The 256,796-nt window shown below is 55.8% G+C and overlaps 2 protein-coding genes across 5 annotated transcripts; one reads left to right on the forward strand and one right to left on the reverse strand.

The window, feature by feature from the left end:
• Positions 1-8,524: 8,524 nt before the first annotated feature.
• Positions 8,525-159,623, reverse strand: LINGO1 (leucine rich repeat and Ig domain containing 1). Of its 4 annotated transcripts, none has more exons than XM_076348485.1 (5): positions 159,488-159,623; positions 123,602-123,644; positions 79,970-80,140; positions 74,443-74,528; positions 8,525-10,812 (listed from the first exon to the last, which is right to left on the reverse strand). In XM_076348485.1, exon 5 carries the CDS (start codon positions 10,798-10,800, stop codon positions 8,959-8,961), a length of 1,842 nt encoding a protein of 613 aa, XP_076204600.1. In that variant the 5' UTR covers positions 10,801-10,812; positions 74,443-74,528; positions 79,970-80,140; positions 123,602-123,644; positions 159,488-159,623; the 3' UTR covers positions 8,525-8,958. The 4 variants fall into 4 exon arrangements, with proteins under 4 accessions (XP_076204600.1, XP_076204601.1, XP_076204602.1 ...); XM_076348486.1 differs by lacking the exon at positions 159,488-159,623 and adding an exon at positions 146,711-146,816; XM_076348487.1 differs by lacking the exons at positions 79,970-80,140; positions 123,602-123,644; positions 159,488-159,623 and adding an exon at positions 16,156-16,287 and having other exon boundaries at positions 74,443-74,523.
• Positions 159,624-225,634: 66,011 nt separating this feature from the next.
• Positions 225,635-255,143, forward strand: CSPG4 (chondroitin sulfate proteoglycan 4). The gene is made up of 10 exons (XM_076348488.1): positions 225,635-225,719; positions 239,534-239,697; positions 240,871-244,452; positions 244,756-245,235; positions 245,694-245,870; positions 250,139-250,337; positions 250,536-250,670; positions 250,837-250,991; positions 251,891-252,074; positions 252,431-255,143. The coding sequence occupies exons 1-10, from the start codon at positions 225,635-225,637 to the stop codon at positions 254,335-254,337; spliced, it is 7,068 nt and encodes a 2,355-aa protein (XP_076204603.1). The 3' UTR covers positions 254,338-255,143.
• Positions 255,144-256,796: the final 1,653 nt, after the last annotated feature.

Below are 256,796 nucleotides of genomic sequence, written 5' to 3' on the forward strand. Positions count from 1 at the left end.
TTTTTGTCCTGAATTCTCATCTGTTTGAATCGTCAACACTTGTGAGCCCTGGGAAAAAGAAAAGCGAAAGAAAAGGCAGGTCCAGGGTTGCCAATTGATCTTGGCGTTGTCCCTTTAAGCAGCCACCCAGGAGAAGGGAGCAGCTGCTCCAGTCCATTTGCTGGTGCAGATACAGCGATAGCAGGCAGCCAGGCAGCCCTGCCTGTTCTGTCTAGCTTCACCTGCTCTCTGTAAATCCTTAACCCTTCAGAGGTGGAAAAAAAGGGGCAGGACTGCATTTGCAGCGTAGATCTCCTATGCGCAGTGTAGGGTGTATGGAGCAAATGCACCTTGCTGGCGGCACCAAGCACCGAGCAGGATCTGGGGGTGGCACCCACTGCTGGAACTACTGCTGCAGGTCAGGGGCACGAGTAGATTAAGAAAATGCAATCAGATGACTTAACAAACCTTTCTTCCTTGAAGGTCTAACAAGGAAATGGTGCAGATACACTGCGTGGCTCAGAAGCTCTCTAACCTTGGGTTGCCTGAGGCTGGGAGGGATTGCACAGAAGGACGGTAATTAGGGTTATTCTGTACTCGTCTGGGCCTTCTCTCTGCCATAGGCACCTGCCTGCAACCATGCCTGGGGACATGCTCCTGAGGGACACGGCCCTGGAGCTGACTCAGCATGGCCCTTCTCAGGGTGCAGACCTTCCCCGGTCCCTGAACCTTCATACAAGGGAAAGCTGAAGTTTTTCATCTTTCCCAAGCTTGTGTCCTTGGGTATGGCAAGCGAACCTCCAGTGGGTGGTGGACACCTGATCTCTCACCTCTCCGGACCACTGAGGAGGAGCTGTGGCTGGATGAGGGTTAGGTTTGCTTTCTCCAGCACGGCTTGGCCAGGGCACAGCCTCTAGCACAGGCGCAGAGACATACGCCCTGCAGCCTGCATCAGGGACCTGATGCTGAAAGTGTCCTCAAGTTTGGTGTAGGCTGCCGCTTAGGACCCCCTTCCCACCTCTCTTTCCCTTCCCCTTCTGTGGCTGTGGATCTGGGCAGATGACCTGAGGCAATAGAAAACCCTAAGAAGAAAAAAACAAACCCGTAAGGGCTATAAAGCCTCTGACGGCAGGGGTTGTGGCTTCATGTAAAGTGCCTTAGTCTCCATGAGGTCCTTCGCTGGTCGATCCCTAAGATGAGAACTTGTTCTTTCCCACAGTGGCCGCCAGTGCTACTCACCATGGGCGAGGGCAGGAGGGGTGGGCTGAGGACAGGAGGGGATGCTCAGCCTGGGCTGAGCAATCTCAGAGGGAGCAGGAGCTGGGGGGCTCTTCTGAAGGGCTTAAAGCAATGCTTCCCTCCCCACACCCTGTCCCACCTTCCCTGGGAGGCAGCAAGCACTGCTCCTCCCCAAATGGCTGGGGACATTAGGCTTCCGACACGGCTGCCTCAGGTCTCCGAGTGAGACACAGGGGCTGAGTGTCAGGTTGTTATTAAATATCATTAGTAAGTGACAAAACTGTGTGGAGAACTTCAGGCACAGATAATGGCTGGAGGAGGGATCGTTTGCAGTGCCGGGGAGACGAGTGAGTGGTGAAGGTCAGAGGTGTCTCATTCTGGGCTGCCTCTGACTCCATCTCCTGCTCGTTGCCTTGAGGAGGCAGGAGGGATGGGTGTTTCCTCAGGGGGAGACACGGGTTTGCAGGGAAACCCTGCGTGTCACCAGGGGAACTTCAACATGCCCAAGCGTGGTGTCCCCAGGATGGCCTGTGGATGAGGAAAGGGGACCTGTGCAGTCCCCAGATCCTCCTCCGCCTCTTGTATCACCCTGTTCTTTAGGGACTCCAGTATGGGGCAGGGCAGACTCCCGCCCATCATGGTGGATGTTTTAGTGTCTCTTCTACCCAGTGGAGGCAACTGGAAAAGAAATTTTGCAAATGTTTTTCTTGCTAACTATTTTCCATGCTTGGTGTGCTAGCTTTCCCCCAGAGAGAGCTGGAGGTGGTGGACCACTGAGGAGGCAGCGCCCAAACCAGCAGCCCCAGCATCTCCAGGAAAGCTGCCTGCTTGCTTCGGTGCCTGGCTAGCCATGGAGCTCTGGGGAGGAGCTGGCTTTAGTGGCAGGGACACAAGTCGAAAAGCCAGAAAGCACCTAAGGGGTGAGATGGAGGCAGAGGCACCTCTGGTGAACATGCCTGGAGTGGCAGCCGAGGGACAGTGAGTCGTGTAATCATCTGCTTGAAGCAATTGCAAGCCGTCAGCGGAGCGGAGAGACACTTCCTTGCGTTTATTTAAGGCGAGATGCCCTAGTTTCGTGCTTTCAGTGGAGTCCCTAATTATTCCTCAATCTTTGTAGTGAGCTAATTAGTTTCGCAGCACTCAAGGCTGGGGAACACTGATAGGCTTGGGAAGCACAAGCTGGAGGGACAAGGAGGAGGAGGGGAGATGGGGGATGGCTGACTGGCAGACGGGAATGGCTGGGAGCAGGGCAGGGTTTGGAGAGCTGATGGATGATGGTCTGGGAAGGATGATGGAAGAGGGAAGAGCCATAATCTTGTGTCAGGCAAGGTGCTGGCGTGTAACGATAGTGGGAACAGCGATGAAGCGTCAGGCGGTAATTGAGGGGGGTGGCGAGGTGGGAAGGGAGCGAGAGGGATGGTCTGTGGGAGAGCAGCCACAGAGCCCAGCACAAGGCCGGGTGCTTGCTGCAGGGCTTGGGAGGTCGGATCCTGCACGGAGGGGTGCACAGCCGCACACAGGGCAGCAAGCTCTTACACGGGCACTTCCTTGAGCAGCTGTCTGTCCCAGGGTGCTGCTGACTCAGGCTTGCAGGACCGGCAGTGTTTCCTGACTGTCCCATCTCTTTTCTAGCTTAGTGGTGACACCAAGGAGGTCTGCTGGGAGAGGCCAGTCCCGTCCCCACCACATGGAGCGGCTGGTCCCCAAGCTGGAGGCTCACCTTCCCACCTGATCAGAGCCAGATCTTTTGGAGAGAGCCACCACAGATAAGGAAACCCACACCGATAACTGGGTCCACGATGCTCCCGTGTACGCAGTAGGCTCTGGCTGGTCGGTCCATGCAGATGCCTCGCTGCTCTGACACAGGGTTGTGCTCCAGAGCCCACACTCCCTACATCTGCACTGCGAGCCTGAGGAACACAAAGGTCTCATTCCTGTTCTCGCTGTCATTGGGAAGTTCCCAGTGGCCACCGAGTGCACACACTGAGTGTGTGACAACTCTGAAGTGCCCAGGTGGCCGTGGATTTATTAGGGTATTATCCTACTAGTGCCGCAAATGGTGTCATCTGTCTTCTAAACTTTGCACTTTATTTCAGGGAGAGAATTTAGTATATCCAGGCAATATGCTGTAGTTTTAGCATATGATAAAGCCCTGCTGGGAAGTGTAGTTTTATTGATTTTGTTACTAAAGTGCCACTAGAATAAATTTGCTCATTTGAATGAAATGTCTTATTACCTGGATCATAACAGGCACATGATGAAATCTCCGGAGGGGCTGGAGCTACCCGCTGCCTGGTGATGGGGAGCTGAGACGGAGCAGCTGACAGGGACCCACAGCTGCCATCCTGCTCACCCCAGGCTGGGTCCCCCCAAGACCCTCAGCACCTGCCTGAGTCTGCTGGGAAACTCTGCTTGGAAACCTCAGGAGGGGAACAAACTGCAGTGGCAGGGGGCACTGTGTTTTAGTGGAGGTTCGTGTTGTTCCTCTGATCCTTTGCTCAGGTAAGTATGTTGTTTTAAAGGGAATTGAGGAAAAATCTCTTTCACAGGGCAATATTTCTTTAGTACCATCAGTAATGGGGGTGGATTGGGAAATGAACCGTTCCCCATTACACTGGGACCTAACTGCACAGCCCGTGCTTTCCAGTTAAAATTTGATTGCCTTGAATCCTGCAGATTATGGAAAATAAGAAAAAGGCCTAGTAAAATTTATGGGTTTTAATCATAAACTGATAGAATCACAGTAAATCTATCATAAGCATGCAGATATGGACCCAGAGAAAAGAGAGGAAAGCAATAGGCCCGTTTTTTCCTAGAGGAACTGCGTGTACCCATGGTGGGGCCAGGGAGACGGGGAGCAGGGCTGCTCCTCTAGCCATCTCCTCCGGGGTGTTGAGCCCCCACACCTCAAAGCCTTCCTCCTCTGCTGTGTCCTGCAAAAACCTGGTAACAGGGATGGCACTGCAAAGTCCATGCCCTGTCTCATGGCAAACCGGCCAGGCAGGGCTGGAGAGCATGTGGGGAGTGAGGAAGGAGGAGGTGGGAAAAGCGGAACAAGGCAGGAGGGTGGAGGAAGAGAGGGAAGGAAAGGGAGAAAGGAGAAAAGGAGGTGAAGCCCGAAGGTCTTTCCCTCCTCCCCTCCTGCCACTGTGCTGCTTGCCATGGAGGCAGCAGGCTGGGACCCTGCCAGGGGAGGAGGGAGGCAAAGATGTGGGGGAGAAAAGTGTGCGCAGAGAGGGGACCACGGGAAGCACAGACATGGCGGGGAGAGAAGAGCACCTGACAGAGAGAAATGGCAGGGGAGCAAGAGAGAAGCACAGAAGGCAGAAAGTATTTAAAAAAATATAAAAAAAGGAGAGAGCACGCGATAAGGAAGAAAAAAGGGAGAGAGTAAAAAATTGACTCTGAAGCAGAGATAAGGGAGGGAGGGCAGTTAGTGAGAGAAGGAGTAAAATTAAGTGCGATAAGGCCTGATAGAAATGGGGGAAGGCAGCAAGCCCAGGCAGCGCAGCCAGGGTCTGCGGGCAGAGAGCCGGGGGGGGGCTGCAGGGCGAAGGAAGGGCTAGCCCAACCCCTGCTTGTCACCCCTGCATAGGCACGGGTATCGATCTCAAACTTGGCTTTTTGTGCTGCTCTACGTGCCTCTGACATTCTGGGGAGAGGAGCTGCGCGGGCACGGGGATTGATGAGTGTGGTCGGGGAGTCAGCGGGTATAAATGTCTCTCCCGCAGGATGCTCATAACTCTGCTCCTGCCTCGGCAGTGGAAGGGGAAAGCCGGGTGCCTGCCAGCCACAGCCCACAGTGGTGGTGGGAAATGTGGAGCCTGGTGAGGAGGGAAGTGCCTGGGGTGGGTGATGTGCCCAGGTTGGAAGTGCTGAATAACCCCTCGTCCTCCTCCCTGCCTCGTCCCAACACAGGGTGCCTGTCATGGAGATCCCCGTGGGGCTCCCATCAGTCTTGGAAGTAGGGGAGGTAAGGTGCATTTCACAGGCAGCCTCCCCTCCTTGCCCTAAACACATCTCTTCCCGGTTTGGTTTTTTTTTTTTTTTTGCTACCTCTTTTAAGTTGTTTTATTAAGTGCTTTTTATTTATCCTTATTAAAAAAAAAAAGTGAGAAGAGCTGTCTGGCTCTGACACATAGCCCGCGGTTACCTGAAGAGCAATGCTGGAACCCAGCCCCTGCTCTCTCATCCCTGATTAAACTGCAGAGGAAACAAACTGTAAATTTCAGCAAAGGAGAGAAAAAGAGTTTATTCTTTGGGGTTTTTTTTCCTATCTTTACCAGCCATGAAAATTGCTGAGCTGAGATGCTGGCCACTCTGAGATGCTTTTCTTCTGCTCCATCCATCTGCTTTAATCACATGGTGACTGAAAAAAAAAAAAATTATCCAGTTCACAAAGCATCGAAGATTAAAAAATCAGTGTGGATAATAAACTGTGTGGCAGGCAGCAGTGCCACAAGAGCATCGGGCAAACTCACTAATGAGGGACTTTGAGCCGCAGCGCGGGTGCGGGGCAGGCAGCGCAGCTTTACCCCCAGGAGGGTTTCGAGCAGCAGAGGTGGTGGGTCTGGGGACACATGTGGGTCTGGGTGGCAGGTCCTGGGCTGGGAAAAATCCTGCGCTAGCACAGCCCGAGACCTTTTGCAGAAAAGAAGTAATTTTCTCTCTTCTTTTCTTTTTTTAAAGTTTCTTTTTAACAGTAAAAGACTTGATTTTTCCCTTTGATTGCTGGGACACTGTAGTATGCTGCAAATACCTTGTTGGACCTGGTTATTAGTATTTTTTTTAATCGGCATGTGTTGAATTAGCGCTTTTAATTACAGCATTAAAAAAGGATAACTGGAGTCAATTAAGCAGCTCTTTCGGTTTGCCAGTGTTTATAGCTGTCCAGCAACACGGAGACCCCCCCCCCACCTCCCTGCCGTCTGTTGAACCGCTGATTTGAGTTCTTGTCAGTCCTGGCAACGAGGCTCAAACGGAGATTTCTGCACCTAACGTGCCGCTGTACGCGGCTTTCTCAGCTGTGCTCGGCTGGGCATCTTACTCCGGAGGGCTGCGGCCTCGGTGCATCCCTGCCTCTCCCAGGGGAGTGCTGCTCCAAGCCAGTGCTCAGGGTTCCTGGAGCCGAGCGCACCTGCCTTCAGCTTCAGGCCTAGGTTTGTGTGTTGCTGTTTGTGGTTTCATATTTAGCTCATTGAAATGTTGATTAAACACCAGTGCGAGGGGAAGCTTGCAAAGAAGCATTTTGCTTTGGCTCTTTTAAAAAGCAAAACAAAAGCAAAAGGCTTTTTAAAAAATGTTTTGGTTTCAAAGTTATAAAGGAAAGATGGGTTAGAGATGAGAACTAAGAAATCAAAGCTCCTGAAACCCGCTGCGGAGAAAGAAACACAAAATGTTTTGTTTGAAGATGAATAGAAAGCTGAAACCAGCAAAAAATCCCCCCTCCCCACAAGCACAGATGTTTCAGGTTGGTTCTTCTAGATTGGCACGTTGCTGGAAGAAAAGCAAATCCATTCTTTTCCCTGTCGGCGCTCCAAGTTCCTGTCGCTTATTTTTTATCATCTTGTAGTGACTTTGATCCCTGAAGGCTCCTTAAGTGCTTTACAAATCAAGCATGCAAATCTCGGCTTATCCACCTTGGAGATGCTGCTGAGGCTGGGCGGGCCAGGAAGCCGCTTGCCGGTGCGGTGCCACCAGTCCTGGTGGCAGACGGGAAGGATGGGAAGCACCTGCTGCATCAGTAACGCTTATAAAAAACTTTAGTGCCCATATTACCACTGTTTGCAGGGATGTTTTGTGCTTCCAGCACGGCCACAGGCCATCAGGCTGTGCTGGGGTCCCCAAGCCCATGGTACCAGCCGTGTTTCTGCCATGGAAAGGCCCCATGGGGAGGGCTGGCCGTGACCTCCTTCGCCCTGCTCTGCACCTTCTGGGGGTTGGGAAGTTGGCACAAACCAACTGGGGAAGGGCTGAGCTGGTCTGATGATGCTCCTCTTATTTTCAAAGCTTGACTTCGGACATCTCTTTTCCCAAAGCTCTCGGTTTCTTAATCTCACTCTGTGGTTGCCCTCCTGACTTGCTCCTTTTAATTCACTTGCTGTACGACACTTTTATGCTGATGCTTTCTGTAGCCTGTGCCACATCTCGCTGCTGTAGGTAGCTCTGGTCTCAGGGCAGAGTGGCACCGTCACACCTCTCTTGCAAGGGATGCACGGGTCAGCACAACCCTGCCCCGGGGGCCAATTTAACCCCCATTCCTCCCCTTTTCCTCGTTGAGACAATACAAACCTCCCAGACCTCCTGATCCCAAGTACCAGAGCCAAGCAAAGGCAGGTCGCTGCCCAGTGATGGGCACACTGGAGCTAGTGCTAGGGCAGCCAGCATGTTACACCCTGTGCCATCTCCCTGCTGCAGCCCTGTGCCTGTTCTCCTGCGGCTCAGGCTGTGTGGGGGTTTATAATAAAGTATGTAATTTTGTTTTCAGACAAGGTCTCCTGCAAGCCTGGAAGCTAAATTCTCTTGGACGTGCCTGAAGGTGCTTGCGAGTCTGGCTGCCAAAGGTCAGGTCCAAAAATCACTGTGACAATCATTACAGGCAGGTGGGGAGCAGTGCTGGAGCTTCTGGGGCTGCTGGGTGCCGGGGTTGCCCGGGCAGGCAGGGCCAGGCAGGGCACTGCCTGCTCGTGCTGCCAGCAAGGGCGCTAACGGAACTGCAGCATCCCTGCCCACAGGGACAGGTGTCCCACAGCACAAGAGCCAGCTTGTCCCCCATCGGAGAGGAGACAGCGCTGTGCTGCTGGCAACAGCAGGCAGAAAGTCCTCTCCCCAGGTACCCCCAGTCCCGCTGCCAGCACTGCCCGGGCAAAGCCTGGCCCCGCTGGCTCTCAGCCTGGGGGCCGCGGGCAGGGCGAGCTGCGGGCTGCCCTGCAACAGGGCTTCGCGTCCTTCTCACCCCGCAGAGAGCAAGCAAACACAGCCCTGCCATGTACTGCTTACATACATCAGCCCTGCCACCCCGCTCCCCCGGGCTTTGAGGGCGGGCAGGGGAACCAGCTATAAAACCACAGCTGGTCCTTGAGGGGAAAAAAGTCAAACTCCTCTAGGTGCTGTGTGGGGCCCAAGACACCACGGGAAGTGCCTCTGGTGGGAGCGCGAACCTTTGGCGTCAGCGGGAGACTCGCCCTGGCCTGGGGCTGTTCTTAGTGAGGCGGCTGGAAAACGCCTCCGAGGCCAGAAAGTGAGCGCTTGCCAGAGATACAGAACTGGACAGATCAAGAAGTCAAGATTTTGCATTCCAACTATCTATAGGAAATAGGGTTTTTTTTATTATTTCAAGTTTTCATAAAAATCCATAGTTATTGAAATCAAAGTTACAGAAGAAAGTTCGTAACTTTTTATTGATTTTATTTCTTTTTTCTTTCTTTTTTTCCCCCCTCTGTTGTTTTTCCCTCTCAGAGTTATATCTGACACCAGAGTCCATCAGACAAAGTCCTTACAAACACAGGAGTCCTGAAGACATCGGCTGAATGTTTTCCTGGTATAAAGAAGAAGAGGAGGAGAAAGAGGTGGTGACAGTGCGGGTGCAGTGGGTTTGGACAGGGGTGGAGGGCGTGGTGGAAGGAGAGAGGTCGGTATGTTTGTAGCAATGTTTATTTTTTAATTATTTTTTATTTGTTCATTTGTTCTTTTTTTAAAAAAAAAAAAAACCACCATTATTATTTGCAAATTGTTGCCTGGTTAAATCATTTTCATGTTGAACTTGCGCGGCGCGTCGGCAGAGCTGATGCCTGCGTCGGACTTGCGTGGCACGTACTCAATTTCAATGTTGTGCTTGGTGTTGCCTTTCCCCCGGCTCCACAGGAAGAGGAGCACCAGACAGAAGAGGACGACGCCCAGGAAGGAAATGAAGCCCATGGTGGTGGCGATGATGAGAGTCTTGATGTCAAAGGGGAAAGGCACGGTGGCGCGCGTGCTGTTGGCATCGCTCTCGTTGGGCTGGTTGGAGATGAACGCGAAGGTCTTGTTGGGCTGGTGGGGCCAGTCTGGGGAGTAGCTGCGCACGTGCAGGTGGGCCAGCATGGTGTCGTTGCCACCCGCGTTGCTGGCGATGCATAGGTAGGTGCCATTGTCCTGGATCTGGGCATAGCGCACCTCCAGCGTGCCGTCAGGGAAGACAGTGAGCCGCCCGTTGGTTTTGGTAGAGATGAGGTGCTTCCGGGGAGAGAGCCACATGATGGTGGGGGGCGGGTCCCCATCTGCCCCGCAGACGAAATGGACCGTGTGGCCTTCGTCCACGAAGATCTGCTGAGGTTTGCGGTCCCGTATCCGTGCTCGGCGGCAGGTGAAGTAGTTGGGCAGGAGGACGTCAGGGAAGTCTTTGAACTCCTTGCCCTGGACGAACTCGGGGGTGGAGCAGGTGGGCTGCTGCTTGTTGAAGTTCAACCTCCATCGCCGCCGGAAAACCCAGAGCAGCCGACAGTCGCAGGCTAAGGGGTTGTTGTCGAGGATGAGCGTCTCCAGATTGCCCACCGAGTGGAAGGCCGACTCCTCCAGGGTGGTCAGCAAATTCCCCGACACGTTCAGGATGCGCAGGTAATTGAGGCCACGGAAGGCGAAGGGCTCGACCGTGGTGAGCTGCCCTCCCACCAGCTGGATCTCCTGCAGCCTGAGCAGGTCATGGAGCATGGAGCCCTCGATGGTGACAATGGGGTTGTAGGACAGGTTCAGGAACCGGAGGTAAACCAAGTGCCTCACTGACACATACGGGATGGACGTCAGGTTGCAGTGGGTGATGGACAAGGAGGTCAGGTTCAACCCATAGAGGCAGTTGGATGTCATAGTATCCAGGTAGGGCCAGTGTGAGATCTCGAGGACCTTGAGCCGGTACAGCCTCTTGAATGAGTAATCCCGGATGGTGTTGATGTTCAGATGGCGCAGCCGCAGCATGATCAAGCCATGAAGGTGAGACAGGGCCTCCGTGGGGATGGAGGTCAGGTTGCATTTCTCCAGGGTCAGCTGCTCCAGGCTGTTGAGGCCGCTGAAGGCCCGGTGGGAGATGTAGACAAGGTCGTTGTCCCCCACCTCCAAAGACTTCAGGTTGTACAAGTCCTGGAACATGTAGTCTAGGAGGATCACAATTTTGTTCTCACTAATGTCTAGCTTGGTAAGGTTGCTGAGTCCAGTAAACACCCCCAAGGGGATCAGCTTAAGTCTGTTACTCCTGAGCCCCAGCGTCCTCAGGTTGAAGAGGTTGTTGAAAGCCCCGGGTTCAATGGCACTGATAATGTTCTCGTTTAGCTCCAGCTCCTCCAGGTGAGGGTAGTTGGCAAATTCATCCTGGTTGAGTGTCTTGATGCGGTTCTTGCCCAAGTCCAGCAGCCTGGTCTCGGTCGGGATCCCCTCCGGCACGACCATGAATCGCTTCCGGTGGCACAGGACGGCGCGCTCCTGGGCAGAGCACTCGCAGCGCGGCGGGCAGCCCGTGGCAGAGCCGGACAGGATGGATCCCAGCATCAGGAGGAGAATCGGCTGCCAGCAGGCCAGGATTGGGCTGCGCATACTCGCCTCCCCAGCTACCATCCTATCTCTCACCTGCAGGTAACACGGGGGAGAGAAAAAGCAAGGTGGATGTGAGCAAATGATGGGCATGACCACAGCAAAAGGTTTACCGTCCTGGTAGAGCTGACATTAAGGCGAAGGGCGCTGCCGAGGCATAGCAGTAGTTCTCATTTTCCAACTGAAATCCAGTCCTTTGGCTGGGGCCCTCCCCACCCCCCAACTTTCCACTTGATGATTGAACGTGCACAGACTTTGAGTGGAAAGCCTTGAGGAATTTGTGTCAGACAGACCTCGCTTCCTCGGCTTCTTAAAAAAAAAAAATACTAAACACATCTATCTACATCCTATTTTAAGCTTTCGAAATTATTCCGTTCCCTGTAGATGGAGCCTGAATATAAAGGCTGCTTTGCAAATGCAGAGGAGCTGAGCGTGGGATTGAGCATCTGGGGGAACCCTGCTTGGGGTCAGCTGGGAGCGGGGCGTCTGCGCAGGGAGCAATGGCGACAGCTCTGTGGGAACCAGCCCCCTTCCTCCGTGCTCCCCCAGGCTCTGCGGCAGCCCGGTCTCGGTCTGCCCCCAGGGTTAGTTCCTTGCCTCCCGCCATGCCTGCCCGCAAGGTGCAGACCCGCACCGCTCCCCTCTGAGAAACAGCAACCGGTCAGTGTACCTATCTACAGAGTGAGCTATAGCCTGACGTGAGGTCCAGGGGCGCTGCGGGTAAGGGGGTCTGCCCAGTCTCAGCTGGGCAAGGCCCGGCATCCTGCTGCCTTCCCTGGGGAGGGCTGGGAGACCCACTCGGGGGTTATGGGTCTGGCTTGTGCCCCGGCCCAGAACCGCCCTGGCCCAGAACCGCCCTGGCCCATCGGCAGGTGGAAGTGAACGCTCCCTGTCGCGCTGCCTCTGTTGCATTTATTTCCTTGTTGTTCAAGCTGTTATGAGGGATCAAATCATACTAATATTGCATATTAGATGTACAGCTACTCTGGACCTTGTTTATATCTATTGTTATGTGTACACTGCATTACTTCCACTAATGCTGTTTATGGCTATCACTGAATATACTCAATACATTACTTCCATTGGCTCCGTTTGTATCCATCATTATATATCCTGTGCATTACTTTCCCTGCTCTGGCACTATTTATGGGTCTGGTACGCATTCTGTGCATTACTTCCATTGCGTCTGTTCATATTCATCATTTCATACAGATATATGAGCCAAGTATAACTTTTGTTCCCAAAAAATTATTCGACATTTCTTTGCAAGATGAAAGATGACGGACTGGCTGTAAACGTGTCCACCAGCACCATCTCGGAAACCACCAGGCCTTGGTACACCAGGCGCTCTGGCTGCGAGGTCCTGGAGTCCCCACAGAAATCCTCCTGCAGTTTTGTCCCGGCTCACTGTCCTTCTCCATCCCCTTTCCCTGCTGTCTCTGCAGTGGGGCTGGTCGCTGGGCACCACCCAAAGCACGTCACCCCCAAAGTGAAGGGGTGCGGTGCCGGGAGCTGATCCTGCACAGCTCCCCTGGCAGCGGTGCTGAGCTCCCTCCCGCTGGCCAGCAAATCCCAGTCCGGGAAACATTTCCAGTGGGTTTGCTTGGGCCTGGGCCAGGCTGCAAAGAGCCGTTTGCCAGGTATTTACAATTCATCATCTCCCATGTCATCACCTCCCTTGTGCTGACGGTGCTGGGCAGCCTTACAAATACAAGCGGGGCTGCTGCTACCGTTGTGATGCCGCTGGGCTGGGGCTGGGGCTGAGGCCGCGTCCTGCCGGAGGGACGTGCCGGCACCCCAGGGCCAGGATGGCACTGCCCGTTGGCAGCTCTCAGGCAAAGGGCTGCACGTGGATTTGCTCCCCAGGCTCGTACTGCAGCCCTGGCCGGGGCTGAGCTGCCAGGGGTTCCCCGTGCCGCCGTCGCTGCCTCTCCCCGTGGGCAGCACGCGACTGGCGAATGCCCCCTCCTCCTGCCTGCGAGGTGCCAGCGGCACTGCTGCTCCCACGGCCCGCTTGCCAACGCACGCCGGCTCGCTCGCAGCCTCCCTCGGCCGGCGTTTCTCAGAAACCAATTCCTGCTCCTCACAGCCGTGCTGAGAAAGCCATCAAAGAAAGCAAAACACTGCATGCAAAACAAAATATAGTCTAAGGGGCTTAATTATACCAGGGCTGAAAAGACTTCAGCTCATTAGAGTGCCAGGCAGCCGGCCTTATTTGGCTGTGTTCTGTGCTGAAATTTCAGCTCTGCCTGTGCGTGCAGCCACGCGCTGGTTCCTGCTGGGTGTGGGGTGGGGGTGAGAGCTGAATCCCGCCGCAGGGCCCCACGCACAGTTCCTGCATCAGCCTGGACCTCCCCCAGGCCAAATTCTGCTTCTCCACCAGCGGGAAGGGGACTGCACCTGCAACACGTTTGGCTCCATGCTGTTGGCCCCGCACCGGCAGAGGGGCAGCAGCCAGAGCTGCTGGGAGCGATGCGGCGTTGAGGGCTAAAATATAAGCAAAGAGGTGATAGATGAATGAAGCAAAATCTGCATGGTGTTAAAGATGAGACAAGCCCACTTGCGTAGAATTAAAGTCTAGACACACCTCACATGTTATTAGTTCTCAGCTAAATTTAAATCCGTGATAAATACAAGCCCTGACAAAAACATCTGTAATCTTAATAGCCAGAGTCACAGAAAAGCTTTGGGAGAAAGACAATGAATAAGCTGAAAAATTCTGGGCTAAGATGAGCTTTAAATCACTTCTGGTTCCCATTTACCTCTGGCTGTTTCAGAAAGGAATATTTGTGCCTCAAGGTGAGGTGGATATTAAGATGTGCCCTCCTAAAAATGACTCAAATAGTGATTTTTGTGTGAGCTGAGGTCAGCAACCTGCGCATGGCTTTACAGTGACCATCGCACATCCCCCAACAGTGCCAGGACTCCTGTCGCATCAGCAAACCTCAGCCCAAAGGTAGGGCTGTCCTTTCGGCCGTCCCGCGTCTGCCGCCACACGGTGCCGTGGTACCCTGCGCTGGGGCCGCGGGTGCCGGCCGGGCGAGGGGCTGTGGCTGCCTCGGGTGAGCTCAGGTGACTCTGGGGATGAGGCTTGGTGTCACCGGGGGAGAGATGGCAGTGGCTGCTCTCAGCAATTGCCGCCTGCAGGAAACTGGGAAGTGACCGCAACAAAGTGCCACCAAGGGCTTTCCGAAAATTGAAGCCCTCCCAGATTTACTCTGAGGAGGACCGTGAAACGTGCCCAAGCACCCCTCCAGGGTGCCCGGCCATGGCCCCAGCACGAGCTGCCAGGCAGGATCAGGCCGCATGGCTGTGATGCCCAGGCCAGGCCAGCCCAGGGAGAGCTGCAGCCCTCTGGCGTGAACGTGGCTGTCATTTCTCACATTAAAAAAAGACTCGATAAGAAAGGAGCAGCTGCCGGACTCGCTGCCTTCAGGCAATGAGCAAACCAGTGCAAACCAAAGCAAAAATCATGCCCAGAGCCATGGCATCCATCACCCGCCAGGGTCCTCACCACCCTGACGCCTGGGGACGAGGGCTCCAAAGTACACCCCCTTCCCCCAGGGAAGCTGCTAGACTTGGCCCAAGAGGCGCAGATGGGCGCACTGGCGCCGCACTGCCTTGCTGCTAAACGCAGCAGGACCTGCTGAGTGTCTCCGGCTGGGATCAGCACTGGGAGGAAGGACGTTATTCTGGGCCTGTGCCTGGAAACGCAGCCCGGGGCCAGGCTGGAGCGCCAACATGCGTGGGGTTTGCTCCCTCGTGACAGGCATGGGCTGCCCCAGCATGGGAGGAACGGCCCCAGGGAAACCAAACCCGGGCGACGACCCAGGAGGGAGCCCAGGCTCTGCACCTGGGTTTCCTCCCTAGTCTGCTGCTGCCCTCCTGCCCCGAGGGGTGGGCAGCACGCCTGGCCGTGCCCTCCACTGTCACCTCTGTCCCTGGGCTGGCCCCTGCTCACCGCCCCACAGGGGTGCCCAGAGGTCGGGGCCGGGCCGGTGCTCCTTGGCACCGAGCAATCTGCCATGCTGACAGTGAGCGAGCGCAAAAATCCCCAAGTCAGCTATAACCCCCACCTGGCAGCCATAAATTACAGCGTGGGAGACGTTCACCCTTGAACCAGATGCTTTCAAGAGCATCGAACAACAACAGGCCACTTAGGATGAAGCGAGCCATATCCCTGGGGGGGGGGGCCCGCAGTGCTCTGGGGGCTCAGCAGGGCCGGGGGAGCGCATCCCCACCCTGTCCATCCCCACAGGAGCCGACCTTGCTGCGGTGCGGTGGCAGCACGGCTGGTGTTCCCAGCGCCACACAGGAGCGAGCCTGACCCCAGCAGCACTGGGCACCCACGCTGGGCTGCGGTGTGGGTCTGGGTGCGGGTCTGGGTGCACGTCAGCCACAGGCTCACCCCCATCCCTGGCCTGCTGGCTTTGCACGAAGCCGCCGAGACACAGCTCTCGGAGTCAGTGCTCTCGTCTCCTCTAAGCTGCTCCAGCTAAATCAAATTTTATTGAACTTGACTACATTTTAGAGATAAAGACTCCAGGTTTACAAATAAATATTTAACAACCTTTCCTGCTGCTAAAAGAGTTGCTTATCCAGACCCCGGGCTCTGCACTAAGTGTTCCTGTAGCTATCTGCAAAGCAGCAAAACAAAGGGAGACGCTTTAATTTGCCAAACACGTTCGTGCCCATTTCCTCCTCTCTCCATCATTCCCCCTGCGTCCAGCACGCATTGGTGGGCCCTTTTGATTTCTCTCTCCTTCCTCCCCACCCCACCTGCTCCCTCCTCCTCCTCTCTTCCCACCTAGTCCCTGGAGCGCAGGCATCAGTAGTAGCTGCTCTCCTCCCTGGTGCCCAGGGATGGTCAGGGGGTGGGTGGGAGCAGAGGCCAGCTCACAGAGCGGAGGAGGGGGCGGTTTCCCTCCTGGGACCATGCTGCTTGGCATGGGTAAAAAAGAAACCAAAGAAAGAGGGAGATCCCAAAGTAAGCCCTGAGCGCTGCCAGGGCTGGCTGGTGGGCAGCGGACGGGGCGGCTGGAGGCACCGCGCTGGCCTGGCTGATGGAAAGCTGCCGCCGCATTTCCTCTGGGCCTTCACTAACGGATGGGCTGTTAACGAAGGGCATGAAAACGGGCCGCCGCAGTGCAGAGGGCTGCCCTGTGTCCTGTCCTGGCCCCAAATCCTCCAGAAGCAGCACAGGAGGGTGTGAGAAGTGGGGGAGAAACGGGCAGAAGCTGAGAAGGACGCCTCCAGCAGTATGGTGGGGACACACGAGCAAGTCGTGCAAGGCAATGAGCTACGGCAGGTTAGCCAGAGAGGAGACCACCCCCAGCCCCACCAGCCACAAGCTGCCCGGGGTCACCAGCTCCCGCTCACCCACGTGAAGGCATGACTCTCCAGCCGGGAGCTTTCGCTCAGCCTTCTGAAGTATCTGCTTTCAGCTGCTCTGAGGCGGGAGCCTGGAATAGGTGTGCCGCAACCTGATCTGCTCTGGCAGTTGCTCTGAGGCTGTAAAAGAGCACGAAGAAGTATTTAAGATGCAAATCCCCTTCCGACACTGACAAGGCCTGGCTGGCACCAGATACCCCCAGCAGCCGGCCCGTGGGACTGCCCTGAAAAGGCGTTTCCTCATGGCGACGGGCTCTTCCACCCAAAACGTGGTGCCCCCCGTGCCACAGGGGATTAAGTCAGGGAAGCACCAAGCCAAAAGGCAAGAGCAGCGGAAAAAAGGGGAGGGGGATGCACAGGGGAGGAGAAGAGCTCTAAAGTGGGCTGAGGGGCCGGGATGCTGGAAGGGGGAGGCTTTGGTCCAGCCATCCACTGGTTTAGCTCCGGGATGTGGATTTCTTTTACCCCGTGCAGGGACAGATATTTATGGTGGAGGGACAACCGGCCATGGCCCAGAGCCAACCTGGAGAGTGGTTTTCAGGCTTGGCAAGCAGGTTATTGGAGCAGGGCGATGGGAAGGAGATCCCGGTCGTCTCTGCAGGACACTGAAGCTCAGAGCAGTTTCTTGCTGCAATCACATCTGTGCAAGAGCTGCCCACCCTCCTCAGACCTTTGCTCCCTCATTTTTTAACATCTTTTCTCTCTCTTTGGCTGCACATGCTTCAGTGCCCCATCAGCAAAGAACACATCCTGACAAGTGATCAATAAGTAATTGCAAAGGCAGCTGTGGATGCCGGGGGGGTGTAAAGCCCTGAGCTAGCAAGAGATAAATGAGGAGTGTAAGGGTGCAGCGCACCGTGGAGCTTGGGCTCGGAGCCAGCCACGCTCCCCTACTCATCGACTGAGGCGGCTGGGACACGGGCTGGCCCACCGCTGCCGCAGCCGCTGCCGGTTGGTGGTTCAACGCTTCCCATGTCAGGCGAGCCACGAGGAGGATGCGATTTTTTTTCTGCTTGCGAGACAAAGAGCAGAAGAGCTGTGTTTGCTGGGGGAATATCTCTCAAGGGTCGGCCTTGGGACCCCAGCATCAGAGATGTTTCAGGCTGGATCAGCAGGAGAGGAGGAGGATGGTGTGCGCTGGGAGGCTGGGAAGACATGTACCAGCTAGTTGAATGGGGCGTCTCCTTTTTCTTTCTTTATTTCAGCAAATCTCCTTGGAATTCCTGTCTCTGTGGACATGGGCTGGGTCACCAGGATGTTTTAGGGGCTCACCCGAAGGCACCCAGCTCAGCAGGCACTCGAGTGATGAGCAAGCGCTGAGAAGAGGAGGCTTCAGTATAGCATGAAGGTCTCTGTAGATGTTTTTTCTTCCCTGTCTGTAGCTGTGAAAGGAGGATGGAAAAACCCCAGCCTCTTCTTAGGGCTATGGAAACATTTGCACCGGAGAGGTGAAAGAAAGGTCTGTCCAATGAGTGTCTTCTGGGACAGCCGCCAGGGTCACGATGACATTGCGAAGGCATCCCCTGCGCTCTGCCTCGACATGCCTGCGGCCAGCAAGGCGTCGTGGGACACGGCCATCCCTGAGGCGGCGCCTGCAAAGGCCCTTTGGGGAGAGCAGGGCATCGGCAGCTGCCGGGGCCTGGGCCACCTCCCCAGCCCTGCTCACGCAGGGAGAAAACTGCCTTCTCCTCCCAGCACAGCCCAGCCACGGCTGGCAGCCGCCCTTTCTTGTTGCACTGGAGGGAGGATTGTTTTTTCCTGGGAACGGGCTCGAGCGGTACCTGAACACCTTCTGCGCTCCCCTGAGCTCCCCAGGAGCGCTCCGAGCAGCCCCAGCACCGGCGAGGGCCCTGCAAAGGGTCCTACCCTTTGCGGTAGATTTTGGGCTGGAGGATGGGGGACAGCCCAGGCGGCTCGGCCGTCCTGCCCACTGGCTCCACACGGCCCCGGTGCTGCTGGGGCGGCTCTGCGTGGCTCAGCACACTCTCACAGCACTGCTAAATCAGCCGGAGCGCAGCTGTACGGTGCCTGTGCTAAACCCTGCGTTTGTGTCAGGGGCAGGACACCACCTGATCTAGCATAAAAGCGGCTGGTACAAAGTCACCCCGCTGCCAGAGCATGTTTCCTCCCGATCAGGAGCAGATGGTGTTTCTATACAGTCTCGCCTCGATGCTTGGTCCGGGAACTGGTGGCTTCCCACCCCCCCCCAGACCCAGGCACCAGCCCCTGAGGACGGTCCCTGTGCCACGGCCAGCACCAGTGTCCCAGCAGCGAGGCGGGCAGGCCCTGCCAGGCTGAGCCGCTGCTCCTGGCAATCCCAATGTACAAACCACACCTGGGGGCACCACCAGGGGCCTGGCAGGGGCAGCTGTCTGGCACCAAGACAAGCTGCTCCCTCCCCACCGCTCCCTGCCTGGGGACATCCCGTCCCCTCCAGCCACCAGCCTCTGCCAAAAGGTGTCCCATGGCTCTGCAGCACCCTGGAGCTCTGCTCAGCGCCCAGAGCTGGGCTGGGGCACCCGTCAGCTCCAGCAGCAGAAAACCAGGGCCACAAGCAGAGACAGGGGAGCACCCCGGTGCCTTCTGCCCTCCTTTACCCAGGGCTGGCTCAGCAGGAGGGTGAATGCCAGACCAGCCCAACACCCTGGCCCCAGGAGCAACCTCACTCCACAGGGCCATAAGGGGACATGGCTGAAGCTTTGCAATGTGACCCCCTCTAATAGCCACGAGTCCGAGCCGCTGTGTCCCTACTGTGTCCCTGCCACTGCTTGAAGGCGGAAACCCCAGATCGAAGTCCCAAACGCTGTGCAGCCGCAGCAAGCGGGGACCAGTGAGCGCATCCCGAGAGCCTGCAGTGCTACAGAGCAACGCTGCTGCCAGGGACCGGTCACGTTCCTTACGTTTAATTTAAGCTTAGACTGTACTTACGGAACCACTTCTGTTCCCACGCCACATCTCTTAAATACCCCTACAACCACTGCAGGATACCTAGAAAAGTACAAGGGCTGCTCCAGAGCGCTGCCTCTTCTCCTGGAAACCTTTGGGATAATAGCGAGAGGACTTCAGAGGACATAAACCCGGCAGCTTCACTGACTCCAGGGAAACCTGCTGATTTACCTCCCTTTAGGACTGGCCCTGATATTTTTATACTGCTGCCTAAAATAAGTGGCCTTGGAAGCCTTTTGGGAGAGGCTGACCGCAGCCCAGCCCAGTGAAGATGGCTCTGCGATAACCCATCGGTGGGACAAGCTGCACGGGGCAATGAGGGTGCGTGTGCCGTGCTGCCAGGACCAACGGCCCTGCGAGCGCCGGGCAGCATCGGCAGAGCTGTCCCTGTCCCGTCTCCTGCAGGGACGCAGGGGCGGCGCAGGGTGGCAGGCTCAGGCAGGGGCACGGCTCTATTTCAGGGTGCTGCAAGAGACGAAAGCACTGGCCCTTTCCATCCACCTCCTTTCCCGACTCCTTCCCACAAGCCAGATCCCTCTCTCTCCCCCTCCTAGTTATTATTAAGTTTCGTTCACATAATAACAAATCTAGTGCCGCAGGAATTTCCAAAAAGAGAGAAGTGGAGAAAAAAGGGAGGCAAAGAAAGCATGAGTGATGGCAAATGCGGAGAGAAGATGCCTCTTCCCAGCCTGGCTTTCTCTGTGCTGGTTTTACATGTATAATTCTTTTTTCTTTCCCCTTTTCTCGCTTGTTTGATTTTTGCATTATTTATGGCTTGTCTTCAGGGCCTGTATTTGCTGTTATTGTTTCATTCAACAATAAAATAGATTAGATAAAAACAAACTGTGCTGAGCCACGGCTGAGCCCGCCTGTCCTGCAGTCAGCCGTACCCACGAAGCCGGGCAGAGCAGGCGCTGCGGGTGTGAGTGGCCAGGCAGTGCCAGTCAGCTGGGGACGAGGGGTCACCACCTCGCCAGCCCTTCCCAGCCCAAATCCCTGCGGGCGGGGAGGTGCTGCGGGATGTGGCCTGGCCAGGATTTGGTCTCTGGGTGCTGCCAGCCCTGCGGGGTTACGTGTCCTCTGCAGGTATGGGGGCTGCACGCAGAGCTCCTGGGGTCATGGCACTGCACCCAAACCTCAAACATCCCCCAAGCAAGAAGGAAAAGGTGGGAAATGCTGGTTGAGAGGAGAAAACGAAGCACTGGAAACTCTGGGATTTTTTAGGGCAATTTCATGAAATCCGATGCACTGATTTCACTAGCGAGGGTGCCCCAAGCTGTGCCGGCGCTGGCTGCGGGTGCTGTGCCCCAGCAAATCTCAGCCCCGGGTGCTTTGGGAACACGTCCCGGGAGGCGCAGCACCGTTCCACAGCGTGGTGCCGGGGAAGGGCTCGGTGCAGGGCAGGCAGCGCTGCCCCGCGGCTGCGAAGCAGCTGGAGCAGGGGCGAAAAGCACAATCGGTTTAATGCCTACGGTAAGGGCTGTCAGCATGCCGGCAGCCTCAGCTGCGCCGCAGGGACCCGCGCTGTTCCCTGGCCTTTTCTGTCTTCCAGCGGGCGAGCGCGCTGAGCCCGTGGGCACAGAGAAAGAGGAGGGACCCACTGTGGGGATGGAGCGGTTCCCCCGCTGCCCTCGACGGAGGGCTGCTTTGGGGTGCTTTTGTTGTGTTTTGCTTGAGCTGAAAGAGATGCTTTCCGCCCCTTCCTCCTTCTCCCCAGTGATGCTGATAATAATACAGAGACTGCACTCTGCGCTGTACGTGAGAACAAAAGTAATCACGGGGAAATACAGTGCATAGAAATTAAATCGGAAATGCAAGGCCAGGGTTTCCATTTCGGTTCAGCTTCTATCAGTTTCCCATTGAAAAGGATAAACAGGCTGAGCACAAATCAGTTTAATGGCAGCACCTAATGGCAGCGCAACTCCATGTTTCCCAGAGCAAATCGTAGCTCAAGCCCAAAGCGGCAGCACGATACACAGCATGCCAGCTCCGTGGGATAGCCACGGCATGGCACAGCCCCAGCTGAGCGTTGGGGGGCCACCAGGGCCCCCGCAGGACTTGCCGCCCTCGGCAGCAGCGCTGAAATAACCTGGTTCGCCACGGCGCAAGATGGTGTCCGGGCTTCGGGATGCCAGTGGGCCCTTGCCTGCCCGATTCCCAGCAGAAAAGGGGTGTCCCGTAGGGTGTCCCTGAGGTCACACATCCCTGAGGTCCTGGCAGCAGACTCGGACCCACTGGGAGCTTGCAGAGCTGTGCCAGGCTGCTCCCCCAGCATGGGCCGGGCAAGGAGGTTTTCACGCTGCTCACCACTGTGGCCCTAATTCCTTTCCTTCATCTGGCTCCTGCAGTGCACGTTCATTTAAAGCATGGCTACAGCTGCCATTTATTTTTTCTACCTAATCCTCGTTGCTCTGCCTTGCTCCGTGGTACAATGCACAAGCCACTTGCCAGCGGAGCTGGGGCAGAAGCAAGCCGCCAGGCCAGTGCTCACCCGTAATGTCCTCCCTGGCTCCCCAGGCTCACATTTTGGGTCAGACCATATCAATTTGGCTCTCTGTGAGTGTCCCCAACCCAAAGGCGTGGTGGGGAAAGGCTGGGTTCAGGTATGGGAGGGAGAGGTTTGTCCACGTGCCTGCACAGAGGGAAGAGCCTCCGAGAGTGCTCAGGCTTTGCTCGCCACCCCCAGGTTGCCTCTGAGGTCTAAATCAGTTGTTTCCCATTTCACACTCGACATCTCAAATCCAAACAAAGAGCTGAAAGAATAGATCATGTCAAAATATTTCTGCTTCTCCCTCCTACGAGAATTCCCCATCAGAGACCAATCCAATTAAGGTGCTGGTTATGAAATTAACCATAATTACAAGAGTGATATTTAATGTTTTGCATTCTGATGAAGAAACGGAATGGAAATGACAAAAAAAAAAAAAATTGTGGGTCCTACTGAGATAACTAAGAGCAATGTGGGGTGGCGGGGGGGAAAGGGCTACCAGGGGAGCGAGCGCTGTGCAGGGCGGCAGAGGCTGGGCTGCACCACGGGTGCCCAGCCCGGAGACCCCACAGCAGCAAGGGCAGGGGCTGGGTGCTCATGGGCACATCCCTCAGGGAGGGGTGGCCAGCCTGTCCCCCAAAGCAGGGGGTCAGCCCAGCCTGATGGCTGCCAGCAGGTATTTTGCCATTTGAGCATCACTCGGATGGTGTTGGGCCACAGGAACCACGTCCCGGGAGGCACAGCCCAGTCCTGTGCCTCCTCACCCTGTCCCTACCCCCTCCAGGGACCCTCCGGCTCACCCACAGGACCGTCCCCAGCTCAGGACACCGACCCCAAGCCCTGAGACAAGGGACGTGAGAGCTTCAGTGGGCAAAGCCTTTGGCCTCTGACCAGGACACCTGGGTCCTCCTCTGGAGCCCAGGAGAGTCATGTCCATGTGTGGACACATGTCCGCTGCAGGATGCCGTGGGCGCTGAAAGGCTGACTGGCTTATAGAGACACATGAAAAAAATTATGGAAGAAAACATGCAGGACAGTTAAACAGAAGCCATTTCTGTGCTTAACCAGGAGAAGGAGTGAAACCAAGCCAAGCTCCCTGGGCCCCGTGACAGGGATGCTGAGCTGCCGCCTAGCCTGGTCCCGTGCTCAGTTAGGAGATGCTGTTTGGATGGGGTATGGGGCCATGGAGGGCAAGGGATGGTGGTTGAGGTGTTGGCGAGGCCAGAGGGAGGACTGAGACGCTGGCGGGGCTCATGGCAGGGCTCCCCCCAACATGGCCATGCTGTTGCCAATGCATTGACACACTCTGTGCATCATCTTGGCAGGGCAAGGCATGGCCCAGATGGGTTCTGTTAGTCACTCCTAACTGCTGCGCCCGCAAGGTGGGAATCACCTGGGTCTTCCCCCAGCACAGCCGTTAACTCCAGCGGTGTGGGGTCTCTGCTCAAGATGGTGGGGTCTCTGCTCAAGATGGGCGCTCCCCCACGTTGTCCCCCCCTTCCCGAGCCAGCCGGTGTGACCTGTTGCTCTCAGGGATGGAGGGAACCTCATGCTCCCTGCCCAGGCTAAAGAGGAGATGAGGCCCTCTGTGGCATTTATCAGCATTTATTCAATTGCCCGGGTCAAGCTGACAATTAACGCTGCCTGCTCAGACATGGCCACCTTTGTGCGACCTGTCTTTCTCCCAGCTTGCATGCCAAGGGGGGGGCAGAGGCCACGCCGTGCTGCTGACAGCGCTCCTGGGGCTGGGGAAGCTACGGGGGGTGTGTGTGTGTGTTACTTCTGGTGTTTCTCCCCTTCCCCAAGCCAGTCCCATCCTTGGACACTCCTCTCCCTCTCTGTATCACACATGCCCTGACACTGTCCCAAAGGCTGCAGATTCAAGCAGCCACCAAAACTGGCTGTTAGCAAGACATGTCCCCAGCCACGGTCACAGGGAGCTGGGACACGCGGCAAAGGCATGGAAACCTCTCTCCATGCAGCCATTCCCCTCCGCAAGCTCCAATTTTACTCCTCCAGATGGAGAGAGAGGGGGGGGAAAATTGACTTGGAAGAAAATTGAGGCCGTGGCCTTCAGTTGCTTTCTCCCTTTATTTTTCTTGGGTTGTTTGATTTGAGTTAAGCATTTGTAGCCCTCTTCTCTCTCATCCCAGCCTTCCCCGCTACCTGACAAGCTCTTCTGGCTCTTTTCCCACCAAAAGCCATTTCTGCTCATGCTAGGATAAACCCTCCTCCCTTCGCTTCTTGGGGTTTAGCAGAGAAGGGAGGAGAGCTGCTGACTTGGTGCACTGGATATGTTCAAGAGCCGGGCAAACACCCTCCCTTGCTGAGCTGTGCCGCAACTTGCACCGCCGGCCGTGCCCTCCTCTCGCCAGCTCTGAGCCACTGCCACGGTGGCCGGTGTCGAGCATAAAGGGTGAGTATGGGGACACTGAGCTCACGTTAGCCTGTACCGTGGAAGGAGAGTCAATACGAGCCAACGGCACCGCTGACTTCCACCCCAGCGCCAGCACTGCCCAAGCAAACTCCCCAAGGGGCCACAAGCCAAGGGGGGACCCAAGGGCTGGCAGGGCTTGGCTGAGGTGACATGGAAAAGTGTCTCTCCAGCAGTTTCCACACCTGAAGCTTCTCAAAAGAGTTGGTGGAATTGCATTGTCCACCAGGACGTTCATGGAGATGTGCCTATTGCAAAAACGTCCTCCCCTGCCTCGAGGGGAGGGGTCCAACCCCCAGCCCCAACACAGGTTGCTGTCACAGAGCTGTCACAGCAGCCCCCACCCAACAGCCGTCCAACACACCCGGGCCCGTCACTGCCCAGTACAGCCACACACAAGAGGCAACACCTGATGGGGTGTATTAATCCTCATCGAACCACGATAGGTTCAGTTGTGCTTTATAATTCAGCAACTGTAATTACACTATAATTACACTATAATTGTGGCGTTATTATAAAGCGATTTATCAACCCCTGAAATTAAACCTCAAGTTACAAGATTTTATACTTGTTACATACATCAGGCAGTATAAACTTCAGCATCATTACAGTGACTGTATTAAGTAGGAAGCTAAAGGAATAATAAGTCATTCAGTCATGCTGTTAACCTTCCAGTGATATGAAACAGTGGTAATTAGAGGTATCACAGAGTAATTACGTTATAGGTATAGAGTAGCTGCAGCACGGTACAGTATTACAGAAGTATAACCATTCGTTTTGTAATTAATCCCTCCAAAAAAGGCTTGGAAAACCTGACTCTTTGCCAGGTGCTGTAAACTCAGCTCCACCATCTTCTCCAGTCGCTTCCTGGCCGTCCTGTGAGAGCCTCAGTGAAAGCTGGGGCTGCCCGAGTTCCCGGTGCAGGCAGGTGCCCCTGCCCACGGCCCTGCCAGCTCCAAGCTGCTGGCCGGGGGCTTACAGCTGAGAGAGAAGCCCCCTCCTGCTACCTGGTAACCCGCAAAATCCCCACCAGGGACACTGCTGCCTCCAGGGAGTGTCTGTCCCCATCCCAGAGCGGCAGCGCTGGGGGGGGAGCAGAAGGGCCTGGCTATGGGGAAAACTGCCCCCGCGTGTCTGCAGGAAGACGTGGGGGCTTTAGCCCAGGGCCACATTTCTCTCTCAGCTTTGCTCACCAGCCTTGCTAGGCTAAGAGCTTCAGAGACCACCTCTCCTCCATGGTATTAAGCTACTGAGCCAACGTGCTCCCGGAAGGAGCCAGGAGCAGCAGGCGAGAAGGCACGGCCAACCCAGACACCTCCTCCCACCGAGCCCCAGCCCACGCTGCTGGGATGGGTGGAGAGCTGAGCAGGGCTTCGAGCACCAGGAGAGCGAGGCTGCCCCTCGGCTCCGTGGCACCTGGGACAGGCATGGGGTGTTACTGGCCATTTGCATTTGCAAGAGGTCCAGGAGAGGGACAAGGTGTGCACTTGAAACTGGGGGAGCGGACGCGGAGGAAGCGGGTCGAACAAAGGTTTGGGCTGTGGTGCCGGCGTGGAGCTGGGATAGCTGCCTTTGGGGTGGGGATGGGTTGGGCAGTGCAGGCAGCCCTGGTAAGGTCCTTGCAGCCCCCATGCCAGTGGGCTGGCTGGAGGGACGGCCGTCTCCGGCAGGCGTGAAGGTCAGGTCAGGGCTGCTGCAAGTGGCAGAGCGGGGAGGAGAGGGTTAAGGCTGGCGCGAGGGCTGGGATGGGGATGTGGAAGGGATATCATTTCAGAGCAGGGCTCCGGTAGGTGGTGCAGAGGAAGGGGAGATGGAGGGAGAAGGGAGAAGGAGCAGATCTGTGGAGCGGGGCTGCTCCCGGGGATGCCTGAACTGCCCTGCCCCATGCTCGCCCCGTGGGCCGAGACCCAGAGAACAGCGTGGGCTGAGGGCGAGCGCAGGGCTGTCACCTGCAGGCCAGCAGGTAGAGTTGCTTGCTGGAAAGGGCGTTTGCTGGGGAAGGACCGTGGATGGCGACTGCTCGGGTGGAAGCTGGGCTAGTGACAGGCAGAGAGAGGCAGCAGAGCCTCGGCTTCGCCAACCAGCACGCACCTGCAGCGAGCGGACCTGATCCCACCGGTGCCCACACTCACCCGCTGTCCCTCCCTCCTAGTGCAAATCACTTTCACGGCACCAAGACTCCCATTTCCTCTCGGAGGTGGCACCTCCAGCACCCGGACCGAACCGTGCCTCTGCCCATCGCTCGGAGCTATTTATACATCCAAGGCGCAAGGTGAAAAATCCGATAACCTACACACGATATCAGAGAGCAACAAGCAACAGCACTGCCCGGGAGGGCTCCCAAAGCCCTTCTGGCCAGCAGGCTCTTGGGCATCCTCACAATCGCGGCTGCTCTGCGAAGCCCCTTCAACATTAACCTTCTTTTTTCGGCCAGACACAAACCGAGGGCTGAGCCCACGCTGGCAGCCTGACCCTCCCCAGCATCTCCAATTCTCTGTGCGTGGGGCTGAGCCCAGGTGGGGGTACCCTTCAGTGCCCCCACATCTCCCCGCCCGGAGCCCGAGGGATCATCCCATCCGGCAGCAACTCCCCACGGCCCCAACTCACCTACCTCCAGGCTGGGGGGCTGGTGATGGAGGAGTGAGCCCCCACCCCCAAAAAATTACCCCCTACGACTCCTGCCTCCAGCCTGGTCACTCAGGGCTGGTGAGCTCTCCCCCTGCCCGTATTTAACCCTTCGTGTCTCTGCCTTGGGGATACAGGCAGAGGGCTGATTCCTCCTCTTGAATTAACCCTTGCTGGCTGGGGAGCTGGGCACAGCCTGCTTGAGGGCTGATCCCCCTGCTCCCTGGCAAGTAGCGCCGTCCCGGCCATACCCTACCTGAATATGTAAGCTGCTCCAGGCCGGCTAACTCATCTGCCTAGCTACCGGGGGGGAGGAGGAGGGCTCCCACATCAGGATGCAGCTCTGCGCTCGCCTCAGCACCACCGAGCCCCAGCCCTTGGCTGGGCGAGTCAGCCTCGGGTGGCCGGGACCCCAGTCCCGCACCCCGACCCCGCCTGGGTGCAAGCTGCCCTTCCCGCAGGGGCTGGGCAGGGGCTGCGGGGAACGGCAGGGGAGAGGCGCAGGGGTGCTGGGGAGGAGATCAGCAGAGGGAAGACGCCCGGGCAGAGCAGGGCGGAGGAGGCGGCAGGATCAGCACCAGAGGGGCTGGAGGACAGCAGGGCCCGGGGCACACGTTCCCCCGCGCCCCGCGGCGAGCAGCCCCGGCAGCCCCCCGGCCCCGCTGTTCCTTCCCTCCCCGCCCGGCGGTGCCCGCACCGCTCCCCGCGACCCGGACCCGCACCCCGGGGCGCGGCTCAAACCCGGCACCGGCGGGCACCCGCGGCACGCACACACGCGAAGACACACACGCACCCCCCCCCGCGCCCTCCCCGCCGCACGCACGAAGTTCCCAGCCCGGCGCCTCCGAGCACCGGCGCGGCTCCGGCCCGAGGGCAGCGGCCGCGGGTCCGGCCCGGGGGGACGGAGCCCCCCAGCTCCCCCGCGCCGCCGGTACCGCCAGCCCCGGTCCCCCCGCTCCGGCATCCCCGTCTCGCTTACCTGCATCTCATTCTCGCCGGCGATCTCCTTCGGTCAGAAATGGCATCTCCCCCGGCCCCCACCCCCTCCGCCAAAACCTCCACCTGCAGTAACGCAGCTCCCCCTCTCCGCAGCGACAGCACGAGAGGCGGCGGCGCTCCCGGGTCCGAGCCGCCCCCCTCAGCCCCGAGCCCCGGGCCGGGCACGGGGCCGCTCCGGGGCCGCCCTAGGGACGCGCGGCGACCGGCTGCCTCCCCTCCGCACCCGCCGGGCGGCGGCCGGCGGCGGCGCTGCGGGGCGGCGGTGGCGGCATCGCCCCACCGGGGGGGCTGGCACGGCCCGGGCTCCGCACGCCCGCTGCCGCCGGCCGGGTCTGCCGCGGCGGGGCCGGGCTGGAAGCCGCCGCCGCGCCGGCCCCCGCCTCCCCTCCGGGAGGAGCCGCCGGCGGGCGCGGGGCGGTGCGCGGAGCGGCGCGGGGACGGGAGCGGCGGCGGCGGCGGCAGCAGCCACGGCCAGTCCCCTCCTCCCGCCGCCTCCCCCGCTCCAGCGCGGCGAGGGGAGGCGAGAGCCGGGGGGCGGGGGGTGCGGGCCCCCCCCCGGGGCCGGGGCTGCGGGGGGGGGGAGCAGCCCCCAGTCCCCCGCGGGCAGCGGGGCGGGGGGGGGGAGCGGGGCTTTTGGGGGCAGAGCCGCTGTCTCCCTCGCGGGGGCGAGGGTGCCGTGGCACCGGCAGACCGAGCGGCTGCCCCCGCGATCCGGCGGCAAACCGGGGCCGGGGCTGGGGACAGTCGGTGGCTGGTCGTTGCCCCCGGCAGCCCTCGCACGAGGGGGGCCACCGGCAGCCCCCGCTCCTCCGCCGCTAGTGCAGCCTCGTTGCTCGCAGAGGACGGACTAGAGGAGCGCTGCCGGTTGCCCTTGGTTCAGTGCTCAACCCTGCTTCAGCCTGCTGAGGGAAGATGCCAGGCTACCCTGGAGATTTCGGAGTGGTCCGTCCTACAGCAGCTACCTCTGCAAAGCGTTTTGCTCCTCTTTTTTCACTGCCCCCCCCCCAAGCACATGAGAGGAAAAGGGCTGCAAGGGGTGGGGGGGACGCCTCTGAGGACTGATCCGGGACCTGGTGATCCCAAAGGCCTCCTCGGAGGCTCGGCGCACCATGAGCTGGTGACATCTCATTCGGGACTACGTGCACGACTTCCCAAGCGCTGCCCACTGCTTCACCCCCTTCCATAATGGACACTGATTTATCGAGCAGCATTAGCAGATTTTCCCAGCACTGGCTCTTCCAGCAGAGGCTGATTTCTCCGGCAGTAATGGACACAAACTTTGCTTCTAATGTGCACTTTCCCCTCCTGCTTCCTCTCGGCAGGGCTCTCCTGGGGTGCTTCCCGCTCTGTCCTGCTTCTACCCAGTTGTCCCTGCAGCATGGCCGGCTGCAGGCCAAGGCGGACACAAGGCAGCTGCACCAGGGCCCTCCGCGTTGGCACGGGCTGGGGCCAGAGGCTTTGCGGGAGTCCCTTCTCTGGGTCCCATGAGCCTTCCCTTGGATGGCTCTTTCAACCGGTGGGAGCTTTTGAGGAAGATGATGGCTTGGCCTTCCTCCACCAGCCGTTTAATCAAGCCCAGGGGTGGAGATTCCCATGCAGAACATCCCTCTGGGCAGGCCTCCCTTCCTCCCTCCTGCGAAAGCGGAGCTGCGTGCTCGCCCCAGGCCTCTCCCGTGCGATGGCGTCCCCCCAGCCCGCGGGGAGGCCGGAGGGCGGCGTGCCAGAGCTGGGCCAAACGCCCATGCCTGCCTGCCATGAAGCATGAGAGCCCAGTGGCTGTCCTGAGCTCACGTCCCTGCAGCGGGCTACGAGCAAACCCAGTGTGGCGCGAGCCCTCCTCCGCACTTAGACAGAGGCTGCTGCCTCCCTGGAGCCCGCAGCAGAGCTCGTTATCCTCCTGCTCGGCACAGACGAGCTTCTGAGCGGAGCAGGAATAAACAAAGGGTAGGCACCGTGAGCTCGCCAGCTGAGGGCTGAATCACTCCAGCTCCCTGCTCCCGCTTGGCGCTCCTGCCCACTCCTAGGCTGCCGCCTCTCCTCCTGCGGGCGCAGATCCTGGCTCGGCTGGGAGGGTGGGTGCCTGTCAGGCGTGCAGCCCTGTGTGGGCTTGGGCAAAGGATCCTCGTGGCAAGACACACGGAGGGGTGCGAGTGTGTGTGTGCGTGCACGCATGCTCTGCTCCTGACATCAAGGAAATTCAGCCTGGCCCCTCTCAGTGGTCCTCAGACCTTTACTCAGCGCAGATCGATGCCTCTTATTATTATGGCTATTTCAGTGATGCCATCGATGTTAATAGCACTTCACAAACACAGACAAAGCTGGCAATCTGAATGTGGCCAGAAAAAACAAACAGAGGACAAAAGACAGGCTAAGAGCTCTGAAAGCTGTATTTAATGCTTCCCCCTCCCATGGTTAAAGCCCCACTAAAGTGCAGGGCACCATGTATTCAATAATAACACTCCAGAATAATTCCTGGCGTTGTCTGGTGTGAGAGGGGGAAATTTCACCTCAGCCTTTCACAAATATGCCATGCAAGCGGCGCTGGTGGCTGTGTGAGAGCAATGCTATACGCTGCCTGGAAGCAGGGGGCCTTCCAAGACCGTCTTTCCCACCTCGGCTCCATCAGCCATCCCCACCCCGGCGACACGGTGAGCGGCAGAGGACGGGGGACTTGGCGTGAAGCAGCAGAGACGAGTTTTTGGGCTAAGATGGCATCCGTGCACACCTCTCCTATAGAAAAGTCCTGTGCAAAACCTGCCTTTTCTGTAACCTGTCCGTGTGATTTCTGACTTGGGTGGGCAGAGAGAGCCAGTGCAGCAGGAGAGGTGAGGGCAGCACGGGTGTGCCAGGCGCGGCGGCAGAGCAGAGCCCTGGTTTGCTCTGCCAGCTACAGTGGTGCGTTTTGGCCAGCAGCGAGGCGAGGCAATGGGGAGGATGGAGAGTGCAGTGAAAAGAAAGCATCACTTAATAACCACTCTCCTAGCTGGGTGCAGGAGCATGAAGGCCCTTATCCATGGCACCAGAGTTTATGAGGAGCTGTTACGCCTAATCTCCCCAAGATCTGCTACACCCCTCAAGGAGCAGCGCTGCCATTTGGGCTTTTTCCTTCCTCCAGAAACTCTCACCCCACCTCATGCGTGGCACTTCCTTACCCCAACAGCCCCAAGGACGCCTTGGGCAAAGGCAGGTCCCAGCAGCAATAAACCCTCTTGATCTCTGCAGAAGGAACTGCACTGGCCCCTGCACAGAAGCCCCAAAGGCTCCCACATTTCTGCATTTATTGACCCGTTATCGTAAGCTCTGTGCTGGCAGATCCTTTGTGCCCTTCTTGCCCCAAAATGTTGCCGTCGTGCAGCCCTGCTGCAGCAGTGAGCTCCTGGGACTGGAGTGAACGGTCGGGACAGCTGCCCAGGAGCAAGGCCAAGGCGCTTTCCCCCAGGGACCAGTGAGCAGCACAGCTCACCCCCCACAGCACCAGAGGCCCAGATCTACCTGGGACTGTCAGGTTGTCCCCAGCTCTTCATGGGCCACCACTGGCCAGCATCTCGCCACCACAGACAAACAGCTACCACGAGGGCTTAGACCATCCCTCACACAGACGGTAACACAGCCCACCCTTAACACATGCTTGACATGGAGGTCCCGCTTCAAGAGGAGCAGCGATGCAGCTCAGAGGGGGTAAGTTTGTAACGTTACCTGGGAGAAGGGCATCAATGGGACATTAGGAAAAAGAACAGAATAACTGGGCGCTACCGTTCCTGGCAAGGGGCTGCTTTTGCAGAGGGACATTGAGAGTTAAGGTAAGGGTGAGCGTACTGTTAAGGTCCCTGAGGTGTTGTAGCACGGGTGACAGAGCGCTGGGGACAGCCAGAAGTACGCACCCAAACCTCACTGGAAGTACTGCCCTCTCCTGTCCCCACTAACAGCCTGTATCTATTTGCAGCTGCCAGCTTTGCAGTAGACATGCTTTTTTTCCCTCTCCCATCACCTTTACTGGCCTCCCCCACGCTGTGGAGACCAACTCCAGCTGTCGTGGGAGGCCACAAAGACCCACTCAGCTGAGTCAACCTCCTTCTTGCAGCATGGAGTGACTCAAAATGAGGGGCATCCCAGCCCTCCGGGTGTAACTATCCCATCCTGACCTCTGTGTAGCCCCAGGCTGCAGAGGACACCGCGGAGAGCAGCTCCACTCGCAAGCCCTCATCGAACATTTTCCTCTTTAAAACCTGCAGGGAGCAGCAAGAACATTTGGGTGTCCATCTGTGGGGGCTCATCCCTCAGACAGATGCTCCAGCTCTTTGCCACTGCCATCCTCAGATGATAACGGGCTGTGGCAGATGGTTACCTTCTGTCGGCAGGAGCCAGGAGTTTATCCCTGCTCTGAAATCCCTCCCAGAGAGGTGGCACCTGCACACCACACAAGGGACCGAGCCTCCCGCCCGGGCAGTGGGGAGCGGGCCGGCCCCTCAATGGGGCTAGCTGGGACATGCTCTGATGTTGCCCAGCAGCATCTCTCTTGGTTTCGGTGCATGTGTCCAGGAATCCCACAAAAGGTTCAGAAAGGGCTGAGCTGGCAGGAGGGAGATGGATTTTAATTACTCCTATTATTATTATAGTTCCTTTTCTTTCAGATTTTCACACTTTTGTGGTAACAAGCTGAGCTGAGAAAATACATGCAAATGCCAGGCTGAGATAAGATGTACCACACCTTGAAGTACTGCCAGCACCAGCTCTGGGAATGCCAGATCGGCTGTCTGCCCCTCCAGCCTCCTCCCTTTGTCAGCAAGGACAGAGGGAGGGTCTGCGCCTGCTCTGCCCCGGTGCTCCCGGGGAGGAGGGTGCCTTGCATTTCCCCTGGGCTCGGCTGGCAACTGGCTTCTCCATCCTGCCCAGTACTAACCAGTCCCTGGAGAAGGCAGCCGTAACCTCCTGGCTGCTCGGGACAGGGATGGAACGGTGACCCAGATGTCTCGTGTTTGCCTCGCACAACACATGTGCACAGACCACCTCTGCCCACCTCGGGGCCGCAGCTCTGTGGGCAGCAGGACCTGCTCCCGAGGACAGCTGAGAGGACCCAGCCCCTGTGGATGCAGTCAGGGGAGAAACGTGCTCTCAGATCGTGTGTGCTTTCTTCCTCGGAGGTGGTGACATTTCAGGGTGTGGGGGGGGGGGAGTGGGACGAAGGGGCAATGCAGGATATTCCTGCTCCCCCGTCCCCACGGCCATCTGGATGTGTACTGATGCCTCCTCACAGCAGGCTGAGTCAGTCCAGTGGCTTCTCATTATCAGCTGGAGGGAGTCCAAATTCTGCATTGTACGGCTGCTCCCGAGTGAAACTGAGGATCGTTATCAAGTATTACCATAATGGTTTCTCTCTGTACTGTCTTGTACTGCTCCTTGCCCTGGTCAGCTGATTGATTTGGAGCAGAAGGAGGCAATGTACCAAAAATCCTTCGATCACCAGCCGCCCACTTGGGACAGCTGCGGCAGGAGCCATGCAACGTCACCGTTGACGCGGGCTCGGGCTGTGCAGTCCTTTGAGGGCAATCCCACCGCTGTCTCCATGCACAGCCTCACTCACTGGGAGGCTGCAGCCCCTCCGGCAGCAGACATGCGGCCGAGCCCATCTCCAGGCATCTCTGCTCAGCTGAAGCGAGGTGGGAGGTAGGAGATGCCATGCTCATGCCTTGCCCATCTCAAATCATGACACAACCTCCGTGATGCTCCAGAGAACAGGTAGAAAGAGGGAAAAAAGCCTTCCTGTAGCCCCCCTCAAGCGGGCGCTGCTGAAGGGGAGATGAGCTGCTGGTGCCAGCGCTGCTGCACAGGGGCTGCCCCAGCTCAGCTCACCCAGGTCTCTGCCAGGGCACTGCCACCACCCTGTCCTGTTCGAGCTCAGGGTGGGGAAATTAGGCCTTGCTATGAAATGCTCTGCTGTGGAGAGAGGCCACATGTCCTAATGTCAGCCTGACTCAAGTGCCTGATAGCTTGACTGCTCTGTCAAGCAGCCCAAACATGCCACGTGAAGGGCTGCAGGAAAAGGCTCCATTAAATTCTTAAGCTCATTGACACATATACAGAAGGTATTAATAATATCAAGCATCTCAGTGTCTATTGTAGCCTACATCCAGGAGATGAAAGATAATTTCTGGGACAAGGAAGTTATGACAGTGACAGCTTTTTAACAGCTTGGCGTAAGAATAGGAGCCGCACAGTGGGACAAAGAGCAATGATTAAAGATCTTTTCACAAAGGAGAGAGGGCCTGGAGACCATGGTGAGTGCGGAGGACATGAGAGTTGTGTCAAATGCCCATGCAGAAAAAGAAAAGGCTATATTGGACAAGGAGGATGGGAAGGTGGTGTGGGAGACGTCCCACTGGGGCTGACTCACAAATGCTTGGCAACTAACGGAAAGGGGTCAGGGTGCCTGGAGGGGATGAAACAGGCTCCTCACCTTAATGTTTAAAAGAGGTTTGGCCCCTGCCTGGTGTGCCAAGCAGAGAGATGGGCATGCCTCAGCTGGGGCTGCAGCCAGCCTGGCAAGCGGCGCAGGGAAAGGCGGTGCTGGGGAGCAGGGAAGGGAGCCAAGCTGCACTGGAGGCTGGGCAGAGATGGGGGAGCAAACACGTTGGCTGGGGAAGAGGAGTATGGCACAGGGCAGGGCGAGGAGGGAGCTCTGCTCCCTGAAGGCCAGAGCTGGAGAAGCGGAGGTGGTGGACCCAGCACCCGGACACCCTCAGAAGTGTACTATTACTAATATCCTTAGTGTTTCTTTGCACACATACGTGCTCCCCTAATGTACGCTACACATGTAAACAGCCGCCCAGTGACATTTGCACGCCCAATTACACCTGCGTATCATTGATTTACATGCACAGCTGGAGAGCAATTAAAACACTGGAGACCGCCTTGCACTTTCCCACGGCTACCTCCGTGAACCCAAGCTGAGGAGGAAAAGCACCTCACACCGGGGCCAAAGCCTGGCCTGGTTCCCTACGGCTCGCGCCTTTTGATTTCCCTCCCCTGCAGCGGTGTGCGGGGAGAGCCCCGGCCTCGGCGCGTGCCGAGCAGGGTGTGCTCATGCCGGTGCCCTCTCCTGCAACGCATTCATCTGCAGCGACCCTAAACCCAGCTGTAATGTTTGCTGTTTGCTCAGCTCCTGTCATAAGTGACTGGCGCCTTTCCAAAAAGGATTAAAAGCAGGGAGTGAGAAACATAAAAGCTCGTGTAATTATGTGCAAAAAGCCCCTTAATAATTTATAGAGGGAGAGGGTAAATATCTTCGTGTGTTATTCAAGTGTAGCTCATTGTCCCGTTTGGCTAATACCCAGAGTGCATGCATCACAGGCTTTATCCGGGAGGCTGTTTTGCCTTTAATACCTTTCATAAATTATTGAATTTATAAAGAGGAAAGTAGGTGTCATGTGGCTCCTATAAACAGCTCGTTAGTTAAAACTAACGAAGGTGGGGAGCAACAGTTTCCTCTTGCCTTGTCTTATCTCCCCTCTCGCTGTCTCTGCTGTCATCTGCGATGCAGTGCAGACCCTGAGCTGGGGCAGAGCAGTGGCATTTGCCTAAAAACCCAAAGTCCCAGGGAAAATCAGAAGCACTGCCTGTGGCACCCCTAACCTCTGGCTTTCTGAGACCTGCTTGTGCCCTCAGTGGAGTCTGGGGAGGGGGTGAGGATGGAGGGGTGGAGAAGATCCCCGGCTTCATCCCCAGCTCCATCCCCAGCTTGCCCGCTGTAGTGTCACCATCTTCATGTCACCTGCGGTCCTCTGCTTGGACGCAGCAATAGGGCGTTAGCTCCTGGGGGTACCCGAGCATGTTCTGGGCGCTCTGCTCCCAGAGAGAGGGCAAACATGAAAGGCAGACCCCGAGGGCAGGACAGGGCAGGAGGCAGAGAGCTCCGTGGCAGGAGGGAGGAGAGCTGAGCACAGATGTGTCCTTGCCTGGGGGTCCTCTCACCACAATAGCCACGTCTGTCCCATTTCCAGCGGACCAGGGCCAGGGCACGAAGCCTGAGGGCTGCTCCTGAGCGCAGGGGATTGGGTTTCAGGCTGGCTGGGGGAAGCACAGCATCTCCCTGATTTTTTGCTGAGCGAGGCAGGGTGTTAGAAGGCCGCCTCTAAAAACAGCAGACGTGTGACTGAGTCAGGCAGCACGTGTCTGCGCGAGGGAGTCAGCCAGAGCACCCGCGCACAGGAAAACCAGCGCGCAAGCACGCCCACGCAGCCTTCGCCGGCCAGCCGGGCCCCCCCATGCAGGATGTGCCCCCCACCCCTGCGTTGCGGGACGGGGCATAGCGAACGCACGCCGCCAAGGCAGAGCAAGCCTGCACTCGGAGAGCAGCTGGTTCGGAGGCTCTGTTTTCACACCCATGAGAGAGTCACTGAAGAGATGAACCCCCACACGCACCCTTTCCAAATATAATACATATGCATTAAAAAACAGATACGGAAAGGGGAGCCATCAAAAGTATTTTAAACAGAGTTTAGAGCAGCTAGTGCCAAATCAGGGTGAATATGCTGCAATGCAAAGGACCCACACAGAAAACGTTGCTGCAGTGAAGCCGGCGGCGCCAGCATCCCGACGGCCACGGCACGGCACAGAGATGGTGACGCATGGAGCAACCTGAGCCGCTTCGGTCCGTGACTGCCAGCAGCGAGGCGCATTTGAGCCACATGATGAATGGTGGACCCTGAAGAAGACCTGTCAGGGCCTCGCAGGCATGGGAAGAGGGAACTGAAACTATTGATAATCAATTAACTCCTTCAATTACAGAAGCCTAATGAGGTAGCGCAAAGTCAGCTCTAATGAACATCAGTTTAATAGAGGCGGTTCCTCAAGGCGCTGTTTTTTGACTCAATCTTTAAAAGGTAGGAAATACTGCAAAAGTATCAAGCAATTAGTGTCACTTAATGAACACCTGCCCCCTGCTCTCTGCAGAGCTGACGGTTCGTGGAGAGCAGGTGGCTGTTATGGCATGGGGCGTCCCTGACCCCCGGGAGAGGTCCTGCCCTGTGCCCGGTTGGTCCTCAGCGCGGTGGCCCACCAGCACCGGGACGGCCTGGGAGGCAGCTCTGCCGTTGCGGCTTTGCTGGCAGCACAGAGCTCGTTTATCTCGGCAGAGCACACCGTTTCTGGGGATGCTGCCGGATGCATTAGTTGCCGTAAGATGAAGCGAATGTCACCGGGCCCAGCTCTCCCCTAGAGGCAGCTATTTTTTCCTTTTTTTTGGTGATGACAGCGTTAGTGACAAAACAAATGTCACTGCCCGCTGGCCCCGATGCCTCCCTGGAAACCTGCCGGGTCCTGTGGAGTGCAGGGAGAGGAAGAGGGCAATGGTGGAGGGGGGATGCCGCTCTTCCCAGCAAAGCACTGTCCCTAACGCCGCTGCACGGGCCCCTTCCGTGCCTATCACAGGGGCAAGCGGTGGCACAGGGGAGCTGTGCCAGGAGCCCTGCTCAGACAGTGCGGGGTACCCCTGGGCCACAGCTGCAAGCAGGGCCCAGGGAAGCGTAGCAGAGGACAGCGTGGCTGTCCCTGCTCAGCGGGACGCTGCAGATCCGGAGCTGGGGTGGGGATCTCCCACAAAGCCGGGATCCCGGTGGTGCCATCCCCTTGGAAGGCACAGTGCTGCACTGACCGTGTTGGGGAGGGATTTACATACTAAGGAGCCTCCAGCGGAGTAAAGACAACCTAACATCTATTTTGGGTCTCAAAGCCAAAGGCTGTATTTCAAATCCGCTAATCAGGTAAGAATACAGCAAACTCGTGCAGAGAGGAGCCGGGGAAGGAGGGGGAGCCTTGGGCTCCTGGCAGCGCTCCCGGCTCCACAGCCATGTCCCCAGGGGGGCTGGAGGGGGCTCGTGGCCATGGCCCCCGGTGCCCTATCAGCACCCATCAGAATTGGGATTCCAGGAGAAGGGACCCCCCGCTCTTGTGGGGGATGAGCCCCGAACTCCTGCTGCATGGGGTCTGCATGGAGGGGCCCTTCCAGCATCTAACCCCCCCACATGCAGGGGCTGCCGGGGACCTGCCTTTCCCCAGGGCCATCCAGAGCTGAACCAGAGCACAGATGCCACGAAGAAAGCAGAGAGAGGGAGGGGAGACGCCCCCCACATCTTGTTATGATCATTAAGACAAACCCCCTGACATCTGCAATACCTAGCCATTTTTAAAAAGCAACGTCTCCACCTGAAAGAGCACTTTAAACACAGAGTCATTTCCTATGAAATTGCACGGTCCCACAAAGCTCCCATGCAGCCCGAGCTGCTGGCGGGGCATTGGCAGCTCGGCCCCGCTCCCCGCAGATGGAGCAGACGGAGACGCACAGGATTGCTCCCCGAGCCCAGGTGTGCGGCGCAGGGGCTGCCTCTGCCTCCGGCTGCCCTGGCAGATGGAGGTGGATGTATGCTGCCTGTGCTGCCTGCTGGGACCACGCACTGGCTTGGCCACAGCCTCCCTGCCCTGCTGATGGGCTTGGGAGCAGGCTGAGAGCAGGGCAGACGGCTGGAAGAGTCCAGATGCCAGGAGAGGCACAGGCCAGGTAATACACCCACGTGTACATGTGTGTCTCTGTAAAAGCTCTTGGGTCTGAGTGCTGTTCCCAGGGGTGTAATGCGTGGGGTACCCCTGGGGCAGATGGCCCCTTGGCCCAGCTTGGGAAGAACAAGGGGAGGAGATGAGGAGCCCAGAAGCCATTCCTGCCCTCCCTGCCATCCCTGCACAGAGCTGGGCCAGAGCTTGCTTGGGAAGAGGGACCCAGGAGTCTCCCAGGATCACTGGTGCTGGCCAGGATAAGCCAGCAGGGAAGTGCAAGGCGGTGGATTGGAGGAAGAAGGAAAGACATGGGTACGGTGCGTACCATATGTATAGGTACGGAAGAGAACAGCCCCAAATGCCTGGTACTAGACCCATACAAAAATCTGAATCTGGGAATCTCCCGTTCCCCTGAGCAACTTATCTGAGAGCAGTGTAACCAGCAACTGCCCCCCCAGCTCTTACAAGTCCAACAGCACTGACTGCAGATGCCAACCTTGGGGGGTATCGGACCCTGTGCTCAAATGGATCTGCAAAGATCTCCAGGGGATGGTCCCCTGGCCTGGCTGCTGGCCGGCCACTGGGTGGGCAGGGGTGCGCTTGTCCCATCCAATCCTCCCAGTGCCCGTTTTCCCTGCAGCGTGGAGGGGACACGGGGCGCTGGTCCTGGCTGGCGTTCCCTGGACCATCTTGTCACAGTCCATAAGGGCCAGAAAAGGTGCTGAGAGTGGGTCTCAGGAGTGCGAAACACCCGGGGAGGTGGGGTGCAGGCTGTTGTACGGAGGATACTCGAAGAGCCGGTTTCATTAACAGCTATGCAGCTCCAGGCGCTGGAGATTATTCTCATCTCTTTTCTTGTTTGGCCGACTTACTCAAAGACTATTAGGGGATTGACTAAAATTCTTATGATGCTGGAGCAGCATCTTCACAGGGGGTTTAGGGAGGTGGAAGGGGTAGCTTTCATGTTACCCTGGAGCAGGTCTGCAGCTGGGCGGGCTTGCCAGGGGAACAACAAGAGGTGCAGAGTCCTGGCAACAGCTGCTCTCTTCTCCAAAACTGGCAGTGTTGTAGAGAAACAGTGCTGTCTGGAGGGCAGCAACATCAGAGGCTGGCAAGCCACGCGGTCCCTCCTGCCTTCTTCCCTCTCACATGTTACGCTTTGCAGCTTCTGGGCTCCATTTCACGGGGAGGGCTTGGGGACGCAGGGGACGGAACCCAGGGATGTGGGAAGTCTCTTCGCACCTTCTGTTCCTACCTCCTCCCTCCCGCAGGCAACTCCCACTGGGGGTGTCGCTCTGATAAGCTCTGCTTCCTTGTCCCAGAAGGTCCCATGGCCATGCCCTGGTCTCCCCGCAGCCCTCACAGCCCTCAGATAAGCAACCTCACAGCATCCCTTATTTTCGTGGGCTGTGCTGGCGCGTGTGGCAGAGTCTTCCCCCTTCCCGCCCCCCTCCCCATCAACTGGCAAAGCCCCAGCGGTTTCCCCCAGAGAGCATGTGGTGAGACACAGCATGAAACAACTGCAGATAATTAAAGGATTGAATGGAGTATCGGAGAAGAGCAGGGAGCTTGCAACATCCATAAATAGCTCGCCTTGCCGAGCTGCTTAACTCCTTCCTTGTTCTTGCCAAAGTGCAGACCCCAAAGGGATGGTGCCTGCGCATGAATAGGGGTGGAAAGTTCAGGAGCATATTTTTAAACCATTCAAGCTGTACCCAGGCTGAGTTATACATTGTTGTCTGTGTGTGTCACTTGAAACGTCTTATGAATGCAAGAAAAAAAAGCACCATTTTGCCTCTCTAAACTCCCACCCCTCTGCTCCTACCCAAATAACATCAGGCTAGATCTGACAGGCAAAAGGAAAGCACCACGACGTAAGGCTGGTTAAAAGCAGCGTGAAATGCTCTTCTCCTCTGGAAGGAAGAGCCCCGGTTTGCGGGGCCAGAGGGCAGCGGGGCCAGCAGCAGGCGCAGGGGCGAGCAGGCACACGTCTGCACAAGGACAGCGGTGTGTCAGGGGAGAGCCTGCTAGAAAAATACTGGGGTCCCCAAGGAGCCCCCAGGAAGGGCAGTACGGCTATGTGCCTAATGGGGACGGTGTCCTTCATCTCGCGCGGCAGCAGATCTTCCCCAGACCATGGGAACACTGGATATAGAGTTAGTGGCCCAGGACAGCAGGGGAGTGGGGTCAACTAGTCTTGACTATTGCCCCAAAAGCACAAGGGGCATCAACCCATTTCTCACCCCTGTTACCCCACTCTGGGTCAGAATAGGATGGTATCACCTCAGTGCCACGGTGCTGCCCGTCCTGAGTCTCTGGGGCTTCTCGGGGGGCTGACACTTGGTGACGGTGACAGTCCACCAGTCCCCAGGGCTGGCAGCCAGCCTTGAGCTGTGGCCGGAGACAGAGATACCAAAAAGCCTGACAAACGGCTGGAGCCATGGCGAGATGCAGCGGGAAGAGGGAAAACAAACCAGAAACTCACTGGGAAATCATTCCTCTCCTAAATGGTGCTGATGTAATTAAGCAGCACGGGCTTTATGAATGATACCATCTCTGCCTCGAAACACATCATTACCTCTCTCTGTTAGAGCAGTATTTTTAAATATATATTTCCTCTTTAAATGCCTGAGGAGAAGGCTCCGTGGCTGGGACGCTGGGATATGTTGCTAATCACCTCTTATTTCACCCAGTGGCAGGGAAGTGTTTTGTGCCGAGCTCTGGCTCTCTTGCACACACACCTCTGCTCTGAGTCACCACTGCATACTTCTCCCCTTCCTCTCCTCTCCTCTCTGCCATCCTCCCTACCGCCACCGATACCGGAGGGGATGACGGAACCAAACCTGCATCCTCCAGCCCCAGCGGGTTTGAGCCTCCCCGTGCCCAACCTGCCTGGGACGCCAGTGCTGGGGGTCACCCCAAACCCTGCTGCCCAAGCTGTGTGAGCCCCTCACCATACTGTTTTCCTTGTCTTACAGAACCCGGGGCTCAGGGAGATGAGATATTTCACCGACTGCCGACCCGAGCTGGTTTCCCCCCTCTGGCACCCTCCCCATCCCAGCAGGGTCTGGGTGATGCTCTCACTTTGGTACAATTTGGGCGTTTCTGTTCCCAGATGATGCACCCAGCCCATGCCAGGTCTGCCATGAGCGCGCACCACAATGGACTAGAGAGGCCCAGGCAAGAATGAAGGACTTTTGCGCTAGAAATTGAAAATTGATGGAGTGTGTCATAGGAAAATAACAACCTACTGTACCTCAAAAGACAATTATTTTTCCCTCATTGGAAGTGATTGAATTTCTCCATCAGTGACACTACTAATGTCGTCAACACCAACAGCTCTCTTAAGGAAAGGGTCTTTCTCAGCTGCGCACCTGAAATTTTCTTAGACCTGCCCTTTCCTCCCCTCCCTGCTTTGCTTCTTGCTCTTTTGCAGGACGTGCTCAGCTCACGGCCAGCTGAGAGATCAACTTATCAGATGTGTGCGCGCTCCCTCCCCATCCCTGCAGCTCCCGCAGTTGCGTGCCTCCGTCAGGTCTGCTCCTCCAGACTATTTCTGAATATGCTACGGCTGGAAATTACAAAGTTGAATCATGTTGCTTAACTGCAATTGGCCATGCTACCGCTATCTGCATTACAGCGACGGGGCCGTCTGATGTACGTACCCAGACTGGCGAAGGGAAGAAGCTGGGAGACACGATGCCCTTTCTAGAGATGGGGAAAAGGATCAGGCTGCACCTCTGACTGCTGTGGGATTTGAGTGTTGTACAGCCACTGGCACCCCGGAGACCCTGCTGTCCCTGCAGACCCTGGAGTATCATGCTCGGGCAACTCCAGCCTCCCCCACTGCCACCTTCAATGTCATGGACACTTGTGCTGGTGCTGGACGCTGGCCTGGGGACACCCTGCAGCCACATGGGTCTCACACCAGGGCAAAAGGGACAATGCTGCTGCCTGAAAGCCCCTTCTCCAAGTGATTTTGGCTCAGAATCTGGAGTAGCGCAAGCCCCAAGGGCTGTGGGGTGGGGTCTTGTGTGCGCCTGGGGCACAGACATGCTTTCCAGGGGCTCTGGCTCCCTCCCAACCCCAAGGTGCTTCTCCCCCCGCCCAAATCCAGCCTGAGTTAATGCCTGCTGGCAGAAGGCCAGCCTGATTTATTAAGACGCACAAACTAATGAATGAGCCACAGAGAAGCACTGGGAGCCCAGTACATCCCATAGCACCAACCTGCACTGGGCTAACTGAGCCTTGCAAGGCTCCTCACGAGCCTTGTTCTCCCCAGCAAAAGCATGAGCCCTGAGGACCCTGGGGAGTGCAGGAGGGTGCCACCACCCCACATGCCTTTTGGGGGGACATTGGTCACAGCCAGGCCTGTGCTGGTGCTGTGCAGGGCAAAAATCCTGGCTGGAAGGACAGGGAGGGCGATGCCATGTCGGGGCGAGCGGTGAGGCTGGCGCGGGCAGGCGCGTCACCCTGGTCTGCTCCGCGGGTGCCACGCAGGACGGGGTTGAGAAATGTGCACGCTCTGGTGGCTTTCGGAGCCGCATATGTTGTGTGGGTTGAGAGCACATATGTTAGATATACACACATCTACGTGTGTGTGCGTATATATATACACAGACATATATGAGAGAGACTATTATAGATACAGATTTACATATATAATCAACACCAGAAATTACTGCAGGATTTTTAAGACGGCAGAATCAGCCCCAGATATCAGAAAATGGCTATCTTTATTTCTACCCTCTCAGCTTGTGCCTTTGGTTAGGCTGGTGAATGCCACGTGCCAGAGTCCCAGCTGGGGAGGGTGCTGGAAGGGTGCTAGGGTGGCAGGACGGGTGCTGGGAGGGTGCTGGAGAGGCAGGGCTGCCCGTCTCCCACACACACACACTGCACAGTGCCCTGGGAAGGACCAAAGCGTCCTCCCTGGCGTGCAAGCCGAGAGCCACACACAGGGCATGCAGGTACCTAAATCCTACAGACCAAGAGGGAGCCAGAGGGGATCCATCTGCCCCGATGCAGCCCGCATCCATGAACAAGCCAGATGAACTGCCGTATCGCTAATGGAGAGAAAAGGCCTCTCAGGGGCAGGATTAATCTCTTTCTAAGGTGGCTGCCTGAGAAAGGTCAGATGAATTGTGCGTGGACGTGCCTTTTTTCTCCCTGCTGACTATAAATGTCATCCAGCCAGCGGGCTCGGAGGCAGGTACCTCCAGAGAGGCCACGTGCAGTCAGGTGAAGTGAATCCAAGTACATAGTTGCTGCTCTGGATCAACCCTGGTGCTACACACATCTGCAGGTGGCACAGGGAGGCAAACACGCCCCCCTGGCTCAGGGTTTGAAAACCCGAGGTGTTTGTTCCAGCCACACGGCTCAGCTGTTAAAAAGTTACGACCACTTCAGCTTGGCAAGTGAAACTTTTCATTCATAGTATCGGATAGCCCCAAGCAGCATCACCCAGCTGTAAAGCACTTTGGAGTTGACTCAGTGTCACATTTAAGTGCTGGATGCATCAGAATTCAGGATGCTTCAGAAAAGTTATGTAAACCATCAAACCCACAGCAGTACTGTGGAACCACACAAGCAATGTCCAGCTTAAGGATGTAACCCATTCTCCTCACAAGCCTAATTTTGTTTCTCCCTAGTGTTTCTTAAAAAAAAAAACTTTAAAAAAATCTGTCCGCCAAAGAATCCTCTATTCTGGAAAATAATTATTCAAGAGGGTCTCCAATTACCCAGCTAAGGCATTGGGGAGATGAGAAGGTTTGAAAAATGGAAAGTTTCTCACTATTGGAAAAGTCTTCTATTCCCCCCTCCCTTTTTGGAATGTCGTTATTTTAAATTCAGTGTGGTCTATTAACTCCAAATTTATTTTATTCACCTGAACTAGTGCCTTTGAGGACTTGGGGGCTCCCCAGGGAGTTTCTCAAGTCTGCAGCACTTGTCTTCAAGGACATGAAAGCATCTGCAGGGGCCTGCAATTTTTCAGAGTTTGGAATAGACCCAGCCAGGTCGAAAGACATTAGGAAATCTTTAAGAGCAGCAAATGCATTTTGTAAAGCCCAGCGCCCATCTGTTTGGGTTAAATAATGGTAAGAAGCCTGCAGGAGCAACAAGAACACTTTGGGAATTGCAGGCCTGAAGCAGCCAGTTGAAGGACCTCCATAAGTCAGCAGCCATCACACTGGAAATCTTTGGTGCTGTTGTGATAAAGCAGCCAAGACATGCTAATTATAAAAACATCACTGATGGAAGTCCTGCAGCGTCCTGCCCAGAGCATCTCCCACATGGCAATCCTGCCTCCTCCTGAGAAAAGCCACAGAAACCACAGAGAGATAGCTAAAGCTGTCTTGTAGCTCTCCTAATCCCACAGGATTTATACACCCCATCTCCATGTCGGCAGCCCGCGTTCACCTCCGGGTGAACCACTGGAATGTTGCTCCTTTGTGCACCTACACCAGGGTGAAATGGGGAGCGGATCCCATTGCAGACCGACCCCTAGCACACCGTCCCAGTCCAGCAGCTCCCATACTGCGGTCCAGGAAGGCAGGCAGCACCGCCTGCACGCAGGCACGGGTCTTGGCGGACGCACGGGGATGCTGTGCGTGCAGGCAGTCACGGCAGCGCCGGTGGTGTCTCCTGCACGGGATGCACGGGCTGTGCCTCCCCGGCCCCACGCACGCACACCCACGCTCAGCCCCTCGCGCAGAAGAGAAGAAAAGCATTGCTGAATAACTCGGTTAATTCCTGGACAAAATGGGCAGCGTGAGTGGCGCCGGGTGTGTAATAAAAGGTTTAGACCTATAGTTGTGCTGCTGTCACCCCCTCTGGTGGGTTATAAATGTAGTACGTGCCATTGGCATTTGAACACCTATTTTCATTTTGCTGCGTATTCAGCGGTGCGTAATCGTGCTGGTGTCGAACAAGGGGGCAGTGACTCACAGGCAGGCTCCAGCAGCGTGTGGTCACTGTCCAGGGTGAGCCGCATGACAGTCCTGGAGAGCTGTGCCTTTCTAATACCACAGTACTACTCCTTAAATCCTAAAAGCACTGCTGTTGAATACACCCTGTGCGAGCCCAGGACCCTGGACGTGGGCTTGGCCCAGCCATGCCCACGGGAAGCTCTTTGGAGGGTGCTGGGTGTCCCGGTCTTGTTGGGACCGGAGCTGGCCCGTAATGAGAAGGTGTTGTTATAGGTAGCTCACCCAAACTCTGTGAAGAGACTGCGGGGGGACATCTCGTCCCCCGGCATGGCTCCCCGAAGGTGGCAGGGGACCTGTGCCCGTGGGACAGTGTGGAGGAGAACCTGGGCTGGGGCCAATCTCGACCTGCTCTGTGCATAAAAGGAGCCCAGTCTCCTGGGCTACCAGCTGGCACCTTTCACTGATGTTAACATTCATTTAAGAAAAATTACAAAAAAACCCAACATGGGCTAATTAGCTAATGACATTATTTTGGCCTGATGTGCCATATAATTAAACAACTAATAAACGGCAAGAGTCCTGTGCTGATGAGGCTCCTGAGTCAATACCATGCTATTACCACAGTGTAATTGAGTTTACTGAGAACCTCAGCACAGACGTCCCAGAGCCCATGCGAGGAATGGTATTGAAATAGCCACCAGAGACCCACCTGCTGGATAAAGGAGAAAGACAAATCTTTTAATCTACAATACAGCCTGAAGTCACACACAGAGAAGACAAGTTTGTGCTTCACACTGTGGTAAATGCATTTGCTAGAGAGGAGGGTACACGTGACCCGGAGGGGGGGGGCTACATGTGCAAGAGCTTCTCTGGCAGCAAAAGGGGCTTCCTGGGCTCCAGGGAGGGTGGGAATGGGATGAAATGTGGCTTGTCCTCACTTCTGTAGAAACACTTCCAAAAGTCTATTTCTTGGTATCCAAAACGTTTACATTTCTCCATTAAAAAGGTGCATTTTTGTGCATTTCTGGTGACAGAACCAAAAGGTACATCAGGGCTACTGAGAGGTCTCAGGGGTGGCTCAAGGTTTCCTCCTGCAGCCCTGGCCTTTGGAGACCAAGTGCCCCAACCTAATACTGTGCCAGTGGGTTGAGAACGGGCCAGGAGCTGGATTTGGGGCTGCAAAACTCCCTTCTGATTTTTTTAGTGCTTGTAGGAAAGAAGGAGAGAAGAGGAGTGGGTTGGCAACCAAGCTCTCACTTGAGTCATGAAGCACCTACAGATGTCTCATTATTATTTGCTGTCCCTGGGGTGAGGACCCTCAGTGGTGATTTTGTTATATGGACGCATTGTAAGTCAAATGCAATGAACACATGACCTTTGCGCACACACACACAGAGTCCAGGCTTCTCTCCTGCACCGCCCAGGCTCACCTGCAGTGCGCAGCCCTCACGCACTCCTGTGCTCTCCCTTCCCCGCAGCCCTGCTCCCAAGCCCATGTCCCTGCATGCACCCGTGCTCCGGCTCGTCCTCCTCTTTCTCCTCACCTCCTTTCTCTGGCAATGCCAAGCAAGAGCTTCTTATGCTCCCAACCGCTCTCAGGCTGAGCCTGAAAGCTTTGCAGTGGCATGGCAGCATCTGTCATCCTAAGGCAGAGGCACAAGCCTCTTGCACCGTGCCGCTGTCAGGTCCCTGCACGGCAGCAGAGGGCAAAGCCCGAGTCCTGCTGGCAGGCAGAGGGCTCGCCGGCCCCATGGTGGGAGCCTCCTGGTGACAGTGCAACAGGAGGACAGGACACTGCGAGGGATGGACATTGTGGCTGCATAGCCAGGAGCCAAGGCAGGACTCTGGGGACTTGTGCTCTTCACACGGGGTGGGACAGGGGCTGCAGCTCAGTAGGTCCAGCTCATATCCAGCACCTGCGTTCCACACTGGAAACAGAACAAATGGGGCCCGGGAAGAAATGCAGCGAGAGCCTGGCCAGGAAGCCCCGTCCCAGGCGTTGCAGCCACAGTTGGTGCAGCCTCAGAGCTCCTGCAGAGTTTCTGGGAGTGTGAGCGGTGCAGACAGGCTGCAGCTGACGGGTTGAGCAGCACTGCTCTGAGCAGGCCTCCCCAGGCCCCAGCACCCTGGGCCCTGGCACGCTGACCCTGCTTCCACCCGCATCCTACCATGGACCTGCAGTCCCCTCCTGTGGCTCGTCTCCATCCCACAGAGCTCCTCAGGAAAAGGAGACTGAGCAATGAGAGAGCCCGGAGGGAACACTCTCAGCTTATATTCCCAGCTTCTGCTTTGCACAAACCACATCATCCCCCAGGAGCTCTGGCATCAAACCCACAAGGGTTCTTCACTTAACCCGCCGTCGGTATTTAAGACAGACACACAGCTCTGACTTCAAGAGTGCAGTTTTGAAGCAGACTAAGCTTTGGTGCTGGTGCGCGAGGAGCCCCCCAGCCCCTCAGGACAGCGGGAGAGGGATGACTGCCAGGGGACGGTGAGCAACAGGGCTACATCAAAAGAGGGGCAAAACCCGTGCTTGCAAGAGGGCAGAGAGCGGGCGCCCACCAGCGCCGTGGCTGCAGGCGGACACGCGAGCGGTGCCAGGAGCAGAGGCTGGCAGAGCCACCACTGACTCCAGGGAAGAGGGGGGCGTGCAAAGGCTCAGCAACGGCGGAGTTGCTGCTGACAGTGAGAGGCAGCTCCTGTCATTAGCGTGAGCCAGGCTCTGCCAACCCAAATACCGAGATTGCTGAAAACAAGATGTGCGGTCGTGCGTCTTTGCCGTCAATCAGCGGCGTGCAGGAAGCGCGCTGTGGCTGCTCCGTCTCTGTCTGCGAAGGAGGAGGGCTCATGGTTTCACTGAAATTACTCCATGGTGGTTGTGGACAGCCCCACCAGGGTCTGGCTGGGAAGGAGGACGGCTGTGCCCAGGCAGTGGGAACATGCTCCATCCTCCTCGCCGTTTGGGGAAATCCTCCTGCTTCCCTTGCGGCAGCTAACCCTCTGTCCTCCCATGCCCAGCACTCAGAGAGGGACTGAGGAGAAACATCTAACATCTGCTGCTGCTGTGCGAGTCTTGGAGAGGTGCTTGTGTGGAGAGTAATTCCCACACTCGAGAATTACTCACAGAGCACTCGAGAGCTGTGCCGAGAGCAGGCAGGGTGTACCGGCACGGACCTGAGCTCTGCTGCATGGCCACTGCCTGTGACTTGAGCCCGTGGGACAGCCTTGTCCCGGTGCCGGCGGAGCAAAGCGGCTCAGCAGCAGCTGCAGTGGCCACAGCTGCTTCCCCGCATGCTGCAGCAACGCGTGACGCACAGAGACCTTCCCCAATGCTGGGGCGGACACGGCGTTGTGACCCCAGGGACTCACCCATGCCAAAAGCCCAGGGGCCAGCTCACAGCGGGAGGAGACACGCAGACCCCAACCTGTTGAGATGTCTCCTCCTGGGGAAAACAAGCTGAGACGAGCGGGTGGTTTGCACACCCAACATGGGTTGGAGGCCACCATGGGAGGTGTACCTGTCACAGGGCAGCGTCCAGGGATGGCACCAGCCTTCTCACCCCACCGCTGCAGCATGCAGACCCCTGAGGCACCCCCCCTCCCCAAAATAAGGCTCGGCTATGGCTGAGCTCTGGTTTCTTCCCTCTGAGCCAAGCTACGCTGTTTTGTTGTGAATGCAAAGTTTAAGCAGATCCTGTGTCTTCCCTTTTAGCTCTCATTTCTATGCTGACATTTTGAAGGAAATTTGCTCTCCTCCTCGAAGTACGGAAATCCGTGTCCGAAGAGCACTCGGGCCCAAAAAGCCGAGAAAATAAACATATTTGGACGTGTGATTTCACAGTCGCTACGTTGATAGCTTTCAGAGGCCGGGTCCTGTCCATCAATTACCCGCAATGTGCATTCAGACGTGATATGGAAGAACAAAAGCCGACTCATTAGAGGGGAAGAGAGGTGAGTGAACATCAAGACTAGTTAAACAGAGCAGCTCACATTTCAAGGAGTAAAGGGAGATTTTCTCTCCTGCTCTCTCCCCCCACCCCGATGCAAGACTACCACGTCTGGGAGATACACCATAGCCAGCGCAAGCCCACCATTTCCCTGGCCAAAGGGCAGGGCACAGCCACCCGAACCAGGCGTGCAGGCTGACAGGGCGGTCAGCGCGACCCAGAAACTGCCGGCGGAGCCGACTTTTGGGCAAGAGATGTGGCACGGAGCAGAATTTGCAGAAGACACTTTAAAGTGGAGACATTTAGAGTGGGTTTTTTAAAGATATTCAGGCCCCTCCCTTCCCTCTGGCCTGCAGGTACTTGGGAACGCTTTGCACATAAAGAATTATTTGTCTAATATATCATGTTAGAATGTGAGATGACATATCCAGGGCAGACTTTTGTATAAAGCAGAGTTTTAAAAGCAGAATTTTAGCAGTCCCAGGAGGGACTGGGGCGTGTAAAGCACGTGCTGGAAGTAGCAATGATTTCTGTTTAGCCTAGGCAAGGATTTTTGTCTGAATTCTCTGCCCCTAGGAAAGACAATTCTCATTGGCACCTCTGGCACCTCTCAGCCCAGTGCAGTCCCGGCTGGAGGCTGCTGAGAGCCACAGCAGGCGACGGGGTGGTCCTGGGGGGCTGCAGCAGGCTGGGGGGAACGGGGAGTTATTTCCAACACTGTGCAGATGGGAGCTGCGGAGAGGGAGTGATGAAAGTTGGCTCTGGTCCTCCAAACCACTTGCCTCTCCTTTGGCTTCCAAAAGACTTTTAAGCACTAACTTGACAGTGAGATTAAACAATAATAATAATAATTGCCTCAACCTCATAACTTTTCCCTGGGGATGTGACGGCTGATGCAGGGCAGACACCCCTGTGCAAAAGGGTCCCACGGGGTGTGGGCAGGGCTGCCTGGCATGGGGGCTCCCCGGGGCAGTGGGTAGGCTCCGACCCTGTCCCCCCTCTGCCTTGCCATGCTGGGGCATCTTCCCATCTATGCTTTGGCAACCGAAACCCGGGGCCAATGCGGTCCTTCAGTGCTTTGCTGTCTTTGCCAGGTCTCTCCTCCTGCCCCACTGCCTCACCTCTCCCTCTTTCTCCTCTTCCACAGGGTTTTTTCAGGGTGTTATTTCCTCTTTAGTGTGCTAATCCCTCTCCTGAGTACAAACTGCTGCAGTCTTCAGAGGGGCAGGGAAATATTTCTGTTCTGAATACTCCACAGATCCTCCTCTGCATGGAAATGGACACTATCATTATTGGTATGTCTCCCTCTCTTTTTAACATCTCAGCTAAGGAAACACTCTTTCTCCTATTAACTGTGAACCTTTGCTATAGCAGAAATGAGGGGGAAGAGGTGTAAAACAGCCAGGCTCCTGCTGCAAATCTCTCTTTCATGCAGCCCAATAGGGAGTCTCTGTTGCTTTCAAGGTGGATTTCCATGCTGGGAGAAGGTGTGTGACATGCCCAGAGGCCCCATGAGAGGGTGACAGTACAGACAGAGGCAATGCACACGTCCTGGATGCTGTGGCAGGACAGGGATGCTCAGCTCCAGGAGCAGGCAGTCTCCGCGGCCCCACCATGCTCCCAGCTCCTCAGCAGGAGACTTGGATGCTGGGCCCTTGCTTATCCCCAGTGAAGGGGGGGTCCTGGCTGAATGGCACCCAGGGTTCAGCCATTTCGATAGCCGGTTCCCCATCAGCGAGTCCTGCTGGAGGTGACGCTAAGTGAGGGGACACAGCACTGCCCTTCCAGATAAATGGGAAGAAAATCCATATATATATATATATATTTATCTATCTATAGGTAGAAATGAGCCGCCCCACACTAGGGCCAAAACGAGCCCGCAGGAGACTTCCCTCATGCCAGCAGCCCCACGGAGGAGGGCAAAGGCTGCCCTGCTTTAACAACCGTGGCACCGACCAGATTAAAACTAATTCACAAGCAAATGGATTAATCAGTTGAGGAGGAATTTAAATGAAGCAATCACACACATCCAGGCTCAAAAGCCCCAAGGTCAGGCAGTGCCGAATGGTTTTGCTTATTCCGAACCTGCCCGGATTACCCCAGCCAGCGCAGGGATGGATTTACTCGGCGAACAGCCGAATCCCCCTGGGCAGGGACCGTTTGCAGCGATGGCAGCGCCTGCAGACAGGTATGCGCGCAGCTTCGCAGGTGGCTGGTTTAAAGCATTGAGCTTCTCAGGTAGAGGATCATATTACTCTGGAAATGGAGGATCAACTTATTCCATTATTCCCCAGGGAGGGGATTAAATTACCCTGGAAATAGAGGATTAAATTACTCACCAAGGGAGAGGATTGAATTACTTTGTGAGTTGTGGGATTAAAACACTCTGCAGGTGGCAAGCTCAAAATAGACCTTCACACAGAAGGCAGGATTAAATTATTCTATGGCTGACCAGAAAAAAAAAAATCAAACCACTGTACTCTGGAGGAAGCCATATTAAATTATTTCTGGAGATTAAATTGCTCCACAGGCTTGTTGGATCCCAGTGCTCTGGAGCAGACCATCTGCTTGGTAAGGTGTGCAGATACCCAAGCATAAACAGCCATATGATGGTTTCCCACTGCTGGTACCCAAGCGCCTCTTGTCACCGCAGTACCCGGCACCTGACAGTTTTGACTATATTTATTCACACATCAAGGCTGTGATGCGGAGCTGGGCTCTGCTCCCCTACACCATCAGGGAAACCCGGGGAGGGATGGGGGAGCCCAGGTCACCTGGGGAGCCTGAGGCAGATTCGGGGAATTGAGCCAAGTCTTAATTCAGTTTCTTTAGAGAGGTTTTATCTTATTTTCATTTTTGCATTGATGCCTACACCACTAATGAGTCCCTTCTCCTGAACAATGGCATCACTGTGTATATAGGGCAGCAGATCAAAGCCCTCCCTGCTACCAACCAGGATGAGCTCTCCTCCCCAAATTCCTCGCTTCCTCACTATTTTCCCTGAATCACCATCCAGCCCATTGCCTCCTTCCCCTCTCTCACTCGGCCCCGGTATCTCATCCCTGGGCCTAGCCCTCCATCGTGGCGGCTCCCACGGGAGCCGGCTGGCGGTGGCTGCACCGTGCCTGTGCCGCCAGCGGTCAGCCCTGACTCGGGCTGCTGCATCCCCTTCCCCGGTGCCTGTCACTGCCTGTTCCTGGTGACAGTGACAAATTGGCATTTGAAACTTGTATTGGTATTTTTTATGCTGATTTCTTTCTGAGGCTCCACTGCTGAGATTTCAAGAGAGAGAAAGAGAATGAGCATTTTAGGATACTCTTAAAAGCAGAAAAATTATTACGTGTCAAACACCAAATGGGGAGTTTAAAAGGCTCCCAGGTGGGCTGGAGAATTAAATGTTTGGAGGCTTTTTTTTCCCCCTGCGAGGTAAGAAACAGCAATGTCACCATAGCAACTGCAGGGCAAATTCTGGGCGGCAGCTCAGCGCATCGGCGGGGAGCCGGGGCCGCCCTACCCCCTGTGGGGTGCAGAGGGGCTGGGGCAGCCCCAGCTCCCGCGCATCCCAGCCCCACAGCCAAGGTGTCTCAGGAGCCAGCAGGTTTGCAGGCGTGAGAAACAACACGGTCAAAAGCTCCCCGAGACTCACAGGATGCGGGCTGCGCTCCTGGTGAAAGACCCTCCCGACCACCTCAACCCCTCCTGGTTTCTCCTTCCCGCCTGCTCTGGCCCCGTGCACAGGGCTGGGAGCTCCCTGCATCCATCCTTCAGGCTGCACTGGTGCTTCCAAGGATGAGGGCATCGAGGGACAGAGAGGCAGCCGGGACCTAACGCTGCTGACTCAAAGAGGGCCTCCAAGGTGCCCCAAGCCACCGGGCAAGAGGGCCAAAAGAGCTCAGCAGCATGGGCTCGGGTCCCTCGTGTGGGTGGGCTGCACGGTTCCTGTGCCACACAGGGGAGGTTATCTGCCTCCTGCCTGTCACTATTTACATGTTGACTTTCTGACGGCTGCTGGAAACAGGGGAAATCAGCACAAGCAACGAGGGGTTAATTGAGTATTAGTTAACTCCTGGTGCTCTCATCTGGCCTGCCAGGGTTCGAGTAATTAGCACAACCTGAGCTCCCTCATTAGCAGGCTTTGCAGTGAGAGTTACAGGTAGCAGGGGGGTTAAACTGGCTTGATTACTTCTCTTCTTCATTAGTACCAGTGACTCTGAGAAAGGATTTGTGGGAGAGAAAATGGTTTCTCTCCAGATGGAGCAGGATATGCCTTTGCTCTGTGGGAACAGGGCGGGTGGCTGGGCTGATCCCACGGGAAGCGACCGGGAGAGCAGAGCTTTGCTCACGGCACGGGTGAGGAGGGCTTGAAGTCAGCACCTGCTCCGGGGCTGAAAGCTGCCATGATCACTAACAGAGCTGCTGGTTAGTTGCAAATGATTATTATGAAGGGAAACATTTTGCATTTACAAAGGGCTGTCATTTTGCAGGGGCTCCAATTCAATTTGCGAACTACACCCAGCAAGCTCCTGTGCTGACAACAACAGACTCGATTGCTCTGACGACGGCAGTCGATCAGGCAGAAGAATCGCAGCCGGGGCCCAGCCTGGCATCCAACTGCTCAGGCCTGGGACTTGGTGGACACCAGCTGAGGAGGGTGGCCCAGCACTGAGCCCCAGTGCTCCACAGCTGATGGCCACCGTCACTGCCGCCCTTCTCCTCCCAGCTCCTTTTCCCCATAACACATAGCTCCCCAGGCTCCCCAGGAAGGTGGATGCCAAGCCCAACTCCTCCTCCGCCTGCCTCAGAGCCAGATTTCCCATCTGTTGGGAGATTACCCTAAACGCTGGGTCCTGTAGGGCACCCAAGGCCATGCTGGAGACCCCAAACCCACTAGATCAACCACTTGGCCCCAGCAGCTGCACCCCAGGCCCCATGCCAGTCACTCATGCTCTCCTGCCCTGTGGCTGCAGACCACGGCAGGGGTTAGCTGACCCCAGAAAGAACCGCCTATAAACGCAGCCACAAGCAGCGCAGGGTGCATGGCAGAGCCGGGAGCCAGCAAGGCCAGCTGCAGACCCGAATGCTGTCCGGCAGAGGCAGGGAGTGATTAAAGCCCCCCTTGCCGGCGACCAGGCTGGCCGAGCCATGCAGGATGGATGCTGCTGTCGAGAGCCAGCGGGGAAGGCTCCCCTCGGCACGAGATTTATAGTGAGGCTATAGATCAATTACCAGCAGCCTCTGACCTTGAAAGCAGCGGCGCAGAGGGCTGCAGAGCATCTTGCTCCTTTTTTCCGGCAGGAGGTGCCCGCGCCAGGAGACTTGGTGATAAACTACAAGGGGGGGCTGTCAACAGGAGCCCCGCGGTCCCCAGAGGGGATGCACACACACGCAAGGGGGTTTGCTCACATGCATGCATATACATAAACACGCACACTCTTTTTCTCCCTCTGGCACCCCCCGTACTCCTGTTTTCCCCTGCCCTCATGCACCCAAACACACACAGAGGCCCTGAACCCCAGGCAGGGTCAGGAATCCAGCTCTCGAGCCTGTTGCAAAGCGACTGACTGAAGGACGTGACACACAAGGAGATGGGGGAAGGGGCAGAGAGAACCCAGCTTGTCTCTACCTTCCCTGGACTTGCTTGTAGACTCCAAGGAAACCTGATTTTTGGAAGGGGGTAGAGTTTCTTGAAGTCCAGAGATATCCCCAGTGAAAAGGGGACAATTTGATTTTGCAAAGCTTCATCCTAGGGTGAAACAGTGTAATTTTGCTTGAGAAAGCAAGCAAGCACTAGCCTTGGTGCCTGCAGCTGGCAGCTCCTCCTTCCAGAAGCATGGTGGAAGCATACAGAGACAGGGGCATCTTGTTGCATGGATGGTGGGAATGCCCTCCCTCCTCCCAGCACACGGCCTGAAGGAGGGGACGCTGGCACCCTGCTCAGGTGTTCCCCCCCCGCCAACCATCAGGGCCTCAGCTCAGAGGATTTTTTTTTTTATCATGGGCAAACAAAGTGGAAAATGAATTCCTTTAGATAGCAAATGAGTTTAATAGAAATGGTGATGGAGTGACGCTGTGCTGGGAATGTTAATCCAGTACCCGATGTGGCCGGACTCTCAAGCAGGGCAGTGCGGGAGGAGGAAGGTTGCACTTATGAGCAGACATGTCAGGTCTGCACCCAGACGGTGTCCCCCGCCTCCTGGTCACACCTCAGCAGGCCCCAGGGAACAGCGAGCAGGATGGGACCCAGCTCTCCTGCCATGACCCTGGCTTTCAGGGCTGGGTGTAGAGCAACCAGGGTAAGGTGTTGGATGACAGGCACCTGTCAAGGGACCAGCACTTCACGTTCCTGGTGACGCGATGGGAACGCAAGCAGCCCTGCAGACTGCCAAGCACGCGCAGCACCTCACATACGCCTCTGAACCCTGCACCAGTGCTCTAGCTCCAGCGTGGTGGTGGGGTGAGGGGGGCACAGCTTGCTGCCAGGAGGGATTATCATATTACACAAAGTCATGCAGAAAGGAGCAGGTCAGACAGACAACCGTGTGGGAGATGAGCATCTGTTTCTCCACCAAGACTCAATATGCTAAGACAGGTGATGACAGTGCAGAGTTTGTTGGTCCTTGCCTGCGATCGGTGAATTTTGTACAGTGAAGTCCAGGAGAGAAGCAGACCCCGACGCAGTCGGGGGGGACATGGGCAGGCTGGGAACTGGGCCTGGCAGAGCCTTTGCTTCCAAAGCCTGGGGCTCCTGGGTCACCAGGGACAGGACTTGTGTGCAAAGTGGGGAAATCCGTGGTGTGGAGCACAGCAGCTCTGCCAGCACACAGACAGCTCTGGAGACCGTCCAGATCCACCCCGGGGCAGCCAAGATTTCAATCTAGGTCTTTGTAAGCAGAGCTACACAAAAACAAGTTGTGAATGTCCCTGCTTCTACTGCTCACTGAGGCTTGCCCTCAGGTCACCCCTCCGAGCACAGCCCCAGGGCTGCAGAGTTGGCCGCTGCATTACACTGCCCTTGGATTCCCCTTCTGGAGGAGCAGGTCTGTCCTCCAGCAGCCCGGGGCCGGATCCAGCCTGCACTAGTCCTGGCCTCTCAAAGTGATTTTCCACCATTACAGGGTTTATCTGCCAGCCCCGGCTGACCGGTAGCTGGGTGTCGGGGCTGGTGGCAGTAGGGCTTGCTCCCACATGGCAGCTGCTCCCTTTATAACATTTATGGCCCTGAGCAGCGAATCCAGCCTTCACCCAGAGCTGCCGGTCTCTTCCTGCAACACGGGAGAGCAACTCAAGCCACAGAGCGGGGACTCAAGGGGCTGGGGGCAAGCAGGGCAGATAGCTGGGTATTTGGACAAACAGAGAATGGGACAGAAGAGCCACTGGAGCCACTTGCTGAACCTGCAGTGGCCCTCCTCTCTTAGGCGGACATTGCTACCATTGCAAACCTTCACCTGAGCGCAGCTTCAAGCTGGTTTTCCAACCCCTCACCTCCATCCCGAGTCTAGCACCGACAGGTTACCCCAACCCTCTGCTTCTCCTGCAACAGCCCTGCCTCGCATCATCCCCGGTCCCAGCCCAGGAGCGGGGACATGGAGGGGGACACTAGGGAGCGCTCCCCCTTCCCTGCAGCTTCACTGCTGCCAAGGCGACACATGTCCGAGTTTGATAAAGCTTTTCAAAGGTGGGCTGGCATTTCTCTGCACACGTTTTTTACTCATCCTTTTCATCTGGATAATTTATTCCCTCTTCCCCAACCCAGCTTTAATTGAGTTCACAGCAGGATCCCGGCACCAGAGCAAAGAACCAAACACCATCCGCTTCCTCAGGCAGAGACCCCACAGGGAGCTGCTGGGCAAATGCTGCGCCTGGCCAAATCCTGTCTCCTTGCACCTCATCATGCATCTCCTGCCCACCTCGGCAGCCTCCCAGGCAGGGTGGGAGCCACTCGAGCAGCCCAGGCAGCGCAGTTTGGCATGAGCTAGGGCAGGCAACAGATAGACCCTGGTGAACCCCGGCCCCCCGGCAGCTCCTGCCACGCTGCTCAGGATCAGGCCAAGCACAATTACACTTGCATCGCCTCTCCCCCACAGCCCACCCACATCACCCCATTTCCAAGCAGCCCTCTGTATGCTGCCTGGTGCCGAGGGTCTGGTTTCACCCCACACCGCTCATCCTTTATCAAGTGCCTGCTTGGGCCCGCGCTGCCGACCTCACAAGCCCACCCTCTGCTTCAGCGCTGCCCTCCCCAGGGAGCGGGAGGCTGCAGCAGGATGCTCCCATGCACCAGGGCACTGAGGAGCAGGAGCTGCTGCTGCTCCCACCGCTGCTTTCCTCTCCAGAGTCACCAGGAAAAGCCCACGCTTCTGCTGCCAGAGCATATTTGATTCTTCTGCTAACCTGACCTTATTTAGTTCATTATAAGCCCCCAGGACACTGCAACAGTAACTTAAAAGGAAAAAGAAAAAAAAAAAAGCCTAACAAAAGCACAAACCTTTCCTCTGATCAATAGTGCAGGCAACTGGAAAAGGTATAATTCAATTTGTCAGCACAGTTATTAGTTACTATGATGGAGCCCTTCCTCCCAGCCCCACTTCCCTCGCTGGTCCTGACGCAACTGTCTCTGGAGCAGGGGAGCAGCCCGTGATGTGACACAGAGCCAGGGAAGAGCTGAGACCTAGCAGCCACACACGAGCTAACTGCGCTATTGCCTGCAAGCAGTGGCAGGGCTTCACTGCGCCTGGGGAGAGGGCGAAGGAGGGAAAGACAGAGGTTCCAGTGTTAAAAGCAGTGGTGACATCTACTTCGTCCTTCCATCGGCTTTGCAAACTCCCCTCCCTGGGGCACACACAGCATTTAGGGGCTGCCACATCTGCATCCTCTCCTTGAAATGCCAGTGCCACCGCTCTTCCCAAGCGTGCCAGTCCTGCCTTGCCGTGCACGGTCCACTCGCTGCACCCTTCTGGGATGCTGGTAAAACCACATCCATCCTCAGCAAGGACCCACCAGGGGACTGTCCCTGGGCTCGTGTTGCTAAAGCTCCCCTCTTCCTTTCTCATAGGGAGGGCTGGGGCAGGAGCACAGCTGGAACAGGGGAGAGGGCCAGTGTCCCCAGAGAGCTCTGCTGTGGACCAGCTCATGGCCAGGGAGGGATCAGCAGGAAGGGAAACACACCGGGGCACACGCGGCCTCAGAGAAAATCAATTACCATAGGAAACAAGGGGCCGAGAGGCTTTGGGGAGCCTTATCGTACGCCTTCTATTGCTCTCCATCAGCAGCCTAGCCTGAAATTACCTCCCGCTGCTCCCAAGGCACAGTGAAAGCGGAGGGGGAAGATGCACAGCAATGGGTAGCTGTGAATACCAAGTGGTTTCTGCATGTGCCGATCCTCCTTGTCCATCCCTTGGCACGGTGTCTCCTGGAACACCTATTTGTCCAGCCCAGAGATCCTACTGGGGAGCAGAGAGTGCCTGTCGGGCCACACCGCACCACCCGAACCTCTGTGAAAGAGGCATTTACAGCAATACAGCCGCTTAGCTCCCTCCCTGCTCTCCTCCCCCAACTTCTTCACCGGGGAAACCTCCAGATACGCATCCAGAGATGTCTCTTTCCATTTGTTGATGTCGACAGGCATATCACACACACATTCATTATTTAATCTACCTTTGAATTGGGCTAAATAGTTCTAACGATAATTACAGAGCATTTGTATTTATAGAAAACTGTCATGCACAATCTGCATCCACACAGATAATGCCGCTGTGATCTATAAATACGGTAGGGGATGGTGTGGGAAGGCAGACGATGCTCCTAGTCGCCTTGAAACGCAAAACGCATGGACGGCCTAACCATGCTGGGAGCTATTACAGCTCTTCTCCTTTCGATCGTGCCGCAAACAGAGAGCTGACGTGCAGCCGAGCAGCCATGCGACATCAGCAAGGACAAGGGCAGGAGCAGACCTGCCAGTGGGGCACGGAGAGGCCGGACAAGGGAAGAGCCACCCCTGGGAAGCAGGACAGGGAGGGGATCAAGGGGAGCAGGAGCAAAGGGAGATGGGATGCAGTCTGTGCTGCCTGGCACAAAGGCTCAGAGCCCCAGAGGAGGAGCAGAGTGAGAGCTGGGGAGCTGCAGGGATGGGGAGAAAGGAGGGAGGATTCACTGTTCCTCTTCACACAGCAATAAAAGTTTTACAGCAGCGTAGCCAGCTCTTATGATTTTATTGCCAGTATTACAGAGGTAGAGCTTCTCAAAGCCCCAGCCCCTGGAGTCAAGTTAAGACGCAGGAAGCGTGGCTTTCATTAGAAACCAAGGGGAGAGGGGAGGGGCCAGCCCTCCTGGCTGTGCAGAAACACTGGAGAACGCCAAAAACACTAGGCTCCAACTCCAGATGGCAAATAAAAGGAAGCCAATATTTTAATATTTGCTTGTTTTTAAAATTATCTTATGCCTTTGAAGTGGAGGTGTGTGGCGAGCAGGGAGTTGGGCAGCTCCGTAGTTTGGGAGGACTCGCAGGAGGCAGCATTAACACTACACCTTGGTGAGATTCTCTATGAATATCCCCATGGTGCCCCCCTCCCATCCCCCCAGTCTTTCGGCAAGTCTCACACTTTCCTTCCCCACCTTCTGCCCCGGCATGGAGCCTCAGATCAGGCGTGAAGCAGAGACACCCCAAGCAAGCCATGAAGCCGTTTTACAGGCGGGCTCGTGATCAAGAAGGGCAGGACCATATGGGATGCTGCTCAGGGCCGCGGAGCATGGGATCGTTACGTTGCCTATCCCCACACGTGCACACACACAAATTATGAGTACTTATATTGCATTAGTGCCTGGAAATTTCATTCCAGTCATATCCCATTCAGTAAGATACTGCACAGATACAGAACAAGCAGCCTTTTTTTTTTCCTAGAGAGAAAAGCTGTGTTTCTCTGCATACTGGTTTAAAGCAAACACAGCTAGAGGCTGTGCCCGCTTGAGCAATGGCCTGTAACTGTGCCAACGAACAGGGGAGAGATGGCAGTGCAGTACCTGCGTTCATTTGCTTTGAGATCTCCTTGTGCTGCTCCCGTAATGGATCTACCCAACCCTGCTCTGCAGAGACTATCCTCTGCAGGAGGAAGAGTCCAATCCAGGCCCTGCGTTTCCTCAATTTAGGGCTTTAAGTCTCATGTTTCCCATTGCTAATTTACAAGCAAATATTTAGCCATCTGGCAGCCCCATCCACTGGGCAGCAAAGCGAACCGTTTGGCTTTGCTGCTGAAAGGGCGAAGCCGACATTAAACTTCTCTCCCTGAACACTGGGTACCCCCTTCCGACGCAGCACGGCATCCACCATTTGGCAAGCCGCTCCTCTGCCATCTGCATGGAGAACTCTCCAAAGGGCATGGAGGCTGCTAAATATAGCAGAGCAGCTTAGCAAACATTTGCAGCCAGGCTGAGAAGACTTCTCTCAAAGTTGTATCTTCCCGGACTATCTCCCTTGCCTGTGACATCTCGGATATCCTTAAACACCTCTAGCATTTTTCAGTCCCATTTCCTCTTTGGAGTCTTTCCCTTCCCCTCTCTTCCCTATTCCCTTCTCACTACCACTCTTCACCTCTACTTTTACATTTGATTTCTCCTAACACTTCCCTTCACGCTTGGAGGAGGGCTCTAGATGATGCCAATGCTCCTTTCCCAGCCCACGGATCCTCAAATGCAGAGGGGGAGATCATACAGCCCGTGGGCTGACTCTGCACTCGCTTCTCCACTCCAGGACCAACTTCTGCACACAACATCCCTACTTTCACCAGCTCTTGTCCATGGAGGGCCTTCCTGGCGGTCCCGTCCCAACTTGCACGGGTTGTGCACCATTTCTGTATGGGGCTCCCCTTTCTTTGGTTACCCAACTAGCAGCCGGTGGCAGATGAGAGGCTGATTTTCCCACTCCTGTGTGAAAACCCACTGTCTCAAGTAACCTACCTTCTGTCTGACTTGGAGCACATGCAGTGCCACAAGCCCTGACCTTCACATCTGTCTGCAGCTTAGCAGTCCCTTACTCCTTTTTCCAGGAAGGCACAAGGCCAGATGCCTCCTCCTGGCTCAGTTTTCACCTTTCCCATCAAGGCCCAACAGGGACCAGGAGCAGCACCATTCGCAGCCCCGCTGACCTGCTTGCTTTGCCTTGCACAAAGCCAAAGCTACTAAGAATGAGGAAAATTATTGTAGGGCTGGGCTGAACCTCACTTGCAGACTTCTTTTCAGACAGCTTGATCCCATCATATTCCCCCGTAGAAGAAACAGATGCCTAGTCGTGTTTTATCATAGCAAACAAACTAAGCAACAGAGAAGAAAAACAAGCACCCAGCAATCTGAGCATGGACAAGCTTGGCATGAAGACAGCCCTTGCTGCTGCACAGGTCTGAATTGTTAATAGTGCAGCTCCTGCAGTTTCCTCATTGGGAGAGTAGAGAAAGGGAAAAAATACAAGAAAACAAAATCCCTTTAACAATGAACTCTCATGTTCAGTCAGACGTAAAAGACAGGAGAAGGGGGAGAGAAAGAGAGAGAGGAAAGGAGGAGAGACAATAGAAGACAGAGTACTATTTCCTCTTCAAATATTTATTTTCAGGTCTGCCTTGGAGTGCTGCTTATTGAGATATAGAGCCTTGCTGCGTGGCAGCTTGTAAGCTCCTGCTGCATGTGTTCACGGCACTGCCTCATCTGGATGTCTGGAGCCGCTGGGAATTCCCATCAGCCCAGTTCCAGACCCTGCAGAGGGCAGCTCTCTTTTGGGTCCCTTCCTGGGCCCTCACCTCCAGGCACCCTGCCATGCCTGCTTCTCCAGCTCTCCATCCCAAGCCCAGAACCAGGCATCCGAGGAGCTTATCTCCTCCAGGCGCTGTGCTGGACTCTAGCTGGGACCTCAAAGCACATGGTCCAGCTCCAACCCTTGGCTCTCTGGCCAAGGCATGAAACAGCATTGGAGCTGGGGCCCTGGCCTTGGCACTCAACACTTTGGGCACTCTCAACATTTGCCATGACGCCCTCAGGACAGCAGAGGTGGCCTGCATGGAGATGGGAGATTCTCCATTCGGTCGAGTGGGTGAGTGGAAAGTAGTGTCCAAGCAAGGTGGTAGAGAGCCCCGGGCTGCTGGAAGTGACATATCTTGGAGGAGAGCCAGAGCTGACATCCTGATCACAGACAGCAATTAAGAAATTAAGCCATCAGAGAGGCTTTTTGGGAGGGGTGAGTGTCTGTGGTTTGGTCAGATGCCAGAGCAGGTCAATAACATTTGTCCTTCCCCTCTCCGCTGCAGATGGAGATCCTCCTCTGCTCCTGATCCCAACACAGCCGCACAGCTCCCTCCCACCACCATGCACCGTGGAGGACACACAGCGGCAGAGAGGGAGAACATCAGGACTCTGCAAGACAGTGATGGTGGGGAGAGGCATTGGACAGAAACCACCTCGAGAACTTAGACCTAGCAAAATCAGCTTCATCTTCCCCTGAACTACAGCCCCTAGCTATAGCTCGAGCTCTTTTTTGCAGGGAAGGACAGGAACTTTCAGCAACGCTCCCTGAGCAGATACCAGGGGCCATTCCCCACCCAGCCCATGTCCTCTGGGCAAGAGGCAGCTCCTGGGCAAGGACAGCCATGCCCAGGGCACCTGGCACCGGGGCACGCTGCCACAGGCCGCGCAGCACATGGTGCATCCAGAGCAGTCCTTGGGGTGGGGGTCCCACCTCCACATGACAGGTTACACACACGACCCACAGCGAGATCAGGGGCATCCCGTCTTATCTGAAACGCTGCCATCCTCCAAACAATGGGGCCTGCAGGTCACAGGGGAAAGTCCTTCACTCAGCTAGAAACCCTGATTAGCCCTAATTACTCCCATCTCCTGTGCAGCTCAGCTCCATGTACCAGAAACCAGGACAGTCACAGTGCACCTGCACAAGCTCACAGCCTCTTGCTGGCTACTAAATTACATGTCATGAAACTGAGAAAGCTGTGTTTCCTTATCTGAAAGACTGTGCTGGGAACCACGTGGAGAGAAACCCAGCTGTGTCCCCAGACACACACGAGTGTGATGGACTCACACCCGCGCCTCTCCCAGAGCAGCACACACAGCTCTCTGGCACCGCAAACACCACATCCTCCTCCCCATCCCCTGTCACTCAGCAGCGCTCCTCCCTGCTGCGCTCACGCATGCCACTTACTCCCACCCCAGCCTCACACACTTGTGTGTGCACATCTGCACTTGCACACAGGCAGCCACACACAGACAGCTTCCTCTCTGTGCCGGGCCTGAGAAATATTGATTTATTTCCCCCCTGCAATATTTCGCTTGGCTGAACAGATTTAGAATTGAAGAGTCAGACTCTGCCTAGAGACCAGAACCGTATTTAATTCCACGGTTTAAGAAGCCCTGGAGCAGGTTATTCTTATTTTAAACTACCAGTGCATTTAAAAGCAAGTGACATTTCAGGGGGATGGGGATGGGAGACGGCTGATGCCCTCTGCCTCGGTCCAGCCAGTGCTGGGAAGAGTTTTGCAGCTCTGCTGCTGCTGCTGCGCCGCGTCCCCACAGCCCCATCAGCTGCTCTGCCCGCGCCAATGAGAGGCGAGGGGTGGTGGCGAGCTCACGATCAAAGCTCAGGAGACCTGTTTCCATGTCTCTCTAACCGAGGAGAAAAGAAAAAGAAAAGAGAGGAGAAAGGAAAGGTGTGAAAACCTCTGATGAAAATTGCTCGGTGCATTGAGGTTTCACAATTCATATTGTCTGCTCCCGTACCCAGGCCCTGCTCATGGAGCAGAGTCCTCAGTAATGAGCAATTTGCAGATATTGAACGAAGACATGGTACCTTGTCCAGAGGACGGTCCCTGATGGTGCATGATCATGGAGCAGCGCTGCTGGAGGGCAGAGCCGTCCATATCCACCCCCGCACCCCCAGCCCAATGCACCCTCCAGCCTGCTGTAAGTCAGGGCAGCCACTTATCTCCACAGCCGCACCACCACAGCTCCCAACCACGCAGCCTCAGCCTGGATTTCCAAAGGAGATGCAACACTGACTTTTAAGGGAGAAGGGGGAGGGAACTACAATAGCAAAGGCTCGCCCAAAGCATCTGTGAGCCTATGCCAGGTCCAAGCAGTTGTGCACAGACCAGGCTTGACACACACACTGCCTCCTCAGTGCCACACAGAGCACGTCTGCTACCCGACGCAGCAGCAGAGAAAAGCCAAATGTCCCCAAAATGGATGGTCCAGCTCAACAGAAGGAGGCATCCAGGCAATCAGCCCTACCAAGGAACAGGTGAAGGTACACTGGAGAAGTTGAAAGGAAACACAGGTCCCTACACACTCCCCTCATCTCATCTCTAAGGACTCTCAGCACAGGCCCTGCTCCACAGCAGTCACCCTGCCCTGGCTAAGGCAGTCTAGTTGGTGGGTTGAGCACGCAAACCTCCACCGCATCCCCTTTGTCTCAGGCACCACCTCCAGGTCCCTGCCATTTCCAGCCACACAGCTGTCCCCAGCGGCCCTGCGACATGCCCACAGAGCAACAGGCAGACAGACATGCTCTTTACAGCCTCTAAATAATGAAGATGAAGACACCAGGTGCCAGACACCTCAAGGGCACTCGGGTCCATGTGTGTGCACACGTGTGTCTACTGAACAGAAAGAGATCGGCAACATGACCGAGTGCTGCTCCTGAGGCCCCCATGGGGCCAGAGACACCTGCCTGCTGCTGCGGTGGGCTCAGCTGGGCTGCAGCGAGCACACAAGGGTCTGCTCTGTCTTGCACTGAGAAGGCAGAGGCACCAGAGAGCTGCTCCTCCAGCTGGGAGACAAGCCTAGCAAGGCTGTGGTTTGCAACCCGGGAGCTGTGGAGCCCACAAGGAGCTACAATTCAGTGGGAGACATGATTCACAGCAGGGCAAACTGCGGGCTCCCAGGGTGAAGGCAGCCCCAGGGGCTGTGGTAGGGGCTCAGGACAGCTGCGGTACGGAGAGATGTAGCACCTACCGCAGCAGCCTGTGCATTAGCTTGCTGTGGTCTGCTATGACACAAAACATTGTTGGCTGTGGCATTGTATTTTGACTGAAGCAGACAAGCAGGAGAATGAAAATGGATCCTTTCATGTAAGCTCCCGCAAACGCTGTAACAGCTCTGCTCCTTGCTGGTCCCATGTGTGCGGGGTGGGGGGCGAGCCGGGATCACACCGGGCAGGGGGAAGAGAGGCTGCAAACTGCTCCTGGCCTTGAAAGCATAGGCTTGGGCACGGGGAGACAGGCAGAGCACGCCAAGCAGCCTGATGGATGGTTTGGACCTGCTGCTAGGCAGGCCAGCGCCTGGGGCTGGGGGGTATGGATGCCATAGGGCATCCCAGCACTAAGGGGCAAGGCTGGAGAGGCAGGTACAGCTTAAACTCAAGCTCATCTATCTGGCTAATGCCAGGCAGGGACAGCTCCAGCGAGACTTGGTCATTTCAGTACCTAACAGGGCCAGGGCTGCTGTGAGCTTGGGTGCAGGGAGGTCACAGATTGGGGGGCTGTGTGGGGACCCACCGCACCTGGGGAAAGGTCCAAGTGAAGAGGAGACAGCTGGGACAGAGCAGGAGGAATGAAAGAGCACAATTAGCTGTGGTAAAAGCCAAGGCTGTGAAAACACATTACTATTAGTGTAATTACTATTATTGCAATTTTTTTCCCATATTTGATAATTCAGTAAGAATTAGTCTAACAGAAGAAAACTTCTTCTGTTAAATGCTAGTGAATATAGAGAAGTACAATAGCGTTTCACTTTACATCTGGACATTTCTAAGGATTTACCCATTTCTTTAAGATAACAGTTGAGGAACTTTACAACCAAAATTTTCTTTCTGAAGGAAAATGGCAATCGCTTCATAGAGAAAACAGCAGAATGAAACCCTGGGATATTTTATTTTTTGTTTTTCTGCCCCAAAGCAGCAATTCAGCAAAACAGAGCCATGCCTACAAACTTCCAGTGCTGCTGAAGATGCATTTTTCTCAACAACCACCACAAGAACAAGCAGCAGCTTCTGCAATATCTTGTCTCAATCTGCCAAGACCAGCCAGTGTCACCTGAGCTACTAAAAGCTTCAGCATACAGGTGCAGCCAGGGCACCCCTTCTCCTTCCCCCATCCTCCTGGAGAACTAGCACAGCCTATAGCTACCCATAATGAAATGGCTTTAAAGAACAAAGAGTGTATGAGGACGAAGTCAGAATGAATCAAAAAAGTGTATAAAAATAACAAAAAAGCATTGCAATTAGCTAAACTGTTAAATGAATAAAAAGGTATTAAATAAAGTTTCCTGAATGTCAAGTTGACACAGGTTTTTTTACATTGGAAATGGAATGGAAAGGAAATGAGTCCCTTGAGTAAACCTCCTTGCTCCAGGGCTAGGCATTAAAGGCTTGCTGGGGGATGTCACTGGCTGAGGTCCCTTTGATCTAGGCTGCTGGATGCAGCACACATCTTCTCCCAGCCAACACCATCCCGGCTGCCCTGCTCCTGCATCCTCACCATGGGGATGGTGCAACGAGGGCTGCTGGCACGGGCAGGGCTGTCCGAAGCAGGGACTCTGCACTGTTTCAGATGCATGGGGAGGGGAGAGCTGAGTGACTGCTTGTCCCCCACCGCTCTCCAAATGCCACCGGTGGGCCTTTTTAATCAGGGTGCCTTTGCATCCCCAGCTTGCCATCTCTCCTCCAAGTAGGAGAAAACAGCAGGGCTGCTATCCGTCACATCTCCACCTTCACCTCTCCCGCAGGCACCAGCAACAATTTTCCCTCTCTGGGGAAAGCAGCTTTGTTTAGCAGCATGTTACCTGTCAAAGGCTCTTCCCTCAGCACCTCCTGAAGCAAGTGAAACCTTTCTTTTTGAGGAGGAGGGGAGATGCTCCCTCCTGCGGCAAACACTGCCAGCTCCCTGGCACGAGAGCGAGCACCTTGGTGGGTCACAGCAGGAGCTCCGAGAGGCAGCCCGGCTCCCTTGCTCCCCACATCTACAGAGCAAACATCCAGCTGCTCAGAAGCACCAGGCAGGCTGATGACGTTCTTCCATGCCTGCAAGGTCATTTATGGGAGATAACTACGGATACAGAGACATGTATATATGCATATACATGTGTATTTCTGGATTTCTCCTGTGCTTTGTATATATAACCCAGAAACTTAACCAGTGAGATACTGACAAACCCATCAAATGAAGCAATTTGTCTCAGACAATTGCCTGAGTTGCCTCCGATATCGCTGTCTTGCCACTGACAGTAAGAAGCTCTTAAGTGTCCTGAAATTGTACCGCGAGTTCCCCAATGCTCTCACCCCCGCCTTCACTCCTCTCCCTCGAGCTCCTTCCCGTGTTTCTCCAGCAAAATACTCTTACGCAAATAAACGTGCAGGGAGGCACAAAAAGCATTTTGTCTAGGATTTCAATACAACCACGTATTTCTCATTCAAATGTTCAGCTGTATCCTTCAGAGATCAAAAGCATAGTACTGAAATGAGGCGAGGCACGAACATCCCAAGCCAATAGCTCAAACTTCCCTTTCATTCCTGTCCTGGCTGAGGGAGCAGCCAGAGGAATCTGTCACCCCCACCGCGGTGGCTCCCAGGTGTCACAGACCCAGGGCACCTGTGCACACAGGTACAGCTCTGTCACATCACCCATCTCTCTCCTCCATCTCTGCACAAAACCCCTCAACAGCCATAGATTACAATAATGGCCATTAAAGCCTTTATGAGAGACATCTGTGCAACAGGCAGGTGATCTGGGTGCTATGAGGTCTCCACAGAGGTGCAAGCTGGGGCTCGCAGATCCTAGACAGACTAGAGAAAGCTCCCTGCTACCAGAAACAGGGGGTCTGGCCCAAGGAAGGGTCCCCACGTCCTGCACCAGCACCCAGAGAAGCCACAGCTTCCATGATGCACAGCCTCCTCCAGCATGGCCGGCACTGGAACATCACTAGCACCCACTGCCACCTTCCCCCAGTGGAGCTATACAGAGAGGGAAGGATGCATGGGTGAAGTGCACCCTGCCCCAAAACATGTCCACAAGCCTCCCCTGCACCCCTACTTTCCAGCCAGAGACCATCTGCCAGCCTGAACTGCACCATGGGCTCGGGTTTGTTAACAGGGACCAGCTCCCCTGCCCAGCATCCTCCACGCTGAGCCTTTTAGCCCTCCTTCCACCTCAAACAGCCCTTTCCCCCATGGGGACCTACATGATGGGGCAACAGGGCTGAGCCCTGACAGCTGCCCTGCTCCCTTCCCCATCTTGGTGAGGAAGGTGTTCAGCAGGAGTTACGGGGTTTGGTACCTTTACTATATAATATATGAACTCGTACCAGTTTTATAAGCCCCTCTTGGCTCAAATCACATTGTAATTCCGAACAGCCTTAAACTCATTTAAATCCTAATAAAAATACCGCCCTGCATTTGCTGCTCACTGGTCCCTCTGGCTGCTGTGACAGCGGATCCTGTGGAGTTGACAATGCTTGGGACACTGCACACCGGAAACCATCCCTCACAGGCGGGGTTGGGACGTGCACGTAATAGGACAACTAAAAAAATAGATGCAGGAAACAGACCTCCAGACTGATTCAGGATGATGCGCGGAGCAGTCGGCTGCCAAAGCTTTCACAGCAACATAGAAGAGCAGCGGCACCAGTGCTGAAACCTCAGCGTCCCACCTCCTCTGGGACCCCAGAGGAGGATCAGGCCAGGTACACAGCTCTGACAGGACAAGGCACCTGCAGACAGCACTGCAAGGGGTTTTTAAAAGAGGACAGGGAATGGCTAATGAAGCGCCAGCAAGTAACAAACGCTGTGGATGCTGCGGGAAGTTTGTGCATGAATGGCACAGGTACCCTGGGGGCGGATGGGGACAGATGCAAGAACTTGCCCTGGTTTCCCACATTGCCTGGTGTGCCAGTGACAAGGGGGGGCCACTGTTACAGCTTGGGGGCACGTCACACCACAGGGAAGGCGCTGTGACTGCATCTCACAGTGCATCCTCCACCCCCGGGCCACTGCGATGAAGCACCAGTCCTGCCCTTCCCTCCCAAACACAGACAAGTGGGATTCGCTTTGGCTGTGCTGGAGCAGGCAGCGAGGGGCTGGGTGACAGGGACCCTGAGAGCCCCAGCTCCTGTCAGCAAGCCTGTACAGCTCTCCCACCTCACCCCAGGCACAGCAGGAGTGTCAGGTCAGTGCTGACCCAGGCCCTGCTCAGATGCCCAAGATCACCTCTCCTACCCTCCCCAGCTCTGCTGCTCCACCACTCCCTACAGCATCCATGTGCCCCTCTGCAGCCTCTTTCCTCCATGTCCAGCTCTGCTCCATTCCCAGCCCTCCACTCCGCTCACCCTCCTCGGCACTTGCCCAGCACTTTACGCCTGGCTGTTCTTGGTGATGACATTAATAAGCTCCCCTGAAACAGTGAGATTATGAGCTATACCCTTGCAGCAATAGAAATACTAATTACTGAGATAAATGGGAATATCAATGATGAAAGTCAATATTATTGCTTTCTTTGTTCCTGTTTGTTTTATTTGTAGATGAAAAGACCACTCAGCCCATCTCCCCAGGATGTGGCTGGGAGCTGGAACAGCTCCTCTTGGCAGGCTTATCCCAGAGCCATGCTCTGATAAGAAATCATACTGCACACATGCTTGCAAAGGGCTCTAAGTCAGCAGCTGTCAAAAGCAGGCATTGTCTTTGATTGATTCATAAAACTGGAGCTGCCTCCGTTCCCCACTCCAGCACCAGGCGAGGGAGGATCTAGGGGAGGGGGAAGCTGTAACATGGGTGGAAGTGATTAATTGTGGAACACAGCACAGCACTGGGAACGCTCCACAGTTTGGCTGGGTTTGACACTCATGCCTTCATCCTCCTCACCCAGCAGTTTAGCCACCAAGATGGGAACTGAGGACCCCTTCCAGGCTCTGACACTGACTCTCGGGCTGACCTTGGGCGAGTCCCCCAGCACTGCCGCAGCCAGGCGAGCCCTTACAACAGCAATGTTGCCTTATTCAGCAAGTCTGCTCCCTCCATGTATTCTGAGTCAGAGCTGCTGATTTCAGTGACAAGAGGCTTTTTTTTTAAGCCCTATTAGCCTCACAGAGCTAACACAGCCAAGAGCAAGTGAATGGGATGCTAATTTTGGATCACACCTAACAGCATCAGGAGAGCACTTCCTGACGCAGCCCCCTTCTCCGCAGGCAGGAGGGTGTGCTCCCCATGGCCACGACCCACTGCCGTCTCCCCCACATCTGTGGGAGGCAGGGCACAGCAAGGAGGGAGCGGTGGCATGTGCCCCGGTGCACAGCCCAGCACACCCAGAGCACAAGGGACATTTTTCTTGTTCCTAGTACACCCCAATATGTCACTAAATTGCCTCCATTCCCTTCCAAGTCCTCAGTCCATCACCTACAAATATTCATGGGAACAAACCAACCCACTGACCCTCAACTCGCCAATCTCCAAGTATCACCAATCTCCAAGTATCAATACAGTGATCACTCCCTCTAATGAATACAAACCAGCCCAGCCCCTCTCCATGCTAATGAGGACAAACACTCCTGCTGCCTCTCTCCAAATGCAATGAAACCAGGAGAACTGGAAGCCTTGCAGGAGTAATTATGCCAGTTTTTAAAAAGAAACCAGCCTGTCCTGAATATTTCATGGAAGGTAATTTTTTTTAAAGCTTTAAAACCCTTCCCCCCCCCTTTGTGCATATCAGGGTGCAATTAAGCAGAAAGTATCAGCGCATAAACCCAAAGAAACAAACTGCCATGCACACCCAGCTCCTGCTCTAGCTCGCTCCAGCTTCTTCCCTGTGTTTAACATTAATGTGACATCCCAAGCTGCGCGTGCACAATACTATCTCCCACCCCGAGAGAGGGAAGAGCTGTCTGACTGCTAGAAAACCTCAAGTGCCTCCCAGCCTCGCTAACACGGTGCCCAGGCTCCTGCTACAAATAGTCCCCGATGGTCCCTGCCAGGGCTCACGGGCACTGCAAAGCCCTAAGCATCAGGCACCCCGCATGAAATCCCAACACCGCAAAGCTCTCTGGAGCCACTGGACTGCCGTGGTGGCATCCAGGTTTGCACCAAGGGCCAGCAGCTGCATGCATGGTGCCATCCTTGGGCTGCACAGCCTGGCTCCCTGCCTAGCTTATTAGCATTTTGCACAATTAATATTTATTTTTGCAAATGTACTTACCAAAAAAAATTAAACAAAAATCTCTATGTTAATGGCTTTATCGGTCCTCGGAGTGAGATGCTTGGAGAGAAATCAGGCTTAATCTAGAGAGCCAGGTGGGAGCAAGGTAAGGTGTGGAAAAGAAATTCAGGGCTTTTCTTGGCCCCGCTGGGGTGAAGGGGCAGACCTCCTGAAACAGCACCTACCGAAACAGGCTACAGACACCTCTCCCTCTGTTACACCTCCCTCTCCAGCCTTGTTCTCTCTCAGCTCTTTCCAGCTACCCTATTTAACCACAGCAGCTTTTGGACCAGCTGAAGACAAGAGCATCCCTAGTGTCCCCACTGTCCTATGCAACTTTCTTGGTGACAGCCCTAACACTGCTGCTACTCCTACATGAGACATGCCCCCCCCCCCCCTTCTGGGGGCACCAGCTGGTTCCCTTTGGGACAGCGTGGGGTGTCGGGGGTCCCAGGCAGCATCTCCTCTTGCACAGGCAGCCAGGCTCTGTTGCACTGATTTTCCTTGCTCTGAGCTAGGAGACCATTCAGCAAAATGAAGTTAGGAGGGGACGTGATGTTTTCCACCAGACAACTTGTATCGCTCCTTCTCAAACAAGTGCTGAGCTGCACAGTGAGGCACACTCCCAGGACAGACACCTTCTGGGAAATGAGCTGCCATCCCTTTCCTCCTCAGCAGCTCCTGCCATGCCAGGTGCTGGCACCCAGTCCCTTCCCCTCTCTCATTCTTCCTGCACCCCCAGGTCCCCCACATCCTCCTCCCTGTTCCTGGCCCACCCTCACAAGGGGGTTCTGGCCCATTGCAGCATGAGATGGGGAGCCTGGGGTGTCCCTGTTCACATTTATAGGCTTTTGATATAACCCTGATGCTGAAAACTTGCTTCTAAAAAGTGAAAATCCAAGGCACTCCTGGGACGTAAGGGAAGCTTAGTGGAAAGCTTGACCTATTGCAAGTCTGTGACTGTGTCACCAGAGCTAGCAACAGCAAAGAGAGGGAGGATTTTTTGGGAGCATTTATGGCACACACATTCAGAGAGGAAGAGAAACATCCCTCAGAAACCACTAGGTTCAAAGATTTGCTCAGTTTAAACACTAAAAACTCATGCATTAAAAAAGTGCACTCAGGTTCATCCCTGCCTCAGAACTAAATAAAACCTCTGACCATAACATCCAGCCCCAAGGTTCATGGTCTCCTTGGGCAGAGGGCTTACGCATCTGCTCAAGGCTCAGGCTGAGATCCCCCCTCCCAGCACCGGGTCCTGCTTCACTCCAGGCTTTTGGGCAGGGCGGGGGGCTGTACACTGACCCCAGGGTGTTCAGGACCCAAGAAGTGGCTGCTGCCCATCTTTATGCTATGTAGCACCTGGCTGCCCTGGTCTTGCACTAGTTAGTGGAGAGACCAGGCTGAGAAACACACTACGCCCCCCTCCATTATCCCAAATTTCCTAGGAAATAGCTTTTTTCTTTTCTCAAAGGAAAACCAAAACCACCTCATTTTCTAAATACTGTTCTTAGGAAAAATCTTCAACTTTTGCAAACAGCACTCGGAAGAAGATATCCAAGTCTAAACCAAAATTAGATGGCTCTCAGTGCTCGTTTTTTCAGGGAGGACTTTAACCAGCACGACTGTTCCCCAGCGGAATTTTGTTTTGATAGATCGCTAAGAATAAATGTGTTTTAGGGCTTGCTGCTGAGAATGTGTTTTGACAGAAAACTGCTATTTCCACAGTCCCTCCACTTGCTCTGTCAGCCCTGAGACAGTGGGAACTCCTCTGACCAAGCATCCTTTGCACGCAGCTCTCCCTGGGGCCCAACCTGCAAGGAGTGCCTGCGGGAGCAGGGAGGGACAGGTGCCTGGGTTCATTCCTGCTTACCATAAAACGGGAAGCAGCAACAAGAAGCTGGAGATACCTCTCCACGAGCCCCTCTTGTGTAGGAAGATGAGGCAAGGTGAGGACGCAGGCCCCTTTTTTGCATGCATCAGGTTGAGCCTATGCAGCCTGCTCTTTGCTTTGAGCAAAGAACATGATGTAAAGGGGAAATTATGTATCTATCTGTGGGCATGTGTCTGAGCGTGAAAGCCAGTTCTGCCTTGCTGTTTTGATTCCCTTTTTTCTCTGAACCCGACATGGGCACAGGAAGCTGCCTCCCGGGCAGTCCCAGGTGAGCCTGAAGCAGAGGTGTCCCTCCTGGCGGCACCTGCAGCACCAAGATCACAGCACACCCCGCCATCCCATACCACCTTGGACAACATCTAATTTGAACAATTCCCCTCCCCAGCTCTGGCATATAAAAGATGCTTGAATCATCCTAATTTTTTTTTTTCCATTAGGAAACTGAATTGTGCTCTTCAGAGAGATCCCTTTGTTCTCTCCCAAGGACTGACATCCTGGGAAATTGCCTTAGCCCAGTCAGCTCTGATGTTTGCTGTCTCACATGTTGCCTACATCAAACTGACAGTTCACAGATTTCAGCTGAGGATTTGTATGTACAGTACAAGCTGAAACCTGCTCCCGTCTTTTAACTGTCCCGGCGAGAGCGCTGGAAGGAGGCTGAGCCAGCAGAGAGTGCGCAGGCTCTGTGCAACCGTAATAGAGACATCTCGGAAAACCCTGCCTTTTGAGGACCCTCTTGCCTGCCCTCTCCTGGAAGATGAAACTATTTCTGCCCAGCATCCCCCAGGCTGCAGTGTTCGGCTGTCTGCGCTGGTTCACTCCATGCAGGCAGCGTTTTCCCCTTGCCGATGCAATACAAGTTGGAGCAAGCCCACCTGCCTAAGCAGAGCCATATGGCCCCATGGCAAAGCCCTCCTTTCACAACAGTGCCACTGTCCAAATAGTAATTTTGGATGCCTCCCCCCCAGCCCCCGATAAAATCCTCCCCTGTGCAGGCATGATGGATTGAACATTTCCTATCCGTTCCAGACATGCAGGCAGCACCTGCCCCGGATCCTGTTTGAAAGCTGCATTGCCTTACGCCCCAGGAGGGCTGGGTAGCAGCCCCGGACTACAGGGAGGGGGGAAGGCATTTCTACCACACTTACGGCAGTGGAAACCAGTCCAGTCGTGGACTCAGCATGACCGAGGCATGCGAGTGTCATACGCTCAGCAATACAACAGCGCCCGAGCTCGTGTGCCACCTACCCAGGTCAGATGAAGGCAGGATGCTGGGGGATCAGATGCCAGGGGCGTGCTGGACTTCGGCCTCTCCTCAGCTTTCCACTCATGCACTGCAGGCAAAACAATATCGCAATTAGGGCTTTAAACCTAGCATTTGAGAGGCAAGCAGGGGAGAAATTAAAGCTATGAATGTTTTTCCCCTCTCCCTCCCAAAACCAGAGCTTAGCTGAGCTTAATCTTCATCTGAGCTGATATTTAAAAGCTATAAATCAGGCTGCAACAGACAGAAAAACGCAACTACCAAAATTTAGTGGACCCACTGCTGAAAGGACCAAAATGAACTGCTTAATAGAAGCCATTTTCCCATTGAAATAGAGCAGGCCTGTACTTAGCAGAGCATTGATCTGCTGACAGCTACTGGGACAGATTTGGGCCAGAGCACTTGGGAACCATTTGCAGTGATCTCAAGAAACACATGCATGCAAAAGCCCTCTGAAAAACACTGTTGTAAAACAGGGCTGTAGCTGTCTACAAGGCCAGATGCACTCACTGGCCTGCATGGGCTCGCACCATCCTCAGTAAGCCTCCCCAAGCAGGCAGCACTGCCAGGGCAGCTCAGACCCTGGCCTTGCTCCTGGCTGCATCCCTGTACCCCAGCCTTGGCAGCTCCAGGTCATGCAGAGCAATAAAATGCTCTACACAGGACAGGAATTGCAAAACACCACTAAAGCCCAGAGCTGCAAAAGCGTCTTGCAGCTCAGGACCCCAGTGATGGGGCACAAGGTTCTGGCTGGGGGACACTGCATCCTATGGACCTGGGGTGTTTGGGGTCGTCCCATAGATGTACTGGGATTTGGAGATGCTGTGATACAGCCAGGGACAGCCCAAAACACATTCCAGAGCAAAAGCACCATTGCAACCTCCCTGGGGACAAGAGGTTGGGCCCTGCCAGATGCCAGGAGCTCCAGTCCAGCCAAGGAGGGCATGGGGACAGCAGCTCTGTGCCACCCTGCCCTCCCACAGCCTCACCCTGTGCTGCCATCCTGGCAGGTAGGGGATGCTCCCTAAACCCACCTGGGCAAGCTGGCCCCTCCACCTGCCCCATCCCACAGCTGCCCCACACATGGGAGGCAGCACAGCCTGGTCAGGCTGTCAGCACCAGAGTGCCCAAATCAACCACATCCCAGCCTCAGGCTCACCCCCCCTGCTGCTGCCACAGCCAAGGCACATGCTGGAGAGGGGGCAGCACAAGTACCACGGCTGTGGCTCTCCTGCCACATGTGGAAAGAGGAGTGTCCCACATTCATCTTTTCTCCTGCTGGAAACCATTTTCCAATCATAATTTTCACTGTTTTGGGGGATGATGTCAAGGCAGGGGGACGTATTCCTCCCTTTTTGGAATAAAAGAAGTTATTTCTCTGAATCCTGAGCAGCTCCACAAGCGGCGGGGCACAGAGGAGCCTCAGGAGACATGAGCACTGCTGGAGGGGCTCCAGCCCCACTGTGGGATTCTGCCTGCCCTTGCCAGCACAGGGACACAGCACTGGGCTGGCCAGGAGCCTCTCACCTGCCCACTAGCTTTTCCAAAGCAGTTAGCATCTAAGATAACCCAAGGACACCCAAGTAAAGCAAAAACATCTCATTTCCAGAGGTGTTGAGTGCCCTTGGCAACTTACTGGCTTCAAACCCAGGTGCTCACTGCCCCCAGCCCTTGGCTAATTCTCACCATCACACAGTCTCCACAACAGCAGCAGAGAAACAGATGACTTGGAAGACACATGGGGCAGGGAGGACACAGGCAAGGGGGGATGCAGCGCTTTCTCTCCTGCCCAGCCACCTGAGCCAGCCCCCTTATGCATATAGCTCCTGCACAGACTGAATCCGTAACACCAATTAATGGTTCATTGTTTGCTGTGGGTTTTTTTATTCCCATTGACTACACCCCCTTACAAACTCATACACTTCGCAGATCTTACAATGATTCCAAAAAAGCTACCAAAATAAGCCTTCCATGTAAAAACCAGGAGCAAACCAATGCCTCCGCTTTAGGGGAACACAACCTGTCCAACCATGCTTCAAAGGACATCTGAGGTCCTAACATTGCTCAAGAACCTGCAGAAAGCATTGAAAAATGGGAAACAACTTATTTGGTTTATTTATTTATTTTTGCTTTCGCACATCACTTCTTTTAAAAGACTAAAAACATGTTTATGAATTTAACATATTTAAATGGATCAAAATCTGTTTAGCTAGGAAGGAAAACAACTCTCCCACCCCAAACTTCTTGTGGGCTGGGACCTGCTTTTCAATCTTCCACCCACAGCAAATATTTCAAATCCCTTTTTAAGCTGAAAGGCAAGGCTGCTTCTGGGGACAGATCAGGCAGAGGACCTGCGTGGGGGGCTCTTCCACCACTCTCCTCCATCATTGCCCCAAGCACCCCTTACCCAGAGAGTCAGAGACCTGGGCTGAGGGGTCAACTGAGAGGCAGGGGACAATAAAGGCATCTGTGTGTGGGGAGAGCATCCAGTGAGGACAGAAAAAGTGAGAAGCCTTCCTTCCTCCTCCTCCATCAGCAGCTTTCCACAAGGAGGATCAATGCAGCCCACTAACTGCACCGTTGTTCCATTTTTAATTAATGAAAGAAAAAACTAATCATTGAATTAAACTTCTCATTACTCCAGCTGAATACCCACTAAGTAAATTTAATTACTGTACGAATTGGGTTTCTCCCTGCCTGTTTCATTAGCTACTGATAAAGATGAAGGGGGGGGGGGAAGAGAGGGAGAGATGAAAACAGAAAGAGAATGGAAGGTGGGAATAATAAATGTAAAAACAGAGGTAAATGATTCAGCAGGTTTCAGAGGCTTCCAGTAAGGGCCTAGGGAAAGACCCTTCCACCCCTCCCAAACCAGGCTGGAGGGATTCCCTGTGGGATAAACCCCCTTCCTCCAACCCACCTCCCGCCCAGGAACAACCACCATCTTCTTCCAGGCCCACATCACGCATAGGAACATACAGCCCCACGAGCTCTGCCTCCATGCATCTACCCCCACGTCCCAGAGGCTGGTCCCCGCTCCAAGCACCCCAAAGCTGAGCTGTGCTTCAGCACAGGCACACCGCAAGGACCCCTTGGCATGGAGGTCGCAGGGATGAGGTCCTGCCACCCTCCCCAGCACTGCCACTCACACACCCTGGGTTCACAGCCACCTGCAAAACAGCCAACAGAGGCTTGGGCACAACTGGCTCCCCTCCAAATAAGGGCAGACACTGATTGCAGATCTGCAATAACCCTTGATCCCTTCTGATCTCACATAGCTCCGAACAGCCAATTTTTGCCTCTGCAACAAAGGCAGCAACCCTGTAACACTTCAGCAGGGAGCTAGTGCTGACAAAAGCATAGGGAGCACATGAGAATGGATATCAAAGACCTGCTGTCCCACCACATACCGAGACACCTGCCTGGTACTCTTTGTATTTTAAGCCTTTCTGCTTGAGTGTGAGTCCTGTGCACCCAGGCTGCTGGGAGCCAGGGACATGCCAGCAGCATGCTCCTCCTAAGAAATCAGAGGACATATTCCTGCAGGCCCCCCCCCGCACAGATTTTGTTTATGGCATGATTTTGGGTCTCTCCTACTCTCCCCACTACGATTCACCCCTCCATTCCTCCTTCCCGATGAAGGGCATGAGCCATTGCAGGGCAGGTGTAGCCCCACACCAGGGAGGAGTCCAGCAGTCCCCACCAAGCACAGCAATCTCCCTTCCAGCACATGCCTCCACACCCAGCAGTTCTGCTATGTGACTGTTGATAAGGTCACATTTGGGATAAACTGGGGGTGGAGAGGGTGTAGTAAATGAAAAGTGCAGCCTCTTTCTCTAATTAGGTAGCTTCAGCTTTCAGCTGAGCTGACAGCACCATGGAGGGGCTACCTAGGTGCTCACAGTGATGGGATTTGGCAAGTACGGTCAGGCCATCTCCTCCTTGTCATTAAAGGGCCAAAAGGAGCCCATGTAGGTTTCTCCTGCAGCCCCATGGGTAGGGTCTTCTTCACCACAAGGCACTGTCCCCCTGCCTTGCATCAGCAGCTTGTGGCCCTCAGTGCCCAACTGCTGCTCTTCTGCAAGCCAGGGTGCTGCTGGGAGATGGGCTTTCTCCCTCATTCCCATGACTTTGCTACATCTTTCGACCCCAAACCAAGCTGACATGTTTGAACCTCCATGCTTTGGCCATGCAACCAGCCACCTGTCTCCCTTCCCTCCTTGCTGCTTCCCCAGCCCTTTCCTGCTCTCCTCCCTCCCCAGCCCAGCAGATTCCTTCCCCAGAGGGGTTTCTCCTGTGCAGAACAAGCCCAGCTGCAAACACTTCCCGGGCAGACCAGAAGGTCCCTTCAGTGTCACATCAATCCCCCCCTAAACTGGACTTTCTCAAACACTGGACAGGGAAAGCATTGAGATAACAGGCACAGATGCTGTGGGGAGCAAATGGGGCTGGATGAGACCTGCCGTGCACCCGTGGCACCCAGCAGCAGCCAGCACAAGTCTGGGCACCAGTGCCAGTGGCCACCACCTTGGCCTTGGGGCTCCATCCCATTCCCAGGGGGATGCCGGCTCCCAGGTGGGCTCAGCACAGCATGCTCTCCTCGCAGGCACAAGCTTTCTGCCGTAGCTAAAATTAGCTCCCACAGAATTTCTCCTGCCATCCCTGAAGTCATTGGTACAACATGTTCTGCCACCACAGGCTCTTCCCAAGCTCTCACTCAAAAAACCCAACGATGCGTAGTACATGCCTCGCAGCTCCGACTCCCTCACACACACAAAGCAAATAACCCCGCAGGTTTTGCAGACACCACCTCCCCGCTCTCTGCGCTGCAGGCAAGGCTCCCTCCTCCTGCCTGCCAGGGCTGCCCAAACTCCCTCGCACTGCCCACCAGCCCCAGTGTTAACACCCATTCCTCCAGCTTTCAACCCCAACAGCAACACATTCTGAAGATTTGGGCTGGGAAAATGGGGCAGGGAGGGTTGTTTGCTTGTTTGTTTTGGTGGCCAAACTGAGAAAAGAAATTCAGGTTAACTGAAGTAATTTTTCTTTGCTGAATTTTAAAACCCCAGTAATAATCTGGGGCTGAATGAAACATTTTGTTTGGTCTGAAGTGAAGCTTTCATTTTGTTTGTAGGTGGCTTCCCCCCCCACTGAAAAAAAAACCTAGAAAAAATTCAAAATGAAATGTCATCTCGAAACAGATGGCTGAAAGGTTTCATTTTGAAAATGTCAAAATGAAACTTTTCAGTGTTTCACTTTTTTCCCCCAGCCAAAACCACTTGCTAAATACAACCTGAATTCGTGAGTTGTTTCTGTTGACTGAAACCTGAATTATTTGGTGCATAAGCTGTTCACTCAAAGCCTTTTTTGCAGGCCTGCGTATACACCCCACGCTGTGCATTCTGCTGCAGCGGGGAGATGCACGTGGAGCAAACTGGAAAGCGAACCCCGTAGCATGTCCCTCTCCAGAGAAGTGGCACAGGAAAGGAAAGCAAAAGCCCAGGGACTTACCGTGGCAGCAGACCTCTGCAGCTTCGTTTCAGGTGCTGGAGGGGCTTCCCGTGCAGCAGAGGGAGAGGGGGATGCTGCAGCCCCAGGTGGGAAGGACAGGGTGGTCCTGCCTGTCTCATGGGACCCAAAGCAGAGCAGCAAGGCACCTCGCTCAGTGCTGGACACGCAGCCCTGCAAGACAGGAGGGTGGGGAGAGCGTGAGAAGTTGCTGAAGGGAGGAACGTCCAATTTGGGCAGAAAAGGAGGGAGATTTTGGAAGCTGAGGCCAAGCACAGTTAAGGGATTCGGGCAAAGTGGTGGCAGCAAGCAGCTGCTGACCTGACACCACACTCTGCCCCATGCAACAGTTTTCATCTCCTCTTGCCCTGCTCTCAAGGTCCACTCGCCCATCTGCTCACTAGCACAGGACTTTCTTTACCAGTGGCCACACAAGAGATAAGAAGGACTCCTGAAGTATCACACTAGCAGCAAACCCAAGCAGAGGGACCTGCCCTGCTGGAGAGCACATCCAGGAGGGGTTGCTCCCTCCCTCCCACAGCCATCGATCATTGCAGCTAGCCCACACCACAGCAGCATTGGCAGACAGTCATCGAGGAAGGCTTTGCCCACCTGACTACTCTTGCTCAGGGAGGGATGACATTCATCCCAGAGCTGGCCAAAATCAGATCCCAGGGATGAGCTCTAACCACTAGCTGGTAAGCAGCTCAGGGCTGATCAGATCTTACTGGCAGCAAGCCCCATGACCCCTCTCCCACGTCCTGAGGCCATGAGGAGGGTGGTCCTGGGTGCTAGTCCCTGCCACTGCCTTGTGCCAGGACCACAGCCAGGTCACTCCATCCCTACACGGCAAGGCCTGTCCCCCAGCTGGGTGCCTAGGTGACACTGCAATGCTGGAGGGCAATGAGCCCATTCAACCACACACACCAGGCTCCCACCTTCAGCAAGCAGGAATCAGGTTTTGATTGCAAAGTTCACAGTCCGAGCGTTTTCAAGCATGAGCAAAATCCAGCAGCCCCCAATTCTGCCTTCAGTTCAGGGCCTCAACACAAAGGGAATGGAAATATTTAAATTGGCTTTAATCCTTCCTCTCTTCCTCTCCCAAATTACCCCTCAGTACTGACCCGAGACCTTGCATTTCCTTGCCAAGCACTGTGACTCCTATCGCTCCCCCAAAGAGCTGCAGGATTCCTGGGGTGCACTGGCAGTGTGCAGCAGAGAGGAGCAAAACAGGTCAGATTCAGGAGGATGTTTTAAAAAAAAAACCCAAACCTTTAATCCAACCCAAAGTCATGGTTATAAAAATCTGGTTTATGTCCCACAAGAAGCCAGGTAAGGAAATCACATGCCACAAAACCCTATGAGAACAAGAGCTGACACCTAAACCCAAAATCCACAAGTCAGGTACAGACTTCAGATTAGAAACTTAGGTTCACTTTCTTTTCCCTTTTGCCTCTGGCTCAGTTCAGGGGCAGCTGCACTGAGATACTGCGGGAGCATTACCCTTCCAGCACCAGCACATGCCACAAAACGCCGAGGCTGGTGTCAGAAAACCTGTTTTTCGAGATCACTAGCCCGATTGCTAGGTGAAAGAGGATTAGATGAAGCTTAGACTAAGCATCTCAACAGTATCAAGCCGTAAGACGATGCTCAGCCATTGCTACTGCTAAGGTAACACAGAGACAGATTTATCTGCTAAGAGAGAAAAATCTTACTTCAGAGAGCCCTCCTCAGCACAAAGAGGGGTATTTGCCGGGTCCTCAGTAGAAAGCTGTGTGTCCGCAGGGGCAGGGCAGACCTGCCCGCAGGCAGGAGTCTGCCGGATGGAGTCACATGGAATAAGAGGCAGACTTGCTCCAAACTCAAACCTCCTCCCAAGTTCAGGGGGGCGGCAGTCGGAAATTAAGCCCATCTGTTCCTAAAACACTGCGCTAGCAGAGAGGCGAGGAGGCTGAAAATCTGAGCTCTAAAGAAATCAAACGTGCTAGAGAGACAGAGCCAGCGAGCTACCCGTCAGGGAAGGGATGCTACATCTCAGGCTCACTACTGCAATGAGTTTGGAGATCTTGGTCCAGACCTCAATTAAATCTCTTGAGCAAGGGAGCTGCAGCAGCACATGAATCCCCGACATTAGCCCACCCCAGTAGGGATGAGATAAGGCAGTCAGGGCTCCCCAAACCTCATGGATGAGCTGCATGGGGTGCAGGTAAGGGAAGGGAAACTGAGGCAGGCACCAGTAGTGCGAGGGGCTGGCAGGCAGGTGGTGCCATGCCAGCTCTGGAGCTACCACAGCCAAACTCACTGGTGAGCCATGCAGCTGCAGTGATCCCAGCCTGGCAAACACGCCTTGTCATGTGGAATGGTGTTTCAGAAAAGAATATTAAGTGATCAATCAGCATTAAAACCAGCCAGTTTTGACATGTTTAAAAGAAAATGTCTCCCTTTTTTCCTCCCTCCCTGGGCCCACTTTTCATTTTAACAATCTCCTCATTTTTTTTTCTACCCCCAATCCAAACAAACTGCTGTCAAGCCCAAACATTCACTTTGCATTTTTGCCACATTCATTCAAATAAATCATTCAGAACCAAACCTTCACATTCTCCCCTTCTCCCTTGAAAGAATGGTGCTAAACCACCCAGTCAGCCTGGAAATCCATTTTTTGCCTGGTTCCTGCTAAAAGCCAGGACAGCAGGGTGTTGGCTGGGAGCAGAGGCGTGGGAGGTAGCAGTCAGGTGGGATTTGGAAATGCTGCCTATAAAGCACCTCTTGGTGCCAGGACATTAAAAAAAAGCAGGTTTTACACAGCCTTTATCCCTGAGAGATGGAAATAACGAGGGAGCAGAATGGGATCAGACATGGGGAGACAGAGGGAGATTTAGGAGCAGGTCCTGAGCACCACTTGTGGTCCCTAGGGCCAGGCCAGCAAAGGAGGCAAGGTGGCTACAAGGAGGCACATCCAACATCAGGAACATGGCAGGAGAACCTGGTCCCTCATGTTTGCAAGGAGTAGAAACTCAGATTTAGCAAAGAGTATTTATGAGTATTGAGGAAAAAAAGCCATGCCACAGGGAATAATGGGGCTTTCTTGTGGATGGCAGCTGAACGGAATAAATCTATCCACTGGGCATAAATTGTTTAAGCAAAAAAATCTCTCTCAACTTGAATATTTTGTAAGAAAAATAGCAACAAAAAAGGAAGGAAAACTCTGAACCCTCATCATTTCTCTACTCAAGGTCAGAGCTGTTATTCTCTTCTGTGAAGGAGGAAAAAACATTTTTCACTAGTAAGTTCAGCCAAAAGAAATGAAACATTTGGGAAGCAAGTGCATTACTGCCTGGACTGACCTGCCTGGCCAGACTAGGCTAAATATCTCTATTTAACAGGGAGTTATCTTTCAAGAGTTGTGGGGAGGCTCAGTGTTGGGGCAGAGGGGCAGTCTGGTGCAAATGAGGAGGAGCACGGTGCTTCAGTGACCAGCTTGGTGCTTGCTCAGATGGGGATAGGGCAGGGCCCCAGAGCCATGCAGGGAGCCCTGCTGCACCTCTGACCCCAGGGGCAGGATCCTGCTGCCGTTCCTAGGCTGCTCCTGCCCTCATCCCGAGCGCAGAGGTGGCAGAGGCACCAGCCCCTCCTGTCATCTCCAGGAGCAGACCTGGCTGTGGCACGCAGCAGGGATGGGGCAGAGGCACCCAGGGGTAAGGGAGACATCAGCCACTGGGGCTACAGCAGTCAAGGAGAGCAGCCTTGTGTCAGAGCAAAGGATCTAGAGCCTCTTCAGTTATTATGCAGAGGCTGTGCTAAGGTTGCTGCTTTAGTGCACTGCAGGCACTAAATTAAGGGGACATTTACAACCCACAATGCAGAGAAGCAGCTGCTAAAGGTGGTCACGGTGAGTGACTTCACCTCTGCATGAAAGGCTCCACAAAGTCTCAGCCATGAGGGATCAAGATGGGAAAACAAGTCCTTCCTTCCACCCCCTGCCCTGCGCAGCAGGGCCAGGACATCTCTGGGCACTTGGAGCAAGTGGGGACCAGTAACAACCTGCTCTGCTCAGTGCCAGACAGGGTCTGAGACCTGCCCTGTTTGGAGGGGATGCAAAGCCCATGGGATATTGAAGTTTGGTCCAATTAGCAAACAAACTGCACCACCACCACCAGGACAGCACTCAGCTGGAGTAAACCCAAGGGATCTGCTCCCCAGAAATGAAGCTCCCCCAGACCAAGCCTTGCCAGGGCTACACACAGCACAGACCAGCAAGGCAGTTGTCTAGAGCATCAAGCAGTTCCTGGTGGCAAAACAAGCCCTGATATCTGCTAGACCTTTTTCACTGCCCATGATAGCCAAGCTGGCTGCAGCTGGCAAAACTTTTTCAGGTCATACAGGGTGACAGCTCCTGTGGCTCTTCCTGAGAGCAGCCAGCACCACTCCCTTCCTCCACCCACACCCACACCAAGCCCAGCTCACCAGGGCTTTCCACCTACCACTGCTCCTTCCTCCTCCTCGCCTGGCAGGAACAGCCAACTTTAGCACTGGCCAAAACCCAGCGTGCCTGCACGGATGAGCCAGCCATGCCCTGCACTCCCCCTCTTTCCTAGTGCCATGGCAGTGCCCAGCTCATTTGCTGACAAGTGGCAACAGGACCTTTTCCTGCAGGTCCAGGGATGTACCATGCTGTGTTCAGCCATGCAGAGAAGATGACGACTCTTGCTGGGAGCTGGCATAGATCTATCCCCACCCAAGGCACCAAGCCCAGAGGCAGTCACCTCCTGGAGGTGGCCGAGGGGAAGGGGAAGTGGAGGAAGACAAGGCAAGAGCAGAGATGAGCCAACACGCATGTGAGACAAGGAGAAAGGGATTAACTCTGCTCCAGCCAACACAAAGGCAGGAGGGTGCACGGAGAGGGGATCTCAAGGTCACAGCACACTGTGCCAACCAGCACATGCATTGGCTTTCATCAATAATTCAGCATGTTGGGTCACGAGTGCAACTGTGGAGGGGCTATTTCTACCCGAGCAGAGGGAACAGCAGCGATGGGTGGGAGGGCACCCCTGAACAGGACTGCAAGGTGCCGGGCACCAGGGAGACTGGCCCACTCACTGCAAAGCACAAATGCCATCATGCTCACATCCCTGCAGCTTGTAGATCCTTTTGAGAAAGTTAACTCAATGAATTAACACCCAAACCCCTCCAAACCCAGCGTGTTTCCCACCTGTGGGCATTTACAGCCACTGTAACCACCTCCTGCAGAGTGAGCAGTTTGCTTGGAGGTACCACGTGTTGAGAGATTTGAACACTCAAGTCACCAGGACCAGCCCAGGGCAGTGTCCATGATCCCTCATGCAAACAGACTGCTTCACCCCATGCAGCCCCCTGCCAGAGCAGGGTGCCAGCAGCACCGGCCAGCCCAGGCACTCCAGGAGCACCCTTACTCGAAGGATTGCTCCAAATGCCCCAGCTAGGAACAGATGGCTGCTCCTCTGCAGCTTCACGAAGACCTCTCCTGCCTGCCAGCAGAGCCAAGACCCTGCAGCTCCCATGTCTTTGGGAACCGCGTGCTTGAGTGCACCCAGAGTTACTGGACTTGACAAAGGAATCAGCAGGGGACAATTTCTGGCTTCTGTTGCGGAGCAGGTCAGACCAGTGGGTCATGAATTGTCTCATTTGCCCTTTAAATGTGCAAGATGTGGAATTCAGAGGTCTTGAACTCCTCTGAAAGATCAGCCCTGAGCCTGGAGGGCTGCCCAGAGCAAGGGATCCTGCTGTCTCAACACAAAGCCTGTGCAACAGGCCCCCAGGTAAGCATGTCATAGGGCGAGCATCCGATGAGCCATGGGGAAGCCAAAGTCACAGCCAAGGCCAGTTACAGGAATAGAATTGGCTCAAACTGAGCAAATGTAACTTTCCATCACTTTGCAACCAGGCAGCCATCCTGCAGGCCAGCTGGCTGCCATGTCAGTGTGCCTCCCATCCATTTCAAGTGTCCTGATAACACCGATGCTTCACAAGACTAGCTCAAGAAGGCTTGGGAGAGTTCTTATCCAAAGCCAGGTGGCTGGACTTGACCCAAATCTTAAGCAAGTGATTAAAATGATTGGCATTTTTTTGGAAAGAAAACTGCTGTGCTGTACCTGCCAACCATCTTTGGAAAACTACTAACTGGACAACCACAAAACCGGATGCACCTGTAAGGCTACACAAGCACACAAGTGCTTGCAGACTGGTGAAGCTCATCCTCTCCTGCAGCCCTGGGACCAGCCACCCCCTGCAAACTCCAAAAATGGGGTGCTTTGGCCAAGATGCTCCTCCTGAGCATTGTGTTACCACACCTGGGCAGCTCTGGCTGCAGGATCAGGGATGAGTGTTGAATTGCTGGTCCACACACCCCATGATTTGGATGTACTTCACCTCATGGGTTATGTGATGAGTCTATTCTGGCTGGGAACAGATTGTCACAAAACTGCCTTTGCTTAGGATCTGGATTCAGGTCCTATCCAGGCCCCTCTGCTCCTATGGGGCACAGTAACTCTGCCAGTCAAGAACAAGGTACCATTCTTCCCCTTTGACTACATACACTAAAAATCAAGGGTTTTTCTTTCAGAGCAAAGGAAACTAAAGGCAGCAGCACTTCCAGGTGAGCAGAGCACGAGAGCAGCTACTGAATAATGCCAACCAGCTCCCAGCCCCACCATCCCCCATGTCCTCCCTACCTTTCCACCATCCCTGCTGGTGCTGCCCCACGCTGGGACAAGGGCTGCTTTCCCAGGCAGGGCAGGAAGAGCAGGGATTGCCACTCCCAGGCACATCAGAGTCTCAGGCCAGCTTTATCTGCACACCAGGGCAGGAGGACACCTCCCTCCCTCCCTTCTGGGTTCAATGCTGACAGCAGAACTCAGCTGTCAGTCCATTACAGATTAAGGGAGTGAACATAAGGACAAGCCCTGCCTGTTTGATGAACCAGCACAGCCCTAACAGCCCGCACCTACTTGCTTCAGTTTGACCACATCTCCCCAAGAAATGGCAACTGAGGATTTACAGATTGGGGACATTGTGTGGCCTCAGGGTTATTTTGCATGTCCTTGCTCCTGGAGAGCACAATATCCAGGAATCTCTGGGGAATTGAGGGAGGTCATTCAGTTTTATGTCCTGTATGTAACCAACTCATGCCAAATGCTCAGCCAGGGCACCGGCATGGAAGCTGCCAAACTCACTGCACCGAGAAGTTGAACTGTGCTTAGATGGGGATCCCAAACAGGGTAAAATCTGCATTTAATACCTATTATTCTAACATCTCCCCATCTGTCCACTTCCCTCACGTGCCTGTAACTGCAGTGTGCCAGGGCTGCCTGGTATCAATGGCACTTTAATTTCATCATTCCCAACTTATTTAGAGCAATTAGGAGGCAATGAGCACACGCCGGGGGCCAGGATGCACTTGAATAGCATCCAAGGGTTACCGCAGTATCACAGGAGACCTTCAGATGGAATTACCAGTCTGCAAAAAAACTTAAATAAAAAGGAAGGCAATCCCCAAAGGGAGGATAAGGTTCTTCTTGGTCTTATAGGTCCCTTTTTAATTTGAAATCAGCTGACAGAAATATAAAGAGATGATATTCCTTATTTAATTAGTGAAGAGACAGCATCTCAGGTTGGAAGACAGATAGACACTTTGCCTGGGCATCTGGCTGGAGAAACGACTGGGGGAGCAAGGCAGGGATTCCTGTGAGGTCGATTACCTAATCCCACTGCAAGCAAGTTTTGCCATTCACTTTTCTGGAAATAAAGGTAAAAAAAATAAGCAGTTTTGGAAATCCTACCCAGAAAGGCAAAGCAAAAAGTAAGCTGCTTCTCCCTAGTGATTTCTGCTGGATAGTAGGAGCACTGCACAGAGCCAGTGCCACCAAGAAAGCTACCAAAAAAAGCCAGCCAGCCTGCAGCCTGGCTTCCCAACGTCCCCATTTCATGCAAGGCAGGTGAGGTGCCAAAGGAGGGGACAGCTCCTCACTTCTGATTTAGCCACATGCCCACACTCCTCCCGCACAGGCTCTTTAAATGCCTGCCTGCGTGAGAAAAGCAATGGCCTATTTTTTTTCTGAGCAGCTCAGTACAGCCTCCATCTTGGAGCACAGCATGCACAGGTCTTATTTAGGATGCTTCAGACACATCCGGAGGGACTTTGGGAACAGTCTGTGGAAAGAGAAGACTTGAGTGGGCAACCTGAGTCACTTCATTGCTTACAGAAGTGTACACAAGCATCTTCCATTTGAGCAAAACTCAGTACGGTTCCCGTTGGCTCTGGGGACCAGAGGAAAGTACATCTTCTCTAGCATACTCCACTGATGCAGAGTAACTGCACACCACCTTTCTCATCCAGGCTTACTGAAAGAGCGATCATCCCCCGCAGCTATGATCCAAACCTCTGATCCTGGCAATTCCTCCACAGCACAGGAGCTGAGAGCTACTCTAATCTGCTCTGATGGGTGAGGGCTGTGGAGGAGATTAGCTTCCTCCCAAGGAGAATGCAGAGCAAGACATGTGAGGGGAGAAGTGCATGCATGTGCATGCCCTGAAGAGATATGGTTACAGCTGGCTGCAAAACTCAGCTCCGAACTCATTGCCAAAGAGCCTGACTCATACAGACAAATCAGCCCAGCACCATCTACCACACATGGGAAAAGGAGGAGATAAGCACAGGAGTTACAGGAGACCCCAGTCCAGAGTCAAAATAGCCTCAGCCTTTACCTTGGGCCCTGTCCTCACGAAGGTCACTTTAAGCTGTCAAACAAGGGCCTCCGTGCAAAGATCCTCATATGCTGGGGCTGAGAAGGATCACTGCAAGGCAAGGACATGCCCTGCCATGGGGGGGCCCTGGCATTACCTTTCCTCATTAATGCTGGTAAAAGGTGCCAGTTTGTGCCCCAAAAGCACAAAGCCTCTGCTCATCTACCCAACAGCACAGCCCAGGTCACACAGGACCTGTGTTGTCCTTCCAATGAACCTCTGTCCTCATCTAGGACAGGACAGCCACTGCGGGCTCCCTTTGCTCTTCCAGTCTCACCTTTCTGTTAAGGCTGGTCACAACAGCACCACACAATGTCAACAGCAAGGTGCCTGCTGGGGGTTCAGATGCCCTGAGCCAGCTCAGGGAAAAGCCCTAGTCATTACAGCTGCAAGATGCTAATGGCTCCTGGTTGCTGCACCACAGTGACCAACAGCACTTTCACCTCTCTCCATCAGGGTATTTATTTTCCACGAGATAAAAGCCACAAAGTGGCATCCAGCACAGGCGATGTTATTTCACAGGACTTCTGATGCCATCAGCAACCACATGCACAGCAACTCCCCGGGATGGCAGGGAAGGGGGTTCATGGGAATACATGGAAAGTGCCAAAATATGAACTGCTAATAAGATGTATTTTCAAATGTCACCATGTTACGATCTATTGATCTCGCACCAGAAGTTTGACTCTTTCTGTGTAATATTAATCCATGTCACTTACACATTCTGGGAACTGCAGATTGAATGAGTGCCATTACACTAAAATTAGGTATTACAGTTAACTGCTAGGGGCCCAACCCAGCAAGGTGCTGAAGAGCCAATTCAGAATAACAGTGGCTTAACAACCTGCTGGGAGCACCCATGCACACGTAAGCTCAAGCACCTCAGTGCAGCGGTGTGGGACATGAGGCTCACCATGGAGCAGGCTCTGCTCTCAGGGTAACACCCCTGCCCAAGAACAGCCTGGAAGAAGTCAATTTGGGTGCAGCTGGGAACATGAGCTAAGTCCTACCCTGAATCTGGGGAATCCCAGGAAGGAAAGTGTTTCCAACCCCATCCACTAAGGCCTGACAGCCCCCCGCAAGCTGCCTGTGACACATGGCCAGGGCAGGGTGCTGATGACACCTCCTAGACTGGCTAAAGCCCTTATGAGCACCTGCAATTCCTCATGGAGGTCACCCCAAACCTGAGAGCATGATTCTGGTAGGAACTCTAGAAACAAGTTGTCTAGCAGAAGGTTTTTGCAAAAGTTGAAAATTCTCCAATGGGACTTCAGCCAAATATTTTAGATCCCTTTTAAAAACAAGACCAATCCATAGTCACTTCTAATGATCCCATTGACTGTTTTTCACTGAGTGCTAACAGAGACAAGTTGTCTCCTTTAGACCACTATATCATGGCTGAGAGCATCAAGAGGGGAAGATGATGGGCTTGGAGAGGAAGAACATCCTTCCTTTGCTCCACTTCAGCTGTTAATAGGCATGCCAGAGCTCTCTGAATAGCATTACATTAGTGCTGCATAAAAGCAATAAAGCCCTAAAACAACACATTACATATTTACTGAACTACACGTCACACAAAAGACTGTCCCTGGGACACCACATGAGGACTTGAAATAGCAAAGCCAAGGGCCATAAAAAGCACCAGGCTGGGCAGACATCCACAGTGCCCACAGCCGGGGTTCGGGTGCACACAAGAGCTGGGCACACAGGAGCCTGGCTGCAGGGAGCTGATGGGATAATCACATTTAACCAAAGGAAGCGGCATAAAACACTCAGTCTCCTCTGCCAGAAACCTGGGCAAGCCCCAACCGTTAGGCATAGAGTCTGCAGAGAAATCAGCATCCAGACAAGGAACACAGCATCCAGGGCGAGACCTGCTGCTGTGCCAGTGCACAGCCCTGGCTGCTGCCTGCCTGGCACCAGCCTGCGATTTCCCCCTGCTCCTTTGTTTTCACTTCCAGCACTGAAAAATTTTCACTCCTAAGCTCAATGAATTGTCATTTCCAAATGCCTCTTGCCCATAGGAAAGGGAACTGCATGAAGTGCTGTTTGATATTTTTCAGTAACTGTCATTGTGGCACAGGGCTGATATGGAGCCTTCAGTGGTAAATTGTCATGACAGTTTTGGTGGGATGAAGTAAGTAGTTTTTAAAAGACCTTTTTCTCCCTCTGGTCCCAGCACATGGCAGGCCTACAGTACATTTCCATAGCCAGGCATATGGAAAGATCACTGGACCCTGCTCTGCCATCACAAAAGGCCATCAAACATACCTTAGTGGAGAGGTGAGGTCCCCACCAGCCAGTGGCCTGTGACAGAGGACAAGCCAACAGATGTGCTGGGACAGAGATGGAGAACTAGAAGGGGTCAGAGGCAGAGAGGGAGGACTCCCCCCTGAGTTAGTGCTGGAGAAGTGGAGTCAGAGAACTTTTGGATCTATGTTTTCCCCCTGCCCTCAGAAAGGACAGACTTGCTAAATCAGCACAGCTTTGCAGGACAGCTTTGCCCTTATTGGCAAGCAGGAGAGGCTCAGCTCCCCCCTCATGAGCTGCCAGAGGGGCACAGAAAAGCCAGGTACACATCTGGCTCTAAATGCACCCAGAGCTGCTGGCAATCAGGGATGAGCAGGAGCCCCTTGCACCCAGCAGGACCAAGTGCAGGAACAAGCACTCTTCAGGAGGTCAGTGGTCCCTGCCTGCCACTGATGTGACACCCGGGGCACAGATCCAGAGCATGACACCAAAACAACCTCAACCAGGTACCTGTCTGTCCACCTCCCTGCTGTTGGGATCATGGCAGTAACCTGCTAGCAAAAGTCAGCGAACACCCCAACCACGGAAGCATCTCTCCCTCCACAAAGAAGCTGAAAGCAAAGCCCACTTTCTGAAGACTCCTTCTGGAGGAGGATTTCTCTAACACAGTTTGCAGAGGTACAACCAATGTGCAAAGTCACAGAGGTGCTGGCTTGCCTGCAATGCTCACCACTGCCTCAAGGGCACAGCTGTGAGTCTTTACCCCATGCAAGCCAGCCAAAGCCAAGCTGCAAGCCCCACAGCCCCTGCACCTAGGCCCACAACCAGGGGCTGGCAGTGAGAGGAGATGCAATGCCTCAGAAGTTTTGTGAGTTATTGTGTCACACCAAACAGCTCTGACCTTTTCAATATTCTGTATTTTTATTGGCTGCCCATTTCCCCACAATCCCCACAGGCTCATTAGACAGCAAGCAGAGCCAAAGGCAGCTCCAGCAGCCAATACCACTGCACAACACTGAAAAGGTCAGAGACATTGAGGCTGAGCGAAGCCACTCTCAGGAGGGCAGTTATAGCAGGGCAGGAACACTCCTCAGCCAACACAGGCTGCAGACCAGGACCTGTTTCCCAGGGACCCTCCCGAGGCAGAGCTCCTGCCACCACATCCCTGGGGTGGCAGGGACCTGCACCTCAGGCATGCCTGCTCCCAACCAGACCAACTGTTGCTGCAAGAGGACCTGCCCATGAAAGCGTCCTGCAATAGGCTTGGTACAGATACTTGCAATAAATACTCCGCAACACAGGAGAGCACAAGCCAGGGCTGTACTCCTACACCACAGAGCCCAGCACAGGGGGAGGCTGCAGAAATGGTCCCAACTGGTGTGACACAGAACCCCGAGGGCTCCTGCTCAGGTGCTGCCAGCAGGGAGAGGACCAAGAACATCTCCCAGAGCCTCTGGCACACTGGGATAGGGAAGGCAACTACCCAAGGTGATTACCACCCATCTTTAGTAGATGTAAGAGGAGACTGGCTGGAGTCCAGGCCTCCCCTGAGGCATTCAGGGGAGTGAAAGGAAAACTCAGCCCTGCTAGCAGGCTGCAAGCCAGGCAGGCAAACGCAGCATGCCACCAGGCAGGGACAGCACACACACAAACAGCACAGCTGCTTCACTCACAGCCTTTTGATCAGCCACAGCCCAGCCATCTTACATGAAATGAGTATGACACCCCCTCCCTAAAGACCTGGCACCCCATCTGCCTGCTCCAGAGAGAAGAGAGGAAGCCCCAGGAGTTAACCTTCCTCCCAGACACAGGCTCCAGCCCCAGGAGGGCAACATGAGCCACACCCTCAGCAAGGCTGCAGATCCCAAGCAGGACCACAGGTGGGTAACACATGTAAACCCAGCCTGGCTCTCTATGCCAGTCCTCAACACACCCAGAGTCACAAGCACAGTACACTGAGAAAGCCCAGTTCTGAAGATACATGCTGGGAACCTCAACCAGGGAGCTGCTAACAGGGCAGTGGTAGGAAAGGACAGTGCCTTTCCAGAGCTCAGCTATCAGCCCTCTACCGTGGGGTCAAAACTTACCATATGGCTTCAGAAACATGTCCCCTGGAGCACGAGGGTGCAGCAAGGGCTAGCTGCTCTTTCAGGGAAGGTGAGCCAGGAACAGAGGGTGCCCTCCCCAATAGGGCATGGGCCCACAGCTCCAAACACAGCAGGCAGAGGTGGGTGCTGCAGCCAGGTCCACCAACAGCAACAAACCAGGTCCAGGGGCCCCATGGGCAGCCCAGGCTGGAGCAAAAGGAGACAGAGCCAGAGACACATCCACCCCCACCAAAGCTCAGGAAAAGAGCAAGAAGGCCCAGCCCTGAGCTTAAACATGGCTGCCAGAGCAGTGGTTGGAGAGGGTCAGGTGGAGGCTCCAGGTGGGGCTGCTTAGGGCAATTAAGGCCCTTCAGCAGTTAGCTTGCCTCGCAGCAGCTGGGCTCTCAATGTCCACCCTCTCCTTCTCCATATGGCAGAAGAGAACCACATTTTGGCAGCAGCTTGCCTGCTGAGGGGTTCTGCGTGCCCCCTGGGGACAGCCACCCGTGACAGGGGCCGTTGGATGGGCTGCGCTGCCTCCGGACAGCCCTGAGGCGTGGGGGGCAGCTGCCCCAGTCCCCGTACCGGTTTTGGCACCGTTTCCCGGTACAACCAGCAGTGCAATCAGTGCCGAGAGGCCGCGGGGCGGGGAAGCGGGGCCGCAGGGGCAGCTGCTGTGAGGAGAGCGGGGCTGCTCGGTGCCGGTTCTGCTGGGGCTCCGCCGGCCCCTGCCTTGTTGAGGCCTGTGCTCCCTCGTACCCCTCAGTGGAGAAGGCGGTGCGGTGGGCCTGGCTGCCCCCCAGGTCCGGCCCCTGACTTTTTGTTTGTTCATAAATGTTCAAAAACAGGGGAAATACGTGGTAAATGCTGTTTCTCTATCAACACGTAATGCCAGAGCGAGCATTGCCAGGGCTACCACAGGCGGACATGTTGGGTATGGGTAAATGGCACTTGATGAGCTTCTCCTTTGTCAATATGAAAACACACCAAAAAACCCCCCCAACCCGGAGGTAGAAATAATAAAGGACAGAAACAAAGAAGCAACAGCCAGAAACACCCCAGGAGAGAACAGGGAGCCCGGTGGGGGCGAGGGCGGTGAAGCCCCTCAGGATCAACACCAAGGGTTAAAAACTGCAACAGCTCCTTTCCGAGAAATGGAAAATATCACAGCTCTGGCAACATGTACTCAGATTTTTCTAAAATAATGTTAGATTTTTAGGTTGTTTTTTTTAAAAAAAAACCTGGATCTGGGCAAAGGAGTGCATTGACATTAGTGACAGATGGGATGGAAAAATTTTTGTTTGGAAAAAATATCTTCCTTTGAGTCACATGCATGCAGAAAGGAAAACAACTTAACCCCTCCGGTCCCCCTCCAAGGGTGAGCTGTAACATGGCGGCAAAGAGCCGAATCCCGCCGGGCTGCAGGGACGGACCCCTGCCCTTCAGATTAATAGAGGCCAAAGGTGGAAGGTGCAGAGACAGGATTTTTGCCCTACAAAAAAGCATTTTTCTTCTTCCCTGGAAGGCAGTGAAGGCAAACCGGCATTCAGCCCTCCGTGTTAAACCCAGGTGGCCTTGCTCGGGAAAGGTTGTATCATTCCTGCAAGCCCGGGCACCGTGGGGCCATGGCGTTGGCAAGTGCTGGGAGCCATATCGTCACCTCCTTCTTGGCTCCGCTTGACCATGCCCAACCCTCAGTCCAGGAACCCCAGCGGCCCTTGGACAGCATCGACCACGCGTTATTTCAGAGCAAGGAGGGCTTTGCAGGAGCTTTGCTCAGACTGCAGAGACCAGGAGCGTTAGAGAGACGAGACCCAGGGAAGACGGGCTTTATTGTGGAAAGTGGAGCCAAGCGAGGAGTTGTGTTTGCCTGGCGAAGGTATGGAGAAGGGAGGAATGAGAGGCAGGAGGAGGGCCGGGATGAAGAGCCAGGCAGGGGAGGGAATTACAAAGTGTTTGCCCTTGTGGTGAATCCGGCTGGAGATGAACTCCCACCGCTGCTGTTTTGACAGCCCAAACACACTCGCTCGCACAATATCTCTGTCTTGTTAAAGGTAATTACACTTCTTCCTGTGTAATGAGATGGTTTTTAAAGGCCATTCAAAAGAAATTTTCTATAATGAGGTTAAGGGCTTTATGGTGTTATACATCAAGGGAGCTGGTAATTGGTCGGATCCAGGCAGCATCCTGAAGCAGGGAGATAGGAGGTTCTGTGAATAATAGGCTAGCACAGAGTGCAGTCTCCAAAATGTTTTGGTTCTGCAGAGGAGGGAGAATAAAAGTGGAGGAAGGAGGGAAGAAAAGAGAGGAAGGAAAAGGCAGAGAGTCGGATGCTGCCAGCTCCTGCAGGACTACAGTGGCTTCTTCCATGTTTCTTTGGGTGGGTTTTGAGGTGCTTCATGAGAGAAGAAGGACCAGTGTGTGTGTAGCTGGTCCCATAGGACAGTGTTTCTGCTCTGGGTGGGAAATGCCGCTCTGCTGGTCGGTGCAGGGTGGCAGCCAGCTCGGTCCTGGGCAGGCAGCGGGGAGAGGGCAGGCAGGGACTGCCTGCACGACACAGCACGGCTGCGAGATCTGGCTGATCCAGACTTGCACGCCATCCCTGCCTGCTCCATCTGGAGAGAGGAAGAGCAGAAGGCTTTGCCCGCGCAGGGATCTCCCTGCTGCACACGAAGGCACAGTTGCGGTGGGTTGAATGCTGTGCAGGTGAGGTGTAAGCCGCTCCTGCCTCTTACTTCCCTCCAATAAGTCCCAGGTGCCTCCCTCAGCCTGTGCCGGAAAAGCCCCAGCAGACCTGTCACGCAGCCCTCAGATCAAGCCTTTGCCCTCCGGATCACTCCTTGTTTATTATTGCTACTGCTGCTGCTTCCGCTCCCTCCCGACATCTCTGCTCTTCCAGGGCCGCCTGGCAGCAGGATCATTATTCCCATGCGTTTAGTGGCAGCTCCCCGGCACTGCTGCCGAAGGCCTGCAGCATTTCTCCATATTTAGAAGAAGCTCATGGTGGCTGAGATGGTTCACTGCTGTGGGTGAACAACAGGGAGCCGAGCTCGAAGAGCGGCTATTTTCGTGCCACCCCCAACCCGCGAGCACCAGGTGCTAACAACTTCATAGCAAAGCTTGTTCTCTTGGGATCTCCAGCCCACTTGTTCGCGCTGAAGAGGCAGGAGTGGCAGCGGAGAGACAAGTACCTGAACTCTGGGAGGCTTAAGTGCTCGTCTGATTGAAAAATCAGCCTTTGGATGCGTGGAGGTTCACCCACCACTTGTGCTGGCAATGCTGAAGGAGTCGGACGAGTGTGTTGGTGATGGCACAGGAGGATGCTCTTTGCATTACTCCCACCTCCTCTGTGAGGACTGCTGGCTCAGGTGGTTAGGGGGAAATGACTGAACCCCAGCTTCCCTAATAAACCTAAATTTTCCCTCAGCACATCAGTTAAACCTCCTGTGAACTTCAAAAGATGTTTGAGTAGGGGATTTTTTTTGTTTGTTTTAGTTTTCCCAAGGGTTATCTGCCCATACATCTGCTTTATAGTCTGTAACTTGCCCTTAGCAACAGCCAGGCCCAAGTTTTGGATCGTGATCTCGCGTCTCAGTGGGGCAGTGGAATCGACTTCCCAAGGAACAGACTCAGGCCAGGACATGTGGTGCTGGAATTGAAGTCCTTTGAAAACCTGGCACAGCTAGAGGTGGGAATTTGCAGGGAAATCCTGCAAAATCCTGAGTGGATACAACTTCGCACTGCTGCGCTGCGGCTGGAGGAACTGCTGCTGCTGTCACCCGCAGAGGACACGGCCCTGGGACTCAGACCCCTAATTTGGCTCCATGGCCTTATTCCCATCTGAACTTTCCGGTGCTTTTTGCCCCTATCTACTACTGTGAATTGCACAACAACTGCTGGACCCTCAGGCTGGAACTAACAGCTCCCGCTTGGCTGAGGCAGCTGACAGAGGCTGGAGCAGTGGGGCCTCTGGTGATCTTGTTAGTGGGCACCGCGGCCTCAGAGGCGCTGCGGAGGGTGCGTAACGAAGGCACATGTCTCATTTCTGGAGACAGTGAAGTCCCGTGTTTGAGCACCTATAAACTCCACACTGAGGAACAAGCCATGCCCCGACTCGCACGTCTCCGCACCGAGCAGGGCTCCCCGATTCGGGGCCAGGCGGCGCGAGGCGGGTCTGTGCCGCAGATGCGATGCATCTGCTTTTGGGAGTGAGCATGAGCCTGGCCTGGCTTCACGAACCACCTCTCCGTCACCGTGCACTGGGGCACGGTAGTCGAGCGCTCTGCACGGCTGCAGCGGGGCTGGGCTGCGGGGCATGGGGCGGAAGGAAAGGGGCTTTCCCTGGCACCGCCAGCTTCCTGCTCCTGTCAGCGTACCGAAGGAAAGGAAACGTTTCCCAAGCCCTCGGTTTCAAACCACACTAAGTGCATTTTGCAAGATGCCACCAGTCGCTGGGTAACATACATTACTCGCCTTATTCTGCCCGAGGAGTTGCATTTAATATCCTGCCTATTTATGTTTTTTAAAGACCGATTAAATATTAAAGGCATTTATCAAGGTTTAACACTGCAGTGAGTGTAACAGCTCGGATGCCAGCGATGCCAGTGCATGTGGTTTCAGTGGGGAGGTGCAAGGGGAACGGCGGGTCTCTGAGCTGCTCTGCCCTGCACTGACCCAGCCGCACAGAGCACGGTGGGGACGTGGGTGACGCAGGGGACTCGAGAGGGGACACTACCGCCCTTTTCAGCTCCAGGTCTCTGCTTTGAAACTGAGCTAGGCAGGCAGAGAGAGCTGTAACTGTCTGAGAGGCGCCCGCTCTCAGGATGCATCCCCACTCGGGATGTGAAAGCTCCTAATCATGTACCAAAACCTCTCTCCACTCCGCTCTGGAAACCTGAAATCACAGCCACCGCCTGAATAGAGCTGGTTTGGGAATTTGTCAACTAAATGTGTTTTCGTCAGTAAATACCAGTTTGTTGAAATTCAAAGCCTTCCAAAAAAGGATCAATTGTGACAAATTACCCATTTCACAAGAATTCTGGAAAAAGGCTCAGAAGGTCAAAATGTCCCATTTTTGACACTTTTGAAATGAAAGAAAATCAATTTTTAGGTTAATAAATCTAAGGTAATTTATAGTTTTGCAAAAAGAACTAGAAATGAAAAGCAACTATCAAAATGTTTTGAAATTATTTAAAAAAAACCCCTATTCAATGGAATCAAAAGGGGTTTTTTTCAAGATTTTTTTTTCTTTTACTGCTGTTGGAATTTTACACCTCTGTTCCTGTTGCTGGTGGGAACTCATTTCTTTTCTGTCTCAAGAATTGCAGGGGTGGGGAGATGCTTCCTCAGCCGGTTCTGGTCTCGCTAACACGACCTCAGATAGATTATCACTGTTATTGACATTACAACAGATGCCAGAGGCCTCAGCTAAGCTCCACTGCCCAGGAGGCTCCGGGTGAGCGTGTCTGCAGACATCCATCCTTCTCCCCCTTCAAGTGCCAGCCCTGCCGCGGAGGGTGAGCAAGGAAGACCCATCGGATCAGCTGTCACCCTCATGAGCTGATGGCACGACGCAGGGCAGGATGCAGGTTACAGCCCCGGTGCAAGTTGCCGAGAGGAAGGGGACCCTCTGGAGCCCCGAGGTATCTGGCTGTTCCCAGGCTCCCTGTTCAGCAGACCCCAGACGGATGGACAGGCAGTGAGCCCTTGAACACAGAGCAGATGACAGTGCTGAGAGGGGAGCAGATAAGGGGAATGCTTTCCTTGCCCTCCCCATCCACCTCAGCCTGGTTAGACGCAGCTCTGTGTCCCCGGATCTGCAGCATTGGACACTGGTACCCCACGTGGGAAAGCAAGACCACTCCCTTGGGCAGCATAAAACCTGCAGGCCTGGAAAAGGGGTATCCTGTTCAATATGACATGCCTCTGCCACCATTTGGTGTGGATGGCTTCCTTGTGGCTGTCCCACCAAGGACCCCACACCGCCACTGGAGTCCCCGGCTCCTGGTACCCTGTGCTTTGGGGTGGGCTGTGCCAGGGCTGTCTGGGGCTCGGCAGCCGGCATGCAGGTGGGCATGCGCTTTGCGATAGACATCTGTGCAAAGATAAAGGCAGCAGAAAGGGAAAATATGCTGATAGAAATAAACGAGGGTGAGATAATGAAGCAACATCCAACATTTCCAGCGATGAGTAATAGGCAGGCAGATCAAACAGGCACCCTGTTAGGGGTGGCAGTGACAGAGGGAGCCAGCCGGTCCCCTCTCTCTCCCTGCATGCTTCTTCGCCCTCTCTCTCCCCTCCTCCCTTGCCCTTCTCCCCCTGCATAAATCTTTCATCCAGAATAACGTCTCTCTTCATAAGGAGAGAGAGAATTAAATATTTCACGAGACTGCAGTCAATCTTGCAGGACCCTTCTGTTGACATTTCAAACATATATTTGACATTGCTTTCTCATTCCCTCCTGGTAGAGCAGAGAGCTCTGCAGAAAGTCCATTACCCTCCGCAAGGAGGGGACGCCGTGGGCTGTTCAAGCCACCCTAACGGGAAATGAGATGGAGGGAGCAACCCTCTACCACCCTGTGTCCCCCTCCTTTTATCTCCCCTCTGTTTCCTTCTCCCTCCCTCTCTGCCTCTCCCTCCCCAGCTCCCCTGGAGCACAGGCAGCCCCTGCTCTGCATTTTATCCCTTCCAGCAAAGGCTGAGTTGTGCCCTCACTGTGTCCAAGGCAGGACCTAAAAGCCACCAGCTCAGTCAGCGATGAGGGTTTAATAAAGCATCGCCGAGCCACATCCTGGGGGAATCCCGGCCCCTCTGCTCTGCGGCACCCATGACAGCTCTCCCCTCGTGGGCACAAAGCACAGATCACACGGGGAAGAGGATATTGGCTGGGGTTTCATTCTGCTGCCAACCTCTACATTATCAGCTGGCCATTAAAATCTGGAAGGAGGGTGATGAGAGCCCTTCTCCCCCAAATCCACATTCCTCTCCCCAGGGCACTTGTTAGTCTTTGATGCTCCTGCGCGTCTCTGCCACCAGATAGAACAGGGCTTGGGCAGCATGAAGACAGTGTTAAATAGCAGCAGCGGCTGAAGGGCTTGCCTTCTCCATGAGAGGAGCATCACTGCCGGCTCTGTCCCCTGCCACGCATCCTGAGGTCCCCACCGCACAGCAGGGCAGCAGCAGCAGCCACGGCCGCTTTGCCAGCACCCTGGGAAACATCGTCACAAGGCTGGTAGGAGAGCCCCAGCGCTGTGCCAAAGGGGTGACACTCCCAAGGCTCCTTGCACAAGGAGTCTCACTCGCAGCTGGAGCACCAAAGGGTGGGGAACCCTCACCCCCATGCAAGAACCAAGGGAGAAGAAAGGTGGAGGGACATTCCTTCCTCAGCACCAACATAGCCAAGTGTCTCTCAAACACGTAAGCCATCTTCAATAGCTTCCCGGGTGCCAGAAACCCCAGCTGCTCTCTGTGCTGCTGCCAAAATCTCCAGCATTCCTCTCACATCCCAGGAGGCAAAAATCCGCAGCACACGGGGCGCTCGCAGCAGGGCTGGACAGGGCTGGGTGGCATGTCCCCATGAGCCACTGGCACAGCGTGCCCTGACCGTAGCCCACCGCAGCAGGGTGCAAGGATGCCGGGTCCAAGCTGTCACCCCCTGGTAGTGCTTCTCTGGCAACTACCTCTGATCCCTGTGGCCCCTCTGTGTCCTCTCCCAGCCTGCTCTCCAGAGAGGGAAAAATGGCAACAGCATCACTGGTTTCTCTTCTGCGATGCCTCCAAACAAGGAGACGAGGACAAGGAGACGCTTTGCAGCAGAGACACGAGATAATATTTCCAGAGCAGAAGGAAGACCACATCTCACCCCCAAAGTCCCACCTCCAACCCAAGGCATCCACTGCCCCTTGCACTCCTTGTGCTAATGCGACCCTCACGAGCCTCATGGAGAGCCATCGCCTGGAGAAACTGGGAGAATCGATTAAAAGGAGGGACCCTGACCCTGACTGCATTTACTATCCCGCATCGCAGCCCCAGGGTCCCAGGATGCGGCTCGGTGGCTCATGGTGCCTGCAGGCAGGTTACTGCTCTGCAGCCGCAGCCGCAAATAGCTGCAGACGGGAGCAAGAAGGAAAGTTCAGAGTTCTTCGGGAAAGCTGGATGGATTCGCAGAGCCTTCTCCTATTTAATGAGGTTTTACAAATTGTTTCTAAGGTCCTACAATTCCTCCGGTGTGTCAGTTGAACAAATCCCTTCCTTCTTTTTAAGTTCTGTATTTAAAGATACATTTAATCCCTCTGTTAAAATATTTCTCAATTCCTAATAAAACTACAGAACTGAGATTTTCATCTAGCTCTACGCCTCTGACTCAAAATCTTACTGTAACCTTTGAGTCTTCTTTAGATCAGCAGAGATTGATGTTTGTAGATCAAAAGGAAAGATTTATGATCACCGGTATTTCCCCTAGAAACACCCACGACCCACACAAGCTCACGTAACGAGATCCAATGGCTTGAAGTCAAAGCCAGGCAATTGCAAGCTGGAAAGAAGATACCGCTGTTTAAAAGCAAAGGAAATGGAGCAGCAGAGCCGTCTACCGAAGAGCATGTTCTTCTGCCCCTCGGGACCTTTCAGCCCAAAGCAGAGTTTCTAAAAGCAAAGCTGTTCCCCTGGGGATGCCCAAGGCCGCCCCACGGCTCAGCAGGGACCCAGGGTCGAGCGGCGGCACCGGGACACCCCCCCCCCCCCCCCCCCAGCCTTTCCCTCGGCCACTGAAGACTGCAGGGCCAGCCTGGGGACTGTCCCCAAAGCCTGGGTGGAAGCCCTGCGGCGAGCGCCGCGGAGGAGGGTTAGCTGAGATGATCGCATTGATTTCTGCTGGCATTAAAGCTCCAGGAAGAGAAAAATATCTTACGTTGCAAGGAAGTATTTTGCAGCGAAGCGTTTATGTGCCAGTTCTCTTCCCTGCTAATTTTTGCTTTGTCAAAGCTACTGGAAAGTATTTCTTATGACTGACAAAGCGGTGGAATTTATGAATAGGCAAATTAAGAATAAAGAGGGAAGAAATAAGTCTGTTGATAAAAAAGCTGAATAATTCAGTTGAGGATCAGTTACTTGAATCGATTCTCCCAGAATTTGAATGAAATAATTTTTACTTAAAGTAAGTTTGTCTTTTGGTTTGAAAACCTGCGAGCTGGAAAGCAACATATTTGCATTTTGCTTTCCAATACATAAACTGAGACTTCATTTTGTAGGCTTTCTTGTTGAATAATCTTCTCTAATTTAATTGGAATTTGAATCCTATAAAAAGCATTTTCTACTTAGTTTTCTACTGATCTTGGGTATTGAGATTTTGTGATCTGAAAAAGCAATACGTCTGTGTGTGCTTATTATCATACTCAGAGGAGCTTCATTGTTTTCGCATTTTCTGCTGAATAATCTGTTGAATCTAAAATGGAGTTTTGACTTAGCTCCTTATTGATATTTTTATTTTAAAATGTTATGATACGAGGAGCGATTTGTTTGTGTTTTCTGCTGGGAAGTGTTTTCTATTGAGTAACAGGGGGGCTGAGTCTGTCAATGTTTACAGGAGCAACTAAGTCAACAGAATTACTCATACAATTAGCTTTACCTGGCCCTAATAGCCAGATATTGAAAGATGTTTAAAATGTGGATGGGTGTCTACGGGGCAAGTGAAGAGGGTGTAGACCCCTAATCTTTCTCAGCTCCTCTCTCCATCTTTAGGTGCCTAAGTACCTCCAGCCCAAAGTTTGTAATTCTATAGAAAATGGGGCAGGTTGGAAAAAATAAGCGACGATACAGTTTGGATTTGGTTCTGGCCGCCCAGGCAAAGCCACTGGCTCCTGCCCGGCTTGGACCAAACAATCCCAGGGCACAGGGACAACCCTGCCGGGTCTGCAAAAGGGAACTGAGCCAAGAAGATCCATGTCGGGAGCCTGACTCTGCTACTGGGGCTACAGCTCTCCTGGGAAATGTGTAAAGTGCACACATCCAAACCAATTGCACTGCACCGAGCTCAAGGCCAGGACCCAGACCCACCAAAACTGAAATCAAGCAAATGCATGCACCAAAATCCCGCTGCGGGTCTGGGCCAAAGCTCTGCCTGGGGAAAACCAGTCCTGTCTCATCTATCAGTCTCACTAACGTAAACTCTGCCATGGCTTGTAGCGCCTAATCACTGCCAGGGTAAGTACAACCTGGCACATAATTTAATCACAGCAGCAATCATAAGAAATTAAAATAAATTTATATATGTAATAATCACTCAGCCCTGGGTTATCAATAATACAAGAGCAGCTTGTGAGAGAGCAGAATACTGAATGAATCTGTACCCCGTGCCAGTTCTGCAACAGCCGATCATAATTCACAGCAGCAGACAAACACCGCTGCCCGTGAACGGTGGCAGCTTCCTGCTCGGAAACAAAATGGACAGCAGGAGCGCTAGGGGGAATATAGCATTTTATTCGGTGCATCAACAGAAATGGATTAATATAAGACAGTGATCCTTTGAGCAACGTCTGGGTAAAATATCACCGAGAGGACAGGAAAGCTACATTGACTGTGAAATAATTCCAAAGGGCAGCATCATAATTTTGGTATCCCTTCTGTCCCATGGGTGTTATTTCACCACTCCTGTCATCAAAAGAAAGGCATGCAACGCTACAGGCCAAATTCATTGCATTGGAGACTTGCAGACTGTCGCGCTGATGGGTGCACGGATGCATGTGGCAGCCCGGGTCCCTGCTGCTCCCATGGTGTGAGGTGGGACACCAGCGCGGGGCTCAGCATGACCCCGGCAGGCACCGGAGACACGTGGGTCTGCGTGTGGGTGAAGGGCACCGGCTGGATTAGCCAGATGCTGAGGGCACTGTGGCACAACCTTCGGTGGGGGAAGAAAAGACAGATTTGGTTCTCTTACGAGCAGCCAGAAACCCCCCTGACCTCAGCAGGAGCGGCGCCGCCATTCTGCAGGGCAGAATTTGATTTTGAGAGTTTAGGAGTTCAATGCCAACCATTCATACATGCATAATCCCCCACTTAACTACAGGTGGCCATATGCTGGTGTGGCTCAGAGCCTTTAGCAGGAGGAGCCCGGGATGCACGCGGCTCTCATCAAATGCAAATCCATGAAAGGTCTGCGCTGAGCCCTCCGACGCGCCCCTCGCTGGTGCTGTGCCAGTGAAATCCCCCTCTCACTGTACACTAGTGCAAAGCCATCCTGAGAGCCCCTAAGCTTGTGAGTCTGCTTGTTTGCTTCACATTCGCTTTTCTATCACCCCGCTTTGAAAAAGAGCTGTGAGTTGCAGGGGGCGAGGGGAGGAGACCCTCCCGCTGCATCCCCTGTGCCTGCCCTCGCCAGCCCGCCCTCCTCGCCAGCCACCACCCCACAGCCCGTCCCGATGCAACCCAACAACACCCCGAGGTTCCTCCGAGCTAAATAGGGCGACTTGGTGAAGTGCAGCCCGCCCATACAAATGCCCTGCTCCAAATGCCGGGGAAAGCAGCTCGCCCAGAGCCTGCAGCTCCACACCGGTCCCAGCGCCGCGCACGGATGGGGTCCCTCGCTCGCCGTGAGTGACAGTGCAATTTAGGAAAACCACAGCGGTTTCATGTTAACAATCAAATTGCAGAAGGCGACAACGAACGCTGGTAAGGCTCAGAGGCTTGGCTGGTTGATGAAGGCGGGAGGACAAATGTGTCAGGACGAAAAAAGAAAGAGCCAAGCTGAGATGGGGAGGCTGCCAGTGCACCCGGGGCATGGACAGGCTGCCGAAGCACATTGTTGCCTCTGCTGAGCGGGATGTGCCCCGGTGCACGGGGCAGCCCTACCTGCAAGCTTGCACGTGCGCTGCAGCGCACGCTCTCGTGTGTCCAGGCGTGAATGAACGGCCCCTGGGCATAAGGAGTCATGTAGTCAGTATGCATTCGGTATGCATCCCTGGCACATATTGCATGCACACACATCTATGTAAGACACTGTAGCAGAAAGCCCGTGCTCCAGACTTCAGTCAATAAGCAGATGGCTCCCCAGCACTATCATTTTACAACATTACAGCTTCTGCTCTGCTCATGCAGTAAACATTTTCTGGCTTATTGCATGAAAAAAGGTGGCTACCATGGCTTTGCAAAATTATATATTTCCTACATTATCCGTTTATCGAATACTTTTGGGGTGGAGGGAGGGAAGAGCATTTCTATTTTTGATTTACATCCTGCAGGACGCAGATTTTTCCCTGGATCCCAATGGGTTTTTGCTTCTTGTTTGCCTCTTTCCAGATTGTTATAGCTCTGTCACTCTTGTGGGGAACCGGGAGATGGAAGGCTGTTATGCAGACATCAAGGGGTTGTGATTGCATGCTGGTAAACATGAGAGCAAGAGGGATTTCTGATGGTATTAGAAACCACAAGATATCTGCAGATGTAAGTGTTCCTGGAGGCAGTGGGTCTAGCTGTTAGCGGAGCAATTAGACCGGGTGTTATTCCCAGCCCTGCTGCTGCCCTGCAAGTCACCGTGGAGGAGTGGCCGGTGCCCATTTCCCACCCATCCATCGGTGGCAGCCCCACGGCACGTGTGGGTCCCTGTATCCCACCCTCCAGCCAAGCCACCGCTCATTTCCACCTGGGCCTTAGGAGCTGGGGAAAGGGGGAAGGAAATGATCTGGAGGATATGGCACGGTGCCTTGCTTTACATGTACTGCAATTACCATGCTGGCATTTTCCCTGTGTTCGGAATAAAAATGTCAATAAGGAACAAGTTATTAAACCAGCAAGACAGTGGAAATGGCAAGAGCTCCCAGAGGCTCGGGGGCCCGGGCATTACTGCAAATGCAGCCCGTTCCTGCTGTCCCTGGGCTCTGGGGCGTGGGGACAAGGCTTGCTCTCCGTGGCCATGGCTGAGGCCGCTCCCTCTCTTCAGCACCGTAAGACTGACCCATCTGGGGCTCCCCAGCCCAGCAAGGCACTGGAGCGAGTCCGGCAGGGAGCCGTCAGGATGGTTGGGGACTGGGACACGTGATGAATGAGGAGAAGTTGGGTTTTCAGCCTCCAGGCAAGCTACTGCCCTCCTCCACTCCCCACAATCCCGAGGCTGCCCCAGTAATTGTATTTTTCTCTTTTAATGAGACTTTTCAGTCCTTTTTACTTGCCTTTTCCTTTCCAAGCCTTTTCTTGGTGCCCTGCTGAGCTTTCTGCCTCCACCAGCACCGCCAGAGACCCCCTCAGGGAGCGACCTTTCCAAAGGAAGCAAAGCAATTCCCTGCCATCGCTCAACCTCGGGGCTCCCGTGTTGAGCAAGGGTCTCGGCAAAGGGCACTCCCAGCACCACAGACGCCAGAGAAGACCCCACCATGCCACAGGGCGCAGGAGGAGGACGACGAGGGGAGAGAGATGCTCACAGCCAGAGGCGGGTACGTTTTCTCGCACAGAGCCCAGCAGGCAGGATGGGGGCAGAGGCTGAGGGCAGGGGTCCGGCTGCCAACAGCACCTGGCAGCAATTACAGCCCGGCCCAAGGAGCCAGGGCAAGCAGGGCACCCGCGGCACCCTCCTGGCCGGGGACAGTGAAATGGCCCCGAACGCACCTCTGCTCTCCTGCACCTACAGTGCCTCCCACTCCCTGTTTTCAGTTATCAAAGCAAAACAACCCAAAAAAAAAAAAACCCTCCAGGAATTAATTAATGATTCATGTTGGAGCCTTGGCAAACTTTGCTTTGCAGAAGTTCAAAGCAAGAACAATAAGTATTTGGCAAGGAGGAGGCAAGCGGCTCGTGCTTGGCGGCATATGGTGCAGAGTGCTGGCAGCATCGCTCACATCGCACTGCCCAACACCGCGAGGGGCCGCAGGGAACAGCACCACCGAGCCACCCCGAGCTGAACTGTCACAACCCGCCTGACGGATCAGCCACGTAAAAAGTACAACCCAACTATGAATAAATGGGGGGCAGAGGCTTGGGAGAAACACATGACTGCTGCCAACCTGAAAGGGCTCAGGCCCTGCTGACAGCGGTGGCTGTGCGCGCCCTGCCTACCGTAGACACGATGCATCCTCCACCCCGCGCTGTCCCACAGGTGTGCTCTCCCGAAAACCTGGGCCCCAGCAACTCCAACTCTGCATCCTGGAGATTTAGGATAATGAGAGATTTTTAATGCAATTAATAGATGTCATGGGACATGGTCTTGTGAGTCTAGAGCAAATGAGGCTTGGATAATTGGTGTTGAAACACATATATCAGTGAGATGATTCTTCCCCCCCCGACAGAGTTGGAGGCTGGAACATGCTGTCAACTGATACCGTACAAATGCATTTGGCTATTTGCTGGCGGCATCTTCCAAACAAAGTTCTGGTGTGCAGCCTCTGCCAGGCAGCTCTGCAATCCTAGCAGCAAACAAGCTGTCATTTGTTTTTTAAAAAAGCTGCCTGGAAAGCAGCTTTATCCCTATATGCATGCACAAACACACACGCACACGCTCACGTGCGCACGCAAGCGAGCGGCCAACGGGCACCAGCAGCAGCGTTTCAGGTGCCCTGAGCTCTGCCTGCAGCTCCGCTTTCCTTTTGCTCAGGTGGGGGTTCATTGGGGGTGCAAAGGCGGCTTTGATCTGTGGCACCCCGACACCTGTTAGGGTCGCAGCGGGAGCAGAGCGGTCCGACTGCCCCAGGGCAGGGAAGAGGGATGTCCTGCATGTCATCCTGCCAGAGGGACGTGCCACCTCCCAGGCACCCTCCCCAGCAATGTACCCACACCAGCACAGAACACGGTCTTCCACGGACATCTCCATCCCCGGGTGGTCAGGTCAAAGCCATAAATCTTCCTCTACGTTATCTCAGCAGCACCTCCAAACACCAGACTAGGACACGCGCTGCTCCCCCAGCCCCCCCGAACCTGCTCCAGGGCTCAGGTGCCCCTTTGCAGGGTGCACATAACCGAAAAGCCGCAAATTTGTCAGAAACTGCAATACCTGGTCTGTGCGAGGTTCCTAAATTGAAAGTTTTGTTTTGTACTGAATTCAATGAATCACAATCATCCGCAGAACAGGACTCGGGAAAAACCCAAGCCCTCGCATTTCACTGGGAAACATTCAGGCATTTTGCTGCAGTAAGGGAAAAAGTAATTCATTTCTCAAACATGAACCATAACAAAATGTTAAATATAACCTGGATATTAAATTAAAACATAAAAGTCAAAACATGTCAAATCAAAGAGATACATTTGAATTTCCTGGACACTGTCAACAGACAGAAGTCAGAATGATTTGCTTCGATACTCTCCCACCTGAATGCTTGCTTCATGGCTACACGCCAATTCTGATAATGCAGCCTGATAAAAAACGCATTTTCCAATGGAAAATTTTATCTCTGATACGCCCTACTTCCTTTTCCAGAGCGCGGGTGCACAGATCTGCCTGGCTGAGGATGCAGGGGACGGAGGTGGTGTCCCTCCAGCGTCAGGTCCCCAGCAGAGAGGGGACCAGGCTGCAGCCTTGGGATGCTTCCCCACGCTCGGCTTGTGCAGGACCAGGGGAAGGGGCAGGGGCGGAGCGGCTCCCGCCTGCGCCACTTAACGAGCGGGAAAGCATTCCCTGGGTTATTAAGCATTTGTGTATGGGTTTGGAAACTGTAACCGTGTCACCCCGTTATAATTATGGATAAACACAACATGGGCCATTGGAGCGCAATAGAGCGCGAGGCTGGAAGGAGAAGGGCCCTGTTCCCTTCCCCATCCTCTCCCCAGCGCTCACTGGGAACGATGGAGACGGCGATGGGCAGCCTGAGCCATCAGCCACGCACCGGAGCTGCTCTGCCAACCAGCCCTGGGCATTCCTGCCTTGCCAAAAATGAGCTGGCCGGGGGCCAGGCTGCTCCGAGCCAAACACCGGGAGGGCTCCCTGGGGACAAATCACTTCTGACAACAAAACTGGGAATCAAACCCTGGCTGAGCCCTGTCCCCTGCTGCCACCAGGCACCTGCAGCCGAGCCCCAGCCCCCGCAGAGAGCCATGCAGATGTATTTGTAGGGCCTCAGCCCCTGGGAGCAAAACCACAGCATTGAAGAGAAGCCTGTTTAAAAAACAAAGGTGGGGGGAATAGCATAGCCATGGCCTCGTGTTATTACTGTGCTGCCCTGTATTTCTGTGGTAGTGGAAGTGTACCAGGGGAGACGTGCCTGTCTCGGGATCATTTAATGAAGCTTGAGCACTTCATTAGGCAGCCACGGAGCCTCGCGAAGCCCCACTTTCCCCTCCTGGGCAGCAGTGCCAAAGGCAGCGGGCCGGTGCCGGGGTGCAGAGCCCAGGGTGCCACTGCCGCCACCGGTGGGGTCCAGGGCATGGGGGGTGCCGAGCCCTTCTGCCCGATGGGGCTCACCAGAGGACATCACTGTGCTCAGCCCCCGTGTCCTGCCGGCCTGGGGTGTCCACCCCGCCTGGCCTGCCTGCATCCCTGCCCGCCACACTGCCCAGCTGTACAGCAGCATGGTACCGCAGCAGCCTGCAGGGAGCGGAGACTGGGGCTGGCTGCTTTCTGCATGGCCAGGGCTTCCCCAGGGCCGCGGCCACAACATGTTAGCGCAGCCCACGGACACAGCCTGGATCCAGATGTAGAGGTGTGGAGGCTAATACATGCAACACCTTCGAGTCAGAAGTTAAAGAGCAGCTGAGAGGCAGCTCCGTGGCTGTCTGCCAGGTGATGCAAGCAGTGCTTTCATAATTCAACAGGCAATAAAGTACTACAGCAAGGTAAGCCCAGCAGCCTGTCTTGGGGAAGGTATCTTGAGAGCAGGGGTAGCACCCGAATCCTCAAGCACGCAGGTCTGTGTGTGCAGGTGAAGCGGAGGGGAAGCACGGATGCCCCGCGAGCAAACTGCAGAACTCACTGCTACAGCAGGTGGTAAAAGCGGGTGCTTCTTTAAAGGATTAGATGGTATTGATATGAATGAGTAAATAGAGTTGGACAAATGAAGCCAGCAGTGTGGAAAGTCCTCAGCCCTTACGGGCTAGGGTGAATAGCTGGAAAGAAGATTTACCTAATATCTGCCACTTTGTTAGACTCGTAGCGCAGAGCATGTTCTCCTGCACCGGAGGTTCATCTGCTCCAGCTGCCAGTGAAACGGAGATGGGATGCCTTCCTGAGGGATTCCTCCAGTTCTGCCACAAGTTGCCGGGCTCCGGAGCACCTGTGCAAGCAGCAGGGAAGAGGCTTTCTCCGGATGTCATTCCTGCAGAGCGCACTTAGAGGGGTCCTGGATTTCGTGGCATCGCAAAGCCACGAAGCTGGCACTTGGCTGTTCCAGCCTGAGGAGCTGCCAAGGGCTTGGGAACAGCTTGGGTCTCGCTAGGTGACCTGCCAGACCCATCCACCATGTTCCTCCCTTCTCCGCAGGCAGCCTTGCGAATCTCCAGCTCTGCTGTCCACCCAGCAATGAGGCATTAGGGCCAGTGGTGACGGCAGAGGAAAGAAGGTGGCAGCTGGAAACCATCATTTAAGATACAGCCCAGCACGGGAACCCCAAAAGCCTGACACCGCCCAGCCAAGGGATGTCCAGAGCTGGCACAGGCAGCATGCAAATGCTTGCTGTGTTTACACCCAGAGCGCGGGACGCCCTCAAAGCACCCCAGTACAGGCAATGCCTGGCCTGGCCACCGCAGGCACAGCGACAGAACCCAGCCCGGCGGCAGGAGCCAAGTCCTGCCTGGGGAGATGGGGAAGCACCAGGAGAGCCTAGGCGGCACAAGGAGGGTTAATTCGCAGCCATGGGAGCAGAAAATGAGGTTCCAGTTATGGGTTGATTTATTGGTCTGTCCTCAATTGGCACTCAGGACTCAGAAGAAAATGTTCCACTCCAAAGCATTAAGCATCTTCAAAGAGCAGAAGCATTAAAAATTGAAATCATAAAATAGACATGTAAATATAGCAGAGGTAAATGGGGCAGTGAGGAGAGGAGTGGAGCAGAGCCAGCCCCAGCTGAGCCTGCGGGGCAGGGAAAGGGCTGCGCTGGGGAGCTGGAGCCACGCTGGGGTGGGCTGGGCGGCTGTGGCCCCCCAGGTTGGGGGGATAATCTGTGGGGAAGCTCTGGATGGCTTCACCGCGCGACTGCCCCCTTCGCCTGGCTCTGCGGGGTGCAAATGTGCCGGAAGGGAGAGGTGCTGCCCGTGCGTGGGAGCCTCACTGCCACGTCCCCTCGCCTCCCTCCCCTGCCCTATATACGGTACCCTAAAGCCTGTAGGGGTTTATACCCAGGGCTTCCCCTACTCTCTCACCAGTGTCTCCCGAAAGACTTCAAACATGGCAAGAGAGGGGGAGCAGGGCTGGGAAGGAGAGAGGGGATGGGGGGGACAGAAGTGGTGACAACAGGAGACAAGCAGGGAATCAAAGAGCAGCAGCCATGGGTCTGGCAGAGCCTTCCCAGCCCAGGGGGTGAGCTCTGCCAAGCCTCGCTGGATGCCCAGGTGAGGTTTCAAAACTGGGGGACTCACGGTGCGTGTGTGGTGAGGCAGTGCCAGCAGCAGCCATTCGGAGGGGTTTAGGACATGAAAATCCTATCGCGTGGCTGCCTCCGCGTGTGCGTGTGTCACGGGGTGGTGACTCGGGAGCTCTTGTGCAGCCCCTCTCCCCACGCCTGCCAGCAGTTCACCCGGGTCGAGCGAACCCAGTGAAGTCACCCAGCCGCCCCGCTCTACGTCAGGGGTCACAGCTGGATGGCAAACTAATGCCGTCATCTTTTCGGGCAAGGGTGGCTTTTCACATGCAGTATTTCATAGAACCAGAGACAAGCTCTCCCTTTCCTCCTCTTTTACAGGAGCAAGGCAGAACAGACCCAAACTCCTCCGAGTCCCTCTGGCCATTTGCCTGCGGGGGCAGGCGGACGCTTCCACCTCTCCCAAAGCACCAGCCGAAGGAGAGGAGCTGCGGGACGGCTCCAGCCTGGCCGATGGCAATGCCCGAGCCTGGGGACGGGCTGCTGGAGGTGCTGGTCCCTTCCTGGGCATGGAGGGAGGGAAGGGACCTGATGCAAATCGCTACCCCTGTTGTAAGAGCCCCTTGCTGGGCCCGGGAAGTGTAAGCGGGAGCTGAGAACTGCTTCATGTGTTGCTCCAGCATCTGGCCCAGCGTAAGGCACCATCTGCCAGCAGGGACAGCAAGCCAGGGGAAAGATGTGGAGGAAGGGAAAGGGAGGGAGGGCAGGACACAAAACCTCCTTGCCATGGTGGGAATATACAGCTGGCTGGGGACTGGCATTTGGGGACAAGCGTGTGGCAATCCTACCCTCCTCATGAGCATCAAGTGATGCACTGGGCTGCCTGTTTACAGTATTTTCAGAGCTACCAATAGAGATACCAAGCCCTCCTGGCTTGCCAGTGCTTCACGGGAGGGTGGTAGATGCTCACCCACTCTCCAAACCCACATCAGACTACGCTCAGGGGGTTTGAACCTCCACATGCAAGAAATAAGCCAACAAACCAGCCAAGAGACGAAACATCAACCAGCTGAACGCCAATGGTCACGCGAGCTCCTAACCTTTAAAATCTCTAGAAGCACAACCATTGTCTTGGTAAAGGTCTCCAGCGAGGAGCTGGGGAACCAGTGTCCTCCAGAGTCCTGGAGTCCCCAGAGGGCCCCATCCCATGAGTGGTCAGCAAGAGGGACCACCACCCCTGCCCCTCGCCATGCTCGGGGGGGGGGGGCAGCTCTCTTGGCACCCGTACCTGTTTTTCCCCTACACACAATTTTTTCTTAATTGGGAGCTTGTTAATTATCCCAATACTTTGCAGAGGAAATAAACAGCAATTAGAGAAATAAGTGGTATTTTTATTCCCTGGCACTCTCGCAGAGCTCCCCGACGCCTCCCATCCACGGCTCCCACACGGGCACATGTTGCTGCCTGCTCCGGCGCTGCTGCCCGAGTGCTCTTCTCCATCTGTTCCCTGGGAGCAGGGTGCTGCGGTGGTGGGCTGCCTTTCTCTCCCCCGGGTAGGAAGCGTTACTGCGTGAAAGCAGCAGGCTGTCCCGCTGTAATCTGTTTTAAAAGTCATAAATTGCTGAGAAAAGCCAGTTTTCCTGCACAACAGAAGGTTAGCATGTTTAAAGAGAGCACTGGAACTGTTTTTATTAATCAGAACTGCTATAAAGAAAGCATTTTAATTAACATAATTATTCCGTTTGAGAGAAGCAGCCCGCACCTCACAGATACTTTTCAAACTAAAGATGCGGGCTGTCACAGTCAGTCATAATTAAGCAAAACGAGCTGGTTTTCCTTGCTGTACGGCTCCCTCCTCCCATCCACATGGTTCCCCTTTCCTATCACACTCTCTGCAAGGCGAGCGGAGACAGCATCGTGCCATGGGGGTGGCAGGGCCCCCCACGTCCCCATCCCTGCATCCCTGCCTCCAGCACGGACCAGTTGGGGTTAAGCTCTCCCCTAGCCAGCGGTGCCAACTCCGGGCACAGACCAAGCTGCAAACAGGCAACCTGGGAGATGGAGGTGGCTATAAAAAACCCACAAGATCTGTAGGACTTTGTTTCCAGCACGGTCTCACAGTCAACAGATAAAAGATTTGTTCTTGTTGAAAACGACAAAAAGAAAAAGCATAAAAAGCCTGGCTCTGGGCCACCTGCCAGCGGGGAGAGAAAGGAGCAGGGAAGGGGAATAAAAGCAGGCGCAGGCAGGCAGCTGTGCGGGTCCGGGTTTCTCCGAGCATCCCAGAGCTGAGCCAGACCCCAGAGGACAGTGAGCCGGCCAGGAGCTGCAGCCTCCATTGGCAGCCCTCCTCCTCCTCCTGCCTGCTGCTGCCCGCAGCATGAGGCAGCACCACATGCCTCAGACAGCCTCCTCCCGAGGTAGTAACAGGCTCAGTAGCTCCATGGCACACCCCTGCCTACCCTTTGCCCCCCGATGTTGGTGTCCCCCATGCCAATGGCAAGGTGGGGCGCACAGGCTACACGAAGCAATCAGGGGTCACCTCCAAACCCACCGTTGGCTGCTTTAACCAAGACGTCTCGTCCCACCAACGCGTCCTGGAGCAGGACACTGACCTAGGGCTGAAGGCAACACCTTCAGCAACCAGGCAAAGTCCCTTTAATGGCAGCACTGTTCAGTATTTTAACAGGTATTTTAATGGATGTTCTGCTGTTTTGCTAACATCTCACCTTAATGTGCAGTATAATAGACTGTTAACAACTAGTGCTTTTAATTAAAATCTCCTTTATTTATAAAGGATGGCTCTGAGTTGATGGGTCTGCCCCAAAATTGTACAGTGCCACCGGAGATGCTCGTGCCATGTCTTTAATGCAGACCCAACGTCACAGCAGAAGGACCAAAGTCATCGCGCCGAGCACTCAGCGCCATGTCCCCGTGGACTGAGGGGACGAGAGCACCCATCCTGTCCATGGCGGCACCCAAAGATTTTCAACTGAGGAATTTTTAAGGGTCTTTTTCTTTTTTTGGCATGATTTCCTTAAGAAAACAAGGTTTGTGCAATCACGTGCTCCACGTGTTGTCTGTCTCTCCTATTACTCTCCCACTCAGCAGTCAAATTCAAATGTGTGTGAGTGACAGCTGGAAATCTCAAAGATGATAAATTCCTGGAGGTTTCATGAAAATAGGCAGGCGGATAGAGAGGAGAGGCCTTCCTCGGCTCAGCGGAGCCAGGCTGCAGCAGGAGCCCAGGTCTTGCGAGGCTCCGGAGGATCCACGTGGGAGAAAGGAAAAGCACAAAAGCCCCGATGATGCAGGGAAAAGGCTGAATCAGAGGATGCATCTTGCTAGATATTGAGATCAGTCAATCTTCAGGTATTAGCCCCTGGAAAAGCAGCCTTCTGTAGTGCTGATCGGCGCGCTAACAACCTGTTTCCAAATAGGAAATGCAATTTCCATGGGAAATCCAGTTTTTCTTGGTGGAAGAATTAAAATATTCAGAAAAAAATCAAACATGCTTCTCTACCTTGGTTCAACACAGACTGACACATTTCAGGTGACTGAAAAAGACAACAAAGTTTGGCTCCGATTCAACTAAACCTTCAGCCATGTCCCTGCTCCACATTTTCCACGTGCCCTCACCTTCCTGGGCTGGAGATGGACTCCACGTGCCCCATGAGCGCACGAGGGACCACGGCCGAGCAGCGGGACACAACCCAAACGCCCCCTTTTGCATCAGTTGCATGTTTCTCTTGAAATGCTGTATTTTAAAAAAATATCTTCACTTTTCCGTTCCTCGGTTTTCCCCCAGAATGAAAAGGCCCCACAAACCCCATTCGCCTGGGAGTCACCATGGAAAGTCCAGAAGCGTCTCCTGCAAGCAGCCTCCGCTGGGCGTGGGTCAGTCCCCGTGGCAGCCTGCTGCAGGCATCCCTGGAGAGAGGGCTCGAGCTGGGACGGGGACACGGAGCAAAGGGAGAGCACGGGGGAGAGGCAAGAGAGCAAAGCCTCAGGCTTACTGCTGTGAAGGGTTTTGTGTTGAGGGTTTTCTTTGCGTGCAGGCTATGAAGCACCCACTTAGAGATGTCTCAAGACCTACTTGTAAGACCAAAAAAAAAATACCTCTCCTGGTCCTGGATCGAGAGAGCTGGGAAGGAGGTTTCCAAAATTGGGTTCTCTCCCTGCCTGCGCAGAGGATGGGGTTGTGACACCACAGAGAAGCTGTTTGTAGGTCTCCATTCGCAGGCTACCAGATAGGCAGCCTCACCCTCCCTTATCCAGGGCATCTGCCTTCCCCGAGCTCCCAATCCCTGATATAAATAGGACTCCTTGCTGAAAGCGTTGGGGTTGGCGGCATTGCACGGCGCGGCACGGCAGCTCTCCCAGCCACATCCCCTCCCTCTGCTGCCCCATCGCCGGCTGGGCAACACCCATGGCCTTCGGGGAGCCTTCCCCACGCAGCCGGCCCGCGCGCTCCTCTCAGCGCGAGCCGAAGCTGCAGCAAGATGAAGCGATGCTCATAAACGCCTTAGAAGGGAAATGTTAATGAGCACTGAGCAGAGGGCGAGAAAAGCCCTTAATCGCATTAGCTCTGCTGCCAGAGCTGATGAACGTCCCCCAAGCCGCGGAGCCCCGTCCAGCCACGTGCCACGCGAGCGGCTGGGGAGAGCCAGACCCCGAGCCGCTGCCCCACCGCTCGAGGTGGGAAGCAAAAACATTGGTCAAAGCCAAGCTGATCCCTTGCTTAACCTCAGACGAACATTTCCTGCGAGCTGACGGTGCCTATGCCATGTGGCTCTGGAATCACGGGTCCTACGGGGATGGGATGCTCTCTTGCTCTACCTGAGCAGAGCGGGAGGCCATGCCAAGCACACCCGCGGCCCCGATGAGTTTATGCTTTAGTTGCATAAATAAGTCACGCGCCAGGTTTTTATACTGGGAACTCAGTTCTGAGCTTGTGTAACTCCCTGGGTTTTTTTTTTATGTGGCCAGGAAATTACGATATAAAAATATATGTATGAAAATAACGATTTTCCTCAGCTGAACAGCCACATGAGCGGTGCCTTTTGTGCTGCCCTGCCTTTCGATCCCTGCGTATGCTTTGTGCACGCACATGCGTGCCACTCCATGACACACAGGGACATTTTTTACGGTGACAGCCTGCCGCTCCCCCTTGGGGGAAAATGTGGTTTAATTTTTAGTATAACCTTAAAAAGGAGACTAGTGAAGCATCTCTCCCATAAATTTTGCAAGTGACATTTACTTCTCGGTGCATTATCGCTAGTGATGGACAAATCTCGAGTTTAGGGTTTTGGTTCAGAGGAACAGCCATCTTCTGCCAGCTCCGCCACGATGAGGCGGCTGCTGCTCAGGCTCAGCTCAGGCACTGCCTGGAAGATCTCCAGCGGCTGAGCCTTCTTCTCCCTCCGAGACCACAGCCTAACGTGTGGCCCCTACGTGCCTTAGGGGGCTCTGGGGACTCCTGTTGGCTTTTGGAGACCCCATCTCTAAGGAAGCCCCCACTCACCCCTGCCCATGGGCCAGGTACCAGCAATCACATGGCAAAGCTTCCCGCCCAATCTCATCAGCTCGGCCCATAAAAGCATCCCTGGCAGGCTCAGATCCCTGCCCATCCTGGCTGGGGTATAATGGACCTTGCTTTAAGAGCACGATAGATCTTCCTGGTCACCAAATCCAGCTCCCTGCTACCCATAAGGCTGCCAAGTTTCAATTTGAATACACATAAAAGTTCTCAACAGCTGTGTGTTTAATTACAGGGACTACAAATCAGGCTCTGCAGAGTCGTATCAGGTTATTCCAGCTCCCTTGAGCTGGCTCTGGAGCGTGCCAGGACCAGCCCCCCTGGGGAGGCTGGCGTTTCCAGCTCTGCCCGAAAGCACGAAGGCTCGAGGAAACACAAACCATGCCGAACCCCCAAAGGCAGAGCTCAGAGGAGCCCGGGTGGGCGCTTCACAGCAGAGCTCTCTCCAAAACATGGGTGCAGGGGGTTTGCAACGCTGGGTGCAAGGGTGAAATACTGTTATTTGTGCCTGGCCAGAGGAAAATGCAAGATGCCACTAAAATCCATGGCATCCACATGGATCCTACAAGAGACAGAGGGACGGGAGATGCCATGAACCTGCCTTGGAGCTGTTTTGCAAAGCCTGGAGGGGAACGGCTCAGCACCGTCGGACAGGCACAGACAGCAGCCCGAGGCTTTGCAGGGCAACGCTTCCCTGGCACTCCCTGCCCATCCGCAGCCTCTGCCGCCACCCCGATTTACTACCGTGGGGCCGGATTAGACCCAAAGAAACACTTCCAGTTCCTTGGCACCGATAAAAGATTGAAGGAGCAGAAAACAGAGGACTGTTAACGGATAGTTAAGTCTGATGTAATTTGTGGCACAGTTATTTGCACCTAGGAAAAGACAGGCGGCAAATTCGCTGGTGTCAGCCCTGCCATGGCAGGTCCTTGAGTGTTGCCCTGGCTGCTGGTACATGGGGATATGCAGAGACATCTCATTTGAATTTCTAGGGAGCAGGTCCTTCAGAAACTGAACTCTGAGCCCTAAAGGGCCTGGACACCTCCACAGCAATCACTGCAGAGTGTGGCAAAGCACTTCAAAATAGCTACAATTGGCTTTCCCCAAGCTCTGGCAGCGGCTGGAGACTGGAAAAGCCTTTTCTCTGGGCAGACGAACACTTCCCTCTGCTGACATGGCTCAGCATCCCCGGAGCATCCCGTGTGCTCCCAGGGATACCTCGCTCTGCTGTGCCCCGAGCAGCGCCCGGGCTCCCTCCCAGCCAAGGGGACGGCAAATGCTGAGTGGAGCCACCGGTGGCGGCGCCGGCCGGGCTCCGGCAGCAGGTCCTGCCCCATCCCGGCACCAGCAGCCGCCGAGCCGCTTCGGCCAGACCTGGGACTGATCCTCACTCTTCCACCTCAGACAAATCCAAGCCAAAGGCATCTCTCGGAGTCGCCCAACATCGCTGTTCTCTGCTGTCAGACTCCCGTGGAACGCTGCCTGCCACCCTCTCAACACGCGCTTTGGCAACTCAAGCTGTTGTTTCCCAGGCTGTTGAATCATTTCTCGCACAGGCGTCACCACGCGCCTCCGACTCCTCACGTAACGTCTCAGCAGCTCCCCAGCTCCTCCCCAGCATCTCCACTCAACCGGGGGCACAAGCCAGTCTCTCTCGTGTTTTGGCAAAGGGGTGCCTTATAAAGCCTTGGCTGTAGCCCTGACTGAAAAAAATAAGAGAATATGAATAGAATAAGGCAGCCTGGTGAAGTAGGCAGCCTCAGCAAGGCTGAGCAACATCGATGACCAGCACCCATCACCAATGGCACCAGGATGAGCGGTGGCACCCCTGGGAGCACTTTCCCCCGCAGCAGTGGCTCGCTCTGAGCATGCAGCCAAGCCGAGAGAGCAGTAATTCTTCCTCTGCGTTGACCGAAGGCTGCATCATACCCCACAGGCCCCCAGGGGGCTCAAAATAAGGATGAACATCAGGTCGGACATGTCTCCCGCTCACAGCCATGCACACATCTGCCTCTCCCAAGAGCTTGGGAATGCAGTCACACGCACAGCCCCAAAAACCCCTCTAAAGTATGCGGACGACGAGGGAGGAAAACCCGATGGTTGACCTGGCAGGCTGCGAGGTCTGAGGGCGAGGCTCAGAAATGCTCAGACTGAGCTTTCCGTCCCCTCTTGCTCAGCTGCCCACGACTGCTGGTGCCTGTTGGCCAGAGACCCCACAGGGCCGTCGCGGGCACGTGTCGGAAGGAGACCCAGAGCACCCTTTCCCTCTCCCCAAAATGCCATGTTTGTCTGAAAGCCAGCTTACTGCAGGTATAAGGGAGCCTGTGTCCTTATGAGTTAAGTTTTAAAGTTTTAACAAAAGCAATTCACTGTTTTGTCTGGGTGAGCTCCTGGGAGCACCAGCAGCTCAATTTTTATTGATAAAAGCCTCTTTTCCCTAAAAACATGGGACCGGTTCTCCCCATGACAGCAAAACGTGGGCAACGCAGAGCCTCAGATCACAAAGTACAACTCTTTACCTACATTTCTGCTGGGCCACGAGGAAAAACCCCACATCTGACATCTGCAAAGACAGTCATTCTGAAACCCCCAGAGACCAGTGGGCAGAGCAGGTTTCCATCCTCTTCCACCAGCTCAGAGCCCACTGGAGCACGCCACCAGTCACCATACGGGGCACGTACAAGGTGCTTTGCTTTGCTCTCTGTTATTTTGCATGCCAAAGCCAAGCATCTGCTCGCCGCAGTGTTGTCAGCAGCCCCCCTGCGAGCTCCAGGAGAGCAGCCCCAGCAGACCTCTTCCAAGGTGCTCCCATCGACTACGGGGGGACAAAGCAATCAGGGAGCAGACAACGAACGTGTGACTCTCCCGTCACAGAGGGACTGTTGGGACTTGCTGGAAGGCATCCAATTAATTAACGAGCACTCCAGAGCTGAGTCTGGTCTGGAATCAGTAATTAATTGCCACAAGACAAGCAAGAGTGAATATATTGGAGGAACCCGCGTGTGTCCTAGGGATGGACCTAGGAAAAGAGGGTCTGCCCAGCCAAACCCATATTGAAATGGAGAGAAGCAGCTGGCAATGAGCAAGCAGGATGATCTGGATCCCAAAAAGACGTGCGTCCCCTGTGCAACGCCAGGAGCGAACACCACAACCGGCTCCCATCCCAAATGTCTTCTACCAGGAGCTGGCACAGCCGAGTGCCCCCAGCCCTGGAGCTGGTCCTCCGCGTTGATACCAGCCCATTGCAGGCTGCACGCAAGCTGTGGGCACGGAGCCGATGAAAGCTTTGCTTCTGACGAGCAGCACTGTAGTAATTAAGCAAACAGGGCACGTCATCCCGGCCAGGCACCTCCTGCTTCCACTGTCTGCAAACACCACAGTTTTGGAAGTCCTGGAATAATTTCTTCATGTCCATTTTCCTCATTAGTCTCCTGCTCCGGGTTCCTGAGCATCCTCCAGTGCAGGAGGACACATCAGCTCCCAGGTCCAAGGCGGCTCAGAGGAGCTGGGCTGTCACCGACAGCATCAGCCCTCCTGGATGCGAGCAACCACCTGCCAGGTTCTCCTGGTTGAAAATCAACGGCTGAGCTCCGGGAAGGAGGAGAAGAACTCCTCCTGAGGCGTCTGCTCCCAGCCCTCGCAGCTCCCCGGCGCCGGCTGCCTCTCCAGAGCGTGTCCCCACGTGGCAGGAGCTGTGGAACAGCTCTGCATCCAGCCCCTGTGATAAATTAGCCAGAGATTCAGGCATTTCGTGCAGCTGCCTCATCCTCTGCTGGCATGACAATGTGATTAATTTTGGGTGCAGATGAAGCTCATTTATCAGAGGCACGTGATGGCCACGCGGGCTGCAGGGGCATGCGGGGAGCCCCGGGGCGCAGGGGAAAACAGGAGCGGAGGCAAAAGGCAGGAGGCAGGGAGGGAGAGCGAGGAGCCAAGCCCGGGGCATCTCCCAGGAAGGCTGTTTGCTACGTTGGCTCATGATTAAGCATGCTGGGGGAGAAGAGCCCCACGTGGGAAGAGAGCTTTTATCTCTGCTAACACACATGGCCATGTCTGGGGAGAGATGTCCAACGGGAGGGGTGTAAGAGGATCGGGGAGAAGAAGCCGTGAGCTGATTACCGTGCTTCAGGAGAGGCAATTCTACCACTGCCGCCACTTCTCTCCCCACTGCCCCCTCCTCCAGGCCATTTTCCACCTTCTCCTCTTTTCTGGGGACTGGCAGGTTCCATCCTGCCTGTCCCCACTCCGCAGCCAGAGACGCTTGCTCCTCGCTGCTGGCCAGAGCTGCTCGTGGGGGAATTGCCTGGGAAGACAGAGCTGTATGTTCGCTTCCAGATGTAACATGGTCCCGACATGGAAAAATCAGCCAGTTGGTTCATCCATCCCTTGACTGGAGTTTCTCCATGCGATGGGAGCAGCGCCCAACGTGGTGATGCTGCTTGCATGACACAGAGCAGCTCTCCCGAGGGCCGAGGCAGCCCGACCTACTGGTGCAGTGCAGTGTGCAAGCGTTTCAGCAGTGGCTGAGACAGCCCTTCTCTTAATTTCCACCATGACATCGTATCCTGCACTGGCACGTGCCCCGGGTCAGGGTCCGTCCTGCCAGCAGCATCAGCACAACTCCTCCGCGGCTCTCCGAGCTCTCCTGGCTGGCAATGCCTTTCGCTAGCAGACATCCCGTTCAGAGTGTCACCCGGTGTTAGGCACGAGCTGCCGGCTTCGGGCTGCACGTGTCCTCCATAGGAATCACTGGCTCAAGCAATTGCGTGTGCACGGCGGACGCGATAGCCGAGGCAGTGGGGGCTCCCAGAGCAGACACAACCAGAGAGAATGACATGCAGCAGCCCACATCTCCCATCAGCCCACCCATCCTGGCTGGGCAGGAAGGGCTCTCGGGGGCGAGCGGCACCAGGGAGGGGACCTGAGCTGCACCCAGCTGAGGCTGCCAACGTCATGAGCAAAGCGTCAACGGATCAGGAGTCTCTGCACAGTTTTGGGGTGAGGAGTAGTTTTTGGGGTGAGACGATGCCATGCCAGATGCCCTCCGGTGAGATGGATGTGCGGGGAAGGCATCAGTCCAGTCCCTTGGGCACCAGGATTTACAACCGCCCGTGCCACCAGCGCCAGCCGGGGAGGGGGCAAGGCACGCGGCGCACAGCTGGCACAGCACCTTGCATCCCAATGCTCCTGCGTGGACAACAGCCCGGGGAGCCGTCAAACAACATAGGTGGGAAATCATGGGGATGAACTGGACCAGGGAAAACCATGCGTGGTCAGCGATGGCAAGAAGCAATCATCATTGCAGGCATTTGTTTGCTGTTGTTTGCCCCTTGCCATGGTCAGATACGCCCCGGGCAGTGGTGTCCCTGTCCCGGAGCAGCTCCATCCCAGAGCAAGGTCACGCTGGCAGCACCCAAAACCCTGAGACCACCATAACACCCCTTCCTTCGACATTTTTAGGCCCCAACTAATAAAGCATTTTCTGCTAAAGGAAAGAAAACCCCTCAAGTTCAATGGGACCATGCAAGCTGGGACAACAGCAACATATCCTTGGGCACACGGCTGGTGTCAACGCCTTCAGTGGGACTCAATTATCAACCCAATGGGTAGCTTCAAACAGAGAAGCTGCTTTTTTGATAAATAGGGTTTTTTTTAAAGAAAACATGTCAAGAGGGCAAAGGTGAAGACGACACAATACATGGCAGCCCCGCTGCTTGCGAGACAGTCCTGCTAATTTATCTCAGCACAGAAGCAGGACCCTTTCTGCTGGGTTAAGTGTATGGTTAGAAAACCCGGGGGAACTATGGAAGTGTGAAAGTGTCAAACACACTGGCATAGGGACAGCTGAGGGAAAACAGCAATGGGGAACGGGGAAATTTTATGCTTCTCCTTGCTGCGTCCTGGGGAGGGTTTCTCCCCAGAAGAAAGCAAACAGGGTGGCTGGTGGCAGAGCGGGTGGCCTGAGAGGAGCCCATCTCTGGAAAGGTTACAGGTGACGACGCTAGCTTGCAGCCAGGATTGCAACCTCTGACTTTCATGTTTCTTCCAGGTCCTAAATGCTCCTCTAAGCCTGGCTCCTCTGCAAGGTCCCCAGGGAGGTTTTGCTCCACTCCCACCCATCGCTTCGCCTTCTCATCTTTCCAAAGGTCCCCCAAGTCCCACCCCAGAGCTGCTGCAGCAGCAGTGGCAGAGCCGTCCTGCCTTTTATTGAAATCATCAGGCCAATTACTCAATTGAAGTTTTCAGTTCCCATCCGTCAAAGTTTACCCAGGAAGGACTGAAGATGCCCACACAGTTTCCCTTTGCAGATTACGGAAAGGCAGCGATAAATCTCAGCCAATTTTCACATGGCGGGGAAATAATTGCGCTAGCATGCAGGCCTCTCTTTGTGCTGGGGTGAAGTGCACCGGGAGCCGGCTCCTCGGCAGAGGCATGCTCGGGCTCTTACACCTGCCCGGGGAGCAGTGATGGTGCCTGGCCCCGGTGCTCCTCCAGCACCACGCAATGCTTTAGCAGAGGCACGCTCTCAGCGAGGAGAAAACGCTATTGCACTTACCAGAGCTGAAATCTTGCAAGGACCTGCTGGCAAAGCAAGGAACCTGGAAAGGAGAGAGAGAGATGCGGTTCAGTGGGTTGGCTGTTGACAGCAGCGGGCATTTTAAGAGAGTGACAGGGGAGTGTTGGCATTGCACCAGCCCCACGTGGGTGGGACGAGGCATGTTCCCCCACGGCAGCGCTGAGCCCAGCCCCACAGGGCACAAAAGTGCTCCACAAACCCCAGCCACCCCAAGCCACAGCCTTGGCATGCAATAGAGTTTGACAGAATCTCAGATGAGATGCCTACACATCCTATTTAATTAGCACCAGTTGATGTCCTGGACATCACCAGAGTTGCTCGGATATGGACCCTCCCGGCTGCGCTCTCAGCCACAGCATCCAGGAGCACGCGTGCTGCCTCTGGAGCTGACGGGCTCCCACAAAGCGGCCTAATGGTGCCGAACCCTAAGAGCAAGAAAATGAACCTTCCCTGCCTATGTCCCTCCCAGCCAGCGCGCTCGGACAGGGCTGGGGCACTGCGAACGGGAGGGAGGTTACCTAGGGATGCAACCACCTGCGTTGCATCAGGGCCACCTAAATTCATCAGGGCCACCTAAATTCACCCGGCCCGGCTCGCCAGCCTCTCCAGGCGCTCGGCCGGCACCAGCAGGGCTGCAAGCCGTGGCACACGGTGGGAATTTGCCAAGGGATTAAGGAGCCATTCACCACTCCCGTCCTGGTTTGAGCACAGGGCTGCCCTGACACCGCTCCCCTGTCCCAGTGCCTCATCAGCTCCTGGAGCACGCCATGCAAATCTATGCAAAGGAGTCACAACAATGCGCCTGGGAAACCATAAATATCTGTGAAAAATCTCCCCATAAATCCAAGGGAAGGGGAATTTATGGTGCTTTCTTTGGAGATTTCTCCAGGTGTAGCCTATTAAGCCATTGTGCTCGTTTGCCTAAGTATTCCTCAGACAATAAAGTCTTCTCCGCCATCAGTTATCGGCTCTGCAAACAGGAGCAGTGCCGGGCACGGGGCGTGCACACACCCAGCCGTAAAGATGAGGGACTGGCTCCTTACATCACCAGCTCCTCGGGGGGGGGACGCTTTAAATGACACACAATCAGCAACAGGTTGTGTTTGCTTGGGGCTGTGGCAGGTCCCTGGACAACACCGATGTCCACGGCCCCTTCTGCACGCAGGGAACCATGGTGACTTCTTGGGGAGTGGGGGACAGGCTAGACCCAGAGGTCCATGTCGCCAAGGGACATCCGGCAGCTCGGGGACCGGTACCCAGCATTACCATGCCTCTTCAGAAAAAATAAATAAATTAAAGTTGAAAATCTGCCTCGCTGCTAGACCCCACGTTCAGCAGATTTCACCCCGAGCAGCTCCTGTAAGGCTGCCCAGGTTAATTGCCAGGAGAGCATGTTGTATTTCAGCTACGACATTTCTTTGCGTGTTTTAATGTTTCCTTATCATGACTTCCATTTACTTCTACACAGATGGGTGGGAGACAGGAGAAAATGAATAATACGTTTCCTTCCAGCATGAAATTCTGAGCATGTCCTCCGCTGAGTGCAATTACTGTGTATATGACTCCTGTAATCTGGCTAATACTGTTAAGTATATTGGAGATTAAGGGATTTGGGGCTGCAAAGTCCATTTCATCCATCCAGGTCCATGCAAGGGAATATGAGCAGGGAAAAGGTCTCACAGAAGCCCCCAGACCGAGCAGGGTCCGGCCTGCAGGTGACCGTCCCACGATGTCTCCTTGCTGCTGAGGACCTCCCCCAGGCGGCTCTCGGCTCTGGGGGGGGGGGACGTGGAGGAGGGCGACCGGAGCTGCTTGGGGCCAAAGCACCTGCAGCCACAGCCCCAGGGCTCGCCCCTCACTGGCGGCTCCCAAACCCAGCATGCCGCCATCCGGGATGCTCCCGACACTATGCCAAGCACCGCTGTCACATTCCTGGAGCGCTGGAGTGCCAAGGCCTCCCCAGTGCGGCATGCCGGGGACACAGTGGCCACGGTGAAGGACTTAAGCGGTCACGGTGCTGCTGCTGAGAGCGCTCTCCAGGCACCAGGAGAAGAGCCATTATCTCCGAGCTGGAGAAGTAATAACTGCGCCAGAAAATTTCTGCTTTGGCCGAGGCAATAGCCTCTGTCTGCCCCGCGGAGAGGAAAGTCGCAATGCCAGCATGCCTGCGGGGCTGGACTTTGCTGCAGCCCCCAGCCCTGCTGCACCCCAGCTCCCCAGCGGGGACTTGCCCTGGGAGTGCAGGCTGAGCTGGCGGGGGGGACGCCCTGCCCCTGTGCCTAGAAGCAGGGTAGCAAACCACTGCTTTGCGAGCCCTCATGCCCATGGAAGCCTCAAAAACAACCCTCCTATGGAGTCAGCATCCTTCCCCAGTTCAGAGCAGGCACAGCCCGAGCCCGGACATCGCTCCTGCCCAGAGGGGAAACCACGGCGAGCGAGCTCCAGCTCCTCCAAGCCAATGTAATATGAAGCAGAGCAGATACAGGGTTGTTCTGTGAGCACAGATGAGCGAAGCAGAGCAAGGAGATGGCTCAGTAAAAGCTGCCCTTATGTTATGAGCTCAGACACAGCCTTATATATCCCCAAGCAGCAGAAGAGCCATCTCTGCTTTGATCCGGGTTTGATTTAAAATGGAGCATCTCCTTCAGCATCACCAGCGGGACAGCAGCGAAGTAACCTCATTTTCCTTTGCTTTGTCCCTTTTGCCACCCGCCATGTGCCAGAGGTCCCAGGGCCGCGAACCAGAGCTGCAAACCCCGGCTCCCTGCTCTCCAGGGGCTTGTGGCCATGATGTGCTGGGGCAGCCCCGGCTCTGGCTGTGCTCCCCTCCCCGTGCACCCCTGACACCGGCGGCGCCCGCCTGCCCTGCCCTGCCCTGCCCCGCACGGTCCAGCCGCGCCAGGTGGGGATACTCGGGGAGATGCTCCCTCCCCGCGCTGGGGTGCGGATGAGCCAGCACAGAGCCAGGGAAATGAGAACCTGCCGGGGCGTAATGCCAATTCACTGCCCATTAACTCCCCGCAAAGCCTCTGCTCCCCGGCCTTATCTTCCTCTGCCACATCCCCTCGCTCCCCCTCCTCCTCCTCCCAGGCTAATGGGCTTTTTGGACATGGAGACAGCTCTATAGGTACCCTTGGCTGTGCTTGGGAGCCCTTAAATGGCGGTGCGGCGGTGTCTGAGGGGAGGTCTGATAGGAGACGTCCCTGGCACCCCTCGGACACCCTCCCGGCACCCATGGGCGATGGGGCTGCCCCACACAGCGGAGCTCATTGCCAAACACTCACTTGCTCTTGCCGATTTAATGTCAGACTCCGAACGTTAACTTTTACGGCATAATATATCCAGCACCAACCCACGTTGTCAGGAGATACCCCAAAGCTATCAAAACATCTGGATGCGAATGATTGTGTTTAAAAACACCCCACACGGTCCTGTGCGTATGGGATAGATTTACTGTCACTTCTTGTAAAATTAGGAGGGATAAAATCAAACAGCTGAGCAGCAACGTCTGCTCGGCAGCGGGGGAGCAACCACCAGTGCGGCTCAAGGGCTCTGGCTAAAAAGGGAGCTCCGGAATAAACACCAGCGAAGCTCACCGTGAGGCATCTTTGCTTACAGCTCCTGCCTGAATAGCAAACGTGACCTTCGAGCCCTCCTGACCCGCGGCAGCCCGGCAGAGCTCTGGCTGGGTTTTGAATCAGCACTTTCTGAAGTCAGCCACATTTCAGTGGTCCTTCGCTGCAGTGCAGGCAGGGCAGGCAGGGCAGGAGGGGCAGGCAGCTCCTATGCCCACGGGTGTTGCCCAGCGTGGGCAGACGAGCTGCCCCGGGAGGTTCAGTAAAGTTCCTCAGATCAACAATGGATGAAAACCACCGACAGTCGAGCACAGGGTAAGCCCTGGCCGCTCGTCCCGGGCTGCCCTCCCGGCTGAGGCAGCTCGCTGCACTGCCGGCCGCACAGGAATTCAGCAGCCACCCATGACGCAGAGGCAACAGCAACCCTGAAGCTGCCTGAGAAACAGCTCCTGCTCATTCAGTGCCCCCTCGTTCCTCTAGCGAGACCCAAGTCGTCCGCTCCCCACCTTGCTCCCCCAGGAACTAAGTCCGTGGGCTTGCAGCCCTGGCTTTTCAGAGGAGAAAGTTCACCTCTTCAGCAGAGAGCACATATTTTACATGACAAATTGAGCTCATCCCAAACCTCAGTTTGCCATCAGAAACTGTTTGCCCAGGAAATTTGTGTCCAGCCCTTTCCATCAAGTGGTGCAGCTTCCTACATGAGGAAGGGTTTTGGAATAGCAGAGCATTCCTCAAGACAGCAGATAAATGTCGGAGCAGAGTTAGTGGCTGGAGGCTGAATCTAGACAAGCTCAGACTGAAAATAAGGCACAACTGTTGGACAGTCACAAGTATTATTGCAGCCGCTAAGTTAGGAGCAAGAGGAATACTTTGTCTTCAGCTATCTCGAGGGAAAGAGAGGCTGTTCCTCCAAAAGAGGTGCTATAAGGTTGCTCACAAGCAATGTCTCCCCCCAAGAGCCTGGGGACACCAGCAGTGGAGGGGCTGGTTTCCACCAGCGCTGCGGAGGGGGACGGCGGAGCTGGGCCAGGGTGCTCGGGGATGGAACAGCCACCATGGTCTCAGCTATGCCATCGACCGTCACCACCAGCCTTTGCTCCAGCTCAGCAGGTCGCATCCATCTCCGGCAGCGCTGAGGCTTGTGTGATGGGAGAGGAGAAGCGTTCCCAAGCCCACCTAACCCACCTACGAGAGCTCATAGCGTCGTAGCATCGTCCCCGGCTCGGTAACCATAACCCCTGCAGCATCTCCCAGCCTTCCTCAAACTCCCTTTAATTGCAGCTCCCACGTTTTATCTTTAAAAACCACAACAGGCAGGGTTAAAAAAAAACATGACAAACAATCCAAGGAAAAGAATACAACAGCCCTTGAAACCCCATCCTACATTTGAAAGGGAGGGATGGAGGCAAGGCAAGAAAGCCAGTGTAAAGCCTCATTACCATCAGAAATCCTCTCTCCCTGCCCTTACCTCCCCGCTCATTTCCATATCACAGGGGACACAATACCTTTCTTCTCTTCAAAAACATCCCATTTTTGCAGAGACCGGTGGCTGTCTCTATTCCCAGCACCGGCTTATGGAGCTGGGGAACAAAAGCTGGGCTCACAGCTGTCCTGGCAGGCGGTGCCGGGGTGTGAGTCTCCAGGCCCTTATCGCCCTCTTGGGAGCAGTTTTTATCATTACTATTATTATTATTATTATTATTATTATTATTATTATTATTAGTCTACTTTATCTTTTTTTTTTCCTGAGCTTCAAGATCCTTTAGTCAGTCAAATTATACTCAGAGTAGCAGAAGTGGCAGAAAATAAAGCGTTATAAGGAGTTCAGGAAGTTATTTTCATCTCAAGGAGCATGTAAGAAAGGTTGACAAGTCTTTATTCTGCTCTTACAGGATAATCTGTAGGTTCCCAGCTGATATGGGGGAAAAATTAAAAGCATCAGAAGAAATTACAGGAAGAAGTAAAACCCAGGTCTCTGCATAAATTGAAGTAATGTGCACCTTGGCTGACAGCTGAAGGCACCAGAGGGTGAAATGTCAGCGCGGGGAAGGAAAGGGGCAGCCGCAGGGCCTGGGAAGGGCTGGGCAGAGGGTGCTGGGTGCAGGGCAGGAGGGTCACTCAGCCCCCTCTAGCTGGTCTTTTCTCCTGCTAAGTGGACCTGTCACATCTTTCCAGTCCAAAGCATCACTGACACAGCAGGCGAAGGAGGGAGGGAAAGCAAAGCAGCTCAGATGTCAAGCGGCGTCTCCTGTACTGCCCCGGGTCGCTGGATTCGTCCTGCTCCTGTCTGGCTGCTCGGATAAAAGCTAAAAGCATCAAGTCAGGCACGGTAAAATTTTTCTGCAAAGACTTTGGGCTCTTGCATTTACACGTGCAGTGTGGGGCCTGGGAGCTCCCAGCAGCCACCCGACAAGTGCTGAATGCGGGGCCAGGAGCGGAGCCAGAATGCCAAGGAGAGGGCCAGGACCGCAGGGCACTGCACAGAGGGGCGAGAGGAGAGGAGAGGAGAGGAGAGGAGAGGAGAGGAGAGGAGAGGAGAGGAGAGGAGAGGAGAGGAGAGGAGAGGAGAGGAGAGGAGAGGAGAGGAGAGGAGAGGAGAGGAGAGGAGAGGAGAGGAGAGGAGAGGAGAGGAGAAGAGAAAAGAGAAGAGAAAAGAGAAGAGAAGAGAAGAGAAGAGAAGAGAAGAGAAGAGAAGAGAAGAGAAGAGAAGAGAAGAGAAGAGAAGAGAAGAGAAGAGAAGAGAAGAGAAGAGAAGAGAAGAGAAGAGAAGAGAAGAGAAGAGAAGAGAAGAGAAGAGAAGAGAAGAGAAGAGAAGAGAAGGAACCATCAACCCCTCTCCATGCTGCCAGCCCGTGGGGATTAGAGATGGATGCACGCAGTGCTGGACGACGAAGGGATGTGGAGCCTGGCTGCAGGCAGGCGCAAGGCAGCGGGGTCCTGAGCAGCGCAAAAAAGTGCACGAAGGCATTTGTGGGGCAAGAAAGCCTTCCTCCCGGCGGCACCGCTGAGGGCAGGGGAATGGGGTGCCCCTCTTCCCGGCCAGGGCGCGGGGGTCCGAGGCAGCCCCCTCCCAACGAGGCAGGGCGGCCGGCCCCGTGCCTCTCCGGCTGTTCGGCGGCTGAGCTGTGCGGTGCCGACGTGGTGCTGTCACCGGTGATTGATGGCACGGTTCAGGAGGAAATAAATTCCCAGGCTTTTGCAGGAGGTGAACTGGGGGGTGTATCCATCTTAAAGATACTTAATGAATGTGCCACAGCCCGCGGAGTGGCAGCAGATACATCTCTGCAGCCAGCACTCCCCACGCTGTTCCTTGCGAAGTTCAGGCACAATTTAACAGCTTCTTATTGATTTTATTTATGTTCCCCAGGCCCCGGCAGTGTCTTTATAGCCCCAGTCCAACAAAAGCCCCATAGTCACAGTGGGAACCTGCACTTGCTTTTCCCTTCCTGCTCCTCATCCCTCACCCACCCTGGAAGGGGCAATGCGAAATCACCTGCCCCAGGGCAACTCTGGGGACAAAACCTGGTGTTTCACCAGAAAAGACGCAGTTTTGGGCTCCTTGAAACATATTAAGGTTCATGTTGGCTTCAGCAAAGCTCTTCAGGCCAAGAAAGAGGATGATGCAGGATTACTAGAGCGATGGTGAGCACCGGCACAGCACTGGGGCAAACACTGGTGCCACCCACACCGCCCCGACACCGGGCTCTGGGTTGCATCTTTGGAAATCAAAGCAAAATAAAATAAGGACCTTACAAAAGACACCCTTGCAAGACAGACTTTGGAAAGTCTTAGCTTCTATGTGGCACAGCATTCATTTTCAAGGCAAGAAAAACGGCAATCAGCAGTTCTGGTGCATGGCTTGGCTTTGTTTTTCCCTCTTTCCCTTAGGAGGAAAAAAAAAAAGAAAGAAAAGCAGCAAAGAACAGCAGAGACCCAGCTGACCTTTCTGGCTAAGAGACCTTGTCTGAATCACTGGATGGTAACAATGAATGAAATGCCAGTGCCCTGCCTTATATATACCAGCCCCCTCTTGGGGTGAAATGCCAGCTTTCGAATGTGGAAATGCCGCAAAGAAAATGTCACCCTCCCCAAGGTATGAAATGCCAGCTTGCTGCAAGCGCCCGGGCTCACCCACGGGGAGATGGGCAGGCTAATGCCTGCTGCCGGGTCCTCAACCTCCTCCCGTCGGGGGTCTTCTCCAAAGCTCACCGAAGGTAACGGCGCGAAGGGGACAGGTCTTCAATGTGGGACAGCCAGAGCATCAGTCCTCCAGCGTTATCTTCAGCATCACAGTAGCGAGCAGCTCAGAAAAGCTGCCTTTGGGATTTGGGGCTTTTTTCTTCCCTTTTCCAGTGGCTATGAGATTTGTCAGTGTGGCCAGTGAACCAAACAAATCACATTTAAAGATTGGTTCGGATCAAGCCAAAACGGTTATTTCCAGTTTTCCCAGCTAAATGGAAAAACAATTGAGCATAAGAAGATTTTGCCATCTAAAGAGTTTATCACAACCTGAACTCCTAGTTCTCAGTGAGCACTGTTGTTGCTGGGTTTAATCCTATTTATTAAACACTGGAAATCATCCAACATACTGTCCTTGTGTGAAGAAACGCTTCCCGTGAAGCCGGCGGTATTTGCAACATCTCCCCTACCCTTCCCGGGGCCAAGCTGGATAAAAGTTTGGCAGCAAAGCAGGAGGGACGACTCCCCCCCTCGGGGACCCGCTGTACCCCCGGGACCCTGACCAGGAGCCGCAGGGCTGTGTAAATGTAACCAAACCTTTCTACCTGAGAAAATTACGTCGGAAAAGGAATGAAGTTGCTCTTTGTCATGTGGGAATTGGAGCGGTTCTCTTTCCCCACACACACCTTTCCCCCCCCCCCCCCATAAATGTGTGAAATAATTTTATCACCCTTTTTTTTTCTTTCAGTTACTCCTCCTCCCCTCGGATCTCTCCCTTCCTGGCATTTGAAAATAGCTCATGAAAAGGAGGAGGAAGGAGGGAGGGAATAAAGGGAAATGTGTGGGGATGCAAAATGGACGGGGAGAAAAAGGGAAAAATACAAGAAGAGTGAAAATACATGTTTTTAAAAGCAACTCGGGAATGGCCGATTGCTTCAACTCCAGCACCCGTTCTGGGGAAGGGTCTACTAATTTGGCAAGTTTTGGAAGGCTCTTTGCATCCTGTCATTTGTTAGGCAATGCCTGGGAAGAAATGGGCACAGGCACGCCTGCCTACGCCTGCCTGTACCCTCATGTGCAGGCAGCCGTCTCCAGCCGGGCGCTGGGCTGTGGCAAGGCAACGCAACCTTCCGGGGAACCCAGGTATCATTTATAATTAGAGCTGGTTGGGAACCCTCTGACTAAACGGGTTTTCTCCTTGCGCGACGCTTACGGCTGGATCTGAAATGATTGGAAAAAACACGTCGGCTTTGATAACCTTCTGGCGGAGCAAAGGCACGGCCGCGTCCCTGGGCTGCAGCTCTGCCCGGCGGCTGCCGGGACCCGTGGGACCCGGCCGGCACGGCAAGGGGAAGGGTCTCAGCCGCCTCCGGCACTCAGCTCTGGCTCGGAGGGGGCTGGGGTTTGAAGGGCTTCTTTCACCAGCCGGCGCCAGGCTGGTAACCAGGCTGCTCCCAGCTCGCCGGCAAATGCAAGCCATTAGTGCTGGAGGCAGCTCCGGGCGGTGGTTTCGTGCCCAACCCCTCTCCCTGCCTCGCGAGTGGGAGGACATCTCCGCAGGAAGCGGTTTTAATGCATCAGCCTCCATGTGCATCGCGTCCAGGGCTCTCCTCCGGGCGCTTCTCTATAATGGATTTAATCCTTGACCCGGAGTGATGCTGTCCTCCCAGAGGTCCCTGGGGAATCGGACTCCGGGTTTCTCCCCAGCTTTCCTGCCAGAGAAACGCGGCCGGGGGGGGCTGGCAGCCCCGGCAGCATCGCACCCCTAATGCAGCATGGCTCATCTGCAAACTCCTTCTTGGCCTCGGCAGCAGTGGGGCTGCCAGCACAGGAGGAGGGATGCTTACTGCCAGGGGAGGCAGCCGGGTCGATCTTCCCCTCCCGCACCCTGGGCTGGGGGGTGCAGAGTCACCCCTCTCCCCAGCACTCGCACCCGGCAGCCAGATTTAAGGCCTTTGGCCACAAGGCTGTGTGCCTGTGCCCCAGCTCTTTGTCCTTTCCTGAGATCTCTCCTGTCACTCCTGTTTGTGTTGGCAATCACCTGGGCATCCCTCGTCTCCTTTTGATATCTCCTCTCTCCCTGCACGGCACCTTCCACCTCCTTCCCACGCCTGTCTTTTGGGCAGTGGCTCTGGGGCCAAAGGGATGCTTTCCAGCTTTTTTCTTTAAAAAACCCCAACAACCTAATTCATTGCAAAGCAACCACTTCATGTCTGACATGGAAGGGACTTGGGGATTTATGTTAGCGGCGGCACAGAGGGGAATCCGCGGCTGGAGCGGCAGCGGAAGGGCTGGCATCGCCAGCACAGCTGCTGTCAGAGCCCCAGGGAGCGATCCCCTGAGGAGCATGTCTCTGCGGGGATGTGTGGATCCAGTGCCAAGTCCAAAGGATGCTTCCCACCCTGATCAGGAGCACGGCAAGCACTCCTCGCCTTGAAAGCAGCAGGAGCCAAGAGCGGAACTAAATCTCATCCTGTGCCGCACCAGCGCCTCAAAGCGCTGGGAAAGCCGGGCTGGGCTGAGCCTCGCCGCAGCGGCAGTGCTGGGGAGAGTCTAGCTGCTCTGGGCCGGGTTCAGGCCAAATAAGAGCTTCCCCATGCCCCCCAAGAACTGAAAGCAGGGGCCCCCTGCCACAGCATGCAGCTCCCTCGGGAGGGATCAGTCGACCAAGCCCGACAGGCAGCGATGCCCCAGCCCAACACGCAGCGAAGGGCGTCTGCAGGAGCCAAGCAGGACCATCTTGAGATCGCAGTGGGATACCAAACATTTCTCCGGCTGAACACCCGAGTCCAGCCATCCGCTTCTTTCCTCGGGAGATGTCACCCTGCAATGCTCCCTCTTCCCACCCTCCCACAGGGACACTCACTTTTTCCAGCTGAGCTGAGGAACAAACAAGTCATCACCCACTCCGAGTAGGTGGGTTGGCAACAGCCGAGGAAAAGATGCTTTATGTTTGGCAACGGTCCATGGAGCTAACTCAGCAAAGCCAGATGATAGGCAGCGAAGCCACCCTTTCCAATAATAGCACTGGGCGGCATGCAGATCACTCTTGCTCAAGAGATCTCCAGGGGCTTAGTGCGGACTTCATAATACCCCCGTTTGCAGCACACAGGAATGCTGCTTGCAAAGCTAATCATTTTCTAGTGCGTCTTCATTAGCCTTTAAACACTCTGCTTCTGCCCTCCTGCATCTCCGCAGCTGCTGGAGGCCCCGGGCCAGATCCTGCTCTCATGCACAGTGGTGTAAAGGTGTTTATCCACAGCTGAAAGCACGTTGCTGGATGTTACACCGGAGTCCGAGTGTGCTTTCGGATGCTCACCGGCGCATCGCTCCCTTCGCCTCTGAGGTGACAACAAGCCTGCAAGACCCTCAGCCCACCTCGCCGATGTAACCTGGGTCTGACACAGTTCCTCCTCCACAAACCCACTTTTTAGCTCCGGCAACCTGCAGAGGTCTTTAGCTCTCGAGGTCTGCAGAAATCCCTCCTCTCCTGAGCTCACACGAGACATTTCAACTACCGAGACTCGAAATAAGATGCTGCACCTTTCCTCCGCACCTCCCTTCGTGCCACGGACCAAGAGACAAATGCTCTGAAATACGCCTTAATCCTCGCTTGCAGAAGAGTCTCTTTCCAGAGTAGCAAAATTATTTTGTTATAGGAAAAGTCCAACCAGGGATGATGCTGAAAGCCCTTCCCAAGCCATGTGCAAATAACCACATGTTAACAGCCAGCAAACCCCTCTCGTTTGGCAGGCAGCAGAGCAGGGCAGAGCAATGCGGGCTGCAACTGGAAACATCAGCTCTGCCCAAGGCACGGCCAGCACCGGGCTCTCCATGTGCCTGGAGCCCCCATCCTCCTCTCTGCTCCCCAGCATCTGCTAGTGGGGTCCCTTCACGTCTTACCCCGCTTGGGGGCCGTTCGTGGGGGCAGCTCTCCCCCAGCCCGGCCTCAGGAGCTCCTCTGCACCCGTGTGGGAGCATCAGAAACTTCCCCAGGTTTCAACACAGAGTCCCACGAGTGTTTTAGCTTGGCTGAACCAGCTTTTTCCCAGGAAAGCAAGTTCTGATGAGCATTTTCCAGCCAGCTGGAAAGGAGCATGGCGCCTGCCAGCACTTGCACTGCTTGGGTGTTCCCTGGGGGTCTGGACCAGACCCGGCACAAGCGTAAACCAGCATCTACCCTGGCTGGGAGGTGACCAGCTGCAAAGCTAGCAGTTCAGCCTTACAAAGCCGTGCCGAGGAAGATGTGGGGTTTCCATACTCCGTAGCTCCCAGCACAGGAACAGCCCTGCCGCGTCTCTTGTTTGGGACGCAACGTGGCAGGGAGGCACGAGGGCCCCGGGCGAGCCCAGCTCTGCCCCTGCCACTGGGGTTGGATGCGGGGCTGATTAGAGGGATTAAAAACCAGCTCAGCAGCTGGCGGCAGGAGGGATGTGCTGGCAGGGACCAGGCTCGCCAGCCTGTGGGACGCCACAGGGCGATCTTGAAAGGAAAGGAAGATCTGAGCGGGCGCATCGTCGCCCGGCTCCCTCTCTAACGAGGGACAGGAGCAACCCGTGGTTAGCAAAGAGTTCCCAGATGAAAGCAGCTGTATCCCCGGGATCTTGTTATTATTTCACAGATACTTCTTGCATACCTTTTCTTTATTGTTATTTTTCTAAGGTCTCTCTTTGCTCTGGATAAACGGTGCCTCGGTGGCTGCAGGCAGCGGTGGCAGGGAAGGTAAGGCAGCTCCCGGGGGCTGCAGCCCCAGCTGCCCGCAGCCCCGGCAGGGCCAGATGCTGCCTGAACACATGTACTCCACCTCTGGGGATGCTCAAACGTACCAAGCAGCAGGGTCTGGCAGCAAATACCCTGCATGGGACCTCAGCCCCGTCCGCTCCTCGCCGGCAGGACGGGCTTCGCAACGGCTGGCTTCTCTGGGAATCGCTAAGAAATCCCAGCATGAAAAGCACCAGCGAAGAGCGAACTGTCATGACCCAGCCTTTACCTCTGCCTCTGGGCGCGATTGCCGTAAGACAATTTGAAATCCAGGCTGAGGAGATCCTGCCCAGCCTGCCCCAAATCTGGCAGGGAAAAAAAATCCTCCCTCCTTGAAAAGCTAAAGCTGCTGCATGGCAGCCAGCCACAGCTCTTTCTTTCTTTGCAAAGCAGCCCCGACCGGGACGGCCTCAGCCAGGGTCGCAGGGCAAAGGGACCGTACAGGGATGGGTTGTCCTCCTGCTGTGAACCGGTGCACCCAGCTCGGCCCTTGGCCTCTCCCAAACCCCGACTGAGCTTTTGCGGGGTTAGCACAACAGCGGGGCGACAAGGGAAGGCAGCAAGGGGGAAAGGGAAAGGATTAAAAATAGATTCCAATTTTGTTTCAACTATTGTAAAATAAAAGGTCCTGCAGCAACCACTGCTGAACCAAAAAGCACACCTGCATCTCGGGCCACAAGGCAGCTGAACAGCAGACGTATTTTTCATTAAAAGACTCGTTAATATTGCAGGTTCCTGCTGCAGTCCTGCTTTCCCGGCTCTGGCTGATTGCTGGAGAGCCACTTCTCCCCGCTCCCTTGCCCAGCGGAGAGGGGCTTCACTTCCCCAGCCCTCAGCATCCCCTTCTGCACACCGTGTCCCTGCCTTGGTGTCCCCAGGAGCACGTCTGTCCCCCATCGGCATCCCCCCCCGCACTCCCTCGGCGCTGCTATCGGCGGGTAGCGAGAAAGCCCCAAGTCCAGCGCAGCCGCTCCAGACGGGGCGAGCGATATCGTGCCATCAACCTGGAGAGCGAAGGTAAATAAGAAACAAATGATCTGGCATTTAAAAAGAAAAGAAAGGCGAGAGCGCTCCCAACTCCACAAGCCCAACGGCTGGTGGTAAAGGGAACTCATTTCCCCCTAATGAGAGATAACTACACTTCGTTAACTCAAACTTTTGCATTAATCACCTTTGCATCACCTCTGTCTGCCTCATTGCTGTCAGGCCATGATAATATATGAAGAACATTCATTTATCCCCCAACTTCCCACTCAGTAAAGATATACGGTGCTGTGCAAATGGATTTACCCCAACACCCGACTCCCGGCACCATAAGGCTAATTTAGACACGCCGTTGAGCCAAACCCTTCTTTCTCCTCTCTCCTCCTTTTATTTTATTTTAAAGCCAGCAGGTGCTGGGCTCGGCAATTAGAAGCGATGGGCGGCTGCAGGCAGAACATTGCCAATTTGGGTGAAGGCTTCTCCCCTCCTGCCTGCTCCTCTGCCCGCGATGCCCGGCCAGAGCGGCTCCTCTTGGGTGCATACCCCGGGTGCTGGCACCCAGGGGGGGCTGCACTGGAGCACCCGCTCCTGCCGGCGCCTGCTCGCGGCATTTTGGGGCTCCGAAAACCAGCACAGGAGCCACCGACATGCGGGGGCACCTCGGCGGCAGGGTCTCGACACAGGTGGTAGCCTCTCTTGACCCCCCCCGTCCCTCGTGTTTCCCAAACACGCTGTATTTTATTGAAATTGTATGCAGAATGCTGCCTCTGCCTCCCACGCAGCTGTTGATTTTGCAGCAGGGCTCTGTTTGTTCGAGATTTGCTCTCGCAAGGAGGGGAGGAGGGAATGGCAGGCGGCTCTGCAAGGGGGTACGCGGCCGGATCCTGCCATTTTTAAAAAATTTAAGGAATTGGAATTAATTAATTCTTAATTAATTAACAGAGACTTGAATATTGAGAGATGCAGAATGCAGAGGAGAAGAAAAAAATGCAAAAATCCCTGGTCGTTGGACATGTTTCTTCTGGTAGAAAAGCTTTTCAGGAGGTTAAAAAAATCACGTTCAGATGATTTTGGAAGAAGGCAGTGAGGAGCGGGCAGAGCTGGCTGGAGCCCGGCGGGGCAGCCTGGGCAGTGCCACCCCCCACGGGTGCTGTGGCGGGTGCAGCCTCCAGCCTGCCCGCACTTGGTCCTCCAGCCCAGCCTGTCCATCACGGGAGGGACATTGCCTGCGATCAAAGGAGCGGCGCCGGAGCGAGCTGCCCGCAGAAGTCCCCGGGGCTTGCCAGCTTGCTGGGAGAGGAAATATCAAACCTGTCTGGAAATCAAACAGCAGAATCGGAACAGAGGGAAGAAAAGAAAGAAACAACGGGAAAATGAAACCTAAGCTGACACGCTTTGTAATTGAAAACGTCCAATACAGAGAATCGTCACTCCCAGTGTGGGTCGCTCGGGGGACAATGCACATCAACCCTCGAGGCTGCAGCGATGCGCGATGGAAATCCAAAGCGACTCCGACCCCAGAGCAGCTTCCCCAGCCACCGCCAGCTGTCAGAGAGGGCCCGAGACGGCGATGGCCGCTGCTCTCCGGCTGCAGGTTTCTGGCGACAAGCTCCCGAGGCGTGCAGATGCAGTGTGCGTAATTAAAAAGCCTGTTTGCTGGGGACGTGAAGGACATCAAGCTCCTGCCAGGAGGAGCGGTGCAGGCAGCCCCTGGGCTTTCCCACCGGCAGCAGCAGCGAGGTGAACAACTCCTTGCATCAAAAGAGCCCCACTGCTGGAAGATATCTTCCCTGTAGGTACCAAAAAAGCCCTGATGGAGCCCAAACCTCATGTTTCAGCCTTACGACGCCATCCCCTCCAGCCCTCTGGAGCCCCAGCATGCTTCGCCACCCGGCTGGCGGTGACAAGCAAAGACCGAGGAAACCTCGCAGTTAACCCGGAGCAGCCACCAACTGCGCACGGATGAAAACCAGACCAAAATAACCTGAGGATGCAGATTTCATGGCTCGCTAATACCCCATTTGAAAGCATTACGTTATCCTGAACATTAATGGAAGCCACGTAAAAAAAACCCAAACAGGTGTTAAAATTGGAAACGGGATGCCATTTCTCTGCTCATCGTCACAGTGATCTCTTGCTGATCTTCAAGTTGAAGCCATGCTTTAAAAATATTCACATGCGCACGTCAGGCGCTGTGGAAGCAGGACCTCCAGCAATTCGCACTTCCATCAGTTAAAAATCCATATAGGAATCAGGAATCACAGGCAGCAGAAAGCATTTGCAGTCTGGCTGGAAAGGCCAAGGCAGGTAGAAACAGAAAGCCAGGAAGGAGGGGACCAGGCGCAGGATGGATGCTCGTGTCTCCGGAGGCTCCCCCACCCCAGTCTGACCAGTTTGGGGCAAGTTTCTCCAGAGCAGAGCAACGTGGCACCCCTGGAGCACACGGGGCTCGAACAGGGACCTCCCGAAGTCTTCCCAAGCCCACGAAGGAAAAGGATGGGAGCTTTTATGTATGATATGGAATTTTCCACTCTGACCCGCCAGTGACATGTGCCCGGAGGGTTCACTGCTGGGCCGGACCCGAGCGCGAGGAGCTGGCTGCAAGGGAGGGGTTCGCAGCCACTGTCCCCAAGCCATCGCCGTGGCTCCACCTCCACGTGCCCACAGCCACCACTGCGGCGTGGGCGAGGATGGAGGACGCAGCACGGGCACCCGCAGGAACCGGCGCCTCGTCCTCCCTACCCAGCTCCGTCCCAGGCAAGACAGTGGAATTAAGTGCAAGTTATAATTAAGACTGGATGTTTGAAGAGAAACATAATCTCCGTTCCGTGGGATTCGCCGGCACAACAGTAATTAACGTCTCATTAACATTCGCCTAATTAAGCGGTTTATGAAAGTGGATAGATTTGCATACTGCTCCACTTCAGCTTCAGTGCATCCAGCTATATCCAAGCACCAGAGTTAACCCTTCCAGGACACTCCCAGCCCTCCGCAAGACTTCCCAGCCTCTCCCCACGAGGCCACAAGCTGCCGCGGCTGCGCATCTCACTGCACGGTGCTACCCAAACCCGGATAAAACATCTCCTCTCCATCGCCTCTTTTCCAGACAAACCCATCCGAAGCCCTTCAAACATTGGTCATCTATTTTTAAAGCCCTCAGCTGGTTGCAATGCTTTCCCCCAGATTCTCAACACATTCATCAGAGAAGCAAAAACGACTTGTAAGAATTTCTGAAGATGGGGAGAAATGTCTCAAAACATTTCATGCTATACTAATTTCCAAATGTTCTTTAATGTTTAAAAACGACGACTTCAAGATTAAAGAGGCACTCCAAATTCCAAACACCAGCTTAAAAGTGGGATGCAACAAGATGTCTCAGCAGCTTCCAAAAAAGTTTTGACATAGGGACTATGTCCTCTCTCTAATTTTAGCGTCTTCCCCTTATCGGGAGGAAAGGAAAACCAGCAAGAGCAGTGACAGCCCCCAGGCCCCCAGCTGATGTACCGTCCCTCTTGGGGACAGCAGGGACCAAGACCACCTTTCCTGGGTAGCGAGGGATGCATAACGCAGCCCATCAAATAAGACGTATCCCACATGCAGCCCCTTAGTGATAAGTCACTTGAAGTGCTGGACATAACATTTTCCGCTGTTAATACCGGCTTTCTCTTCTGGTGTTGGATTAGTAAAGCCGCTGCATCCATCATGTGCTTAGAAAGACCATGTGCAAACTTGCCCCCCCCCCGCCCCGGCATCTCCTGGGCGGGGGGAAATGAGCTCCCCAGTTAGTGGTTAATGCTTGGAGTCAAGATGCAACTTTGCAGCAAATACAGTGGGAGAGAAAAATTCATGACACAGCCTTTCATTGAAAATCAATAAAGCCCAGACCTGCCTGTGATATACACACTCAATTTATTCCCCACCTGGCTTGCTGCATCTTCACCACTGGCCCTCTCAGATCAGTCCAGGTCCTCGCTGGAGGATGCAGTGCCCCTGCCCACCTCTCCCCTCTGGGTCACAGCACTGATGCCACCAGACCCACATTAGCGTGGGATTGACACCTCCCTGAGCCTGGCAGTCCCGGGCTGGGGGCTCTTCCCAGCCCCCAAGGGACCCAGGTGCTCCCACGGCTGCGATCCGGTGCCCACAGGGCTCCCTGCCCGCAGCATCCCTCCCCACGGCGCGGCCGGGAGCGGGAGCCCAGCCGTACCATCGCATGGCAAAGGCAACGTCAAAGTTTTCTTCCATCTCACAACAGGTGCCTACAGCTATAGCAAAGTGCCGTGCTGGGCTCTGCCAGGGAGACGCTCCTGATTTGCACTTGAAACACCTCTGTCTTGAAAGCACATCTTAATTTTCCCCTCGCCCCAGCAGCCATGAAACCTTCCTGGAAGTGGTGATGGACCGAGCCATCCGCCTGAGCCACGCTGGGGCATCCTCCAGCCCTGCCTGAGCCCGACCCATGGACCCCCGTCACTTATCCTGTCCTGCCCCCCCTTCCCCTTCAAGGGGAGGCTTTGAGAGCCCCGCAAGGCACCCGAAATTGCTGCAGATTTAGGTGTTAAACTCTACCTTTAACCTTTTTTATTCCTCCCCGCCAAAATCTCCCTGCTGATGCAGAAAACGCTCCCAGAAGTGGGGCGGCTGGCCCTGCGCTTTGCCCACCGCCAGCTAATGGGGGACCCCAAAATGCTGGGGAGCCAGGGGAGCGGCTGCTCCCTCATGATGCTGGAGTTGCATCCCTTGGGCATCTCTCCTGCGGCCAAATACGCCCTGACACCAGGGTGAGGGGCTGACACCAACCCAGCCCTACAGCGGCTGCCTTTGGCAGGGGGCAGGCTTCCCCCGGCTGCGAGCGGAGCAGCCTGGGGGGATTTGGGGAGAGGTGGGTGCCCGGCTGTGCCAGGGGGGAAGCGGGTGGTGGTCTGGGGGCTTTGCCTTTGCACGGGGCTCTGCAGCACAGCCTGACCTACTTTCTCCGGCGGCACAGCCATGCCAGCCGCAGCAGCGGCGCGGGGTTTCTTGTCCCCTCTAACATGTACAGATGTCGTCTTAGAAACCGGCAGCGAGATCGCGATGGGGCTGGCCAGGGCCCCCTCCCTGCCACCTCACAGCATTGGCTGTCCCCTCCCTTGCCTCCGGCTCGCTGCCTTTGAACGGGCGCCCTCCTTTCCCTACCCTTCCCCGAAAAATTCACGGCACATCTCAGCCAAGAGGAGGATTTATTGATTGTCTTATCTGTGTCTAATCCCAGCCGGAGTGCCGCGATAAACGAAGGCGGCTAAATAAAATGCCTTCCTGCAAGGTCTCTGTGTCGAGAGCAGCTGGCTACTAGTGGGGTGCAAAGCGGGGAGCAGCCCCCCAAGGGACCCCAGACCCACCTGGGCAGGGAAGAGCAGCCCACGATGGCAAAAACATTGAAGCGAGGATTAACGTGCTGTGCTGCAAACACCCATCCAAAGCTGGGGACAGGGGTGGGGGGACAAACCAAAACCCAAACCACTCCATCTAATCGATGGTAAGCAGTTTAAACACTGTTTCTCTGCAGTTCAGGGAGCCCTAATTCCAGGCATGACCTGAATCTCTTTAAAAGAGAAGGGAGGGGGAGCAGGCAGGCAAGGACGGGGGAGAGCCAGAAATGCCGGGGATGCTAATTTGTCCCCGTTCCCTCTCTGCAGAACAGCATCTGGGAGAAAAAGCACCTGCTACAGAGCAGGGACCCCCACGGAGCAGAGATCCGATGGTGTGTGCTCGCAGAAATCCCTCTCTGTTACCCAGCCCAGACTAAAAACGCTCAACGCAAGAGCAGGCAGACGCTGCCGTCTTCGTGAGAAGAGCCTGGGGTGTAGCAGGCAGAGCACCAGGCCATCTCCTTGGCACCGACAAGCCAGCAAAACGTGCTCCAGCCCGCCACGACATGAGGAGGGAGCAGGGGAGACGCGAGTGAGCTCAGCCCAAACGCGGAGCGGCTGTATCCAGGTCAGCTGGCGAGCCTGCTGGGAAGAGCAGGCTCAGACTATAAAAAGCACGGGTGAGATGCTGGGAGCATCCTAGAGCGGCGAGGAAGAGGTCGGGGTGGCCCTGCCCCCTAAGCGAGGGGTGCCAGGGTGGCAATGGGCTGCAGAGGACAGCACCGGCCACGCGGGACCGTGGGCAAGCGCCCTTCTCCCTGGGATTTCCAAAGTAATGATCTGTAAGACAGCACTGACTAAGAGTTACTGCTGGTTTTCCAAAGGGAGACAGGGTCTGGAGGAAGGGGGACTGAGATTGCCAACAGGGCAGGGTTGGCAGCAGGAGAGACGTGGTTTGGCACCCGCAGCCCTGTGCTGAGGAGGAGGAGGAGGAATTGCCGTCCCCTGCACCCCGCTGGTGCGTAGCACCAAGTGGCAGTGCTCCTTCAGCAGGGAGGTGCCGCGGGGAGCACCAGCCCGGGGCCCCACTCTGCGTGAGAGCAGACATCCCTGGTGCACTGGAACAGGGATGAGGCCACTGACCCGACGAGCCTGTCATCCCTGCGAGCCTACTCCTGGACAAGGCGCGTGCGTGTGGCCAAGAGCCTTTCCTTTAGCTCGGCACGGCCCCAAATCCACCACAGCCAACGGAGAGAGGCAGGGCTGCACGGGGCTTTGATCCCAAGCTCTTCCCACCCTGCTGCCCTCCTGTCACCCCATGCCATGATGTCCCCACTGCTCTCCCAAGTAGAATCACAAATCTGCCCCCAGCCCCTCCTTGGACACCTGAGCTTTGCCAGACCCCGTGCCAAGCACCACAGAGCAAAGGGTTAATGGTAATGGGGGGGAAAAGGCTGGGATGCCCCATCCCCCCTGTACCCCCTGACAGGACCTGCGTGGGCAGCCGTCGCTGCAGCCCCCCCGGTCCCAACTTCGGTAGAGCCCGGCAGGGCGTGCAGGAAGCTGTCAGGCCCCATCATAACTCACGCAGTCATTTCTCCCTTCAAGCCAGAAAAACAAAAAAAGTTAAAAAAAAAAAAAAAATCAGACAAGCAGTTGAAAAACTGGAGATAAACAGAGGGGAGAGGAGATGGAGGCAGCTAATGAGGTCCCCGGCCCCGGCGCGAGGTGCGAGGAGAGCACAGATGCTGCTCTGGCCGGCAGCGATCCCACCCGCTGGGCACAAGGAGCACACAAGGGACGGCACTGCCCGGCACAGCCCCGGCACGGCTGGCAGGGACCCACAGGGCAGCTCCTGGGAGCCGTCCCCAGGGCGGTGGAGCGGCCACCCTCAGGGCCAGGACCCCTGGCAGGGGGTCACCATCCACACGGTCACATAAGTAAAGGGATGGCAGGATACCCTGGACCCATGGAAACCTGACCGTGCTGCAGTCAGCAGGCTGGGAATTGCTCCCAGATTTATTTTTCTCCCCCCTCTCTAAAACACCCACGAGCTTAGCAATGCTTGGCTGGGGAGGAAGCCAGAGTCCCCAGCCTGACCCCCCGCAGCCCCCTGGCTCGCCCCACAGCTGAGCCACCCCCTGCCCCAAGGACTGAAAAAAGAGAAAAGCCAAAAAACCTTGATTCTTACAATTTAAAATCAAATGTGTCACTTCGGTAACAAACTGGCCTGCCTGACTGGCAGAAATAGCTCTGTTAAAATATATATACTTTTTTTTTTTTGGCTGCCTTTCCCAAATGAGTTCAAGAATGGGGAGGTTTCAAAGTCCCCATGGACGGCGAGTCTTTCTGCTCCCTTCCCTGCACCCAGCAAGGTAATTATCTGCCAGGAGCCCTGCTGTGCGATGGCTGGTTACACCGCTAATTAGCAGAAACGAGCCAGTCCCCCAGGGCACCCTGGGTCCGTCCCCATCCCTCTCTGCCTTCCTCCTCCTCCTCACCCCGGAGCACACAGCAGAAGAGCATCTTGTGTCCAGTACCGCAGCCGGGAGGGTCTTGTCCTCCTCCCTTGGATGCCAGAGGTGCAAACATCCCCCTGCCCACCCAAGGGACGAGGGACAGAGGACAGAAGGACCCCAGAAACTTATCCATTGCCAAGAGGTTGCTTCTTGCCATGAGGCTACCTGGGGGACGAGGACATGGTGGAGAGCACTATTTCTGCTGGTACCAAGAGACTTACAAAGTTCACAATTTAGAGTCTGCTTCAGCCTCTTCTGGGAGGGATGCTTAGGAAGCGGAAGCTTCCCAAGAAGTCTCCTCTTCCCAAAAGGAAAGGAAAAAAGTCCCGAGCTTGGAGTCATTTGGCTCACAGGAGAGGCAGGGCTGCTTTCCACGCCTGGGCTTCTCTCCTTTTCGCTCCTCACAAGCTTCCCCGTCTCCTCACCGCCAGCTGCTGCCACCAGGCAAAAGTCACGTTTAAATAAGCCACCCGCTTTGTTTGCAGAAGGGCACAGCGCGAGTCACCCAGACGCCAGGGTGACCGTCTGCTGAGCAGCACGGAAGGCAACCATGGGGGAGCGCTGGGAAGATGCCCCTCTTGCACGTGATGTGCCGGGAGGAGCATCCCCTGGTGCCTGGCCCAGCAGACGCGCGCTTTGCAAGATAGGAGGGAGCTGTCGGAGCCCAGACACCCCTACGAGGATGGCTTGGGGATGCCAGGACGTCACATGGCCGTCCTCCTTGCCAGCAGCAGGAATAGGATCTCAGTGGACTACACAGATGGATGTGCTCTCCATCCTTGGATCTCGGAGTGCAGACCAGGTCAGTAAGCTGAGGAACTCGGAAGACAGCTCAGGCTCTCCAGATTTACACCCGTCCCTTCCCGATGCTCCAGTGCAAGACCTCCGAGGCCCCACATTGCCAGGAGCAGGGACCTTGGATCTCAAGGGAGCAGCAACAGCAAGAACTGGGGCTATTCTCAGCACTTTCAGGCACCATGTTTGAGATCTTTAAGCTGAGCACCCAGCACAGAAAGCCTCCCAACCTTCACAGCCTGAAGCTACTTATCCAAAGCTATACCAGGACTCAGAGAGGAAGCCCCAGATCACCACTCCAGGGGCTCCAAGACTTCACTGGACCGTACACATAGGCTGTCCTCCGTCCTCCATCCCCCAGAGGTTCCCCTCTCCAGCTGTATGTCCCACCCTGCCCCAGCGAGCCCAGGGTAGGGCTGAAATAGCCCTCAGCCAGCCGGTGCAAGCCCAGGGCTTGTGCATTCCCAACAGCAACCCCTGCCCACTGCCTGCTTGTTTCAGCTCCCCTAGGAGACGCAGAAGGGGATGACGCTGGTCCTGCATACCAGGGCTGCCCTCAGCCTTGCAGCCCCACAGAAAAAAGTCTGTGGGGCACCTCCTGCCATTAACGGGCAGGATGCCGGGCAGCCCCAGATGCGCCCAAGGTGGGAGAAGCACAGCGCTCTTTCCCATCTCCCCATCACTGTAAGGAAGACAGCTCTTCCCCCCGCTACCCCCCGCTTCTTCCTGCAAGGCTCTGGGGCCCCCAAATGTAGGGAGCTACTCGGAGGCCGCACCACCCCGGCTGGACGGGAGGAACAGGCACTCACCCGGACACCGTTCCTGGATAACTCAAGCTCCTCTTCCCATTCCCCCCACTCAACCAAGAGCAAGACCAGCCTGCAAGCAGCCGCAAAGGCAAGCCAGCGACCGCTGCTCCACGCTCACCTGTGCTCTGCCCCTCCGGAGAGCGGCTTGGAGCTGCTCAGCCTTTGCAACAAACTCCCCTCCGCAGCAAGACATCAGCCTGTGAGTGCTGCTCGCCCCTTCCACGCGCTGGCTGCTCTGCCTGCCTTTGGGATTTTTTTCCTTCTTCCCCCCCCCACACCCCGGAGCGTTTTGAATGTGCAGATGCCCCAGCTTCTTAAAATTCAGCCGGGGGGCGTGGGAAGTGTTTTGGAACATGCCCAAGCTGTCTGCTCCGTGCGTGCGCGCTGCTAAAAACGATCCACCTACAGCCCCCATCTCCTGCACCGCTTGTCAGTGCCACCGTGCCTTTCCAAAGATAAGCAAGCTTACACACGCAGCCGGGGATCAAAGCACCGGGAGCAATCTCATCGGGGTGGGGGGAGAAACTTCTCTGCTCAGAGTCACCAGGCAAACTTTTTGTATAGCAGCGGTGAATGAGCAGGGTGCCGGATGGACAGCCCTGGGAATGATGCCCTCGAGCCAGCGCTGCCTCCATCCCCTCCGCATTACAGCGAGGAAAGAGCATCACCGCTACGCAGGTAGAAAACAGATGCAGAAAACCAATTTACTTGCTGTCAAAGGATGCAGCAGCAGGACTGGGAGGTGAACGCAGCCCCCCTCGTTATAATGAGGGTGTCGCAGCGATGGGCTGCGCTATAAACACGTGTTTAGGATACCCAGCTCGGCAGCCCTGCCCGACAGCTGAGCATCCACGTGGTAGCGCGGTCCAAGGGAGGGTAACACGTCTCCTCCCAAGCAATTCCCAAGTGCTTTGCCACCAAATAAACGAGCTACAGAGATTTAACGACTTAACCTGTAAAACTCCGCTGGCGAAGCCCAGCTTGCCTAAGACACTAGCAAGCAGCTCTCAGTGGGGTGCCCAACCAAGGTAACAGAGCCACACCAACTTACACCAGTTCAGTATCTGGCCCCAGCAGCCACCATGTTAAAGAAAAAGGGAATATAAACCACTGAGGCTGAGATGTGGTCAGGAGAGGCAGGCTGAGCCCTCCTGCCATGTGCAGGGTGTACGATGAAGGCTCCAGGTCCCCGAAGGACGAGGACAGCAGGGCCATCTCCAGCCCAACAGCCTGGCTCTGGATTCACAACACAAGCTGTTCAAAATCAGTGACAAGGTTGCTTTTCCCTTTGCTTTTAAATCCCTCCGGCAATCTGGCCTTCAAGCGCTCATCAATCCATTCAGGGCAGTCCCCCCCCCGCCCAGCATCACTTCTCTGCAAATCTGAGTGAAATTGATATTTTCCTATCAGAAACATGAAATTTCAAACACACAGAACATTGGATTTGAAAGCTGACTTTTGTTCGGATGGTGCCTGTCTCTCTGTTCACAAAAGGGCTCATTTTTCCTGGAAAAGGGCCCAGATTTTGAGTGAAAGATCAATAACATGCAGAAAACGGGTCCTTTTATTTCATTTTGCCATGATACCAAAAAGAAAAGAAAGAATCCAATGCTGAGACTGAATGACTTCAAAATATTTTGCATTTGTTTACCCCGTTGCGACGCTGGAGCATCTATTCAAAGGAGCTCAACGGGAAGGATGCAGCCTTTGGGGCTCCCTTAGAGCAACCCCCTATCACCTGCTGGTACCCCACCAAGGACAGCATCCCCGGCACCGCTCCAGCCCAACCCCAGCCCTTTCTGGGGGAATTATTAGAGATTTAACCGCTGCCTCCTCTGCCCTGCCTTGGACGGAGGCCAGGGAGCTCCCCCACCAAAACGCTCGAGGATGACCCTCTGCCCACGCTAATTACGGGGAAGGGGGAATCAAACTTTTATTTCAATTACAGCCTGGGTGGGGGGAAGAAAGAAAAAAAAAACCACAACCCACCACGAAGACACAGCATTCAAGATGCTGTGCAACAGTCATGACATGCTGCATCCTCCCCGATCCATATGGGGGAAAACTAACACTTTGGCAAATTTATGAAGATGTGTGAAAGTGATTATATTCCTGAAAATATCTCAAGTGGAACGGCCTACCTGGCATATTTTGTTAGTCATGAAACACGCTCCCTCCACCGACTGTAGTTTGTGGCTTTCCATCTGCTTAAATACTTTAAATACTGAAACTTTCTTTTTTTTTTTAAGCCGAAATAGCACGCCAGCAGCAGCATACTGCTGACTCAGGGGCGCGGGACAGGGACACGCTCGCCACCAGCAAAGGGAGGCAGAAGAAGCCACGCCAAGAGGGCAAGAGAGCAGAACATTCGCCCCGCGGGTGATAAGTCCTGCCTCTGGCCAAGAAATGCAAGAGGTCAGCTTATGTTAACTGAATTAAGAGCGTCCGGCAAGAGAGCTCCAAGCGCAAACCAAAAGAATATTATTCTGGGTCAAGCATGGGCGTGAAAGGGAAAAGGTTAGAGGGAAGAAATGGCTCTGGTTTGCCATTTTCATTTCACTTTGCCAGAAATAAAAGGCAACAGTTGTAAAGCCTACGAATCCCCACTGCCGAGCCCAGCATTTAGCGAGAGATGGGGTTTATGGGCACTTGGTCCAGGGCAGCCGCCACCCTGAAGCCCCCGATTCCTGCTTTCACGGGCAGCAATGCCCCTTTCATCCCAGGAGAGCTGGGGAGAAGGCTCCAGGACACCAGGGCTCACTAAACCCCGGGACAGCGCTGGCGTCCTCCTGAAGGGACCCAGCTGCCTCTCCCCCCTGCCCTCTCCTGCTCTTTAGTTAATAGCTTCTATTTTAAACCCCTGGCTGGAGTCGCTCTGACCGCAGTGGCGGGAGGTGGGGTGGGCACGCAGAGCTCAGCACCGCGGCAGCACGCCGGGAGGAGCTGGCAAGCCCCAGCGAAGGCAGCCGCCCGTGCACGTGGGGCTTCGGCAGCGGGTGCGAAGGAAGCCCGGCCAGGACTCCCTAGCTCAAAGGAGATGGCCAAGGGGGAGCCGCAGCAGCAGAGAAACATCCCCTGAACAGCTCAAAACATCCCCACCAGGCTCCCCTGGAGGTGCCCTTAGATGTGCTCGAGCATCCTGCACCCCGGGAAAACTCTGGGTATAAACACCAACCAAGCATTTAACCATGAAGGGATAATTTTTAGTCGTTTAAGCAGTTATCTACTGGTGGCACAAGGCAATGGCAATTGCATCCCGCAAAGCGACAGTGCATAGTACTCACGGCGTAACCACAGTGTAATTACTCTTAGCCTGATTATGGAGAATGATCAAACTAGATGGGAGCATCTCGGCCGAATCGCCTCCTCCCCGGAGCGCGTGGGCTGTGCTATAGAAACCCCAGCTATGGATACACATAAAGGAGAGCAGAGACCGGTAGAATATGATGAACGTTTTCCCAAATGGCAGTGCAAAGCTGAATATTAGGTGATTTATGGCAGATTCCCTCCAAGTGAAAATCTCTCCTACCATGGTGGTGGGGTTTTTTTACAGCTCATTTGGCTTTTGATTTGCTGAACGGCTTTGTGCTGTTTTCCCTTGCAGGATGGGGCCTCATCGTTTGTGTTTTCTTACAGATTTTTTTTTCCTCCTAGGAGAAAACCATCTCTCCTCCTGTTCTCCGTGAGACTAATTCTGCATCCCCAGCTGGTGCGCGAGAGTATTGGAGTTACTCCCGCCTTCCAGGGGGATAAATCACATTGGAGGCAGGGGCTTTTGTTCAAGGTCCAATACCTGGAGGAGGAGTTTCTCCTTCCAAATGGAGATAGTCCCCGGGAGAAATAATCCCACTGGAAATAATCCAGTGCAAAGAGGGTTTATTGCATCTTTTTAAAGGCTCTTTCTTACTGACAACTGATGAGTTCATAGCTACCAATATCCATTAGAGGGTTTATTTTATTTCTTGTTAGAAAATAAAATAAAAAGGCAGAGCCTGAGAAGAGTAAAACCAGCCACAGAGGCTGAAGACTGACAGCAGCTGCCTGGTAGACAGTGAGTGAAAATGCTCTGACAAGATGAAATATTTTTTCTTTCATTGAAATCACTGGCTTTCCAAATGACTAATACGCAGCTATCGCACCATGGATATTTCCAGAGTGATGAGATGTTTTTAAAATATCTCACTGTGCCTCAAAATATCTCACTCTGGCTCAATAGATCATCCAAAACACCACCCACGGAAATCATAAATATATAGATACTATATTGCCGTTAAAGAGCAGACTGGCCAGGGCCAGGGCAGCATCCTTCATCGGCAAGTAAACGATGCACTGAACTCCTCACCTCGGTGCGCGGCTCCTGCAGCGAGGCTTTTTGAAGATGGAGACACAAACCTTTGCAAGCAGAGTTGGACACCGTCTCTTCTGCCCAGCACCTTTGCAGATCTGTCCCACACAGATTAGCTCCTCGATGTTGCAGATCTCTCCTTGCATGAGCAAACTGGATGTGAGAGCTGCAATGGATTCCATGGTACCAAACACCGGCACCATGGTACCAGCAAACACTGGCACAGCTGCCCCCAAGAAGGTGGCTGACGGGCTCTGGTCCAAAGGGCACCCCTGGAAATCCACGTACCCCCTTGGGCACCCCCCCCCTTGCCTATGCAACAGCTTCAAACCCCAAGCAGCAGGACCCAGAAATGCTCCATCCTACTCCCTGCCCCTAAAAATCCAGCGATGCTGCCAGGGGAACTCCCTTTGCACATTGCTCCCTCGTCGGCAAGCAAAGAGGGTTGTAAAGGACACCTACACCCTGGGAACAGCCGGCGTTCGGGTGACGCGCTGGCGGGGGTGCCAGCCCGGCAGCCCTCGCATCACCTCACCCTGGCCCCCCAGCAGGAGGTCCCAGCCCAGCACGCAGCACCCCGCTCCGGAGCCAGGAAGCTCCTGCCCTCACAACAAAGGCTCAGAGGAATTGCGACGGAGCGGTTGCAAAGCCGCCCCCAGACAGCTGATTTTTTTTTTTACACATTTCAGCGGACTCACTCCAGGCTCGGAGAGAAAAAAAGCAGCAAAATGGCAACAAGAAGGCACGGAGCGGGGAGACCCATGGGCTGACTTGCCTTGCATGTGCTCCAGCCCCGCTGGGGGGGAGAGGGCTTGCGCCAAACCCCCGTGTAGTTCTCCTCCTTGCAGGGAAGGGACCTCAGTCCCAGCCCAGGCTCAGATCTGGGTGCAAGGACAACTGCACTTAGTAGCACAAGCAAAGCTCCCAGAGAACCCGAGCGCAGATGTACTTTAAAAGCTCCCTGAATCCTGATGCCCCCACCTGAGAGCCAGCCCGAGCCAAGTGTGGCACCCCAAACTGCAGCCAGCTGCAGCCCAGCCCAGCGCTGCTCCCACCGCACCGGCTCGCTCTGCAGGAGCTGCATCTGCTTTTTCTCTTCCCTAGGAATCAGGCAACACTTTTTGTTTTGCTGATTGAAGGAAAAGAGAGCAAATCGTTTTGAGGAATGGAAAACGGGCTCCTTTGCTTTTCTCAGCAAGATAAAAAAAATTGTTCAGGTCACCCAGGCTGTGTTGTTCCCAAGTTGTTTCCTCTTTAGAGGCATTTACCAAAGTGCGTTTTGAAACTTTTGGAGATGAAGCAGCTTTTCAGAACAGCCGAGTCAAAATACACCCCTTGGAAACCACAGGCAGCCTGACGCTTGCTGTCTTTTTTCAAAAGGGCTGAAACGACTTGTCCAAGACAGCAGGAATTGGTGGTTTCCCTGGGTTTGGGAAAGGAAAACACCTTGCCCATAGAAATTCAATCCTGTTGCTGACGGACATGGGGAGCCCAGCATCAGGATGCTGCAGTGATGGGCCATCGACACCCAACATCCCTCACAGAGCTCTGCCAGCCCAGCCAGCCCTAGTCCTTCCCAGCAACCTCTGCTTGGCTTTTCCCTCTGATTCCCTTTCTTCCCACCGGGAACAGGCAGCACTGGGGGGCTGGAGAGAGATGACAGAGACGCTGCAAAGGCTGGAGAGAGAAAGCCAAGGCCCCGCATTTCCAATGAAGATAGCTCCAACATCTGTCCTCAGTCAGAAATGTATTCACCCGCACAGACACACTCATCAGATGAGGCTCTAAAATATTTACTGCCCAAATATCAATCCTCATAAAGCGAGGCAGCCACTTGGGCTCGGGGAGGGGGAAGGAGATGGGGCGGGTTGTCAATAATGTCATAACCACGGGCAATTTTATGTATCTCTGGAAATGGCCAAGGAACATGCAGTTTGACAGATGTGCAAATGGGTAACACAGGCTTCCTAGTTATGAGCATGAGGATGTCAAGAGGAATAAATGAGCAGTAATTCAAAGTATATTGGGCTTAGAGAAGTACACGGGCATCATAATGAATACGGGACAGGCACCGCGGTGGAGGGAGGGCTGGAGAAGGAGGAGCTGGCACGCTGGTCTGGGAACGCAGCCCCTGCCAATGCCACGGAGCGGCTGCGGGGACAGGGGACGCGGGCGGGTATTTGATGGGCAGAGCCACACTGCTGTGGGGTGTTACTGCACCAAGGGATGTGTCAGCCTGCCTGTGGATTCCCGGGGCTGGACTGACCTCCAGGCTGACTTCTCCTTCTTCCTCCTTCCCAACTGCATCTCTACACAAGCCTCTCCCACCGTGGTGCCGCCTTTCCTTTCCCGTGCTGGAAAACTCAAGGTTTTGGCCAAGAACAGTCAAAAAAAACCTCACCAAGAAACCAAATTAAGTTTCAAGTTGAGGCTCAGCAGAACTACTTCCAGCTCCAAACTAAAAAACAACCCCCAACGCCGCAGCAAGGGCCGCCGCCGCCTCCGCCGCCGCCTCCGAGGCGCAGGCACTGCTCACACCTATGACTAGTGCCTCGCCCGGCATTTCCCCATCCCACCCCGGCTGTTTTAAAAAAGCAGCATCACACAGACGCACGTTACACCTCCAGCCGCACGCTGCCGCCTCCTGCGCACGCTCCCGCCCTGGACCCGCAGATCCCAGTGGCACGGAGGACCATGGAGGCTGGCTGGCTTCCAGCACAAAGCCAAGGTGCGGGAAATAAAATAAATAAATAAATAAATAAATAGAAATGAATGATGCTGGGACACGCTTCTCCTCGGGTGTTTGCTTTGCCAGAGGAGTGCTGCAGCACGTTGCAAGGGGGAGCATCAGCTGATCCCAACCAACCTCACTTAGCGAGCCCAGGACGGCACGCACAGACATCTCGGCTCTGCTCGTTTTTTTCCCCCAAGATTGACCTCCTTCAGCATTTCTGGCGGTGAAATTCCCACTCCCCCATCTCCCGCGGTGCTCTTCAGAAGGATACAGTCATCGGCTGCGGTGGTAGAGCCAAGCACACCCTTCCTGCCTCTCAAGTCCCCCCTGCAGTTCCCGCATTCATTGTTTTTCCACACCCCGGTGCTTTCGGGGGGGGAATTACTCATGAAGGCAAGCAGACACCCCGTGCACCAGCAATCCCCACAAAAGTGATTTTTCCTGTGGAAAAATCCATGAATCACTGTAAAAGTCAGTCTGGCTTGAACAGAGACACACTGCTCACCATTGTTTATTAAAAAGAATTAATCAGCAATCTTTTTCCTGGCTGATTTTATGAAATATGACTTATCCCAGCCATTCACTAATAAGTTATTGCAACATCCAGCTGCAGACTTCCCCTGCGTGTGCTCTGGGACCTTTCCCCATGGCTCATGGAGTGCCATAAGGTTTTGTTAGGTCAAATGATCGATGACTGAATAAGCTTGAATCTTAAGGAAATGTTTCCTACAAGTCTCAGACCTCGTATTTTCACTCCCAGGAGGCACTTCTGGCACTGCCTGTTCCTGCAGACCTGTTGCTCGGGGAATAATCCCGCCGGAGCCAGGGAGCCCCAGGGTGTTGCAGCCCTGGGCAAGGGGTGACACCGCGAGGAGGAAGGAGCACGGGCACAGCAGGAGCCCCACACACAGCACATCTCCTCCGCCTTCCTTAAAACCCACTCGCAGTCACCAACCACCCCGACCAAGCCACGCACAGGCAGGTGCCCAGAAGGGCAGGCAGGAGGGAAGGGGCAGGCAGGGGCTGGCATCGCCCTGCATGGGTGCAGCAGCTCTGACACAATGAGACAACCAAGCGGGAACAAACCCATAACGAGAGCTTCTTTCCCCAAAACGTCCTTGCTATAATTTAACTTTTTTCTCCTGGCAGCACCCTCCTGTGCGCAAGAGCTCTGCGAGGACACGGTGTAAGAGCCACAAACTTCAAGGCCTGCAGTTGCAATAGGAGAAGAGAGAGATAATTGCATTTCTTTCTTACAGCAGCGGTAACTTATCTTGGGGAGACTCTTCCTGCTAATGAGGCTGTTCTGGTCTGAAATTCAGTGAGAGTTGAGAGGGCTGGTCCTGCTGCCAGCTCGTGGCGGGTACAGGCAGAGGGTGGGCAGGTGTGGGAAAAGCAGCTCAGGAAACCACCGCCATGGTCCCAACCTCATCGCTTTGCAGCTTACTGGAGCTTAGCTTTCCAGTGCTAGCACTGTACCACTGAGCTGGCTTGCATCGACTTCTCCTTAAAAAAAAAAAATCCCACTATATCAGCTATTGCCTCCTCTGCCTCCTCTTGCCTTTGGCTACATGCTGGTTTCAAGGCATCTCCCAGCAGAGCTGCACCTGCCATCCAATCCTAGGCCTCTGCAGAGGATTTTCTGCATCAGTGCCCTCATGCTTACAGGTCCTGGGGAGCCCGTGGTTGGCACTGCCAGGGGGGACCGGGGACAAGCCGGTCTGTCGAGGACTGCCAGCTGCTGAGCAGGTCGCCTGGGCTGCAGCAGCTGGAGGCAGAGGTAGCAATTTGTGTGCTCACCTGGAAAGGCAGACATCCTCCCATCCCTTGCAGAGCTGCTGGGAAACCAGCTCCTGGCTTTTCTCCTAGCAGTTTAACACCACCATACTTGAGCTGCAAGGAGAAGATGCAAAATCCCCTCTCCCTTGGTCCAGGCACCCCCGTGGCAGAGCCAAGGGTGAGACAGCTCTGCAGGAGAACCAGCTTCCAGGGACGCTGGAACCCTCCACCCTTGGAGGGTGCCGGTTTGCAGCCAGCTGGGACTCCATCTCCCCTTTTGCAGGGACACACAGGACCACGTCTTCAGCCTGCTGCAGTGTGTGCAGCATCCCTCAGTGCCCAGCACATCCCGGGGCAGAGTCACCACTCCCCGGCACCAGCCCTGCTCCTCATCGGCATATCGGGCACATGCATCCCAGCGGCACGGGGCCACTCTCCCTGAATTCAATCCATGTACCCAAGTGGTGGCAGCAGGAAGGTTTGGAAAGGTAGAGCAAGAAAAGCAAAAGGGTGGGAGGCCCAAAGCCACGGCTGAGCACGGCGCGGCAGCTCAGGCTGGTGGCATCGCTCCGGTTACCTGCATGACCTTGAGAGCCCGGGACAAGCTGCAAAGATGAGAGGGAAAGCCTCCAGCAGCTGCTCTGCGTGCTACCAGGGACAGGGAAAGTCAGGCAGGGTACGGAGGGGTGGATGCCATTTGGGATGTGCCACCCCAGCGATGGAGCTCGCCGGATGGGCCAAGCTCCTTTTACCTCTGTCTCAGCCCCTTCCCCAAAAACGCAGCTCACAACCCCAAGCCTTCTTTGCACAGCACTTTAGTGGGCCTTGGGTTTTGTTCCCATGTGAGCACATGTGTGGGAAGAGGTGAACGCCCCATGTCACTCCTCTCGGACCCAGCTCTTGCACAGGAGCAGCAGCAGGAGGAGGGGGAAGGCTCTGCCTGCACTCCCCGGAGGGAAGGGCAGACATCCCCCCCTCTGCCATGCAGGAGACACTGCCAGCATGCAGGCAGGCTCCCCAGATCACAGCGTGCATATCTTCAGAGCTCAGAATAAATATTTAAAGGTGGAGGGAAAAAAAACCCCGCTCCTTTCTGCGAGCAAGTTCTCAGTCTTTGCTCTGGGATTTGAGGCAGAGACAGACAGAAATATGACAAAGGAGACGCAGGTTTCAGCAAATCACGGGCACATCAGAAGTGATGGCTTTCAGATGCCGGTTCTGCTGCAAGATAAATTCCCTCCTGGCCATATGCCTGACAACCCTGACAGCCCTTGGGGACTGCAGGTCCGCTCTCCCTGCAGACACGCGGGGCTGCAGCAAGCCCTGGCTAGCCCATCTCCTTATACCTGTGTACCCCGGGGAATGGGAGGTGAGAGCCAGGATGTTACCCAAACCCCTTTCCAAGCCAGTTAAAGCTAGCCCTGGCCTGAGGGGACGCGTGTCCCCTGTCCTGCGAGCATGCACAAGGCAATGGGGTCTGCATCAGGGCGTTGGACAGCACGGGGGTGCTCCCAAATCCCCATCCTCACAGCAGAGCTCTGCCAGAGGAGCAAACCATGGCTCAGCTTTCTGGATGTCTCACGTGAGCGATGGCTGGGGGGAAGGATGGGAGGTGACAGCTCCGCTCAGCTCCCAACAGCCTTGTGCTGGGCCATCACTCGGAGGCAGTGGCCAGAGCAGCCACAGAGAACGGGCTGTTCTGTATGGCAAGGCTGTCCTCAGGATACTTTTATTTCCAGAGAGAGCTCATTAGCTCTGGTTGTGCAGGAGTTCGGGGTTTTTTTCCCCTGTTACCAAGAGCTGGAAAACTCCACTGAATAACATCTCTGAGCACGGGTGGAACAAAGACAGGGCACAGGGGGAGAGCAGCAACAAAACTAGAGATAATCAAAGCTGCTGCTGCAGCCTCACATCACTTACGATCTCCGTCTCATTTGGATTTCCCAGCCAGAGCGGTCTCCACTCGCTCAGCCCCCAGCAGCACCCGGCAGCCTCCTGCGTGCCGGGGCTGGGCTCAGCCCCGCTCACCCCGCTGCTGGGGACTGAAGGACTTGTCCAGAGCTGGCTCTGCTCAAAGGGGGAAGGAACTGCAGAGGAGGGTTTGAGATGGCAGGGAAGCAGACTCAAGGCTCCCTGGGAGCAGCCCACTGGATCGGATGGGATGCCAGGAGCTAAAGGGGCTTGTGTGTGCGTGAGGCAAGGAGGAAGGCTCTGTCATTGCTACAGGAGGGGTTTAATACAGGCACATCCCACCCAGGGCGCACACTCAGGGATGGTCCCGCAGCGATGCCCTGCTGGGATCGGTCTGGAGTAGCCACCTCCCTTACCAAGCCCTCATGCTCCTCTCCCATCACTGCACGGTCCAGCATGCGCTGCAGGGGATGCAGCTGAGAAAACACGTACCAACGGCAGGAGATAAGCCAGCTCCCCAGATATGATCACAAGCCCCATTATCTCCTTAACCTTTATGCGATTCACTTATCCATCCCAGATCTGTTCCTCCTTATCTGAATCCTCCTCCTGTTCTTTCCCATCTCTCCCCCTGTGGTTGCTCTCAGAGCATCGAGGCCTCCCCAGAAGCGAGGGAGGCTGCGGGAGAGCCTGATGCCCTGGGCTGCCACTCACCACAGCTAATGGGATAGACTCCGATTGACTGGCCCCAGCGATTTAAAGTTAATAAAATGTTAAAAGCAGCCCTATAAATCACCCATGCAGGAAGTGACCTGGACAGGAGGGCTAACGAGTTAGCAGAGGGTTTTATTTAAAAGCCATTTGTCTGAGAAGTGCAACACAAAGAGTCAAATAACTCCTAGGAAAACAGCACTGCTGGAGCTACCGGGAGGATTAGAGAGGGCTGGATATTTACAGCCGAGGATGTCAGCCTTAGCAGTGCTAACCGGCCCCTGCTTCCCCGGCTGGAGGGCTGGAGTATCCCAGCTGATCCCAACTCCAGAGGTGCGGGCAGGGAGGTCCCAAAGGGAATCAGGACAAGCCAGACCCCAGCTCTGACCTATGTTTTTAGCTCACTGGGGCCACTGTGACCCTCTCGCAGACCTCCCGAAACAGGAGTCTTGTGCCCATGCCCACCCTGCGATAAGCTGGTGACATCTGCATCTTCCTCCGGGTCCCAGCTCCCCTGCACAGGGGATTACACACATGGAGAAATCATGATTCCCATACGTTCCTGCACACAGCTGATGCCTCTGTTTGCAAGGAGAAGCTTGAAAACAAGAGGCCCAAAAATCTCAAAACCCAAAACAATCCCAGAAATTGAGTTTTTGGTTTCTAAACCTGATTTCCACTCCTCAGCCGTGAATACTGATTTTGTGCCCGTCAGGAGAGCGGTTAGTTCCGCATCAGCCTCGGCCCCGGCTCGCTCCCCGCAAACCGAGCTCTACTTCTTTAACCTTGAAAAAACCCTACTGCAAAGTGCAAAGGGCAGACGAGGGTGTTTCACCGGGACAGGGGCTCAGCCTCCTCCCAAACACCCCCCCCACAGCCACCCCTCGCTGCCCCGCCGCAGGAACTCTCCAAAATACCCCAAAGGCCTTTTACAGTGGGAAGAAAGGCGGCACGTGCTTGGGAAGCCTCCAGAGCATCGTTAAGAGGCAAATTATAGTCAATTATCCTCGGAAGTACATCAGGGAAGCCGAGGCAGTCGCAAGGCGCCGGTCCCACCCAAGCCCAGCTCCTTGCAGCAGCCCAGGCTACATCCCAGCGGCAATTCTAAAGCTACGAGCAAATTCACAGATGGGATTCCGTCTGCAAGCAACGGGTTACATCAGGAGCTACTCCACCTTCAAAATCACCTTTTAATTGAAAGACAAGGGCAGTTCTCACCCCTGACCCAGCACCTTGCCCTCCTGGCAAGCCGAGGTGGAGAGGGGCAAACTGCAGGCAGGCAGCTGTGCATGCTGCCCAGGGAACGGTGCCCACCCAGGCAAGGCAGGAGATGCAATGGCCCAAGAACTAACCCGGCTTTCGCTTGCATTTGCAAACCCCTTGCTTTTCACAGACAGAAAGGATGCAGTCCTTACCTTGGGAGGGATGCGAGAGGCTGGGTGCGGGCGCAGCCGGTGCTCCCCGCCAGCGATGGGCACCTTCCTGGGGGAGCAGGGAAGCCTAGCAGTGCCGGGGGGCTGCGGCCGGGGGGCTGCTCCGGCGGCTCTGCGGGCGCTGAGGGCGGCTCATGGCTCCCGGGCGCAGGGGGCTGCGGGTGAGAAGGCACAGGAGATGTCAGGCTGGGAACGCATGGCCTTGAGCACCCACCGAGCAAACCCAACCCCACGACAAGTTTGACTTGAAAGTTAGGAAGGTGAAGAACTTTAAATATTGACTTTTTTTTCTATATTGCTCTTATTTCCCTCCTCCCCATCATCAAGGAAACAAGAAGAATCAGATGGGAACCTCGCTGGTCTCACACAGCTCTGGACACTAAGTGGATACTTGAAGAGGCCCAGCACCACTTGAGGGGCTCCTGCCAGGCGTAGGGTGGTATCTGGGAGCCGTTCCCAGAGGGTGGTACTGTACTTTCAGCATCACTGGTGGGGAGGGGGAGAAAGCACAAGCTTGCCTGGGCAAGCAGCCCCCCTGCCCACGTTGATGCACGCAGCCAAGAACATGCAAGGACCCCCCAGCTCAATGGGCCCAGCTGGGGGTCTTATGAGGCTGGGGGAGCTCTCCTCTCTGCTGCCAAGTCAAGGGGTCCCACTGCCACCTCAGAAATACTAGGAGAAAGCAGGTCCTTGACCTGCTGATCTGCGAGCGCTCCTCCCGACTTCAAGGCTGAAAGAGAAGCGAGACCCTTTTCTGATGGAGGAGGTGGCATCTTCACCCCTCCTCTAACCAGCTTCACCTTCGCATGCAGCACTATCCTCTCCAGCATGGGTTTGATTTAATACATTTATTTAGCGGTGAGGTCCCCAAGGCAGAGCTCACATCCTTTTTTGCGTCTCAAACAGTTTTGAGCAGTCAGTGTTTAACAAATTAATAATAAAGCTATGGCGCCTTGAAAAATAGACTCTCCCATCCTCAGAAAAGGGGCCGCGTCTCCCAATTACGCCTAAGGGCACTGCTTTAGACCTTGCTGAGCAAATGGTATTTAGCCACAGCCACCTTTTAATGGGAATGATGTGATCCTGCAACGGCTGCAGTCAAGTGTATCACATCTTAAGATATCCCCACGCTGCACAGTGAGAGGGCAGGGAGGAGGAGGGATGGAAGCAAGTGCTCTTAGCTTAGGTATTTTTTAGCGGCCATCCCCAACCTGAGGTCTGGCATCCTATCCCAAGTTGCCACTTACAGTCAGTATCTCTTGGTCATGAAAAGTATTCACGAGGTTCGTGGCGGAGGCTGGCAAATATTTGCCAAGGATTCTTCCAAATCTCCAAGCCCACCATGCACTTGCTGCAAATTTGTTTGCTGATCGTGGTCCTTGCACTAATTTGCAAATGGAGAGCAAAGAATAAGACGGCTGTACCCGTAGGGGAAGGAGAGCGAGGAGGATCCTATTCCACGGGAAAGGCAACTCCACCGACCCTAACGAGGGCTCGGTAATTAACACCTACAGCAGTGGTGCACGGGGGGGGTCTAACGCCCAGCTCCTGATGCTGATCGTAGCCGAGGGAAGTGATCTCTCAGCGAAGGCAGCACCGGGGAATGGAAGGGTGCTGCTGGGGATGGCGATAGCTGCGTGTCAGCAGCACCTCCGAGGTATACGGGCAGCGACTTCCCCAATCCCAGCTCCCTGCGTGGGCACGTTGCAAAGGGCTGGCGGGAAAGCATCCTCTCCCCTTCCCCACTGCCTCAGCTCACTCCCCAAAGAGGTTCCTGCCAGAGTCTCTCCCCTGGCTTCTCCTCTGATCTTGGCACCTTACCAAGCTCCAGCCCAGGCCAAGCACACTGCTAATTAGCTGCGCTAATTAATCACAGTTTCCATTGTTTATTCTTTTGTTCTCGCAGAAACACCCGCGCTGCCCAGCGTGGTAAGCTGCCGTGGCATCCATGAAGCTCCAGCGCGGCTGCAAAGCAAAGCTGGTGGAGCTGGCCCTGGGGAACGGGGGGCACTGACCACCTGAGGCTGCTGCCACCACCGCGGGGGCACGGAGCTGGCTGGAGCACACATGCCACCATCCCAAGTCCCACCTCTGACCACCAGCACCACAGCCTGGTCTTCCTCTCTCCAGCCATGGGGATGGCTGGCCAGCTGGCCCTCCATCAGATCTCCCCCAGGGAGACACCCGACGCTTGCTCCCAGGAGCGGGCACCGCAGCCGGAGCTGGCACACGGCCCCGGTGCACGGGCAGCCATCCGCCTCCCCCAGGCTGATCCCCCCACGCGCCGAAATCCTGCCTTTGTGCTCGCCGGATCCACTGCCCGAGCATTAGGCACCCCCGATCCCAAGCTAATCTCCAGAAAGCTCCCTCGCCCAGGGGGGTTCCCCTTCCCCAGGGCAGCCCTGGTACCCCAGAGGCACGGGGGGGGGGGGGGGGGGGCAGGAGGACACCCCGGTTGTGACTCCTTGCCGGCACTGGCAGGCTGTGCTGGAGATGAACCTGACAGAACCTCTCTGCTTGCTCCCTTTTGTCAGGGCTTTTTTTAATCAGGTATTTTTTGGGGGGGGGAGTGCGGGGGGGGAAGACACCAAGGGAAGAGAAAAGAACTGTTAGTCCAAGGGAGCCTGTGTTGTTAAATACAGAGAAATCCAAGTCTGGAGTCCAACAGAGGCCAAGGTTTCCGGGCTCTGACACAGCAGACAAGCTGGAGCACAATGAGAAAATACACGCACAGAAACAGCCAGGCAGGATAAAGGATTTACTGCCTCTTTCACAGAAAAGAAAAGAATAAGCTTAAACACTCCATTTAGGAGCGGTAAAAAAAACAAACCGAAAAACAGATCTGCAGGAAGAATATTTGAGCAGCAGGATTACCAGGAGGTGAAGAAAAACCAAATCCTGCCTGTCCTGGGTGCCCGGAGCTTCTCACCGGGCCTCCCCTAATCCCCAGCAGCATCTTGGAGCGAGCACACGCACAACATGCCAGGTCCCACCTCAGAGCCACGTCATCTGTTCCCTCCTGCCCTGCCCTGGGTCAGACTGGCACGAGCACGGCCCAGCTCTGGGTCAGAACATCCCGGCACAGCCAGCTGTCATGCCAACATCTGCACGCTCTCCTGCCTGGAGCATTTCTCCTGGACTGATCCTGGCAGTGAGATCACCCTCTTCGCTCAAATCCCTCTCCAGGGTCCACTGCCCCAGTGCCACCCACCCACCTAACGAGGCTGGGGCTCCCTGGCTTTCAGACAGGCTTTTCCATGACGGGAAGGCTCCAGGCTCTTGGCTGCTCTCTGTTTTGTGAGGAAATCATCTCAGACCACCTCCGTGGGGCCACGGCTGGGGAGGCCTGATGGAAGGAGAGCGGGGGCTGGCAGGGGCTTTGGGGAACAGCTCCCTCCCACCATCTCTCCAGGTTTGTCCTCGCTGAAGAGGAAAGTTTGGAGTTGCCTGAAAGTTTCCTCCAACTTGTGATGAAAGAGAAACTCTTTGGAGAACAGACAGGAACCCAGTTTCCCTGATGAAAGTATTGCAGTAGGATTTTGGTTTTTTTGTTGTTTCTTTTGAGTAGCACCAGCCAGAACAGAGCATTGCAACCAGCCAGGCAGAAGGTCTTACCCTTTTCATCACAGGAGACCAGGTCTCCCAGCTGGAGACCAGGACAGAACCCACCTCCGGTCCTGCTGAGAAGCAAGTTAAAAGCCAAAGCCATCATTTCTGGGCTGACACAGTGCAAGATTCACAAACCCGCTCACCCCCCAGCCTGGAAGTGCTCACGCCAGAGCAGCTCAGACCGTATTTCTGAAACTCCCAGGTGGCCGGGAGCTGCTGGCGGGTCATTTAGTCCATTCCCCCTTTGGGAACGGGGATTCACTGTGCCTAAAGCATGCCCGACAGCTACGGTCAAGCCTGGCCTTCAACATCTCCAGCAAAGCCAATCCTACAACCTTCCTTGGCAGCTTACGCGCCGCTTAATTGCCCTGATAGTTATGCATTGAGGGTTTTTTTGTAAAAAGCAGCTGATTTCTCAGCAGCAACAAATACTTGGGAAAGCTTTCTCTCTGGCAAACTCTCTCTCTATTGTTCATCTCTTTCACATAAAACATTCCTAATGAAGAGGGAAAGAAGGATCTTAGCTTCTTTCAAAACAATCTGAAATACTATATTAAAAACATGCACTGAGTGTTGACATATTTAGTGCGTTGCTTTATAAAGCAAATTGCCCGAGCTCATTCAGAGCTTGACACCATTAAAACAGCACATAACTATGCGACTGGGAGGATACCGCTGCAAGAAGTCCCACTTTGGGGAGGTACGGAGCACCTCGGAGCAGGCAGATGGCCCCAACTCCGGCTTCGGTGGGAGCTGAAAGCCACCAGCACCATCCAGCCCCCGAAGAGAGGGATGTACAAGCACCACTCAACATGCTAACATGAGGACTGCAGCAGATTTCAGACCCGTGAATCCTCCCTGCCCAAACCCCCAGCTCCTCATCTAGACATCTCCAAAGGTCCGAGGCTGGGAGGACATGGTACGTACCACGCCAGGCTCTCCCAGTGATGGGCACCCGTGCTGTGGGAGCAAACCTCGGCGTTCTCCTTGCCACACCAAGCCAAATCCCTTGGAAGTGGGCAGAAAATCTCAGTTCAGTAGGTTTTGAGTGGGAGACATCTGGGTTTCTTCCCATTCAAAAGGAGAGAGAAGGAGACAATCCGCCCTCAGTGTGCGCAGCTGCATGCACACATGAACAACCGAGAGCTAGGACCACCAAAAACCTACAATTCCTGTCCTTCAAGCAAAATCCTGTTCAGCAATACAGTTTCCAGACCTCAGAGCCACCAGACCTCAGCCCTTTCTGCTGCAAGCGCGAGGGTCGACCCCCAGATAGGGCAGCTGCCTGCGGAGGCCAGCTGGGTTTCTCTCCCCGCCTGGCATACGCAGAGTCCCTACAGAGCATCTGTCTTCTCCCCGAGCATCTTTGAAGTGCTCTGGGTTCTGCTGCAACAGGATTTTCCAGATGTTAAACTGATTCTCAGAAAACAAACAGACATAGAAAAAGCTTTCATTACAAGGCTGGTTTGTGTCCAAGAGCAGCCCAGGGGCCAGGCTAAGATAGGAAACGGTGCCTGAACAGCCTCTCGCTGGAGGCCAGCGTGAGGTATGGCTCTCCGTGGACTCATAGTCCATGCCAGCTCCACGTTTGTTTTGCAGGAGCAGGGGCAGGAGAAATGAGCGGGTTTTCTGGCACATTGGCTCTCCTCCAGGGACCAAATGTTTTGATGCTGACAAAGCCGCTGCACCCTTTCCTGCTGTGAGGGTGCTTAGCTGAGACCTTTGGGTGCCTCCAGAGACACTGCTGGCCCTGGCAGGGACATCCCAAGGGTGACCTAGGCACCTTGACGGGCTTGGTAAAAGCCTCCCTACCACCAAGGCACCCTCCCTCCAGCACGGGAAGCATGGAGAAAGGAGGAGAGGGAACCTCCAAAGGCTGCCGTGAAAATGTCAGCACTGAGAACTTGGTAGGATTTTCCATACCATGTTCCCATCTGAACAACCCACCGTGCTGTTAATTATCCAGTCGTGGGAAGTCACATTTCAGATAGGGACCGTTTGTGACAGAGGGGCAGACACTCCTCCATGCGTCCGAATCTACTCCTGCCAAAACCCTTGGCTTTTAGGCACCCAGCAAATATCATCCTTTTTAGGCTCAAACTGAGCTTCAAGCAGGAAATATCCTGCACCCATCACCTGCCAACGCCCTGATGCTTGTGAGGGCAGTGGTCTTGGGGAGGATCCCATCTTCCCCTCCAAGCAGGAGACTGACACCCGATGGGGTCTCAGCGCAGGGCAGAGAATGCTGCAGCTGGAGCGTGCACGGAGCACGTTTAGGTGCATTTACCTGCGACGTAGCTCCATCTGCAAGGTGGGTCCCTGACACAAGGTCCTGGTTCCCCAGGACAGGCTGGTGCAGAGCCAAAGAGCATGGCACAGAGAAATGCTGCCCCACGCCAGGATGCAATTAAAGCCACCCAAGCAGGGCACAGACCCTCAGAAGCCTTCATGCCCCAAGCTCTCTGACTTTCTTTGACTCAGGACTGCAAGCCCTCCAAGAAGGTCCAGCAACGCCTTATCACTTCCACCCTCTCCAGACCTCCTTGGGTTTATCAGCACCAGTGAGCGGGCAGGCTCCCTGCAGTGAGATCCACTAAGCAAGAGGCATCACAACAGATCAGAGGGACCTGGGGCTCCTCCTCATTTATATTCCACTCCAGCTGCAGCCTTCAACATGGCTGAGGAAGGCAAGGCAAGACAAGGCCTACAGAGAATGCCTAAAGATTATTTCTCTCAGATAACAATTTATTTTCCATCATTAATGCTTTTGAAAGCCCAACATGTCCTGCAAACAGAAAGAGCATGTTAAACGTGTGGGCGGTGGAGCTGCAAAACCGAGATGAGCACGTCTGGCACAGGTACCCAGCCAGCCGGGGAGACGTGGCACCGGCAGGCACCCTGCTAGCAGCACAACCGAGAGAAGGGCTTTGGTGCCAGCGAGCATCACCCTTGCCCAGCAGAAGCTGCAATAGAAGCTAGTTATCCCCCACAGAGAGGTCCCTCACCACGCGCCCTCTCGAGTCTCTTCCCACAGCCCTGGAAAAGCGAGAGCATCATCCCAGAAAGCAGAGGTACTGCAAGCCCAGGCGCTGAGCATCGCACAGCGGCAGAGAGAAGGCAGGACTGCAGGAGGACGACTTGCATGAAGGATGAGAGGAGCTGGAGTCTTCCATAATGTAGAGAAAATTGCTTTCGCCAACTATCTGCAGTTTTAAAGCAATTACATTTGGGGGGAAGCCGAAAGCATGTCTGAGTGCTGCACACATGGCGGGTGCGTTTTAAAATGCAAGAACCGAGTAAGGAAAAAAATAGAAAAAGAAAATGCCCTTTAAAAAAATTATTTGATGCAGTAGGTACTGAGAGGATAAAATATTTATAATTCAGGGAGGGGACAGCTCTCGGAGGCAGCCAGACATCCCAGCAACGGGACAACAGAGCTCAGAAGAGGAGCCTGGGCAGCACACCCCTAACTGATGGTTCCCTTCCCCCTCAGCAGGGGAAATCCTCCTTGGGAAGCTCTGACAACACAGCAGCTGAGCTCTGCCTGGCCCAGCAGAAATAGGGTTTGCCTTAATTAAAACACCATTATCCCTCCGCTTCAGCTGCTCGCGCAGGAGGGACGGTAACAAGCAAGCGCTGCTGCAGCGCCGGCATCAGGGTCAGGTCTCGGTGGGCTTAAACACCCTCGGGAACGTGCTGCCCTCAGATGAAATACGGAGCCACCTTAATGCTTCCATTTATGGACCTGCAGGCTGACCCAAAACCCAGTAAGCACCCCAGCACCTGCCAGTTAAAGCCTTTCCAGGCCCAGATTTAGGCTGGGAGGCAACAGCTTTTATTTAGCCATAGATGAAAGCTCCTTCAAGCTATAAGAAATACTTCTGATCTCCTTCCCTGACAAGCCATCGCCCTTCACCACCATTTTTCCCCTCTAATCTGCTGGAATTAGGAAGGATCCCAGGCCATAAGCACATCTTCTTTAATTACCAAGGCGGCAGGGACCAAGCTGCCCTGATCCCCGGAGCTGCTGCACTGACTGCTGCTGGCACTGCTTAGACATCCAATTTATCAGGCAGATGCCCCTTTTGCTTTCAGGCCACGCATCTTCCCCTCGTCTTTATCTGCTCTGGGGACAGGTTTGGGAAGAGGAGAAGTGGCATCTGCGGCTGCTGGTGACAGAGCCCCTTTTCAAAGGATGCTGCTCCGCTGTTATTACCAACTCTTGCCAAGTGGAATTGAGACATGAAGTAGATTTGTGCCCAAGATAATGGCGTTTATTAGACAAGCTATTGAGGAGAAAACAAAAGCTAACAGTGGAGAGGCACTAAGAGAAACGCTTAAAGAGAATCCATCAAGAGTACAAAGAGGAGCGGTGTTAATAGCTGGTGCTTCCCATCAATGATTAGAACCTTGAGCAGTCCCTTAACGATGCTGGGAGAGTGAAGGTTAGCGTCACCCAGCAAGAGGTGACAAACAGCACAAAGGTGTCCGCACCTTCGGACAGAGCAGCACCTGCCCCCTTCCTTCGCCGTCAGATGTGGCTGAGCATCTCTGCCCCAGGGTGGCAGTCCCCAGCTCACCCACAAGCCTTCTCCTCACCTATACGAGCACCACACAATACCTATACCATACGATACCTATACCATACGCTCTCACTACGCACGAGGATGCCGCCCTCCAGAGCCAGGATCCTGGCACGGCTGCTCCGGCCCCTGTCGCTGCGCTCTGTGGCCCGACGGCCGCAGGACGGGGAGGGAAGGAGAATTTAGTCTCTGCATCCCTTTGGAGCGACCGGTGCACTTCTGGTAAAGCCAGAATTGCCTTCCCATGGTGAATGCCTTGAAAATCATGGCTCCGTCTAGGTTTTCCTATTGGAGACCTACCCCTTCTCACCAAAGGAGGCCTGTTCCTGCAAAATCTTCCAATAAAAATGCATTTTTGATGGGAAAAATGTCTTCCATAGGATCTTTCACACCCAGACTTTTTCATCCCAACCCTCCTCTTCTTCTCTGGGAGGATGCTCAAGGGCCGGGCTGGGGTGGCCAGCGGCGCAGGGTGACGTGGAGGAGGGCGAGCCCAGGCAGGAGCACGAGGGCATCCCTGCAGCCCAGCAGCTCCTGAGAAATTTATTGCTTGTGACACATTGTCAAAGTGAGACACGCCTCATTAATCAGAGCTGAAGCAAATGAGAGGACTCCTTAGCCAATTTAGAAAAAAACCAAATCAGGGATGGTCCACGGGGCTCACCGCCTCCCCTTGGGCCCCGGCGGTGAGTGGGAAACCAGGGCAAGATATAACACAGACCCGAATCACAGCTTCTCCCCTTCACCAAGATGGTGAATTCCTTGTTTCCAGCAAGCGGCAGCAGCCGGGAGCAGCCAGCAACCAGCACACAGCCAGGCTGGATCCGGCACAGCCGGCTGGAAAAACACAGAGCTCAAGGAGCCACACCTGACACTTGGAGAGTTTGAAAATGAGAGGTTTCATTTCACAGCTCCTGGAATGTTTTGTTTCCCAACTCTTGAAACAGAGCTCATTGACTCTCCTGAATGGCATTCTCTGCTAAAAAAATCTATTTTTAAAAGCTTTTCTTTTTTAAATGACGTGGTTTTCCTTTGTGGGTTAAGCTGAGCTGGCACATGCCTTTTTTTGTTGTTTTTTCTTTGTTTTTTTCCCTCCAAGATTTATCAGCCTTTGGTGCAGAGGGCACTACCAACTCTTCTCCGCCTTGGAGGGGATGCCGACCCCCCGGAGTTTTACACTGCCCTCCTCCACCCCAGCCTCCTTGCACCATCCGCCCCTTGCCCCTGGCCCTCAGCAGCCCGGGGAGAGCCCATCCCAGACCCCCTGACATGCGGCAGGCTGCTTGATAAGGGGTGCTCACGGGGAGCTCTGAGGTCGAGCGTGGCCAGGGGGACACGGGCCGTGCTCCCCAGCTGCACCCAGGGTTGCATGGCAAAGCCTCCCAACGCTTGCGGGAGGGGAAAGGCGAACACGGGCAAAACAGGCAGAGGGACCATTTTGATGCCAGCAGGCATCTGCGGCAGAGCATCAGCTTCCCCATCACGAGCCAGCTTGAAATTTTACAAGAGCACAGACACGCCTGTTAGCAGAGAACACCCCAGCTCGCCACTTTCCAAACGGGCACCGGAGGAACCCGGGAGCTGAAGACGGAGCCGTGGATGTTGGATGGATCAGTCAGACGGGTCCAGCAACACAAGACAAGCCTGCTGTCCCTGCACCGGCGGCCAGGATGCCCCGGGCAGAAAGCAGGTTTCACCTTACGGGGACACATCCAACAACTGGTGGAGGGACCCAGAGGAGAGACCTCTCTCCTCCACCCACACGAGCACCCAGCAAGAGAAGGGAGAGGCTGCAGGCCTGAAAGGTGCCCCAGGTGCCGTCACCCAGGAGCTGTGCCCTGCCCAGGGCTGGCAGGGGACAGCCCTCCTCCCACAACAGCAGCGTGGGGACAACTCACCCCGCGAGGCCACCTCCTGCCCTCGCGCTACGGTTCAGGCTGCCAAAGCCCTTCCTATCATCAGCCAGAGCCAGGGGAGGGTCTGGGAAGGAGAGCTGCGCCAACGGGCCTAGAGCTACAAACAAGGTGCACTCAGCAACCCGCAGGGCTTTACACACACCCAAAAAGGACCCCCTTAAAAAACAGCAAAGACCGGAAACGCTTGAGCAAGCCAGAGCCGCGGGGACCGCAAGGAGCCGAGCGGACTCACCCTGCCGCGGGCCAGGAGGGCGGCTGCCGGGGCTCCCCCACCCCAGCAGGCCTCGGGCCCTCCCCGGGGGCCCTCATGGCACCTGCGGGCAGTTACAGAGGTGCGGGCCGTCCCCTCCGCTCCCGCCCGGGGCCCTGCCCCGGCCACCCTCCGCCCCGCGCGGGCCGGAGCGGCAGCCAGCCGGGGAGCACCCGGCTGCGGGGAGGCAAGGCACGGTTCTGGTCGGGGCCAGCTGAGCGGCGACCTGCCCCATGGCTCCCAGCCCGTCCCCTGGGCACGCGGACGCTCGCCCTGCCCTCCCCTCCCTGCCCCTGACCCAGCACCAGCACCAGGCAGGCTGAGCCCAGCCCAGCAGCATTTTCCTAAATTGAACAATAAACAAGGAGCCCTTGCAGATTTCCCTTACGCTGCAGTTCCTTATTAATCCCCACAGTAAACACAAAGGGGGGGGAAAAAAAAAAACAATTAACCTAGGAGGGATGCTTTCTGTTTAAAGATACAAATGGCTGCTAAAAGCAAACAAAGGAGCCCGAGCAAATGTATGGCAGACAAAGTGGGGAGCAGCCCACGGGCCCTGGCAAGGGAGGGAAGAGCGGCAGGGCTCATGCCAGCCGTGCCCGGGAGCCATCAGCGGCACCGGGAGGGAACCTGCGGGGCAGCTCGGGCTGCACAATGCTACACCCCTTGCAGGGTCTGTCACCCCGGCAAGGGCTTCCTGAGGAGAGGGGGCACCCCCTCACCACCCCTACATACACCCCAGCCTGAACCGACCCTCTCCCCGCCAGCAGGTCCCCGAGGCCGGGTGGGCTGGTGGCTCCCATGGCAGCAGTGGGGTGCAGCACGCCGAGCTCCGGGGGAAGGGTCGGGCAGCAAAAACACAGTTAACTCGCCTGGAAAAGGGCCAGGACGCTGGCACTAACCCCCCGTGCCCAGTGACTAACGCTGTACGAGGCTGGTTTAATGAGAAACAGCCATTTGAAGCTTAACAGCTCTCACCGGCAGGTTCCCCCCCTCCTTCCCACTGTAGTTGCTTCCCGTACAGTGCACCCAGCTAATTAATTACAGAGCACAATCCAATCAGTCAGGCCATCCTATTGCAGTTAAAGGCGTTTAAGAGATAATGCCATGAAACTCCAGATGGACTGGCCTGACCTCAGCCTCCGACACCGCCAGGGTACTCGGGAGCTGCCGCCACTCCGGCCGACATCCCAGATCCAAACACACCAAAAAAACCTTCAGACGCTTGCAACGCTGCCTGTGCACTGGGTTTCTGAGCCCCCGCTGACTTTAATGAGACCTGCGCTGTCCTCCTCCACTCGCCCCTTGCCCCAGGGCAGCCCGGGCTTGCTGCTGCCCGCGAAGCACACGCCAGCCTGGGTCAACACAAGCGCGGGTGAGGGAGATGCCACCTGCCCTACTTCTGCCTGCTCCGAGTTTGCTCTCAGCATGGCCGAAGGACAGATTTGAAGGCCAGATGCCAGCTTGTCTTCTCCCCGCTGCTGCCGGCACGTGCCCCACATACGGTCAGCTGCGGCAGAGGCTACCTCGGGGTGTCGTGCACCACTGATGCTGATATGCCAGGGCAGCCTGATCCCTTCCCACCTCGCCATACGGCTCCGCTCCACCTCCCTGCCGCTCCCCCAAGTACCGAGAGATGACGGCCACCGCTCAGCAGCCGAGCCCAGCCTCACTGGAGATGGGTTTTGATGGCAAGTGGAGGTAGGAGAGTGGCTAAAGTGGTGGGATGCTGGACAACCAGCCCCTTTACAGTTATTATTGTCGGCATTGATGTGCTGATCTCCATACGGGATGTTCTCAGCTTTGCAGGGATGGTTTAAATCTCCTCCCTGGGGGTGAAAATGTGGGAGTTCAACCAAAATCAAGCACTGAGGAGGGAAAAGTTCTCAGACCCCTTTGACAAAGGTGGGGGCTTGCGTTAGCTCAGCCCATTTGGTCCTGAATCAGCCGCTGTCCCTTCCACCGACCCTGGCAAGGGGTTCTTTCAGTGGGTGCCCTTGGGACCTCAGGCAGTCTTTTTTTCTTAATCACACCCATCTGAGGCCCAATCCTGACCATGTATTGCCGGTTCTGAAGCCACTTGCTGCAATGGTATTAAAGAAAAAGCCTGCGGCGCCAGATCCCGAGCATCCCCACAAAGACTCGGTGTGGTTATGTTGCTTTGTGCCAGCTGTGCTCCCTGCCGCCTCATGTTCAATGATGAAAGTGGCTGATTCTATGATTTACTGATCCTACCTTTGGTTAATTTTGCCTGCCCGGGGTGAGGATAAGCTCTTGGATTTGCAAACATTTTAAGGATTGTGGTTTTAATTATTTTTTTTTCCCTTATTGTGTGTGCATGCATCAAAAGATCTTACGCCTTGATCCAAAGCCCAAAGTCTAGGCGGGGGATATACATCAAGCCTAAATATGCTCCTGTCACAGGTGGCATCAAAAGCTTCTTGCAGTTGAAATGAGTGTGGGTTCTGCTCTCACTTGGTCCAGCCCATCTCATGGCAGCTTGACCTCCAAGGAGAAGTGAGGAAGGGTCTCTGCCTCTCAATCACACCTCCACAATGCCTTTGTCAGAGACTCAGGCACAGATAACTACAGCGAGGGACAGAAAGCCCCTTCTCAGAGCTGTCCTCAGCCAAGCAACCCCTGGCCAGGTACCCAACTATCCTGCATCAGCATCAGCAGCGTGCAGGCCACAGTGATCAGCACCAGGAGCATCAACGAGGTTTGCACTCAGACAACAACCTACAAGTTTCACTAATGCGGATTTGCAAAGGAGGGATGCGACCCTGGCAGGACTGGAGCACAGCTGCAAGCAAACAGCGGCGTTCACCAAGCACAAATGGAAAGGGGACAGTGCTGGGATGACGTCTAATAACGGGGTCTTCCTGAACGCACCGTACCTACGCGCCTACAAAACTCACCGTCCTACAAGAACATTTACTGAACGTCTCCTAACAGTGTCAGCAACAGACGCCAGCGATTAGCAAGAGGAGCCAGAACGGGCAGCGGTCAGTATGGATGAGACAGGACCAACCCCAGACCTCTAAAGCCAGCTGCTGTTACGTGCTGGTGGGAGCTGCATGAGGGCTGGCTTGTTCTACCCAGCACCGAAGTGAAGTACAACTAAGTCATTATCTTGGACCCTAAAACAAGACAATAACAACACAACACCACAGCTTCATCCAGAAAAGCAGCGGCACCAGCTCCTCATATCCACATCCCCTCCAACGAGTCAGCAGGGATGGGGGGGGCACCATTTCTTTAAAACATCTGTCCCATGCCACCCCTGGGAAGGCTAAGGACAGGGAAGAGCTCAGCACATCTGGATGAACAATAAAATAGAATATTATGTCCTCCCTCCTGCTGGTGTGTCCTAGACCAACACATTATAGGGTCTGGCCACAGAAAGGCCTCGTTTCGTGGTAGCGATACGGCCACGGTGGGATGCACCAGCTGGAGGACTGCATGGAGCAGCTTCTGCTCTCTGATCCGAATCCAGCTCCAGGGGCCAATGAGCACGGCACAGGCGGGACGGGAGACGAGGAGACAGATGCTTTGTGCATCCCAGCACTGCAGCCCTGGCAGGGCGGGGACATCCCCCGTGGGCGCCGAGCTCCCCTGCTGCAGCTGTTTGGAGAAGGAAGAGGCTTTTCCCCATGGAGTCGGAGAACTGAAACTCTTCAAACGCTTATCTTGAGAGCTCCTGTAAAGCATTTCAGGGATTTTGGCTGGAGGAGGGAAAAGAAGCTGTTCGATAAACCCCGAGGCCATCCCACCTTACATGTCTAGAAGACAGCTCCGGAGCGCCCTGGTTCGGGAGGTAATTCCCTTGTTCTCAGCTCCCCGGGTACCCCATAAAACAGGGCACGTCTCCTGATGGCCCCACAAGGACTCCCTTGGGAACGGACTGAAAAGACCAGCAGAAACGAGGCGATGCTGGAAAAGCATCAGCCTCTTGGAGGACAGTATCTACCTGAGGTTGTGCTACCAGCCCAGAGCACCCGTTCTGCACCAAGTCCCCAAAGCAACACACCGGAGAGAGCTCTTAGCCTTCAGCATCCATCTTCTCTCTGCCACAGTTGTAGCACCAGGATCACTGCTGGGGCCTGCACCGTCCCATTTTCTGTACCCTGATATGAACCCTTCCTAGGAGCCGCCAATTAAACCACTGAACTGTTCTCAGCTCAGCCTCCCATGCATGAAAACGTCCTGTTATTTCGCACCTGCCAAGAGCTGTGTCCCAGCAGATTTATCTTGAACTGACACTTGAGGATAATTAAACCCCTCTCTCTCCTCTGTTAGCAGCGCAGCAGATAAAAGGAGAGCCCTGGGGCCCTCTGGTCGCTGTTGTGGTGGGTTGCTCCTGTACAAGTCAAGGAACATGAGAATAGACTCAGTTTCTCAACAGAGACATGGATGGGGGGCAGGGGGACAGCTTTGCAATTTGCCCTAATTTGGCAGGGGAGCTGAGCAAGATGTAGGACGCATGCAGGCAGCCTCCCTAGCAGGGAGGATCATCTGGTGAATGGAGTGCTGGAAATCAAATGCCCGGGATCGAATTGAACCCCCCTCATTGTTACCTGATGGGGTATCATCCATCACTGAGCCTTTGGTCCCTAGAGGTCCAGCCTTGATGGTCCAGGCACCCTTCTCATCTCCTCTACCTCTAGCCTAAGCTGCCCAAGGCAGGGACTGGCTCCCGTTGCACGTACCACTACAGTCAGCGCTGGGTACCAGGTGCCCCATAGATTCAGCCTGAAGCTGGCAGGTTTTGGGGAGCGGGTGGCAAGGCGGGCAGGCAGCCGGCCTGCCGGCAGCTCCACACCGGTCTCCTCCCGTCTCCCGTCAGCGCTGCCTGAGGTTACTGGATGCATCGAACCTCAAAGCCGAGCTTCGATCGCGGCAGTTTTGAGGTTGGCGCTGAGCATCTGCCATCGCTCCGGGCTGGGCCTCCAGCAGCTCGGGCGGTGGGCCGATGGCCGGGGGGGCCGAGAGCACGGCGACCCCCACCTGCCTGCCCCAAGGACCCCTTCGCGCCGGGGAGCGGGGCGGGGGGTGTCCTTCCCTCATCCCAGCCCCGCTACGAGGGGGCCGGGTGGCACTTGCTGAGTGATGCTCTGAGGAGCCGCAGGTCTCCAGGGAACACGGGGCGGCGGCGGGGTGCCTCCTGCCCCACGGCTGCCCCCCCCCCGGGGGATGGATACCCCCCCCGCCTCCGCCCCATCCCGATGCGGCTGCCCCGCTCCCCTCCGCCGGCCGTTACCTCCGAGGGCTCGGGCGGCGGCCGGGCGAGATGCGCCGCGCTGCAGCTGGGCTCGGCTCCGCGGGGCTCGGCGCATCCTCCGCCGCTCGGGGCTCGGCCGGGCTCCTGCGCCCCGCTCCCCGCCGCTCTCCGCTTGGCTCCGCGCTCCTCCGCGCCCGCTTACCCGCACCCCGCTCCAGCGGCAGCGGCGGGGGCGAGCGCATACCCCGGGGCTTGAGGCTGCTGCCGGCCCCCGCTCGACGCGGCTCAAGGCTCCCGCTCGCTGCCGCGGCGCCGGGCACCTCCCGCAGCACCAGCAGCGGCAGCGGCAGCGGCAGCGGTAGCGGCAGCGACGGCAGCAGCAGCAGCCGCCGTACCGAAGCGCCGCGCCCCCCGCCCGCCCCCGCCTCCCCGCTCCCCTCCGTGCCCGGCTCCGGTGACAAATCGCGGCCGGGATTGCTTTAAAGAGAGAGCGCCCGCGTAGCCAGCCCGGGGCGGGGGGGGGGGATGCACGGCACCCCCCGGGGCTGTCCATCACCCCCCCGGCCTCCCTTGGGCGCCCCGGGGTGCTGGGCATGCGATGCGGCTGAGCCCCGACAGCTCGACGCACCGATGGCTGCAAAGGCAGCAAAGCAGGGTGCAGCCATCGGTGCGTCGAGCTGTCGGGGCTCAGCTGCGTCCCCAGTGCAGGGTGCAGGCAGCCCTGATGCTGAGTCCCAGCAAGGAGGACACAAAGCAGCCCACCTCTGTTGTTTTGGGACAGTGAGAGACCCCCCAGCAACCTGGCAGCGGTGCCAGCCCAGTGGGGGGAAATGTTCCTGGATCCCCGGGGAGAGAAGATCTGGCCGTGGTTGGGGCAGGTTATCCGCTGCCCTGCACCTTGCCAGTGAACCCCAGTCCCGCTGCAGTCGGAGGACATGGGGCCAAGCCTGTGCCTTGCCGGAGGGGCTTTCCAAGGAAGATTTTATCCGTACGACATCTCAGCAGGTTCTGAAGGGAAGCCGTAGCCTTCGTTGGTGCTCAGTGCATTCAGCAGCAATGCTGAAAATTCTGCCTGGAGGCTATGGGCCCAATCTGCCAGCTCTGCAGGGTCAGGCAGCGCAGCTGCCTGTGGAGTAAACCCCTCTCTTCGCTCCCCGCTGCACCCCATGTCCAAACAGCCCCCCAGGCCTTGCAGGAGCATCCTCAGCCATTGTTCTGCAAGACCGATTTGCACCATGTCCCAAGCACGTGCGAGGCTCGTGGCTGTACACCCGGCACGGGGCACGGCGCAGGAGACACTAATCCTTGTGGAAAGGCATATGGAGCTACGGCAGAGCCCGCTCCCCAAGCAGCCCTCAGCCTCTCCGCAGGTCCTGTTTTGGTGAGCACATTCATGCACTCATCTGTAAAACCCATCGCTACGCGACGTTCGGGGTGCTCTGTTGCATGTTTGAAGATGATTGAATTGCACATTGTTCTGTTCCCAGATCTAATCTTATCCCCCTTCCCAGGGCTGGGGGGAGAGGAGCCGCCGAGGACCCTTCCCCGGGGGAAAGGCACTGGGCTCCCTTCCACAAGCCAAGCTGCGAGCCCCCTTCCCAAACCTGCCACCCTGCCACGCCCTTGCTTCAGATATCATCTGATGTTTTCCTTTTCTCCTGCCAATATTATCCTCATCCTTATTCAGGCAGGAGCTGAGGCTTGCAGGTCTGTGGCTTTTAATCAAAACTGGAATTCTCTTCACACAGTTACGTTATCTCTGTTTGTCTTGCCAGAATGAAACAACGTGTTTGGTGAGGTTTTACAGAGCATCCCAGCCTGTGCGACCCAGGGTGTGGCTGCACCCCCGGCTGTGGGCTATCGGCTGGCCTGCAGCAGCCTGCAGCAGCCGCAGCTGGCAGGGCTGCCGGCGGTGTTCGGTGCTGCACACCCACGGGGAGGGAGCCCGGTGCTCCCTGCCCCGAGGAAACTACAGCTGCCACAGCAGGGGCAGGCTGGAGCTGGGGGCAGGAGCAGGCAGAGGTGCAGGCAGCTCACTCGGGGTACAGAGCCGGGAGCAGGGCGGTGTGCTCGGGCACCGCTGCCCAGCCCCGGCTCTGCGGCAGGAGCGCAGGCAGCATCCCTCCTTACCTTAACGCTGCAGTACCGATGCTCACTGCTTTCGCACTTGGCGTTTTTCATCAGTGAACACCATCTGTACCAGAACCGGGTATTGTTATGACCTTTGAGGCTCCATCCAGTGGTCACTTCCATCAGATGCTTTTGTGTCTTACTATGCTCCCAGGCACGGTGCCAGACTCAAAACGCGCTGAAGGCGGGGAATGCCTTTCCTCCGGTTTCAGGAAGGGTCCAAAAAACAGGGTCCAAAAAACCTGCCCAGATGCCAGGACTGGGTCTAGAATTATTCCTATTCCATTCACGCTAGAGATAAGTGAGATAGGAAAACCCACCTGGTAGGCGGATCGTGAAGTAATTAATGCATAACATTAGTAATGATCTTCTTATTCCAGCTCTGCTTATTATTACAACAAGCTTTGCTCTAGTCCACCATGATGTGCTGCATAAAGCACCTATCTCCTAAATCTGGTTTCCTCTTTGGAGATGATCTCTAGCTGAGAAATTACCTGCTCTCAAAACTGATTAGAGCCCTCATCAGCAGATTCTTCACCCATCCTTTAGGCAGGCCCTAGAATATACAGGGAATTCAGAATAATTTCATGCGGGAGGTAAAATCTGGAGTTGGTGGCCCAGCTGTGTGCCATTTCCAGAGAAAATCCAGAAAAAGCAGTGACAGCAGCAGGTCGCCAGCCCAAATCCGGGTGCTGTGAGCTGCCCCGCTCAGGTCGGCGGATGCTTCAGCTCCTGTGGTACCTTCCCTGCCGGTGGCCGACGCTGGCTGCCTCTGTCTCACCGCCCCTTCCACCCCCGAGCACTTTGGGGGGCTGTCCCGAACACTGGGTACCTGCCAGCCCCTGAGCAGAGGGAGGCTGGCGTCGGCCGTCCCCGCCTGCAGGAACAATGCTCCCTGCCCTATGAAACTGGGGACCTCAGGGGACGCCAGCAGTGCATGATGCGCCTAGCACGTCCTGGAAGGAGCCTGGAGCGGGCAGGACCCTGCCGGCTCCCGCTCCAGGCCCCCGCAGTTGCAGGCAGCCGGCTTTCTGCTCCCTTCGCGTGCTGGTCCAACTCCATTTGGAAAGCAATGAGGTATTTTTCCTCCTCTGCTTCCCATGGCTAAAAACTGTCTCGCAACTCCCATGGTTAAAAACTGTCTTCTAATTTCCAGCCTACATTAGCCAGTTTAAACCTATTTGTTCTTGTGCCAGCACAGTCTTTTAGCTTAAATGGTTCCTTTCTGTACCTGGTGTTTACTTGCTTGATATATTTATGGAGAGTAATCATATCCCTGCTTTACCTTCCCTTTGCTGGGCTAAACAAGCCAAGTGCTTTCAGTCTCATCTTATAAGACAGGCTCTCCATTCCCCCCACCATGCTAATAGCCCTTCTCCGCACCGCTTCCAGCGTGAATTAATCTTGCTTTCCAGTCATCATGGGCCGTCACGGTTGTGTGCGGCGCTTCAAATAGCATCTCCCAGTGCCCGGCACAGCCACCAGTGCCCGCTCCACCTGCGCTGATACCACCCTGAAGCAGGTGACCGCAGCTCCAAGCACGGCGGTGATGCACGTGTGCTGGCCTTCCCCGTGCCAGATTGTCACCTGAATGAGGTGATGCCGGTGGGAGACCTTGCCTTGTGCCTCCCGAATGCATCCACCCAGCCGGCAGCCATCCCAGCCCGCTCCTCGGGTTGCCGGCTCCTGCCTTCCCCTCCGGCCGACGGCAGAGAGGTTGGTTGCTCCCGCATACTAAAGAGGGCTGCTTTCTCCTCTCCGCTGCACTGCAATGGTGTACGTGCAGAGCTCTCCCTCAGGGGGGTTATAAACTCCTGTAGCCTTAAATGAAACTCACAGAGGACGCACAGACTCATCCCACTAAACACAAGAGGGAGATGGTATCACCATGCTCTGATGGTCACTAATAACTTTACCTCTCCTGTGCTATTCTCAGCAGAGATAAACCTCCAGTGTCTGATGAGCCAGAACAGAAATATCCAATGGCTCTTCGTTCTTTTCTATTTTTGCTGCAAGCTGGTTAACCCTGAAATCCAATTACTGCTCATTATTCAGTGGAACTTGCCTCTTATCAAACGGACACATTGCGGGGCCACTGTGCTGACTCTGAGTGCTAACGGAGCTGCAAATTACTCCTGCCACGCTGGCGGACCCATAGGCGTGAGCCTGGGGGTACCGCTCCGGCCCCCCCCACGCACGCGGGGCTCCGGGGTGCCTACCCCCGCATCTCTTCCCTGGCCTGCCCGTCGCTGCTGAGCGCCCTGCCTGCACTCCGGCCACGGGCTAATGCAACCACAAGCTCCCTGGAGCTGCGAGCACGGCGTGCACGCAGCAGCGCCTGCTGCGAGCTCGGCTCCCAAGGTTGCTGCGGCATGTCATCGCCTTGCAGCCCAGCACCACGGCTGGAGACACCGTGCCTGGCCACCCATGGGTGCCACGGGCCAGTCTCGCTCCCGGCGCAGGCTGAGCTTGTCAGCCGGGTGCTCGGAGGAGTCGCGCAGGCTGAGCCTGTGGCCAGGAGCCTTTAAGCTCCGGGGGTTATTGTGCACAGTGTGAAATGCAAGGAGCTGATCCAGATGTGCCGTGGATTAGCCTGGGAGGCTCGATGTGCCAGAGAGGCTGGCTCCCTGCGTTAGCACGGGAAGCGGGCGCGCAGCCAAGCCCAAACACCGCCTAATTCAGATTCGGTGCTGAATTCAGCAGGTGGGGAAAGGGAAAAAAAAAAAAGGCTTTGCAGTTTTCTTTGCTGATTAAAGTCATGGCACAGCAAGTTTCACCTACATTCATTAGCAAGAGGGGAGGGAGGGGGATGTTCCCAGCAGCAGCTGCTGCCGATGCTCCCCCGGCACCCAAGAGGCAGCCGGGCGCAGACCGAACCTCCTGCCCACGACCCTGTTCTGCATGGGCTGGATGCGGCCCCAGGGCCCTGACCCACACGCTTTGCCCTCCAGTTTCCCATCTTCCTCTCCCTAGCGTTAGCCCTCCCTGCCACAATGGCCTCAGGGACAGTTTCTCAGGTCAGCCTGGCTTAAATAAGCCCCACAATAATTTCTCTCTCTTCCAGATCATCCATCAGTCCTTCTCCAAGACAGTTTAGGGTAATCCTCCTCCTCGGAGACAGGTGATGGAAATGGCAGGGGATGCTCCGGGCGAGGTCTCCTGATGCTGTCAGACATGCCTGCCACACTTTCTGGCACCCACCGCATCGTCACTGGGTTGCTGGTGAGCCCCACCAAGCCCTGCCTGCTGCCTCCCTCCCTCCCCGCTTCCCGTGCGCCGCCTGCAATATTGCACCCTCTGGTTTCTCTTCAACTGGACCAGCGGGCAGTCCGGTGAGGATCCGGACCAGCCGTGGGCACACGGCTGCATCGCAGCCTCATTAACGGGGTGACAGAAAGCCCGGCTCACGCTGCCTGTGGCAAGACCAGGGGTGCAAAGCTGCTCCATGCAATGGGGACCCGTGCCTCACTTGTCTGATTCGGCTCGTACTGCCTCAGCACGAGTGTGTCCTCGGAGCACCGAGGAGCTGCTGATGCCGCCTCTGCCCTGCTTTGCCTGGCTGCACCAGCCTTTTATTCATTGCACTGGCCTCCGGTGCCCCTTCGGAGAGGTGCTCATGTGAAGTGCCATCCACTCGCACCCAAGGCTTCGTGGCTGCTGGCAGGAGGATGGGAGCAGGGCCAGCGTGATAGATGCTTGGGCAGGATCGTCCCCAGGCAGCCAAATTTCAGCCCCTCCACACAGGGCCAACTGTGGGAAGTCAGCAAAGCAGGGGCTGGAGCCGCAGTTGTGTGGGGTGCATGGGGAGCAGCGGTTCGAAGTCCCCTGGCTCAGCGCTGTGCCTGGGGTGCTCTGGAGCTGGGCATCCCCCATGCCCAGGGCCAGGTGGGCAGTTAAAGCAGGCACCGGGAGCTGAGCACAACCCAGTCCTTCGCTTCCACCCCCCGGCTGCTTTGTCAGCTACCGTTGTCCTGATTAGAGCTGATTTATTCCCCCCGCCACCCTCCCAGTCTGTTAAAGTGATTACCACCTTGGCAAATTGCACCAGGGAAACCCGGCGGTGGTCTCCCTCCGATCACGGGGTAATTGGTCTGCACCTGCCCATGGGGCACCCACAAGAGCAGAAGACCGAGAGGTGCCACCCTGGGCTCCTGCGGCACCCAGCAGCTCCTCTTGGCCCAGGTCTGGTCCCCCCTCTCCTGCCCTGGCTTGGCTTCGTCCAGCTCCTGCCGAAGGCAGAGCATCCAGGGAGCCGCCGGAGGGGGAAGGGGAGAAAGAAGCCGATGAAACCCCGGTAAGTGAAAGATTAAACATAATACCAAGTAAATTAATATACAAGAAGAGAAGGTAGGTTTTAAATTAACTCATTACACTGCTAGGCTTTCAAACCCATTTATTTACCCCATAGGTCCTGCAGCTTCATATGGAAAATGGCTTCTGCTTGACTGCTATTAAAGCTCAAACGCAGAGTGACGTGGCTGCGTGGCGGCCGCCGAAGGCTGGCAGTCGACACCTGAGTGTGCCCATAGATATATGCAGGGACGGGTAATTGCACATGCAAAACGTTTGGCTGTGACAGCAAACAGGACGATTGAGCAGAGAAATGGGAATCCATTTCCATGCACAATTACCTGGGGGGGGGCTGAGCCACAGCTCCGGGAGACGACAGGACCGGGTCCCCCCCTCCCGAGTGCTGGATGTGCCGTGCGACAGCCTCCCCCTCTCCGTGCCTGCCTGTTTCCCTGGGGAGCGGGGCATTTCCATCCTCCCAGGAACCGGGGGACGCTGTGCCGAGCTGGATGAACTCGGTGCTTATTACTGGGTTAGCTGTGATTATGGAGCAGATGGCTTAACGAACGAGCTGTTCTTTGGGGCAGATTTACTGGGAAAAGGGGCAGGGGAGGAAGCGAATAGCCTGAGCCCCTTTGTTTGGGAAGTCTCTGCAATTAGGTGAGGCTTTTCTACAGGGTCTCTCTTATTCAGAAATTGCTGTTCCCAGGTCTTACTGAGGAGCTGGAGCTGGTTCGTAATAGATGATAAATGAAAGAGCAGGGGGCGGGAAGCCCAAGCCTCATTTTCTTCCCACTGCCTCCCCTTGAGCTGGCAAACGAAAGCCAAGTTGCACGGCAGGATGCTCAACCCGAACTATAAAGCAGCAGCTCGTGCCGGAGGCAGACGGCACGTTCCCCGGGGCGAGGTCTGGCGCTGGCTCTGCCAAGCAGAGCCGTGCGGGTCAGGCCGGCGGCGAGCTGAGAGCCTGCCTTTGTCTCCATTCCCGACCGCCAGCTTTACTGCACTACAATTCCCAGCAGCCTGCGGGAGGGTCTTTGCCTCGGAAAGCGGCATCGAGCGGGGTGCGATCAATAAAGCAGTTGGGGGTGCGGGCAGAGCCACCTCTCGCTGGCCGGGCAGCGAGCTCAGCGCGGGGCTGATGGAGATGGATGCGGGCAGTGAAGCAGCGCCAGGAGCTTTTAATGCCAGGACGAAGGGCAGAAGTGCGGCTAGGGGCGCAGTCCCTTCCCAGCAGGGCTGTGGTGGGCAGGGCAGGACCAAGGGCAGAGTGATGGGATCAGATCTTGCACACTCAAACTTTCCCACCTCCTCCCAGGTTGCCCTTCAGCATCCACCATCAGCTGCTCTGCTGGCTGGGCAGGGAGAGGAGATGGTCCTGGATGGCCCAGGAAAGGCTTCTTCTTGGGAACACAACATGGGGGGCCATCTCTGTGCCCGGGCTGGAGCAAACCTGCCTCTCCAAGGGCTCTGGGGACGATGACACCACAGCCCCATGTTTGTGTGGGAACCACTGGGAGGGGGCAGCCCCCAAGCCCCCTCCACACGTGCCTCTAATTATCACACCTTCACCTCTGGGAGCGCCAGCCTTGCTCTCCCCCATTCATAATTCAGCCTGACACAGCCCAGCAAAAATCAATTCACTCTTATAAGAAAGTGCCAAGGCAAATTATTTCCTAAAGCCTTCGACAGGGCTTTCTTCTCTCCCAACAACTGTATCTTTGGTGTTGAGTCCTAAATTACAGCTTAACCCTTTGAGCTCTTCCAGTTTGCTGGAGAGCCCAGCGGGACAGGTGATTGATGAAGCCATCAGCAGGAGCACCTTGTCGCCTCGTTGCTCAGCCGTTAGGGGATGGGCCCATCAAGCTGCCTACATGCGAGTCCATCCATTCGTCCTTCCCTAAATCATCCCTCTAGGAACACTGCCGGCTGTAGAACCCTCACCGCATGACCTTGTCAGGAGAGCAAGCAAAGCAAGGGCTGCCTTGATTCATAGCCGGGCGGTTCAGGCATTTGGGGTGCCCTTCCCCATAGACCCCTGGCTGGTCTTTCCAAAGGCAGTTTGTGGCCGTCAGAGGACTTTTTTTTTCTTCTTTTTCACAGTGTCCTGGTAAATTCACCATTGGATGAACCCAGCTTGGCGTCCCTGCTGCCTTGGCAGTCACATCCCGGTGGCAGGGTCTGGCCCTGATGTGTGCTGTGCCCTGCAGCCCCCCGGGCGCTGCCGTCAGGTACCGGCCATCCTCTGCCTGACCCACACTGCTGTGTGTGGGAGTTGTACTTGCCCCCCCATCATTCCCCCACTGAGATACTGCACTTGGGAAGATAATGAAGCTCTTCCTTCCTTGCAAGGTCGCTGGCTATGATGTGTTGGATTATTATGTGGCCTTTTAAACTCATTAACACAATCAGTTCCCAAGTACAGAAAGGGAGGAAGGAAGAGAGAAAAGAAATGATGTGTATTGGGGTCTTAGGAGTAGGGGCTGTGATGTCCCTGGGAGCACCCATCGGCTCCCGGCAGAGCTTTGTGGCAGGGGCTGTCACCCCTGGTCTGAGCAGACATTGGAGGAAAACACTAAAATGCTAAAAAGCCTTAAAATCTTCTGCTCAGTGAAAAGGTTTTCCCCAGCCTTGGACCACAAAGGATGGAAATCAGAGAGAGCCGATGAAAGATTAAGTCTAATAAAGGGAGTTTTAATCGCGGGGGGGGGGGGAAGAGAGGGGAGGGGGAGAATGGGTCAGAGTTGTAAACTGGCTGGAAATCAGTCCTTTGCTATCACAAACACATGATCGGAACTTAACAGTATTTGACATTTCAGTAATTTAGACCAGGATTCTTGGGAATAGAGAGAGAAAAAGAACGAACATTATTAATTTTAAAGAACTCCTCCTGGAAGGGCTCACGCTGAAAAAGGAAAAGAGAAATGTTAGAAGAAAATTATTTTCTTTATATTCCTCCCCCCGCCTTTTCTCCCCTAGCTGCGGAAGAGCTTGCTGGCCATTAAAAACTCGCCCAGGCCCAAGTGGCAAACGTTGAAAGGTCAGCCCGGTCCTGGGGGTACCGCAGGGTGGGTGCAGGTTGGGATACAGGATTGTCCCTACAGGCACCTGGGTATGAACCAGCAAAAGCCACATGCTGTTAGTAGCTCACGCGCAGGCTTGCACAGCCTCGGGAGTTGCCTACAGCCGTTGCCCAAAAGTGTCCGTCTGTCCTGCCTCGGCCGGCAGATGAGGCACTGAGGACCGAAATAGCTGTCCCCGAACCCAAAGGCATCACAGCATCCTCAGCAGCTGCGGGGAGGGGGAGAGCGTCGCCCCGCTTCCCCACCGTGGAGGAACTGAAGGCGAAGCTGCCAAAAATAAAACAATTCAGGACACCGTCTCTATTGTAAGGGCAGACGGATGTCGCTGGGGCTGCGCTCGAAAAGGCAGATCTAAAAGGATGGAATTAAAGAGACTGGAGAAAGAGAGGCTTTCTGCTAAAGCTGATATGCTGCTTTGCAGATAAGGCTTCTGCAGGTGGAGTGGCAGGCCACCCTTCAGGTCTAATTGGGAAAGGGAAAAAGCCACCCCAACCCTCCCCAGATGCTTTCAGCAGTGGGAAGGTGGCTTCCCTTGCTCCAACGTCCACCACCAACTTTTTACAAAGCATTTCTGGATCTTCCCCTGGTATTTTAAGAGACTTCAATAGTCTTAGGCGATTATTTCAAAGGATTTTTTGAAATTGGCATATTTTTCCCCCCTTTCGGTGCGGCCACACATCACACCACCCGAGAAGCCGCACGGCTGCCTGCGGGGTGGCCAATTTAGCTCCATGTATTTTGACTGCTTTCTCAAGTCCTGCTATTGATTTTTCTGCCGGGTCCAGCTGAGAATTCAGCTTATTAAAAAAAAAATCACAACCAGGGCAGAGCTACACCGCCGACGCCTGCCTCCGGATGGGGCTTCCACCTCCCCCGAGTGTGGGTCCTGCCGCCCCGAGGGTCCTTTGCTTTTAGGGCTGATGGGGTCGTGGGACCCATGATAAAGGAGAGAAGTTTCCCCGGCTTCCCCAGCAATGCCCAGGGTTTGCTCGGTGCCAGCAATTACCTGTTTCCCCATCGCACGCTCTGTTTAACAGCATTCGCTCTCACCTGCTTTCAGCAGAGATAATTTTAGCACTTTAGCTCTCACTTTATCTCTTCAGCCGAGGACTTCATTTGCTGCCAATGAAGCTGGTGGTTTCAAGAGCTGGGCCAGGTTACTTGCCTTCAGGCAGATGTTCAGTGCTACTCAGCCTGCTGAAAATGGGGAAATAATAGGAAAAAACAATGATTTCCACGCTGAGCCCTTCAGGAGCCTCTTGTGCCAGCTCCCGACCTCACCATCTCAGTGCTGGGCTCCCCGTGCCACCAGCTCCCCCGCAGCTAATTGGGTTTTACTCCTCAACGCTATTAAACATGCCCTGGAAGGGGTAAGGAGGCACCAGAGATGCTGAAGGCACCCCATGATGGCTTTGGCTTTTGTTCTCTTTTATTGCTGCCTTCTGACAGAGAAGAAACACAAAGGGGATATTTATGAGCCCTACCAGCAGTGGGTTTGGCTCTGGGCTGCATTTAAAGCACCTCCGTTGTTTCCCAGCATTAACCGCCTCCCAGATATTTACAGCGTTTGACAGCTGGAGACAGAGCCAGGTTAAAGCGCCTGGCTGCTTCCATGAGTGACCCGCACCTCGGGAAAAAATTTGTTAGGAGATGCAGGGGGGAAGGAGAGGAGAGCTCCTGGATGAAAGTGTGGCCGTCTCTTCACTAGACCGGGTCCCTTTCCCCGAATCCCCACGTAGGCACGGCCAGGAGGAGCTGGGGAGGGATGCTAAGCACTGCCCATGTTATACCAGTGTGTTCCCAGTTTGCTCCCCTCGGTCCCTCGCTTCACACGCAGGGGCTGGGGGTTTATCAGGTCCCCCCTCGCCTTTACTCTGCTTCCCCATCCCGGCTGTGGATCTGCCTCATTTTTCCTTTCTCTCCCGTGCTCCCTTTATCTCATGTTTATTTTTCTTCACTGCTTTTGCATCCTATTCATCTGTCTCTCTTTCCATCTCATCTCCCCCACACTGAAAGGCTTGTCAGGAGAAGAAAGAGCGAGCCCAGCTTCTCCCAGCTCTATTTACCAAATAAGGCCTGGAGTCAGGTTTTATTTAAGAGAAGGAAAATGAGCTGGATGCAAGTAGGCCAGAAGAAGTGCCAACAAATAAAAAGGATGATGGCAAAGAGAAGGATGAACAAGGGAGAAGAGGCAGAGCATCCCCTCAGAGCGCTGGACACAAGCTCATTGCCAGAGCCCCGGTCCGGTGCTGGGGGAGCCACCGGCCGCAGCCTTGGCAGCTCTGCTCATTAGCGGTGCCGAAACGGCATGAAAAATACAGGAGTGTCACGGGAGGTTGGGGAGCAAGTCAGGTGGCTAATTAGTTGGTTTAGGGCATCTTTTGTTTGAAGCCAAAGCAGTGGTTTCCTTCCCCCCATAGGCTATCATGCAATTAGACAGACAGCAGCTATCAGGAGCAGCAACATCGGACTGAGGGGCGGTGGGGGGAGCGGGAAGGGGGGGGAGCAAGGCTGCGTGAGCCTCTCCTGGCCCCCCGCCACGGTGCGGGAAGCACAGCTTTAGGGGAAAGAAACCCTGCAAGCGGAGCTAGGGGATGCTCTGCCTCGTCAGCCCCAGGCCACGGAGCCTCGAGCCCCCCTAGGCACCGCAGGGTTTCCCGGGGGCAAGTTCAGCCCCAACCTGCGGCAAGCCTGCCCAGACCCTCCGGCCTTAAATCAGGGCTCTCCCGGTGCCTTCCTTCCTGGCCATGCCACCCCTCACAGGTCCCTCAGTGTTGGGGACCCCTCTGCCACCCTGGCCAGCAGCGGGCGGGGGGGGGGGGGGGGGGCTTTGCTTTACCCGATTGCAAACCCTTCCCCACGCCATAGGGTCTGCAAGACATCCCCCCCCCTTCCTCCAGCCAGCCTAGCCCCCCTAGGGTGATGCTGCATTGCCTGGAAGAGGGCAGGGCTGGGGGCCCCTATGGTACCCCTATAGCACTCTTGGGGCTCCTCCAAGAGATCCAGGGGCAAAAATAAGGCTGGTTCCTCGCAGCCTGCCCCCACTCCTGCAAACACAGGCTTTCAGGGGCCTTTCCGCTCACCGCTCGCTTGGGCTCAGGCAGGCTCAAGGCAGCCGAATCAAAAGCAACTGAAAACACATTTTTGCAGGCAATCCAGTGCCTTTCTGGAAAATAGCCTCTAAAGGGGAGCCTGGCCCTGTGCCCGGGGAAGTTAACTTCAATTGACTCAGCTGCATTTTGCTTCAGGCCCTCTCTGATTTTTCTGGAGCGCCTTGTAATATTGAAGTGCTATTGCAAGGAAATTAAATTCACCGCACTTAGCATAAGCACAAACCCTTTCCCACAAGCCACGCTCCTGCGCGGGCACCCGAGCATCTTCACCGTCACCTACCTCGGGCTGCCTCGCAGCGAAGACACGTTCCCCGGCGTTTGCAGGATCAGGGCCCTGGCAGGGTACCCGGCTCTCCTCCCTGGAGTTTGCTGGTTATTCACGGCCGTGATTCCTTGTTACACATCACTCGCCAGCCTTGCCGCCGCGCTCCCGAGACAGCAGGAAAAGAGATCCTTAGCAGAAATACTATTGTATAGAGCTTGTACATTATATATTTTAGCCTCTCCCCCATGCATATTGTACATTCTCCAGCACAGCCCTGTCAATACGCTGCACTAGGAACCTTTGTACTTCCTTTAAATTAAACCCTAATTTACCCAGATAAGCAGGGCCTGGGTGAAGAGGCTGCTGAATCCCCACGGCTTGTTGCCCTTCTCACTCTTATGAGCTGTTACTGGCTATCGCCGGCTAATTAACCCATGCTGATTTCATTTGCTGACGGAAAACACAAGCCCAGGCCCCTCGTTAGGAAGGCTGAGGTGGGATGCAGCTCCCGGCCAGCTGGAGCAGTGGGGCTGGGGCACATCCTGGGATGCTCTGGGGGGGTGGATGCTGACCCACCGGAGCTCGTCTGCGCTGCAGCCGGGGAGGGGGCTGCAGGACCACCACCCGCTGCTGCCGTGGGGACCTCGGACCAATGCCGGCAGCAAGAGGAGCGTCTCCGGCAGCAAGCCAAGACCATTTTCAGATCACTTTGGTATTGCTTTTCCCACAGCTGGACAAGCTGCCTGGCAACCCTCCGCCCTGCTTGAAAGTTAGCGTTTCTTAAAACAAAGGCATTTGGCCTTAAATCCCCTTTTTCTCCTCCTCGTGAACAGATTTGGTCCGGGAGCTGGGCGTGCTCGGCAGCAAACCCGTGTATGAGGAAAGCACATCAGCTCCAGCGGGAAAGTGAATAATTGAAGTCGAGGGAAGTTGTGACGAATGAGTTAGGGTGGACTGCTGTATGCTCCCAGTGAATTATTTAAAGCCTGATTTTAAGTGATTCCTGAAATAAAGATGATGGAGACTGGGGTGGGAGGAAAACTACTGCAAAGGGCCACCGCGATGCCTCCCCGGGTGCAGGGACCAGGCTGTCCCCGCTGTGGGCTGCTGCTGCTGCCTGGCAGAGACGGGGGGCTGCAGGCTTTGCTCTGCACACTCAGGGTTTTGTAAAAATACCCCCCCAAAAACCACCCCCTCAATGTATCTTTTAATGCTGTTTTATTCTAAGGCCAGACATTGTGGTCTGGAAATGGTGGGGTTGGTTTAACCCCACCGGCGCAGCCGGGCAGGAGAGCCAGGCAAAGAAAAGTCCCCGCTCCGGAGGACATCATGTGAACATTATTTGATTTCAACAGACCAGAAAGCAGCAGAGCTAGAAGCGGTGTGCAGTGCTGGGAGGGGGGGAAACCAGGCTGAACTACCTCGAAGGCTCCTAAAAAAGCCAAATCACAAAGGGAAACAAGAGGGAAAGAGAAAATACTTTATTACATCTGTTTGAAGTGAGGAAGATACAGGAATGAGCAAACACTGAACTGTTTTGCTTTTGCTCGCAAATGAACACGCTGCTGAGCCTAATGGGATTTTAGATTAAAAGGTTTAACGAAAAATAACAACCACCTCCACAAACAGAGTTTTATAAGGTCAAATAACAGATGTGCGGTAGCAAAAAATACTGCCAGTGTTTTGCTTCCTTCTGCAGGGATGCCTCTCCCAGCCTGAGCCCCGGTCTTCAGGTGCCCTCCTCTAATTCCTGCCTTTATCCTCAGCGGTCATGTTTCTCGCTGAGGACGGCTGGGGAATAATCCTCTGGGATCCTATTTCGGCTGCCTTTTCTAGGCAGGGCTTTGCAAGAAGTTTGGCGCCTGCAAGCGAAGGCCACCTTTGTGGAGCGGCAGGGCTGGGGACAGGGACCAGAGACCTGGCCTGGATGGCAACAGGGAAGCCCCGCGGGGAAAGGCGCTTTCCCCGAGGGGTTTTCCCATCTCTCTTGGGGTTTCCCCAGCAATGCAGGGCTGCAGCCTGCCTCGGCATGCGGTCAGGGCGTCGCTCCCTAACACCCAGGGGGGTTCTGATACCCCCTGACACCCCCTTTTGTTAATAGGGACACAGCTGTCCCGTCACGCGGGCTGGCCCTTTGCCCACCTATTTCCACTGGGCATCAGACACAAGCCTCCCATACCCGTTTTTGGAGGTATTGGGTACTTTCAGCGACTCCCAACTTCAAGGGCATCTGGGGTTTGCAGCACCCTTGAAAAATTAGGCAACTTCTGCACGCCTAAATAGATGCTTAATGACAGACACTTCTGGGTGAGCGTGTTGGCAGCAGCCCAGCGCCGGGAGCAAGGTGAATCAGACACTGCCACAGCGTGGTGTTGGGCTGCACGATGGGCATCATGTTGTCCATCTTCACTTCGCTCCCTGGGGACCCCTCGCCGAGGGGAGAGCTCCCCACGGAGGGGTCCCTATGCTCCCCACTCCTCCGGTGATGCCGCAGGGTGATGGAGGACCACCTGCATCTTGCCGCCTCTGCCCCAAAACAGGGCCTTGATAATTCTTCCTCGCCTCTGCAAGCCGTTAGCTCTAACATGCCGAACGCCGTGATTGCGGCATCTTTGCGGTGCCGGCGAAGCCAGGCAGCATTAACCCAGTGCTGGAGTTGGCCCAGGGAGGATGGTTTCAGCCATTTAACCCTGCAACAAGCCAGAAATGGTGCAAATCCCCCTCTGCAATGCCAGATACCAGCCCCATGTCCTCTGCCCGCCCCTGTGACATCTCCAGTGATGCCAGGGGAAGGGACAGGCAAGGGATCAGCTCCATTGCAGTCTGCCCAGATTAATAATAGGATGTGCTTTAGATCATGCTTATCCCTTAAAGCTCTTGTTTTCTGAGAGCCCCAGGGCGCTCTCACCCTGCTGTGCCCTGGCATCAGCCTGGGACAGGGTGTCCTGGCACCCATCCCCTGCTCATCCCACCCCCCCAGCAGCGAGGACGGGCTCCCCCAGACCACATCCAGCTCTCCCAAGAGGGAAGGGCGAGCAACCCCTTCTGCGGAGGGATGCTCGGGCAGCTGCTGAAGAGGATCCATTACCCAGCACGAGCCATGTGGGGTAGCCACCCTGCGCAGCTCGTGCCAGGGAACGGATCCTCTCCAGCAGCCGCCCCGGGCCACCGGGTGATTGGGAAGCATCGCCGGCCTCTCCAGCGCTCTCAGCCCCCCTCCTCCCCTGCTGATTGCAATCAACACCTCATTCATACGCCTCTGTTTACCAATTTTCCAGGAGGTATCACGCTAATGAAGGGAGCCAGGCAATCAAGCAGCCTCCCAGAAGTGGGGAAAAGGAGGAGAGGGGAGGAAGAGAGGGTTGCTGCCAGGAGAAAGAAGGGAATGTGCCAGGCAGGGTTGGGAGAAGGGAGGGGAGAGGCAGATGGGGGGCTCCTGGGGTCCGCTCTGCCCTGCTACCAGCCCTGCATCCCTTCCTGGAGCGGCTGTGCGGCCAAAGATGCTGCTACCTGTTGGGCAACATCTGCAGCATCCTTGGCAGAGGTGTCGAGGTAGCTGGGTACCATGCTGTGGAAGTCAAGGATGCTGGTCACGGCGCTGCGAGGAAGGCTTACTGCTTTTGAGAAAGTTCAGGTCAACCTCTGGAGAGCACATCACTGAGCCCGGGGCAATAGGCTGTGCTCTGCAATAATATCTGCCTCATGAATTACAAAAGTGCCATACAACCGAGGGCTCCATGCAGATATCACAGTTAAAACTCGCCAGCAAGTGCCCAACCCTCGGAGCCACCATCTCGGCTGTCTGCAGGCAGGCATTGCCAGTGCTTGCGGTGGGTTTTCAAGTTCCCCTTACCTGGCAGAGTGGCGAGAGAGTTTGGATGGTTTGCTCCCTTTTCACTGGGAGGTTTGCAGCATGTGGCCGTGAGACCCAGAATAGGGGGTATGGTCTTCTGCCCGAAATCCTGCCCTGGAAGGGAGCTGAAGGCCCGCTTGCCTGAGGGGGGTCCCCGGGTTGCACCTTCATCTAGCATAGAAGCTACAGCCCAGCGGGTCCAGGCAGGCAGAGCCGGCAGTGGAGGGATGGTCCGGCACTGGACAGAGAGGCCAGCAGAGTGACAGGCAGGGCCGTGTCCCCTCTGTCTCCCCGTGCCTTCAGCTGGCTGATTTATGCAGGCCAGGAGTGACAGCCCTGCCAGCCATGGCAGCTCGGAGCCAGCAGCACCTGGACCCCTTTTCCAGCTCCCAATCTGCTCGCCCGCCGGTTAGCAGGGAGGATGACACAGGCACGAGATAGGCAGGGTGGTGGCTGCCCACCCAGGGACCACCCCTCGCCGGGGTGCCTTGCTCCCGCGGGGTTCGGTGGTGAGAGAAGCTGGGAGGCTGGAGGACCGAGGTCTCTCCCCTTGCCAGCGTACCAGCCCTCTATAAATAAGTGATAAAGGGTTGTCCAGCAGGATTTGCAGACCCCAAGCTGCCCGTGACATGCCGCTGGCAGCCTCTTGTTATCCCTTCTCCAAGGCTATGCTTGGCCCCTGCGGCTGCCAGCTGACTTCTCTCAGGCGGGGTCCGGCCCTGGACTCAGCGCAGATGGGGACAGGCTCTCCATCCCCTCCCGCTGCTCGCTGGAGCGGAGCTGCCGTGGGACGGCTGCCCGTTCCCTGCCTGCTGCCAGGGCTGCGGGTTTATGGATGCCCTTTGGAGCAAGATCCTATTTTTCAGAGCAGAAAGTCCCCCAGGTCAGGATTTCCAGCACTAGTGGACTGGGATCCCACGTGGGGTACTGGGTCCTGAGGGCGGCTCTGGCACCACGCAGCCGAGGACATCTCCTCGGCAGAAAGCAAAGGAGAAAGGATGGGTTACAAGTGGCAATCGGGCAACAGATAACATGGTGGAAGACAGACATGACTCCAGCCAGATGGAGAAACAGCAACAAACAATCTGTCTCTGGCAGAGGAAGCCCTGTCAGCCCCAGCCGCCAGAGAGAGGGGAGCATCCTCGAGAGGAGAGGGGAGCGGAGGCTTTGCCAGGAGCCCGGCTGGGTTTGGAGCCCGCCGGGGCTTTGACACCTCCCCAAGCGAGCCCGACGGCATCCCGCTTCCCAGCCCCACTCCGATCCCGGGGGACCCTCCCTTACCCTCAGGAGCAGCTTTTCAGGGTGCTGCGAGCTGCTTGCGTTCCTTCCCCGCCTGCTAAGCCCCTGGCACAGCTGATTGATGAATGGGCTCTCGACATGATTGATCTCTTTGACGGTATGAAATGCGGTGATTACCTGGTGCTAGTAGATTTTTCTAAGTGACTCTCACGCAGGCACAGGACATTTGTGCCATTATTGTTATTAACTCCATTGTTAACACCTAATCTATGCAAAGATTTGGCCTGGCCTGTTTGAAGTGTGCGAGGCGGCGGCTGTGTTTGTGCCGGAGACGGACCCTGCAATGGGCAAGGGGATTATTACCAATTTAGGTTTTTTTTTTTTTTTTTTCTTTTTGGATTCTATTGATGGAGACGAGCATCCTCCGGGCATTCATGCTCGCTCCCTTGTCACAGGGTTTGCAGATTTTCCCTGGTTAGGACCACGGGAGCTCACGGGGAGAGACGCTGAATAGCTTCGGTGGTGAACGGTTCCTCCAGCCCCCCCACACCCCCGGGGGGCTGTGCCGTAGGGGAGCAAGCGGGCGGTGGGAGGGTCCCCACCTCCCTGGGCCAGGCAGAGCCACAGCGGGGGTGCTGGCCACGGCCCCTCCGCTGCCCTTCAGCCCTGGGTGCTCAGCATTTCTGGGGTGGCGATGGTGAGGTGTCTCAGGAGCGCTGCCCTCTCCCACTAAAATCCACCGCGGGTCTCAGCTTTCCATTAGAGAAAAAAGCCCAAACCTCTTCCTAAAACATTTTCTCCCCAAATATCTGCCATTTGCCAAACCTGAACTTCAGCCCAGAAACTTAACCACAATAAATGAAACCCAGCAGGGCCATAAGGGAGCCAACACCGTGACCCTAAAGCCGTTTCAACCTGCTTTGGCTACCCAAATCCAAACCCAGGGAAGCAAGAGGACGGCAAAGACGCAGCCCTTCCCTTCTGGATCCCCTCCGGATCCCCAAATCGGCCCCTCCCAGGGCTGGTGCAGCCTTTCGCTCGCAGACCCCCAGGAGCACAGCCAGTATTTTCCCTTTGAAAGCAGCCGTCAGCTGAGACCTAATCAACATCATTCCAAAAAGGGAAAAAAAAAAAAACCAAAAACCTCCAGAAATGGCATTGTAGCTGATGCTCAAGTCAGGGGATCATTTAGGGGATGATTTATTAAATAGCAAACAGGTAAAAGGGAGATTGGGCCGAGGGGGGGGCGGCACGACAAAACAGGAGGGATTTAGCAACAAGGCAAAAAGAGCCTGAAAATACGGCAAATGAGAAAATAGCGACAGTTGCCATCCCCACAAGGATGAGTTAAAATCCTGGCTGGTGTAACTCAGCAGAGAGCCCGGGAAGCCAATGGAGCTGCAGTAATTTACAATAACTGCTAGTTTGGCTCAATTTAAATAGCTCAGCTTTATGAATACCAGGAATACGTGTGTGTGCACGCGTGAGAGACAGGAGAGGCGAGTTGGGAAGATTTTATTTACACTGCAGCTTAGAAGCTGCTTAAACTGATTTGGAAGCAGGTGAATAATTAATTGCATCTTTAAGGAATCGAGCTGTTAATAATACTCCCCACAGTGGCAGTTTATAAATGTTCCTGTCAGGGCAGAACATGGAGCATCGCAGAGGGAAGGTGTGTGTGTGGGGGGGAGAAGCCTGGAGGAAAGTCTTCCCCCCCCTCCCCTGCCTGCAAAACGAATTAAAGTTGCCATTTTTTCTGCCATCCAGCTGTTCCTGACACCTGGATGTCAAATCAATATTATAATGACAGCACCACAGAAGGAAAAAAAAAAAAAAGGAATTAAAAAAAAAAGTCCTATTACTACATGGAAAATATTTATATTACCTCCCACTCTCCAAGGTATAGTCTGTTAATTGAGCACAAAGGGTAGGATTTGCCTGGAGCCTGCAGAACCCATTAGAGAAGCGGCCGATAACGTTACGATGAAATCGGGTAAATGGGTGCTGCGAGGGGAAGGTAATCCTGAGCAGTGCAGCATTTGGCCCCTCCTGCCCCCAAGCAGCCCAGGACCTCCTGCTCCATCCATCCATCCATCCGTCCGTCCATCCATCCATGCATGCCTCCCTCCCTCCCTCCCTCCCTCCCCTGGGCATCCCAGGGGACCCCCATCACCGGGAGGTGCTTGCAGAGGAGGGGATGCATGAGCAAACGGGTGCCTTCACGCCGCTTTCTCCGCTTGCTAACGATGCTGCTCTGCTCAGCTCGTTCCAATGCCCCGGGTTAATCTCCCACACCAGCCCAAAGCCAGAGCAGCCAGAGCAGCCGCGGCTACGGGGATTAAAACAGCACAGCAAAAGCCTCCGGAGCCAGGAGTTTTGGGAGGAATCTAAACCCTTACGCTTCAGGACAGGAATAAGCCTCTAATAAGAAGTCGTGAGGGAAGAACTGGGGGAAAAGCTGCTTCCTTCAGGGAACCTCTGACCTTTTGCTGAGAGAGGGATTTGGCTACGTGCAAGCCTAAATCCCCCCTGCGAGCAGCTGCAGCGGGGAGATGGCCTGGCCGGGGGTATCGCTGAGCATCCCCAGCCCCACGGCCGGCAGCAGCCCCTCCGCTCCCACCCAGGATGGGTGCGTGGGAATGAGAATCACCCAAGGCTTCGCTCACGCTCTCTTTGGGTGTTTTTCTGCCTCCTTATTCCAGCAAGGGACAAAACCATCACTCCTCACCTCTTCAATCTCTCAAGCCACATCCCGGGACCTGTGTGTGGGGTAGGGGACGGCAAGGGAGCCCCGTGCTGCTGCTCCCACTCTCTCCTTCTCTCCCAGCCCACCTCTGAGGTGGAAAATCAGCACCTGCAGAGCGCCCTGCCTTGTTCTCCATGATTAATCAGTTTGCTTGAGAGCAGCAGGACTCCCCTCCTTGTCCATCCCCCCTCTGACAGCCACGTGTGAAGGCTGACGTTAATCAGATAAATTCCTTTGCAGTAGCACCAACAATTTTTCTAAAGCACAGTCTCCCTGGAGCTACTAATAATTACTCCAGACTCAGACATTAAAGCACCACCAAAAAAAATGTTTTTAATTAAAAAATTAATTTTTCTGACAGACCCACCGACGCTAACTTGGAACAGCAGAGCATTCGTCAGGAGGGAAAGGAGAGGGATGGCAATGACCTGCCCGCAAACCCCTGCTGGGAAAGGGGGGAGGAGAAGGGTCGCATCCCTCAGGGCTTTGGAGAAGTCACCTCTGCTCACATCTGCAAAACCCCCCTTGGCCAGGCAAGGCAGGACCTGGTCCTTCACATTAGCTCTGCCCGCAGTGACTCTCCCCGCGCCAGCAGTTTAATTTTCCTTTGCTCGTAAAGGCTGGCTCGCTTCAATCTCAGCCCCGCCGTGGCTGCGTGGCTTTACGGCTGGTGTTACTGCCAGGTGCTTCGTGCAAATACAGCCATTTGCTTGCCTAATTACAGGGATTGATTGCGATTGCTCCCCGGTGGAGCAGGGCTGGCTGGGGACCCCGGGGGATGCTGATGGCCGGCAGGTCTCCGTACCGAAACCTCTCAGCCCCGATCAACCAGTGCCCCGACAAGGGACATCAGTTTTACAGTGGAAAAGCTGAGCTGGGGACGAAGCATCGGGCTTGGCCTCAGAAACACGAAGATGAGAAGGCATCTCCCGGTGCCCCGTAATTTCCCTGCTCCGTACAACGTGTCTCAAACGGGGCAGAGTGAAGGTGATGCCCGGCTCGGCGCCTGCAATCCCAATTGGACCTTTCCCAGTAAATGCCTCTGTGCTGCTGGTGAGGGGATGTGGAGCCAGGCAAGAGCCGCATCTCCCCAAACCCCTGGGATCGAGACCCCCCTGGCGGGACACCCCCAGCCCCAGCCCTGCCGGGTGCAGGATGAACCCTACAGCGTAGCCCCCTCCCCTGGAGGCACCTGAACCATCCAGCCGGGCTGGATTTATTATCCCTGGGCTGGGAGGGGAAAGGGGGAGAGAGGACGGAAATAAAACGTGTCATCGGTGGAAAAAAATTTCCATTACCTCAAAGAGTTTGTGATGGGGAAAAGGGAAAAAAAAAAAAAGGGCAGATTCCCTCAGTCCCAGTTTCTGTGGCCGAGCTCAGAGATGCAGCCCGCCGTGGCTGCCCCGGCACCATCGCTCAGCACTATGGTAATACAGTGGCCGGTGCTAAAAAACCCCACTACGATGCTCTGGCAAGCTCCGTCACAGCTCCCGGGGATAGAGCCCCAACTTTTTTCCGACTAATCATAGCATCGCTTGAGCTCTCCTTCCCTCTGGCTGCCTCTCATCGGGGGGCCCCAGGCTCAGGTACCTCTACAGAATATAACGAATCTCTTCCCTTCCAATCACCGGCACCAAGGTTTGTGTAAGAGGCTAATGAACATCTCTCTCTAACAGGTTCTGGGGGTGTTTTACACAAGCCTGACAGAGAAACACGGCCCGGCAGCGAGCCGCTAACAAAAGATGCCTTTATTGCAGGAGGATGAAAGGCAGGATGGATTGAGGCGGTGCGACGCTTCGGTGGCGGGGCCTGAATTAATTGGATATGGGAAAATACCTAAATATATACGTGGGGGGAGAAACAGCGAGGTGCTTGAGCAGGATTGTGTTCAGGAAAAGCCAAACCGATGGGTTTAGATAAAGATGCTGAGAGCTGATTTCTCGGCTGGCACAAGGCTGTTGGCACCACTGGAAGAGAGGCGAAAAAGCCCCCTACACTGCTGGAAACATCCCCTGTGCTGCCAAAGGCCCCCGAGACATCAGGGCAGAGGAGGAATACGTGCCTCCAGTGAGGAGCCTGAGCTCAGGCAGGACCCTCCTTCCTCCTCGCCCAAGCACCCGCTAATGAATTCAATGAAGTCAATCCAGGAGATTCCGGGAATACAAAAGGTTGAATGAATTTGAGTTGCTTAACCCAGAGAAGAGACGGTCAAGGGCAAAACTGAGTCTGCAAATACAGAAGACGGCTGCAAAGTGGAAGAGAAAACCTGTTCTCTGCATCCGGGGTGGGGTGGGGGGAGAAAGGGTCGGGTTAGATGTTAGGAAACCCCTTTCCAGCAGCGTTGGTGGGGGGATCTAGACAGCCCAGGTCCCATCTAAGTACCGATACATGGCTTGAGTTGATTACCCAACGATGGGTAGTTTTTAATGCGGAAAGCTGCATTTTTTTGCAGCTACAACTAGAAGACCAGTTCCAGGGGCAGGTGGATTACTGGTATGCTTTGGATAATTATGCCGGGATACCTGCCGGCATAGGGGACATCTATCCACCGCTCCCTGAAGCATCACGCACCCAAACACGGCAGCTTGGCCTCTGTCAGAGCAGGGACAGGAGCGGCGGGGGCAGCGAGGAGGAATATTACTTTATTTTCCATCGGCTCATCAAACAGGTGAGTAAACAACCTGCAGAGCTATTACCCTTCGTGTACAGTGAGCTGAGATTACCAATGATTTATCTTAGGCACTTCCCTCGGTAAGCATCCCCCTCCCTGGGGGAAAGGGAGCGAGGGCTGGGGGGGGGGGGGGGGGGGAAACACCCATGGAGCTTTGGGAACCACGATTCCTTGGCTTTCTTTGAGGATAATTCAGCAGTTAGAGCTCTTTTGGAGACCTTGGACCCGTCGCTGCCTTCCCATGCCTCACCTCTGCCTTATTTTGGTGCATTGCCCCTCTTCTTTAAAAATGGAAAAAGGAAAAAAACCCAACAACTCCAACCTTCAGTCTTTTCTGTGATGAGGGGAGAGTGTTTCTGCTCATCTGAAAGCCTTCAAAATCAATATATAATCTACCTGTAATAATCTCACACTTAAGGAAATTATTTCGAATCGCGTCTATCTGGGGAGACGGCAGTTTAGACCGGCTTCCCCCGGGGATTTCTCTTTCCGTACGCGTGCGGCTCAACCCCACGAGCAGCAGGCTGATGGAGCAAAGCAGCCTGCTTCACCCCACGAGGCGGTCCCCAAATTGACCCGGGTCCCGCCGGGCTCTGCCACCTCCGCTGAGCATACCCGTGCCAGCACACGGCCGGGTGACCACCCCCACCCCTCCTCCGAGAGCCCCAATTTGAGTTCAAGGGTCGTTTCCCCACGGGGATGGAAGAGAAATCTCCCTGCAGAAGAGATGGTCCTTTCTGGTAAAAATCAGAAGCCAGCTTCAGCACCCGCCTGAAACACACCATTAAGCAGCACTGCCAGCGCCAGAAGTGGGTACCAATTAGAAAAATAAAAAAGAGAAAGCTCACTTGAGATGTCTTAAACCCATAAGGGACAGCGCGTGGATGGTTTTTTCTCCTCTTACAGCACTTAAGCCCCTCTCCTGCTCCTCTTGAGCATCTCTCAGCTTTTTCTCAGCATTCGCCAAAGATAGAGGCTCGGGCGAAAATAAACCCAAGCCAGACGGGATCCTCCTGCGTTTTCTTGCTTCCCCGGGCAGAAGGGACAGTGGGTTTTCAAGCACGTGAAGACGCACAGTAAGAGCTGGGCACCTGGTAGAAGTCCAGCCTCTATTTTTAACGACTGACAGCATCACCACCAACTCCTCTCAGCAAGACGAGGTTATTCCTCGGAGCAGAGGATCTTCTAGTAATGCACCGCGTCGGGCAAGCTTTTCAGAAAAGCCGAGTGTTGTTAGCCTGTTTTGGGGGCAAGAGAGCGGCTTTGATGGTGTTTACGCCTGCGCCGGGCTCAGCCCGCATCCCCGGCTCCTCTCGGGGAGCACCCAGCACCCCACAGCGATGTCTTCCTCTCAGTCATCTCTACAAAGGGCATTTCAAAGGGGCTGAAAAGAAGCGCCAGTGACAAAAGAACATTATTTTAATACAGTGTGCTGGGGAAACTGGGACTGTACTGGCAAAACTGAGATAAATACCCTGAGCTAAAGCTTTCTCAAAGGTGAAATTAAAAGCGATGTGAAAAGACCCGTCTCTGACCTCTGCCCTTCCCTGGGGTCTCCTCCCCAAGCAAAGATTTCCCCTTTGCTGTTGCAAAGCAGCGTGTTTACAACTCAATGGCTTCCCCTAGAAGAGATGCACCATTAACGTGGCACAATTGCCCCCGGGGAACCTCGCAGGGAAGGGGTTGCCTGGCCCTTGCCATCGGGGTGCCAGCACTGCCAAGATGCACATGCTCAATGCAGCCCCTCGTTGGCCCCAAATTCTGCTGATGTTGCAGGGTTTTTTTAGCATTTCCCCCCCCCCCTTTTTTTTTTTAATACCAGAAGCATTTGCAGTAAGATGGGATTGCTGATTTCTTTGGCAATCACCTGCTCCTTGGCAGATGGGAGTTTTCAAGGCCCTTCACCTATGGTGCCGCAGGCAGAGACTCATTAAGCCAGCATCACGGGAGCGTAACGAGAGGCTGGGGACGGCCCCTCCTGACCCGGCCTGGGCTTGGGCAGCAGCAGGCAGAAGCAGTGCCAGCCCCGGGCTCTGACGCCAGCACCACCCCACCAGATTGCGCCGCTTATTTTTCCACAAAGTGCCAATAGAAAGGGAAAGAACCCAAATCCTCAGATAGAAGTTTGGCTCTGGCTCTCGCCCACCTCACAGCTGGCTATGCCTCTCCTGGCTCCAGCCCCAGCAGATTTCCAGGTCTCCGTCACTTCTTAACACATATTTTTTTCTGGACTCTTGTGAAATTAAATGCTGCTAATTTACTTTGCAGAAAACTCTGCATCCTGCTGGTACTTCTCTGCCAGCTGTGACCTCATCCCCCAATGATTGGATTTGGGAGTAAATTAATAGACCCAGTCCATTAATTAATGGTGACTAACTCGCATGGTGAACTGGACCCATCTCTCATATTCACAAACTGTCCAGGAACTGCTCCAGATTCCTGCTCAGAGAGCACTTACTGTGTTTTAATTTCAGCTGAGTGGTTTTGGATGAACACTTTCCAGTGCGTAGGCTATTAGCAAACAGTGAACCTTTAATTATCTCCCATCTCCAAACCCCAAAATAGAAGGGGAACCTTAAAAGCAGCAGTTCGCAGAGCAGCATCCCTGGGCGTCGAAGCTTCTGTAGCCAAGGATAACGCCGAGCATTGCAGAGGCGCGTTTGTAGATAGGAGCCGGCAGAAAGCAAACGCTCCAGCAAAATCTCTAAACACTGCACATGTATTTTCAGTTTATTCGCTGGGCCTACCACTGAATCTTATTTGCTGGTGTGGTTTTCCCCCCCCCCACCTTCTCCCTTTCTCCCTGGGAGAACTTAATAAATCTTTGAAATCATCAAAAAGAAATGCAGCTTCAACACTTAGAGAGCGCGGTTAAGTTACTTCCCAGCAATATAAACTAAGGCTGTGAAGTCAAACATTTCCGTGTCATAACGCGAGACAAAAATGAGGGTTTGGGAGGAGAGGGAACAGGAACAGCCTCGCCTTGGCTCTCCCATCGCTCGGGGCTAGAAAAGCCTAGAAAGCCTGCAGCTGGCTGACAGTGGGGACGAGGACGTCGCTATCCCCCCCCCCCCCCGCCTTTGCCACCCCCCTCCTCCTGCCATGCGCAGCTATTTCAGCTCTTCTCATGACGGTGGTTGTCTCTGCATGAGCCTGCTCTGAGGCGGGCGCCGGCTTGATGAAGCACACCTATGCCGAGGCATGCGGAGGGGCACGGCCACCGGCGGCTTCAATAAGGGACCAGCAGAGGTGGATTGAATAACCCAGGGGGTGCCCGTCTCCCTCCCTCTCTCTTTTTGTCTTCTAATAATGTTTTATCCAGTGTTTGGAGAGATGGGAGCTGTGGCCCAGGCAAACCCACCAAATCCCCTTCGGCAGTCCCCCGAGGGAGGAGGCTGGTGGCACTCACCGGCTGCAGGACCAGGGATGGATGCAGGCAGGATTGCCATGGCAACACAGCAAAAAAGCAGCGTGGCAGCAGCCCCGAGAGGTGAAACGAGTCAGGAGAAACTTTGCTGCCGGGGAAGGCACAGGGACACAGGTTCTCCAGCGTCGGGGAGGTATCGGGGTTCCCACCCCAGGGTGCGGCACCCACAAAACCCCTCTGCTCCAGCAGCTCAGGGTGTGATGGGGATCCTGCACGCAGGTCCTCATGGTGGGGTCCCTCATCCTTCCCCGGTCCTGGGGAGCTGTGGGTAATTGCGATGCAGATTACCGAGGCTGTGCCGTGCCCTTGATTTACTCTCTTAAGCCTCCTGCTTTCTAAATCTTCCTTTATTAGTATTACCGCACAGCGGAGCACAATTAGCAGTATACTAGCAATAAAAAAACAGCCAGAGCCAGAAGTACTGCAGGTTATTGTTTTAAATCCTGCATCTGCCGGAGCAGCCGCAGACACATAGTCCCCCCCCCATGACCCCCAGCCCAGGCTGTGGTGCCACCCTGTCCCCGCAAGCAAGGGGGAGCCCCCAGCACCCTGCTCCCCCATAGTGCCAGGGCAGCAGCTAATCCCCCATCTCAAGAGCTTTTACCTGGTGCTGCAGCAGAGCCAACACTAATCCTGGCCACGTTTAACCATTTATATTGATTACCCTGTCAGCTCATTTGAATAATTAAAACCAGATGGAGCCCTTTTATGTGTTTAAGGGAACAGCACCAGGAGCATCCCTGGAGCTGTGCGGTTTCGGCAGAGGAGAGTGGAGGGGCGCAGGGGAAGCCGGGCAGTTTTTGCTGTCAAATCTTCCTTTCGGTGACATTTGCCACCCTGTGCGGTACCTCCCACGTCCCCAGCGCCACCTCCGGGGACAGGGTGGTGGCATCAGCTCCGTTCCCATCCCAGGGCCCATCGGGGGCAGCCAACAGCATCCATGCTCTTATTTATACAGAAATAATTGCTGTCGTACGCTGATGCCGCTCCTTATACAAACAGCACTAAAAACGCCAGCCGGCCGCAAACCTGATAAACAGCAGCAAATAAATTAATCCGGTGCCAACAGCCGAATGTTCCAGTGCCAACGTGTGTGTGTGTAAGGATGGGGATGGGGGGGCCCCAGCATCCAGCCCCACCTTGGCATCGTCACCCCCAGCTCCTGCTTCAAAGCCTCACCCGCCTGCAAGCCAGAGCAAAGCTCTCACACCAGCATCGCCCGGCGGGTCTCTGCCAGGGACCTCCGGCTTCTTAAAACGGATTGGCGACACCAGCTCAGATCTGGTTACTTGTCATCGTGCCGTCTTTTCAAAGCGAGTAAAATATTCCTGGCGTGGCGTTGGTTATGCACTCCTGCCATCAAGCAGGGATGAGTTATCTTTACAGAAAGAAGCATAGATTAATATGTCAAATGAAAATGAATTATCGGCAGATTAAGGTGAAAATGCGATGGCCAGTGATAGGGAGAAAAGGAGAAGAAAAAAGAAAACGAAGCTTCTCAGGACAGGAACATTAAAAATTGAGTAATTTGATCAGCGCTGGAGAAGTTGGATGGAGTCTGAACACCCTGTGCGAGGCAGGGACTGTCCTCTCCTGCCCCGCCGGCGGGATGGAGGAGGACCACGCTGGGAGCCTCGGCCCGTCCCGATGAGGGGACAGCCACCCTGGGGGGGGACATCCCACGGCAGCCCTGGCTGCCGCATCGGACCTTGCCGTGTTGATTATTGTGCCAGCATCCCAGCTCTGAGCCGAGCCTCGAGTGCTTGGCAAGGGGCGGGGGGGCACGTGGGCACAGTCCTGCCCCTGGGATGGGGACATTTTCATTCAGGGCACACTAAGCCATCCTCACCTGCCACATGGAAGTACATCTCCCCTCTCCTGGCACATGAATGCAGGTCTCGGGGGAGCCGTTGCTGCTCCCAGCACCGCATCCTCGGCTGCCTGGGCCCATCCCATCTACCAGACGGGACTGCCATTCCTGCATGCTCTGTGCCCTGCCCCGTCTGAGTGGGGATGACAAGCAGGGCTGCATGGGGAGGGCTTTGGCGGGGCTCAGGCCAAGCTCAGGCCGCTGCCAAGTCCCTTAAAGGGAGCCCCGGGGGCCGTGAGCTGCACCGCGGCCCCTCCAGAAACGTCAGCTTTCAGAGGTGCAGCTGCCCCGCCGGACCCCAAACCCAGCACATCTGGGGCAGGTCAGCAGCTGGTGGAAACCTGGGGTGCTTGGAGCAGCTCTCCCCTTGCAGCACGCCACCGGTCTCACCCCTAACACCAGCTCTGCTCAAAATCACACCCCAAGGTGCTTTGAAGCTTCTGGACCAGCTGCAGGAGATGCTGGCGGCAGGACACTCAGTGGGTCTCCGTCCCACAGGCAGACCCATGCTCCCTTCTCCTGCCTTTCTCCAGCACCACCGGTGCCCTGCTCCATACTATTTGCATCCGATCTGCCCCTCACCGCAGCATCCAGCCCTGTTTTGCCTTCCCAGCTACAGAGCCAACCACCAGAGATAAATACCACCAGCTGAGCTCAAAAATATTTTTCCAAGCAGAAATGGGTACGCTCCAGCAGTGCGTCATAGAAACCTCACAATTTACAGGTGTTTATTGTCCAGGATGAGCAGTCGAGCCTGGTTTGTTTTATTTAGACATATTTCCAGTACCTGGAAATAGATATTTATACAGTTCCATTGTTTTGACGCGTTTAGGTGCCTGGATTTTGATGGATCAAGCCCATGAACAGCAGGTTTCTGTTTCCTCTCCTCCCAGCAGACTCCCGTGCTCAGGCAGGAGCCCCAGCCCCGCTCTGTACCACCAGGATGCGGCCGCGGAGCCCTGATGCTGGGCAGGGGGCTGCAGCCTCCCCTGCCCTCCCCTCCTGCTCCTCGGTGGGGAAAAGAGGCCGAAAAGATCCCTCTCCCTGCCCGCTGCTCGCTGCCTCTGTCAGAGATGATAAGAATTAATTAAATTTGCTTGCCTTTCCTCTGGCTTTGTAACTGCCCAGGGGATTTATCAGCTGCCTCCACCACGGGGTCTATCTGATTTAAGGGGGGGATACGTATATACTCCATTACACGTATCATAATATTGCAGATAGGAAATCACCCCTGAGCACCAAACAAATTGCGATGGGAGCTCGCGGGCAGGGATGGGAGGGGAAGGGGACCAGCCCGGCAAACGGCACTAACAAGGGTCCCTTTGCTGGGACAGGGCATACGGGACCCGATCCAGCATCCTCCCACCCCGACCCCTTTGCAAGGGGAGACGCCACCAGTGTCCCCAGGGGAGTGCCCGAAAGCAGCACCCCGATGGTTTGCAGGATCTGTGCTTTGGCAGACGTCAGGTGTGGGAGTGCCCCATCCCTTAGCTCCAGCCGAGACTCGAAGGCCATTTGCAGAGTTGCTTCTTCATTTCCCAATGCCCGGGCTGCCACAGCCTCCCCCAGCAGTGCCGGAGTGGGCAGGGGCCAGCCCGACGCTCGGGGGGGGCTCCCCCCCACCCTGCGAATCACCCCCTGTCTGGGCTCCCCCCGCCTCAGCTGGGTTTATGGCCAGGCAGGAGATTACGCAGCAGAATAAGGGATGGCTCCCTCCAAAAATCAAATCCCGCTCCGACCCCACAGCCCTGCCCAGCGGACACAAGAGCTTTAGCACTCGGAGACCTGATGCCCCGGCAAGCAGCATCCTCCCGCTCGGCGCAGGCCACCCCATGCCCTCTGCCCCGTCCTTGCCCCCCCGGAGGTGGCAGGGCTGTAAAAGCCTTTGGCGGAGGGACCTGCCATGAATCACGCTGAATTTACAGTCGAGCTGCAGGAAAGGGAATTATATAACTCTCAGGAGACAAGCTGGCGGGGAGCGAACATCCATCAAGCACAAATTCTGGATTATTTACCGTGGCTGGATCTCGCCAAGAGAAACACCCCCTGTACCGGACAGCCTGCAAACAGATTCAGCCGTGGGGACCTATTCAGCAAATGCAAAGTCTCTGTCTTGCTTGTCAGAACAAACCCAGCTGTTTATTTTCCCCCCAGGTCCCTCTGCCTGTGGGACGAGCCCAGTGCCCGGCACAGGATGAGGTCTCAGCTCTCGTCCCCCCCCCCCGCCACGGCACAGCCCCTACTGAGTCCCGGTTCGTGGAGATGGAGGAGCCCGGCAGCGGTGCCAACCGACTCTTTTACGAGCAGCACTTAATTATTCACCCTTTTAAAACGTTTTGCATCATAAACCCGGGATGGAGCAGAGGAAGGAGATTATTCTGCCCCTTGCTCTCCTCTTGCTGCAGGCCAGCGGCTTGTTTGCCGGCCACAGCAGCGAGAGTTTGGGGGTCCGATCAAAACCAGGACCCGGCCTTGTTGACACTTGCAGGCTCTTATCCCCTCCGCGAAGCAATCTTTATCAGGCAAGATCACACCTTCACCTGCACGAACACTGAGCCCTGGGCAAGCAGCGGGGCTTCCTCCCCCTCCACCGCCCTCCCTGCCCTCCCCCCACAGCCACGAGGAAGACGAAGGGCAAAGCTCGCTCAGACGGCGGGAGGCAGAGTGACACGTCCCCACTTTGCGCTGAATTAAGACCCGTGTGGGAAGATTTAGAGAGGTGAGATGTGGACCTCAGACATGCATCACAGCCATCAGGATCCATCATCAAATCACTGGGTCCTCAACGCCGACAGCCTTAAATCAAGGGGCAGGAGATGCTCTCCAAAGCTCAGCCCAGGTGGCCACAGGGGTCCCTGTGATATACAGGAGCGATCTTCCCCAGACACAGGCTATATTTTGCTCTCCTCAAGTCCTGGCTGTACCAGGCCATTGGCTCCCACCCTTCAGGGACATCGTTTGTCTGCTTGGCTCTAGCAGCTGCTTTAGGAGCAGACCAAAACGCTCCTGTGTGATGGATCAAGAGCTACGCGAAACCTTAGTTACATAAATAAACCCCTAATTGTGTCCTGTTACATTCCTTAGACTTAAGCACGCATGGAAGTGTTTCATCAGCTAGGGAGGGATTTGAGCTTTAAATTTAAGGCAGGACTTGCAAATCCCGCGTATCGGGGTTTCCCAGAATTTGGCCAGTGCGATGGCCTGCGGCTTGTCCTTGCGTTTGGCAAATACCTGGAGCTCGCGATGCGCCCCATTAGCTCGCTAATTCTGATCTGCTTTCAAATCGTCCTTGATCCCACAGGGGAAAGGTGGACGTTCAGTCCCAAAACCCTTGTGCCCGCAGGCGTTGAGCATCTGAGCCATTGCAACGAGCTGCTGCAGTCCTGCTTCCCAAGCACCTCCTCAGCCCTCGCAGAGAGCGAAACAGATTCGATCTGCCCAAAGGTTGAGTTTTTAGGAGGGGTTTTGGATCCTCTCCCAACCTGGAGACTTTATATCGGTTCTTTCTTCGCTGCTTTCCTTAAATTGGCAGTAAAAATTCAGGGAGACTAAAAGTCTGTGATTTGTACTTTGCACATGGGAAGCTGAACAATCTTTTGTTCATTTACTGTGACAACTGCAGTTCAGATTTAATTATTTACGATAATGTTCCAAGGCGCATTAGGGAATGTTCTCTTAGTTCGTAAAAAATAATGACGCCTTAGTACTGAGTGGCATCTAGCTACGGGCTCTGCTATTGCACCGGTGGAGGCACGTACAGCTCCAGGAGCAGAGCCGAGTCGTCATCCCTCGCCTGTCCAGCGTCTGAAATCCACCCCTCCTGAGCCCATGGGAAGGGCGGGAGACGAGCCCCGTACAGCCCCTCATCCGGGGGTGCTCGCCGGTGGCTCGTGGGCTCCCTCGGCTTCTGCTCTTCCCCCAACCCCTCTTCCACCTCGCAGTTTGCAAGCAGATGGAAAAAAAAAAAAAAGGAAAAATGGCAGCACGTGACGTGCAGGCAAGGAGAGCAGCGTTAGCACGCGAGGGCAGGCAGCTGCCTTCGTGCCAGGCAGCGCGTGGGGGCCAGGCGTGCTCCCAGCCCCGACGCTGAGCCTGGCGAGCCGAGGTGGCAGGCAGCATGCTGCTCTTCTGCGAAGGCATCTCCCACCCCAGGGCTGGTCCCCCTGCACCACGGGAAATGCCAGCAACCCCCTGCTTCTTTCAGGGTCGGGATGAGTGGCCATTCAGGACAGACTGGGCATCTGAGTATCAGGCCCATTGAAAGGGTTGTGCGTCGTTAGGGGCTTTTCTTGCCCCTTGGAGAAGTAACACTGTCTGTCTGCTGGAGCAACGCCCCCCTGGTTCATTCAGAGACAGGGTCTTTGCTCAGCAAAGCCTTCTTCAGTCCTGGAGAGCATCACAGCCCCCCAAAGCCACCCTCAGCAAGCTAGTAGGCATGCCATACCATCATCCAGGAGAGCAGGGAGACCAAGACGGGGTCCCTACAGCACTGGGCAGCACAGCCAGGGTGGAGGAACAGAGGCCAGCAAGTGAGGGGACACCAGCAGGGTCCCTCTGCCAGCACCCCGGGCTGCTGCAGCCTCTGCACGAGCAGCCAAGGCTCCTCTCCAACAGCACCAGTCCCAGCTTGATGCTCCCCTGGCTGGTTAATCCGGACGAGCCTCGTTGCCTTTCCCTGTCCCTCACCACTTTATAGATTGCATTTGTCAGCAGTAAAGCAGGGCCGGCGGGGGGAATCATTCCCCATCTTAATTCTTCTTGGCTTGTTAAGAAGCACCCTCAGAGCTGGAGCAGCCAGCTGTGAAAGGACGGGCCGTGAAGGGACACTGAGGTGCCGGGGTGGCACCTGAGTGTGGGGACTGGCACGGCTAGCCTTCATTTTAGTACCGTATGCACATCTGTAACATACTGGCGTGAATCTCTGCAGCCTATAGAGTCTTGAGAAAGTGATGAGAAAGGGCACTTGTCTCCATAGGTGTATTTTTATTCTCCACTAAGGCAGCCCCTCTCCTGAAATACAGCCCGAGAGCCCCATCCCCTCTCAGACCTGCCGGCAGCCTTTAGCTGCCCAGCTCTGTGCACTTCATGTTTTGCTCCTTGCCCGCTTGCGCTCATATAAACACCCGCTGCCCCATCTCAGTATTTCTTCCAGCACTTACTGTGCCGGTGTACGCTGATACTTTTTACTATGTCCTTCTCCATTAGTCACAGGAATTAGGAAAGACGGTTGGTGTTTCATCATTAAATGTATCACATCCAATAAATTGATCATTATTCTCTGCTGATTAGCAGCTCAGTTTCCATCAGTTTAGAGCAGTTATGGTTTTTTTTCCCCCACCTTCAAGGAGTAGCACAGTTTCTTTTAAGATCTGTTATAATCAAAGGATTAGAGCTCTGGAAATGTCCTTTGCATACGCAGGATGGGGTTTTTTTTCTGCTCTCCCTCTCTCGGAGGCAGCGTGCTTTGAAACCCCAGCTCCCAGCTCCGCGATACTGCCTGTACCTGACCTGTTTTAATTTTAGTCTTGCCTGAATCTGCCACCAGCTCATTTAGTTGTAGCATTGAGAGCTCTCTATAGAGAGTTGGCCACAGGTCAGCTCACATACTTTTATTACAATTGCCGAGTCCAACCGTGTCCTGCAGCTCTGACCCAGCTCCTGGCTGCCAGATGCCTTCCCGTTTAGGGCTGTAAACCCCCGGGTCCTCCCGCATCCCTCTGCTCCGGCCGGCCGGCGCCTTGGGGATGGGAGGCAGGAGCTGTACCCCGGGCAGAGCTCCTCTTTTCTCATGGCCCCACATCACAGCACAGATGTCGACGGCAGGATTTGCATCATGTCTGTGACTTTGCAGGCTGCAGAGAAAATGAGGTGGATATTTTCTTTTGGGACATTTCCAGCATTTCTGACACGGCAAGTGGTGCCCCGGAAAGAGCTGACCCAGCTGCCTGGTTAGAGCCATGATGAGCCAAGCAAGACGTAAGAGCATGAAAATTCCAATGAATATTCATTTAAAAACTTGCTCAAATATTCCCAAGGTAAATTTGGCTCTGTATTAATTTCACCCTGTGCACTAAGCACATTGTTATTGCAAAGATAAAGCTGCACAGCCGGATAGAAATCGGTTTGGGGTTCTCTCTCACCAGAGCAGGAGGATTTAAATACCCCAGCTGGAAGGGCTCCGAAGCAGCATCCCGCTGCCCTGCACCTCTTCCACCACGGATGTGACCATATGCAGTGGAAGTGACATCTTCCCCACTGGCACAACGGCAGCCAGGACCGGAGCAGCAGGTCCCACCAGGCTGTGGAGGAGCGGGCGCTCGCCCTTTCAGTTTGCATTTTTCCAGAGGTATGGAAAAGCATGCTCTGAAAATAGCCACATAAATACTCTCGCTGGAAATTCAATTCAATTAGTTTTGTTGACCTCCGAGGCAACCCTCGCCAAGGCTTTTGCTGAGTCTTACAAGTTATGAAGAACATGGCAACGTAATTAGCCGGCAGAGACCAGAGCGGTGAATCCCAATGGGAGGCAGCTCTTCCCCAAACAGACCCATCCACGTGAGCCTCTCCTTCGAACCCAGCTCCTCCTTCACCGATGCTCTGGCTTTTCAGCGCCCAAGGTCACCCCTCCTTGCAGCAGACCAGACCGTGCCCCACTTCACTGATGCCTCTTTCATCCATTCCTCAGAGCAAAACGCTCTGCATTTCTTTCCAGGCTGTATTTGGGACGATGGCCACGTTTGTGGATGTTTTTGTCATTGAGCTCGTCTTTCTGTCCACTCCATAACGCAAGACCCACGCGTATGTATACATTCATCATTCCTATGTGCTGCTCTGGCACTAATGTCCTCGTGAGAGTCGCTGGATTGCTTGGGAGATAATGATTTTGCATCTTTCACGGCTCCTTCAATATTTGTAACCGGCTCAGTCTTTGCCTGGGTTGAATCTCTCTCTCTTACCAGGAAGTCTCTAATTGTGGTATGATGTGTCAGTTCAGCCGGCTGATCACCAATCACTCTGTCAGCCAGGCCCTCAAAGCGGCACCTGGGGACCAATTCACTTTGGTGACATCTCAGACAGCTCTGCACGGTCCCGGGAACAGGGATGTGCGTGGGGGGGGGGGGGGGAGGGGGACGGAGAGGACCAGGATGCAGCCCCACAGCCCACTGCATCCCATTGCAGGGGCTCCAGCAGCAAAAAGAGACTGCAAAGAATCGGAGTTGGGCAATTTTGGCTGGTGTTGGCAAGATGCCAACTGAAAGCAAGCAGCCGAGCTTCAGAAAGGCATGCGGCTTCTGCCTTGTATTAAGAAGTTTTGAATCTCTACCTCCTCTAAATCAGCCCTGGAAATCAATCCCTTCCACACCTGGGGTCAGCTTCTGCCTGGCTGCTTGGCCCTTCTTAATCCCCTTAAATCACAGCTCCTCGCTTTCCCTCTGTAAATTTGGGGAGCAACACCCAGTTCCATGGGTGAGCATTTAGGTATCCCTTTAAAGACACCTTGTATTTGGGATGGTGGTTGGGTCTCTCCATCCCATGCCGAGGGGAAGGTGGCCACCCCAGCTCTTCCCACATCCCATTTGCACCAGTACGAACTGGCACTGAAAAAACCACCCCAAACCAGGAGGGGTGTGGGGAGGGGACAAGGGATGAGCTGCCCTCCCCTGCGCCCCAGTGAGGATGCCGCAGCTCTTCCCCCATCCCACTCCACTGTGTTTGGTGGCTTGTTCCGCTCCAAGCTCAGAAGGTATTTCAGCCATTTCAGTGCTTCTAATCTCTTTGGGAACATTGCTGAGAAACACAATTTCAAGCCTCCCAAGATGTGACATGACTTGTAATTTGAGGCAGAGGTGAGAGCCTACCACCCAAGGGACAGAAAATAACCAGCCTCCGCACGCTTCTGCTCCCAGCCCTCCTCCTCACTCTTGGTGATGCTCATGTTTCCAACCTGGGCACCAAAACCTCGGGCTGGGTTCCCTGGGCAGACACCACCTTCAGCCCCACGTCCTTGCACCCAGCACCCTGGACACAGTGGGAGGGAAAAGCAGAGGCTGGGAAAGCACCCGGGTGAGGAGGAGCAAGAGATGTGGGGCACAGGGTCTGCAGGCAGGAGATGCTGGCAGCGAGCAGGGCAGAGGGGTGAGCTCGGGGAGCATGCTGGGCCACAGCAGCCAGCCCCAGCCCAGAGCGGCTGCACGGGGAAGCCATTTCGGAGCAGCTTCTGCAAAGAAAGAGGCTGGGTGGTGCATTCAGGAGTGCCATCTGCTGGCACCCGGCCCTGCTCCCCACCAAGATCCCCCCAAAACCAGCCAGGGTGCAGATCCCCCAGAGCAGGGGCAGATCCCCTCTGCAGGGACTCAGGCAGCCTCGGACCCCACCGCACCCCAGAAACCAGCCTGCCCAGCTGCAGGCAGGCTCCAGTCCCCACCCCTTGCCACTTCAGCTCCCACAGCTCCACTTCAACTAATCTCTCCACAAAAATCAGTTGCCTTTTCAGATCCACGCCCGGGCTCTCTCAGCCGCGCTCTCCAGCTAAGCAGCTTGCAGGAACGCTGCTCCCCAAATTAAGCTGTCTCTCCCTGCCCAACCCAGCCCCCCAACCACCCCAGCTCCCAAGGCAGGGGCTGCCCATGCCGGCACTGGGCGATGATGCTTGCACACACCGCCTGATTTGCCGGCGCTCAGGTGAGCGAGGCTGAAACAAGAGGAGAAATAATGCCGGCAATTAGCCTTGACATTTCCCGGGCCAAAACGAGGGGGAGGCAGAGGAGTGGGAAACAAGTCACAGACACTAGATCTCAGCACCAGGCAAATCCAATTAAGCATCCCAAATCTCATTCTTTTAAAAAAAGAAAATCCATCAATTGTACTGGAGAACACAATGGTTTTGCAGGTCTGCGGATGGGTGCCGGCCATCCCAGCGCCTGAGGATTTGCTTTGTCCCCTCGAGCCCCCCACGAGGGATCACCCAGGCCGGGAGAGACAAGGAGGGGACACAGAGCCCACGGGGCAGCAAGGAGGAAGGAGCCGGCCGCGTTGGCACACGTGCCTTTGTTTCACAAACAGAGGAGGAGATAATAGCCACGCTGCGATCCTGCAAACTTTCATTACCACATCAGCATCGCCAGCAATGCTCTCTTCACAGCTCGGATGATAATTGGGAGATTCCTCCACATTTGCTCATGGAGCAGCACACGGAGCTCCCCAGCTTTTTGGCTGGGGGGTGGTTTCATTATCATTTCCTATATGTTAGCTTTAAATCCCCAATAATCCCGCACAACTGGAGCCCATTCCAAGTGAGCAGCAAAACCCAATTTAGGATCCTATTCTCTCCGGCTGTGTAACCAGAGCCTACTTCATGCAGGCACAAAAATCCAATTCAGCTTCTTTGCCTCTCAACAGCTGCCCCCGTGAGACTTGCCCAGATGAAAAAAACCCACAAAAGCCAGATTCAGAGGTGAGCCGAGCCAACCCGAGCAGGCTGGCACCCGGGGGAGCCGGCTGCGGGGCTGCAGGCAGAGCTGCTCCCGCATCCCTGCCCCGCTCTCAGAGCTCTTGCAGGGTGTTTTCAGCAGGCGGGTCCTCTCTCACCCCATGACCCAGCTCCACTCGCCGCCCATCCCTGCGCCTGGCTCTGCAGGCTGCTCCGTACCCGATTCCACCACAGCCCAGGCAAGGATACACCAGCACGACACATGTCAGCACTTAGGAGCTTTCTAATAGCCGGAGCCACTAACAGCATGTAATTAGCTTGCACAGCGCTCGGGCCAGTGGCTGGGACATCTCCCAGAGGAGCTGCTGTCATCGGGAGCCAGGACAGCCCTTGGCTCCGGGGGGGGGGGGGGGGGGGGAGCAGGGGGCTCCTAACACCACAGACACCCCAGTCCACGCTGTCCTGGGCAGCATCTGCCAGGGAAGCCTTTCAGCGTGGCTCTGCTGTAATTTCACGGAGCTAAGTACAGATCAATATCCAGCTCTTGGCTTTTTCCAGCCATTACCTCCCTTTCACACCGATTCGCTGTCACAGCGGGTAGCGCGGGTCCGGCATGTTGTGAGTGAGGGTGAGGAGGGTCAGGGAGCCTTGCACACCCTCAAAGCCCCCCGGTGAGCCGGCAGCCCCCAGACCTCTCCCAGGATTGTATGTGACTTTCAAATCGTACTTCACTAGCTGCAAAATACTGTACTCTGCGTGCAAGGTCTAGAAATAAATAGTCCTGGCTGGCTCTGAGCAGACCCCCTGCCTGCCCCTGCCATGCCCTGGGTGGTGCCCCCAAACCCTGCCCCGCGTCTCAGGGTACAGCCGCAGCATCCCCTTGCCCTGAGGCTTTGGGAAAACCATTGTCCAAAAAGGATGACAGTTTCCAGCCACCCCATACCAGCAACCATCTCCCTGGACACTTTCCAGGTAACGCTTCCCCCCCTTAATGCCCATTCCCAAGGCAGCTTAGTCCTCCCAGTGCTTCTCCCCCATTCTTATTTAATTCTCATTAATCCCTATTAACCACACAGCATTCAGAAGTCACTCCGGCACAGGCTATTTAAAGAAAATTCCCCCAATTTAGCAACTTACCCTGGCTTCCCCTGCGTGAGCGCCAGCCCTCCTGCCAGAGGATGCCGCTGCAGGGCTCCTGCCCCCTGCGCCCCAGAGCCACACTAGGAAATCAGGAGCAGGGGGTCCATGACAGCACCCGTGAAACCAGAGCTCACATTTGCCTTGGGCAGGACACATTGAGCTTTAAGCATGTTTAAATTCCCAGTCCCCTGAATCCCCCTCTTGGGCTTCTGGACTGGCTTTCAGCTACTTTCTTGCTAGAGCTGGTAGGAAAGGGTTTTGTCTCCCAAAAGGACTTGGTGTCCTCATGGGGCTGTGATGCAAGGATACAGAGATGACCAGGAAGGGCTGCGAGGAGAGGGTGGGAGTCAAACCCATCACACCAGGAAACACCATGTGGATTTGGTCATTGGGGCTTTTCATTTTTTGTCTTTAAGATGTTGTACTGCAAACTCACATTTCCCAGGCAAGAAGTCTTTCAGACCAACTCTCCCCCATTTTGTCCACTTATAAATCACCAAAATGGGACATTCCTGAGCATTTCTGAACATCTGCTTTCAAACTGGGGAGATTTATCGAGTCTGACCTTCCACACAAGCACTTTCCATTTGACAAAGGGGCAGTTTCCAACAAAAAAGCCCCCAAGGCTACTCCAAAAATCCATCCTCATCCTCACAGCTGAGACCCAGCCTGCTCTCTCCTCTTTTCAACATCACTGCCAGCCGGCTCATCCTTTCCTTCTCCTGCCTTACTCTTCCTCCTCCAATTTGTGTTCCTCCTCTGTGGCTAATCCCCCCAGGGTCTGGGCTGGATGGGGACCATCTGCGTCCAGCAGAAGACCCGATTTCTTGGTCCTCTCTCCACACGCATCCTGGCAGCCTTGGCTTATGCAGGAAAGTCTTCTGGGATGCGCCTGGCCCCTTCAGCAAGCTAGAAAAGAAAAATAACGATTACCTGTGCAAGAATTAAATTTGATGTGTCTCCCTAACAGCATGTGGAATGAGGAAGATCAGTAAGGATGGGGAATTTTCATCTGTTTAAAGAAACAGCATAGGGAAGGGGATGCATGATTGCGTGCATTGCAGCAGGGCTGCGGGAAGCAGGTACAGCTCCAGAACTGGGGGCTCTGCTGGGGGTAGGAGAGGATGGGGACCATGCAGGGGGAGGCAGACCCATGGGTGCAAGGTCAGCTGGAGAGAGCAAGTAGGAGTAGGGAGGATGAGGGACATTGGCTGGAGAAGGCTGAGGAGGTGATGGAGGGGCTGAAGTCAGCACGTGCCTCAGGGATGGGGGCTCTTCTCTCATCCAGAACATTTTCCCCCCCCATTTCCTTCTCCAACCAGTCAATGTCTTCCCTGGCTTTGCTCTTTTTAAAAAATATTGTCTCTTTTCTATCATCTCTATTTCCCTCTCCATCCCGCTCCACCCCCAATCAGACCCAAGAAGCCCAGGCGTACGCCCGAGTGCGCTCGGCAAGGGGTTTCACCAAGCAGCAGCAGCAACGCACCGAGTGGAAACACACAACAGAGGCTGGGTTTTTTTCAGGGAAATGGCTCTATTTGTGCCGTGTCAGCAGCTGACAGTTTTCCTGGGGCTCGGCAGCGCTGCCGGAGCTGCCGGTGGGCAGCAGGATCCCAGCGGGAGGCAAGCCTGACCCTGGGCTGCCAAGCTGCCACTCTCCCTGACATTTTTTATATTAGTCTTATTATCCCCGGCTCTGTAACGCACCCACCACCCGCTGCCTGCTGAACCACTTCTCTCCAGCGCATTACATCCTTCCCATCAGGGGTCTGAGTTTACTATGGCTATATTCCTCACGGCTGCTTTTCCCCCCCCCCCCCCCCCCCGCCCAGTGGGGAGCTACGAGGGAACAGGGGCACAAGAGGCACCTTCTGAAAATTGCTGCCATCATTGCAGCACCTACCCATGACCAGAGAGCAGCTCTTCCACATCTCATGAGCATCACCTGCACTGACACCACTGGTTTCAGCAAGGCTCCACGCACACTTGCTGGATGCTTCAGTCCCTCCAGCTCCTGTGTCTCCCCATGCACAGCACATCTTTGGTTTCACCAGTATTTGAAGCTTGAAGAGGCTCTAGGTGTCTCAGGAGTATTTTTCATGGGTAAATAGACCCTTTTACCTCCATGTCAATGGCTCAGCTCCAGCCCTGGGTCAATAGAGACAGAAAGTCGTTGCCGACTGATGAATGCCTGCCAGGGAAATAAGGCATTGGTCTCAGTCTAGTTATGAGGAGACAGATGTCCACATCACAGCCACTCCTGTTGCAACCATGGCCAACCAGCAGCCTCCACCAAGGGGAGAAGATTTCCTTGCCATGAAGAAAAATCCAAGTGCCCACAGGCGTGAGTACTTCTGGGAGCATCTTCTCCACTGCCTCATGCCTTCAACAGGACAAAGCCAGCAGCTGGTTTCCTTCAAGTCAGTGCTGCAGTCCCACCAGCACAACATGACCAGGATCCTCCACATCACCAGTTTCTGCTGGGATTCAACCCTGGCTAGGGCAGAGGGTGTTCAGAGAAGCCCTGGCTGGTTTGGGGAGAAACTTATCTCCAGGATCATCTCCCTGCCTTTTTCCACAGATGCTATATTCATGGAAAAAGTGCCCAAACCCACTGAAACACGGCCTTGGTACGAAATCAGAAATATTCAGATTTCAAGGTTTGCAGTGACATTTCCAGCTCTCACATTTAGATGTTTAAGAAGCCTGATGGTGAGCATGTGCTGGGCTTCACAGTTGATAGTCGTCCTTCATTTCTGCCATCTAGAAACTGGTGTGCATCTTTGTAGACGAATATAGCTCACGGAAACTCCAACACGTCACCCTCCAGAAGGAAAAGACGGTGGTCTGAGCAGAAACAAGCCTGTGACCATCTCCCTCTTGTGTTAGTTGAGTGCAGCCACCAAAGAGCCCCCAGATGCTACTGAAGATGCAGTTGCTGCCCCTAAAGTCCCAGTTTTGACCCTGGATGTACAGGGCCTCCTTACTGCAGGACTTGGGTCCCTCTAGCACTGGTCCACGTGTCTTCTGTGGGCACTGCACTGGAGACAAGGAGGAGGTGATGGAAAGAAGCCAGGAGAGAAGCCAGCAGGTCATGGGCAAGGTGGGGATGGTGGCACAGAGGGGAAAAGGATGGAAACACAAGCATGTCCTTGAGAAGCCACCACAGCCAGCCTTGCTTCGTGGAGCCCAGGGAGGAGACAGCCCCACTCTGCCACACAGCCGGGGAGACAGATCCTGCCAGAAATAAGGCCCTCATTACTATGGTGATTAACATTGCCTTGCACAAGCGATCGCGTGCTACAAGACGGCTGTGACAGCAGTGGGCAAGCAGACAGACAAGAGACAACATCAATGGCCCCAGCCGCCCCGATGGGGACAGTGCAGAAGACACCTCCGGCAGCACCCCTCCTCCAGCCTGACACAGCTCAGAGGGTCCAGCTGACAGGCAGGTTTAATTGAATGTTTCTCCCTTTACGTTTCCCTTTCCAGCAAATAAAACCAGAGTAAGATAAAAATATATGATGCTTAAAGGGGACACTGCCAAGGAATTTTTATCGGTTTTAATTTGCGTTTTACTCTTCGTTTGTTTGTGGCACTGCCTCTCCATGGCTGCAAAATAACGTTCCCCCCCCCCCCCCCCGTGAGTTTTGTCATGTTTCCAGCTGGCAACTCTTGATGGAGGCCCCTCATCCCATCACTGTCCCCTGTGCAAAGCACCGAGGCCAGCTCGGCTGCTCCTGTGCATGCAGAGCGAGGTGCAGGTAACCCCTGCAAATTGCAACGGGGTGATGTGGTTTGTCCCACTCTTGTGATTATTATGGCAAGACCGAAGGCTTAATTTATACCCCGGCTCCCAGAATTAACAGCTGGAAGGAGAGTATTAGCTTTTGGTTAAAAGCTGGGGATTTGTAGCCCCAGTGCTTGAGAGATCCCAGCTACTCTGCCCCATAAATTTTGACAGAATTGATTGCTCTCAGCCCCATCACGACCCAAAGGTGGAAACCCCAGGCAGTGGTTTCCTGCTGGGTTTCCTTCTCAGGACAAACTAATGCCAAGCTAGAAATAGTCTAGAAATGTCCACAACCTTTACCTACACCACCAGGACAAGCCCAATTTCCCTCCTCCCTGCCCAGCCCCTGCGATAAATTACTGTGCCAGCAAAGTGACATCTTTCTAATCTGCTCCAAGACAGATGGGTCCTGCTGCGGGGAGAGAAATCCCCCGGTGAAGCCTGACCGGGAGGGGAAACCACAGCACCAGGAGCTGGGGTGATGGGAGGGGGGTGTCATTGCATCTTCCTCTGCTTATTTATTCCCACCCACCCCATTAAAGCTTTGGGGCTTCAGGGTTTGTGTGAAGGAAGGAAAAGAAAAGGGTGTGCGAGCAATTGGGTCCCTGGTCAGGTGTCATCTCCACCATGACCCTGGCTAGAGACCAAGGTGTCCCCCATGGGACACTGTCCAGCAGAAGGGTTTGGGGTGTGCTCACCCTCCCACATCTCCCCTAAAGCAGCCACGAGCATCTTACCCTGCCAGCTCAGTGCACCCAGAGAAACCACCACCTTTCCAGGTAAAGAAGCCACCTCCATGTTTCTCCGAGAAGCTGGATGGAGAGAGACAGCTCCTGGTGCCTCTCACATCACAAGCTCGGCGAGCACCAGGTGAAGCAGCAGCCAGGGCTTTCCAGAGTCGAGGCACAAAAGGCTTCACGCTGCTGCTGTTTCGGTGTGTGCCCCTGGCAGCCTGCAAACACGTGCTTAGGAGGGAAGGTCGCTGCAGGTAAACAACTGCCCACTCTGTTTTGGTGACACCAGAGACAGACAACAAGGGGCCAAGCAGCAGGAAGGCTGTTTGGGAAGAAAACCAGCACATGATAGCAAAAATAGGGATTTGGATGGACATGGAAGGCTCATATCTCTCCTTTTTAACTGGTCTCCCTTGGGGGAAGCTGCTACGACTGCCTGCAAGGTGGAGGAGCCACAAGGGCACCTGCATCAAGAGCAGAGACAGGAGGGACCCCAAGGGCTCTGGGGCTGCTTGTCACCCTCCCCTGGGAGTCACAGGACATCTCACCCCTCACTGGGATGCTGTCCTGGCTGGGGTGAGCTGCCAGGGACATGCCCTCCGTTACCAGGCCACCTCCCCCCTTTTCCCTATGGCTCAGCCCTACACCCCAATGCAAACGTGCTCATCCCCCCCTCCCCAGGCACATGTCCCACCTCCAGCCATCACCAGTAGCCAGAAACTACTGGAAGACCAGCCCAGGCAAACCCTCAGCACACGGGGACCCCCAAACCTCCGATTTCCTTCCCGGCTGAAGCAGAGGTGGGCTGGAGCCCAGGCAGCCCCCCCGCTTGCTCAAGAGAGGCACCAGGAGCCCTGGGCTTACAAGGACCCTCTCTAGAGGGGGCTGTATCTGCCAGAGCTGTTCCCAAAGCCCTCCCCACTTCCCGGGGGGGTGGTTGCTGCAGGGCATTAGCCAGGCAGCACCGGGGGGGGGGGGGGGGGGGCTCCAGGCCCTACATTCACACTAGCCTGGAGGGAAGACCCCTCCCAAATCAGCACGGGTGCCAGACCAGGAGCAGGGGGGGATCAGCCCCCAGGGTCCCCACCTCTGCTTAGCCCCAAGAGGGCCGAGGGCACCGCCCGGCAGCAGAGCCCTGCGTGCCCCCAGCCCGTCCTTAAACCCCTCGGAGCAAGGGCAGCCCTCGGAGCGCTCCTCTCCCGGGGAGGCGAAGGGTGCGAGCATCCCCGGCCCGGCGGTGGGGGCTCGGCCCCGGCCGCCCCCGCCCCGGGAGCACCCAGCCCCGGTGCTCGGGGCCGGCGAGCGCGGTGCGCTGGTGCCATCTCCTGGGCTGCCGCCGCCGGTAGCGGCTCCCCGGGCCCTGCCCGCACTCCTGCCTGCTGCAGGGCCGGGCAAACCCCCGCGGGACCGGGACAGCGCGAACACATGCCGGACGTCGTCCCTAGCCGAGCCGGGCTGCTCCAGCCTTCCTCCCTCACTGGCGCTGCCGGCATCTTCCTCATCCCCCCCACCCTGCCCTGAAGCTCACCCTGCTCCCAGCACCAGCCAGGCAGAGCCCTGCCAGCCCAAACTACTCCAGGCCGGAGCCTGCCACGGTCTTGGGCCGGTTTTAGCAGGCTTTAGGTCTAGCTGGTGCTTGGTGAGAAAGAGCATTTCTTCAAGCAGGCGCTATCACCAGCCAGCAGCCCTGAGTCCGAGCCCAGCTCTGTCACAGCCCAGTTAGACCCTGAGACCTTGCTGGACACCCAAAACCAGCCTGAGCAGCCAGCACAGCTCACCACGGCTCCCCTAGATGCTCCAAGGGCTTGCTGCAGCCCTCCCCGTGCCCTCGGAGGGTTCCCCACTCACACAGTGGGGGACTCACTCCTTGAAAATACATCAGTCAATATTTATCTAGTGTTAAAAGCTGGTTCCTCTATCTAACAAGCCCTGGAGAAGCCAGTGAGCCTGCTGGCTCCAAATCACAGCTCAGTTCCTCTTCCAAAACACCCTAAATCCAGGCTAAAAATAAATGGGCTTTATTGATTTCCTTTTTTAAACTAACGCTGGGGAGTGATGTGTTCAGTGCTCAAGGAAGAGCAAATGGTATTAGTCACAGGGAAGCACAGTCACAGCACTCTGAACCCCCCAGGGGTGCAAATAAAGCCCATCTCACACCAAGCCCCTTGCACAAGACCTGGAGAAAGCAGCAGGAGAGCTGCGGGTCTGGCCCATGGGAGTTATCCCATGGTCCAGCATGGCTGCAAGCCCCCAGCACAGAGGCAGCCCCCCAGCACTGCCTAGGGTCACCCCAGCAGATTGCTTTTGGGGACTTAAACCCCCATCCCCGTGCAGAGGCTGCATGCGATGTGCCCAGGTGGGAACACCCCAAAGAAGCACAAAGTCAACAGAGAGGAGAAGTTTGCTCACTGTGCTGCAGACACATCCTGATCCCCATCCTGGTCCTCAGAGGGCAAGTCACTGCAGGAGAGGGGAGCTCCTGTGCTGGGCAAAGCAGACAGCCAGGTAAGGGATGCAGCCCCCCAGCCCGGGGGCACCGGAGCCGGCTGCTCGGCCAGGGCAGGCAGGGCTGAGGGCAGCAGGCAGGGGCCCATCCCACACTGCCCAAGGCAGGCAGGGCCAGCAACAGCAGCCAGCACCAGCCCAGTGCAACAACACATCCCTGGTGAAGAGGAGCAAGGGCTGAAGGCACCTGAGCTTAAATACAGCCTGGTGGGGGGGGGCAGAGGGGGTGGGTGAGAGCCCAGATGGGACTTATCAGGGCAATTAGCACTCAGGGCCCCGAAACTCTGTGAAGAGCTGTTTGTCTCCTTAAATTAACAGCATCACAAGTCTCTGCCAGACAAAGACTGTTTTGTTGGTGGTTGCAAAGAGACAAGAGAAAGTCTTGGGAGGACACGGGGCTGCGCTTCTCCTGCCTAATGCAGCAGGCAGCAGCCCCAACTCCCTGCAGCATCCTCTTCCTCTTCCAGCTCGTTCCCTCACTCTGAGACGGGGCATGCTGGACGTACCGAACAAACTCAGTGACGCCCCTCTCTACTCCCCTGGGGGAGCCCGACCACAGAGATATTGCACATCTGCCCAGCTGTTTCGAACCACAGTCACAAGGTTCACATCACCTTCTCCCTGAGCAAGTAGAGAGAAAACCTCCCCGAGGTGACCACTGTCTGCACGGCACGTACGTGTCGAGGCAGGAGCAGGCTCCAGCCCGCCTGAAACAGCGCCCGGCTGATGTCCTGCTCCTGGGGGAATGGGCACATGGCCAAGGCTGGGGACCCGCCACCCCAGGACAGATCCGCCCGGCACCTCCAACCGGGGCACTGCTTTGGCCAGGTCGGATCCAAAGGCTTTGCTTTGTTTCCTATTAAAATCCCTTTAGCGCTTGGGAAGGCAGATGCTGAGAAGCTAAATCCCAGCAGCATTCATGAATGCGCTCCCTTCTGCCAGCACCGGATGGGATATTCCTTCCAGACGCTCGCGGCGCACTCCAAGCACGTTTGCTGTTCTCTTCCCTCAAATGGACTCGCTTCCCCAGCTGCAGCCCCTCACAGCCATCGGGAACCCCCATCCTTGCTCCACGAGCAGCTGACCCCCTCCTCTGCCGGCGGTGGGTGGCAGGGTGGAAGCCCGGGGCCAGTGTGAAGCCCAGCCAGGGCGTGGGACATTGCGTCGGGGGGAAAAGCCAAGCACAGAAGCTGAGCTCTGCTTATTAAAGGGTGCATGGGATGTCCCTTCCCCGCAGGCGAAGGCCAGCACCCCGCTGCTCTCAATCGCTTGAGTCTCAAACAGAGCAAGCAGTGGGGTTGGAAGGGCTTTCCGGGGATTTATCTCATCCTGGGTTATTCGCACAGAGTCTGTGGGACACGGGAGACAGCAAAAGGCAGCCCGTGAAATAGATGCCACGGACAGCTTTGCCTGCGCCAAGCAAACGGGGCACATTGCTATCCAGGGAAAGGGCTCCCGCCTTGGCCAGCCCACGCTGTGCTCGGATGCAGCGGGTGAAGCGGGGCTCCCACGAGAGACGGGGTGGCCGAGAGGTGCCCGGCAGCCCTCCGCACCCCCCTCCACACCGGCTACCCTGGAAACACATCCTAAATAAAAGCTGTGCTTGGATAAATAAATGCGTCCGGAGGCCGGTGGGCCAGCCAGCACTGAGAGGAGGCAGGGGAGCAGCCCTGCACCCAGAAGGACGGAGACCGCGGCCACCTCAAACACCAGCCCACCAGGCTGCAGGGGAAGGAGAGAATTTAACTTCTCTTTTTTTTCCCCCAGCCCTCCTCAAAGCACCCCCTGGCAGGCTCCCCGAGCCCGCAGCCCCCTGCCCACCCCGGCAGATGGGTTTCCCCGCGGTGGGCACTCACCAAAGGGCGAGGGCAGCTCCCTGCTGCCTGCAAATGGAGGTGGGGGCACCCAGGCATCGGCTCCCTGCACCGGCAGTGGGCAAGCCCCGGTTGGAGCTGCCTTTGGGGGGGGAAGCATGCAGGTCCCTCCCCAGCAGCACCGGTGCCAGGGCGGGTTTCGGTACAGAACCAGGCTGCCAGCCCTGTCCGAGCGCCTGGAGAGCAAAGGCACCGCTCCACGCCGGCTCTGCCCCTCTGCCGCTCGGCCAGATGTTGGCTCGGAAAGGGAAAAACAAATCCCCAGCTGCCGCCAGGGCCTGGCTGAGGGATAGCAAATGTGCTGGCCAGATGCAGGGCACGGGGCTGTGCTCGGGGGCTCCGGCGAGGGGGGTGGCCGAAGCAGCCTGCGGGAGGAGCGCCTGGGCTGCCGGAGGGACTTGGTGGGGACAGTTCTCTGGATAAAACATGAGGTTTCAACCAGAGGTTGTAATTTCCTTATTGGAGGGGGAAAAAAAAAAAAAGAAGAAAAAAAGCAGTGAAGGTTTTACTCTGTCCTCGCTGTGGCCAGGTTTGTCTCTGATATTTTCCCACCAGCCTCCTCCCGTTCAGTGCCAGGTGACACTGAAGCCGGCCGGCGTGGCCAGCAAGCGGCAATCCCTGCTGCCGCAGGCGGGTGTCCTGCTGCTGGAGCAGGGAAAACCCCACCTGCAGAGGTAGGAGTGGGCCAGCGAGCATCCCCGAGGTGGAGGATGCTCAGCGTGCTTGGAGCCGTCTTCTCCTTGCTCAAGCCGTGGTTGCTGCCCTTGCCTGAGGCCGATGTTCTCCTGGCAAGCGGTGGCTCATCCCTGGTGCCGCAGGGAGCAGAGCAAGCCTGGGGACAGGGAGCCAGGAGCAAAGCCAGGGATGCTTGCTGGTGGTCCTGGTGGGTTGGAGGTGGTCCTGGTGCATCCTTCCAGAGAGGGGAGTGGGACCTCCTGTGCCAAGTGGGCAGGAGAGGAGTGGATGCGTTCAGCCTGCCTGTTACCCGTGAATAATGATGGAGACAGTCGAGACCGAACATCCACCTGAAGGGCCAAGCCCTGCACGCCTCTATCCCTCAGTCAGCCCTTAACAAGGCAAAGAGAGGGGGACCGCTGAGGACACACAGAAAGCAAAGCAATGCAGAGGTCCTCAGTAGACCTCGAGATAAAGAGCAGGAAAGGGAATACTTGGCAAAATTGAATCTGTACAAATCAGCAAGTCTGGATAATACGTAACCCCCAGACTAAATAGAATTAGCTAATGAACTTACCGAGCCCCTGACAATTACTCATAAAAAGTTACTGAGAAAACTGCACATCCCAGGTTTATTTAATGTCTTTATTAATGATCTGAAAGCAAGAGTAAACAACAAATTAATTATGTTTGCAGATGACTGTAAGCTGGAAGGTGTTGCAAACACTGCCAAAGACAGTAAAGTCACACCAAGGGCCCTAAAGAGGTTAGAAAAAAAACCAGCAGGAAACAAGCTGCACATAATCCATCAGTGAAACAGAGCGCAGGGGAAAAAGGACCTGAAATATAGACATCCAAGAGGAAGGAGGGGTGTGCTGCACAAGATCCAAGCAGGAGGCTGGGAGCAGGTTTGGAGGGGGATGGAGAGATGGGAGATGAGCTACACCGTGAGCAAGGAGAGCCCCAAAACTTGCCGGGGCTCTGCGGGGCGAGGAGGGGGAACCAGGCTGGGTGGGATGCTGCGTCTCCGAAAGGTTGTGACCTTGTCCTTAACACGTGTGGCATTGGCTTTGCACCGGGGGGAGAAGCTGGAAAGCTCCTTTCCCAGTGCCACGCTAGCACGGTTGGACCATTATGAACCCCGAGGGCTGAGGATCATCCCGATTGCCTTTAGTCCTGCTGAAAGAGGTGCAAACTTTGGATAGCTGCTTTGGCAGGCAGCAGGGAAGGCGGCATGGCGGCAGGCAGGCCGGCTCGCCAAGGGATACAGCCAGGGATGAGTAACAGGCTTTGGGACCAGGAGTTGGTTTTGCTCCCCCAAAAATGCCTGGTGCCGGGGAAAACCACGGATGCCTCCCTCCGCCCGGAGCAGGCGGTGCCTCCGGAGCCACCCATCGCACCCCACGTCGGGCTCCTTCCCCCGTCAGCGGTGGCGGTCGCTCCTCCCTCGCCTCGCCCCGGTGGGAACAAGGGCTCTTTGAGCGGCGGGTGGGCGGCAGGCGGGCGGGGGCCTCTAGCCCTTTAAGAGACAAAATTGACTTTGTAATCTGAGCGAATTCCTCCTTTCTGACAGGCGGGAGAAGTTACGGGTCCCTCCCTCGCTCCGTTTTATTAAATATAGTAGTAGCAGCAGCCCTCGCCTGGCAGCAAGCGCCGGCGGAGGCTGTGCCGTGCCCGGAGCCCAAGCCACTGCTCCAGCCCCGGGGGACACCATGGGTGCCCGAGGTGGCATTGCCACACTGCTGCTGCTGCTGGCCTGCCAGCCGCTGCCCCTCTGCGCGGGACCCCCGGCCGGAGGTAAGCCCCGTCCCGCCAGCCCACCCGCGGGATGGAGCGGTGAGAAACTCGGGGGGATAAGGCTCGGCTTTGGGTGCGCGGGGTGGTCTGGGAGGGATGGGGACCCAACGGGGAGCGGTGTGGGCACCCATGGGTGCAGGCTGTCCCTCCCCGAGTTGCGGGGGGGGCCTGTCGCCAAGCCAGCAGGAGCATGGAGAGGCAGCCGCCTGTTTTCGGGCAGGGTGTTTGGGCCAGGTTGCCCTGCAGGGAAAGCCGAGGGAGGGAGCGGGGCTGCTCGCCCACCGTGGCTCTCAGGGTGCTGCGTGCCCCGGCTGGGTCTGATGCTTTCCCCAGCGGCACGCGCAAACGTGGTGCTGGGTGGGATGGGGCTCGCTCCCTGCGTGCATGCAGGAGCCGCAGGGCTTTTGTCTGCGCCATGGGCAGCCCATAGGAGAAAGGCACCTTCCCGCTCTGCCAAAGCCCTGCGCCATGGGGACGGAGCACGGGCACGTCCCGCAACCCCAGTAGGGACAGCCAGACCTCCCTGCCTATGTTTGGCCTTGCCACAGTAGCTGCCTGTGAGAGCAGCTCCTCTCATCTGAGGAACGGGGGCTTGGACGGTGCCGGTGGGAAGGACGGAGCTGGGCAGCATTTGCCAGTGTGTGTGTCACCTCCCGGCTCTGCTCCGTCTGTCTGTCCGTCCCGTGCGCCTGGGGTGGCTGGGTGCATGGGGCGAGGGGCTTGCCTCTCCTGCCAGCACAGCCCCAGAGGGGTGCAGGATCACCCCTCGGGTGATGGGGCATCAGGGTCTGTCCGGGGCTGAGGGTCTCCCCCAGGAGAAGGAGCCACGGTGCCGCAGGACAGGCTGGCCCCAGGCAGCAGGGAGGGCAGGGAATGCTGGCTGCTGCACAGGGACAGAGCTGGGCAGAGGGGTTATTGCAGGGCACGGGCTGGGCGGGGAGCAGAGCGGGTGATTTATATCCAGTTTTCCCCAAGAAGTGGCCAGGTTTGACCACACGGCTCTTGGCATGGCAGGGTTCTCTGCCTCAGCATCCCAACTGCCATGCCGCAGCCCCGCTCCCACCCTGCGCCTCCTCCCTGTGCCTTCTGCCTCCTGCTCCCTCCCTTGCTCCGGGACACGTGTACCTGCGGTGGTCCAAGCCTCAGCAGGCTCTGCGGGGTCTGGACACGGGTCTTATCCTGCTCAGGACAGGTCTGCGCCTTAGCCCGACCCTCCAAGCTGTGCTCAGGGTCTAACCGACCGTTTGCACTGGGTCAGTGGCATCCACAGCTTCAGAAGTGGAGGGGATTTAAAAAGCACTTTTTTTTCCTAACTCACCCCCAAAATAATATAACATCTCACCGAGCAGTTTCTGTTCCCCAACCCTCCCCCTGGGCACCAGGGCTCCAACCAGCGATGGGGCAGGACCTTGCTTTGTCCAAGCAGTTTGCAAAGGAATTATTGACCACCTCTGGTCTTTTGCTCCCCAATCATCTTCTGCGTCCGAGCCTGTGTCGGTGTGAGGAGGAGGACAATCCCAGAGCCCAGCCCTGTGGCCCTCAGCACCTGCAAGATCCCTGAAGGTCCCTTGTTGTGCCCATTGCCTCCCCAGCAAGCAGGTGGCCTCCAGGGACACGCTCCTCTCCTTCCCTCCCGCCTTGTTCCTTCTTTTTTTACCATGCACCAAAATATGACGATGCCTGGCAAGCTGAGTGGAAAAAAATCCCTTTTGTTAATGAACAAAGTGGTCTTCTTCCTTCCAGCCCTGACCTTTCCGTCCCGGGCAGGGATTTCACCATGTGGAGCCGTTGCCCACTCGGGTGTCCAGGATGGCTCCCGGGGCTGCCCTGGCACTCCCGAGCTCTTTCATGGTGAATGGGCTGGAGCAACCCCAAAAACCAGCACGTGGCTTTCACTGGCACCTGCCAACCCCCCCCAGATTCCCCCCAGGGCACAGCTCCAGGGATCAATGGGCATCTGCCTGGCACGGACCCTCGGGGCTGGGAAAGGAAAGGGGTTTTACACCCATTTTCTGATGCTGGGGTCTATTTCTGTGCCCGGCTGAAGCAGATGTGCCAGCCACGACGCCGGGTCTGGGCACCGGCTTCCCCCGAGCCCCATCCCCTTGGGAGCATCCCTGCTGAGACCACCAGCGCCGGTGCCAGGCGTTCCCACGGGCTGCCTGCCCTGGGACATCCCTCCATCCCCATCAGGGAGAGCCACACCAGCCATCAGCAGCGTGCCGGGCACGGGGCTGGGGCAGGCTCGTTTTTAGGGGCGAAGCCTGTGTTTTGCGTTGCTTCCAAGCCCAGGTTCAGAGGCCTGGGCATTCTGCCCAGCCCGAAATGGAAAGAGTCACCGTGCACATCAACAAACACAAGATTATATCAAAAAGAAAAAACACTCATAAAACTTGTCCTCTTAACATCTGAGTGTGAAGCTTCAGTAAACTGTTTTTAGACAGCCTGGCTCTCCTCCGGTTCCCAGTGAGGTCACCCGCAGGCTGAGCTCCCCCTTCCCCCAAAACCTTCTCGCTGGGGGGTTGTAATGAGGAGGGGTGCGTGGTGAAGAAGGAATTGCATGCGTAGGGTCCCTATGAGCAGCATTCACCCCGAGCTTCCAGCAAGGGGGTGCCAAAAATGCGACCCCCAAGTCTCAGGTGGACCCCTAGCAGCGGTGTTGGGGGTCCCAGGTAGGCGAGAGTGACCCCAGCTTGTCCATGGTTGCCCCGTGCAGAGTACCTGCCCATGGGCAGGGAACGGCGCCTGCCCCGGGGTACCCGGCCAGGACCCCTCCTGCCTTATCCGGGGTTATCGGCTCTAGGGAGCTGCCTCGGCTATTCCTCTCCTCCACTTTTGGAAATCCGACCAATTTATTCAAACTTTCTTTTTTGTGAATGCGCCACATGTTTTGAGGTCATAGTTGCAAGCAGCTGGAAAAGTTTCCAGCTGATGGGAAAGAACAGGAAAAAGGCTGAAAAGGGGGGAGACTGCAAACTGGTATCGTGGGAATCGGGGAGGAATATTCTCGTCTCACTCTTATATTTAGCAACAGAGGGCTGCGGGCAAATATATAATAAGCGCATTCCTCCAAGATCACAGGACAGGGTTAAGCTCACCCGGAGGAACTAACGTCAGGTTGAAGGCTGGACAGTAACAGAACTTCAGAGGCAGTAGGCTAATGTCTGTGTGCCTAAATAAAGCTCAAAGCACAGACTGTTCACAACAGGCGTTGGCTCAGCCCAGCCTCAGCTCCCAGGGGCTGCTCCCTCAGCCCTTTCCAGGTGCCGGGAGGAGCCGGGCTCCAGATCGTCTCCTTTTTGGGAATCCAGCCTCCCCGAGCGTTAGCATCACCCCCAGCCTTCAGCCGGGAAAGTCCTAGAAACCCCCCGGCTCGTATTTGTACACTCCCTGGGCCTTGCCTAGGCATCCCAGGCCATGTCCACGTGCCCAAGTCACCCCAGCAGGTACAAGGCAGGTCCGCATGCGGCGCAGCCCGATTTGCAACCAGCCCCTTCACCACCCCGTATCTCCAAACCTCTTGGAGACACGGAGCGAGGAGGCTGCCCATCAGAGACCCCTCATTCCCAAACCAGTCCTTCCCCGAGCCATCTCCATCGTGCCCATGCTTGGTTGCACATTGCCATGCTGCACGTGGATGGGATGGCCCGTAGTTTTTCTAGGGTAAACGTAACAGAAAAACGGAGGTCAAGAGAGATGTGTTATGATCTTTCTCCCTGAGCTGCTGCGGTGGGAGTGGACATGCCTGCATGATGCTCATTTTACTTGTGAAGTTTGCAAATGGACCCGAGGCTTTCTGTTAATGTGCCACAACGAGAGGACCCACTTTGCCCTGTTGCAAAGCCACGGGCTGCTTTGCAAAGCAGAGCCCAGAGTCAGGGCAGCTCTGGATTCTGCAAAGCTGGGCTTGAAACCAGAGGAGCGGGACTGCCGCAGCTCTTCCCGACCCCGGGATTGGGAAGATGCAGGTTTGCCACCCGGTTTGTCGCTCGTTAGCTGTCGCTCATCCTCAGGACAGACCAAATAGGGCCTCCGAGCATCCTCTTGCCAACCAGCAGCGAGGTGGGGTGAAAGATGTTTGTGCCCCGTGCCCTGGATCCAAGAGGGTGATAAATTCCCATTTTCCATCCTTCCTCCCCGGGTGTGTCGCCTGCGCCAGTTGGGCATCACTCCGTGCAATACCTCTGGGAGCTGCCCTGCGCCCAACGGCTGCTCTTGGCTGCCTGACAGCCGGACAGACAGACAGTAGCAGACAGAAAGCATCCTGGCGAAAGGAGGGCGCTGCCAAAAATTGATGGGAGCGGAGCAAGTCACGGGGCAAACAGCACGGTTTGGAGGTGGCCGGTCCCATCACGTGCCTCCAAGCCAAGGAGGGAGAAAAGCAACATTCATCCATCACCATGACTCACTGGCTGTTCAAGGAGCCTTCCTGGGCTGTGAGTCAGCTTGGGATGGCCCCTGTGAACCCCTGCTGCTTCTTTTGCCCAAATCTTGGCTTTCTGGTGGTTCTTCTTCCTCCCTGCTGCAGGCGGGCAGGGGGAAGGTGGGCGAGGGAGGGGGGGTTTGGGGTCAGAGCCCCCGGCTGCTTGCGGTGCCACCCCCAGGCGTGTTAATGGATGCTCCCCATCTGTTATCATGCCGTAAGCCCCCCCGGTGCTCCCCAGTGCACAGGCAGAAAGCGAGGGGGGGTCAGGAGGAATTTCCCTTTCCCTTACCCAGCCTCTGGCTGGGCTTCAGCCGGGCTTCGAGGTTTTTGTGCATTCCATCCCACAGAAATTTCTGGGCCCACCGGGGTCACTTCCTCTGGGAGCCGGGGAGGAGAGGGGGACGTTTTGGCCTGAGGTAGATGTGGCTGAGAAAAGCCTCCTGTCCTGCCCCGCAGCCCTGGGAGGGGATATGCGCGCCCGCTTCCACACCCCCACAGCCCTACACGGCCAGCTATACGTCCCCCCGTGCTAGAAATAGAGCAGGCATTTATTTTCTCTATAAACATCACCCCGCCGCTTGTTTCTCATAGATGGAAAAGCCAGGGGGATAACAGGGCTGAGGAGGAGGAGGCAGGGTGGGGAGGGGGACCTCCGAAAGCATGGGGAGAGGAGAGGAGAGGAGAGGAGAGGAGAGGAGAGGAGAGGAGAGGAGAGGAGAGGAGAGGAGAGGAGAGGAGAGGAGAGGAGAGGAGAGGAGAGGAGAGGAGAGGAGAGGAGAGGAGAGAAAAGAGAAGAGAAGAGAAGAGAAGAGAAGAGAAGAGAAGAGAAGAGAAGAGAAGAGAAGAGAAGAGAAGAGAAGAGAAGAGAAGAGAAGAGAAGAGAAGAGAAGAGAAGAGAAGAGAAGAGAAGAGAAGAGAAGAGAAGAGAAGAGAAGAAAGAGAAGAGATGAGATTTCGGCTCTACGAAGGGGAAAAAAAGAAAATATTTTCTTTGCAGTTAGAACTCCAAGGCAGACAATTTAACACGTCAACCCCAGATGAGCAAAAAATATCCTCTCTTTCCCCTTCCATGCTGCAAACACCCCTCCCTGTCCATGGAGACACTTTCCTCTGCCCCTCGCAGCACCCAGCATCACTGAAAGCCCATCCCGGCCATGGTCCTTGTAGCCCTGCAGGGCACAGGGCGCTGCGGGTGCTGCGGGTGCTGCCCTGCCAGTATGGCTATGGCCAGATCGCCCTGAGCTGCACATTTTAAAAGCTCCTTCCCTGCCCGTGGATGCTGAAATTAAAGCCGGCAGGTAGCTCCTGGCAGAGCTTCAGCATCTCCCTCCGTGCTCCGGGCTGTGCGCTCTTCTCATGCCCGTCCTTCCCCTCCTCGCCCCGACTTTGGCCGATAACCCCCCCCCATCTTGGCACTACAAGAGCCGTTTGACACAAGCGAGGCTGGGAAACGTCTGAGCCCGGGCGGCTGGAGACGGGCCCCTCTCCAGCGGCAGCCGTGCTGTTTGTTGACAGCAGGCGAGGATCTCTCCGGTAACGTCCAGCCGTTCCAGGGATGCCTGTGAGCATCCCCTGGCCGGGCTCTGCCGCTCCCCATGCCGGCTCCCAGGAAGGCTCCTTCCCTCTGCCAGGGCTGGGGACCGGCTTGGGAACGGGCACCGGCTCTGTCGTGTGGGCAGGGATGGGATTTGGGGATCTGCAGGTGGGATGTGCGCCTTGGGTGCCCCGCTCCCCCGTAACCCAGCCTCCAGCCCAGGCTTTCCCCAAGGTTCCCCTGCTCCTCCGGTGCTGGGCTGGCTGGGATTGTCCCCTCTTATGCCACCGTGTGCCCCCCTGCAGCTCTGCAAGCTCTTCCCTCGCCGGGTGGGAAGCAGACGGCATGGAGCCGGGGTAGGGAAAGCTGTGGGAGCGGGGGCCAGGATGTGCAGGGTGGAGCTGGAAAACCTGCCAGCCAGAGAGAGAGGGAGACGGCTTGGGAGAAAGAAAAAGAAAGAAGGGGAAAAAAATAGAACAAAACCCGACTTGGGATGGTTTGGAAACCACGTCCTCTGGGGCTGATACAGTATTTCCAGGCCAACTTCTCCTGGCAGCGGGAGCCTGAGTGAGCCTGAGTCACGCTGCAGGGGACAGCACAAAAGCCCCATTGAGCCTCCTGCTTCCCCAAATCCTTCCACTTTCTCCCCCTGCTTCGCTTCCCAGGGCAAAAACTCCAACCACCACTTCCAGCGCAGGCTTATTCCTTAAGTCCCTCCGGAGTTGTTTAGCCACATGTCATTAAAAGCTCTCCATCCCTGCTCCCACTCGCGTCAGGCTTTGGGGGTGCTCGCCCTGGGGATGCATCCCCCCAGCTCTTCCTGAGAGCACCGTGACCTCTGCAAGGGGGAGGCAGCCGATGTGCGGCCGGGGCCGCGGCAGTGCCAGCTATCAGCTTCTTGCCCTCGCCTCCGCGGCTCTGCATCTGGCCGAGCAGGAGAGCGCAGGAAATACCATCAGCTTTAGGGCTGCTTGAATCATCGTAAAACCACGTTGGATGAGCGAGGGCTGGAGCTCCGGAGCTCCAGCCAAGCCTCCTGGACCCCTCTTTACAGCCTCCAACTACAGCAGCTCCTTCATGCTGCTTCACAGGGATGGGGGAGGCAGGCAGGAGCAGGCACACGTGTTGGGCAGGGGGTCGAGGGCTGGCAGGACATGGGATGATATAGCAAGCCCCCCTCCCAGGCAGCACAGAATTAGCAGGGGGCATGTTTTTCCCTGACTCCAAAGTCTGTGGGCTGCAAAAAGGCATTTTTTTTTCCTGAAGCTATCAGGCAGGAGCCAGGGGAAGGCGAGCGGGAGAGCAGCTGGCAGGGGAACGGGGAGAGGAACTGAATTAATAAACACAGGCGGACGTTTTCAAAGCGGTGCAGTGCAGCCAGAGGTAGGGGCGGATGATCTGCTTTGGGAGGCAGGGGCCAGCGGGACGGAATGGGGGCAAAGCAGAGCACCCCGGCCCAGGGGCCCTCCTCCCGTGCCCGAAACAAGGGTGATGGCTACTTCTGGCAAGCGCTTGGCTCTCGGCAGCCCCGAGGAGGGTGATCGTCCGTGGCTTTGCTGGCGGTTTCCCGGGCGCTGCTTTCCAGCAATCTCTGCTGGCCGGCACTCCTGGAAAGCGCCGGCCCCGGGGAGCCCCGCTGCGAGGGAGGGCCAGGTGGAGGGTGGGAGGCGAGAACCGGAGCTCTCATTCCCATTGCCAGGGTTTGAAAAGCACGCACAGCCCTGGCTCGGGGTGTGGGAGCTGCAACCGCCGGCCGGTGTCGCGGAGGATAAAACCTGGGAGTGGGGATAAAGAGAAAAAGCCCTCCTCCGTGGCAGAGGCTATCACGATAGGGATGGATCCGTGCTGATGCCACCCCACCCCATAAATCTTGAGGCTGAACCCCAGGAGCAGGAGAGCAGGGAGAGGCCTTTCCCAGGGCAGGGGCTGTTTGCTGGGCTGGCTCTGCTCCGTCCCAAATGCCTGAGCCTATCCTGGAGGCAGCCCCGTGCTGCCTGCGGAGGAGGGTCCTGCCGGCACGAGGGGTACCGTGGGACATCCCCGAGGTCCCCGCCGGGCTCGGATGCCATCGCTGCATCCCAAGACCGGCTCACGTGTGACCCGTCTCCATTGCACTGGGATTTCCTCGCTGTGGAGACCCAGACGGGTGCTCAGCCCTCCTGCTGCACCCAGGCACCCGCTCAGGTCTCTGGGCATCCCTGAAAGCAGCGGCCCCCCAGTCCCCCACCCGGCACCCCCTCCTCCCAGCAAAGACCCAGCCAAACCCGAGGGCTGCTCTGCAGCGGCTGTGTTTGCCTTAGCCTGCTTCGCAAGCTGCTCATTTCCTTCCCCGGCCATAAATAAAACCACGCCGTAAACCGAAGGGAATGTGTAACATAATGAAGCCTTTCTCAGAAAGCCCATCAGATCCCTTCCTCCCCCGACCCTTCTGCCTCGTGCGGGGACAGGGGCACAGCCCAGCCCTGCCACCGCCCAGAATGCAGCCGGGGCACGGGGGGCTGCGGGTCCCATCGGGCATCGCAGAGCCAGGCTTGGGATTAGGGAGGCTGAAGTCCGGGGCCACCCACGATGGAGGCAGGAGAGCTGGTCCTGCCCACCCTGCCTGCGCTGGGAGCGGGGACCGGAGCTCATGCACATGCTGCGGGGGGACCAGGAGGGGTTCAAGCTGCCGAGCAGCATCCCCAGGGCTGGGCGGCTGCCCCCGGGCCCCTCTGGTGTTTGCATCCCCCCGAGCCCCTCCGGTGTTTGCACCCCCCAGCCCCTCCAGTGTTTGCACAGTGGATGGGTGCAGCGCAGCGCGGCTGGTGACGGGCGAGCTCACTACCTTATAAAGTCACTAAAATAAAAAAAACAAGCCCAAACAACTCAGAGGGCCTCGAAAAAAGCTCCTGATGCTGCAGAGGAGGAATGCACCAAGCTGGCCGCGGGGCACGCCCGGCAGCACCCCATGCCAGTGATGAGGGCTCAGCAGCACCAGGCACGCCACTGACACAGCGGCTGCTTGTTGGCATCGGCCGGCGGGCGGGAAGGAGGACAGCCGGCAGGCTGGGCTGCAGCGGCAGCCGCACAAGCCCGGGGCTGTTCGGGCAACAAGGAGCCTTCACTCCCCAACTGTTTTTCCACCGTCAGAAAACCGGTGTGGCCAGGGCGGGAAGCGGCTGCAAACACAGAGAGCCTTTCAGGGGCGCGTGTGTGTGTGCATGGGGCTCTCCTGGCACCCGCTCCGGTAATTAAAGAGCTGCTTTAATGAATTCCAGTACCCTCCCTGCAAACACACAGGGGCCACCAGCCCTGGCCCCCACCTGCCCCCCACCGCAGCCTGAATGAAGCCTTGTTGAGCGGCCAGCCCCTCCCCGGCACCGTGCCCCATCTCCCCAGGCAGGGTTCGCTCTGCTCCTTCCTCTTCGGCCTCAGCGTCCTCCTCCGGGCAGAGCAATGGGAGTCCCTGCAGCCCCTTGGGGACTCATTTGTGTCCCCCACGCACCGATGCACCTCCTCATGAACACCTCAAAATGCATCCAGCTGTCCCACGGGCAGGGCTGGGGATGCCCCAAGCTGGGGTAGGAGCTTGCGGGCGGGGAAGGCATCCATCCGCCAGCTCACATTTCCCCCTGCACACCCAGGAGACATCTCCCCGCTCCAAAAAAACATCGCGTCCAGCGCCGGTTCACTCCGCAAACCCTCGTGCTGAGCTTTGCGAGCGCTTTCCCTTGCCTGGGCTGGGAGTTGGCTCCTCCATCCTCCTACGTGCTGGGGAGGAGGTGGGAGAAGTTTGTGTGCCGAGATGTTAAAACATGGAGAGCCCAAACCGGCCCCACTGAGCCCCAGAGCACTCCGGGAGCCCCCCTGCTCGGAGCCCCCCGGGCAGACGGGGATCCCTTCCCCGCCGCAGTGCTGCCCAGCACCGGGCTATGCTCCCCAGGCTGCCGGAGCCAGCTTGCTTGAGGGCTGGTGTGCCAAAAAACTCCCTGAACACCAAAAAACAGCAATTGGAGAGGCCAAACCCGCCGTGTTTTCAACTGGAGGAGCAGGAGGAGAGGGCCAAGGCATCCCGGACCCGGCGTGTGGCCGGCGGCTGGGGCGGGTGCCGGGGCGGGTGCTGGGGCAGCACCGACTCGCACAGAGCCCTTGCTTGTTCGCCGGCCCCGGGAGGAGCCGAGCACGCGCGGGGCCTCGCTCCCAGCCCCTTGCTCAGAGCTTTTGGCTCGTCTCGTTGTTTTTTTCAATGCAAAAAAAAAAAAAACCAATCCCAAATGACACTGCAGCCTATAATCTGCTGGCTGCTGGCCGGCTGCTCGGAAACTGTGATGGAGGCCCCTCTCGCCTCGGCAACGCCTTTCCATCGGGCTGGCAAGGCAGGGGCAGCGATTTCCTGTGGGACACGGCGAGCTGGGAACGTCAATTATTTTAAGCCAGGGTGAGCAGGACAGCCGGGGTACCCCCCCCGACCCACAGCCAGGACACGGAGACCCACTGCTCCCCGTGACGGGCAAGAAGGGCCAGCTCGGGCATCCCCATCCAGGGATGAGGCTCAGCTCGGGTCACGACATGCCCATGGCGTGATCGTGGCACCCTTAGATCACCTGGGAAAGGTGCTTTTGGGTCACGGGAGTGCATCCGAATGGGCTGATGCCCGGGATGCTCAGCCACCGCCAGCCCACGGACGTGGCTGGGTACCCAGGGGGGTCGCTGCCCTCTCCGTGCATGACAAATTGGAGCTGCCGTCCAAGTGATCAATCGGCTGCTGCGAAGGCTCCTCCAGGGCGAAATGCATTTGAAAAAACCCCCCAAAATCCAGCAAGCCATACTTCCTGCGTCTTTTGCAATGTGGAGGGCGAGGAAGAGGGGAGAAGGAGGTGAAAAGCTGTGAGTCCCTTGTGAAAGAGAAATGCCACAGGCCGAGTGGCGTTTGCATCCTGGCTGGACTGCAGAGCAGAGGAGGAGAGCGGCCCTGGAATAAAGCAGGAATTTGGGAAGACGAACAGCAGTAACTCACACTGCTCTGCTGCTGGAGAGAAATCCCAGTGCCTCCTAGAGCTGGGCAAGGGTCCCTCCTCCCTCACCCAGCAAACAGCACCGCTCCCTTGGGCATCCACGCTCTCAGTAACTTTTTATTAGTAGTATTTTATGAGAGAAAGAGAAGAAAAGCATCTCTGGCAGCTTTGGGAGAACCGAGGCGGGACAAAATGTGCTGGCTGCAGGAGCTGCTGCCCCTTGTCACACTGGAAAACAGGCTGGCTGTGCCGGACCAGCTCCTCCAGCCCCGAAATGTGACCCCCAGCACCCACGGGAGATGCTGCCTGGCCCCTGGGCTGGCAGAGGAGCTGCTGGTGGGTCCGGCCCCGGCAAAGCTTTCCCTCTCCGTGAGAGCAGCCTCTCGGTGCCCATCTGAAGAGCACGTTTTTGGGATTAGGGGAAGCCACAAAACTGAAACATAGCAAAAATCCTGGTGGGAGCTGGAGCACAGAGTGTGCACGCACGGGGGGAACGTCGTCAGGAGCCAGCACATAACATGCATGCGATGTCTCCGGGGACCACGATATATTGCATGCATGTGTGCACGCCTTGCTGGGGCCTGAGCACGGCCGCCTGCGTCTGTGCAAGGAGGGAGAGGAAAATTCCCTTTTGCAATGCGCTGTGTCGTTCCTGCTCACCAAGCGCCGGGACAAGGAGATGCCGAGAGCCCCAGGCAGGGCACCCACCACCCTTGGCCACCGAGCAAGGCACGCCGGGGCTGGCTGGTTTTGCAAGGACCACTGGAAGGAGGGAGCAGGTCAGGAGAGGACAGAGCGCCCTTCACGGCCCTGCAAAGAATAGCAAAGCTCCTCTGAGTCACTGGCTAGGCCGAAGAGGACGAGGAAGCCAAAGCGCCCCATGCCAACGGCAGGCACGAGGGCCAGGAAATGAGCAGGCTTGAGTAAGGCGCACTGGCAGCCCTGCCCTGGGCTGAGCAAAGGGCTTGGTATTAAAGCAAGCCCTAGATATTTCCATGCTGCTATTTCTTCCCTGCCCGGAGCAGGTGGGGTAACGGTCCTTGCAACACCCGCATTATTCTCCCAGGCCCCAGGAGAAAACCAAGGCACTTTCTCTGCTGCCAGTGGCAGGAAATGATTTTTTTGTGGGGTCTGGGCAAGGAGGTCTCTCCATCCCTGAAAGGCTCAGAAGAGCATCCCCTATGCAGGACACCACAGAGCTCAGCTCAAGAAAATGCAAAAAGCCAAAGCAGAGTGCTCCAGCTCTGCTCACGCCAGGCAAACCCTCACCGTCACCTCTAACAGTGGGCTCATTTCAAGCCCTCCATTACCGTGGCTGCTTGTTGTTGGGTTTTCACTTGCTGCACCACCCCATGAGCAAAGCCTGCCTGCCAGAGCAGGGGGAGCCTGCCCGATTCCTGCCCGTTCCCACCCTGGTCAGCCCCACAGAAATTTGGGCAATAGGAAAAAAAGCAGCTGTAAGAACATGCATGGGTGTTTACACCCAGACCTCACCATGCAGGAGGCTGGTTTCATCCCAGCACCCAACCTCCATCCCTGCTTCCTCCGACAGAGAGCAGGGGCTGGGCTGGGACCCTGGGAGAAGCCAAAGCCTCATCCTCGTTGTCCCATGGCACCTCAACAAACTGCACGTGGGAACCCCAAACCCAAGTGTGGGTCTGCAGCTGGGTGGATTTGATGACAAGTGCAATAGCGAAGTCTAGGAGGAAAGCTCCACACGTATAAACTCGCGCCCAGCAGGCTTTACGGCCTGTGACTACATACGGACTGAAGATGTGCATGTTCACCCCTCCAACACATCCTCGCCAAACTTTTACAACTGTAAAACTCAGGTCTTCTGAGTGTTTATGCTTCACCCTGCAAGTGCAGAGTTAACTTTGCCATGGGTTGCTCTGGAGCTAACCAGGATGGGTGGCAGCGCATTGCAGACACACGCATTTAACGTGCGTGCAATGCACACGCATGCACTGAGCCAGCGAAAAAAAGTATAAGCACTGTAAAATTAAGCCTTGCCACTCCCTGTGCTTTTAATTCTGCCCTCTCCTGCCTATGCCCTGTGGCACAGTCTTTCATTTCATGACCGCATGCCATTGCGCTGAGTTCCTGTAAGGCTGATGTATACCGGGCATGGGACACGTTCCAGCTGCAGCTTCAGGCGCCCTGTTTGAGGCGAGGTTTCCGTACAGTCTCACGTCCCCACATGGATCGCAGGCACACGCATTTATTCCTCCAGCACTGACGGAACAGTCAGCAATGTTTGGATGATAGGGAGATGATGGATGATATGTTAGAAAGCCGTATAAAATAGGGAGAGGAGCAGAGCAAGGTGTTGGCCAACCCAGCGGCATCCCCAGGGCTCCCCCGCAGCATCTCTCTGTTCAGCAGCGATTGGCACCAGCCAGGGCATCCAGCCAAGGCACGACACAGCCACCACTGGAAGGGTTCGTATTCCTCCAAAGGGAGACGACTGTGGCAGAAGCGGGAAAGACTCATTAGGGTAACGGCTCGCCTCCTAACGCTCGGAACTCAGCCCAGTGATAGGTGTTACTACATCTGCCCTAGCCACGTGAAGAGGAGGAAGGTTCCGCTAAATGCTGTATGGGCAAGGAGAAACACAACCTCTGCCTCCACACATCTAGCCCCTAGAAACCCCTTCCCCTAGGAAAATCGGAAAACAGACTTCCCTGAGGGTCTTTCCAGGCTGCCGGGCTCCAGCACCCTGTCACAGGGCAAACGGAGAGCCCAGGAGGGGAAGGACTGATGGACAGGCTCAGGGGGCTCCAGATTCACAGCACCCACACAGACGGGGCTTGTGGGGGGGGTGTCCTTCTCTCCCTGACCCTCTCCCTTTTCTCCGCAGCCTCTTTCTTCGGGGACAGCTTCGTGGAGATGCCGCTGGCGGACGCCTCGCGCACGGTGCGGCTCCACCTGCAGCTGTACACCAGCCAGGGGAGCGGGCTGCTCTTCCTGGCCGCCGGCCAGCCCGACCACCTCCTGCTCCAGCTGCAAGCCGGCACCCTGCAGGTCAGCACCCCGGCACCCCCACGCAGGCTGGGGTCTATGGGTCAGGGCTTCATCCGGGGCAAGAATGAAGGGGCAGCACCTGCAAGCAGCAGCCCACAGGGACAGACACGAGCATGGACAGCCGAGCTGTCAAGACCCCTGCCAGGGGACGTTAAAAGTTTAAGAGGAGAGTGGACACAATCTTGGGAGAATCAGTTAAATACAGAGAAACAGGCTCCAGCGGGGAAGCTCCTCACCCACTGCCTAGTGTGATGCTGGGGAGCATCATGGAGACACCCAGACACCAGCACCCCATGCACATTGCACGGTCAGACATGGTGCACAGCACCCTCGGGGTGCGAGGGGTTAGTGAAGAGAAGGGATGAGCCAAGAGGATCCAAAGAAAGGAGGTCTCCATCAGCAGACTCCCCCATCCCACCATGGGCCAAGCCCAACCGGGGCATGGGAAGAGACAGAAGAATAAAATTACCTCTTGCGGTTGTGGTGTTGGCATCCAACATGAAGGAAAAGAGCAGGGAGCATCCGAGGCATGCATCCCTCCTCTCCTGCAGCCTGGGCTGGGTCACCAACCACATCTAAACCAAAGCAGGAGAGCAAGCGAACAGCTGGCTGGAGGTCTCCCTAATGCAGACCGTGTGTCTCAGGGTCCATCAGCGAACCCTCTATTTAGGCAGGCTCCAGCCTGCTGCTTGTGGGGAGCAAAGGCTGCTATTTCCCCTGCCAGTTCCCAGGGCAAGGGCTGGAAGCAGCCCAGGCTGCAGGGATGGAGGGCGGCGGGCAGGATGGGGCAGGGAAAGAGGAGCCAGCATCTGGCGGGGCTCCTCCGTGGGAGGAGAGGGAAAGCCCAGCAGTGGGGCAGCGGGACTGGGATATGGACAGCCCCAGGGAAATAGCCCTGAGACTGGGGGTTGCTGAGAAAGAGTGAAAAAAAAAAGGAGAGAAATTCAGAGAGCAGGACAGAGGACGCATGCCCACAGGGGGATCTAGCTGGGGAGGGAGGAACATGCACAGAGGAGGAAGAGGGCAGGACGAACAATAGTAAACAGAGGGACCTTGTGAGCCCCCAGGAACAGCCCACGCTTCAGTAGGTATTTCTGGTAGGTGGAGAGGCGTCTCCTGTGCTGCAGGTAACACCTTGCTTGAGCTGAGCACTTTCCATGTCCTTCCCTGCAGGCCAGGCTGCAGCTGGGCTCGGAGGAGGTGACACTGCAGTCCCCGGCAGAGCTGCAGCTCAATAACCTGGCGGTGCATGATGTGGAGCTGCTAGTGGAAGACAGCAGGATGACGCTGACCATCGACGGCCTCTTCAACAGCTCCGTGGACATCGCAGGACCCGTGCAGGAGCTGGACATCCAGTACGGCCTCTATGCCGGTGGGACAGGCAGCCTTGACCTGCCGTACCTCACCAAGGCCAGCTCGCCCTTCAGAGGTTGCCTCCACTTAGTGACATTCAACGGCCTGGATGTCCTCTCCCCACTATCCTCTGACAGCAGCTCCAAGATCTTCCACCGGGTCCAGGAAGGGTGCAGCACACAGTTCTCTGCAGAGCCCGAGGACCCCTTCGGGTTCCTGGGGCCACACTCCTACATTGCATTTCCCACGTGGGATGCGAGGCAGGAAGCGACCATCGAATTTGTGATAACGACGAGCATCACCCAGGCACCCCTCATCTACCATGCAGGGCTGGAGAATGACTTCTTCTACCTGGAGATCTCCAATGGGCGCCTGAGAGGGTTTGTTGAGAAGGGGAATGGCATCATTGTCCTGCACAACAACGTCTTCATCAGCGATGAGCAGCAGCACTATGTCAAAGTCTACACGGACATCCACAAGTTTGAGATCCTGATTGATTACTACGCCTCATCCACATCCAACCGGGGCATCAACAACTACCTGGACCTTCAGGGAAACCTGTTCATCGGAGGTATGAACGAAAAAGCTTTGCAAAGGCTGAGGGAGCACCATCTTGCTTTCATCTCAGTGTGGACCATGACCAACAACTCGTTTGTTGGCTGCTTGGAGGACCTGAGGATAAACCTGCAGAGGAGGAGTCTGCAAGATGCTGTGATCACGAAGGACATCACATCAGGCTGTGGAAAGCAGGAGCACTACTGGGACTACGACGAGGTGTACGAGCAGGATGAGGCACCCACCTCCGCACCTCCAGATGTCCAGTCGGGAGCACCGGGCCTGGTGGTGGAACCGTGCCGGCCAGACAACAGCTTCCCGCCTGCCTTTGCCAACATCAGCAGGCTGCTGCACGTCAGCCCCCTCATCGTCTCTGAAGGGGGCATGGCCTATCTGGAGTGGAAACACGCCCAGCCAACGGTAGACTTGAGCCTTGCAAACATCCGGCAGTCCCAAATCCTCTTTAGCACCACCAATGACCCTAGGCACGGCCAGCTGGAGCTGGACATTCCTGGGTCCAGGAGCAGAAGGAAGTTCACCTTGTTGGACATTGTGAATCGGAAAGTCAGGTACGTTCACGATGGCTCCGAGGGGCCCATGGACCAGCTGATGCTGGAGGTGACAGTGACCGCCCAGCAAGGGGTCCCAGAGTGCTTGCGGCAGGGGCAGATGTACCTGCTGCCCATCATGATCAACCCCATCAATGATGCCCCACAGGTACTCTTTCCCCAAGGGAACCACATGACAATTCTGAAGCACACACGGAAGCACCTGACCACAGACATCCTGCAGGTCCTAGATGATGACACATCCTGTGACGACCTCGAGTTCCAGCTGCATGGTGGCCAGCAGATGGAGGAGGGTTATGTGGAATATGACTTTCACCCTGGCGTGCCCATCGAAGAGTTCTCCTGCAGGGACCTGGAAGCAGGCAACGTAGTCTACGTGCACCAGAGCGGGACAAACTTACAGCTCGCCTTACAGGTGAGCGACGGCACAGTCCCAAGCCCCATTGCCACCCTGAGGATCCTCGCCATTGACCCTGACATCCGCCTACACAACAACACCGGCCTCTCCATCTCCCAGGGAGGGGCTGCACGCATTACCACAGCCAACCTGTCAGTGGAGACAAACGCCGTGAAACAACGGGTCGCCATCCTGTATGTCCTCACAGAGCCCCTAAGGTATGGTGAAGTCCAGAAGCAAGGCAGTATGGGAGGGGAATGGAAAAAAGTTGAGTCCTTCCACCAGCAAGACCTGGAGCAAGGGCACATCCAGTATTTTAGCACAGACCCAGAGCACCGGCTGGAAGATGTTGTGGAGAAGCTGAGATTCGAAGTCCAGGTGGGGCAGAAGGTCTTGCAAAACAACACCTTTCTCATAAGGATTAAAAGAGCCACCATTAAGATGAGGACCATGGTCCCCCTCCAAATGAAGAACAAGCGGCACAGAAATATCACCAGTAGGGAGCTGGAGGCAATGTTGGAAGATCCAAACTCTGCCCCAGTCCCCTTCCACTATGTGATAATCCAGGCTCCCAAAAAGGGAAACCTGGAGCTGATCGGCAACAGGCTGACCAAAGGCTTTGGATTTACCCAGGATGACCTGCAAAGAAACCACCTGAGCTACAGCGCGACCATCAGGAACTCTCAGCAAGCCGAGGACAGCTTCCAGTTTCGTGTCCGCGCTGGCGAGCAGCACTCTCCTGTCTATACCTACACAATCAGTATTGGTGGGGACCCTGATGCACCAGCCCTGACCAATGTCCTCCTGACTGTGCCAGAAGGGGGGCAAGCGGTCATCTCCAAGGACCACTTGTTTGTACAGAGCATGAACAGCATGGACTACCTTTACGAAGTGATTGAGGGGCCAGCACATGGGAGGCTGGCCTGGGCTGCGTCCCACGGCTGGGCCTCCAGAGAGGAGATCACAGAGTTCACCAACGATGACATCCTCCACCGCCGGCTGCTGTACCAGCATGATGACTCTGAGACACTAGAGGACGACATCCCCTTCGTAGCGATCAGGCAGGGCGAGGGCAGCGCTGATCCCGATGCGGAGGAGGTGAGAGGTGTTTTCAGGGTCTCCATCCAACCCATCAATGACCACACCCCAGTCCAGGTGGTGAACAAGGTCTTCAATGTGGTGCGCAATGGGCAGCACCTGCTGACGACAGATGACATCGCCTTCACCGACAAGGACTCTGGCTTCTCTGACACACAGCTGGTGCTGGCAAGGAAGGACATTTTGTTTGGCAGCATCGTGTCCGTCGATGACAGAAGCCACCAGGTCTATCGGTTCACACAGGATGACTTGAGGAAGAAAAAGATCCTCTTTGTCCATTCAGGGGCTGACCGGGGCTGGATCCAGCTACAGGTCTCAGATGGCCTCCACCAAACCACAGCCCTCCTGGAAGTGCAGGCATCAGACCCCTACATCAAAATAGTCAACAACACCGGTCTAGTCATCCGCCAAGGCAGCCAAGGGAGCATTGACTCCTCTGTCCTCAGCCTGGAGACCAACATGGACATCAGGTCAGATGAAGAGATACGGTTCCTGATAACAACCCCCCCGAGGTGGGGGACCATGCTGAGAGGGGAGCAGCCGGTCATGGCCTTTTCCCAGAGGGACCTGCTAGCTGGAGAGATCTCCTACCACCACAATGGGAGCAGGAACACCCGGGATGAGCTCCAGTTCACTGTAGAAGCGAATGAGGTGGCGGTGGAGGACACGCTGGCCATCAGCGTGTTCTTGGACACCCATCCCAGCCCCCTACGCATAGTCAACCACAAGGAAATCCACGTCTTCCAGGGGGAAGCGTCTGGGATCAAGGAGGAGTACTTACTGGTGAGTATCCCCTTCTCTAGTCATTCCCCAAGCCTGCATTACTTCCCTGGCCACCAAACCAGGACAGCCACCGGTGGGACTCCATTTTACTCCCACCTACCCAGAGCAAAGGACTCATACCCATGTCAGGCTTTGCCCAGGGACAGAGGGGGGGTTCAAGCATGGCCTCGGCAAGAAGGTGACTCTTGCGGCTCATCCCCCCCCAGCAAAGCCTTGGGGAATTGCACAGCAGTGGGCTGTGGGGCAGCCCAGCCTCGCAAGCACCAGCCCCTCACTCATGCCTTGTCTCCCCCACGCTCCCAGGTGACCCACGAAGAGATCCTTCCCCAAGACATAGTCTACCTGGTGAGCAGCCCCCCAGCCTCCGGCTTCCTGGCAATACTTCAGCACAGCCGAGACTCGAACGAGCAGCCCAGCCTGGACCCCATCCAGTCCTTCACCCAGGAGGACATCAACAACGGCAGAGTCCTCTACCTCCACTCCAAGCCGGAGGAGGAGCATGACCGGTTTGTTGTGGACATCACGGCCAGCGGTGCGGACCCCCTGGAGGGGGTGGTGGTGAGCCTGGCTGTGCTCCCCATCACTGTCCCCCTGGACGTCCGCAACATCACGGTGCCGGGAGGTGGCTCCGTCACCCTCTCCACGGGCATCCTCAACATCCCCAACGCCTACTTCACAGCTCTTGGCATGGAGTTCAAGGTGCTCGAGCCCCCCCGGTTTGGCACCCTCCTGAACAGCGAGCGGCCCGAGGACGGTGGGCTGCACAGCTTCACCTGGAGCCAGGTAGAGCAGCCAAGGGTGCCCACTTGCCCACCACGCTGCTTTCCTGGGGGGTTGGGAAGAGCCCGGGGGCGGGCTCCAGCCCCCAGTGGCACTGGGAGGCTGGGGAGGGCTGCGGGGCTCCTCTCCCCATCAGAGATATTTGTCCTCGGGATGGAGGGGTTTGGGGTGGTGGGTTTGCCCTGCAGACAGGGAACACATCAACCCCCGAGGTGTGTTTAAATGTCTCTGGGGATACAAGGTGGGAATGCAGGCAGAGCACCCACGCTGGGCTCCAGGTCTGCTTCCCACGGGGATCCCGCTCCCTGTCTTTGTGCTGGATCCATCCTGCAGGGATGCCCCAGAGCAAGTGGTAGGTGCCCAGCTCCCTCCCTCCTCCCAGGCTGGTGCACAGGTCCCCTCCCTGGCAGGGCTGGTGGCCCGTGTCCTCCCAGGAGGGTCACCTGGCCCCTGCCCCTCAGGTGGAGAATCAGCAGATCCAGTACAGACAGGACGGCCCCCGGGCCCAGGCCGACAGCTTCACCCTCCTGGCCAACGCCTCCGAGATGGACCGGCAGAGCCAGCCCAGGACCCTCTTCATCACCATCCTGCCTCGCAGCTCCAAGGGGCCCCGGCTGAGGGTCAACGCCGGACTGCAGGTAAGAGTGGGATGCCACGGGGATGGGCAGCCACCCCAGCGGGCCCTGGCTGCTCAGCGCTAGGACGCCCCAGGGCTGGCCAGCCCAGCGTGGGGACCCCACGGGACCCGCTCCGAGCCTGGTCACGCACCCCCGGGAATTTGCGCACAGCAGATCCGGGGTGCGGGTCAGAGGCAGGCGATGGGCTCCGGGGAAGGGGGGGGGGGGGGGGGGACGGACGGTCTGCCGGCGGAGCGAGGCTTTGCGGGAGGCGGAGACCGGGCCGTCCCCCCTCCCCTACCCCGTCCCTCCCCGCCGCCGATGCTGAAACCGTCCGCAAGATGGGAGCATCGCCCCGCAGCAGCGCTCGGTCCCTCTCGCACCATGTGCTCGGCGGAGCCGGGCTGCCACGGCGGCAGGCAGCTGCCTGCTGGCAGGCAGGCAGGCAGGCCGGCAGCGGCCCCTCACGTCCCCCCTTCTGAGGGCGGGCACCCTGCTCGCCCTTCCCCGGGTCCCGGAATAATTCCTGGGAGCACGAAGAGCAGCTTGGCCAAGTTTCATCAGCACAGATTGGAAACACTTATTTAGGCAGCCTTCACATCTCTCCTTGTACCCAGGTTTCCTATCCCCGCCGCAGCAGCGTGCATTGCATGAGATTACTGATATGGGCATCAGTTAAGTCAGAAGCAGATAGGTCTCACCTGCTTTTAGGGCAGTGATCGTGCCCCTGTACTCGGCACTGGTGAGGCCGCACCTCCAATACTGTGTTCAGTTTTGGGCCCCTCACTACAAGAAGGACGTTGAGGTGCTGGAGCGTGTCCAGAGAAGGGCAACGAGGCTGGTGAGGGGTCTGGAGAACAAGTCCGATGAGGAGCGGCTGAGGGAACTGGGGTTGTTCAGCCTGGAGAAAAGGAGGCTGAGGGGAGACCTCATCGCTCTCTACAACTCCCTGAAAGGAGGTTGTAGCGAGGTGGGGTCGGTCTCTTCTCCCAAGTAACAAGCGACAGGACAAGAGGAAATGGCCTCAAGTTGCGGCAGGGGAGGTTTAGATTGGACGTGAGGAAAAATGTCTTTACTGAAAGAGTGGTGAAACATTGGAAGAGGCTGCCCAGGGAAGTGGTGGAGTCCCCATCCCTGGAGGTATTTAAAAGACGTGTAGATGAGGCGCTTAGGGACATGGTTTAGTGGGCATGGTGGTGTTGGGTCGACGGTTGGACTCGATGATCTTAGAGGTCTTTTCCAACCTCAGTGATTCTATGATTCTATGCTGCTGGAAGTCCCACCTCCTGTTTCAGACACCTCCCTGCCCCATTCAGGATCACTAACACAAAATTGCAGCAGATAAATTCTTAGAAGACATGTGGGAGTGCCAGCCCAGCAGGATCATTCCCCCCAACCCCCCAGGCTATTCTCACCCATGCCAGGATTTCCCAGGCTGGCAGCAGGGAAGGCAGCTCCTTCCATCAGGATCATCACAGCGGCTTTGGGAAGGTGGCTGGGAGCCTGGGCTCTGGAGGAGATGCCCAAAGGGAAGGGTACGGGCTGCCCTGCCCGGGGCCAGCCACCACCCAGAAGCAGGGAGAGGGGCCAGGGCTGCCAGCAAAGTTGAGGGGGGGGGTGGTGGTGGTGGTGTGCCCCCATCCACAGCCAGCCCTGGCTCTGTGCCTGCCCGTGCTGCCCTCAGTTACATCCCCAGCCCCGGAAACTCAGCCCCCTCCCAGCAAATCCCTTTTATAGTGCATTAAGTGATGCCTCCAAGATCTGTCCGAGCTGTGTCAAAACCCTGCACTACTGCCAGAGGAAGGTTAACCCCTCGGCTGCTGGGCCCACGGCAGCCCCTCGTCCCCACTCCAGAGGCACAAAAGCCCCTCTCTGCTCGCTGAGGACCAGCGCATCCCGAAAGGGCTGCTCCGCGCTGGCTCTGGCAGGGTGGGCCCGAGGCGGGGGAAGCAGGCAGAGCAGGCAGCTCTGTCCCCGGTGCCGTGCACTCCTGCCCGGAGCGCGGGCAGATGCACAGAGCCGGCCCTGTGCGAGGGGGGGAGGAGGCTCCCTCCCTGCCTTATTTTTAGCCAGCCCATTAGCCCAGTGATTGCAAGGCACTTAGGGAAGCATGTCCTTCCCTCCCAGCCACCATGCTAAAAAAAGGGTGAAAAGAAAGAAAAAGCTCCCAAAATAAACTCCGAGGCAGCGGTCCATCCGCCTTTCCATTGGGATCCCCCCCCCCCGGCCCTGGGAGGGGTAATCACAGCCGCCCGGCTGCCCGCAGGAGGGGCTCTGGAGCTGGGAAAGGCTCCCTGCTCCGAGCAGGAGCAATGCTAAAGCAACCCAGGGCTCGGGAGGGGCCCGGCCCTGCTATGTTTGTGCTCTGGCGAGAGATGACTTCAGCGTTTAAAGGTCAGGCCGGGTCTAGGAGAGAGATTGCACAAAGCCTTCCTCTGCTGCCTGTGCCGGCCAGCGCCGGGGATGCAGAGTCCGCACGGGGCTGGGGAGACAACGGGCAGGGTTCAGGCCCTGAAGCGGAGCCCCCTGGAAAGGACCCGGCACGTTTGCCCCAAGCAGCTTTTTGGGTTGCATCAGGAGAAAGGATGGCTGGATGCCACCAAGAGAAGTGCTTCCACTGCTGCACTAAAACACACGGCCACGCTCCCGGCGCTATTTCGCTGCCTCCCTGCACACTCTCCCGGAGAGCAGAGGCGACACGGAGACTGAGCAAACATAATAAGCCAAGTAAGCGAGAGCAGAAACCAGGCAGAAGGCTTTAATAATTCAGAGAGGATGAGGAGCATGGCGAAGCAGGTCAGCTCCGGCAGCACGGGCCCTCGGCAGCGAGCAAAGCTGCTCCAGCTGCCGCATGTGCCCGTCCCCAGCAGACAGCGATGTCCTGGGGCTGCCGGTCCCCCCTGCTTGCAAATGCCTCTCCGGGCTTTGACCACAGGGAGTTTTCCTTGGCACTGAGCCCCGGGTGCGATTGCAATTTCACCGGGCGCTGAAGTGACCTGACTGTGGGTGCTGGGGACGGGGAGCAGCCTGAAAACCTCGGTGCATGCACAGCGGAGCAACAGCTCCCACGGTGAGGGCTTCAGCTCCCGCACCATCCGTGTGTCCGGCAGTGCTTCCCCCATCCCGTCTCTCCAAAGCTGTGTTTGTGAGCCTGCCTCCTGCCATCCCGTGGGGATTGCCGAGGGATTTAATTTCACTGTCGGCACCCACACCCACTCAAGAAATGTTTTGGGTTAGGCCAGCTGAAAACAGCAGAAAAGAGCTCATCTAACGCAGCATGGCCGGCTGAGCAGCTCCTCCAGTGCCCGGGTGTTGTCTTGTGGGTTTGCAGGATGCAGGCCAGACTTGCGATGCCGTGGGATGCAGCGCATCCTGCCCCTCCGCCCTGCGTGAGCTGCGGGAAGGCTCGGTCCACGCGCCCCATGATTTTGGGGCATCCTGAGCGTGAAAGGCAGCTCTGGGGTGTGCAGGCAGAACCTGTCTGGCAGCGCAGGATTCATCCCCGTGGTCTGCCGAGACCGAGATACGGCACAGGATTAGGAGCGGGGAAAATTGTTGCCTCCAGCTGGAGAGGGGAGGTGCCAGGGCTCTGGGGTGGCAGAGTCCCCGGGGGGCAGGTGGGCATCGCTTGCCGGAGGAAGCGGCCCTGGGAAGCTGTGGGGTGGCCCTGAGCTCAGCCGCATACTTGTCATTCCTGGAGGGTTTGCTGGGTCGGCTAGTGGCCTTGCTGCAGCCTTGTGAGGGGGTGGTGGGACGGGTGCTTTGCCGGGAGCACGAGCTATGAGAAACACCCAGCTGGGGAGAGACAGGGCTGCGGTCATCACGTACGCAGCAGCAGCTCAGGGAGTGAGTTCAGGGCTCGGGCACCCCACAAAAAGCCCTTCTCCTGCAGAGCAATGGGGAGAGACACGTCAAAGGCACAGCCTCTGCCCCAGTCCTACGAGCCGTGCCAGCACCGTGCCTTCTTCCATTTCCAGTGCTTGGGGAAACTGAGGCACAGAGGGGTGAGCCCTCACCTCTGCCCTGCACACATCGTGCAGATGTACGGACCCAGCGGCACGGCACGTGCCGGCAAACACGGCAGCGGTGCAGGGTGACGAAGGGCTGGGAAGAGGCCAGATGATGGAGGCATCACCCAGCACACAGACAAGGCACCCTTGTTGGGCTGGGACGTGCTCAGGCACCCAGCGAAGCGGTCTGAGCAGGGACGGTGTCTGGAGCAGGCTGGGGAAAAGGGGAGAGGTGCTGGGGGCATCCCAGGGGGATTACAGCCTCTCCCTATCGCCCAGCTGCGGGAAGGTGCCACAGCTGCCATCAGCCCCCATGTCCTGAGCGCCGAGGATGAGGACTCCCCAGCAGAGGAGGTGACCTACTCCATCCAGCCCCCGGCCAACGGAAAGGTTGTGCTGAGGTCGGTGCCCGGCACTGAGGTCCGGCGGTTCACCCAGGCCCAGATAAACAACGGCCTCATCCTCTTCGTGCACCAAGGTAGGGCAGGGCTGAGGTGCCCCAGCCCCCTGGCGTCACCCCCAGCCCGAGGGAGGGGACACCACCGGGGGGAAGCACTGTGCCCCCAAGGCAGATGCTAGCCCCATCGCACAGCACCCTGGTCCAAACCGTGCCAGGTTAATGGGGGGCTGCAGCCCTCCTGCCCCCTATAAATGCGCAGCTCTGTGCTTTCCGCAGGGCCCCTGGATGGAGGCTTCGCCTTCGACCTGTGGGATGGTGAGAACCTCTCTCCTGGGCACTTCTTCCTTGTCAGGGCCCAGAGAGAGCCGCTCATCAGCCTGGCCAAGAAGCAGAGCCTCACTGTCTGCCCAGGTGGGTACGGGCATGTTCCCCATCCTCCCAGTTTGATGGCAAACAGGGCCCTTGGACCCTTCCACCACCCCCTGCCTGAGCCCAGGCGCTGTCAAGAGATGCCCACAGAGGCTGCAGGCAGGTGGCAAGGCGGTGGGTTGAAACCCATACTTGACGTGTTTTCCAGGTGCTCTCCAGCCCATCACCAGCCAGAACCTGCAGGCAGTGAGCAACAGCCCCGCCGGCTCCACCACCCTGTACTACAGCATTGAGCAAGCCCCACGCCTGGGCAGGCTGAGCACCCCCCGGGGGGAGGAAATCAGGAACTTCACCCAAGCCCAGGTGAGCTTTCGCCTCCCCCAGCCCCCCAGGATCCCAAGGCACAGCCCTCCATCACCCCCCCCCCCCCCGCTGCAGCCCAGGGGTCCCAGCCTGAGCCCCCACCCCACCCTCGCAGGGGCTGCCACCACGGGCAGAGGCACCTGATCCCTGGCAGGAGGCAGAGCAAGGCTGCAGCCACACTGTGACTTTCCCAGCCCTGCCAACAGCTGCTAAGAGGGATTACGAGCTGCCGCCCCAGCACCGGCTTTACCACGGCCACCAGCCTTGGATTTAGTGCTGGGGGAGGCTCAGGGACTTGTAATCCCCTTTTCTTAGGCTACCTCCCTGCTGCAGACCCAGCCATCCTGGCTGCTGCCTAAGGCAAGAACCAAGCACGATGCTTTCACCCCTGCTCTGATCAAAGCCTTGCTACCACCTTTCCCCCACAGGGCCAGGCTCTTGCAGAGCACGGCAAAGGGCTATTTTTCTAACCATCACTCAGAAGCACGCAGGTTTGCCCACTCTGCAAGCTCCCCTGTGCTGTGCTCACCCTCAGAGGAAGCCTGGCCCAACTCGTGGAGGATGCTGAGCAAGCTCAGCCCTTCCTCTGAGCCTCAGTTTCCCCAATTGCTGGACAGAAACATCCTGCCAGAGAGGCACCGTGAGCTCTCGATGGTGGCTACCATGCCATGGCTGGTGATGATCCCCATTTCTTACCTAATTAGGGCTTGGCTGCTCCTTCCTAGAGCCAAGATCAGAGCCCAGGGTGCACACATTGGCTCTAGCACAGCATCACCAGGGTTCACCCCTGGTGCTACTGTGCCCATCGTACCAGAGATGAGCCAGATGCACTCATCTCCCACATGGTATCACACACTCTGGGTATTTATTTTGCCACTGAGGTTTTTTTTTATTTTTAGGTGGACAGCGGGTTGATTTTCTACCAGCATGAGATGCCAAAGAAGCCCTTCTGGCTCACCCAAGATGCCATCCGCTTCCGTGTGGTTGCTCCCACGACCATCTCAGATTCCTTCATCCTCCTTGTGCTGATCTCCTTCGAGGCCAGGTGTCCCCAGCGCTCGACTCAGCTATGGAGAAATGCAGGTAAAGAGGGAAGAGAGAAGCAAGGGACAAACAAGCCCTCCTGAAGTTTGCACAATCCCCCCCGTTTGGGAGGGCTTGTTTGTCCGAAGAAGACACCGCTGTGCAATTTCCCATGGCCACCCAAGCATGAGCTTTGATATTATGTCAAGCACCATCTAAAATTGCGTCCATCCTTTTGCTGGCTCCCTGTGCAATTCCTTCCCCCATCATCTTACCAAACTAAGAAGTCCCAGTTGCCTTCTCATCCCTCTCCATTTCTTTGCAGTCCTTTTTCTGCTATACCTCGCTCTCCTCTCCAGCAGATCCTGGCTCTTCCTAGGGATGACAGACCTTTGCGTTTTCCCTTTTTCCCCCAGGTCTCCAGCTCACAAGGGCTCAACGGGCCGAGATCGACACCTCGGTGCTGGATGCCTCCAACCTCCTAAGCCAAATCCCGGTCCCTGAGAGGGCTGCACATGACGTTGTCTTCCTGGTGACGGGGCTGCCAGCTCACGGGCAGCTCTTGGTGGCTGGTGTGCCCCTGGAGCAGTCACGGCCGTTCTTCCTGCAGTCAGACCTCACCACGGGGCGCCTGGCATATGCCCATGGTGGAGACAGCATCTCTGATGACCATTTCAGATTTAAGGCTTGGCTCCAGCCCCGAGTGCAGCAGTCCATCCATCCTCCGCAGGAAGGGGTGGTCATCTCCGAAGCTTTCAATATAACGGTGACCAGCAGCAAGCCACTGCAGGTGGTGAAGCGGAAGGAAGTGCTGCGGGTCCCACCAGGCTCCATGGTGACCTTGTCCCAGGAGTACCTGGATGTGGCAGACCCATTGGGGTCCCCAGAGGAGATGGTGTACAGTGTCCTCCAGAGACCTCTTGCTGGCCACCTGGCCAACGCACGCAACCCACAGGAGCCCATCAACCACTTCACCCAAGCGGATGTCAACGCAGGCCACATGGTATTTGTTGCCAGTGGGAACCGTGCCCCAGGGTCCTTAGCCCTGAGCCTCTCCGATGGCCACCACCCGCCCACCTTGACCTCGCTGGAGATCAAGGTGCTGCCTGCAGTGAGCACCACTGCCAGCCCGGTGCCACTGGAGGTGCCCCAAGACCTGAACAGGGCCTTGGTGTCCCACCATCACCTCCTGGGAGCCGCACAGCTGGGGGCAGGCAATGCTCTGTACAGGATCACCAGGGACCCGAGGTTTGGCCAAGTGCAGGTCAACCAAAAGCCAGCGCGAGGCTTCTCACAGAAGCAGCTGGACCGCGGGGAGGTGATGTTCACCTTCACTGACCTCACCTCTCCCGAGGACAACTTCCAGTTCCTTGCCATGTCACGGGCAGCCAACAGGACCGGGATGGTGAACGTGACCGTCAGCGCCTTGGTGAAGGCTCGGCTGGGCAGTGTGTGGCCCAGGGGCACCACGGCCCTCCTGGACACCAGCGTCCTTGACGCCAGCCAGCTGGCCAACCACACCAAGAGCATCCCAGTCTTCAAGATCCGCAGGGCACCCCGTGGCAGCCGTCTCGTGAGGGTCTCCAGGGACCTAGGACAACCCACCACCCCGATCGAGACCTTCAGCCAGAGCGAGCTGGAGCAAGGGCTGGTCGGGCTGGAGGTGCTGGATGCTGGGGAGACTGACCAGCCCCTGCAGAGTGACAGCTTTGTCTTTGAGCTGGCAGCTGCCGGCGTGCCACCAGCGCTGGCATCCCTGGGGTACAGCATCGAGCCCTACAATGCCTCAAAAGCCTACGGTGTCACCCTGCTCACGGCCCCCCTGGCAGCCTCATCCCCGGTGCCCCAGCCCCAGGGCACGGCACAGAGCAGCCCCAACGCCAGCGAGCTGGACATGCCCCCCACTGCCTGGCTGGGCTCTGGTGCTACCACCAGCCCCAGCCCCATGGAGGGGGGCACCTTCCTCAGCTTCATCGAGGCCAACATGTTCAGCATCATCATCCCCATCTGCCTCATCTTCCTCCTGCTGGCCCTCATCCTGCCCCTGCTCTTCTACCTGCACAAGCGCAACAAGACAGGGAAGCACCACGTCCAGGGCACCCCCTCCTCCAAGGCCAAGAACGGGGCTGTGCCTGACCAGGAGACCTTCCGGAGGACGGACCCCAACCAAGGCATCCCCCTAACGACTGTCAACGCCCTGGAGGGCAAAGGCACAGGTCCCCCGCCCCAGGGCACAGGTCCTGGGGCACCACCGGACCCTGAGCTCCTCCAGTACTGCCGGACTTCCAACCCTCCCTTGAAAAACAACCAGTACTGGGTGTGAAGGGCTCAGGTGCAGGGACATGAGACCACCTGGGGGTCCAGACCCTCCCAGAGCACTGCCAGCCACCTCCTCCCTGCTCTCCTCCTCCTCCCTGGGAGCTGGCATCCTGCGGATGCAGGAGGACTCTGGGGATACAGGGGCTGCTGGTCTGGCCCACCTGGGAGCCCCAAATCTCCAGGTGGCTTTGGGCAGGGGAGGGGGGGCACTGCATAGACAAGTGGGGGCAGGTGTAATGCCTGAGCGTCCCTGGGGAACACTGACTCTGGGTGCACTTGGGCCACCCAACAGCGGCCACAGGGCTGGAGGGGACCTGATGCCACCAGTCCCCACTGAGCCATCAGTGGCTCCTCCGTGGGTAGCACCGACCACCACAGGGGTGTTTGCCACAGCTCTCAGAGCACGAGGGAGGATGAGGAGCTGCTTGGGCTGAGTCAGGCTGGGGATGAAGCTGCCCAAATCCCCCAGGGCTAGGCGGGCTGAAACACTGGAGCAGAGGCTTGGAAAAAACTCTGTGGCCAATGCCAGGGGAATTTAAGGAGTCCCCACCCACTTGGAAAAAACTCGCCTCACTCTTTATCTGCGTGCTTGCCATGTGTTTCATAAAGCAGATTGCACCGAGACCCGGGGGGGGGGTGGTGTTGCACAACAGGTAGGATGCCCTCGGCGGGGAGGGACGGCAGGCGCTCACCTGGGCAGCGTGAAACCAGAGAGGAGAGCGGAGAACCGGAGCCAGCACGGTTTTCCACTATATACTCCAGTATGGCAGAAGTAAACAGAATAAAGTGCCTTTTCTGAGGTGCATCACAGTTTTCGTAAGCCATCTCCCTCATGTCGCCGCTCCGTGCCAGGCCTCTAAGCCCAGTGAGCTGCCGAGCCACATTTGGATGTAATGGACCAAATTCTGGGCTCTTGCTCAAATTTTCCCCAGCCTGGAGTCCTAAAAACTTAAATAGAAATTATCTGAGGAAGAGCAGAGGAAAAACTGAGTGCTGAGCTCAGGATGGGACCCAACAATAATACCCTGCATTGCTACAGCTGGGAAGCTCATCACAGGGCACATCCCGCTCTCACAACACCAATGGGAAGCTGAATTGAGCCCCCAGGGGATGCATCACACTTGCACCCCTCTCACCCAGGGTAAAATCCATCCCTGGTGTCAATGCACAATCCCTCCCCAAACCAGCACCCCAGGGCCGGCCCACTCCAAGGCTCCGGCAGAGCCGAGATGTTTGCTTGGACCACACCAGCAGTTTTCCTGGCTGCATTTATGGTGCCAAATGTTTGCTGAGCGGTAAATCACACCTGCCCTGCTCCAGCTGGCACGTGGCAGCATGTCCCGCCAGGCACCCACAGCCATCGGGCTGCAGGCAGACAGCCCCATCCCTCCCCCCTGCCCATGTGTGCCCCAGCCCCGACCTGCCCCACGGCACAGGTGAGACGGGGCCTGGCACCTCCGAGCCCTCTTGGCCCAAGGCAGCCTGTGCCGATGGGTGCCAAGCCTGCGCACCGCTGCCTCCTTCCCCGCTGCAACCTCCCTGCCTCCAACACTCTCCTCCTGCCCCATCCGGAGGGGGGAAAAAAATGATGTTTCCTTCTGCTCAGAGGCAAATCACATCCTCTCCCCTCTGTAAAATGGGGACAGTGCGACCGGGCTGCCCACGCCACAGCTCAGAGCTTGCCGTGGAGGCTCTTGCCAGGGTGGTGCTGCTCCCAAAAGGTCAGGACAACCTCTCCCCGCAGAGTGGAGGGAGTGCCATCGCCTCCCTCCCTCTTCCAGATTAACCCTAGCTCTGTGCCTTCCCCGTCACATTCAAACAAGCACATTTATTATTATCTTTGCTAAGTACGTACCCCCCAGCAAGGGATGGAGGTTTGCAGGGAAGCCGGTGGCATCCAGTGAGGGCCCCCTTGGAAGCATCCGCCGTGTTTTCCTTTTGAATGATTTTCGCCTCGCACCCAGGGATTAAATAGAAGGAACGTGGCCTATTTTGTAAGGAGCATTGAAAGCGAAGCAAGTTATTTTTAAGGCTTGTGGTTGTATTCCCACTGCTGGGAAACATCCACTTCCCAGGGTCAGGGGAGGACAGGCAGTAACCTGGAAAACGCCAGCGCAGATCGTGGTTCTCCAGGGCCAAGCTCTGCTGGCAGGGTTTAAATCCTGAACAAAGCTGCTGGCTCCGCTTGGGTTATTCGGGGTTTGCAGCAGGATGGCTGGGGCAGGATCAGGCCCAGACTCGGTGCTGCCCGCTGCCAGCCACCCACCTGGGGAAGGGCTGAGAGTCCAGGGGGGCTCCTGCCCAGCCACGGAGCAGACTTAAACCACAGCCTAAACAAGCTCAAAAGTTTCCTGGCCAGGCCCTTTGGTTTCCCTGCATCGGGAGCCAGCGCAGCATCTCTGCCTTCCCCGGAGCCCCGTGGGCTCTGCACCTGGCCAGGGCACAGCACCGAAGCTGCCTGCT

The sequence above is a fragment of the Aptenodytes patagonicus genome, chromosome 10 (assembly GCF_965638725.1).
Source record: "Aptenodytes patagonicus chromosome 10, bAptPat1.pri.cur, whole genome shotgun sequence".
Classification (NCBI taxonomy): Eukaryota; Metazoa; Chordata; class Aves; order Sphenisciformes; family Spheniscidae; genus Aptenodytes; species Aptenodytes patagonicus.

Coding starts and splice junctions, on each gene's coding strand:
- CSPG4 (XM_076348488.1), top strand. CDS start 225,635: ATGGGTGCCCGAGGTGGCATTGCCACACTGCTGCTGCTGCTGGCCTGC. Junction 239,698..240,870: donor TGCAAGCCGGCACCCTGCAG/GTCAGCACCCCG, acceptor CCTTCCCTGCAG/GCCAGGCTGCAGCTGGGCTC. Junction 245,236..245,693: donor ACAGCTTCACCTGGAGCCAG/GTAGAGCAGCCA, acceptor CCTGCCCCTCAG/GTGGAGAATCAGCAGATCCA.